Consider the following 202,338-nt stretch of genomic DNA (forward strand, 5'->3'; position numbering starts at 1 on the left):
GGTCATTCTGGCTGATGATTTTTTTTTTTTTTAATATATATATTAATCTTCTACAAAGTGATATACATGATATGTTACCAGCCCTCAGAAACAAACACCTTCCTAGCAATGGGATGAGCTCTGGATCCAAAGGCAACCATTTCTCTCTAGGTTAAAATTTCCCAGTAAGGTAACTGGAAGCCCCACCTCCTCCAGCAGTGGGTAAAGCCCAGATGAAGACAACAGGGTGTTGTACCAAGGTCCACTACTCTGTAACAGCAATCTCTTCTGGATCTGACCACATCTGGTGGCCACATTCACAGCACCAGCTAGAAAACCTGGTCTCATTCAGCTTAGCAGCTGTGCTGGGGAACGGGCAGTCACTGCAATGCTCCAAAATACCCCTCACATTCTGCAGGAAAAACTTAAAAACAAGGCAATCTGGAACATTTCTGTTTTATTAGTTAGTTTATTTATTTATTTATTATTGAGTCTTATAAACAACCCAGATGCAAGCCAGGGCTCTCCTCAAGCCTGTCTCAGCAATATTTAATCTGATTCCTCCCTGAAAGCAAGTGGGCTTAGTCCTCTTGGGGAGTATGGAATTGCCATCCCCATTCTGCAAATGTGCAAGTGAGCCACAGGCTCTGCTGTATTATCTGGTTTCACACAGAATGAGAGCAGATTACAGAATTAAGCCAAATGTTAGACTCATTGTTCAATACAGTAAACAACAGAGCATCTTGTCACCTGCAGTACTCAGAGGATAACTCATTTTTCTTGCTTAAAATGTAAACCTCGGACAAAAAGCAGAACACCAAGAAGCTCTAAAAGGAACAGATATTCTGTTTCAGGTAATCACCTCCTCAGTTACACCGCAATCATGTGGAAAGGTGCAATAAAGATAAAATATGTGTTTGTGCAGAAAATCCACCCACTGTTTCATAAAGCAAATTGTTTTCTCTGCATTTGGTAATGCATCAAACTGGCCTTTCTTGCTTTGAGACAGCTTTTCTCCCAGACCTCTCCAGAACAGGAATAAACAAATTAGGTGGGAGTGAATAACGAAAGGTGGCCATAGCTGGAAGGTGGCTCTCAAGGATGACCACTGCAGTCTCCTGGCCACTACTCTGCTGCATATCCTGCTGGAACAGTCAATGAACATGCTTCTTTGGTGGAGCTGGATATTGAGAATGTGAGGTTTGAAAAGGGTTTGCCCAGTTACACCCTCTGAAAGGAGGCACTACCACCTCCAAATCCGTCAGTGTGCTATGTTGTGATTTTACATCCCCTGTGGTTGAAAAAAATAGCCCATCTTGATTAACACTATTCAGTTTGAAAAATTGGCAATTCATGCATATTTAGGAAAGATCAGAGTATATCAACATTGTGAATTCATCTCAGCGGTTCTGATTTCTCTCTTCGTTATGTTCATTAGGAATTAGCATTTCTACACAGTCTGTTTTAACAACCTGTCTTGAAAAACACAGCACAGGGAGAGTCATCTTAAGTGTCCAGTAAGAAACAAATCCATAGAGAGAAATAAATTGCCTGCCAATGTCGAAATTGGTGCACTCTTTTGTTTACACAGCTCAAAACCAAAGCTTTTGTTAAGTGATGACGTGTGCAAACGTCTATAATCCTGTACTGTTAAGCCCTGAAGCAAATCAGATAATAGGAGGGTTGTTGTAGTAAAGCATGTAGAAAATTGCCAGCCTGCGATATGATCCTTCTTTGAGCTGTTCTGCATTGTGTGCGCAATGAAGGGCTGCAATCTTATAAGAGACGTAATCATTGACATATGATCAACCACAGCTTGAAACAACAGCCAAAATATGCTTTCCTTGGAAAGAAATAAGCCACAAAGACAAGGCAGTAAATAGAGCAAAACACATGTAAATTGATTATTAATTTAATTTAATTTAATTCCAAAAGGAGCATCTCTTTCTATTTAACCAAGCAGCAGGCAGCTGACCTGGTCAGATGCTGAGGACTAGGTACTTGGTAAGGACATTAGTGGAGACATGCTGCCAGCCCAGATGATGTAATATCTGTTACCACTCTCAGCTGACACAGCACTATGTGGGAATGCAGTTAGGGCATCTCCATGTATTGCTGATCTTCTTTCAAAGGCCACATACCATTCAGTTTCATCGTCTAAGCCCCACTCCATGGCTGACTGACTGCAGGAAAGAGCCTGGTCTGAGAAGCAAAGCAGCAATGCCCTGGCTTTACTCTTCCGTGGTGCCATCTATGATGTTCTTGAAGGAGAATGGGGAGAATTTGTATCCGGCTCCCACGTAGAACTTGTTCTGGAACTCCACCCTGGGGAGGGAGCAGAGAGGGATGTCAGTGCTACCTGGGGTGGGCAGGACCTACACCAATATGAGAGGCCTAAAACATTGCACCCACGGGAAAAGGGAGGCTGCGAGAGCCAGTGGCCTCCAGCCCGGGAATGTAGTCGGCTCTCAGAGCCAGCCAAGAGACACTGGCAGCCCCAGAGAGCAACTTGTCACTCATTAGCTCCAACTTGCTCCAAGTCATCCTGAAAATGCTCCTCACTTAAAACTGGTCTACCACAAAGCTCAGACAGCCTGGAGCTCAATCTGGGCTAACAGCATGAAAACTGACCCAGGTTTTCAGCAGGTTTTGCACCTCTGTCTGAGATCATGCTGCAGTTGGTGGTCCCCAGCTGCTTGTGTGATGGTAACCCTGGGTGGGACACACGACCGGTGGTGTGGCTGTGTCTTCAGGCTTTATCATGAACGTCACGATGGTCCTCGGAGCCTACAGCCCTATCCCTCTGAAGGAGTGCCCTGGGGAAAGCTCCCGCAGGCCACACCACCTACCAGTGCAGGCGCAAGGCATGTAGGAAGGCCGACAAACCCTCCATGACCAGCAGGATGGCCACTGTCAGCACTGCAAACGCCGCGAAGATGATGAAGATGGTGATGAGGCCTGTCCAGCTGCTGTTGCTGAGTCCACTTTCCATCACCATGGTCCAGAGAACCTCTGACAGTTCTGCAAGAAGAAATAACAGGAAACAAATTCTGAGCAACAGCTGTGCACAGAAACAGTCTGGCAGCTCACCCATTTTTCCCAGTTAGGTGAGCTGGTTTAAAATAAAATGTCAACACTGTTGACAGTAATCACATATGGCCACCCTGCCTCCCCATGATGAGAAGGGAAGGAAAGTGCATGCAGGCTATTTTCTGTTGCTCCTCTTCACTGTGTTGGAAGCAAAATGTGCTGGTTTGTCTTGGCTTTGTGTCACAAGTCCACACAAGAAAACTACCAGGCCTGTTGCTACCCTGACATGATACAGTCATCAGTTTAATTTGCACCTCTTTAACATGGCAGCTGGGCATTACACAGAGCCTTCTAGGACTGCCTGCTGCTAAATCCCAGAGAACATGATCAACTGACATAGTCACTACATGTGCAGATGAGGTTTCAAGCTGTACTGACTGATGCTGGCTAATACCCACAGGTATTGCTCTCCAACACCCATTTGTTCTCAAAAACAACTTCTCTTAAGGTGCCTTGGAGAAGCTGTGGTGGAAAAAAAAAAAAAAAAAAAAGACAACTGGTTGGTCTCACCCAAGACAGGCTGTATTAATATTTAGGCTGCTTCTTGCCTGTTTCTTTAAGATTTTTTTTTTTTTTTTTGTGTGTGTGTGTGTGTGTGTGTCTTGCACAGATTTATATCAACATATCTGATCAACAGATATCAACAGGTTTATATCAACATATCTGATGTGTCTGTCAAGAAGAAGACATACTCCTAATCTAGCTATCCCAGTTACATAGGATAGATTGAGAATCAAGCAATTTTCCTCTTGTGGTACAGGCAAGGCAAGGACTTAGCCCAGCTCTTTCCCATCCAGATATGCCAGCCACAAGTCCAGCCTTGTTTTCTGTTTCATCAGTCATTGCAGGGAGGTCCTCAGGCCATATCCAGACTATAAATTAAATGACCTGCTACTTTAGGTGACAACAGATGTGAGGGATCCCCTTGCAACTGATGCCCTCAGGAAAAATACTCCTGTCAGTGCCACTTTGAAAGGCTGCAGAAGAATACAATGGTTTTCCAGGCAGAGTTCTGACATAACACGTAGGCCTGCCCTTAGCCAAGTTCTTTAGTTACTTTATTTTATTTAGATACTTGTCCTCCATGTAAAGCTAATGCATGTTAGCCTCCAATCAACCTCTACTAGGCTCATTTCTGTGCCAAGCAGCACAGCGCAACCCATCAGTGCATGGCACCCCTCTCCCTTCTGTTTTCTTTTTGTAGGTTGTGCCCAGTTCTTCAGGGCAGGCACAACTCATAGCCAGAGGCAGTACAGCAATATTAATAAAAAACATTTCATAAAAATTAGGGTAGTTGAAAATCTGATGTTCCAGCCTGAGGGAATTTCTAGAGTTTGAGAATTTGTTTTTGTCTTAAATCAAGACAAAAGACATTGAAATGCCGTACGTTTTTCATGAAATGTGAGTTTCTGCTAAATATTGCTTGGGAAAAATCCTACCAAAAATGAGAAGTTTCAGGAGTCCTTGAACTGAAAGATTTCTTTTTGTTTTGCTGAACTGAATAAAAGTATCTGTTTCAAGTGTTCTCAACGTTTATCTGTGTACCCTAAGGCTATAGCAAGTGCCTCGTGAGCCATGCAGCTATGGTTCCCATACTGCATTTGCCTCTGTGGACTGGAGCAGCCACTTGGGCTGCACCTCCTACACTGCCACACACCATGAGGACTCTTCCAGAGGGACAGCAATGGAGTAGCATGGAAAATGGGCCCTGGCTAGGAAATGGAGTCTGGATATCCCTGACATATAGCACCCGGGAATCACCACTAAAAATTGAGAAGGCCAACACAAAACACTTGGATTTATCTGAGGCAAAACGTTCTGGGATGCAATTGCCCAGAAGGAGAACTTTGATTTAATGAGGAAATCTGCAGGGCTAATTATCATCAGAAGCAGGGATCAGCAGGGAGTTGCTGGTGAGGTAGCTAACAGGCACAGCCAGTCACTCACGTGCATGGGCTAGGCTCAGCGCCCAGAGCCGCAGGTAGGATGCTGTGTTGGAGATGCAGCCCAGGCAGTATTCGATGGTATGGATAGCTTGATGGACAAATATGTCTCCAAAATTGAACTGAAACAATGTAAAACCAAACACATTTCTCTTATTTCTTAGTTCAGGGTTTCCTAGATAACATTCCGACAAAAACTCTTCATACTCTTCCCTTTTCTTCACTATGTCCTAAGCAACAAAAAAGATACTATCTAGATAAAAAGACTGCTTAAAAGTATCAATTCTCTATGACCTTTCCTTACATTCTCCTCTGAATTTCAGTGAAAAGCAAATATTCAGAAACCAGCTCCTATTCCAGTCTTATAATTTCAAATCTGGAATAAGATGGCAATCCAATTGCTACCAATCTTTGTGATTTCCTATAGACACAGAAATTCTTATATAAAGTATAGAAATTCTTATATAAATTCTTATATAAAGTAAAGAAATTCTTATATAAAGTTCAGACTATCTGCCAATGGGCAGATAGCATCACCAAATAAGCATTTCTTCTAAGACTGTGAAGATTCCCTTCTCAGTCAGCCATATACACGCTTGATATTGTTGATACTTCAGACAGTCGCAAATATTTTTGTCACTTTTTTCACTGTGTAGCTGCATATTGCAGAAGTCCTCGACAGACTCTGCCAAAGGAAGATTTTCCTCCTTAGCCAACACTGCAGGCTGCCAACTTTTAAATACTCCTTTGCAATTTAAAGGAAGGAAAAATTGCTGACTCTGGGGGAAGTCTTGACCTTCTCTGGGTGCTAAGTAGAAGTGAAACAACCCCCTGGGGAAATGAAAGCTTGAGGTTTGTAAAAGCCTGAGATCTGTAAGAATGCCTACCCTCACCAGGCAAAACTTAAGGCAAAATTTAAAGGAATTTATTCTATTAAAATTCAGAGTTTACTCTGTTTGGAAACACAAACTGTTGCAACAGAATGTCTTGGTATCTTCTTAAAAAGAAGGGCTGGCAACTCCAAAAAACCTTCTGCTTGGCTTTGTGTCTTGTACTACTGTGTCTGTCTGAATAATTCTTTCTGCCCACATTTTCTTACCTCTTCTTCATCATCTTCATGGCCACCACTGTGGTCTCCCTGGGAAGCTTTTCTGGAGTGATTGGTCTCCACTTCATTTTCACCCCCAGTGTTTCCTGAGTTGGCCTGAGACCGAATCTTTCAGAAACAAAATGCAATGTTTTGTTTGTGTCATGCTAGAGGTTGCAACCAAAATGAAGCAGACCACAGCACAGAGCTCCATCACTAACCTCTTGACAGGTAACATGTGAAAAACAGCATCGTGAACGTGAGGACAAGTTGAACAATAGTCAGTCATCATTGACTGCAAAAATTGAGTACTCCTACTGAATGGCTCGTAATAATTAAAAAAATAAAATCCATCCTAGAGCACTTTCCAGTGATTCCAACTAATTTAGAGCTAGTTTCTGGTCTCACAATGCACCCTTTATACCCACCAAGCAAAAAACCATTACTTTTGGCATATGAGAATACTGGGGCACATTAAGGCTGATCGTGTCAATTATATGGCTGCAAATCAAAGACATTTTCATCAGGTGAAAGGGAAAAGGAGCCTGAAAAGATCAGGTGACTTGATGAAGTTCACAAAGTTACTGGGATACAGACAGAAACACAATTCAGATCTCTTGATTGAGAGATTCATCTCTCTTGAATCGACAAAAACACTATGATAACCCATCTTCTCTCATAATCATTCTTTACAGAGCTCTTGTAGAAGCCTGAGCAACCTGATCCAAGCCTCATCACAGAAATGACAGCACAGCATAAGAATAGCCCTCCATTCTATGTCTATAATAGCCCTATTATATAGCATAACAAAATCCTGACTTCACAGCTTCTGTCAGGTTCTGCCTTGTCATTCTTTATAGCTTCCAACAGGTTTCATGGGCAAAGTCTCATGATAACATATTGTTTCCTGTTGCAGCAGCAATCTTTGTCACACCTGCTTTATCTTTGCTTTACCTGAATGTCAGCACAGGGAACAGACTTTGTTGCAAACATATAAATCTGGGTAAATGTAAGATGTGATCAGACAGCTAACATATGAAAATCAGGAACAGAAATACAAGGGCAGAATAGGAGGTGGGGAAAAGCTGTCAGATGTTGCTAGCGTAAAAGCAGGAGCTGGAGTCAGCCATGTCAAGCTTTCATTGAAATCCCAGAAGAATGACAAAACAAGAAATTACAGCGCAGAGGCAGGGCTGCAAAAGTCTCCAGGGACCTGGCTTTCAGTTATAGGTCAGAAGTGACTGGGTTGGAAAAGGTCACACAGCACAACCAGCATCTCTTTCTTCTAATGGAAACATCTGTGCCCTATAAAAGGTACTCCAGGCACTACCTCCCACTGTAAAGAGAAGTAAATCCTGACAGACAAGTAAAGTCCTGTTAGCGTAATAAAGGAGAGAATTAATGAGCAACTGGGAAACTGCAGCTGCCGCAGTTGCATGCTGAAGAGCTGGGTGAACCACAGAGCCCATGGGAAGGAGTGTTTTGTTAATGTGAAAGCAGTCACTTAGGAAAGAAAGCATTGCTGGAAAGCTGTAAAATCAAGGCTCTTCTCCAAGCTGTGCTGGTCTCTCAGAGGCCAGGGGTATCACAGATGCCCTGTTCCTACAGAGCAGCCGACCAGTTGTTAGTGATGGCTGAAGACCAGGAGTGGAGGCCTGTGCCCTGTGTTGGCTTTACTGGCCCTTCAGTATCTCTAAATCTCCTCTGGTTTAGGATATTATGTTTGAAAGAGCTTGGTGTCACCCTTCTCCCAACAAACGTATGGCCTTGGGAGCAAAAGCTCCTGCTTCCCATTTAGATGGGTCAGCCAAATGTCTATATGCCTGCGTGTCTGGGTGCGTGTGCCTTAAAACACACTTTGAAATCACTGGAGATAGTCTGAGATTAGAGGAAAGCAGCCTCTTTAAAAAAAAAAAAAAAAAAAAAGATCACTTCTGGGGGTCTGTCGCCTCAGCTTTGCCTTTGCTGTACTGAACCCAAGCTTGACGCTTGTCCCTTACCATGCGCTGTGCTTTCTGGTGGTTGGCTCGGAGGATGAAAGGTTTAATTAGGAGCATCCAGGGAACAGCAATCAGAGCAAAGATGACCAAAAAGCTCTGCACTTCTTTCTAAAAGAGACAACAAACAGAAGAACAAAATGTCACTCTTCCTTTAGCCAACTAAATTTATGGTAAGAAAACTAATTCTATGAAATGTTTATTATTATTTTGTTTGTTTGTTTTTGTTTTATTTGACAGATACACACCCCATATTGATTGAGTCTGTCCTGTTTGTAAAGATACAAAAATAAATGTGTACTTCTGAAGGCTCCAAAATGCACTGTTAGCTTTTTGGAGACAGTTGGATACTTGGAGATGAAAGTCTTTCATGTAGGGAAGAGTAGTTTGCCAAAACCAAATGTTATGGACTTTAACCTGTCTCTCCAATTGTCCAAGCAAATATCTTAACCACTGGGTGAGGTAATCGGTTTGCCTTGCTCTGACCAACGTAGAAACAATGCTGTGAGAGCTGAGTCATTCAAGTCTTCCCCTGGAAAGCAGAGGATACAGGATTTGCTCTCCATTTCTATTTCCAGAATGTAATTGAATTCCCGTAATTTAGCTTTGATCACACATTGCTCCACCAGCAACAACAATACAAGGTGTTCTTGTTGCAGTGTGCCACTCCTATTTCTGTCCTAACATAAATGTTTGTACTTTAAAAACAAAATAAAACAACCATACATCTTTTGTATTTTTTTTAAGACAGCTCAGCTCCCTTATCACCTTCTGGTTAATTTCACACAATCTTTGCATGCAGACTACCCAGGGGAATTGCACAAACTGAGTTACTAATGGAGATGGAGGGTAAGTATAGAAGAAAAAATGACTGTCTTGGAAAGGCTTTGAGTTGTTACAAAACAAAATATGATTTGATGACTTTTTGAAGGCTGATAAAACTGTTTTCCCAATCTCTCCTGCAGACGTAACGCAGTTACTTGGAACAGACCAGGTCTTCCTGCTAACCCTGACTCACCAGCAGCACTATAACTGAGCTCAAGCTGGAGTACCAAAGTGTGCAACTGAATAAATGTAAATGTGTGACTGGAGGCAGCATTTGCTTGCAGATTCTTCTTGATGCTGCTGATATCAAGCAAGAAAAAAAAAAAAAAATCCCTGTTCTGAACAATAATAGGTGACTTTAAAAGATGTTTTCTCTCTTTAGCTTTTTTTTTTTTTGTGAGCTCCCCAAAGAAGATGCTTTTGACAAAAAGCTGCCACATATCCTCAAGCTACTGCTTTTTTTTTTTTTTTTTTTTTTTTTTTTTTTTTTAAAGCTGAAAATAGAGTTTTCAGGTTTTCCAAAGTAGAAATAAGGAAGGGATCAGCAAGGAAAGGAGACGATTGCTATATCTCTAGGGTCTAGCCAAACTTCAGGACCACACTTCTGCAATACACAGTTTTGAACATCTAATCTTCCTTCTTTCCTTTTTTTTTTTTTTCTCCCCAAGTATCTTAAACTGCATCATTGTTCTTGCAGGGATGACATCAAGAATGAGATTTCCTCTGCATCTCTCCTACCTATCTACAAGGCCAACAAGAATACCAGAAGAACAAACTTCTCTTATGTGACTGGCATTTGTGGTTGAGGTTCTGAGCCCGTTCCCCATCTTTATGCCCACCCTCCTCACACCCACTGTGAATTCACAAACAGCTACAGTGGATTCAAGCTGACTGATGCATACCTGGTGCGTATATAATGGAGCATTTGAATCATCACTGTAATTGAACAGAAACATATTGATGAAGTGGATGAGAATGCTTGGAGCGCTCTGGGATGAGTGGACATCAAAATGACACCATTTGAAAATAATCATGAAGACAAGGTATCCAAAAAGAGAGATAATAAAGATCATCTCTGGAATGAACTGCAGGATAATGTTTATGTATTTCTTGAAGTAGCTGGAAAGAATAAGAAAAGATATGCGTAGTTAATACAGTAGGTATTGATACAAATTTGCACCCAAGTATGAGAATACTGTATGCTGTTTAGTCTTTGGAAAACCACATAAGAAACATACAGCTATCACTAGCCACAAAGAACTCTGTATTGGCAGTCCTTACGAATAAAAGCCATTGTTTAAATGGCTTTACCATACGGTAAGATTAATATGTTGAAATAAAAACTTATATAATAAAAAAAAATAGCAAATTCACAAAGTTAAGCATTATAAGCTGGGGAAGGTCAGAAGCAGGTATAAAATCAATTCTGTAGGTGCAGTCTTTCATTGTCATTTGCAAAAGCTTTTTGTCCTTGTGGGTCACTACACACCTTCCTGTTGTGGTAGCCTCTTGAGGGTGGTGTCTACCCCATCATTCTACCTACAGTTCTTATTTTTTGTTGAAAAATATAGAGGAAGATGAATAGCCACGTGCATAGATCCTGAACAAAGGCCCAGTAAGTCAGGAGGAAGAGATGCTTGCACAGTGTGCAAGGTTTCAGTGTGCTTTGAATTAGACCAAAGGAATTTGTCTTTCAATTCAGAAGTTATCAATAGTAGGAGATAATGTATGTTTTTAATTTAGTGTGTTTTAATATTTCCACAAAATGTAAAAGTTGAAGAGAGAAAGTTTAAAAGACAATTCACCCAAGAGATGGCCATCCTTGTGGCTTTTGGACTCAGCACTCTGACAGTGTACACAGTGCAATGGGGAAAGGGTGAAATTCAAGTCATCAGACTTCGATATGAGGCTATGAATGAAGGACACTAGAGACGAGGACTTTTGTGCTGCAGCAATGGGGTTGGTGAAACAGACTTACATGTGGTTGAAGAGGCTGAGTATCACCCCAAAAACCATGTGCACAATCCCTATCACAACCGACATCTTCATTTTGTAGGAGTTCAGGAAAGTCAGCTTGTTTGATGCAATATTCCAAATCTTTGGGAAAAGGAACACAGACAGGAGAACAAAATTTCAAGGTGTTTTCTCAGTAAGACTTGTGGAAGTCGTTACTCAACAATTTACTATTACTCATTCTAGTAAGAATATAACAAGCAACAGAAATCTAGATATTCTTTATAATATGTTCTTTATAATTTCACTCTGCCAAGTGTGATATAACATCTGTCTTCACATCTGAAAGGTATAATGTACCATCCTCACTTAGCAGAGGAAATAACAGGGATTTAAAATAATGTAGTGACTTTGCTTCAGTCCACCAGAAACTTAAGCCAAGGCTGGTAGCAGAACCCAGGTATTTGTGGTGTCATTCCTTGCCCTTAGGCTGAGTCACCTCCTTCAGCAGAGGTGGAAAGACATAAGAAAATCCTTCCTGTTGCTAGAGAAGTTTGTTTGACATTCACCAGATTAATGAGGACAGAGCATTTTCTAACTTTTCATTTGAACAACATAGAAAAGCTCTTTTCAACTCACTGGCCAGGGAGACCAGATTATTGCCTGCCTCTCCTCTATTCCTCTCTCCCATCCACCCAGGGGTCCCAGCCCCTCAAGCAAGCAGCAGCCAGTATGGAAGATGTGTTAACCATGGCTAGAGTAAATTAGGGGTGTGCTGGGGGTGTGTACAGAAAATTCAGCTGTTTGACATGGCTGAATTGCACTGCTTGCTTCCTGGGTTGAGCTTTAGAGCTGGGTTTGTGAAAAACTCCCTACAAGGTCAATCACTCTACAAAACAGGAGAAGCTCATGTTTCTTTGTGTGACCAACAGAAATGAGAGAGCATCCAGCACAGCAGGGACTAGCTGGCTGATATTAAGGTTGAAACACGAAAGCCTGATGTTAACAACTGCATTTTAAAATGTGAAAGAGAGAACGGAAAGAAAGAAATAGAACAGAGAAGAAACTGTGGATTGTTAAATAACACTGGCATTTACTTCACACTTTGTCTGATGAATACACTGCATAGAAATCAGGACTTAACCCTCAAACTTGTGAAGTAGCTATGTAATGGGTGAAGTACTCCAATAAGGAAACTGAGTCCAGCAGCCCGGTGACAGAGAAGACACTACAGCAGAAGATCACCCTCTAGTAAAAGCAGAGTTCCTTCCTGCTTACCATTTAGCTGCTGCTTGTGCAAAATTATCAAAAAAAAAAAAAACAAAAAAAAAACAATAATAATAGTTTTAAAAGATGAGTATTTATATCCTTGAATGCTACAGAAAGGCATCACAACTACTGTGTAAAGAACAGGTAAAGAGAAAGAAGTGAAGAGCGTGGCTTTAGGAGAGAGAGTAGGGAGCTACTGATGTACCTGATATGTAGAAACAGGACTGAAACACAAATTAGCTTAGAGCAATTTAATTTAATTACCGGATCTATTCCAAATGGATATGGATTTCCAGAGTAGACCCCTGGGACTGCTGGATCCAGCTGCAGCTCTGTGTTTTCCAGAAGCACATCCTTACTACAAGAGAAAAGTGAAATAACCTTTGCAGCTAAATCTCATGGTATAAGCCTACAGCACACTTACATGAGATGTGCTCAGGGCTACCACATGATGGCTCTCACTGACTCCAGCCTGTGAATTATTATCCTGGGTTTGTGTGCACATGTGTGTGTGTGGAAGTGGGCCCTGCCCTCACACTAATAATTCTGCCATCACACTAATATTTCTCTATGCATCAGTCCTGGACACCTGCAGATTTTTATGCACATCAGTGCCTGAACAAACAGGCATGTTCCCAGGGACTCCACATTTCCATTTCAATAGTGAGTTTGTCTGTGTGTGTCAGACAAAACCTCTGATTCATTCATGACTGCATCCACAGCAGGGTGTTCTTTCCCTCCCCACACAGTCACTCTGTCTTTCTTTCAAAGCCTACGTGCTCCATTTGGTGTGTTTTCACTTGTTTCCCACATTTAGCCACTTACTTCCAAGTATTATTTTTAAACATGGGGATGACATGCCAAGACGAGCCAAGGATGTTGAACGATTTGGAGAAGCAGTCATTGTAGATGAAGCCAGTATATATGGAGAAAATGCCCATGAGCAGGATCAAGTAACGCCCGCTGAAGAAGGTGTTCCAGATCTGCAGGGGAAGAGGCACAGCGCTGGTAACCAAACATCTGCCTCACAGGCATCTTCAGAGGATCCCTGCTCAGTCTCAGGGAAGCTGAATGCTCCTTTAATCAAATGGGGACAACGAGCCTTTTCCTAGGCTGATGGGGTGCACCAGCTCCCTGGTACTCACCTCATTAGTGCTCTTCTGGGCCAGAAGGCTCTTCTCATTAATGACCATCCAGAGCGCAAAGGCCAGCATGATGGCACCATGGCCACAATCCCCAAACATCACCGCAAACAGGAAGGGGAAGGTAATAATGGTGTAAGGAGCTGCAGGAAAGAAAACACAGGACACTCAACTCCTAAACAAAAGGAGGAGCAGTCCACCCCTCCAAGTCATTCTTCACAGCTACTGTCCTTAAAGGCCTCCCTGCTCTCTCCCCTACACACCAGGCAACAAGATCTAGGAATTGCATTCTTTTCTGCAAGAGAAAAATGTGCTTAAAGGTTACTATTGTGTTTCTCAGTCTTCTAAGTCCAAGCACCTAGAGTCTACCTCATCTGTTCCCACAGGCTCTCATTTCCAAGTTTCTGTTCATTCTCAGTGGTCTCCTTGGTATTCTCTACAACTGTTTTACACTTTTCTCCAGTGCTTTTTTGTTGTTGTTGTCCTCAGCATGATAATAAGCTCACCTTATATTCACCTTGTGAGTTTAAATCTTTTCCTTAGATCTGCTACCCCATCATTTGTTTCCCATTCTATTTTTGTGTTGTTCATTATTCCTGCCAAAACCAGCCACTGAGGACTGAGGGCCAGATTCTGTACTTGAGAAAATCCATGCTTATACACTAGGCAGTGCCAATTCTTGTCAGCAGAAAATACGGTTCTGATTTCTCAGTCAGTTTCAGGCTGATGAGAGCCCAAAGGCCTTCACTTCGGCTTTGGCAAGCCTGGCACAGGTAGCCAAGTGTTTCTCACCTGGGTTCATCTCCCTGTAGTTGCCCACACCGTATGCATCCACGATGTTCTGAAATCCAGCTGTGAACTTGTTGGTCCTGTTGAAGGTGGGTGGTGCCATCCTGGTGTGTATGGCAGTGAGGATAGGGGCGATGGTAGAGCCACTTCGCTCCTGCAGACCCAGAGACAAGGACAGACCCAGTCAGGGTGGCTACCAGGAAGGCATTGGTCCCACAGCACAAAGGCCTTTGTCCAGGCTGCACAGGCAGCAATATGAGTGTTGGACTTAAAAGTGTTATATCTCAACCCTTTTTCTAATGTCCAGATTTTCCCATTTTCTGTGCTATTGATTTGTTTGGGCAACGCTGCCAGCATTGCTGACTCTTGTGGTTCAGTCACAAACCTGCTAAGATTTAATGCTGACCTTAAACTCCCCAAGGCCAAGCCATCATGCAACAACCTCAACTTTAATTAACGCTGAAAAGGGAGGCCAGCATTATAGTAACAGACAAAAGCTTGAATGTATGCTCAACATATGAGCAATGTGGTTTGTGTGAGGGCTTTGGGGACCCAAAGCACTGGCCTCTTACCATTCCCTGATGGAGAGCTCTTTTTATCCGGCCAGCGTCAGCCACTGGGAACCAGATCTCTGCAATGACACACTGCTGGGTGACATCGATGTTACAGCAGTTCAGGATGTGGTAGATGGCCTTGATTTTCTTCACCTTGATCTCCCAGGACCACAAGTTGGCTGCTGCCTCATGCAGCAGTCGCTGGCGGTGGGACTCAGTTTGGGTTATCACCTGTAAGCAAGCACAGTACAGGCAGCGCTCGAGATAGGAAGGCACAGGTAGTATGCTCTACTCAGCAGTTATTTGGGAAGGCAGGCTGGGGAGGGCTGTGGAAAGGGGGTGGTTCATATGAAAGAGCCAGGTGTACTGGTGGGCAGAGTATGCAGGTCTGGGCATGGGCGCATTTGGCACCAGGTGCATGATGCTGTTTGCTGATGGCTCTTCCTGCGTTGCCCCAAGCCCCTGAAAGTGTTCAGGAGACCAACAGGAGTTCCTGAGCTGTGCGATTGTTACTTATAGAGCTACAACCGGTGGCCCTGGTGGGATCCCCACACATTGTGTGGTCACTACGGTGCTGCTGCAAAAATGGGCGCAGGGGACACTTGTGTTTGGAGGATAACCTGCATGGTCTACGAGCACTGAAGAAGACTCCTGCCTATGATGGCTACAAGTGAAAGTCAGTTCAGGAGCAGGCTTGGATATTAAGGGTATCCACAAAAGGGGTTACAGCAGGGTGCCAACTGCAAACAGAGTGCCCATTCCCGCCTGCCTCAGGACACACGTATCGTCATGTGTAGCAATACAAAGGTCACAGGTAGGACTCCTTTAGAGGCATGAAGTCCTGGTACAGTATGTGGATATACAAGCCATTCAGTACTCACAATGACTGAACTTGGTAATTTTCAGCCCTACATTAAATGATGGGGTAAAAAAAGGTTGGAGACTTGAACTTCTAGAGAAACAGCCTTGGCTTTCCATTGCTTGTGTACCAACAGCCTCAAGAGAGATTATCATGGTAAAGAATACCTAATTGCAATATATTTTTAAAAATTCACTTGAGCCCTTTCTGCACCTAGTATAGTTGTACTACAGCCTGCAAACAGAGCTCAGTTCCGTGAGACTGCTGTGAGACTGCAGCGACACTGCTGCTCATCCCTGTGCCCCAGCCGCAGGATGTGACTGAGCAACAGAGAGACCTAGCCATGGCCACAGGGGTTTAGGCAGGACAAATAAGTGGGCAGGTCCACTTGCAGGGTTCAGATCCCAGTAAATCCATTGCCACCTACTGTGTTCAGGTCCTCGATCCTTGTGTTCACTCCATCAAGCATTTCTCGGCGCTCGGTGGCAGACTCTGGACAGGGATAGACTGTGGCACGAAACCTAGCCTCAGGAAGAGAAAAGTGAGAAGCATCATTTATTTAATTGACTTTTTCTTCCTTTGTGCTCTTCTCAGCTCAAAGCTGGGGAAATTGGACTTTATCCCTCACCTGGTGCCATGTCCTGCAGAACAAAGCCGTGTTGGGTCTCCCAGAAATGTCCAAAAAGGTACATTAATCTCTTCATAAGAAAAAGCATCCTTTTGCTTGTTCTAGCTGAAAACCCACTCCCTGTCTCAGCTGCTACAAGGCACAAGATATTACGCAGCGTTCAGCTCTAATACACATACGCCCACAATAAGGATGCCCTGCTAAAGTCCTGGGAAGTTGCTCGGGCTGCAAGGAGCCACAGTAAAATAACCTTGGCAAATGCAGCCCGGTTAACGGGGTGGCCAACAGATGTCCCTCTTGCACCGAGGCTGGAAAAATCCCGTGTCACTGCCAGTGCACTACCCGCACTCGGTCACTGGGGGTAGGCAAAGCCCAGCTACTGCTGCACAGCAAGCAAACGCCCTTCGTGCACGCAGCCTGTGCGAGTAAATTACTCCGTAAAAAAAAATAATAAATAAATAAAAAAGACCCTCTGTATTTCCAGGGTAAAACAAAAGCAGGCTGATCATACGGCTGGCTCTTGACTTCTGGTCCATCTGTACAACTAAACAGCTTGGGAGCAAGGGAAGGAGGGGTGAGGTTGTATGCTGATCTGACATACACCACTCTCAGGTGTTTTTAAATATGAGCATCAGTGTGTAAGTGTCCAGACCCAGGTAAATGTTTTCTGTTAGCTTACCCCCAAGACTGCATTTGGGAGATTCAGCTGGTTAGTTTAGTGTGGTATAATAAGGACAAACGTAGGCTCCCTGTGTATACATGAAGGTCTTATCTCCATGCAGGTATCGTACACTACTTTACCTGTAGTATGCAACTTGACCACCTTTACTACTGCAAGTCATTCTAGTGGTGTTGCAATAATTAAAATAGCAGAGATCCCTCTCTTTCTTTTCCTACTTGGTTTGTTCAGTGATATCTAGTGCTTGTGCCAGCCCTGCCACTTCAAGGGCATTATAAATGTCATCCTTCAGTATTGCTCCAGCAGGTCTGCAGGAAGAGATCACGCCTCTTTACAGGTCTGCAGGAAGAGATCGTGCCTCTTTACAGAGGGGGAGATGGTGCAGAAGAGTGCACCAGATCTTCCCCCCCACACCCCTCCAAGTGCAACACGCTGCTGCCGTCCTGCAGTGGAGCTATCCTGAGGCAGGGTAGCTGAAAGGCTGCCTTTGTGCAAGTGTGACGAATTAAAAGAAGATGTAGCAGGGTCATGGGGGTCCGTCCCCGCTTAAGAGACAAAAATGTGCATGCTCTGTACAGATAAACATCACGTTCTGGCTTCATCTGAGCACAGAATATACCACCACCTGGTCCTCAGAATCAGTTCCAGCACACACACAAGTGAGGATAGTTGCAAATTGAACAAAACGAGCAGCAGTTTCCTAGAGATCAGCTCAGAGCTGTGTATAATGACAGCACACGCTCTTCAGCTAAACTTCCCTTTCCAGAATCGAATCTTTGCTCACTCAACACCTGGTATTCCTTTCCAAAGGTTATTCACCCTACCTAATTATTTCCATCTTCTTATTCTTCACAGCTCTTAGTTCATCTTTAATAAGGATTTTTAATCAAACTTGAAAGCTTACTCCTCCATGCTGTACAGTTCCCCCGTTTCCAATAACGTTATTGCAGCAGTGTTGCTTTGATCTTTTAACAGCCATTTTGCATACCGAATATCAGCTTTGCCCTAATGGCACAGACATCTCTGAAAGCTCCAGGAGAATTCAGCAGGGAATCCTTACATTGATAAACCCAGTTTAGTATTCACATTAGCACCGAGGCAGCCGCAAGAAAAGGAGGAAAAGAAAATTTCTTACATTTTCCTCCTCCCTGCTCCCCTACACCTCTCACTAATAAATTTGTGCATGGTCTTAATGCTCATGAAATTGGCAGACTAATGTTACCAATTAGAGTCAAGCAGGGACTACAGGCGTAACCTGAGGCACACTGCTCTGCAAACAAATCTTAGCCTGCCTTGCAGGAGACTGGCTTATATCAATCCCGTGATTTTTGCAGGATATTTACTTGTCATGAATGATGACTTAGTGCTAAGCAGAAATGTCCTGCGGGGGCTGGAATGACACAGCCATCTGCTTCAGGTATAGTTAACCCTGTCTTAAAGATGGGCCAGACCAAAATGTCTTGACCTGTGTATCAGGGATGGCTGATGGCCCACAGAGCACAAAAGGAGATGCATAGGATAAATATATTTTAAAAAACAGACACTCAGAAAAACAGACACATACTGCATAATAGCAAGCAAAATAAATAAATAAATAAATAAATTGAAAGGGAGGAAGAAAGGAGATAAAGGAGGATTTCAAGTGTAGCCTGATTAACTGGCAATAAAGGAAAACCTATGTGCTAGCACTGCAAAGGACATCCTGTGGATTTGTCTTAGGTGGGTATGTTTCCTTTCAGTTTCAAAAGGCTGAGAGAAGCTAGCATACTTTCTGTGAACCTACCACCACATCCACATCATAACAGCATACTTGTCATGTCATTGCCCGCCCTGTAAAGATCTTCTCACACTGCCAGTGCTGCAGGCTCCCTGCTGCACCTTGTTGCAGAGGGTCACGCCTCTTGTTGGTAAGATTCTGGGTTCAATCAGCAATGAAAATGCTGACAGGCATCATATTGCCTGTTCTTCTACCCCAGAAAAAAATACTGTGACTGCAGGGAGTCTAAAATGTTGCAGAGGAAAAAAAGTCCTCCAAAATCAAATGCCCTCAGCTCTTTGTGTGCTACCCCAACTCTAACTGTATGCCCTGGCAACTTGCTAGGCCATCGGCACAGGGGCAAGTCCAATGGGAAGCATTCACAGCCAGCAATTGCCCAGGAGTACAGAAGGGGAGAAATGTACTGAACAGTGCCTAAAAAGCAAGCAAAGAAGTGGGACACAAGCAGGAAACTGTAATCCGGGAAGAGGATGAGGCTTGCCCAAAGACAACTGGCAGCAGACTGGTCCTGCCCAGTGTTGATGGCAAAACATCCCCCTTTTCTGAGGTTTGGGGTCAGATAGGAGTGACTGAGACCTGAGAGCCTTCTTCCAGCTCTCCGTGCCCCTGTGGCTGCTTTATGCAGAGACATGCCCACCTTATGTGGCCTGAGGATGAGCACAGGGCTGATCTGGGGTGAAGTCAGTGCTCCCAGCTGGATGGACTGCCCTCCTGATTAAACCCAGGAGGCAAGGAAAGGCCTGCCCCAAGCGCACAGGCTGGGCAAGAGAAATTGCTGGCTCCATCCCCCTGAACTTCTGTAGCCTGTAGGTGCTTGGCTGGCCTCACTTGGCTGCGGGGTTATGCCTCAAATGGATCCGGTAACAGCAGACAGATCCTCTCATCAAATATGATTTACGCCGCAACAAAGCCCATCGGTCACCAGTGTTATGAAAGAGTAACAAAATATTCAACCTGAATTATCTTTTCAAGATGCTTAACAGGGTGGAAACAAGTCAGGCTGTATGAAGCTTTCATTTCTTTGGGCTCTGTCTCTGATTACACAGACATTGTCCAAAGGCCTTGGGAAAGGGGGGAGCAAACTACAGCATCATCTTTTTGTGCTGAAAGGCTTGGGAGCAGTCTGGGGATTAGCATGCTCCAAGTGCACAAGCTGCAATATCTGCTAGGGCCCCTGATTTTCAGGGGAAGGATGCCAAATATTTCTTTAAGAAAAAATAAATAAATAAAAAAGTCCCCTTTAAGATGTCCCAAGTTAAAAACCTCTCAACCTCCTACCTTCTCTAAGTCACTTTGGAAAATTTAGAACTTCAATTTCCCAGCACTGAGGTGACGTATATCCCTTATGATTAGGAGCAACAGAAGTGAGAAGCAGAAGGGAGCTCTGTGGTGCTGCTGATGGACGGAGCGCAGAAATCTAATCTCCAGCTCCAAGCTCGGCCAGCCCATGCTGACAGGGAAACACCTCCGCAAGAGTCATTGTGACCTGCTCACAGGCTGCCTTACCCATCACAAATCTTCTTGATTTTTTGTTTGAGCTGCTCTCCTTGATAGAAGATAATGAACACATTCTTTTTCACCTCTTCTCTCTGCAACGCAATTCAAGCAGAATTTAAAGCACCCAGGGCAAAGAATCAGGTGCAGAAAATGATTTTTTCCTTCTTTGTTTGTTTTTAAGACAGCCTCTTCAGTGGTGTGCTGTTTTCCCCCAGCCCTACTTTTTCAGGATCAATATTTTTCCTAGGTGCTGTTTCAGAGACCAGGCAAGGATGGTGGCTCTGGGAGAAGGAGCAATGTGGAGCAGAGGGGTAGGGGACAGGAGGTCCCCAGGACTCACCCTGGAGACACCGGGGGAGTTGACCGTCTTTGGTCACAGCCCACCTCCCTGGTGGTCACCAGGCAGGACAGAGAAACCACCTTGATAACGGCAAAAGGGGAAAGTGGTATCAAAAGAAACCTTCTCCCCCTGCTCAGACTCTCCTGCCCTTCATCTGAAGGCTGCCTTCAGGCCCCCAGATCTGCCCCAGCCAGGGCACTGGTTCAGTTTCTGCAAAGAAGAAGCAACAGCAGGTCAGTACCCACCGTCACGGGGTCCTCCAGGGGAGTGTCCATTTCGGTGTACCTCAGGTAGATGTTTCCCCTGCAGGCTCGCCACAGCAAACGCTCGAAGGGTATCATCCTCTCCCTCTTTATAACCCCTGCTGTGAATCTGAGCACAGTTAAAAGATAAATTACAAGACCATTCTAAGCCTTCTGGGACCTGTAGCACACTCAGGTTTACAATTTCTTGCTTTTTAGTCTGTGACAGCCAGGGCTCAGCTGTTCAAGGCAAGGTCTCTGCAGGCACATGCTTTGCCCGTACCAGAGCTGATCAGGGCTACAAAAAGACCAGCATTAACAGCTAAAAACATCCACCTGGGACAAAACCATCAGCGTGTGTAACCACACCAAGCTGAGGTAAACATAAGGCTGTTTGAGTCTATGTTGGCTGCCAAATTACCATCAGTACCTCTGGTGCCTGCTCTCCTGACTCTCAGCCTCAGTATTGCTTTTTGACAAAGCCCAGTGCAAGACATCCTATGGATTTTTGTTGTGCTTCCACTTCCACCGCTGTAAACTGGACTGGTACCCACCAGAGTCCAGAAGCCAAACATGAGAAGTCATAAGAAAATGATTTTCAGTCAATACCTACTAAGGGCTCACTGAAATCGGTGGCCTGGAAGTAAGAGGCCATTTGTTCCACTGACCCATATCCTGACCATGGTTTTGATGATAACTTCAGAGGACAGTCACTCCTTCACCCTGATCAATCAGCTCCACTGAAGAGGCTGGCAGGCAGCCTGTGCTAAGAGGCTGAAGGAAGTGTATGGGTGTCATAACAGTGTGGTGCAGGTGGGAAGCCTGGTCAAGCTAGGGGCTGTCAACAGTACGCACCCCAGCTTGGCAGCTGCAGCGGGAGTGCTTCTCAGCTCCAGCAGGCCAGATGTGTCTTCGCTGAAGAAATCATCTGGCAGGTTGGTTTCTGCCTGAAAAAAAAAAATAATTTGTTTTTATAAACACCTCAATATTCTCCATTTGAAAACTATTTTCATATCATTCCTCTGACATTTTTCACCCCAAAGGCAGCTTTCCACAGAGATTTAGAGCAAGGGAAAGAGAAAGGGAAAAAAAAAAAAAAAAAGAAAAAAAAAGAAAAAGAGAAAAAAAAAAGTTAAAATACCTCTTAGCAACTGAAAAGCATAAACCCTATTTTTCAAAGAGAACTGGGAGCCAAGCTCGTGAGCCCCACTGAATCAGAGAGATTCAGACACCAAAATGACCGAGATACTTTTGCAAATGCATCTTACTGAATTGTGTTAAAGAGCACTGTGATTTGCTTAAAATCAATAGCAGCAACACACAACAAATGGAAACATCAATATTTTTAGGAACCTTCCACATCTTTACTGGCAGATCAAAGAGGCCTCTCACCTCAAAGAAGTCCTGGGTTTTCTTCAGCAGATGTTTGAGCTCCATCAGCTCAAGGAAGTTCTGCTTCAGTGTTTGTTGGTTCTGGTTAGCTTCCAGCAGCTCAGCCTCAAGTTTCTCCAGCACTGTCTGTTTAGGATCCAACCACATCCAGAAAAAAACTCAGTAGCAGCTCAACGGCCCTTTACCATGCTGATATCAAATATTAAACATCCGATCGTTGGCTTATTTGCTTATTTTTTGTTTGTTTGTTTAAGGAGGAGTATATTAAATGTGGCCTTTAAGTAAGCACCGAGTTTGAGGAAGATACTGATTAATGTCATTTTCCTGTTGCCACCTCCACTGTTGTGTATTTTGTCCTACTTAGGCATTAAGGCTAAAATCCACCTGACCAAAATGCAGGCAGATGAACGAGTGCCTGTTGTAGATACCCCCATCTGTCTCAGTGTCTCTGTGGTTCCCCACAGAACATCTTGGACCCTAGGTGGACTGACTATGCATACTGACTACAAAAGAAGCCTACAACAAGGCCTTTATCTTACGTACATTAACTATAAACCAAAACTTAGGTGAGGATGTGGGCCTAAGAACAGATCAGGCAACCGCCTTGCTCCTGTGAAGCTGAACCCCTTGGGAAGCACGATTTTCCTTCCTTGTTACCTGCGTCTGCAGAATTTAAAAGTGACACAGTCTATAAATCTCTATAATCTTCCAGCTGGGCTAGAATAAAGCAACGTCATGGCACAACATCAGGCAGTGATACCACAGCCATACTCCCACTAGGACAGACAGCCCTTTGGGTTTTATTCAGTGAAGCTGGTTCTAACATCACGCCTCCTGATTAATCACCCAAACCCTTCTTTCTCCTACAGATAATGGAGGGTTTTTGGTGAGAGTGATATCTTTCCTCCTAATATATTGGACCAGAGCTTTCACAGGGGATAGTGAAAAGACTGGGCACCATTAGGAACATGCAACAAGACCAGCCTTGACCTAACTGCTGAGACAGCGAGTTGGGGAGCACTTCTGCAAGCAGGGAGCTCTCTGCTGGTCTCAGTTATCAGGATCTTTCTTGCAGGGGGGTCTGCATCTAGCATGTTACCCAGACACCCTGATGCATATCCCCTTCCCTCTTTCTTGGCCTGGCCCATATTCTGTACCTCCATATCAATCATTTCCCGAGGCAGGGGCGTCTCTGGGTACTTTTCTGGTTTAATGATCTCCACAATGCCTTCCATCTCATTTTCCAGAAAACCTGCAAGGAAAGAACACTGGACATGCAGGGCCATTTCTGAGTTATCCCTCTGCATGTAAACAACAGGACCAGCCTGGCTTGGCTTTACCAAGCATTTGTCTTTCAGATATGACCTTGCAGTAAGAAACACACCCAGAAGACACAAAGCAGTTCCAGCACAGCTGAACCATGAAAAGCATCAGGGACAAGCTGTAAAAAGGCCAAGGACACTGACTTCATGGCTTTGAATCCTTCCACAGTATGATCTTGTGGTTTACTTCCCACCCCTTGACCCAGACAGCCCTGAGCCCTGGCACAAATGGGTGGTGGGGCACTGCCTTGCTTGGGGCTGTGAACAAGGCATGCAGCTAGCTCAGGTTTGCTTCTCTGCTCTAGCAATGGCAAGTGCTGTCCTTGTCATGGTGGGTGCTGGTGTCGTGGAGGACAGCAGAGCTCAAAGGACACATCTCCATAGGAAACCAAACTCCATGAAATTGGCTGCCTGTGTTTTTAGGATTTGTCCCCAGGCTGAAGCACTTGGCCACAGCACAGGGGTAAGAGTCAGGCTATCTGGGTTGAGACTCCTGCCCAGAGCCAGATTTATCTTGTGATTTTTTATATGCTAATTATCTTCCTTTCAGTTCAGTTAACCATTTTCAAAACAGGGGCAATGATTTATTGCCCATATGGGGTGAAGCGTTAATTAGCTGATGCATGCAAAACATTTCCAGGAGCTCGGATGGAAACACTGCCATTTTGCCACTAATTCTGTCCCACAGCGTGTGAGCACTTAACAAAGACATTAATCCCACACCGCCAGTTGGTGCAGAGCCGACTGCACTTGACAAGCCTTTACTTACGCAGGATCCTCTCCAAGGATTCACACCTTCTCACTTCATTCACAAACTTCCTTTGGAAGCTGTTCACATTCCCATTCAGCTAAAAATAGGAGGGAAAACAGGCAGAAGGTTGAGCACCTGTTTTAACATCAGCTGAGAATGAACACCTTTGGTACAGATGGACATCTTACAGACTCCTAATGGCAGGGCAATACCGTCCATTTCCTTGTGGATGAGGACATCATGGCCTTACCAGCCCATTTCCACCCAGACTTATGTGACATAGGCAGCAGTCATAGGTGGACTCTCATTGGGAGCCCCCCATTTTCTGGTAGTGGAGGGAGTTGTCCCAAGGGCATACAGAGCACTGGGTGGGGACTCAGGGACCAGTCAGGTCTCAGCATGGCACTTGGCCGTACGATCAGCTTTGTGGAGGTCCTGTTCTCTCCATGGGTTCTTCTACCACCCTGTAGGGGTGATGTTCATCATCTCTTTCACAAGAGCTTTGGGGAACGACAAACACACACCTGGGGAACATCTCCAGTGACCCAGAATGCCTACAAGGCACTACTCACATCTCTGAACTGGACCAGACCCAGCTCCCCGAGCTCAGCCACGCAGCAGTAAGCAGCCTCCACCTGCAGGAAGAGCTGCATCAGGCTCATCTCCTCACTGCGGAAGATTGAGGCCATTTTGGGTGGCCTCCTCCTGCCCAGATGTCTCCAGGGGCCTCAGTAGCAGCGTGGTCTTCCTCTCCCAGGGAGGTACTGGAAGGTGCTGAGCACTGGAGGAACATGAGGATCGCTGTGAGGCACTCTGTGAGGCACTCATAGAGTTTCTCTTTGTCTTCCAGAATACAGAGAAGACGACTCATTAATTGCACCTTGCAATTAAGGCACATGACAGAGGCCAGATTTTTTTTTTTTACTTGCACTGGTAGTGTGAACATAGCATTGCAGAAGCATACAAAGTGTGTTATGTGGGAATAGGGAGAAGAGGATTACTTTTTTTTTTTTTTAATTAATGTTTAAAAAATATTTTTCCCTACAAAGGACTCTTTTCAAAATAGGATAAATGAAATATCATGCATTCCATAAAAGTTCCTTTTGTCCATATGCTTCTCTTTGTTTACCTTGGGTAATTTGAACGTACAAATTGCCTGTAGTCATTCTTGCACAAAATTAACTAATTTGCATGCACAAACACAGTGATTATTATTGCCCAGAGAAAAACATGCAAATAGATACACTTCTTGTTTGTGTTTCATTTTGAGAATTCAGTAGCAAAACGACATCTTTTAAATAGCGAACAAAAATCCCTATATAACTTCACTTCTATGTGTTGACCAGGATGGGAAGATGAGTATTCTTAACTTGTCTTGCAACCCTTTTTTCTTACAGCTTAATGTGCATTCTAATTATGTATTTTATAATGCATAAAGGACTCCTCTTAAATATGATAGAAACATTTTTCAGGGTATTAAAGGCTGTTTAACAGCAGTACCTTAGTTACTAGTTTGTATTTGCTCAATTGCCCTATTTGTTTTCCTTGTCTTACTCTAGTCATTCACTAAATGATTTAAAATGCTGAAAATAAACTAATAGCTTGTTAAAATAAAACTTACCATGTACCAGCTGCATTGGCTTGAGTAAGGATATAAACATTGATATTGGTTGGACATTTTTCAGCAAAATATATTTTTCACATGAGAAAGACCCAAAAGCTGCACTCACATCCACAGTACTCATGCAAAAATGTCAAAAATTCCCTCTCTCTGCTTTTCAAAAAGTTTAAAAGAACGTCAAAATGTCCCATCTTAACTTCTTTAGACTGAAAAGTGTGAAGAGAATGTAATTTAAAGCAGCTTTTACTTTTATATTCACAGTTAACTTCCTTAAAAATGTTAAAGGATTAGAATTAAAAGATCAAAACTTAAATGAAATATCTGGAAATATTTTACTTAAAATGTTTCAATCCATCCCAATCCTGGCTTCTACTTTTCCTTAGCAATCAATCAGTGAAAACCCCCTAAGGCTCACTTTCCTCTTGATTTGGAATGTGGGTGAAAAAAGACAAGTAAGAAGAAAAACTTCTTTTCAGTGAGAAAATCTGTTTTCCTTCCCATGCAGAGGAAGGCAGGGCATGCTCGCTCCATCCACCTCCTGTGGATATAGGGGGCTTTCCCAAATGGACCTGCTGTCAGCCATGTCCCTGTCATCACTCCCACACAGCAATTTTGTTTGATTTGGCCAAAGAACAGTTAACAGAACAATCACTCACGCTTCCTCTGCTCTCTATTTTCCAGCGGCGTTACGGCATGAAAACGCTCCCCGTTTCGGGCACGGAGCTGCAGGGCTTGCAGGTGCCACACTCCTCTCCTGGAGGCTCAGCCTCCTGCTGGATGGAGACAGCCAGGCTGGGCTCTGGCACCACTGGGAGCAGAAGACCTTCTCTGCTGAGGTCTGCACCGGTCTAGACCAGAGGAAGGAAACCTTCCCGCCCCAGAGCAACCCCCGGGTGGTCTAGACCCGGTGCTTTCTGGCTGGGTCCCCACCTCCCTGCTGGGTCTGCTGCCAGAGCCAGTGGCACATGGTGTGTTGGGACTAATAACAGACGGGGCACGCTGGCTCACACCGCCCCGCTGACCCGAAAACAAGCCAGAGCCTTTAAAACCTGCTGCACGCAGGGATTCAATAAACCAATAAAAGGTCATTTGCAGCACTGAGTGCAGTGTCAGTCGTCAGGAAGGCGGAAAACTCCTGTGCTTTCTTTTCCTCACCAGCAGCAGTGCAGCAAAGGAGAAGGAAACAAGGGGAGGTTAATGATTTTACTCCAGCCAAGTGACTGCCGGAGCTGTGTGGCAAAGAGGAGGCTCGGGGGCAAGGGGCTCTGCCAGGAGAGCTACGTTAGCTTGGGGCAGTTCAGCGAGCAGGAACCTCATTCTCACTGCTTGAAATAACCTGATGGGGAAAGGTGGCTTTGTGGCCCTTTGCCCACTGCAGCTGCTAAAGTGAGGACTCCAGAGAGAAATGCTGCCCCTTCTAAAACCAGTGGCAGAGCTCTCACTGAGGTCAGAGGAGACAGGTTTTGTCCCATTAAATAAGGGCAGTTGGGTCACTACTAAGTGTAGCAGGGTCACTACTAAGTCCTAGCTTGGAAGAAGAGCTAATTAAAATGCATGGTTACAAGTAAATTGCAAAGTGTCCCCTAAAGAAATGCTTTCTTAGGGCCAGGCTTTTGTAGGTGCCCAGCAGCCCTGACCTGACAAGGGTACAACTTGTCCAAGGGAACAATACCAAAGGCCTGTAACAATAGCGAGCTTTAAAGCACAGAGGTTTTCCATTCAAAACCAACTAGGAGTGGCCCAGGTCAGCTACTGTGAGAGGGTTCCTGTCACTTTCTGAAATCCATCTGCCTCAAGCTGTGTGACCCAAAATGAACCGTATATATGGTATAGAAAAAACATAAAGCAACTCTGGTGGGAGGGCCTAAAACTTCCATGTTGCTCAGCTGCTGCTGGTGCTGGGAGCAGGGCCATGGCGCTGAGCTGGGCCTGGTGCTCCCTGGCCTTACTGCCTCGGTTGCACCCTGCTCCTCTTGTCAGTGCGCTCAGCTTTCCTTATGGATGCTACCAGTGGAAGAGATTAAAGGCAGGTGAAACTTAGCACCTTCTGCTGGAAAAGTGGGACTTCCCCGAAAAGGCAGAAGCAAAGCCATTGCTGTCGGCCACCCATCACACGCAAAAGTACCACATCCACCATGCAGGGCTGAGGAGAAGGTGGGGTGAGAAAAGACACTGCCCAGCAGCCCACACTTTAATGCTAACTAACAGGATTCACCATTCAGCTCCTGACTGAGTTGTATTGACACAATAAAATAAAACAGCCTCTCAGACTGTTCCCTGTCTCTGAAACCGCAGCGTGTTCTTCCCCCAGCACCACTGTCATGCTCATTTAATGCATCAGACTCGCTTCTGCTCTGCGTGGCAGTCAGCCCGTGCTGCTCTTAGCCAGTGCCACAGTTAGGCCTGGTGGTCCCCTGCTGAGAGCTGTTGGGGTGAGGGGACAGGAGCGAAACCCAGGCACACTTCATCACCTGAGCAATCTTTGCTGTGCCAGCCACTCAGAACAGCTAGCTGAGGAGCGAGCAAACATGGAGCACAGGATTAAAGCCCTGTCCCGTGCTCGTGTCCCTCTTTGCACACAGACAACAGTAGCAGAAAGTATTTCTCCTATTTCATGCCTTTGGCATGGATAAGTATGAACAGTATTTCATAATAATCATATTATTAAAGATCAGATTATCACCACTGACAGCAGGCACTACAGCTGGTGCCATTCAGAAGAGCAGGAGCCAGGGAGGGCTCCAGCCCCCTCAGCAGGCTCATTGCCCAGGGACGGGGTCCAGAGGGACAGCACTGGGGCATGGTGCAGCCACAAACCCAACTTTTCTCTAATTGAACCTCAGCTGCGGTTGGTAAGGACAAAGGGCACAGTTGTCACATTTTTTGGAGCGCTCAGGCTGTTTTCCTCTGTGCAAACAGAAATCAGATCCCCTCTCCCCTTCTTTTTAAATAATAAAACCTGGGTGGTTTGGATTTTTTTGTTCCATTCACCCAGTTCTATAATTCAAATCCCCTGTTTACAGGTATTTTTAGCTTAGAAGGCCATTTTTCCCATCAATGAAGATGCTAATCTAAATAGCCCCCTCCCTGATGGACAAATAATTGGCTTGGGTCGGTCTGCCTGAAGTTGCCAGCTTTTTAAAGCCATGTTTTGAAGGTAGATCTCACCAGTAGGTCAGACCACCTAGGCTACTCATTGGCTTATAATACCATGATACCTTCTGTAAGTTGAGCAGAGCCCTTGTGAATTGTCAGCTGGGAATTATCAACCAGCCATAGACTCTGCTCTGTCAATATGCAAAGCTAAGGGAGATCCCAAAGAGGCAACTGCAGGGGTGTCACGATTTTCAGCAGCCTAGAGAAGTTTCATGCAGCTGTATGTGTCACTGGCATCAACATGTCAGTAACCACTCCATGCTCAGCTCCACCACACAGGAGGTTTTGGCTGACCACACTACATGTTAATGTGTGTTTTCACCCAAGCTACACGCTGTTGCAGCAGCTGAGCATGGAAGCACCTCAAGTACACAGAAATCATGGTAGGTTGTAGTTAAACTCACCTCAAATAAAAAAAGTGAGGTTGTGTGCTTTGCCCTGAGCTAAATACAGTGCTACCACTCAGTTACCATCATGCTGGTCACTGCAGGGATGCAACAGGGTTGGAGCAGCAATCAGATTTCACTTGGGAACACAAAACATAAACACGTTGCACATGTAAACAGAAAACATATATATGTATATATAGACAGAATGAGAATGCGTGTGTATGATAAAAGGTAATAATTCCCTAAGAGACACACCTGGTAGTGGTGTGTCAAGGGTAATACCTTCTTCAGCAGAGAAACTTAATGCTGAAGCTCTCCCTGTGGCACAAAACACACAATTGGTTTGTATGTGAAGTATTGCCTTCTTAGTAATTATCAGAAAAAGCTGACCAGCAGCCCTACACACTGTGGAAGAATCTCTAAGGAAAGAGGTAGGGAAGGACACGGTTTTAGGGTAAACTGAGTCATGCCTTGAGAACTGCATGGACAGGACAGCACAAGCTGAAGGAGACCCCTTTCTCTGCTGGTGCTGTGGCCATGTCACACAGCAAGGCATCCTCACACAGACTGGAGTTGGTACAATGCGTAGGAACCAAGTTAGGGACAGCTTGGAGAGTCTTATCGCTCCACAGACAGTCACAGCACTGAAATATGAATGCATTACACAGAAGAAATGAAACAAATCCAAATCTGTGTCAGGAGATGATTTTCTAGGGCTCCCATTGTGCCCAAACTTATGGAGCAAAGCCTTCATTTCCAGTTCTATCCAAAAATCACTGAAGCAAAACACAGCCTTTCACTGCTTCAGAAGACTTTGGAACAGCACTTTCTGTATTACAGAGGGAAAAATTGTTATAAAGGAAAATAAATACTTTATGTTAATTATGTAAAGTATTTTCAGTATCCCTTAAAATGGGCAGGCTTACCTGCAAGCTGTCAGAGTATTTAGGTAGTAGTTAAAATTCAGAAGATATTTCATTCATTCACATAACAGCAGGGCAGTTTCATCTTCTTTCATTGTTCCTCAAACATGTTGCACTGCACAGAACACTTGTACTCATTATTTCTACAAAATTAAATGCCAGATTAGCTTTCAGCAGGAGGCATGGTTGAGAAATTCAGGAAGGACTGGTGAAGCTGGAAGCGAGCAGAGCACCGTTCCTAGCCAGAGTAAAAGAGTTGAGTCTTAGTTTAGTTTTGATGCAACAGAGTGCTCAGATAAAAGCATGAATTAAAGAAAATTAGCACAAAAGGACATAGACACTGATATCAGGCTGATATGAAGGTTGTCCTACGGGCTACCTCCAAGCAACCCTGAGCAGTAGGAGTGTGTTCTCAGCACCTCTCCTGCCGTGCCCCGTGTCTATCCAGGCTGAGAGCCACCTTGGCTGGGGTCACGCACCCAGGCAGCTGCCAGCTGAGCAGGACATGCCATCAGGCACTCCTGAGGTGTCAGATGAAGGACAGGGGCCATGCACACCAGCAGAGGTGGGAGGCAGCTGCCATGGACTGGCTGTCGGCAGCCCGTGACTCCTCCCGCCCCAAAGGCATGTTGACACCAAAACAGGGAGGCAAGGACAGCAAGTATGTCCTTTTGGGCTGGCCTGCACTGCTCTGCGGCTCAGGGAGGTCTTTCTCCAGGGGAGCCCCTTGGTGCCTGCATCCTTCTGTGTCTACATGCAAATACCTGCAAGGGAGCAGAGCGCCTTTGGGGCACAGGGGGGACAGCAAGGGGAACACTGGTCAGGGCTGAAACCTCATATGTTTTGCTCCTGAGCTTTTTCTTAAACAAAGGGAAAACAAATATTTCTCAGGGTTTTTTAATTATTTTTATTTTAATACCAGCACCCCATCACATCCCATTCACTGCAGTTCCCACTGGAAGTCTGTCATGCCACTGCTTGCTGACTTTAGCAGTGTGGATGGAAGAAAAAAATTTTAGATACTGCCCATCCTACTCAGATGGCTGCCACAGATGCCTTCTCCCTCACCTCCCACAGGAGAGCTGACCATCCCAGGCGGGCCCCAGATGCCTTTATTTCCACATCAACACCCAGAATCATTTCTGGCTGTGGTGGAAAGCACCAACAACCTGTTTTCCCCACAGAGTCCACCTCTGGCAGAGGCTTTCTTCCTGATTTAATGCCTGAAGCTTTCTTTAGGAAGAACATTGTGATGGGTAACAGCCAGGGGCACGCAGAGCCAACAGCCTGTGGAACTGCAGCGGTGTGTGGTGCTCATCAGACCAAGCCACCACCAGAAGCACTTCAACAGCTCTTTTAGCCCATCTCTGCAGGATCAAGCAGAGACTCAGGTGACAGAAGCTGCCTGGGGACCCCTCTGGGAAGGGCTGGCTCCAGAGGGCTTTCTCCCTCAGGCTGCAGAAGGCCCTGGGGAGAAACCTCCAGGTTTGACCTTCAGGGGCCCTCCCCCTGCTGCCTCAGCGCCCGTACCCACCTCCTGCTGGGGCTGTTTTGCTCCGAGCCCTTCTCCTTCCTTGCCCTGTTGTGGTGGGGAAGTTCAAGGTGTCCTGGCAGCAGGAAGCTCCTTTGCTCCACCCTCTGCCCTGCACACCGGCCGTCTGAGTTTGTCGAGGATTTTGCAGAAGCAGAGCTGCCAGTAACAGCAAGCTGACCTGTGCTCGGGTGGGAGCTGCACCCCCGGCATGAAGCTCTTCTCCTGCGAGCCCTGGGCAGCCCTCACCGTGCTCTTCTTCACCGCCATGCTCCAGCGTTCCTGCTCAGCAGGTAGGGCTCTCCTCTTACGCTCCAGCTTCTGTACCCTGCCTTCCCTCTCACTTCTCTCTAAACGTATTGCCCGCTGACGGTGATTTGTTCTTTAAAAACAAGGAGGGCTCCCTTGTATCGTCCAAAAAGCGTAAAGAGCTGGAATTGATTAATGCTAATGAGAATTACACAATATGATTGATCACAGCATCTTTCTGAAGAGAAGTGCTTTTGCCAGCTATTTACAAAGCCACCCTAAATGTGAGTGAGCTGCAGGCTGCTCTCCTGAATGGCAGAGATAGGGGGCCACGGTTTCTTGGCCTTCAATTACTTGCTGATGCAAGAGACCATTTGAAGAGGCTCACTGTATCCTGGTTTATCTAATACGAGGTGCTTTTTGCAGGAAATCTGGCTTTGTTGTCCCTGTAATTGGAGTGACTGCCTAAACCCAGGGGTAAATGAGACCTGTGAGCAGCTCTTGTCCCGTCAGAATATCGCTTGCATTTGTGTATCAGCACTAGCTGAGACCTGCCAGATGTTTAAAGATGGGTTAGCTTTGACAGCCTGTCTCCAGGCTGCGAAGTCTATAAATGTGAACCAGTGCTCTGTGCTCTGCAGCACTTTCTTCCACAGGTCATGCACAAGTTTTAATTATTCTTTTCAGTGCTTCCATGAGGGTACACATTAACCCAGAAAAGAAATTATGGGCTTGGCCAAGGTCATTCAGCAAGTCCTAGCAGAGGTAGGGAAAAGAATGAGGAGCACTCAGACCCTGCCCTGGAGAAGGCTGCCTGGGGACCTGGTCCCACACTGGCAGCAGGCAAAAGGAAAGCTCTCACCTTGCCGGTGGCCACTCAGCTCAAAACACAAAGCAGAACATCAGTAGGTAATCCCAAGGGGGCACCTCCTGCAGGACAGCCTCAGTTTATTTATAGTTACTTGGAAAATGACAAACTCAAAACAAAAGGTTTGGGCAAAGGTCTTGTTAAGTTTTGTTTTCCTGAACTGAAGTTAATCCTGAACCATTGTTTTGGAGTCTTCAGTGATATCAAGCTCGATCTGAATTCCTCTATCATATTCCGAGTTATTAGCTCAGAGATGGTTTGACTGGATATGGTTCTCTCAACCTCTGCTTGGTCTCTAGACCAACAGCTCGTTGGGGTCCCTCTGCCTGCATGCAGCAGCAACCCTTACTATAGTTGTAAGGCTGTGTTTTTCCTATATCTCAGAGGGCCATTGCAGACACTTCACCTGGTTGAACTCAAACTGGACTGCCCACGGTGGTGCAGGAGGAGATATTTCCATGTCTCCCTTCCTTCTGCAGCAGGGGACAGGCTGGTGCTAGCACAGGGACCACAGCAGCCCGTGCTTCTCCCAAGCAGGCATCCCTCAGCCACGCCATCCTGCAACACTCCAAGGTGCATGCTGTGGCTGGGGGAAAATGGGATATTAGAAGGTCTAAGGAGGCTTCAGGGAAAATGGATATTACAGATCTGGAGGGTTGGAGACCAGCTGCAGTGCTGTGCTAGAGTGCAAGTGTGCTCTGATTCTGGGTAGGAAGCAGGATAAAGAGGCAAAACCTTCTTCACTGAAGCCCATGTCCCTCTCCTTCTCTTACCTATATCTGTATGTTGTATTTTCCAACCTGAGCTGGTTAATGTGCTCATCTTTTCTCCTGTGCTTTCCTTCTGGCAGCAGCTGAAGGAGCCTCCAGTGTTTCAACAAGTGCCATGCCCACAACCGAGTATGAATCACCATGTCTTAGTAAGTCTTTGTAAACTGTGACTACCATGATAAAGCCAGGTAACGAGACTAAGCAGGTCTCTGGAGAGGCTATCCTGGAAAAGGATTTATTTTTTATCACTTGCTGTTATCAAGGCTTCAGTTGCAGGTGAAATTCTAGGAGGCATTTCTAAGCCTCCTCTGTTGGCATTCCCCATATATCCTGCGTGCTTTCAGGTAGACTTACACCTTTTAACAGACTACTTCATGTCTGGTTCAGTTTGTGTGCCCTAGAACTCTTGCCAGACCAGCTGCCTCTGGGCACAATGTGATCTTCCAGGAGTGCACCCATCCTATTGAGTCTTCCCCAAACAGCCACCCTCAGGCAACCCGAGATCCCACCAGTCCTCCCAGAGTCATCCCTCCATCCCAAACATCAAGCAGCTCCAAAGTCCTGCAGTTCCTGCACTGCAGTACACGTACCAGCAGAGGTGTGCTACCTTAAATGATGACAAAGGTATAGGACAAGGTGTTTCTGGCTGCCCCAGCCTTCATGGGCACCGAGGTTTCATGCTGAGCTTCCCTTCCAGCCCAAGGAATTGGGATGTTTTGGTTCTCCATGCTCCCTTTGATACGTCCACCTCACCACCCAGCGTGCAGACACAGAGGTGGGTATCTTCACTGTATCCACCTGATGGAAAAAGCGTGGCAGACACCTTTAAACAACAGCATGAATACAACAACTAATGATAGGTTCCTCAAGTGGCTTTAGGAAATTGAACTGCTTTAAACAAACAAACAGAAAAAAAGATACAAAAGATGCAAGAGAAAATAGAGAAAATGCATGGAATTGTTAAAAAAAAAAAAGTCATTTTTAGATATGTGAAATAGGGATGTCCCAGTGGTGGTAAATGTAAAAACAGCAGAACACAGGCAAGTTGCATTTAACAGCCCAGCACAGAGCAATCAGTGGTTCTATTACCAACAGAGGTATTGGGTACCTGAAATAATGGAAATCTTGCTGACAGTGTCTTTGCTAAAGAGATCCTCTTACTCCATTGCATGAAGTTTTCTCTACACTATGTTTATTTTAAATAGTAACTAGTTACTTCTATCATACTCCATTCCTAAAACTGACCAAGCAGATGCTATTTAGGTGTTTTGAAAGTTTTCAGTAACGGTGGGCACAGTGGTAAGAGTACCAGCTCACATGGCTGGCCAACGGGGATGACCAAATCTTGAAGATACGTAGATAAAACTGAATACTGCCATCCTCCAGGTTAAGAGCCAGGCATAGGGGACAGCTGTCCAAAGTCAGAGTGACAGAGTGAAGTCACCATCTCACCTGCCTTCTAGCAAGGAAAACATGCTACGTATTTAGGCTCCCATCAGCTCACTTCATTTCTTCTCCTCCAGATGTGGACTTCTGCACGCAAGCGGCTACGTGCTGCCAGTCAGGCATGGATGATTACGGGTGGATTGCAGCAGCCGTCGGCTGGAGCCTCTGGTTTCTGACGCTCATTCTGCTCTGTGTGGAAAAGATCATGAAACTCCGGCCAGATGAACCCAAATATTTGGTAGCCTGAAGCGGGACAAGCCAGTGAGCAGCAGTCAGGTGCAGACAGACTGACAAAGCATCCCAATCATTTCCTAAGGAACAGAAAAGAAAGGGACTGTACCTTCAGCTATAAAAGGCCAGATCTAAGCAGACACCCGCTGAAGCTTCATTATCCTGAGCAGGTCCAAGCCCAGGTGTACTGCAGGCTCCATCCAGTCCCTGCAAGCTACCAGGGACATGCTACTACACATGGAAAACCTTTTCCCCAAGCCCTTTCCAGCCTGCAGTCAGACACAGAAGGACCACTTACCAGGCTATAGCTCCCTGCCTTCAGACAACCCAGTACAGAGCCTTTGAGTTTGAAATAGAAGTGAACAAACAAAGCTAGTCCTTGGATGAGCAACATTGCCAGATCTAGTCCTAAGCTATGGGCCAGGCTACATCAGAAAACAGATGCAACTCATTGATCATACTGAGTAACATTCATTCGCTAAACTACAGTGTTTACTGGCAACAAGGAAAACTCTGTTATGGAAATTTAAGGCTTGTTTGGGCTGATTTGAAATTAGAACTCGTTATTCCAGTGCAACCTATATGTGAACTGTTTTGTGAGAGGTTAACACTGGTTGCATTTATTCAGCTTGCACCTGCCTGTTCAATTAAGCCACACTGCACCATGGCAAGTGGGTTTAAACCAGGATATCCAAGTCAAGCACAAAACTGCACCTATTTATGTAAGATGATAATAAATGCTCTTCTTGATGGAAAGATTCTCACTGACTGGTTTAATCCTAGTTTATGTTGAAAAGCTTGTATCAGCAAGGAATTACCACACACAAATTGTTAGAAACATGATTCTAAGGAGAAATGTTCATGCAGCAGGGTTTGACTCACTGCAGTCAAATCTTGTTTGGGGCAGTTGCACCAAATCCATTATTAAAACAATAAATCAACATTAAATTCATCTAGACATATACAGGATTAGCAAACCTAGAGACCAGCTGAAACCAAACACAGAAAGTTATCCTTTAACCAAAGAAAGCTCTATCAGAGATTTCTATCTATTAAGTATCATTAAAGCTTCACTTCATGTGTTAGAAAAGATACAAATCAGCTTAAGACTCCTCAAATGAATTTTCGCACAACTAGGCACTTAGATCAGGACAGTCCTGTGCCAGTTCAAACTGACACATGGTTACCCCTCATCAGCTACCACAGGAATGGGCACCAGTTAGGCTCTTAGAAAAAGGCATCCTTCGCTACCATCAGTGTCACTTCACAGAAAAAGTCTTCTGGTGGGAAATGTTGAGCTGGCGTGCTAGCTTCAGGAAAAAGTCCCGAAAGGAAAGGGCTTAATTCCTTTGTGGCATTTGTAATTTTGTTTGTTTGTTTGTTTGTTTTCCCTCCCATATTCACTATAATACTATTAGTAAATAATCACAAAACACTGTTTAGTTAAGAAAATGCTTCAGCATTTCAACTGACAACAACTAAAACAAATGTAATAGCCACAAGACAAATGTTGGTGTGGGACCAGCCAACTGCTTCTTCCCACCAAAAATGGTTGTGTATGCACAAACTTACAGAAACAAAGGATTCTGCGCTTTATTGTTGGCAGTGATTGAAAGTACAGTGAGCTGACGGTTTACCACTCCAATCATTGATGGATGACAAATCTCGTAACTACATACATCATCTTTTGCCTGATTGAATAGTTTTAATAGTGGAAAATGTGCATTGGTTTGAATGCAATATGATAGATACTGTGAAAAAATCTCCACCTATTGCCTTAGTGCCTGCTTCTGCAGAACTCTTCCTAGCATTCTCCCATTTTATGGAAATTGTTCTCTTGCTCAGGAACACAGAAGTGCCTGCTGGAAATGGCTTTAGTTTTGATTTTTGAAGGGTTATGTTTTATGGCTTTTGCATTTCCTTGGCTAGGGCTATGAGCACATGAATGCAGTCTGTCATGGGGGTGAATCCACTTCTGTCTAAAGAGTTGTGAGCACATGATGCAAGCTCTAGATGCCCTATAGCTCAGCACAGCACCTGCAAACCTATTCCATAGTAACTGAGCAATTTGGAGGGCTTCCTAAAGCTTGTCTTTAGGAGCACAGCTTGTTTTTCACATTCTCCGAAACAGTCTGGTTGCATGCAGCCACAGTCAAAGAATGTAGTTGATTTAAATCTCAAGTGTTTTTTTTTTCTCACAGCTTTGGATGCACAGTGCAAAAGGAGGAGATATTCTCTAATGGTGTTGTCAGTGTTTCAGGGGCTTGTCAATAATTGCAGGAAGCACAGAATAAAAAAATTGTATCCAAAAGACATGAGAAACTGATAAAAAGGCAAACAAAAAAAAAAAAAAAACTGCGTATAACTGGATTATTCATACCCAATATACGATAATCTAAAAATTATCCATGGTCCACTATTACATTTCCTGTAATATTTTTAGCTGAGGAACTCACACAGCAGCACGGCTTGTGGGTTATAACTCTATTTTAAGATCAATTGGGTCACAGTAGAAGGTTGTGGTCTGTTTTTGATGCACAAGTTAAAAGCGACTCTACAGTACAATGCCTTAGAAATGTGGTATATGAGCCATGCCATAGACTGTTTTTGGTATATTTATTGCATGTTTTCTCATTCCTAATAGTATCATCGCCACTTATTATTATACTTCTAATAGTATGATTGGTATAATAATATTATTACCCCCAACTAGCGCAATGCTGCCAAGCCCTGTTGACTTCAAGGGAGCTACACTAACACACACACATCCAGCACATGCCTTGTTCTATTCAGGAAGCCTACCATTTTTATTCCCATGGGAAAACTTGGGAACAAAACATAACTCCCAATTTACAGGCATCACTTCACCTGCATGAAACCTCAGTGCTCCTTCAGCACGCCACACGCTATGCCATGCTGTGGCACTGAGCTGGTTTAGGTTCTCAAGCATCTCAAAGCATGTAAAAAATAAGGCAATGTCTCATATTACCCATTAAGGTGTCCATTACCCTCTAGAATGATGACAGAAATATTAATGCTCCAGTCATTTACAGTACATTGATCAGTCAAATGCTGTGTTCTTGCACCAAAAAGTTCCTTGCTGGAAGAAGAAGGAAAACAAATGATTCTAGCTTATATGATTTAGTATAACAAGGCAAAAATGGTTGAAATCTGGATGGCTGAATGAAAATAACTGAATCACAGAATTGTCTAGGTTGGAAGAGACCTCCAAGATCACCGAGTCCAACCTCTGACCTAACACTAATGAGACCTCCACTAAACCATATCACTAAGCTCTACATCTAAACGTCTTTTAAAGACCTCCAGGGATGGTGACTCAACCACTTCCCTGGGCAGCCCAATCCAATGCCTAACAACCCTTTTGGTAAAGAAGTTTTTCCTAATATCCAACTTAAAAATAAAAATAAATGTCACTGAAACACACGCTTGAATCCTAACTTTGCTGATCCAGACAGAACCATTCTTCATATTATCTGGACAAAGTTTCTGAATTTCAGGCAAAGAAAGTATTCAGTGCCTATTACAGGAGACACCCAGATGGCACTCAGGAAAGCTGCTGGTCTACACGTATCTCGATAGACAAACAGACCAGTATGGAACATCTAACCAATCGATACTTCTAATACTGAATACTGACTCCTGGGTAGCTACTTTAATTTGCCTGGAAATAATATCAAATCACATCTGACCAGGAATTTTTAAAAATCCTTTATTCAAGACTAAACTGATTGGTACTTGCATGAATCTTCGTCTTTTTAGATACCACTACTCACATTACTCACTGCCTTTATCCTCAGGGTTTTAGTGAATGAGCTACGTATTAAGCAATTGCACTTTACAATGATTACACTTTGCAAAATCATCAGAGGGATGAAAACTGGCAAGCATCAGAGCTTCCTGCTCACATGAAACACATAGAGAAAAGACAGAATTTAGATGCCTAAGAAAATGTGCTCTGTAGTAGGAATTGGTAGTTCTGATAAAGCCACTACAAAAACTAGGATTTCAGAAAACTATTGTAATTGATTACAGACAAGGAATTAAATCTAGGCAATCCTGGGAAGCAGCCACCCTCTCATCCTTACACTCCAGATCCCACTTGCTTTGTGGTATCAGTGGTATCAGCCTCTCCTGAGGAATTCAAACCCAGCTGCAGATTTTTGTTCTGGAATCAAATATGCATTTTTCAAAGAGTTTATTTCTAAATCCTATTTTGTAATAAAATTTCCAGAAATAAGCTCAGGGTAAACAATGCAGTTTTGTCTCCGGAGTCTGCAAACAGCTAGAGAAAAAAACACAGCTCTGAGACACACACAGACTTTTCCTGTCCACTTTGAAGGTAGGAAATCTAGAGACACATTCAGTTAACCACGTTGCTCACCCACCAGAAATAATCACCTGTGGGCTCCTTTGTCTTGCTGACATAAAACTTCCCCAAATCTGATTATTCTCTCCAAGAAAAACCTAAAAACAAAAACAAAGCCTCTCTGCATTCATAAACTAAAAGTCTCCCATCTCAGAGGTCAGTAAAGGAAGCTCTGTTCCAAACCTCACCTTTTTATGGTGTCCTTGCCTACAAAGGACAGTTTCATGCAATAATACCTTTCAATGACTTTATCAGCTTTTCCCCTGTGACTACTATCACTCCTGTTCCATCCCTTTTCTCTCCCATTGAGCCCATTTTCCATCAGTTTCACATATTCACTACTTTTGTGAACCTTTGTGCACTGAGTTTCACTGAGTTGCAGTGTTTCACCCTGCAACTATTCATTTCAGTGACTTTATTTTTAAGACAATCACATAGAAGACACTCTTCTAATCCTTAAGTCCTAGTTAAACTTAACTGCTGCCTCTCCGCTGTTCGGTGGCTCATCTTTCAAACTTTTTACCCATTTCAGCTTTATTATTTGCCATTTACTCAATACGCTAAGTTTCTTCTCTTCATTCCCTGCCCATAGCTGCACCCGCTGCTGGTTGCAAGAACCAAGAAGGTCCTGCTTTGTCCCCTTGTCCTTTCCTTCTCTTCCCTTTCCAGGGGAAACAGCATTTTAAATCAAAACACTTCCCAGTTGGTGATGGTTCTGCAAGATCTCTTTGCTAATGACTTCTCTTCACTGTTTTTTTTTTTTTTTTTTTTTTTTTTTTGGTTTTGTTTTGTTTTGTTTTTGGTGGTGTGTTGTTGTTTTTTTTTTTTTAATTATTATTAATACACTTTTGTGTCAGTGGCTTTTCCAGTTTCTTTGTCCTAGACATCAGCTGAGCTGTGTGCTCTCATACCACTGCTGTATGATAACGTTTGGTGACATTTATCCTTAAATAAAGATGTCTAAATAGTGCTCATTGTCACTTGTGTTAAATGCTTCTTCAGCCCTCAGCTGCAGGACAGTACTCCTTGCTCCCAGGCAGAAATGTGAATATTGTAAGCAATGTCATGTCAGTGATGTTATTTTCTGGAAGTCACAACCAACTTCTCTCAACTCCTTTGCAGTCCTACCATGCGCTCTGCAAAAGCAAGAATGGTCTCCAGCATCCTAGCATTTTTTCTTTCACATTGGAGTGGAGAATAGCAGGATATAGCAATACTGTAAATGCTTGGCTGCACATCTGGAAATCCTCTAAATGGGAAATTCCTTACCTTTAATCTTGAATTTCTGAAGTGTGCTTGTTTAAAGCAGCCATCAACAAGCTCAGAAAAGCTGTCATGAGGATCAAAATCATCAATGGAAATGCTAGGTAACAAGGGTTCCATGCAAAATGCAGGGCGACTTACCTGAAACCATTTTATTCAGGGTTGCAAGGACTATCAAATCCTGTAATCGGTTCCTGAGTTTGTGTATGCCCAAGTCACCTGTACTGCATAGCTTTCAACAATTTCATGTTTGGCAACTATGCTGATGTACTACCAACAGCTGCTAAGTCCCAAACCTGTCTCCTCTCCCCTTAACTCCAAGGGTAAAAGCTTCCTGATTTTTATTATTATGGTAATGTTTTTTAATTCCCATTATTTTAGTCAAGTTTTTCATATCTGCCTTTCAGGACCAGAAGAGCCTGGTGCATTGCCAAATATAACACCGCATCAATTTTTCCTTGAATGTGGAGAGGTTTTTCCTAAAACAGAAAACAATATCCAGCTACTGCTTTTAAATCATGCACAGCACTAAAACACTCAAACTGAATGAGAAAACCAACTTTCAAAAAGGCCTGCGCTGAAAATCTTGGAGAAGTGTACATGGGAACATGACAGAGTTCTTAAGAAGTGCATAGATTTGAATATAAATGAAAATGCAAAACTGTAATTTTCATGGTTCAGTCTCTTTCCTGTTTTCTCAATTCTCATTTCTCTTTGCCCACTCTACATACAGCAACAACAGGGTTACTGTAAGTGAAATTGGAAAACACCATGTCGGGGATCCACAGACGTTTAGCATTCATTTGAAAAGATTTTTCAGAGCATTTGTTTAAATGTGCCAACATTTTATTCTGATTAAGGCAAGATGTAACAGCCTCAACATAAACTTTTTCAGCTATGGAGTAAGAACTACCCAAAACTTAGCAGGAATGGCCATTACAAAAGAGAAAACATACTTTAAATATAAAGAGTATCAAGGTAAAGTAACACAAAAATCAATGTAAAACATTCCAGCTCTGCAAACTATGAAGGGCAAAGAAACGTGTAGTTTTTCTAGCACTAATGTAACTTTTGAAAATCTATCAGTCTTCAATGGCATTCACAGGACTGCAGCTCTACTCTGGAAACGTCTCTTTAATGAGACAGTGCACCTCCATCTCATCCCTGCTTCTCAAGTTTCTTAACTTTCTGGGTGAGTAGACTCACCCTTGGACCTCTAAGTCAAGCCAGATATATCTTGCCAAGTGCATCCCAAGCTGTAATAAAGAACCTGCAGGATAAATTCTCCTTTCAAAATATACACGACTCAATGGTTTTCAGTGGAAGTTATGCAGATGTCAGCAGGGACAATATGCAGACCTGCATATGGACCATAACTGGCAGTCCTAACGGTATGAGCTGTAGTAAGTTGAGATTGGTCTGCCCTTGTTGAACTAGTGTCAGATACAGGGAAAAAGAATTTTTACAGTCATAAAGCAGCTGATTATCTGATCATTGAATATTATCTTACTAGCTGATTATCAGCTGCTTTTCAAAGGACACTGATTATAAAAGAGAAATCAGACTTTTCAAGCACCCAAGTGTATTCACATCCAAAATACTGTACACCTAGTAAATTTTCATCAACATTGATAGAAAGTTTATTTCCTAAATTCCACTTTATATTTAGGATCTACAAATACTGGAATACATGAGAGCAGACTGGTGGCATCCTCAGGACTCCCTGCCCCACATGTTCTCACCTCCAAGTGACTTCAAAGCTCTTGGCCAAGATATAGTTTTTCCAAAGAGTGGCAGCTGTTAACAAAGAACGGCTAGGTAAAGCATGGGGTTGAAAACTCTCCTTTCTTTCTTTAGCTGAAAAATTGTTAAGCTGGGAAAGGAAAGGATGTAGTGAGAGTAGAAGCTTAAAAATGACTTCAGCTACCCACTGCCATCCACATCTCACAGCTGGTGACTTCACTTGGGCTCAAATACACATCAGCTTCCTTGCGTAATCCATCTGATGTACTCTCAAGCTATGAGTTAATGCACAGCAGTGTCAGCTGTTTTGGGTCTTCAGAAATTGGAAACTAAACACAAACCAAACAGAAATGTCAAAATTGTGAAGAAAGAGAAAAGCCTGAGGATTCCATGAACCAGATGGTTTAGACATGAAAATGGATGTAACTGTTGGTAACAGCTTTCAGTGCCTGTACCAACTTCTCATCTGATCAGTGTTTTCAGTAACTGGTAGATTCATTAAGAAATACTTCAAATTTAGGATACTTTAAATTTCTTTTTTTTTTTTTCTTTTCTTTTTTTTTTTTTTTTTCTTTCAATAGGGCAATAAAATAAACTGGTGAAAGAGCTCAAGCACTTTGGGATCCAGAAGCTTGCAGATTTTTTTCCCCCAAATTCTTAAGAAGAATCACACATTTTGGCAGATGCATTCCAAAGAGTCCTTGTTGTAGTACACAAAAATAAAACAGCTTTCCTGTAGCTGCAAGAGGTGACTTGAAGGTCTCCTTTCTTAAGACCATCTTGGAAATGGAACATTTAATGTCTTATATGTTACTTGTAAATATATGAATATACAGAGTATGCCATGCCATCAATTTGTGAACAGCAGATCAGGTCTTCAGCCAGTCTGAGAACGTAACTTCCAAATCATAGAATATCCTGAGCTGAAGGGAACCCACAAGGATCAGAGTCCAACTCCTGGTTCCATATAGGACCACCCAAAACTCAGACCCTGTATCTGAGAGCGTTGTCCAAATGCTTCTTGAACTCCAGCAGGCTCGATGCTGTAACCACTGCCCTGGTTACAGGGAGCCTGTCCCAGTGCCCGACCACCCTCTGGGTGCAGACCCTTTCCCTAACCCCCAGCCTGACCCTCCCCTGTCCCAGCTCCATGCCGTTCCCTCGGGTCCTGTCGCTGTCCCCAGAGAGCAGAGCTCAGCGCCTGCCCCTCTGCTCCCCTCGTGAGGGAGCTGCAGGCCACCATGAGGCCTCCCCTCAGCCTGCTCGGGGCTAAGCAAAACAAGGGACCTCAGCCACTCCTCCTGTGTCTTGCCCTCTGGATCCTTCACCATCTTTGTTCCCCTCCTTTGCGTGCTCTGTAATAGCTTTATGTCCTTCTGTTGTGATGCCCAAAACTGTACACGGTACTTGAGGAGAGGCTGCACCAGAGCAGAGTAGGGAACATATGGCACTAATGAAAAAACATTAATCATATTGTTAGAATTTGAGACACTCATGGATTATTTTCATGCAGAAACAAATGTTGTATTCCAACTTCCATATTACTGTCTTCTCTGTGAAACTGTAAGGTTTTAAAGTAGAATTTTTGCATCAGCAAAAGCCACGTTTATTTACCTATATCTAAATGTCTTGTACATGTTCTTTGTAAGATTTGGGACTGAAAAGAAAAACTATGCTCTTCCCAACAAAAAAAAAGATGGAAATACTATAATAGCATCACCATCACTAGCAGAAGTGAATTAGAAATAGCCTAAGTACCTTTATCTTTCAAAAGATTACATATTCCTTTGAGTTAGCCAATGAACTTGCTTTCTAGAAACTCATGTTTTCTTGGGATGAAGTCACAGTGTGCTAATGTTATAAGCACTGGCCTCTGACTTCACTGCAGAATCAAGCTGGAGAAGGATCTGGGCTATGAAGGAGATGGTTTTAACGGGAACACTTAGGAACAGTCTTCAGCGTTTCCAGAGATTAACATTGCCTGATACAGTCTTCATTTTGCAAAACCCAACATTTTTCAGAAGTATCAGCAACATTCACATGTACAAATTTGGCAGAAAACAACTGTTTCTTTATTTTTACACTAGAACTGATTATTACACAAAAGGCTTAAAAAAATTCAGAACAGAATGACCTGTAAATAGTGCTGTTCACAACCATGCAGGTGTTCTGACTCCATCCAAACCTCAACCAGTGCCCATGAGGACTAAGTATTGACCAGTGAACTGGAAATGGATTTAGACTGCTTTGCTACATTAAGTTCCTCAAACAATTTCATACTGCCTTCTGACAATCATAGGTAAACAGAAAAATATCTTAGTTTCCTAATAAAGAAAGGAAGCAACATGCCATTGTTTTTATCACATCAGTGAGCAGCCAGTTGCTTCCTAGTCTTGGCTTTGGCAACGAATGACGTTATGTATGTGTTCATGAACAAAGTACATAGGGTTCTTCCATGGCATCCTCCTACCTGTTTTCATTTCAGTCTGAGCTAGTCTTGTTGCAGCTACTGAACTGTGCACTGGAACCAGGAACTGATTTGGTAGCCAAAGAACACCGTAATAAAAGAGCATTACATACCTGTATCTTACCAATGCTATTTCTATGCCATTAAGGCCTACCCTGGTCAACTGCCCAGTGATCTCCTTGGCTACTACCATCTCCTACAGTGTTTGAAATGCCCATGTTGTAGCACCAAGTAGTTCTGCTTTTCATTTTTCTAGGGCAAGGCTCCCAAGCCTCACAAACACTGAGCTCCCACTCCATCTCAGTGCCAGTTTGTTATTAATACAGTCTGATCTGAAAATAAAAACACTCCAACAAATCACGATGTAAGTAAAATCTTCATATGTATTATGTCAGTTACAGTTATGCAATGGCCAAATATTAGTAAATTCATAGCTAATATTAAATTAAAACTCTGGAAAAAACAGCGACAAACAGTTCCATGGCACGTACCATTTTTTACCATGGGGATAATGCTTACCCTTTGTCCAAAGGGACAGTGGGAACAAGTATAAATATAGAAACTGTCTCCAAACTGCAACTCTAAGCCTATGTTAATGCTCTAAACTGTCACTGACTTTCACTAAAATTATTCAGATCCAAACATAAGCAATGATTTAGGACATCAATTTAAAACAATGCTGGTGACCCTGTACCAGTCAGGCTGGATTGATTTCCATCCACAAAGCAAACTACAGAGTGGCAATAATTTATCGCCGGTCTTACAAGAGCATATAGTATGTAAATATATAAATTTTAAACACACATTTCCCCAAATTTAACCGTGGCTGAATATTTTAAAATGATTTTTAGAACAAATTAAATGCCAAGCCCTTTCTGTTTGGATGCTTTGCTTTGTTTTTCCAGCCTGAATAAGTCTATGGATATTGTTGTAGTTATACAAGGCCAATGTTTCACTTCGCAAACATTGAAGATGAAGGAACACTTGAAGCTTCAGCACCAGAAGGAAAACAAGGAAGAGTGCAGAGGGTAGCTCCATTCGGAAGGTTAGAGCTATAACAATTATTGTTCCAGTTTGTTACAAGTAGCTCATAAAGCCTTTTATTCTAAACAGTCCTATTGTTACTGACAATCAAAGGGATTCTTATGTGGGATTACACCTTCAACACCCTAGAGCTGATACAGTTTGTAATCTTGAAGAACAGCAACACAAACCAGTTCCCCGTAAGCACTGGAGAGATCAGAATACTTGTACTCTGTTGCAAAATGTCATTTCAGTTCATGCAAACCTTTGCCTTCTTCCTTAGAAGAAGGAGTTACTACACTTGGAGTTTGTTCCTGGGATTTTTCTGTTGCTGGAGTATTGACTTCTTGACCTAAGTTTTTATTTATTTGTTAGACTGAATGAGGGTAGGAAGAGAAGAGGAGCACCATAGTAACAGCAGACTAATTAACATTGCTTGCGATGACACTGATGATTTTCCCCGTTTGTCCCCTGTCTCTCCTACACTCTTCTCATTTTGCTGCCTTTTCTTTTTTCCGGAGTGTTGTTTAAAGAGCTGTGAAAGTCCATTCTTTTGAGAGAACAACATTGGTGATTTCCTTTAAGTCTTTGCTTCCATAGGAAGCAGATACCTGGCAGATTTGCAAAGGAATGCTAAATCAACTATGGAAGTTCTGCACTGTTGTCTGTTTCTGAGAAAGTCGTAGAAGTTCTTCTCTAATTGCTTTTATAAGAGAGGCTGAAGAGTGACCTGGCTGGAGGTCCTCAGTGGAACTGGTGGTGTAGCAAAGGCCCTGGCCCTGAAGGCTGTTGTGCGGAAGCTGAGCAGGGGGTGCCGAAGGCTGCCTGGCTGAAGTCCTCGGCATCTGGAATACTGGTGAGGAGGAATATTCTTGGTGTCCATGCATATGCGTCTGGAAAAAGGTAGAAACCGTTATTGTACTTTCTGAGTAAATATGATAATCCCAGAAAAGACAAGAAAGCAAAAAGGCAAAGAACAGAGGGAAAGCAGCATGGAGATGCTTCTGTCTGCTGCCACTGTTCTTTTGTTGTATGAATGAGTGATTCTTCTTATGGAGCACAAACAACAAGCATACACAAATTTGCTGGACTGCCTCAAGTTCAGGGATTTTTAAAATCTCTTTGAACATCCATTAAAAAGTCTGACTCCCTTCTATGTCTGTTATGTTTAGAAACTGAAATGGAAGGAGTTGGGGAAAAACACAGAACTGGAAGTCAACGAGTTGGCTTCTCTTTCCTTGCCTTTCCATCAGCTTCCTAGAAGACAATAGGCAAATCACCATCTTCTGGTTGCAATTCCTTTGTACCATCTATAAAATAGGGATGCTTCTACTTTCACCTTCCCATTCTCTGTCTGGCTTGCCTGTCCAGAGTGTACACTTTTAAGGACCATGTAAGTGACCTGTGCCCAGGAAAACACGGTCAACAGGAGAAGCAACAAAAGGCAAAAATGGTTCTAGTTAGAAAGACTGGATTTTTCTACACTCAGCACAGTTCTACAGATCTGAGAAATACCTTCCCAGTTTAGGGACAACTATTGTTTAATGGAAGAAAGGGCTTAATTCTGTTTTTGTTCAGTAACATATATTCTTTAATGAAACATGAGAGAAACATAACAGAATCCTAAGTTTATCAGCTTGTCTACCTGGAAAAAAATCTGCTTACACTAAAATCAATCATAAATTTACAGTACGCTAGGTTACTGCACTGACTCCCAGTATGGACACAAACCAGGTACATTTTGAAAAATCTAAATTCCAGCTGATATCCCTAAAGCAATTGCTTCCTCTTGCTGAGTATCTGTGAAGGTTGAGAGGCAGCCAGATGAAAACACTGAACACCAAGGACTTGAGGCTGCTTGAACATGCCTTAATGAACCTACAACTCAGAGGAAAGCAGCACAATCCCCTTCCAACAAGGAGCGTCCAGCTGCAGCATATTCAGATCACAGCTATCACAATCTAGTGAGCAGTAACCTCTGCAGATAAGCCTGAAGTAGCAGCAGAGAGAGCTAAATGGGGAGGGAAGAAAAGACAGCAAGGTCAGCTAGAAGAGGATTTGGGGATGAGGGGGAGGGGAATGAAGGGATTATAAAGCTGAGACTGGAAGGATATGGGGGACCAAGAAATACTGTAGCAGCAGTGTGCAGGGAACACAAAAATGCATGGGAGTATGTTGCCTAACATCTCTCATAATATAAATGAATAAAATCCAAGCCATTTGGCTTAGGACTGAACTAAGAATAGATTCTGACTCTGTTGCATAGCTCATGCAGTCCTGATCAATTGCACAGTTAATTTGGGAAGAGAGATTAAGAGGAAAAGAAGCTTTAACAGGAGAATGATAGGTAAAGAAGATTTTCCGAGTAACATCCTGTCTTCCTTCTTATAAAAGGAAGGCGATTTTAGTATTAGAAAGGAATGAATAGGTCTCTTGATTGTTCAAAATTACTGCATGTGGCAGTGAAACCTGAAACTAACTCATAAGTGGAGTCTAGTTAGCAAACCTGACAAGCACTCTGTGGGTTTATAGAAAAGAGATGATATCAAAAATATTAAAAACAAATGTTCCTTGACACATGGCTCTTAACATCAAAGTAAACTACATTCAGGTTACTTTCACATTAAAATATACTACATGATTCAGCTTCTATCTCATACTGTATTGAATAAGCACCATAAGAATAGCTTCTTAGCAGATATTAGGAAGAATACCTGCTGAGGACAGTGGCTGTTTTATAACATTAAGGCTATAAAAATTTTTCTTAAATATCTCCCAAAACTAGAAGCACATATTGTTTTCATATATAACATCATAATTAAACAGGTTGAGAACTTCCAAAAACAGAGGTTACTTTGGAAACCTAACCTATGTACAGCAAATTAGGGATAGGAAAGCTAGAAGAACTTTTGTCCAATTTTAAAACATTTCTTTATGAATATAAATACAGGTTTATGTATTATGTAATGCTATATATGTAATAATATTTTGTTTGATATAGCATCTATAAATTATATTTTTGTATTAAAACTTCCATCTAATTAACAGTAGTACAAAATAATAGACAAAAATATCTTTGAGTCTTTTAGTTAACTTCTTAAGGAATGAAGATTTATGAGATCACTTTGTGCATTTGTTCATGTCCACATAATAACAGTTGAACTGTGCCAATTTCAAATGAATTTCATGTATAAATATATATATATGCACATACACATATATATGTATAAATAAGTATATATGACAAATTTTACAAAAATAAGTCGCCAATTAGATGTGACTAGATTTTTGCTATCTGCTGCTCAAGTGACCAATTGCTCCATATTGCGTTTCCTGTTAGCTAAGGTAATACAAAAATCATCTTGGTTGCTTAGACCTTCTAGATGGGAGAATGAAGGTGAATTGATGGTAACCTGCACAGTGATTTTGGGTCAGGTGGCGTAAGAGAGAGGTCATATTCCAATGGCAAATCAGGTGTTGACAGTACAATAACAGGTGAGAATACTGTGAGGAAAAAGGCCATGGCAGGAACACAAATGCAGATCCCTTTCAAGTTCATGGCAGAAAGATCACTCCAGATCTATCCTTCCTAAATGCAGAGGCTAATGTTTTTGCTCAGAATGAAGGAACAGGAAAGCTGTTTGCTAAGAATGTTTTGCCAAGTTGAATACTGTACCTTAAGGAATGTGTCTATCATTAAGTAAATTCTCCTTTCCAAAAAGAAGAAAGAAATTTAGAGCTCTGTCCAAGTGAAGGAAACCAAACTCTGAAGGTAATTATTTAAGTATGGAAAGCTACAAGTTAAGGGCTTATCTAACAAACTTAAACTGCCTTAAGTATGTAAAAAGGCTGAGAAAGGCTTCCTCTCTCAAGGAAGAAAACAGAAAAATTGTAATTATAAGAAGGGAGAAAAAGGGGCACAAAGGCGTTGCTCTCAAGATTACTACAGTAAAGCTGTCGCAGGTCAGTCCACTTCAAGATGCGAGTACATCTAACACTGACTGGTAGCAGGCAGCTGGACCTTTCTTGGAAATGCCACACAGTATCTTCAACCTCACCACACATTTGGTTGAATCAGAAATGTTGGCTTCTAGAAGCAGCACTGCCAAGAACATGGAATCACGATGGCTGCCTAGGACACAATGATAAACTAATACATATTAATTTACCACATCCTGCTGACTGAGGTAGGAAAATAATTCGTTTAGGAACACCTCTACTGTTACGTGCAAGTATGTGCCTTATTCCACAGCCCTGACTCCTGCTGTTGTGCACTGATATAGAAGACAAAAGAACTATAATAATACAAAGTAGAAGGGTAGTCTGGGACAATTTAATTCAATGTTTTCTGTTTAAAATGATTGCAAAATACAAAGGCATATTTCAAAGAAGGAAATGGAAAGCAGTATCCACCTCTGCCGGTGCTCAGAAGCAGAACTGGGTGAACTGCAATTAATGAATGAAGGCCTCGAGTGAAGAAAAAAAAGGGTTAGAGTAAAGTGAGAGAAAGCAGTTAGAGAGAAGCAAATGTGAAAGAATAGCAAGCAAAAGTTAGAAGAGCTAACGAGGGTTCGAAGAGCAAAGCAAAGAATGTCAGAGAAGCAACTGAAAGTATTCCAGGGGGAAAAAAGTTCCAAACAGTAATGCAGGAAAAAAAAAAATACCCGAACATATCACTACTTTGGAAACTATGCAAATGTGTAACACAGTACTCACTGCATCTCGCCTAGCATATTCATCCTCTCCACGGTACTGGGGCCACCCTGGCCCCCCCGGCTGGCCATGCCCTGCTCTGCCTGAGGGGATCTCCACTTGTTGACCTCCGATCCTGCTAGCAATTCCCACCTGAGTGAGGTGCTGTATCTGAGAACCTTAAAAGCAAATATTGGTTTTTTCATCTTTATACACAGTCAAGTTTGCAGGGCAGACAAAATGACAACATAAAACCTTGTTGGAAGCAGGAGACAAGAAGAAAGTGGAGCTCCATTTGTGTAATTAAAAAAAAAATCAGCAGAAAGAAGGCTATCAGTATAGAATAAAGAAGGAAAAGTTGTGTGCATTTTGTGCAGTTCATTTGAGTGTGATGCTTTTCATTGTCACTGCACTGAAGGAAGAGGTTAAGATACGTGCATCTCAGGCATGGACTGCACTGCATTCCAAAAACATGCCAGCCCTTTTCAAACAACACTTACTGAAAGCCCTGGCAATGTTTTAATGTAAATTACTTAGCAGCAAAGAGAAGATATTTGCTACCGTAATAAACCACATTTGCATCACACTGGCAAGACCCTAACTCTCTAGGCTACATTCTATTCCATCTCTCACAAGAATAAAATACATGACTATGTAAAAGTGTAGTTCTTGCAGCTTTGCTTTATGGTTAAATATTAAACGATGCTGTCGTTGACTAACGAGAAGGTCAGAACACACTGTATCTCCTTTCAGCCTGAAAGCTAACCTCCTCCTTTCTAACTCCCCTCCACCCCCCACTGCTTTCAAACACATACAAGGAGAGCCACCACCATTAATTGTAAGAGACATGGAACAGCATGCCAGCTTTCTTTTTTCCTGAATTGCCTCCCACAGGGAAACAAAATTTATTTTATAAATACAACAGAAACGAAACATTTAATAAACCCACAGATACATAACAGATAACTGTGCGTGTGTGCATGTACAAAAAGGGAGGAAAAGACAAAACCACTGATTTACGTGATGTATTGTTAGTTAGCTTTCATATTTTCCCCTCAAAAAACAATCATTAATTGAGAAGCTTGATATTTACACATGCTGAAGGACAGTAACTAATCATCTGAATTCCTCCTAAACTTTAAAGCCAAAGATGCATGAACATCAGAGAATAGTATGAATCAGAGAATTAAATCATCATCATTAAACTGTAACAGTCACTACAGTTCTGTCATTCTCGTACATTTAACAGTTAAAGGGAGAGGAGAGCAACTATCAAAATTAGGACTCATGATTACATTATCGTATTTTTAGCCTATTTCAAATCCCCAAGAAAAAAATATTTGTCTGTGAAAAAATTAACTGTGGCATTTGCATGATAATAGAACATTTTATTCTTAGAATCAGTGTTTGCTGCTTAATTGCAATATGATGTTAGAATTTTACTCATGACAGCATTGATAAGCACTATGGAAATTATCTCAATATTGAATTATGTTCCATATTTCATATGGGACAGCAACAGCACATAACTTCAGAAACTAAAAGACACCGCTTTCATGCATACATTTCTATGAAGAATAGTGAGAAACAAAGAAGCAGCAAAGTATTGAATTACTATTTATTGGTAGGCTTATTTGGGATGTATTAATTATATAATTTGGCACCAAGGAAATTACCAATGCTTGTAAGACACTAAAAAAAGAAGTGGCAAAGCACTGCCTTTTTCTGCAAGGTCTTACATACATGTATGTAAAGTTAATCTCTGTTTGTGACTACTTTTTTTTTTTTTTTGGCAGTGAAGACAAGGGCCACATTTCAAGTATAATATCTGAAGAAGACTTGTATCTTAATAGTGATCTCAGGGTAAGAATAGATATGGAGAAGGATTTGCTATTATAGTGCATGTTCAACTGAAGTGTACCTGCAGTGCTTCCAACTGGTCGTGGTCGTGCCACTGATGGCATTTCCTCTGAGTATATTCCTCTGGAGGAATAATGAGCCTCGGGTGGCTGCTGGTCTGGGTGCATTAACTCCGCAGGTTGAAGAAAACCTGGCCCAAAGTTCTGCCTGGGGAAAATAAAGGACCCAAGATCACAAAAAGTAAACTGCTTAATTAAAAACAGTTGTGGCAAGTATACCTCATACAACACCTATTTGTGATGACTTTGAAGTAACTATTTTTGTCCTCCTTGATGTCCTGCCTCACAGATGAAAATGAGTTAGAAACCCTACCAAAAATTTCATGCAAGTGTTTTTCACATGTTGCAGCCTCCTCAATGCAGAGGAAAAAGCTGACCTTGTTTTCCCCTTGGTTAAAAATGTATCTTCAGGGAAAAAAAACACAAGCAACCCAACACAGAAAAACCAGGCCAGTAGTGATGAAGCTGCATACTGTAGCAACATATCTGAATCTTACTCAAGAGTTGCTGGGCATAAAATTGATGTCTAAATCTAACCATACAAACCGTATTACATGTGTATTTCATGAACAATTATTATTTCATCAAGTTTTCTGAACATTTTCGAGAAACCCTACAATTCCTTCACAGAACAAGAACAGACAAGGAGATGTAAATGCTGCTTTCCCTGTGCTTCCTATTAGCATACCCTTAACCTTGACATGGAGAAGGTATGTTTTAAAAGAATGACGGCTGCTGAGTTTTCAAGGAGTATTCATTCATTACGGGGGAGGTGTGAGCACCTAAGCTTCAGGTGCTTAGTTACAAGGCTAATCTCTTAAACTGCAGGTATGATTTAAGGAAAGGGACGTGCTCCTCAACAGGGATTATAAATATTCAAAGCAAAATGTTAGGTTCACTAAATCATTTTCTGCAGAAGCCCATCTCTCATGGTTGATTATAGAAGAAACAAGTGAGACAAACACACTAAGTCAAGTACATGAGGTTACACTAAGCGAGGACAGGGGCCTAATTTTATATTCCTTTTAGCACAGTAGCACCGAAGCTGTTCTAGGCTATGGACTGCTACCTAGTCCATTCTTCAACACCTCCATTTTGCCTTTTTTTTTTTTTTTTTTTTTTAAACAGGAAAATTCCATGACTGCATCTAGTTCAACCAATTCTTGATTTGTGCTTTATTTGGAAACTGACCACTTCTGTATGAAGACCAGATAACAAAGACGGCTGAGATAAAAATAAATGGTCTAATAAAGCCAAGTAAGAGCATAATAAACTAAAACAAGTAATTGTAAAGTAAAGCTCTAACTACTTGGCATGCAGTATTAAATGAAGGACGTGTAAGGGGTTCAAGGTGCAGAAATCCCATTGTAGAACTGCCAGAATCTCCCCACCTCCCGTGCATACATTCCCAACTGTCCACTCAGTGGATCCAGAAGAAATAATTTTCAGCCAGACTTGTGAGCTCGTTAAAATAAATGCCTGAATGGGTAGGTAATGTTTAACAGTGTCACTTCTGTTACTTTAATCACTGCAACCAGCAAAGGATGTGATCATCTGGCACTTAATGTCTATAATGCAGAGTTGGAATCTTGATAAATTATTACAATTTTTGATGATGTCTTTAAAGAAAATACCTTCTCAGCATTACTGCAAATGTTTTATTTTTGTGCCAATTTTTCTGAATACAAGATCCTATCCTTTCTTGCTGATGGGTTTGTAGCTGAAAGGTGTAAGTTTAATAACCCACTACCTTCTCTTAATTTTTTAAATAGATAGATACAGCTACTCTTTAAAGTCAAGCAGAGATCAACAGAAGAGTCCAAAATGGGATACATCTCTGAATCTGTATCATACAGGCTTTTTAGTGCTACTTCCTATTACCAGACTGAGACCGAGCCTCCAATTTATCTTTCCATATTAAAAAAAAAAAAAAAGAAAAAAAAAAAAAAGGTTTAATCTCCAGTTATTAAATTAACTGCGGAGAAGCTGCCCACCAAATCAATTTTACACCACCAAGCCACTATAGCTAAGCATCTCTGTTGCATTATGTGGTATTTTCTGGTAAAAAAAAAACAAAAAACTGTTCATTGTATCTTTATGTATACACAGCTGATATGTGACCTAGGTCTTTCACATTTAATTTTTTTTTACCTAAGTTGGTTCCAGCCCATTAAAGATGCTGACTGCATTTGTGCAGAGAAGGGAACAGGAGGTTACCCAACTATTATTCCTTGCATTGGGTATTTAAGCCAATGGACTATGACATTGATACATGCCTCCTAATCATACTGACTGCAGGTCATTTTTAGCTCCTCAAGTTAGTACACTGTTATATCAATTTACATAATCATTTTCTGAATTTGAGCATAAACCCCATTCTACAACCCTGAGAAGATCCCTTTCCATGTTTTTCATGTTTCCATGTTTTCTGTGCTGCGGCAATCCCAGGTATTTGGGGCAATCCCAGGTATTTGCATAGACTGGGAGAAGAACTTGAGAGCAGCCCTGTGGAGAAGGACTTGGGAGTCCTGATGGACAAGAAGCTGGACATGAGCTGGCAGTGTGTGCTTGCAGCCCAGATGGCCAACTATGTCCTGGGCTGCGTTAAAAAAGGGGTGGCCAGCAGGGAAAGGGCGGTGATTGTGCCCCTCTACTTTGCTCTTGTGAGACCCCACTTGGAGTGCTGCGTGCAGGCCTGGGGCCCCCAGCACAAGAAGGATGTGGAGCCCTTGGAACACGTCCAGAGGAGGGCCACTAAGACGATCAGATGGCTGGAGCACCTCTCCTATGCAGAAAGGTTGAGGGAGCTGGGCTTGTTGAGTTTGGAGAAGAGAAGGCTCTGAGGAGACCTCATTGCAGCCTTCCAGTACTTGAGGGGAGCCTATAAACAGAAGGAGCAACACTTGCTTAAATGTGTTGATAGTGATAGGACAAGAAGAATGGTTTTAAACTAGGACAGGGGAGATTTAGGTTAGAAATTAGGAGAAAATTTTTCACTCATAGGGTGGTGAGGCACTGGAACAGATTGCCCAAAGAGGTTGTGGATGCCCCATCCCTGGAGGCATTCAAGGCCAGGCTTGATGCGACTCTTGGCAGACTGCTCTAGCAGTTGGCAGCCCTGCCCAGAGCAGGGGGGTTGAAACTAGATGATCTTTAATGTCCTTTTCAACCCAGGCCTTCCTATCATTCTATCATTCTACTGACCAAGCTTTAGCAAATCTTTTATTTTAATTAAAATTTTAAGGAATTCTTCCTGTTAAGATCAATGAGCATGCAGATTGTTAACTTAATCTGCTGACACTGGCAAAGCCTGTGTTTGAACTATCTAAATAATGATGTCATTAGTTTGTAACTTATAGAAGTCCTACACCAAGGGCTGACAAACATTTGAACAAAAATTATGTTGCAAAGACACCAACTTGTGCAGGTGTTTTAACATGGGCTTCAGCACTTCCACAACTAAATTATCATGTTTTCCCTGAATCTGTATCAGGCAAACAAAGAGAAAATCCCCAGCAATAAACAGTTGGTTATGCTTTGTGTTGGCAGTCACAAAATTCATAATCCTCAAGGTTACCTAAATTAAAAAAAAAAATGCACAGCATGTTATACTTTATGCCCTTTCACATATGCTCCACTAAGATTGAAACTGTCAGCTCTGGCTAAGACCTAGGTGAGAAAATGTGCTTAGAGATTCCACCTTTTCTAGTTGGTCCTTTCAAAACAGGGTTGCAGAACAAAGGATAAAGGAAAGTTCTTTGTATTCATTTTGAAGCTAAAGTATGCCAAGTTTTCAAGGCAGTAAAGACTTTAGATGAAATCTTATGAGTGACACAAATACCAGTGGTGTTTCATCTCACATGATGAGCTGTAAGAAGGTAATGAGAGAGCAGTACGAGGCCACCTTTTTAGCACCTTGGCTGCAGCAGCTTGAAGAGTCTGAGACAAGTGTGACCCCAGTAGGTAACCATGACTCAAGAGTCTAACTTCATGTGTAGTTAGCACATAGGCACCAAACGTGGAATGAACAGTGACTTTGACAACTGTTTCTTCTCTTTATGCAATTCTCTCACACTAAGGCCAGGAGAAGATGGAAAATCTGTTCTTCCCCCCTTATTTTATAGCAATAGGCCTACAAGGCATGCTTTTGCTGTGAGGGTCACCATGCTCTGAAATTTGTTAACTCGGTTAAAAATAGAACAAATCTGTTAGTCATCTGCAAGCTTTTGCAAGTGAGTGCTGCCCTGAGGCTACAGAAATAAGATGAAAGCGAGAGTACTGGGAGATGTACACGCATTGGAGTAACTGTTTCAGGCCCTCTAAAAGCTGAAACTCAGTGGTTTACTCAGTATTTGGAAGGACACCTTTACAGCCAAGGGGCTAGAAAACATTTCTTTTTAATGAAGGGTTGGATTCCACACAGCATGCATGTGTTGTTCATGCCACATAAATAAATAACACAGGCTGAATCTGGATTCCTGTTACTTCTCATTTATATGGTACTTTGCATAATAATATAACAGTGTTAGTAAGAACTCTGTAGGAATTGAAAAGAAAATAATAAATGGTAATTCCATGAGTGAAAAGCTACCTTGGTAGGAGACCTGGTGCTGCTGGCGGAGTCATTCCAAATTCCACATATCTCTGTCAGAAGAATGAAAACAAATGAATTAAAATCAAAATGTGTACCCTGGGAAGTCCACTGTCAGCCTTTTAAGTGATGAATTGCAGAGATCACTAAGCGTTTATGTGTGATTGGACTGCAACCTTAACAGCTTTGTTTTACAAACCCTGTGGCCTAAGAAGGCCTGGGAAGCACTGTTACAGTGGGACAGCAGTCTCTTCTGTCTTTACGTACCTTAAAAACCTCTCAGAAATGCTTTTTCTCATCTGCAGATCAAGCAGTGCTCCAACGTCTGTTTAGCTTAAAACTTTCAGCAAGCTAAGCTTTGCATTTGCAAACTGTTTTAAACCTCCAACAAGCATCAGACAGCAACAGCGATACCACATGGCTCAAACTCAAGAGTCCACTGGGGTTTTGAAACTCAATTGTTGTGGAACTCAAGATGACCTGAAATATTACCTATGTGTGTCTCAGTGCTCCACAAAACACAAAGAACTACACATAGAAATACTGCTTCCCTACCCCTCACAGTCTGAAAGCATTTGGATGTCTTGCTGGAAAACATGATCTAAGAACAGTACAGTCTTTTTTCATTTTCAAAATACATACTAGCATATGTATTAAAAAAAAAAAAAAAAAAAGTACTCTTGGACATAGCAAAGTTGATCTGTTTAAGATCATAACTGAGATGATCAGAAAAACTATCCTAGAGAAGGAGAACTCCTATATTCTCTTGTGGTTGGGTTGGGAAAAGGGAAAAAGAATACAGAAGATCACCATATTATGATGGCCATTTCAAAACTCTCCTGGATCCAGAAACTATTCCGCATTTGTGGTAAGCCCTGACAGAAAGGGCAAAACAACAGTGATCACGGCTCAACTGGTGCTAACTGCCTGCCCAGAAAAGCCTTCCACATTGCATCACTCACATTAAATGGGATGTTTACTGCCCGAGTTGGACCATAAGGTGATCCCCACTGGGTGCAAGTAGTTCCCCTCCCTGCTCGAGCAGGAGTGTTGTTTACCGGCTGTCCTGCAGAGACCCCAGGTGGTGTGACGGTTGTGGAATTGGCCGCTTGGCTGCTGGGAGCCACCAGGGCAAAGGCGTCATCCAGCAATGAGTGCATGGTCTGCCGAGCCTCTTCTATGGATGGCTGCGGTGGGACGTACTGGGAGACTGGGTGGGAAGGCAAGCCGGGGAACTTCCCCAGATCTGCTGAAGATGATGTCTGAGGATCAGGAGGCAAATCTGGATCAGACTGGAGAAAACAGAAAGAAGGTGAAGGGCAGGCAGACAGGAGATCTCATCAGCCAGCTTCCAAGCCCCCGCAGGCCTTAGGTCTGACCAATATTCCCTTTGTCAGACTCAGAACGAGATAAAGCACACAACTGCCAGGACTGAACAAAATCCGTCCCTTACCCTCCCTGCTTCTGCACGTACAGACATGACACCAGCTGTTCAAATGCTTCATTCATGCGATCTGAAATACCCTGATCGCAGGTAAGGCAGAAATGCTCTGCACAGTAGCTACTTGGGTATAACAGAAATCATGCAGCTTGCAAGCACGTTTGTAAAGCCACACATTGAGCATTTACTCCACCTGGAAAAAAGACAATCAACTCTGTCAATATCTCTGAAAACTGCAGTTTTTTGCAGTTCCAAGAAATTAACTCAGTGTTTAGCTTACAACTGACCACATCTGCAGTAATATTAAAAAATTATTGCCCTCTAGAAAAACACACAAAGGGAGCTGTTAAGCAGGGGTTAGCTGCATACAACTTGAACTTGGGTGCATCACCTGAACAGGATTCACCTAAGTGCTTCATAGGAGCAATACCGGAGGCATGCATTGCAATTACTACCTGGGATCTTACCACATGGGCTTGTTGTTTATCAGTAACAGGAAATTAAACGAGCTTTGCAACAGTAGACCTATTATCAAAGCTCACTCTTGCCACTGCATGCCGACTGCAAAATCAGTCATAAAGATGCAAAAGCCTCTGCTTCATCAGGAGCTTAGTATTCTGAGTACTGTTTCGCTACAGATGCCAAAGGGGCTGAGCTTACTGTGTGACAAGTCTTAATTAAATAGCTTCAGATGATAATTCATTCTGCTGCAGCCTGGCATTAAAATCATCGCACTCTTGTTTGAATACAGAGGGAAACCACAGAAATCAACATTGTAGCCACTTGACTGTATATGCAGCTAATGGTGAAATTCTTAAAATTAAACTATCTTTCAAGATGAACACTGTCCAGGGGTTCTTAATATTGGCATTAGCCTTAATGAAATCTGCTTAGAAGTGGTTAAAGATGCCTAAATACAGTTTATGACATGGATATGACTGAAAAGAAATATTCTCCAGTGTCTGCCATTTTAAAACAGAAAACAAAATTAATTTTCATGACATTGTACTGGAATTGTTTTAAGTTACTGCAGTACAAAGACATGTTACTCTTTCATTAATAATTAATTCACATATTTTAAATGCGATAAAATTTCTCATTAAAAGAACCAAGTCTTTCAGTTTCTGAGAGCTAAGGATAAAATTTTCAGTAACACACGAATACATAACATCTAGCAAATTGTACTAGGGTGAAGCTATGTTCAACCTAGTGTGGAACATGCCAAACACGCTTTCATGTTCATAATAGCGGCATTAATGAAAACAAGGTTTTAGTTCTTGGCTTCTTCAACATCAAGGAATATTTGGCAGAATTTCACTACCTCGTACTGACAGATTGCCAGTGAAGTCCTTGTTTCACTTTGATTTACATGTTAATTACACACATCTGAAATTAGCCACACAGACCACAGACAGAAGGCTAAACCTTCCCATGTCACAAATGTCATTACAATGATCAGAACCCTCCTGTTATTCAAGAGACATACATACAATATATGCAGAGTTATTGACTCCTGGAGGTCGTTTGTATGTCCCATCACTATCAGTTGTGATTAACCTGTCCTTTTCTGCATCAATGGGACTACCGTTTATCTGATGTCGCCGGCGCTGCTTGGGAGAACGTTTTGCACGAGAGCTTAATATGAAGAAAACAAAAAGGCAAAGAGAGAGAAAAAAAAAAAAAAAAAGACAAAGGTAATCACATTTATTTTTGTACTTTATTCTCATCCTACTCAAGGTTGAATTTCTCTGCCCATTCATGTTTCATGTCTCTCTTCCTTTTCCCAGCTTTTTATCCCAGTCCCACTAGCTAGTCTCAAATCTCTTTTCTCAAGCTTCTCCTAATACCACTATCACTGCCATAGCATCTGTCTTCCAAACCATCCCCACTCCTCACTCAAACTCTCTCCAGTGTCACCTCCTTTCCACATCTATCTTTTAAGCCTCCCCTAGTGCCTCCCCACACCTCCCAGACCAATGTCTGATGTGCCTGCAGTAGCAGAACAGACTATTACCACCGAGGTCCTATGATTGGCACATTATGGTTAACTCTACTATAGCAAACCAGCTGAAGAACACACAGAGCTGGGAAAAAAACTACTTTCCTTCAGAGTAGAAGCTGTCACAGGGTATCAGCACTCTGGAAACAAAGTTCCACTATCCATAAGCCTTAAACAGAGCCCAGAGAAGACCTCCTCTGGAAATAGAGTCCAGGAAGGTAGGTCTGTGAGGCTAACAAACACACCTAATTTTCTAGAAGGAATGTGTATAAGGTAATTTCTTGTAAAAGAAATCTGAAAACAAAACATACTGACATACTGAAACAAAAATGTTTAGAACCACTCCAATCTTTTCAGCTAGCCAACTCAAATTCAGCTGAAGATCAAAATGATTTTAAGCTCTGAAAGTTCAGAAGTACAGGTAGTTTGAACTCTGAACCTAAAAGGAAATTGTACTTTCCTGTCTTTGAAATCCCTACCTCTTCCTGGGTTCTATGAAGACAGTAGGCACACTGCCTCCAGGGTCCAAGATCTTGTCAATCTGCATCTGTGCCTTGCGATATATTCTGTGCTGTTCTTTGGAGTCAACCACAACCACATCATCCACCACTGGAAATTCATAGTGCCCTTTGCGCTTGGCACGAAGACGAATCTTATTGCGGTGATGCTCGATCTCAGATTTATGCCTTAGGGCTGTCTGTATCTAAAAGGAGGAGGAAAATCAATGAACTGCATTTTTATGTGTAGTTTTTGCAAGCAGAGCTTTTTGCTGCTTTTCTGTAAACCTCTCCTTCTCACCTCACTGTCTGACCCTGTCACCGTCAAAATCTCTGACAGATTAGAATATACCACACAAACTATAAACACATTTTTTCTTAGATGTCTCCCCAGATATATATACATAATGTGATCGCTGGCCCAGCATGTTCAATTAGAAACAGGTGGCAGTTTCTTAATAAATGGCAAAAGAAACACAAAGTTGTGCCATTTGCTAGAAGTGACACCACTCTAAGAAAATAAGATTAATCAATACAAGCTACATTTGCTTATCAGAGATATTTGATCAATACTGTTCAAGTCTGCCAACCATTTCCTTTAATGACATTCATCATGTAAGGAGCAAGAATTTAAAGAGCTATCTGACCTCTCTGTTGAGCACGAGAAGTTACTGCTAGCTATAAAGAAAAGTAGCAGCAACACTAGAGCCCAGGTGCTTAGTTGGATGTGGTGTTCTCAGCTCTATGGTGACTTTCAAGATAAGCTTTTATGCCTCTCCCACCTTTTTTCAAGTTTCCTGGAGTGCATCTCATCATCTGAGGAAAGCCATCATAAACCACACTTGTACGTCCTGGCCCAACACTCACTGAAATCATTGTCATTAACGGAAGAGACCTGGGCAGCAGTTCAGGCCACAACAAGTGCTCTGTGCTGGACTTACTTGGGAACACATCAGCAGCAGTAAATTAAAAACCAAATAAACTAATTTTTGTGGCTTCTCCAATGAAAATCCCCAGAAGACATAACAGGGACACAAGCCAGACTTACTCTTCACATTTAGTTAGAATTAGTCTTCTGACAATATAATCAAACTTCTGTTTTGGGGACCCTCTTTGACTATGCATACTACATATATACATTTACCTCTCTTCTGTAAGGTCCTGAGAAACACAGTACTTTAACACATTTAAGTTAAAGTTTTCATCAGTTTTCTACTCTGAATTATGGGAAGAGGCCATCTTACACCCCATACAAAAACCAGGACCCACACATAGAGACTAATGTCAGGCAGTAGATGACGTGGTTTTACAGCACATTACTAATGTCCCAGGCATGTTCTTATTCTGTTTACAGTAACCTGAGCCTCAGAAAAGGCAGGAAGTTTCTGAACGTTCACCACCTAATAAACACATCTTAAGTTGGAAACAATTAATGTGCTGCAAATTCACACCCTAGAATGTCCTGAAATAACTTGCTTGTATAACCCACAACCTGAGTTGCTGAAAAGCCAAAAGAATGGTGCAGAATGAAACCCAAGGTGGGCTAGGCGTTCCAACTCTTACACTACGCTCACAAATCATGTCCTGCTGGCTAGGAAAAGAATGATAACACAAGGTATGCTGCCAATTTGGCTCCATTCTTACTGTTTAAATTTTGGTTTAGGCAATGCTTAAAACAGATCCGGTTATCTCTAGGTATGGAAACAAGATAATTCCTGTAACTTGCTAAAATTCCACTCCTTGGGAAATAATGAGGAAGTCCTGACAACAAGAAAGAAACTGGACCGTTTTTACTTCCCACTTTGCTGAGCATGTATTCTCCCACAGACATTCAAAGCACTTAACAGATACCTCTTTATTAATTTTGTTGGTCTCTGCTACTCGATCAGAAAGCACAGAATTCTGAATTGGAGGTGCTGCCATCGGCTGCATAGCGATCAGCTGGATCTTGCTTGGGACCCGTCTGCTTGCATCTGAGGAACGCGACATCCTATCCACATGTTCAAAGATCGAGGCTGAGGAGTGCTGCTCATTTCCACTGCTGGTCTGAGGAGGTCCTGAATTACCAGAACAAATACAGAGTAAAGCAGTGCTGCTAGGGTTATCTCAGTCAAACATCAAGCTCTACAGATCCTTTGCTATGAGACTTTGAGATATTTCACATCTGTGTTTAATTAGTCCTTTAGGTCTTCCAGCTGATTCACATTTAGCATACAAGAAGTTGGCCCAGTAGTTTGTAATGTATAAACGTTTTCCCACTACATCTCCAGAAGGTGAGCTGTCATTCTTTATTTCTGTAAATCAAGCTTTTGGCATTTGCAAATCCTCAAAGTCTCAATCCACTTTGGTCCATAAAAGGCTGTTCAAGTACATACTGCTAATGGTTCCTCTTATCAGTACTTATGGAGATGCAAATTCCTCTAGGGAGTTTAAAAGAGCAGCAAGAGATGTCACACGGCAAATGCAGTTATTAAGTGGTAGAAGGACCAATATATCAACTTAAAAAAAAAAAAAAAAAGACTTATAACATGACACAAAGCATCAAGAATTTTACACATATTTTACTGATTACAGCTCTTAAGCACTGTGTTCTTCTTTGTGACAGGATAAACATTGTACATACTAATGTGCAAGCTGTACAAAAATTGCCATGTTGTAATTTTTGAAGGGGTCATATGGACTCAACTATGAACGCCAGATGACATTATGGAGACCAATACATGTTGAAAGTTACAGCCCTGGTCCAGCAAATGTCTAATCACTTCAGTAGGAATGGGTTGCCTCCCTGAAAGACTTGAAATCTGTAGGATTACCCCAGTGGTTTGCAGTTAAGCACATAAAACACATTTACGTTTTTTTTTTTCTGGAGCTATGCCTACAATGTGAACCATTACATGGACTGGGCTTGCAAAAACTACTGAAGACTTCAGAAGTAAGAATTTACTTTGTCTGTATGGTAACACTGCAAATTCTCAAATTACTAAACTGTTTTCCTCCACAAAATATAATTGGAGGTTACAGTCTGTGACTCTTCCTCTGGATGAACACAGTGGAGTAGAGGCACATGGTCCCACATCCTTGCATGGACTTCTAGTAACAGGCTGTGGTTCTCAGATTCAAATCAGAACAAAGAGTACAAATGTACTTTCAATTGATGATCAACCCAGCTCAATTCCAACAGAATAGAAGGAAAAGAAAACAGCCACTGCTATAATGCATTGGCAACACTTGCTGCTAATGAAGCATAGGGTTTAGAAGAGGACTGAATGATATCATCTTCTGCAGAAGACCACAGCAGGTTATTTGCTCACAGAATCACCTAGGTTGGAAGAGACCTCCAAGACCACCGAGTCCAACCTCTGACCTAACACTAACGAGACCTCCACCAAACCATATCACTAAACTTTACATCTCTACCCTACATCTTTTCAACACCTCCAGGGATGGTGACTCAGCCACTTCCCTGGGCAGCCCAACAACCCTTTTGGTAAAGGATTTTTTCCTAATATCCAACCTAAACCTCCCCTGGTGCAACTTTAGCCCATCCCCCCAAAAAAAGAAGCACTCACACAACCCCTGAGAATTGGCAAGTGATGTTTATTGCCAGGACATCTTGCAGGTAAGCCTGCAGGATGTCCGTGGTGTTTGGTGTCTCCAAGCTAATGCTTGCAACGGAGCCTGAGCAATGAGCAGGGGGCTCGCTGGGCACTCCTGCAATGCTGTTGGTGCTCTCAGATGGCAGAGCACAAAGACATGCTGCAGTAGTCCCAGCTCTATTCTGGCAGAGGTGGATCCAATTCCATCCGTTCCTCCATATCTGGTGGATCCACCTCCATGGGCTCCACAGTGCTGGGCAGAAGCCTAAGCCAGTCCTTGCCCGGAACTGCCCAAACGGGATGCCTTCTATCAGGAATGTTCTCAGGCCAGGGCACTGAACCAGGGTGTCATCCAGTCCCACTCCTCAGTCCCATGCCACTGTTGGCTTGATTTTCATGCATGGGTCCAACAGTGCTGCCTGGTTTATGGCCATTACTGGGTCCCGCACTGTGCTCCAGACTATGGGCATGCCTCTGCTTCCCGTGGCTCTCTGATGCTCCCACCTTCACCCCACATCACTGTTGCTCCTATGGCAAGGCCCAGGCCCCCTGTCGCTGGGTGTTTGAGGGGCCAGCTTGTTCCCTGCATTGTTGCGGTGCCAGTGATACCGCCTGTATCTGTCTGTGGGCTGGGCACCAGAGGTCCCTTGGGCACTGGTGTCTCTTGTGCCGCTGGCGCTATCCCTCTGCCCACAACACCCCTCCTTCTGCTCAGGTGCATTCCTTCTTGGTGCTTCACCGGACTGCATGGCTGTCCTCGCACACCAAGAGGCCTGCTGCTTGCCTCGCTCTTCTGGACTTCTTCCTGCCGCACAAGCTGGCAGTCAGAGGGCCAAGATGCTCAGCAAGTGGTGGACCAGCTTCAGGGGCCTATTTTATAGGGCCCAGGGCAGTGGTTGCCACTGTGATGGAGTGGCCCACATGTGGCCAAAGGTGACTGTGATGGGAGCAGCCTGGAAGATGCCCTCACGTGGACAAGGAGGAGGGTTGGGGGGTCTGAGGTCCCTTTTCTGGGGCTGGCTCCCCATGTCATTTGGCTTGCCAGAGAGAAAGGCTGCCCCTCGGCCACAGGGACTGCCCTGCACCTCACATCCTGTGCCCTGGGTTTATTTTTAACAGTTTTTTAGGTAATTTCATTCTGTTCTTTATGGAAAAGAACAGAAGCAAGGTACATCTTCAGCCCTAATACCCATGTGTGCTTTGTGCTCCTTTACTTCCCTCTCCTAGCATAAAGAGGGATCAGGAGACAGAAGGAATGGTACATTATATTCACGCTACATTACTTTCAGCTGGAAAACAATCTGCCCGCACACTAATCAAAATTCTTGTTTTTCAAATTTCTCAGACTTGATCAATGCATTGTCAAATATACATGTTTATAAACTGAATGCATCACTTAAAAGTGTGACTTTCCTATACACGTGTCCTTAAAGAGAAGTTAGAGTTCCACTCAAGATTTGTCCCCTAAACTTTCTGCAAGGCACAGAACCTAAATGAAATATATCTACCCCTCTTTTGTGGCTACCTATATGATCTTTACCATTTGTCATCTCCACAATCATTAATGGGCCCCATCTTCATGCATTTCTTAGAAGCATGCAAACATCGCCTCCCACAGAGGTGCAACGTATATTGAGCAGTTAGTGCAAGTCCCTCATCAGAGTAATCATGGAGTGCAATGGAAATCTGAAGTTCTGCATCCTCCTTTCCCATTTTCCCCACATATTTATCATTTTTCTAATGTTTACAGTCTAACAGCAGTTCTCAAAACTTACTGACCTCCAACATAAAATGTTATGTTTATTTTCATCCCATTTGGGTAGCAGGGTCCAGTATATTAAATTACCCTAAGCACCCACTCTGAACCTTTATCATTTCATTCATAATCTACCATATTGCACAAATAAACAAGTGCTTGGCAGATGCCTCTTTGCTGAAACTGCTTTTATTTTGTAAAACTGTCCAAAAGTTCCACTATCAAATTTTGGTAAGGCTCTACAGTAACATTAAAAACTACTCTTTTTTGCAGAAGAGATGCACACAAAAATGTCTCTGCTGCACCTGGCCTTTATACAAGTTGTGTATACTCCATGTGCCTATAAAGACAAAACTAGATGGAAATACAGTAAAGTATGTTGGAAAACTGGGAACCGCACAGTGCTGCATACATACAATGAAAGGGGAGGCTGCTTCAAACTCAATATACGAATTAGATCCTTTAAAAGTTTTGAAAGAAGGAATGATTTCTCATTTCAAATTATTATATTAAGCTATTGTTCATAGTTAGAAAATCCTCCTTATACAGCTAGTAGATTGCACCATCTGAAACTTCCATCTTGGACTAGACAGCTGAAGCTGACAAATAATGAAGAGGAACTGAATCCCAAATAATGGGCAAAACAGGTTTAAACAACTAGTTCATATAGGTCACATGTCAGGATCAATGTTTCCTGGATTGAAACTGCTAACTAAACTGAAATGTCAGGGAAATTAATTGCTCTGTAGGAAGCTATGTTTTCAAATGAAAAACAATGCAGTGGGAGACTGAGGAAGGCAGGAGACAGAACCAAGGTGCATAAAGTTTAATCCAAAATCACAAGAAGTCAGTCTTATCAGACTCTCACTGACCAACTAGTATTTGAATAATTACGCACTTTCAGATCTTCACACAGTTTATTTGCATCCCAGAAAATGATGTCTCTCATTAGTCTGTAGTACAAACCCAACAATGCAAAGTATCATAGCCAGCTTTACACCCATCCCCACCTAATACTGTAAGATGGAAATTGCTGTTAGAGACCACAGTCCTAGATTTATCACTGGATATGGTATGCACTATCAAGACAGTGCCAGCTTTCTCCTGTCCCGCCTTTACTACGTCTCAGTCCTGACCAATGAAACACTATTTCACAGGAAAATGCTTGAGCTTCTTTGCAAGTAGCCCATGTTTGTCTCAGTAAAGAGGCTAACTAACAGTATCTGTAGCTTGTTTATACCAAGCTAAGTTTCAGGACCAACAGCTGCCTCCCTTCACAGTGAGGGTATTTTCCTCAATAATTGGAAAGAATTTGAAGGAAATTAGAAAAATGTGCTTGTATAGCCTATATTGTATGGCTATAATTTGTGTTTTTGAGAACTCTTTATATATCAATAGCTCAAAAGCAATTTTGTTTTTTTAGACTCAGGCAAGAAATCCTTCCATGCTTAAGATGTAATTACAGCTACCCCAACACCTCTATTCATACTCACACTCAACTACCAGCTCTGGTTACTTACCCACTCTATTTGCTCCTGACAACATAAAGGAAAAAAGAAGAGATAACACAGTAATTACTACAAATAATTCAGCTGGAATGGCAACTGGAAAAAAACACAGCAGTAAGATAGTTGTGTTTACTTTTGAATAAAATGCATGAACTTGGACCCAACTGCCAAGCCTCAGCTGCACAAAAAGAGACCTGGATCTGTCATTTAAATGACACGTAGGCCTCTACAGAGGGGGCAATTCTGAACACTAAAAATAGCATGATTTCCAAATCATCGGTACTGTGATCACCATTTCTGAATACTAAAAATGCTGTGATTACCAAACAAGAGACACCAGATGATGAATAGTATATTTGATCAAGTAAAGGCATCACAGGTACAAAGGACAGTTTCCACACAATATTCTTGCTGTCTTTGTTAGATAATTTGGACACGGTTATATATGATATTTCAACAGCAAAAGGACTTGCTAAACCTTATGTAAGTTTTTAGCACAGATGAAAAACAGGGAAACAAAAATGGAGTCCCCAGGTAAGACGAAAGAGTACAGCACTAAATCAGGACAAAAGAATTGAAGTCAGATAGGCTGAAGCACATCATAAAACAATCAGTTGGCCTGAGATAACCTCTGTCATAATATAATTGTTTTTCTATGTATTTACTTACGCATGATTTCTAGTCTGTAGTGCAAACCTAAGGCACTGAAAATATACATACCAACAGTATGGTATCTCTTCATAAATTGCATAACGTACATTGCTTGCTGAATGTTCACACCTATTAGGAAGTTTAACTTTCTAGCCACACTAGCACATCTTTCACTTTGTCTTGCACACCACAATCATAGAGCAAAGCCTGGTCCATCACCATGGCTCTTCCAGGAGTAGTGCACATTATGAAAATCTAAGAATCAGATACTATTTAACTTGCCATTTAAGCAGCTAAGGCCTAGCATTTTATATAAAGTGATTGTCTTACATATTCCTCTAAATCTCATTTCTTCAACATGAGCATAAGTTGAAGAATGTCTACTATGATCTGAATTTCTCTGGCATTGCATTCCTCAGTAATCATCTTTATATTTCAGTTGGTATTTCATAGAATATGTGGAAACACATTCAGTATACGAAAAGAGAGTGCTCCTAATATGTATTTTCTTCTTAGTTTCTGCTGCTAACAAGGCCACATGTATTAAGAACAGATGGGAATATCATAGAATGGTTTGGGTTGGAAAGAACATTAAAGATCTTGTTCACCAGTTTCTTTTGTCAGTATTGGAGTTTTCTCTAGGAAAGCCATTGTAATTTAAGCCAAAGATCTGGTAACTAAAAGCTCAAGCAAGGATCAAGTCATTAATATCCAAAAAGCTCTTAAAAACAACACTCTGTGTAGGCACAGTTAACCACAGACTTTTAAACAGGAAAATAATTTAAAAAGATATTTTAATTAATAAAATGAAATTAATCTTGCAGTGTTTCATCAACTTTTAAATGGAGAACTGAATATATTCTGAGGATTCTGAGATATATCTCATGGATCCTCCAAGGAAAACAGTGACATTTTACACGGTAAGAAGATGATTCTTTACCAAAAAAAAAATAAAAAAATGCTGTTGTTGATGTATTAGCTCTGTATTTTCCTCTTTCTAAAGCATAATCATGAAGGCATCTTGACAAAGGGATCTTATGGTGTAGTTTCTTCTGTTGAAACTGAAGATCTACACATACCTTTCATTCCAGCAAGCTTTTGTACTTAAGGGCTTAACAGCAGTGAACCTTCTTTCCTCTACTCTCCCGCATAACCCTGGCAAACCTCTTTCCATTTAGGCATAACTGTAGTGGCTATGTTGGTAACAATCTTGCAGGCAGTTACATTGTCAGTAAAGGTCACAAAACAGAAAAATTAGTTGTGAAATATGAGTCTAGAGAAGTTACATCACTAGAGTAACTCTTCACCTACCTGAGTAATGCACTGCTAGTGTACACAAGTTAAAAAAAGTAACTCACCCTTCTTCGCTCCTCTGCGTGGTTTACCCTCATTTGCAGTCGACGGTCTTGCAGTTTCCTCTCCTGTCTCTCTCCCGCTGGATTGTTCACTTGCTGTGGAGTCAGCATCTGATGGTGAAACTCTGCCACAAACATTAAAAAACAAACAAAACAACATGTAACATAAGTTTGTAATGGGATACAGTTCTCACATGCAAAGAATCCTGTGTTAATATATCTTGTGAAGACTGCTAATATTTTCCTCTGTTTATAAGTACATTTATAATAAATTATCATATTTAGACATTCATTGTTGTTGCGTGTGAAAACCAACTGCAACAGGACTCACACATGACAAGATTATTAACTAAACTTTCCTTTAAAATTAACTTCAAGAAAACACTGCATGAGTAAGTAGCAAGTTTACTTTTCAGACAGAAAGGAATTATATTAGCAAGGAGAAAACTACATAGGTAATTATTTTAATATTCAGACTTGCTAACTTGGTGTTATCTTGCTAATGATACAAGTCCATGTGCATATTTTCCTGCCTACTTAAACAAAGTTAAACAAACACCACTTTTACATATATGTATCCCATTCAGTCATTAGAGCCTTAAAAACATTTGTTACTTACAAATTATACAATCTCAGAAACATACCAAAAAATGTGACTTTCCCCTAAAGAAATTATTCAGATAGTGTAAAAATAGCAAAAACATAGGGCATATGCTACTGCTCAGCTAGCACCAAAGCCTGACTTTCACATGGGATTAGCATTTGTGATAGTTTCTCTAGTGACTTTATCTTGTGAACATTCATAGTCTGCTCCTTCACTGATTTACTTACACTGTGCACTAGTCTGTGTATTAACCTTGTTAAGTGCAAGATTTGCTTGAGCTAGATGTATATCAGCACTAGTGACTGAAGCTTTCAGCTAAACGTCAACCCCTGTAGAGCACACAAACTAAGATAACTACAACCAGCCAGACAAGTTAATAGAAAGTTAAATCTACTGCTTCCAGCAGGCAACGTTCTGAATTCATCTCCCCATTTTTCTACTCATAATGAAACGCTGTATTTCATTTCTTTTTGTGGTACTGCAATATTAGTAAGTCACATCCCAATAAAAATATTAGCAAGGATAAAAGGAGAAATGGTTCTCAATAGGCTTACAGATCTGCACCACTGCATCTTTTACTCTTTTCTAAGGTGGAATAGATGGGTAGAGCTTTCTCCTCCATCATCTTTGTCATGGTTCAGCAAACAGTGTAAGAGTTCTGTTTCCAGATACGCTACTGATTTTGTTTCACCTCATTGTGCCTTGTTTTCCTTCATGCTTTCTTCAGTCTATCTAAATTATCAATAAATGTATCATAGGAAACATACAATAGTGTCAAACCCATGACAGCCATTTTTAAGTTCTGCAGTGTACACGGTTTTATCTTTTCAAGCCAAAAAACAGGTCCAACTCTCAGCTGGGGACTAGAGATGCTGTGCTTTCTGATCCCGACTGTTTGTCTTGTTCTCTGTCTTTTACTGATGTGGAGCGTGTACTCACATCACCACTGTATTTACTGGCATGCAGTGTACAATCCTGAATTGCACTGTGATGAAGTGAGTCCTGTATTATCTTACAAAACAGAAAACAGCTAAAACCAATACATCACACTGTCTTTCACATTTCAAATTCTCCCTCAGGAAATAAGTGTTTTAAAACTAAAGCTGACATGGGTATGTCAGCACGTAATGGAGATGATGATAACACCTCCATAGTTAAGCCTAAGGAGAGGTTTGCTCTTAAGGGTGAACAAGAGAGGGGTAGAAAACTCTTCTTTTGAAATCAAAGTGTTTGAATTTAGAGACTTAAAAAAAAAAATACCTTTGTTCCAAATTTGATCATCAATTTATTATTGTCTTCAGGGGAAGCATTACAATGTTGGCTTCCAAAAATTTTCCCTACTTCATTTTCTGAATTATTCTAGATGAAATACAGTACCAACCTGAAGTTTAAATTTATTTCTTATATGCATATGAACATAGACACTTTCCCATCCCCCTGATTATCATCTCTGTCTTAAGCCACTTTTGAGATTTTACAAAGAAATACAGGAACAGTTGTCCTTCTGATTTATATTAATTTATTTAAGCTACACCAAAACAAGTTAGCTAAACTTTTTTTTTTTTTTTTTTTTTTTTAATTATTTTCCAATGTTGCCCTCCTTCCACTGTGCCACTCGTAGTCCATTGCTTGCAAAGCTTCTATGGAGTTAGGAAGACCCATTCAGCACCTTGGAAGGTGGAAATTGAGCTGTATGAAACTTATGTGGGGAAGATGAAGCCAGGACCTTAGGGCAACTGGAGCTTTAGAGGAAGCACAGGTTGAGGTGAGGAGCAAACTGTGCCACAGACCTGCAGCTCAGGAAGAACCACCATTAGTTTCTCTCTAAACTCATTCAGCACTGCCTTTGTTTTTCTCCCACAGTGAAGATTTTCTCCTCAGGGCTACGCTTCTTTTCTACCTATTGCCTTCCCACTTAGCCTTTTTTTTTTAATTATTATTATTATTATAATAAATGCACATATCCTTCTTTATTGCTAAGCTGTTACAGCTCCTATCCTAAAAATGCAATCCTTTCTAGCTAGGGATGACTACAAAGAGAACATACCAGAAAGCACACACTTTTTGTTTCCAGTACACTACTAACAAATTGACTCTAACCAACCCAGTTGTGACCTAAGCACCCCTCTCAACTGGGCATGATGCCATTAAGAGAAATATAGACACCAAATTCTCACAACTTCATGATAAACATAAGCTGGGATAAAGATAGATGAGTAGAAAATACAGGTCCTGGAGCTCTGGAACAGAGTTCTGTCAACTAAATTTGCCCTAAAAGTATAGTAAACAGCAGTCATCTTCTACAGTTTGTTTTTTCTCTGGGAACTGACCTCCCTCTGTGTCGGACAGTCTTTGAAGGCTTTGAGGAAATCTTGGACTTGGGGCTGGGCACATCTCCATTTTCAGATGGGGTAGTGTCCTTAATAGGTCCTGGTAAAGGAGCTGGCTCGTGGATAATCAGGACATCATCTTTATTGTGCTGGCCCAGATGCTGCTTAGCAAAATCAAAGCCTTTCACACTTGGGGCTTGTAGCTGTGAGAGAATAAAGACACACACACAAAAAAAAAAAAAAAAACCAAAAAAAAAAAACACAAAACAACGAGTGACAATGAATACAAAAGCTTTGGTTAAGATCCGTAAACAACTGCTATTAGTAGGAAGGTTAGGATACAGTAGGCTCAGAAGTGAACATAAGAGATCTGTACAGAAAAGAAAAATAAAAAAACCCTCATAATTCTGTCATCTTACTTCAGTAGATGATAGCTTAAAACCCTAAATCAGGACATTTCATGAAAAAAACGTTGCTTCTGCATCTCCTTTTTCCAGCTATTTCTTCAGATGCAATCATTGCATGGGAAGTTTCTTGTGTAATTGAGGGTGGAAGGCTGTAGACACCCGCATACCAGCTGAAATGGTTACCCCATTGACACGTCACCTTTCTATCTGTTTCAGTCACAATGATCAAGGATAGTTTAAAAAATTTGAATAATATATTGTTGCTGATATTCCTCATTTTGAACACCCCAAATCTGGAAGTGTTTACGCAAACAGCTAGTTCATCTGAAGGGAGAGAAACATATTATAGATCAGAGTTATAGTGAAGCCTGGCAATGACTTTTCAGCCAGCATGGATGCCTCTGGAAAAGTATCCCAAATCTAGCTCTTAGGAACATCATACTGAGTAGAGAGAAAAATATATAAAAGGCTTTCCAGTTTAGAGAATTTAAACATTCATCCTAGAGATCTTATTAGGGGGCCATGGTTTCCATGAGTGTCTTGCTTGAGAAGACACAGAATCAGGCCTTCCACTTTCATAACTATTTTTAAAGTCATTGACATTGTTGATAACTTGATTCAGACTTAATTGAATCAAGCCTCCAAGTTTGGAGCTCTCCTACAAATCTGGGGGGCTTTGAAGTAATCAGAAATTCTGAGAAACTAAGACAAAGCTTTTCTTTGAGTCCTACTCAATTCTTAAGTAGTTTGGAAGTTAAAAGTGGAAAGAAATCTTGACAACTCCAGTTTTCAAAGTGCAAGCACACACACGCACTACACAGCATACGCACAAAACCCTCTGTGTTCCTAGAGCTGATTTCTTCCAAAGTGAAGCATGTGTTGGAGTGTGTTTATGGGTGCGTCAGGTTCCAGATGTTTAAATGAACCCCCTTTCATAAAGCTTGGCGTGCCAACACAGCTAACTACCGACTTGTCTGATACCATGCCAAAGATAAGCTTGCCTAAGGAATATACTGAAACAATCTCTCCAAAATATTTTTTCAGTAAGCAAACGTTTTCCAAATGGCTCTTAGAACAGTTGTAGTAAAAGAGCAAACTGCCTGTTTAGACCAGTAGATGGCAACAAAAGCCCTCCTGTTAAATCGAATATCTGAATGGTTGAGGTTTTCAAGTTCATACCAGAAGTCATCAAAAAATTCAAATTTTCCTTTTTTTTTTTTTAAGAGATCTCATAACTCCATGTCTCATTTTTAAAATAATTCTGAGGTAGACGTTTTCATTTCCACTGTCAGAATTATGGTGCTGCCTTGAAGCACCTTGATAACTTGGACCTTCCCCTCAGTTACCCCGTCTCCACCTCTGATGTCTTTATGGTGTTTGAAGACATTCCTGTGTATGACATACTCCCTTTGAACCACTTCAACAGTTTTTCTTCTTCTAATCCTTTCATAGTGCATTCTTGTGCCTATACAATCCTGCTACTGATCACCAACTACCACTTCATGTGTTTCGCTACATTCCTGTCCCCCGCCCCAAGCCCCCTTAGATCCACAGACAATGAGACTTCACCACGTGCTGGGAACAATTCTTGCACAAAAAAACCCTTTCTTAAGCACCCTCAAACTGACCTGCAAAGTTACCCTTCCTTTTGTAACAGTGTGATGGGTGAGGTGGGCAGGGATGACTAAAAGGACAAACATTCCAGTTATATTGGAAGTATTAATATGGCTTTATTGAGATTGCTGCCTCTCAAGCATGCATTTCAACATACCTTAGACTTAACTCTAATGTAGGGTTTTTAAACCCTTGGGGAGTAAAGCAATGTGTAAAAATATACATTTTTAACCTTTTAACTTTGACTGAATAATCCTATTCCTTGTTGCAGTCTAACAAACTTTTGTCTAAGCAGAGTTACGGAAACAGATATATTTATGGGTATGTGTATGTACATCACAGCATATGTATGTACACATGCTTATCTGCAGACAGACCACATAGAAGTTGTATTAAAATGCTGTTAGTATTGCAAAGGCAAGCACTCATGCTTCAAGACAGGTAAGATCGTCTGAACAATCAGCACCTGTATCCTCTCATGCATAGACACTGCAGTAGAGACTTGTGTTAAATATAAATTCATTTCTTCCATCTCTCTTCCACCCTGCTGGATTGTTGTCATAGGCTGGGCTTTCAAGTTGGCCAGAAGGTAAGAACATTATTCATAGAACCAGGACACCCACTTCATTTTATGCAGAAGTTGGTAAACACGTAGTGAATGAAGGATGGATGCAGAAAGGATGAATTTTTCTATTACATCTGCAGATAGTGTGGCTGAGATTTTGCCAGTGGATTGCATGGATACTTGCTGGCAGAGGACTGGCAGGAGTCAGGTGTCACCTCTTCTATCCAAAGCCTCAAGGAAAGCTCTCCCCAGACACCGCAGAACCTGTGGCTCTATCTTCGTAAGGTTGCAGCTAGTTAACTCCGCATCCTCATCTGGTTTTATCCTTCCTTGCCAGGCAGAATCAGTCCCTCCATCCCACCTTCTTGCCCCTCCCTCCCTTCCTTTAACTTGCCTCCTAACAACCTCCACATACAGCAACACAGAAGAAACCCTCTAGTTTTTAAGGTACAGCTCCAGAGCTTATATACACTGAGCAGGTGGAATTGTATGAGAATTTACCTGGTAAACTACTAACAAGTCTCTGTCAATCACATGCAAACATTTTCGCAGAGGTTTATAGCTTAGTCAGAAATGGGCAATTCTGCACAAATTGAATCAGCAAAAACGTCTCCTTCACATGAAACAATCCCTCGTCTTAATTCCTTTCCTACCTTGCACCCTCAAAGGCTGAGAACATATGCTAAAGCTTCTTCACAACTGTTTTTAATAGTGTTTTCTCCATTTTTGTTTTCTATTAACTTTGTTCTTTGAAAGAACAAGTTCTCATCTTCTTAAAAGAATCATGAAACCGAGACTGGAATGCAAAGCTTCTGCCTGAATGATTCAAAGTCTTGTAAAGCCCTGTACAGCTAAATAATATTAGTAGATACTTCCTGCTAAAAAAAACCTGAAGTTGGCACTACCAGCTCCAACCAATATATGAACAGCATGAAAGACTGTATGCACACAGGTATGTGCATATGTATGAAAAACTTGAGTGAACACAGTGTGAAAAAAAAATGTATATAAAACATGATACATGATACCTGACGATATAAATGACGGTCTTTGCTTCATAAGTAGATATGGAGTGGTTTTTTTTGGTTTTGTTTTTTTAAAATACCACCTATCACTCGGAGAAGCAGAAATATCAACATGATTACTAATGCAGAAACAATGCCAATAGAAACCCACTTCATCTTAAAAAAAATCTACACTTCATGGTCTACATTAAGCCATGGCAACATTATGATTAACTGAGAACTGATACTAACCAAAAACTGTATTTTCAGTGACAAGTGTGACAACTCTGCTTTCTACAAGACTGGACAGTCGGATCACTGGGTCTCAGTGGAACGAATGAACAGTGGTATTCCAGGCTGAAAATGTTTCCAACATTTTCCTAACCATGGCATGCCACCTGCCGTGTTTTTCTTCCTTTTCTTTATATCCAGTTGTGGAGTGTAACAGGCTGGACAACCTCTGCTCATCTTAGCACAGGTAGTGAGAATACCATTTATGGATCAGTCATCTACTACACATAAATTAATCGTCACCACGGAAGGAATACAATCTCTTTTCAAGACCGTGCACACTCGTGCCAGCACCGCTATGTGCACAGGTGCTGAAACTGAACCTCTTTTTATCAGTGTCAAGTGCCTTTACTTACTCAAGTGCTTAAGACTGCACGTTACCAGTACTAGCAGAGATATCTTGCTTTAAATGTACGTTGCTACAGAAGGCTTTCGTTTGCTGTATTTTTATACATTTGTGAAAGGGAAAAATAAACAACTCTGAAGGTTACCACTAAAACGAAATTGTCTGCGCTAATGTATTATTAAGGCACTGTATAACAATAAAAATGCAGTGCCTGCTGAAATCCAAGGGGAAGATGATTTCAACCTTGCAAGTCAAGACGGTGTTTTAATTGTATTGCTAGATACCAAACGAAAGAAAAAAATGGAGCTCAGTTCACAGAACAATCAAATAATTTTTACAGAAGCCTACGAAGTCTGTGCACCTTGGTCAAGGCTTACTGCTTGAAAACTGCTAATAGTTTCAGTACTGTTCAAAATACAGAAAGATATTGCTGCCAAGATATTGCTTTCCTGGATGCAGATACACACCACGAATGTCAACAATCTGTTTTATCAAGAAAGCAAAGACTACACATACAGGTCAGTGAATAATTTCAGCAGAAAGCAGTAGAGAAGAAATACTCTTTACTCACTTTTCTTCTTGTAGTTCCTCTAATTAAAGCCATGTGCTTTATTTATTTATTTATTTATTTAAAAAACGTTTGTTTGGAGTAGCAGCAGCATTTGAATTTGGACATAAAATGAAGAATAATACACCAAGACAATTTTCTATTGATTTTCTCCTACAAGATTACCTTGTTCCTTGTAGAGATAGAAGTACTGAGCAGAGGCTTTTAAAATACATTTCTAAGGAAACAAAGATGCTAAGCATGATTTCAAAAATAGAATTTTAGTGTTGACACATAATATCTGAACAGGACTGGAATCCCTGTAAAGAAGTCCTGATGATTTATAGCCTTAGTAAAATACAAGCACATGAAACATTACAAAAATGACAGGATAAAGAAACTACAGAAAAAAATGTTTTCAAATCTACTATTTAAATGCAGCAAGGAAGAGGGAATCGGTGTTCTGAACACTAAAATGGGTTGAAGATGTAAATAAGCAGTCTGATCTAGTGTTGTTTAAAGCTATTAAACATCGCAAACTTCCTTCTACAATCAAAGATGAACAGCACCAAATGCTTCTCCGTATTCCCAGGGCACTATACCATAGGGTAGCGTGAATTCACTCCAGTAATTGCATTACTCTCATGATACACCAGTAATTATAATTATTTACATTGCTTGCTAGAGTCTTCTTAACTTTTTTTTTTTTTTTTTTTTTACTCTGCATCTACTACTCTATCCAAGATATGGACTACTATTTCCTCCAACAGCGATCATTCATCCATACTGTCTGCAGTAACTATTCCTTCAGATACTTAAAATATCTATCAATTTACCAATAAATAAGAACTTAGAAATACTGAAGTCTGTTCACCTTTCTCATTCAGTCTCATCTTCCTATTCAGCTCATTCTTTTCATATCATTCCCATTCGCTATGCACATACATATATATGCTCCATCTTTTGCTTATATTGCTCCCCTTCAACATAAAATCAATTTGCATCACATCCATGTATTGTCTGGAAAGTATGAATACAAATTATATATGCAATTCAACAACAATAATGGACATCTGAATCAAGGCACAGTAACTCATTGATCAAAAAAACACATTAGAAGATCATACAGAAGAGTTCTTTCTCTATTGCCTCCCTGAAAATACTGAGAGAAAACCCATTTGTATTTCAAGGTCTTTTTGTGCTGTTCACACAATTTGCCTATAAAATATAAAATACATGATGAAACTAACTTGTGCCATAAGCACAAATTCTTTCTTGGCCTTTAAAAAATATTAAGCCTCACTGGGAAATGTTTAGAGATCACTCATTGCTCCTGGTTGGGTTATGACTTTTGTTTTAAAACTAGTTAAAAAGGTTTCTAAATAGATTTAAATACCTTCGCGTGATAACCATTGATCTCTGTATAAGAAGGGTTTGTATACTGGCAGTTCAATATATAATCTCTTATACGGGATACTCTTATGACTGTGTTAGAGCCTGCATTCCTACAGCAAGCCTAGTGTCAAAAAAGCAGGGTTTTGAGATCTGAGAGACAAAGAAGGGCTTGTACGTGCAAAACGCACAAAATTTTATCATGCTGGAGCAGTACGTCATCATATAAATTGTATTTCACATTTGTCATCACAGCAGCACTTCTGTCAGCTGTCACCATTACTGGGAATAGCTCAAGCAGTTGAGCAAATGTGTCCTTGTGGAGAAGAAACATGCTTATAGTTGCAGGGGTTTCTACCATCAAGCCTGAGAAAAAGGGTGCACAGTATAGATGATGCTGGCACAGAAAACCAGAAAAAGATAGTGTATATCATCTGGTCCCCCTTTCCTTCTCTGAGAAGTCAAAACCATGATTTCCTGCCCATCACCGTAAACATCATAGATATAAGAAGGAATGCCATGAAAAGCACTACCTCAGGAATTCTGCCCCTGGCACGGGATTAAAAACAAATGAATAAAGAAAACTCCAGATTTCCAAAAATTCTTAAAAGCCTTGAATTCTTAAGACACCTGTTCTGAAATATTTTATTAAGACAGATGCTTTTCATGGGTTTTCATCATCCCCATTCTTCTCCTTTGTGCATTTCCTGCTGCCACATTAATACTCCCATGACAGCTCGGTGAATTTCACAAAACACAAGAGAAAGCATGTTGCTGAAAGCCCCTAACTCCGAGTGCATCTATGCCCATAGGCTGCTAAGGTAACTGCTGTAATACGCAGAGTTTTGTGTCTGAATCGTACATAGTTTTAGCTTTCCTAACACAGAAATGCCGCAGGCTGGATACTATGAAGCAGGCTTTGGTGAGGTTCCTTTGCACACTAGTTAGATGAAAGTGTCAGGAATAAGTCAGAAAATGATCATCAACTTTATAAAACAGAGGTGACTGCCGTGTCTCAGTTCCAACAGTTTCATTTCCATATGATATGTCAAAAAATTACTTCTCAAAGGCCACATAAGGAAGTCTGGTATCAACTGCACTCTCTAACAGGTAGCACAGCATGTCAAAAAAAATATTACAAATTAAAAAAAAAAAAAATCCCAACTTGTGAGGCAAGAAAATACGTTCATAATGTGTCTCTCACTGTCTGGACAGGGTACATACACAATACAGTCCAGAAACACTTTCTCAAACAGTGAGAAAATTGCTGACAAACTTTAAGACAGAACATAGATTAGCAATTTTAGTGTTTGTGCTGGCATTTTGTTAGGCACAGTGAGCAAAGATAATCCTGTGGTCTTATAACTCAAGACACATTTATAAATCTAAAGAGCGCTTAATGCAGACAGAATGAAAGCACATTAATATACACTGTAGAAATAATCTGCTTGCTAAAATGAAGCTACAGTTTCTTTTCCCTTCTTCCTTATTGTGCCCCATTATCCATGACTATCGTAAAACTAAGGTAAATCTGTTTCTCGCCCAGAGATCCTTTCAAATGATGTTGCCATTTCATGCAGGCACCTGTAATTTGAGGAGATAAAGTATACAAACAAATCACCTAGCCTGTCAGCTCTGGCTATAAAAGCCTTCCATTCACACTGTCATTTTGCTACAATCACAATGTGAATTGCAAGCCATTTAGCACAATTTCTTGCTGTTCGGCAACAAGTGAGTAGTGACATTAAAACCACTAATAACAATAATTTGATATTGGTGCATATCCTTGTTCTCAAAATAGCTAAATTCTGTGGTAAACTATCATCTTACAGTACAAAAGACAAATTTACTTCCCCAGTAGTAATCTAATCTTAGTGGTCTATTATGACTAGAATACTATAAAGTTAATCTGTGTTTTGAAAATGGATTTTTTTAAAGTCCTTTTCAAAAATAGCCACTATATAAATATTACTCTATAAATCCATGTGTCACCTATGTTTTGAAAATCATATGCGGTTCTAGTTTCCCCCACTCAAAAAAAAATATTGAAAAGAATTAGAAAATGTAGCCTTTGAAAAGGCAAGTTCAGAGAAATGGTTCAAAAAAAAAAATAAAAATGTGAAGACAACAGGCACTCCTCGGTCTAGGAAAAAGACAATGGAGATGGGAAATGACAGAGATCTGAAAAGTCAAGATTGGCACTGATCTGGTGTCCAGAAACCAGTTGTTCACCATCCCTTCTAATATAAGGACCAGGAGCATCACAGAAAACATGGAGGTAGCAGGAGAAAAGCAACACAAAAGATGACAACATGATTCTTTCACATAACATGCTGGATAAGCACCTGTCAGCAGCTCAGATTTGTTTAGAAGGACTGGAAAAGCTCACAGAGGACAAATCCACTGAGGACTGCTAAGTATCGTCAATTCTAGGGTGAAAAGTCCCTGAGTCTCATAATTGGAAGCTGAAAAGTTCCTCAAAGAAAATTATCATATGTCCCTTCCCTGTCCTTATCCCCTTCTATAGACTCTTGGCTTTTGGCAGAAGGGCCTTTCAATCAAACCTTTGTATGGCTGCTCAAATGTTTATAAAAAAAAAAAAATGCAGATAGAGACATTTTAGGTTTTGTTGTTGTTGTTTTAAATCTGCTGGTATAAGCAGTATATCCAAGCATGGTATTTTATATCTACAACTCTGCAATAGCTAATCCTCAGTACAGAAGATGAGTTTCCACAAAAGAGCTCTTGCAAAAGGACTGACATCAGAGAACTGCATTGTTGAGAAGTAATTAAGATGTTGAATACTGTGTTCCTTGTTAGAATCCAGCTATCGAGTTGAACACAGCAAAACCTGTATGCCAGTTTCAGAAAGACAACATTTTTGATAGTTAAGGTTGCTATTAGAAATGAAAGGTATTTGTTATGCAAACAGTTGGCACAGACATAAATCTCTTGCAGAAACTCATGTCAGTTTTCGAGTAGTTTTTATAAGATTGGTGTCAGCTGCCTTTCTTTACATGAATCTCTTTTGACTGGAATTATTCTGAAATGCAGAGCTATTGCCTCTACATTATACAGATGAACAAAAGCATTACAGGATGTCAAAACATCACAAGAATTCTTTGTATCAGGAGCAGAAGCCTAGTATTTAGCCTCCAGCAGGGCTGGCCTCTTTGATCCCAGAAACATCCAAGAGGTAGTTTACTGAATAGACAATAATAAACAAAACCCTCTGTTCAGAGGTGTAAAGATACACCTGACACATGAGCTTTGGGTATCAGATGTTCCTGCTTGGGGGAAAAATAAAAATCCATACCAGCCTGTCTGTTGTGCTGCAGGATGCACGACTCATTACCTGGAACTGTGAGCGACATGGGGTGCTCTGAGTGACTGCCACAAGCCCTGCGGGTTACAGCAGACACGCAGGAGCTGGGAACAGTCTCCAGGTGATCACACATCAGCTGAGGTTTGCTGGCACACGATGTAAACTGGCAGCCCTTCAGCTCTCACACTGTCTGTGCTACTGCTCACGGAGAAGGTGGGGTACCATATACTTCGTCCTAGGCTTCGCTGAGGCCAATGCACCCCACTTCTCCCACATGTCAACATACAGGGACACTGAGCTGGAGAGGTGTGTGCAGCCTTTAAGAACCAGAGCCCCAGAGCACACAGAGCCCCAGAGAGGAGCAACTCCCGGCTGGAGGAGCAGCCTTTTTTCCTTCCAGGGTTTTAGAAAAACTAGGAACTGAGCAAGCCACTTGGTGAAAGTCAGCACTGCACAGGCAATGAGTTCAACATGTCCATCAGTTCACAGAGTCACAGACCAGTTTGTGCTGGATGGGATCTTAAAGACCATCCAGTTCCATCCCCTCTGCCATGGGCACAGATACCTTTCACTAGAAGGAGAACATCCAGGACCTTCTAAAGATCAGTAAGCTTGTCCATAGGGTTAAGATCCCTGTCAATAGGGCCAGGAGACTTTCCCTGAATAACTGTCAAGAACTGAAACTACTTCTGGAAAGTCCTAGCAAGGGATTTGACTTTTTTCTATGAAAGCTCATACACAGCAGGGAAAGTTAGATCCCTAGAGAGCTAGATCCCATTTTAATTGTAGATGTCCACAGGGAAATAAATATTATTGCCAGCTCTGATTGCATTACAAATATATAGAATGTGTGTTGTGTTTTTTTTTTTCTTCAGAGAAGAGGAAAAGCGTTGACAGTATTTTTGCACAAAAATGGCTGTAGTCCAGTATTGAGCAGAATGATAGTTTGGACATTAAAGACATTTCTCCATTTTCTCACAAAGAATCAAAACAAACCACTGCAAAAATTCAATCTCCCACAAAGACACAGCACAGCTTCTTTGCAATAAAAAGGTTCATGCTGTAATGATATTATGGTGGATATAGGGAAAGGCAAGAGAAAATCCTGTAACTTAAGAATGCTACTTATGCAGCTTTTTATTCCAAAAAGCAAAGACATCTTTATCCAGTGCAACAACCCAGATCTCATCAAGGTGAATTTCTTGTAGGATGCTACAGCTTACCGAACAAGTCATGAATACTTGATGTGCCCTTTAAATATCTCAGCTCCATCTCTTGAAAAGAATTACCCTTGCACAGACCAATGAATCTTGCATAGAAATTCACTGCTCTGACCTGCTTCCGTAACTTCTAGTTTAAAAAGGGTCCCAGAAAACTCTGATTTAAGCACCTTTTCCCATTTAGTCTCTAGACAAAAAATGCCACCTAGTATTTATCAGGTATTGTTGATCCTGCTTTGAGGCAGACAGATGGACTAGAGCCTCTAGACTCTACTAGAGTCTCTTCAAGGTCCATCGTTTATTACAATATTTTTGAACCTTATTTTGCTAGTATCAGTTTCCACAAAAGTTTTCCTTTCTATCTATGTTTCGACTCACATAAATTGCAAGCTTCTGAGACCATCTGGAAGTAAAACATCTCTTATAGTTATTGCACCTTGCATTCTCAGTGTCAGCAAAACACTACAACCTTGTTTGAGCTCAGGCTGTCTCCCTGTCCTTTGCAGAGATAACCTTGTAAGGACCCTTATGACATCCTATCTGCAGGACTGGGATTCAGTGATGAAACTAGAAGACCAGATAGAAATAACAGAAACTGGTGGCGTGGCGTGGTACATCTACTCTGCAGAACAGGCCTTTGCTGAATACAGCCTGCCATGCCCAAGTCGTTGCCTTGTGGTATCTTTGAGTGACCCGGCCTTGAGGGTGGGGGCAAGCTGCAAAACCAACTCAAGCTCAGCTTCAAGGCTGCTATGACACAACTACAGATGCAGCCTTGGGTAATTCTATGGGTTTGTCACCATAGGACTTAAATGTTTTTCAACACAGCTATGGCTGGTGACATAGAAAACACGCTATTATCTACAGTCACAAGTGGGGGGCTGTGGCCCAAATACTCCCAAGAAGTATGTATGCTGCAGAAACACCAAGCTCTGGATAGAGACCAAAGCAGGTTGGCAGTGCTGGCATGATGGAGTGCCTGCACAGCCAAGATATCTTGTGATCTTTCCCCCACGGTGCTGTACCCAGGTAGCCATACTCTCAGGGGCAAGCCCAAAAGGCATTTAGGGTCTTAACAACAGATAATTGTACTTGTCTGCTTCATTGGAAGACAGATTATGAGGGTATGCAATTTATCACTTGCTCGTAATGGTGGTCGTAGGAACACAAATATCCTACCTAACCAAGGGGAAAAAAAAAAAAAAAGATAATTCCGTGAAAGTAAGCCTTAACAAATAGAAGATTAAAATTCAAATGATTACATGGCCTGTGTGCAAATCAAAATATTTCAGGATGAAAGCAGGTGTTTAAAACCAGAATTAAGTGATTAAATAAAAGGAAGAAAGAAAGAAAAGATCAATGACACACTGGGCTACAGAATCTATAATACAGTGTCTTTAAACCATCTTAAGAGAAAAATTCAAATTTCTAAAAGACATCCCAAACTGAGAGTAAAAAGCTCCTGTAAACTTTAAGACTTACTGACGTCATTTGCAGAAAAATGAACATTACTATACTTTTACCTAACTTCTCACTGTTGATGTTTCAAGGACCAAGCCTGCAACCTCTGTTTCATTTGAACAGGAAAAGAGTGCCCCTGTTTCTTATTTTCTAAACCAGTAGTATTAATGTTAAAAAAAAATACACAACACATTTTCAAGTGCAAAACACATTGTAGACTTATTACATGTTGACAAAATTGTCTTCTATGTATGCATGTCATGCCTGTTAGTGAAATACTTTAAGATTTACACATTCCATTTCTGTATTTCCTTTTTTTTTTCCTTAAGCTTAATGGAAATGAGGAAAAATATCACTATAAATGCATATTCTTTGTGGCTTTTTCAATAAAATATTTGATTTCAAGAAAAAAAAAAAAACAAACAACAACCAAACAGATCTCTAACCAAAATATCCTCCTATTTACAGAGGTAGTGAAGACCTTCACTTTCCTCTGGTGCCAAAGGCAAGTTCAAATAATTGTGAGGGTAATGAGGGGGTGCAGGTGGGGTGCAATTTATTTTTAAATTGTGTTTATCTAAAATCTTAAATCCCAGACGACATGATTTGACTCTCTTCATCATTACTTTGCATTTACTGTAAGAAAAAGAATGAAAACCACAAACAATTTAAAAGACCCGAACCAGACCAAATGCACGTCATCATTTGTATGCTGTCATGACTGTCCAGGGGTCCTTCAGTGCTTGCTTAATGAGCCCTATTCTGCCCTGGAATTCCAACCCACTGTTTGAAGACATGAAGAGAGCCCAACGACAGCCTGCTATCATGGAACACAAATTAATTCTTTCATTCTGGGTCCCGAGCAAAGGAGGAATTTTTATTTATTTTTTATTTTTTGAAGTAGATTCTGCCAGATTTTTAATGCACTAGCTGATAAAAATTTAAGATGCTTTTTATTGCTTTACCTCATTTAGTATTTAAACATGAGCCATCCACTGGCACACGAAGGACTGGACTAGATGTCCTTACTGGATCTTTCTAGTTTACTTGAAGTGACTTCCCTAGAGAAGGGAAAGTGGCTCCCTAGGTGAACTAGGACTTGCATATAAACAAATTCAAGGCTTCTGACTCATGAATGATTAAAATGAAGAACACTGTGGAAGCAGCAGAGGCAAACAATTGAGCAACTTTCCAAAACAATGGGTTGAAAAGATGTTTCTGGCCTCACAGCCAACACAACCGCTTTTTTACAAAATGCTTGAGACAGCAGAGAGGGACTGAAAATTTATGTCATGAAATAGTGTAAGAAGGATAATGATCCCCTCCTGCCTTTTTTGTATGACCCTTCTCAAATTAGCTTAAACTACTACAGGGAGCTTCTTCAATCAAGGGTTTTGTTATGTATTACCACAGCACAGGTGAAACCGTAGCAGAAGATGAAGTTCATCAAAGGGTACAACTTGTTGCTGACCTTGATTCTTACACTCACTCTGCACTGCCAAGACAAGTGGAAGTTGCTATTGATTTGTTCTGACTGCTTTGGAAGTGCAACCGGTTTCTGCTTCTCTCATCTTTCACATCATTAATTATCTCAAAAGGGAGCATGGTGTACAGACAAGAGTTGCTACAGAGAAAACTGTATGACTGAACATGAGGTGACAGTTACAGAAACATGACTATAGTACCACAGGATTAGCACAGGCAGATTACTTTGCCTTTATTAGTGCCTCTGATAGTATCCTCACTAATAAGCATTTCTAACAGACATGTTCTCTTCAGTTGTTAAAAAATAGGATTTGTAACCCTTTAAGTCATTTTTCCACTCCTTTTCATTTTGTGAAAATCATGGATCATTTACGGTCTTGAGCACTAAAAAGACAGACTACGGAATTTATCACCATCCTAACCCAGCCCTCCATCACATCAGCCAGCATGCCCACCCGTGAAGTCTCATTCAGATCCAGTAACTGCAGTTCTAGTCCTGCAACAGGCTCTCAGAACAGAGTGCAGCTCCAGAAGAATGGGGAGCAGCAAAGATGGGCAAAAAGCCCATCTCAAAGATGGAAACTACCAAATGCTAGTTCCAGTGTGAGGTATAATGGATGGTGTGGTTCGGTTGTCAAATTACTTTAGCGGAAGCTCACCAAATAAAAATTCAGCCCTCTGCAGAAAACAAGCTCACTGCTTCAACACTCCATACATTTCTTCTTACTCAGTTCTAGTTGAAGCCTTGGAATGAAGTGATAAAGGATTCCTTTCAGCCACACTGCCCCTATTTCAGAAGAATGTATCTATCTAACACAGTATCATATAACTAGGAGAACAGATAAAAACACCATGGGATTCTTGACTTTAACTATTGTTTAACTTTTTTCTTTGCTTTTTAACGAGAAGGCTCTGAAGCTATGTTTCCACATGCTATTTAAGGATACTAGGCGTTCCCTAGACTGCCACATTCATTTATGGTCGGAATACTCAACCTCCTCCCAGCACAGCTTCCCCTTTTACCTTCTGTCGCTGCTGAATGTTGCTTATCGTGTCTGGCTGAAACTCCAGCTTGTCTGTTCGACAAAGTTTCCAGTATAAAATAATAACGATCAGGAGCACCACAGCAACTGGGACTGCCACTCCAACAATAATCCATAGGTTGCTATTCTGTGACTCTGAGGAGGACTCCTTCAGCTTTTCTACAGCTATGAAGTTAAAAGGAAGAGAGCAGGTTTATGTGGTTATATATTTTTAACTGAGGACACTTCAAGGTTATGTATTTTTATATTCTTGTAAATACGAGTTCAGGAATTTATCAGAAACCAGCCGCACATCACAGGAAATGTCATACACTTAGAAGTTATCGTATGTCATGCTCAGGAAGCATGGGGAAGGAGATCAGTTGTTCCGGTCTACCTTCTGAGGACCCATGCTTAAATTACTAATGAAAATACTCTTCTATCACATTACTTTGTAATCCCAAACTGACCTGACATAGTGAAATGGGTCCAGAAAAATGACTCACCACTAAGGTGAGAACATTTTTGATTTTATTGTCTGTATTCTGCTTCAGGTAGTATCATCAACTACCTCTTCTCTTTTGTTATGGATATTGTTACCCTCTCCACCAATAATCACAGTGAATTTGAAATCAGTAACAACCCCCCACCTGTTGTGTACAGCCCCACATTTTTGTTACCTTTTTTCCCCCTTTCTCTATTTCATTGTCAGTGTGAGATCTTTTACAAAGAGGAAAAAAAGAAGTCATACTGAAAAGTGTAAACAAACAAGTCATGCATGGAAAAAGTGATTTGGAAAAACTGACAGAACTTCCAATTCCTCTATTTTGCATAGCGGCTATATGTGGGACTAAAACCCATGGGAGTAATATATTTCTAGTCAAATTGACACATTTTCTTAAAACAATGCTTTCAAGTCAAAAACCAGTATTTCTATTCAATCTATTTTTGTGTGTCATTTTTATTAATAGCCATTCTGATGATGAATCTCAACAGTAAAGGAACATATTTTAATTCTTACACTTTATACTTCTAACAGCTCATTTATGTCATTACGATTTCTTGTATAAAATTACCATTGTCTTACATAAAAAAAAATTGTTTAGTTTCTTCCCAATAAGAAAGAAAAAAAATCTGCATCTATTGAAACAACCATTTAATGATGTGCCAGAAATATTAAGTTTCTGTATGCAGAATAAGCTATAAACAGTCCATGAAGTGTGTTCAACACTTACGTTTCTATAAAAGGAATTTACTGTTGCAACTTTTTGCATCTTTGTCCAACCAATATTGCAAACCATTGACAGAAATTAAGAAATATATGAGCTACTGATCGATCTTTAAAGAGCTGTTTTACTGAGGGACAAAATTTAGAAACATATCCCAAGAGCAAACCACCACAATTGTGGGCACTGTGCAGTGCCATAATCTCCAAAGCTAATATCACTCTTCCCTTTTCTCTCTGCTGGCATCAGTACAGATTTGACAGGGCTTACGCTGTGCAACGGCGCCTTCAATGCGGTATCCGAGAATGATTGCAGCCCGCTGGATATCAACCCTGTTCATCAGGTCAGAGCACTTCAGAGCACTGAATCTTGCTCCATCTTGATCCTCCACAAAGTAGATCAGCTCCACAGGGTTATCAACACCATCTAACCGTGACACATTCACAATCTGAAAAGAAATTGGAATGCTTTTACATTTTAAGTTGTATTTATTCGGGGTTCCTGTACATTTGGCCTTTTAGTCTTTCCCCGTCTTCCCCTTCCCTTCACAGGGTATAGGCCTTAAGGACACCTCTCTAAAAAGAAACATTTGGAACAACTTTGCCAAGATGGAATCTCTATCTGTCCTCATCTGGGATATATCTGGAATATACATGTATATGTCCCAACCTGGGATATTCTATGAATGGAAATTTCCAGGGAAGTGATCCCTCACATAATACATTTTTATAGCAATCCTGAAGGTTGTTTATTTATTTATTTGTATTTGTTTCATGACAACACAGAGATCCAGTACTGAACAGAACTGCTTTCATTCTAAATATGCCAATACTATCCCGCCCTATAAGCCTTATTACCTTTGTAGCTTGTTGAGTTGTAGGAGCTGCTGGAGAGATTCATTTAATTGCACTTTTCCTTCTCTGAATACTTTGACTTCACATTTCTTTTTATTCACAACACACACTTTTTTTGGTTCATTTTTTCTGAATGTTAAGCACTTACACAGGCAAATATTCTGTTAGCTTCAAAAAGAACTGTTTGCTCTTCCTAAATGAAAGCACCTGCACAGTTACCTTCAAACTCCAAACAGCTCCCCCTGGTATCCACCTTTCTTCAGGAAGGAATTTATTTGATGCTGTGGGAAGCAGTCTTCTAAAGACGTTAATAATCAAAAGAATGTGTGCTATGAAGAAGCCCTGTAGATACTATCTAACTGTTGAACATCTACATTGCAGATGAGACTCACATAACAATTTTAAATTCCTATAAAATTAAACTCATATATAATAATTCTCCTCTGATTTACCATTTAAGTTTAATGGTGTTTTCAACCTAGAAATACTCCAAACAAAGAGCAGGAGGTATTCCACCATGCAAAACAGAGTTTGAAGAGATCTGGGAGGAAATGCCACAATGGAGCAATATATTTAGTTTCCTCCAGAACTCTCCTTTCACTGTGAAGTACATAGTTAATAAATTAGAATGTCAAACAACTGCTTATAGGCTTAAAATAAAGCCAATTAATAAATGTTTGCATGTCTAAGACTTACAAAAGCAAAGCTTTTTTTTGTTTGTTTTTCTTTCCTTGTTTCTAACAAAATAATCACGTTGAAGCGAAGCAGTGCAATGTTTTAGTTCAATAGGAATGATATTGTTGTCTTTGGGGGACATCAGCTCAACATGTCTTAAAAAAGCATCTCCCAGGAATGGCAATATTAAGTATAATAAAAACAAAACAAAAACCAAAGCAAAAAAGCATAACTGTCATACAAGTTTTTTTAAGCCAAATCAACGGAAATCAAAGAACAATGTTCAGCGTTACTCACATTTGGCGTAAGTTACAGAATACACAAAAATAGAGCAGAGAAATGAGCAATTTTATGAGACACAGCAAGACCTGCTAACCCATTAACCAATACCGTTTTCTCATCCTGAATGCTATTCACACTTCCACCAACCCCTGATTGAAGGTAACACAAGGGTATCAATAAATATGGTTTCTTAGTGCACATATTCAGCAGCTGTAAAGTCAAATCTGTTTTCACAGAACCCAGATACATCATGAGTTAACAAATGCCCACAGCTTCATATCTCTACTTCATCTGGGCTGCCTTCACCACAGCCTGGCCTTAATGCACAGAACAGTAGGGAGTATTAAGCAGTATCTGCTTTCAGCTTGGATTAGCACTTCCTAACTAGCACATACCTCACACAGAGAGCAAGGGAATTGAAAAGCTGCTTGTGATTAAAGTCAATGGGTTCTCATTTTAATTTTAGGAAGCTTCTTTGTGACACTTGCAAACCTACAGAATCAGAGAAATCTAGAAGATTCTTAAATTGAATTATCATAGATTTTATGGTGTTGTGGGGTATTCAAGAAGTACTACACTTAGTGTACGTGTGTTAAACACATAGAGTAACAGTCAGAAACTCTGGCTGAATGAGTTCAGAAAGGAACTCCTCCACAATTGCCTTTAGAAAGAACAGAGGGGGAGGAAGACAGATCCCGTTGTGCAAGTTGCCACAACCAAAATAAAACACTTTTAATACTCTTCTCCATATTGAGGAGTAGGGAAGGGTGAGAGAAATCCAACAGGATGGTAAGGAGAAGCATCTGGAGGTATTTTGGCATAGTATAGAGAACATGGCAATGAACAAGAAATTCAACAGAGAGAAGTGCAGGCTGGTGCAAATGAACAAAACTCACTTTTTTCAGATATGCTTTCTCTGAAAGAATTCGTTCTGATTATGCAGTTCTTTATGAGTGCTCACTTCATAGTACAGAAGGGTGCAGACTGAATTTCAAATCCACGTGGAGATGGCTACAGAGTTCTGTTCTCAGAGAGCTGATGGCTGAACAGGCTATTGTTGAGGTGGCTACGAGACAGCTCAACTTGCATGCAAACTCAGGAATTGCGACAGTATCAGCTCTTTAGATTTCAGATCTGTCCTGTTGATTCACCAACCCTCTGCGTGTGTTTTTGTTTTTTTTTTAACAGACCTAAATTTGCTGCAACACAGTCACACTAAGTCTGAAATATTTTTAAATCAATTTTAAAAATCAAGATACACAGTCACTGCACCCATTTTTTACAGTTTCTGTATAATAAGTTTTGTGCCATTTTCCTCCAACTTGTATTCTCTGTGCAGCTTCAGATTGCTTTTGTCCCATATTTAATAGTGGTCTCTCTCTCCTTTAGAGTGCTAAGAATGAAAGCAGAGACAGAAGTGGTATTTTCCAGGCATGTAGAAATGCAGCCCATGTGCAAGGAAGGAAGCATTTTACATTTATACTTTGGCAGTGAGGAAAGACATAAGGAGAGATGAGATGCAAGAATTTCAATACTGAGAAGGCAGAAAATTAAAAAAGAAAAAAAGAAAAGACTAATTCATTCAATTTCTGTGTACAGAAATGATTTCATCTTTCTTGATACTAAATACGTGTTTAACCTCCAGAGAGGAAAGACTTAATTGTGTTCAGGTGTCAGTAAATTTAATTTAAAAAGTGTCTTCAAGAGACTATCATAGGTCAGTGAAGAGAGTTGCCTTGGCAACCAGGTCTTGTTCATAAATGAAAGCAGGGGAAATCCAGGTGTTGGACAAACTCACGAGGCATGTGCATAGCATCAGTCAGCCTGAGATCTCCCAGCCATAAACCCATTCACAGGGAAGGAGTCCCTGGGTGAGCTTATTCAGGAGTTTGAAGGGAGAAGTGTTATTGAGGAATAAGCAAAACACCCTCAGTAACTCCAAAACATATGCACTAGGATGATTTTCCAATTTTCATATACCCTTATCCCTTAGGAAAAAATATAATCAAACAAGATTCTGCTTTCTACTTTATTAAAAAAAAAACACAGTATTTTAGCATAGAGGCACTTAAGTCAAGCTGTACTCTGGCCTGAAGGGTTTGGGAGATGAGGCAACATAAAATATGTGAAGCAAGCATCGCATGCAGGTGGCCCTGGGTCAGAGAAAGCCCTTGCACAAACCGGCAATGGCAGGAAACATTGATTGTTGCCACCACATCAGGCCCTCACCCAGTTTGCCACATGGGCCTGAGTCTGCCAGCAGACCCTCAGACCCTGGTCACACCGTGCCAAGGAGACCGGTGAGAGAGCTGAGGGGACCAGGACATGGACTGCAGGCCTAAGGACTGCTCCTCTGACACCTTCTGTGGAGGCTTTGCTGGCCCCATGGATTGGTTTCAAACGAGGTCGGGCAGCAGTTCCCATAAGCTCTGTACTTAAAGTCTCACAGGGAGACTTGGCCTTCATCCAGATTATGCACTTGGGAGAGATATATACTGTTAGCAGAAAAGCAAGGGAATGAACCCCTGCTTTAATGAAAAACTCGATTCAGTCATTGCCTCCCCTCACAGATACTATTCTCTCATGCACGTTATGACTGCGGTGTCATCTAACCTGCTCTTTTCTTTAAATTAGAACATCATTCTTTTTGTCGCTTAGTAGGATCACCTTTTTGCTTTCTTTTAGGTTCAATAGAACGAGCACACCGAAATGAAGGAGAATTATTTTTGTATTAGCTTCTAGCATATTTTTAAACTACTATTAAACCCACTATTTCCACAGGAATTTAATGAGAAATTATGATGAACTATTCACAAAACGTATCATGTGGCTTAGACTGTGTCGGTACAAAGCAAACAGCATTAAGCATGTGTAGAAACAGCAGATACATGTCAAAAATATATATGACATGCTCTGTAAAACAATAATATGAACGTTATAAAAAGTCAATGGAACTATTTCATGTAAAACAGTCAACCATAAGGTTTCAAAGGTTTCTGTTTGAGATGGTTATAGACATTTTTTAGTCTGGAGTGCCACCTGTTAATAGCACAGAGGAGGGGAAACATGCTATCTGAGCACCCTGTGTAGACCAAAGCTATTATTCAAAGTGTCTAGATTTAAAGTGTAATTTTTAACATTCTTAGATCCTAACACCTTTAGAAATGAAATCTAAATCTCACAAAGTATCAATTCTATTTTCTTAGTATATGAAAGGAAACTTATATGCCTGCAGCAACATTTGCAAATAATTGCTTTACCTTTTGACCCACGATCTTGATTTTCCATAGAGCTTAGAAATGTCACATTTCTATACACTACAAATATCCTTCACCTCAGGAAAAGCTCAGATCTACAGGGGCTCAACACAAGTGAAATGCGTGTCTAGTCTTTTGTGGATATATGCACGTCTTGCTAATAGAAGTAACCAACACTTCGGTGTTACTGGCAGCTTGTGTTCTTATTTTCAATTCCTTGTGGCCTACTAATACAGTAGTCACTGTTTGGTGAGCAAGAAACTGAAATGGGAAAATCTGAATACAAAAATACAAGGAATATAAATAGCTGCCCTGAAGACTCAAACAGATGCGTATACACAACACACTTCAAACACAGCTTAAAAACTTGGCTATGAGTAATAGAATGAGCAGCAGTAAAACTAAAAGGTTTATTGCGAGTGACTATGGACCAGACCCTCAACTGACAGGGAAGCACCCTTGAAAGCAATTCCCCTTCACTCAGGAGACCACCAGCAGGTGCCTCACTCCAGCTGCACTTATCTTTTCACCAGGTGTGATGCTGACATGTCTATTACACTGGGCCTGGAAAGGTCAACATGAGAGCAGCTCTGCATAACTATCATCGCATCACAGGAATATTGATGTGGTCAGGACAGTGACTGTGAAACCTGCTGTAAGCATGGAAGTCTTCCCTGGGTTCAGACTCCAGGTTCCTACCTCTAGTGCTGCAGCAATTACAGGCCAAGTTTACAACACTGCAGCACACATAAAACTTGGTCGCTCCAGCCAGCCTTAGCATACAGAAATAGTTAGCAACTTGTTTGGTTGGGCCTTTGAATACATAAGGTAACAATCCTGGTGAAAAGATCATTTCTTCATAAAGAATTTAATATTAAGGCAGAACTATTCCTTAATGATCTATCCACATTATACAAGCCAAACCTTAGCCAATCTGTTCTGTTTTCTACAGAAATGCCATTTTGGCATGCATGTTCTCTGCTGCAGTCATCACTGAAGTATTTGAGCTTCTCTCTGCAGAGTACCCAGGTTGGAACACGGTTAGAAACCACAGAAGGTTTACTGAATACTCAGACATAACTGATGAACTTGTGAGAAGTCAGCTTCACTAATGCAAGGAAATATTGCAGAGAACAAAAATGCTAAAAACATTTTTTTTTCACTTATTGCACACAGGTAAAAGTAGGTGCTCTGGAATATCCAGCCACCAGGCACAAAGACTCACCTAAAAGCATGTGGCCAATCTCTTATGAACAAATTTCTAAGGCTGGTTGTGTCTGAATGGGATTCTTCCCTGTATGTCTCCTTAGGGCACCAGCAAATGACTAAGTCAAAACCAGATGACACAGAAAAAGTTTGGTCATTTTTGGGGAGTTAGGAAGTTGGCCTCAGAGACAAAATATAAGTAATCAACTCTAAGGAAGTGTTAAGCATTAGATAATTAATGTAATTTACATTTAATAAAGGCAATTTGAGATACCATAAACCAACAGCCTCTAAGGGTATCTTACTTACACACCTGAATATTCTGTGAACACATGCAAACAAGCAGCTGTGGTACCTGACAGTACCTACCAAGATCCACACAGGAAAGCACCTCACTGATCACAGATACTTAGCAGCGAGGATCACACGCTGCAAGTGTATCATACACTCTCCTTCAGCCTTCTTCTCTTCCACACCTTCTGTATTACAGTGCTAACTGTATCGAACAGTATTGGCAGTGAGCACCTGGAACAACCTTGTGTTGTGTGGGACGGTAGGGTGTGCTGAACGTAACTAAGAGAATCCTCCACTGCCAAAGACAGCAATTTGCAGACTCTTCACACTAATTAAGTAACATAAATGAACAGCAGTGCTGGTTGGGACATGAGCTGCAGAGTTATCTTATATCCCAGTAAGCAATACAATGTTATTAGAAAAACATTGTTATTTTCCAAAACAGTATTCTTTAGCTAGAAACGACCTGCTTGGAATCTCGCACAGGAAAAAACACAAATGACTTTGAGCTTTATTGTCTAAAATAGTAAAACCGTAATCTACATGTACACATTTTATAGGCTATGGTATCTTTGCTAACAACATAAGGATTATGTGTTTATTTTATACGCAAAGGGAGGACTGAGGCATAAAGAACAAAGTGCAATAAGAGGTGTTGAGAATAAAAGACATCTATTTACAGCAATTCAAAGCTGCATGAAACAAAAATAAAAGTAAAATCAATTACTGAAGCAGATGTTTCCAAGACAGAAAAACAGAAGTAAGAAAATCCCAGTATCTGGAAATTTAAGTGCTAGCAAAAACTGGAAGGTTAAGTTAAGAAAATATAATAGGTCTGAACTATGAGAAGGGCCATTTGTGAGATAAACAAACTGCTATTGACTTAGCTAGAAAAAGGAATTTTTAAGAACATTATTCTTTAAAAATGGTTTTCAGCTTGCTGAAACGACTAGAAGAACATGTGAGGATTTATAAACTAAAATTAAATATCCAAGCCTTCATGGACATTATGTCAATAATTCCACCTGAGACAAAACTATAATGAAGCACAGGTCTTCAGAAGCTGTCATATGTACAAAATTTGGTGTTATTTATCTATCTTACTTAAAAGCCACTCCTGATCACAGGAGTGACCTATGATAAATAGGGAGTTAAGAGTCAGAATACACTACTCAACTGCTGCATCAAGCAGCATACGATTCTATTTCATATTTCTACACTGTCACCAAAACACCATAGAGAGCTGTGAAGCAGCTGTTCCAGCAAAGCACCTCTTCAGTTCAGATGACCATTCTATCTCCTTTTGCTAGACATCTCATACAAGTCAGACAAGATAGCCATTTTTTTGAATAGGATGTTGATAATATCATTTGCAGTGTGGTTTTTTAAAAGTCATCTTTTTTTTTTTTTTAATAGCCACTTAAAATACTCAGCTGTTTCCATTTGTTATTTTTAGTTTAAAACACAACCAGTTAGCCAGAAGAACCACATTTCAAGTACAAAACACAAGCATCATCAACTAGCTAACTAGTCAAATGTGATACATGCTTTTGAGTTATCTATTCTCAACTCAAAATCTAGGTATCATTAACTTATTGAATAATTTATTCCGCTTTATTTCTTCTCTGACTTTGAACTCTTAATACCTGAACAATGTTGCTGCCTGCAAAACTGGCTCGTCTCCATATCCGCCCTCTGGCCAAAGCCTCGTTTAACAGGTGAGCTAGCTTCCGCTCCATCTCAGCCTGAAACACTTCCTCCTGAATTCGCTGGTCGACGACACCCAAGAGAACTACATTGCAGAAAAAGTAACCCAAGAACACAAATGAATTAGTAAAAGTTTTCAGCGTCTTTTCTGCAACTTCAGTTACACGCGTTGAGTCACTCTGTGACATCTCATGGACAATTCAAGAGCAGCAGTATTCTTGGGGGAATACTGGGAAGTTAAGCCAGTGGTTACACATTAGAAAGGCAGGCTTTGTATCAGGAAAGATTAAAAGAAATAAATTTTTAAAAAAAGGACAGAGGGCACTTTTGGAATTTCAGACAGTCTAGTCAGACATATAATGTAGATTTTAGATTTTGAAAAAGCAAACATATGAACATCCAATGAATTATTCAAAAACAAACAAAAGAGAAAATTCAGCTAAATTACTTGCAGCAACTACTTTCAATCAAAATTTTGTGTTTGAAAGTGAGACACAGTTGGAGGTGGACAGGGCAAGGGTTCAGAATCAAGGTTAAAAAATAAGAGCACGTGAATGAACCTGTGTATTCCAGGCACATCTTCCCTAGATAAAATCAAGATTACCAAGTAAGCCAATTAAAGCACACACACAAAAAAAATGGTTAGTAGCCCCACCAACTTCACTCCCTAACCCCAGGTACTCCAGGTCACTAAGGCAGCTGATGCTGAGATGAATACCTGAGGAACAACACGTAGGAAACAACAAAAAACTGTGGACCTTTGCCAACAAGATGGCATCCAGAAAAAGTAAAATGGAGTTAATGGAGTGACAGTCATCTGAACAATCCAGTTAAAAAACCTTAAAGGATAGTAAACTGACTTGCCACTGACATTAGCAAAATAATCCACTTTTCATTCCTGAGGCCCTCCACTATAATGGTTTATTTTTAAAAGGTCAATTTTTAGTAAAGTTTTTTATGTTTGCTTACTTAAGTGTGGTGCTTAAAAAAAGCAATTTGATTAGATAAAATCAATTAAATACAATTTTGTTTAAATTATTAAACAAAATATAAAAAACACATTTTCCATTTAAAATTTTTCACTGCATATGTCAGAAAAAAAGGAAATATTTTCATGATTTTTCTCAGAGATCAACAGCATGTCTGCTAAATTCAATCACTAATGAAGCATCTCAAAATCAAAAGTAAAATAAACAGTGGCTTAGGGATGTTATATATGGCAAGAAGACCGTTCTTGCCTGTGTATCAAATTTGAGTATCAGTTAGTTCTTCTTAATAGCATGAACTGTATTCTACAACCAAGAGGACAGCTACAGAGAACACTGCATCTCCCAATGTTTTATGACTACTGGGATACTTTAGAATACCCATGCACATATATCTTGGTAATTGAGTATTAAAAAACCCTCATCTTTAGCGTGCAGAAATTCTATCATTCTCCTTTGTCTTGAGTCATACCATCTGTCTAGAAATAGCTATCAAATAATGAAAAAAGCCATTAATATAGAATGATTTTGCCCTGAAAACACAATATACATACTTAAAGGACTGAAACAGCCGAAGTGTTTCCTTTTCCCAGGATGCCTGCAAGAACTGGGATTACAAAAAAATCCCTTTGTATCAAAGAAAGGTGCTGCAGTTGGTGTTAAACCTCATAGCCAAGAATTTTAGGGACAGAAAAAAAAAAAAAAAAAGTGTGTGGAGGATGTGCATATGTTATTTCGGAGCTTTAAGAACCTTTTTTTTTTTTTTTTTTTTTTTACTCCAGGGTCTAAGGAAACTTCCAACAAAAACAGATAAAAACAGATAAAGCAGGAGAGAGTGAGGGTATCTTGACCAGCTGACTAAAAAAAGCCAACAAACAGCTAAGGGAGGATGACGTTGGCTGTGCAATACACACAGGTAGATTCTCTCCTGTTACTGAACACAATTTGAAATTGTTCAGTAAGACAAACTATGTGGGCTTCAGAGGTTAAGCTGCAATTTGGTTTCCTGCTTAGAAGTACGCTGGTAACTAATGAGAGGAGACAGGGATACCTGAAAAAAACAGAAAGTATGTCTATACTACTGGTGAACTATGGATGGAAAGGCTGTGGGACGACAAAAGTGTATCCAGTGAGGCATCAGCACTGTAACAGCAAGGTTTTCAGGCATAGCCTGGTTACCATTCAGCCTTTATGTGTTGAAGAAACAGATAGGATCTACTGTGCTTGCAAGCAAACTCAATAGCATTTGAGCATCTAAAAGTGACAACTCAACCGTATCTGCTCACTGCAGAATAAAACATCCAACAGACTTGGGTGGGAGGGATCTTCTGTGAATTAATTGGAAGAGATCAATGAAATTTGATGAAGCCATTTCCCATACTCAGAACATATCTATTTTTATTTTGTTTTATTCCTGTCATGTTTTGGTACAAAGTGTTACACAGAAAGTTCTTATATTCACCTAAAACAAACAAACAAACAAAAAACTTAAAATCAGTGTAGGTATTGAAAGCATGTAGGGTAGATACTTTATGCCTGACAGCATAAGTTGTCTTGCTAAGAATGAACTGCCTTATAGACAAAAATTTTAATGTACATTATAAAAAAATTGCAATAGTTCATTCTAGACCCAGGAATTACATTTCCCAGATGTCCCAGGTCACCAGGCCTTCGGTTTTAGAATTTATTCAGCTTAGGCACATTACCACCCTACAAACATGCAGCACCCCCAGGGTATTGATATTTATCTAGGCTAGTTACCCTGCTAACAAAAATAATTGCGTGCTTACTTACTGACATACACTGTACGTACCTGTTCTCACCCAGGAAGATTTCATTAACTGGGACACATTAAGCTTAGGATAATGAAAGGCTGAGGGAAAAACAGAATGGAGGAAAAACATCCGTTAGAACAGTACTCTCAATAACATACACACACAAAAAGAGAAACCACTTCATACTTTACACTGTCAGTAAGCATCTTATTTACACAGATGTATTACAACTCCTGAGGCCGTGCAGACGCAGTGGTAAAGGCAAGTGCTGTGAACATACACTCCCCCAGTTCATCTCTGAACGAAAAGAAGCTAACTGAAGCAGTCAGATTTATTACCTGAAAGATTTCAAGCTGCTGTACTGAGGTCATTGCTCCTAGAAACTTAAAAGTAAAGCTCACTGTGAATTGTGTTTCTTACCGAGCTAAATGCAGGATAAGACTTCTGCTCAAAGGGCAATGAAGCAATCCATGAGTGTCTGAGAACGAAAACATGACTTCCTATGAGGCAGAAACTACATGGAAATATTAAATGCAAAGAATAAAACTGAATAGATCTGACTTGTGTTCCAGACTCGTGCAGACGGAAATATTTAAAATATATCACCCTGGTAAATTATTTTACAAAAATCACAAAGAAACACACGTAGAAGCATTGCTGTGGACAAATCTAATGGATTATGTGTTTGGCCTGATGGCCCCAAGCTTCCTGTATAAAGCCATGCTCCAGAGTGAAATCCTTGCCCTAGTAAAGTGAATTAAGTCAATTTCCACTGATTTCAATAGAAATAAGATTGTTCCCAAGGTTTCCACTGGAGAGCAGTAAAGACATGTTGGGAAACAAGTGAAGATGGGGGCTGGGCCAACAGTTTCCTCAAGGGAAGTCTGAAGCTTTACTATGGCAATACAAAAGAGGAAGGGTCATAACTTTCTCAAAATATTTAATCCAGATGCAGTTTGCTAAGCATACACAAAGGTTAATTTTTAAACTGTTTCATGGATAGAAAGAATGACCTGGTACATGCTAAACCAATTTAGAACAAAGCTGTCCAGTCTTCAGTTCCAGAGACTGTTTGCCACTACTGCATGTTTTAGACATGTAGAAAATTATCTGTTTTCTAATTTAATTATGACATAAACCTTAGAGTAGCTGACTTCTGTCAGCAAACCTAAAACCCAATTCTTTGCCCTTTAAAAAGCTTACCAATTTTTTGCTAACATAAAAGCAAAGGAATTACTACTTACACTATCTTTTATTTCCAGAGATTTATGGATAGTCTTGTGGAAAAAAAGTGAAAATGTGGTTATTTGCACCTTTATTTCGCTAATAACAATACCACTAGGTTCAAGAGAACCACCTGGGAGGTACACTGTGACTTACTGTTCAGAATGGTATAAGACGATGGTTCTTTATTCTGAACATGAACATCAGTACTCCGTACACTGACCAGGGTGCATCAAATTTCCAAAACTCTCAGACACACAAATAGCACCCCACAGTCCATTTAATTTAACACATTTGTTTTTTGTATACTGCTACATGATTCTTCTGAGCGTAGGTTATAGACTGGAGTTCTATTTGCTCTGGTCATGCAATTGTTCACTTCAATTTAGAAATACAACCTGAACAGAAAAGCATAAACAAAACTGGATCTGTGTTTTCCAAAGCATGGAAAGAGCAAGATAAGAAACTGAGAAATCTTCCAATTGCCACAAAACTTTGAACTGCTAACAGTTGCAGTTTTTTTTTTCTTCTTTTAAACCAAAATCATGCTTTGCCTCAATACTTAATGTGCTCTTCACGCTTTTTCTAATTAGTACTTGAAAATGATTTAATTCATGCAAATTACTGGATGACTATTCACTTAAACTTTTCACGGAATTAATGAAATTTAAAAATAAACTGACGAGCAGAAAATCTTGAAATTGAAAAGGAGGATGTGCCACAATCACTGGCAGCTAAGGCTGCATTCTGAAACCTGACAAAGAACGCATGAAATGAAGGACGCTTCTGTAACTCAGACAATGCTCCAAAGCTATAAAATACAGGCTCCAGCCCTTATGGCTTATGCCACAGGCCACTCCAGTGTCTTGCTAAGACTTGTGGCCTGGTCCTGAGCTCAGCTGGAGTCCCAGCACTGCAGCATGATCCTAGTCGCAAGATTCTTAATCCTCCTGGAACTACTGTTTAAAACCAGCCCAGACAAAATGCAATTGCTATTTAGGTTGCGGCTGGTCTACTAATGACTATTGATGCATTAATGAAGTATACACTATCCTCATGAGAGGATTCTGTCACGCAGTCCTGAAGTACCTAGCACACCATGTAACGGCGTTGATTTGATGCTGAATGAAAAAGCAAAGGGTCACCTAGCCATCTAGAAGTCTCTTGACAGCAATCTGAAGCACATAACTCCACTAACATGGCCTTCACCAGGTATTCTAGTAAGGATATGTCTGATCTTACATGAAGACATGGGACTATGCATGCTAGACTTGGTCCCACACTGATTGTTCTTATTTATGATAAATGGAAGAACAGAAAGACAAAGCATGGAAGGAATGAAGTATTTACTATGAGAAGACATCCCCCAAAAACTAAGATTCCATGGAAGCACTGGGGTGTACTGTATTAAAACAGTATTTGTTAAAAATCTGATCCAAAATCCACTCTGACAAAAACTACCAAAAAATCTGAAGTCCTTGAACTGTATCATATTATTTCATCTATTGGCCTTGCAACACCTCCAAAGTATCTGAAATAGATGCCACCCATCAAAGTGCTAGTTATGGCACTGAAAAACAGTCCCAAGGCAACTCTCTCTATTTAAGGCCCTAATAAAAAAAGCAATATATTTGGGGTAGGCTCACAAAGGCCAATATTCCTCATGTAGTCCAGTGTTAGCCTTTGCATGTCCTCAGAGAAATCTTACAGCCATAAAGACATACTAAGCGTATTCCTTCCTATGTGTTTTTTTGTTTGTTTGTTTGTTTGTTTTTGTGTTTTTTGTTGTTGTTGTTGTTTTTTTGGTTTTAAAAAAAACAAACAACCTGTCACCTAGGAACTGTGACTAAACATGCCTTTCTTTCTGCTGATATATAGTTCATGACCACGTAACCAAATGAGTTTGCAGTCTGAAATGAGAGATATAAGGTGGACAATGCAAAGTTAGCAGGCAGAAAGATGTAACCTGGGCATTTGAAAATAGCATGTTGCTGAAGTCACTTAGAAGTCTGTAGGGCAAAAAAACAAGTCTGGAAGTTTCCAGGCCCCTCCAACAGCCCTATTCCTGCACAGAACAGTCCATTCTGTCAAACAGATGACTTGTACTGTAGAAACTTACTTTGATGAGTTCAACAAGGAAAAAAAAAAGACTAAGAATTCCTGCTGTTAATCATGTATTGCACAGGGACAACCCACACAATGTAAAGTATAAGCAGTATATATCAATTATGTGAAAAACCCAATGAAAAAACTGCGTGCAAAAGGCTACATGAAGTGAACAGGAAGCAGGGAGCAAATACATTCCTTCAAACAAAGCTCATATTTGGGATAACAAAAGCAAGATCTCACTTCACTTAACAGTGCTGAGTCACAGTGATATTACACAAGCTGCTTGTCCTTAGTATGAATCAATATGAACCCCCTGACAGATCAGCTCACCTACAGATCAGTTCCTTTTCTTCAGGTGCAGGCTGTAACTTATCAGATCACCTACAGAGCCCTAAGGAGGGGTCACCACCAAACATATAACTGCTACCAGGCCTGGCAGTCAAGGCACAAATGCCACAGAACTGTGTGGTAAGGAATATTTCACATTTACATATAAATATACCTTCCAAAACTCCCCCCAAATCATGTTGAAAAGTAGAGGGTTGCAAATAATTCGCATAGAGCAAAGCAGCTGTCTGTCAAAGGAAGATCTTCTCAACACCCTCCCTGCTGTAAATGCTCTGTAGACTAAGGGAAAACATGAGAACAGAGCCTAGAAAATCAAAGCATTTAGGCACCTCACTGCCAAAGTAGCTCTGAGAATCTGGCTGTTGGTCATCCTCAAGCAGACTGATGAATAAGATGTCTCAGAAGAGATCTGCCCAACACTGCTGAGCCTTTGGATGTGATTTCTGGCTCTGAAGATCTAAAATGATTTGGCTCAAAACACAGCCACAGTAACAGTGCAAAAAAAGAAACACGTGGAAACAGCTAAAAGTAACTGAGTGAGGATGCCTCGCTTACAGAAGTGTATGGACTACGTCCATTATTGCTTGCTGACAGACAGACCCATATCTCTGAACAAGCTGAGAAGCTGCATTCTCACTTTGCTGACTTATCAAATGGCACCACGTCTGCTGTTCCACAACACTGAAACCAAATACACTGAGGCACTACTGAGACCAAACCAGAGAAGTGCAAAATCTAAATGAGCTATCCTGCAGTGGGCTAAATCTGTAATTAAATAAGAGTTGCTCTAGTGACGTGCTGTCACAGAGCTCCACTGGCATCAAACAGGAATCAGCCCCACTAAAAGCATGCAAATAACATTGGGAGAGTCCCTGGTCTGAGCACTAAATAAATTAGCTTTACATTTCTTAAATACCAGTAAGGGTGAAGGGGGGAAAAGAGCAGCACACATGCATGTTTAATAGCAGTGTTTTTCTCCTATGACCAGTCTTGTCTTTCAGGATATACTGACCTTGGCAGAAATTCTGTTATCATCTAATTGCACCGTACCACCATCATACAATCTGGAAGATGGGATTCTCAGCAAGGGGCAACCTGCAAATTCACTACACTACAAATATCTCTCCATAATATATGTGGATGTAAGTAAAAATAGTAGGATTAGATGTGTGTACTTCACAGGGAAAAAAACAAACAAACAAAAAACAACATCAAAACACTAAAAATAATACCCAAGAGACTAAAAGTAATAAACTCAAGGGCAAAGGTGAAAAAAAATCCATGCATAGTGAAGAGAAACATCTTTCAAGCAATCATGGCAAGAGGAACATTTATTTTGAATTCAGTGAGAAACAAAGATCACAGCCCACAGTCTGAGAACTTCTGTGGCCTCACAAGGGACAAGGAAATGCTAGTCATCTATGGAGAAGGCTTTTGGTCCTGGCTCATTTAAATACTGCTACCACTGCAAAGGTACAGTCTATGTGAGACCAAGTGAGAACAGAATTTTTAAAAGGAAATGAGAAGGTTAATACAACATCTGCTACATTTTTAATTGGTTATGAGAGCAGAGGGATCAAAATCCCTCAAAATTAAAACAAAAAGATTTAAAAAAAATGAATACTACTTCTAGTCATTGGGAAATTATCATGTATATAGATTGAAAGGTGCTGCACAGCACAACGTTCAGTGACAATGATTCTCCTTGTCCTGTCTTCATTGACATACTACTGTACAGCTGCATAATGAACAACACCTACCACTAAGCCTGATTTTCCATCAGACATTTGACTATACAGACAGAATCACTGCGTCAGGTGCTATGCACCTACATAGCCCACAAAAAGTAACTTAGGTGATTAAAAATCTGCATTGTAAAGTACTGTGAGATAGGAGAAACTGGGAATTAATGGACTAGGTTAACATGAATGGGTTCCACCAGGAAAGGCAGTACTGTTCTCTCATGATCTTACGTTCATGAGCCATTGTTGCAATTAACAATTCACTAGTGTACAAGGATTATTGTTGAACTTAGATACTTGGCATACTTATGAGACTGAGGTCCCCTGCAAAATCTAACCAAACATAAGCTGTCAAGAATGAACATCAAGGAAACTGCTTTGCAGGCAGTTCCCATTAATCTAAGTTTAGAATGACCACCGACTGGAAAAAGTGACTTGCAATGCAAGTAGCACACAGAAAGTGAGTAAGATACTTAAAATACCTTAAAAGATAAAAGACTACTTTAAAAAGCATTGCTACCGACTAACAGATAACCCAGACTTGGGCAAATATAAACTTACGCTGACACTATCCCATGCTTTCTACAAGTCAGTCACAGTTGAGCACAGCACAGAGCCCAAGGTAGTAAACCCTGATGAGAAGCAGCAAAGGCATTGTAGACATAATAAAGACACACTGCACACAAGCATTGATCAACGTGGCTATCTTTTTGTTGTTTGTTTGTTCTAAAGTACCTGGACTAAGACCAGGGAAAATGGTGCCAGGTGCAGCACAACTGGCCCAGTGCAGAAGGAAAGAATGATGACAAAAGCAACAAGTTGCTGTAACACTGATACACACTACACGAGCAGAGAGGTACAGACTTGCTCAGCAGAATTCATAATGCAAGTCAGATACTTAAAGACACATTATCACTTATGCACAAAATTAATTTTACAGAGTAGGGGAAAAATTACTTTAAAAAAAGATATTTTGCAGTCTTGGCAACAAGTACTCACGTTCAGCAATTTGCTGCACAGGAAAACCCAGATAGAAGCTGAATTCCACCACGGACAAGTTTCTTAACTGCTCACTGACTTCGGACCCATTTAGAAAACCGTATCTATCTCGGATGGCAAAAATGATGCTCACAGGGCCCTGACGAAATGCAGCCCCAGGCCTACTCAGAGTTATATTCAGTATCTGAAAAGACAAGATTGGAATGCTGTCAGCAAAATCAAATCACTGGCATATCTATTTGTTCCTTGATAGATTTTTTTTTTTTCCTAATGGAGGGGAGAGTATTTTATATCAAAGCAGAGGAACATCGATTCCAGATTGATTTGGCATACTGAGTCTCAAAGAGGCCAAGTTACTCATGCTTCCTCTTTCTAAGGATTATCCTTTCAGGTCATTCATAATCCACAATGATCTGAAAGCTATCATTCAGAAAATGATGGAAAAAATGCCAATATCAAACTCTATGGACAGACAGGAAAATACCATGACAAAGACACAGTATGAAAATAGCTCTTGGTCAAAACCTATTGCAACATGCATACCCAGACCCTACAACTATGCTACCTAAGTACAGAGCAACTGTGTATATACAGACAAACCTCTTCCAAGCAGTAATAAACTATTTAAAAAGAAAGTTTGCTAAGTCAATACGCCAATAAATTGTTTTGCATGTTCTGTCTTCATTCTATCTGTATTCTATCTATATTGCTTCACTCAGTTGTACAGTTTTGAGTACGTATCTATGCACTTTACTATATGTACTACATAGTACTTCATGTACTCTAAATTTTGTATCATATTTGCCACTGTGACCATTTTATGGTAGCACCAACAGGCATTTATGGTGCCCATTAAATAGCACTTTTTTTTTTTTTTTAATACTAATTTTAGTATTACAACAAAGCTAGAAAAAAATAAGAATTCAGAGAGAAGAGTGCATTAGTCTCGTAAGTTGAATTATTGACTTGCCAGGGAGTTTTAAGCTCTGCCATGATTCAGTACCCAGCACATACTCAATACATTTCACATATGAAGTTCCAGTAGCAGCTGTCACAGACAGTGGCATCATGTACACTGTAAGTATTTATAGAACTCAGAAGCAACTAGCATGTTTGCTCATATAATGACAGTGTGTGTTTCGGTATTTCGTAATAGGATCCTCTGAGTGGCAACAAGACCTGGAAGGTGTCTTCCAACAAAAACATACTGCCTGCACCCTATCCTGTAATAATAAAATCCAATGAGAATGTGTTTGAACAGGGTTGGGGCAGCCTTTATGTGGAAGTATAAGCCTGTTTATATTCCTATTATATTCACTAATTCTTCTTGATATGAATCACCACCTTCTTGGATCTTCTTTTCAGTAAGCTTGAAACGAGACTAGTAAGTGGACCCAAATTACTTTGCAGGAAAAAAAAAAAAAAAAAAAAAAAGACTATTACAAAGCTTCACTGTTCTACATGATCTAGATAGCAAGGCATCTTGGGACGCCTAACGCATTTTACCAGCTGTGTTAAACAAGACAACTGGAAGTGAGGAGAAAAAGGCAAAGATAAGAAACATTTTTCTTCTTACCTGCACAGTGAAGTTGTAGAACTCCTGGTGTTGCTTGCTCACCTCCATGAATGCCATCGTCAGCCCCTTTTCAATGCGCTGGCTGAAGTCGCAGAACCCAATATCCACATTTCGAGGCACAAACTGAAGCACTGAAGGCAAAGGGTACACGTTATTACTACAGACAAGCACTTCCATGAAAGAGAACTACATGAGCGTGAGAATCCTCGTGCCATAGGGCTAGCACTTTTTCATGGGATTCAGGACATATTCAATGAAAACCTGGGCAGAAACACAGTAGAAATACATTTTGCACTGGTGCAGTAAATTCTCTACTTTCTAGTATCTGTTGCAGCAGCAATTAGATTACCGAACAATACTACTGACAAAATACCCACTGCTTCCTCCTGTATACTGAAAGACCTTTGCTGCATACAAGCTTGCTAAAGGACTGGAGCACTGAACCAACCACACTGAAATCCTTAATTACCCCAGCAGTTCAATGAAAATCTCAAGGAAAATAGTAAAAAATTTCTTTGTAGACTCAAATTTAATATTTAGCTTATCTAAAAGACCACACACTGGATTCATTCGTACACATCAGTATCAGTCTAACACTTTCAAAATACCCAATTAGCAGCCAATCTTTTAGATCTATATAGATATACCTTAACATCTTTCACAGGAAAGAAAGAATGAGCACAGTAGAGAAAGAGTGAGCAGGCATACAGACCTCTATCTATACACACAGCTATCTGCACATTTCCTGATATATTCTTACACAAAGAAATGCTATCAACAGGTCACAGATCCTAATAGTAATATTATACAAAGATCAAGACGAGAAAATACAGCTATCATCTGTTTAACCATGCTAAGCAGTGGAAAAAGATGTCACACACACAGAACTGATGTCTCACAATTCAGATATTAACACAGAAGAAACAGCACATGAAACATACCTGAATAAAAGCAGCTATGTTTGACATCCATGTACTCTATTGCCCATGTACTTAATTCTTGTTACTGTCTCATTTCTCAATCAAACTCCATTATGTGGTTAATATGTTACTTTAGATTATTAGCAGTCATGGACTGCTGCCATACAGCAGCCATGGAAAGCTGAATGCTATGTGAGCTTTTGCTCACTGATTCTCCTACACTGAAAATTCTAAAAAGCATAATTTAAGGTAAACATAATTCAAAATGTGAGTCAAGCATTACAAAGTAGCAGCACTGTGATTTTGCAAGTGTTTCCCACGAGCTTTGCTCGTTTCATCTTTGCAAAATGCTACAAGAGAAGTGGAGAGAAGTGGACAGGCAAGGGGCCACTGAAAATAGACTCACTTTGCAGCATGAGAATACTCTTAACACTTAAAGCAATACAAAGAATGCAAACTTTTTTCACTTGTTTCAGCAGCGAACCATCAACTGAAATATGAAGCAAGGAAAAGAGCATACATATTTTGCAATTCACTAAGAAAACTTTCCTGAAAAAACAAACAAACATGAAATGACAGGGTTAATCGTCTACAAATTATTTACAGCAAGTACTTTGTTAACAGCCATGAGTGAATGCTCACAGCAGTGGAACACAGGGTTTTTATTTGATCTCATGTACTTATCACAAAACTCTCCACAAGTGCAGAAGTGTGAATCAGTATGAAGCTACATCTCCTCCTCTTTGTGTCAGGAAGAACTCACCTGTCTGAACCTGGAATCTGTTATCGGGCATGGCGAAAGAAGGATGCAACGAGAGGATCAGGGGGGTCTCACCACGAAGAAGACTGCTGTTCACAAGCACATTTATGACAGCTATTGCCGTGTAAACAAAAGGACCTGATGTCACCAAGAAAGCATATTTTGGGGAAATTTTATAAACCTACAAAAAAAAAATAAAAAATAAAAAAGAAAAAAATCTTCAACGTGAAATTTGGCAACAACACTTGAGACTTACAGAGTCCTGTGCATTTCAAAGCTTAGACTTCAAAATGTAAGAAAATGCAATCTTTATTTTACAGAGATAGAAACACTCACACTGACAGCACTGTGCCTTGCAGCCTCTGGTCCAGTGCATCAGAAAGGCACTTCCCCTGTGCTAACCGCACCCACTGGAAACTCTCCAATGCAACACACCTACCTCCGCACTTCTCCATTTATCACGTCACAGCACAGTGGCACTCCACCTGGTCTGCATTCCCCAGCAGCATGTAAGAGTTCCCATACAAATTGTTACCTACTTACTGAACCATTTGCAGAGCTTCTGCACTTCAGGCCTGTGCTACAAAGCAAACGCATCCTGTAACATTCACATGTGATGTGTGAGAAACAAAATACACATAAACTGTGTTTTATGGATATAATTCTCACACACAAGTATTCTGGAGAATGCTTCTCCCCATTTGCTTTCTTCAACGTAGTTACCTCAATTACAATTTTCCTCCTCCACTTCATCTCCTGACACTGAGACTTCTCAAAAACCCCGAGGAGCTTTAGTCATCATGTAAAAGAAATGAAATTGAAAGTTAAATATGAACCTAGGCAAATGTTTCCAGGCAGAGGCTTTTATGCGTTATTATTCTGTCACCTAAGTAAAAACAAGCTGAAGGCTTTTATTTATTTAAACACACTGCGATGCCTTCTCTCCCTAAGAGAAACTATCTCAATATCAAGGACTCTGATTTCCCCAGCATTATTTTTTTCCTATTTCTTTTACTTCATGGTTTGTTTAATTTGCCCGAGGCAGTCACGCTACAGTATTTTGAGATATCCAACACGATGGCCTCACAAATAAATAATCTAAACCAGCGATGCAAATGTTCTGATAAATGTGCACCTCTTAAATGAATAGATGCTGGCATCTTGCAGGCTTTGCGCTAGTGAAGGGATTTTTCAGACACGCTCAACTTCAAGATGAGCCTCATGGAAAAGCACAGTGCTACTTAAAGTGTCACCCACATGTTCCTTACTGGTATTTCTGCAATAGTGCACCATAATGATAATTGGTGTTTAGATGAGACAGTAAGCAGCCCTTTCCTGTCCACGTATTTCAAACACCATGTATTTCAAAGAGATCTTCACCAAAAGAAACTACCTAAATAGCAGAAGAAAAAAACAACAACAACAACAAACTGTCTTGCTCATTATTTCTTCCTTCTTCTTAGGCCACAAATATATGCAGCATCCTGCTTTTATGAATGGATTTAGACCCAGAGAATTCAAATTTGTTTGATATGAGTAATATGCACAGCTCTTTTGAGCTCTTCTTATCTGAAATTTTATCCTTTTATCTCAGGATGAAATGATCTCTGCAGCTTCAGTTTGTCAAATGGAAAACAGCAGTTATAATGGGTAAGACATTGAAAAGAAAAGTTACATTACTTTCACAAAAGACTGCTTAAAAGCAAGAAAAAGAAGAGATAGAATTAAAAATTTTACAGACAATTTGCTGGTGATTTCTGAAGCCATATACACCGAAGAAGAGAGGCCTAGTACAGCATCTCTACAATACTGTTGTCATGGACTATAGTTAGGTATTTCAGACAAGGATGCAAGCCTCTGATAACCAGCTCAGCTGCCTGCACCTCTGACCTGTTCCAGTGCACCACAGATGCACTGTAAGGTAAGCAGCCTACCCCAGAGACTCCTCTGAAATTTTGCATCAACTTCTTCATCTTAACAGCTAACACTCACGCCTCCCTTTTGTGCTCCTTTTTGGGTGAAAGTAATGCTACAAAAATGGAAACTTAAAATATTTTTTTTTTAAGTGTAATCTTAAGGAAGGTAGATTAGAAGCACTGTAGGTGAAAGCAATAGCTATTTCTGTTTGGGATATTGCAGCTTTGTCTTAAGTTACATCTCAACAACTGAATTCAGACACCAGAAGTAATACAGCCATGTTAGCATGATGCTGTTTACAAGGTAATTCACATAAAAGTTTGGAAAGTTATCTAGGATGCATAAGCACAGCTCAACTCTTGCTTCACAAGTGAGAACAGCTCCTCTTGGTGCAGCTAAATGGTTCCCAAACCCAGCCAACCATCCAACCCTCTCTTGGAGGTTTCGTTTCTACTGCCAGGACAGTGAGATGCTACCAAACTAGCTAGCTGAAGCACCAGTTTTAGAGCACTACCTATTCAAGTACAATTTCTTACATTAAACAGGCACAGATTTCTTACCTTAATGCCTTGAGCCATGAATCTGGAGAAGCACTCAAAACTCAACATGCACAACTGAGCCACCAGCAAAAGCAGAAAGCTTCAGTACAAGTCATTGCACCTTCTCAAGTTTAGCCATTCCCTCTCCTAAAACAGCTAATCCAACCCTGCTGTTTCCAGGATACAGCCTCTCTCATTCAAAGCTCATCTGACAAGAGAGAATGCATCTCGTATGGCACGTTTTTAAGTCCCAGTTTATTAGAGGCTAGAAAAGTATTTGGGGAAAACATCACTGCTTGCTTACTCCATCCCTTATGACTTTCCCTAGGCATTTGCTATAGATTATTGTCAGCTAAACTATTCGATTAGATGCACCTTTGGTACTATCTAATCCATGCCTACATACCACTGTATTATGCTGTGCAAACATCTGGCAGAAGGCATAAAAAAAGGATTTCCTCACCACCACCTTATTAAGCATTCTGTAATGAGTCTACAGGGAGCATTTAACTTCACGAAGATGGGCTACAAAGGCTCACAGGTCTTAAAAATGAAACAGATTCTGCCCCTACACGCAATGGGATCCTAAGGCAACAATTCTTCCCCCATTTTCACACACCTAAATGATAACAGCCACAGTTTCAGCAGCAGTGAGTAGCAATGAATGTTACAGAAGCCAGTGCAAATCCACAAGGTGGCATCTTTGAAAAAAGTATTTAACTGCCAGACAGAGAACTCGTTTCCTTACTTTTGAGGCAGAGGTTTGCAGATTTTGGATCACAGAAACCTACAGGTTAAGGCCAGGTCCAAAATCCCGGATTAAATGCAGCAACAAAGTGACTGTGGCATACATTACACTGCATGATAAAAATCCCTAACAAAGTGAGGCTGACAATAAGCTTTTTTCTGTTTGTATGAACTTAATGGCAGCAGGGCCTTTATAGCAAGTCACTGCCAACACTTTTTTTTTTTTTCCTCTTGCCCCAGTGCAACAAAACTAAAGTTAACTGAAGATTGTCTAGCAAATCTTACCCAAGTATCCTAAGATTTACATTAGAGAAAGTTGACAAAAAATTGCTCTGGTTCAAAGAATAGGCAAACAATAGGGTCTTATTCTTCTGCAGATGCAATGCATTGAAACCAACTAGAAAGAGAGAATTTAAAAATTTTCAGTTATTCTCACTTTGCTAAGAAGAAAATTGTAAAAAAAAAAGTTTTTTCATTAGACAGGATTCAAGCCTGCCCCACTTTTTTCCTACTTCATCAGTTCAGAATGTTAGAAATAATAAAGAACCAGAGCCCAAAGTTTTTTTCCCCATCTTTTTCAGTTGAAAAGTAATTCTCCTTCCAGTATTAAACTTGGATTATATTTAAAGTGAGCAGCAGTTATATCCATCGTTGCCATGGATTTTATTTTTAAAGCACACGTTACTACCAAGTTAAATTTAACAAGACTGTCTCCTGATTTACTGTGCATTACATCACAACGAGGGAACAACATCTGGGAGCTGTCATAAAAGCCATAGTAAAAAAAAAAAAGCAGCTTAAAGAAGTGCACTGCTTCACCGTAACTTCCAAACGCACACTCAGTTCCTGGGTACTCTTGACTAACAAGAGTCATGTCTGCTTGATTAATTTAGTTCAGTAATATGAGACAGTTCTGTGTAAAATTTTGCATTACATCACCATTAAACATGCTGACATAGAAAGCTCCTTATTTATAGTAACCATTTGGTTAGCATTTTACTGTTAGAGTTGAAAACATTATTTTCAGTGCAAAAATACCGATATCCAAGGCATCACAAAGAGAACTCATACGACAGCAGCATTCTAGCATAAAATAAGCATAAGTGACTCCATGGAGATGTTCTCTCCTTTCGATAAAATAGAATTTGCAAAGAATGAAGCTGGACTAACTGCATTATGTATAAAAGCAGTTGCCAGAAAGCAGCCTTAGAGCCAAAACACACTATTGAAAGCTCTGCAAGGCCATAGTGGGCATGAAATGAAAGACTAAAGGGTAAAAATATAAAGAAGAAATATATCAAATGTTTGCTCTACTCAGCCTTCGGGTACTTAGAAATACATTTTATATTACTGGCATTACTATTGCAAGGCATATAAGGTCACTGAAAATCACTGTAGCTTCATCAGCATGAGTTTTTGACTTCTACTTGCCTATGCCAGTTTGCACAAACTGAAGGTGTAAATTCACCATCCAGAATAAAAATATTTAATTTGCAAAAATCCTTAAAGCTTATGGGCAGGTATTGCTAAAAGGAACAAAACTAAACGTAATCTATAGGGGCAGCTCACTGCGGCTGAAGCTTGGCAGAAATTTGTCACACTTTATCTTGACTGAGAAGTAGACAGGCATGTTCTCAAACAACAGACAAGAGCTGTTTAATTACTGAGTGCAGTGGTTGTGGCAGGAGCTGTCAAACGACCATTTTCCCACAAAGATCAGCAAGTAGGTAAAAGCACTACCATCATGGGCTTCTGTGCACGGAGATATTCAACTTACGTTCAACATTCAAGCTGGCACATGAGTTATCTTTATCATAAAAGTGAAATCAGAGACTCAACAAAAAGTAAGAAAATTAAGCAGGAACCACACAAGAAATAAGGTACCACCTTGGTGCTGGGCTATCACAACCAAATGAACATAGAAATGACACATTGCAAGCACAGATGAACCTGCAACCTACCCCCACAATTCCACTGAAATATTCCATTTTTTCCCCAATATTGAATTACCTGATTACACAACAAATGTAACCCCAAAACACCTCTTTGATCATTTTCCTCTCAGACAGAGGGTTTGAGGAAGAAGTGGATGAATAGAGTATTAAACTTCAACTCAGTGGATACTCACTCCAAGGTTAGGGAACAACACTGAAATGTTGTTCAAAGACAATTCCTTGTCTTTGAACATCAGTGGAGAGGATTTTTATTTTTTTTTTTTTAAAGCACAAATTCTTTTACCCTATGAGTGGGGGAAGGAGAGGAGGGGAAGAAATCCAGTCACACCTACTTGAAGGCTTAAAAAATAACATCTTATCATTGCACACCTGATTTTTTTTCATCCTGCCTTTCCTGCCAAATCCAGCATTTGGGATTCCACCACTTTCCATGTAAGTGCTGATGACCTCACAAGATAAAATAGGACAAGGTGGTGAAGAATGGTTTGCTTTGTTTAAGGCACTATGCATGTAATCAGCTAGCAGGAGAAACAAAACTCTAATAGGTATTTTAGAAGAGTAAAAGTTTTTCAGCTCATTTTCACTTCACTGGTCAGAGCAGGTGTGGAATAGTGGCAGGGCACTGCTTGATCAGCTATGACAAAAACAAGAAAGGTCTGCCCTAGAAAATAAATTACATTCTAAAAGTATAAAAATTAAATAAAAGTCATACATTAAAAAAAAAATCTAACATTTAAGTTGGAATAAACCTTTCAGTGCTTGAGCATCATATACATTGTTCTTAAATCACTGTTTTAGCCTGTGAACTAAAACCACTATTGCATTAGAGTGATCAAATAGCACTTGTACACGCTTCATACCACTTACCTCTAGCTCTACTGATCGCCTGAACTGAACTCTGAGCACTTCTCTGATGGATTCACTGACATTTTGTAGAACAGCTCTTCGGGCCAGCACTGGAAATTAATGTCAGTCAGTAAATATACTTTAGCTTCATCTCTTAGGTTTTATTCAAAGCTGCATTTTTCAATTGTGTAATGCACGAAAAAGCAGAGAGTGAGATCAGCTGAGTCAAATGGATAAGACAATAGCAAGGAAACAGTGAAAGTTGTGACTGTATCCTAAAAAGTGACTTAAGGAACTCCAGGTTTGTTTTCTCTCATTTTTGTCCATATATATTGTCTTTAGTATTCTAGCCAAGCAATCTTCTTAAGAGCCACTCAGGCATTCAAATGGGATCTGAAACTCACAGCACATTCGGTCTGATCCATGCACCACAATGAGCTTGCTGTCATAACACAGCTCAAGTTTTGTAGGCAACGCGTGGAATGCAGATGTGGTCAGAAAAAAGCCACAGAAAATATGCATCTACTTTTCACTTAAATAAAAGTAAACAAACGTGACATTGATTGCTGAAAGGGATATCCACCGAGTAAGAAACTGCTTCAAAAACCCCAAGCCCCTATGGATGTTACGTCTGCTTGAGACTGACTATGGTCAAGGAGACAACTGACAAGTGTCACATTGTCAGTCTGCACTGACTTTTCATCAGTAACTTGCCTACAAAACTAATCAAATTACAAGTGAAAATAAATCTTTGTCCTCACCAGCAGTCAGCTCACCTTCGTATCTGGAGAATAAGAGTATTCTCATTTTGCTTTCCGTATTACAGCAAAGCTTAAGGACAAAACGTGTTGACTACCACAGAGCACGCAGCATTTCTACAGCTGCCCTGGGTTAGTTCTCTGGTAGTGCCTTGTTAAAAAAGCCAAGGAAGTGGGAAAACACCAAAAAAAACAAAACCAGATGCTGAGACAATTGGTTCTGAAAAACACTAACGTCACTTTTTCTGGTTAAAACCACACCAAACCTAGTAAGTATGGGAGGAGGGAAAATATAAACATAAGCTAGGACAGTAAAATGATAAAAACGGTAACAAAGCCCAAATATTTTTAAAGCCAAATTTCTTCTTTCGTATTAAAACATTACCTCTCATGTGGACTTTATGCAAACAACAGCATCAACTTTAAGGAGAAACTTAGTCAGAACATCTGGCAGAACATTAACAGAATAATGTTCATCTTCCACCAATCAAGGGATAAAGCATCCTGAAATATATGTACTTGTATATATGTATAAAATACACTTGAAAAGGCAGTTTCATTCACTGTGTAATGTCTATGTAATTCACTAGTGTAGTGAACTCTGTATTCACTAGTGTAGTGAATTCTGCTCTTTTCAAGAATAAATGAGAGAGCCATGGCTTTACAGCTGTCTAAATTTTACACTATTTTTCTCTGAAATAGTCAAGTAGCTAATTCAACCCCCGCAGCCTAACTAAGGGCTCACAGTACAATGGTTTCTGAAAACAGAACCGAACCGCGGGCGATCTCTCACCGGCAGTGACGAGATAAGCATCGGGGATCGCGATGTCGCAGACGTAGGGCTGCCTGGTAGTGCTGGCGGCAGAGGTCAGGACCGTGGCTCTGGGCCGAGCAGTGGTGGTGGGCAGAGGAAGGGAGGAGGAAATGGTGAGCAAAGGAGGAGAGGAGAAGGTACCAGGGCTGCTGCCCGCAGCAGGTGTGCCATGGCTGCTCGGGGTACTATTGGCAGCGGTTGTGGGGACGGTGCCAGGAGCAGCCGATGTGTTGGTGCTGCCAGCTCCTGCTGGAACGTCGTACCCCGTGGCAGGGCGAGAAGTTGGAGGAAATGGTGTAGGAACGAGCGATGTGATCACAGATGGAGATTGTGTCGGAGAGGGAGTGACGCTGCTGGCATCGACACGCGGTGTCAGGCTGTCAGGGCCTGCAGTCACAAGTGCCGTGGGGTGGGCGCTGCCCTCGCTGTGGGGTGTTAAAAGCAGCGTGGCGTTAACTGTAGCACCAGTATCCTCATCAGAAGCTGGAGCAGTTGAGAGCAGAGATGAAGACACGTTTAAGACAGGAGTTGTCGGAAAGGGAGTAAACAGAGAGATCAGACTTGTCTCGTCGAGCGGGATGCTGCTGGTCACAGGCTCGGTGTCGGAAGCGGGCAGCACCAGGGTGGGATCCACAGGCTGGAAGGAGGAGGGCGAAGGCTCTAACTGAGAGGTAGCTCCTGTAACAGCTGAGGTAATCACAACTTCGGATCCCGCTACCGATACTGATGGTGCTTCCAGAAACACAGATGAGTCAGAATGCAAACCTGATGATGGCATTATTTCAGGAACGTGTGCACCTGGAGTAGAGGACGCGTTTGAGTAGAAGTATGGTGCTTGTCCGAGAGAGAACAGAGAAACCTCGATGTCACTGGTAGAGCTGACAGCAGTAGCTAAGTCCCAGCTGGAAACATCCTCATAAAGTACTGATGTCCCAGTCAACAAGGTCTGAGGTAAGAGTGTTGATAAATCACTCTGCATGACAGAGTAAGAGTGTAGCATGGCTGATGGCAAAAACGAGTAGCTAGGTTCAATCAGAAATGGTGTTGATAAAAGATTGGATGAAAAATCTGAAACCGTTAAAGATGGTTCTTCCCTTGTAGGTGTCTTGTCAAGCAAAAATCCTGGTTCTGATGGCCTAAGTCCTGGCGAGTCCAGAAAAGTTGTGTGACTGACTGCAGCAGACGCTACCGGCTCACTCGGGGTGACCGCAGTTTCAGACAGCACAGTGATGGCAGCAGGATGGTCTGCACCAGTGCTTGGTGGTGGCAAAACAGTTTCCATAGCAGAGAAGGAAAACTGGGCAGCAGAGATGTCCAGTGACATCTCTCCAGGGAGATGATGGTAGGAAGGAGAACTCGTAGGTATTCTGTCATCAATGGCAGCGCCCACAGTGCTTGATAAAAACACACTCGAATCAGGGATCTCTGCAAATCTTGAAGAAAATGAAACAACTGGTCTTGATGGAAAAGAAGTATCAAAAATCTCAGGTGTAGGCTCATCGAACTCATACCCATCAGCAATTACAGTTGTAAATGGAGCTATTCCTTGAACTTCAGAGGCTTGGACTGACATGGTTTCGATGTAATCACCTGAGCCCACATCGTGTTCTGGAGCAAAGCCTGCCTCTGGCAGAAGTGAAACCGAGTCACAGTTCAAACAAGGACTGTATGATCTTGTGAAAGGCACTGGGCTTATGAGCTCACTAATAAGCTCAGGTTGACTTGGTATTTCTGAACCAGCAGGCAAATTTGGTGCTGTACTGGAGAAGTGGTGTGTAAACAAGCTGGCATTAAGAACTGTGCCAGCATCAGCAGAAATGACAGCTGAGTGACCAGGGAAAGGTGCAAGTGGAAGACTGATTGCAAACAAACCAGGCTCAGCACTGGCTGCTGCAGCAGCAGGTGTGGCCCAGGTACTGCTTGGAGAAGGGTAGGTCCTTACACCGAGCACTTCTGTTGCCCGGCTACTCACATCAGTGTAATTGTCACCATTTGGGTCTATACTTTGTGCAGTAGCATCTGCTGCAACATGGCTCTCTCTATCCAGCAGCTGGAGATGGACAGGTGGCTCTTGTGAAGTTGCCTCAGAAAGCAGAGATGTTAAACTTCTGTTTACATTTTCCCACACCTCACCCACCTCCTCTAAAGGAATGGGAGTGAAATGAACACCTGTATTTGGAAGGTGCAAGTCCCTGCTTGAACTTAGAATTTCACTATCTGGTACAAAAGGGTTCAATTCTGTGAGCGTGTTACTGTGACTAGGGACAGCACTTAGCGGAGTCTTTTGCTGTGCTGTTTTCAAGATTTCATATGGTATAAAAAAGACAGATAATGAAGGTGTTAGCAACAGAGTTTCTAATGCTTCTCTTGGTGGCTCTACTGTATTAGAGTGATGATCTGGTAAAACTGCAGAAGACTTCAGTGGGGGAGTCCACTGTGCCTTTGGAAATGAGCTAATAAATTCATCGTCACTTAAGAATGCCTCATTGCTTGTTACGGAAACGTCTACCAATGGCATACTTCTCCATTCTGAAATCCTGATCGTTTCTTCTCGGTTAAATGAAGTCACATCAAGGGGAGTGGTAACTGATGATAAAACTGTTTGAAGGAAATTATTTTCTTGGGACTCCAAAGTACTTTTTGCTAAGGCCATTTGTGTCCTGCTGCCTGATATGCTTTGGTGCACCTTTGAGTCCATTGAGAAAAAGGAAAAATTTTGCTGCTCCACGAATATCTCATCTAAATAAGGAAGGAGAGAGACAAAAACAAACAAAACAAACACAAGATTAGCACAAGTATTGAAACTGGAATGAGCAAATCTCTGCTATGCAGAACTCAAGGATCAAGTCAGCACAAGAAATAAGTTCCCCTGTGAAACCCTATTCCCTGGAAATGACCAGGACCACACGGGCTCCTCTCACTCTGCACCTACTTGTCCCTTGACAGCAGCTCCCCAGCAAGCCCACAGAAGGATGGAAAGCAGCTCCCTCTTACCTACACAAGGCTATAGTGTGTGTCAGCTCACAGGCTCCCAAAGTAAACAAACCAGAAAGGGTAACAGGGTACAACACAGAGAAAGACTCTCTGTATCTTTAGGGACCTGGGCTAGGTCTTCTGCTTTCCATTAGCATCACTTCATTTCCTCCAGTGTTATTATTTCTTATTATTAGGCTCACTGGCAGATCTGTTCTATTTCTATAACCAGCTCCTGTCAATATCAGAAATGAGCGACAGGTGCTATTTATGGGATGAAGAGGTGGGTTCCTTTTATATAAGGCAAGTGTCGACCTGATATCTACTGCAAGTATCTGCTGAGATGAAAAATGTCCAGTAGTTAGGTTTACACTGCCTGCCATTCATTTCACTTCTCCCCTCTAAGCAGCCAGCAGCAAATTGCTTTGTTATGCAGCTGCCATCTTCATCTGCATCCTGCTGTAGGAGAACTTTATTTACAGGCCACCTGTAACAGATCTTTCACTGCTCATACTTGTAAGACTGAAGTAGTAATAGCTGAGTTCAAGCACCAAGGAGAAAAAGCTATGAATTCACCAGATACTTTAGGAAGATTCTTGCAAAAATCATGTATCGATACTATTTGCACAACGTGACTGTAATTCCTCCCCACCCAAAAGCATCCTTATATTACTGAGATCTGCATACAGGCCTTTCCAATCATGGCTGTGTTTTGCAAAGGAAAGGCTTATTACTGCCTGAGTACTTTTGTGAAATGTCTAGATATGACTGATACACTTCAGAGCTGAACGTTAAAGGAAATCACAGAAAACTTCCTGAGGACATTTTTCTAGGGTACACACAAAGGCTTCATTCTTAGATTAGCTATCCCCAGATCATCCCATTTCCCCAGCATTAGTATTCTCATACTGGAGCATCTATGCAGTGCTACTGGAACCTACTGACAATGTGCACTGAAAAGGCTGGTGGGGGTAGGAATCCCACCCAATTAATCCACCAGTGAACAGTTTAAAATAAAACCCAGCAGACGCCGTTGTAAGTGCCTGATGGTGATACGGCACACTGCTCAAGTGTAGCTACATTAGCAAGCTCGTAGAGGATGCCTTGAACTCCGTAACTCCTGGCAGATCTTTGCAGGAGTAGTTCACCTGTCTGTTACACGCTGCTGCCAATGTAACAGCGCTTTGCAAAAGTGATGAACTGCTGTCACCGTACCTTCCATCCTGGTCTATTTGCTAAATTCCCTGACAATTTTTCAAGCACTGACATACTGACCTGGTAAATTTTGAAGCTACTGATCTGGAAAGCACGATTATAAAAATCAATGCACAGAACTAATACCAGTAATCACTGCTAATCGAAGATGAGCCATGCGATAACATACTTTATTTTACAGATCCCATGCACAGCATTTTGCAGCATAAAAGACTCTCTCAGGTAGTCCTGATCAATTTTTAACTCCTGAAACTCACTGGAGGCACTGGTAGATTTATGATCTTTGTGGTGTGATGATAAGATATGCTGCCTTACAATGCTCAAGGAGGAGGAAGAGGAGGAGGAAAAGGAGGAGAAAGGGGAAGAGGTCAACCACTGGAACACAAACAGTGCAGCCACCCTGCAACAATGGCTTTTGCAAGCAGTTACTGTGAGTGACAGAAATTGTAGCTCCCATCAAGAACAGGACTGAAACACAGACCCTGAGCAGGTGTTCGTGATGCCAGTCCCGCTTGCTGACAAAGTTATTCTGTGTTTTCTCCTCGTTAAAGCCTTCCCTAACCTCACTCCTTCCTTTGACTCGGGCTTCCAGCCTTTAGTTTTTCCTTTGTGACATTTTGAGTAAGCAGGGAGTTACTAAAGGAAAAGAATTACAAGACCATGAAACACACTGTCAGAATGAATCACCTCTCCCAGTATGCATGCAGTGCGTAAAGGCACACCACAAATCCTTTTAGCTGGCTCTGTAAAACACTGCCCATTTTTGCCACACTTCGGACACCCAGTGCTTGCTTAAATGAATTCCAAATTATAGACAAGTGCACTGATAAATGTTCTCATTGCTCATCGTGGCTTCATGCTGCAATTCCCAGCATCAATTCCACAAGAGTTGTGTCAGTTTCAATACAGTAAGAACAGTAAATGTGGAATCACCGTACAGGACAGTTAATGTGGCTGGCAAAGATGTCCACTTTCTGATTAGTAAGTACACTTCTGATCGCGTATCTGCACAAATCCTTGACCCAAAGCTAGAGGTGATGATACAGAAGTTGATTCTAAAGACAAAACAATTGCACTGCTTATACATGCCCACGGCTATGCATCTTTATCTTCCTTCACACACAGAGAACTCCTGTTATCTTTGTTCAGTTTGACAGAGGGATCATCATAAGGTAAAATCCTGCTGGAAGAGACCACACGTCACAAAGACGTTCTGTAGGGTTAGTTTCACTGCTATTACAATTCAACAGACATGCATAAGGCAAAGGCCATTTTGGTTTTAAGTTCATTCTGCCTTTGCACTTAGATTTTTGTTGAAAATCTGTTAATATATGTTTCCTTCAAAGAATAATAGGTAGGAAAAAAAATCAGAATTATTTATTTAGTTAAGGAAAACAGTAAAACACTACTCCCAAAACACTCTAGGACTCAGAAAAGTCACAAGCAACAAGACCAGGTAAGAGCACTGATTGCTTGAGATGAGCAGAGCGCAAGAAGCTCACTCATGCACACAGGATTTCGAAACAAAAACTTGCTGGCAAGTTTGCAAGCCAACGTACCACATTATTCGCTTTGCCTGGCTTGTTAGAAGCGGGGAGTATTAATGACATGCCATTAATAATACAAATTATTGTTTTCTGCTGTCTCCAGAATAAGAGCGTACTACTTGAATGCTGCTCGTCAGCGCCGCGCGTGCCACTCCTGGCGAGCAGATGGGGCGTGCAGCAGATGTGCCAGGGAGCAGCCAGACAGCGCACAAAGAGCAGCAGCAAAACACGCTGAAGGAGGTGAAGATGTGCTGCATGGCAATCACATCCTCTTCGCTGCAAAGCAGCTGATCCGGCTACGCCATGGGACAAAGAAGCAGACAGGCTGCACATGTTGTGGTGCGTTTTAATGCCACGGCTGCACAAAGCTATTGATTAGCAGCAACGCCGACTTGTTTGCTTGCGCAGCTGTTGGTGTGGGGTGACAGATTCACCAGCCAGCAACTGCACTGCCACTGAGCGAGGCAACGGTGACAGGGTGACAGCCAGGCAAGCCACGCTCCACAAAGCTCTACAAACACTATGGCAAAGAGAAAGAAAGGAGGGCACTTGTGGAAGTGGCCACATGAGCCACAGATGGCACCAGGACAATGTCTCAGCTCAGACAAAGAAATTCAGGCACCAGGAGGAGCGGCAGCAAAAGCAGCATGCTAAATGTGCCTGGGGTGGTGAACTCCGCAGCTTCTGCTGCCCACAAAAACAGGTGAAAGTTTAAACACAACACAAGCACTGAAACCTGTCACTGAACTCAATGAGCCCCAAAGATGCATTACAGAAGCACGGCTGCTCACAGTAACATCAGCTGAGACTTGTGAATTTGCAAATGCCATAATACCAGCAGAGAAATTCCCCATGACTGTAGCAAAGGACTGCTGCAGTCCGTAGACTGCTTTGGTGACAAGCTACATCGTGACCTGAGATTGCCAGAAAACCATGTGCAGGTATCACCCAGGAACTAGGCCAGTCATTTTTCAAGGAAGCAATTAGAGAAACACAGTTTTTATTCACTCTGCAGTTGCAGTTCTGGAGAGTAATATTGCTCTATACCCAACAATAAAGTAAAAAAATGATGTTCTGCATTTGCATATAAATATATATAAATACACGTAAATAAATATTTATGCATACACCCTTAATAAATACAGGATCCAAGATGTAATCTCAGCTCTGCCACTGATTTCTCTTGCAACTTCAAGAAAGTCACATCACTTTTCTGCACTCTGCTAGCAGAATGTGGTAGTTGTAACTATCACAACTACTGCCACCGATTAAAAGCAGCTAGTGTCCAGTCTTACAAAACTATTAAATTATAAATGATAGATGCAGACATCAAAAAAAATGAATACAGATAAGTCTTTACTTGTCATAAAATTAAGATTTGTGAATAGAAAAAATAGCTCCATTATGCTGAGAAATTATGTAATGGCTATATAAAGTCTGAAAATACTAGAAAGTGCCAGAAAATTAGTTAAAAATATAAATCACTTTCAGAAAATGATCTTCTGCATATAAACACAGTGATCTACATCATTACATTTTAGTGTCTTTATTTTTAAGGAGAAAAGCTGTTCTTTTACTACTACCCATTGTTTAGACAGAGGCATTGTAGGTAGAGCAGCAACCCAAGCTACAGATGTTCCAAGTACGATGAAGAAATTCCTATTAACTGACTAGATAACAGCGGTTTCCAAACTATTAAAATTTAAGCTATTAACTCACTAGTAATTTTCATCACATGAAATGGCTCCCTGACTATGGGGTAGAATAGCACATCATATTTCAAAGACAGTTTCAACAATTTTTTTTTGCCATCCACCACTATTCATCTTTTTGTTTGAGAACCGGAAAATAAGAAATTGAAGTAACAGAATGTAGCGTGGGACGAGACCACCCAAGGGTAAAGAGAATGATAGGCACAAATAGATCTGTAAAAATCATAAACTATTCCTCATATGGCTTAACACTTAATAACTTTCTGACTTATTTAACAGCATTTATTTCGGCTTCAGTCAAAAAAAAAAAAAAAAGCATTGTATGCATTAGGTCATTGCAAAAAATACCCACAGCTCTCTTGTGTAAGCCTGTGACTAATTTCTTAGGTGTCTGGCTTGTAGGAAAATACCAGTCAGAGTATTTGCAGCTGAAAAGCCATCTCATTTCTTCTCTGGGAGGCATTCAACAGGGATTGAACAATCACAATAATTACCCCAGCACACAACAGCCGGGGAGAGGACAGGGCTGGGAGTCCAGTACCACAGTGGGGCTCTCAGCAGCTTTTGGAAGATGCTGCTCCTGGACCAGGTGCTGCACGTGTGCAATGCTCCCTCCGGATAACACAACTCGGATGCACAAGGGACAAACAGCACGTGGAGGCCTAACAGCTATTAGTCAGAGATCTCAGAGATGTTCGGTTTCATACTGTGGAAGATCCAGAGCATCTCTCATTGTTTAACACGTGTGTTTGTGAGTTTTAAGTTGCTTTTACTACCTGAAAGACTTAAAAAGACAGAAAGTAAAGAAAAAAATATTTAAGTCACAGCAGTCTTGCACATTGCAATAAGGTGGAAGGAAAATTCCACAACAAATGGAAAAGGCTGCATTAAGAGAAAAATGATACGGCTACTAGAAAGCCCACAAAGCGGGCACCTACTTACGTGCTCACTCACTTTTGCACACCAGGTTTCAATACACAGCCAAAAAAGAAGAGGAACATCTTGAAGTCGTTCTTTATCCACATGCAAACAGATGTGGCTCAGCTGCTACCCAGGTGCAGGTTTACAAGAAGTTCCCCCTCCTGCACAGCAAACGAACACAAGTTTCCACCTCTACACAAAGAGAAAAGATGTGCCATAGCACAAAGGGAAGTGGCAAAGACAAACGCTTGCTTGCCAGCAGAGTTTAGTGAAGACTTTGTAAAAGAAGAGGGTTAGTAGAACATGGTCTAACTGCATTTCATACCCCTCTGGGTCAAAAATCACATCAAGGCACTCCGCGTCAGGTATTACGTTAAAAAACAGACCGCAGTACAAAATGAATGCATCAATGAACCTCTATCAGTCACTTTATCTTCCCTATCCAACATTAAAAGAAAATTCCTTTACCATGCTTTTGCTGATAGCCATCACCCTAAAGTGGAATAGGCAGGCTGGGATCCCAATTTTCACTGAACAACTTATTAGAAAATTTACAGTCTGTTCTGACCCAGGAATCTTCCAAACATATCCACTGTTGAGGCAGAAGAGGACCCTTTAGTAGCTTACAGTAACTGGTAGATCAAAATAATAATAGTAATAATAATAAAGTCTTAATCTAATACCACTGTGACACATTGTTTTGCACAGAAAAACCTTGCGACTCAAGAGTTTTTCATAAACTAAAAGATAGCAACACACCAGCAGACAGCACTAGAGACAGGAGAGCGCACAGAGGGGGGCCATAGCAAACACCCCCACCCCACCCCATACACACAACCACACAGCAAGAACCAGTCTGCTTGCCTTTGAAAAAACTCTGTCTGATAACAAGTGGGCTGGGAACAAAACCTGTCTACAGAACAGCTTTTTGCCACTACAAGATACGTGCAATCCCAAACATACAAGAAACCCTCACTCATGGAACCGCGTAAAGCTTCCAGAGCATCAAGATGCCTCCAGTTCAGGGTCACTCCTTCACACTGAGGGTGAGAAAACAAATCTAGCCACGCCAATTCAAACATTTTGGGGGAAGAAAAAGAGGAGAGATGATGTCAAACACAGGAGCCTCCTGCGGCTACGATGCATTCCTACAGGCCAGCACCCACAAGAGGGGAACGCAACAGCTTTGTGCAGAGCTCCGTGCTCTAATGCGGCCGGCCGGCCGTGCACGCACACAAAGCTGCAAATCAAATCACAGCTGAAAGTCGAGCTAGTGCTGGGAGCATTCACGCTTTTCTGGCATTCAGTTGTTCGTGACATCATCATGTGGGAAGCCATATGTCAGGGATAAAGTACACACAAACTTGAATTGGCTTTGCAAATGTTAATTCTAAGAAAAACACTCGCCAGATTTGCTCACCATGGTCATTTTTTTATTTTTTAATGTAAAAAAAAAAAGAAAAAAAAAGTAAAAGCTTTCTTCCTCTACTCTTCCCCCATCCCACTTTTATATATATATATATATATATATATATATATACACACATATATATAATTTTAATTCGCTGACTTTCTGCAAAGTAAGTTGATTTCTCATCTCTGAAGAGCCTGTGTCAGATTTTACACAACCAAACGACTACTGAAAAGCTTTCTGTTTAGGCTAAAGACTACAGCACCCTTCAAAATGCAAATAGGAAGCTTTTGAAAAGACCAATTAAATTTATATTAGCCTCTCTTTTTACAGATGACACTTCTCACTGAGCATTTCTTTGCACCTAATGCATATAAATGCTTTTAGGAAAAGCTGTCCTTAAAACAAAGTAATTTTTATTTCTTCAGTTGTGTGACCACTATAAAAATCCCTGAAAGAAATAAAACAACGGAAAGCCTGAAGTCAAGCACAACTTTTTAATTAAAACAGAGCCTATGCTGTATCCTAGTAACCCAGTTATCCACAGGGACTCTCTTCATTGACATATATTCTTAACTGGGCCGTGCTGACAAAGGAAATGTATACCCTTGACTGCGCTTGAAGTTGTTCAGGTCAGTGGGGTCGTTGCTTGTGTACCGTGTTGCTGCTCCAGATTTATATTAGTTGACAACCCAGCCTGCAATACCTAAAACCACTTCCTTTCACAGGCTAATTCAGAAGAAGGATGGGATATGAAGCATGATGAAAAAGCTGAAAAGATAGGATTTTCAACCAACTTCACTCTGTATTGAATTCAAAACTACAAACATCATTGCTCCTGGCCCAGATCATGGCAATACATCTGTAGATGCTCCATTTTGCAATCAGTTGTATGTGCATAAGTAAATAATACTGGTAAGCTCTTCCACAGTCAGATATGAAGGCATTTAGTAGCTGTACTCAGCATTTGACAGCATGCAAATCAGGTTACACAAGAAAGAATCCTGTCAAGGCACTTCACACAAAAAAGGAGATGATAAAAAGCTGGGAAAGAGCAAAACAGTCCCAGTTACCAAGAAGCCTTTGGGGCTGAAAATAAGTGCTCACTGTGAGCTGTAAACGTGGAAAGAAAAGGGATGTGCAAATAGATGGAGCAGGAGTCTGAGAAGTAGTCACTTTAAGTACAAGTCTGAAGTAAGTTTATTTAAGATTGTCTCCATAGCCTGCAAGGGTCAATGGGCCTGAGACCACTTGGAAAATGAGAAGCCTCCCCCTCCCGCCCCCCAAAAATGTCAAAAACTTCAACCCTATAAATACATAGCAAGTTTATGTGTTCACTGCACAGTGTCAAAGGTCAAACATTTGCTGTAGTTCATACCCAAAGAACTTTTAAACGTTACTTTCCTTGAAAAATCATTAGGGAAGAGGGAAAAGGTAACAAGTACTATTTCAAATAATAAATAAAAAAAAACAAACCACACACTTTTCTGCTCCTTCCTAGCAGGCTGTTAGGTTTATGTATTGAGTGCTCAACACTTTAAAGCCACAGCAGCTATCTTTGTTGGAGATCCTGAAACCACCCTAGATTTAGGAATAATTATATCTAATAAGATATTTACTTGTACAAATATCTCAAGATTTAGCAATTGATTCTGGTCTTTTTCCCCTTAGTAATATCCTCACAACATGATGAACTTCTTTACCAAAAGGGTTGTTAGGCATTGGATTGGGCTGCCCAGGGAAGTGGTTGAGTCACCATCCCTGGAGGTCTTTAAAAGACGTTTAGATGTAGAGCTTAGTGATATGGTTTAGTGGAGGACTGGTTAGTGTTAGGTCAGAGGTTGGACTCGGTGACCTTGGAGGTCTCTTCCAACCTTGGTGATTCTGTGATGGCAAGAAACCACAGGCGTTAACATCTTAGAGGAAAAACTTTCCCAAAGGTTTTTTTTCCATACCCTTAATGCAATGCAAGAGGCCTAATCACTGCTCCCAGATCATTCCCCTGGAAAGTGTTTATCCAAAGCTACTGCACTCCACACTGTCAGACCTGGGGCCAAGCTCACGACTGACACAAATCAGTTCTGTTGGCTCCAGCAAGGTTGCATCATCTTTTCCCAGCACTGAAGCTGATGGTCTGAGACCACAGGTTACCAGCCCTACAGTACCAATCAAGATATTAAAGCGTGGGTCTTCTTAGCACTCTTGGTTGCTCAAGGTGCACACGGTTCTTGGAACTTAACAGAATGCAGGTATGAATGTTGAAATCCCCAGGCCCTGACTTTCATATCCTACCTGGTGACAAGACCATCCTGTGATAAGAACTGGAATTTGTGCATGGCCTTAGGGACTTCATAGCCTCAGTTAACAAAAGAATAAATAAACAACGTATTAACAGAAGTAGCAAAACACATCAGAAAAGGAGAGGAATGGCTGTTAGAAATGATGAATACAGAGATAATCCAGAAACAGAATCTAAGGAGAGTAATCTTAATTGAATCATGTATAGCAGAACCAGGAAGATAATGAAATAATTGTAAAGTGCAGGGAAACGTATGGGAGTGGAAGACATTGCACAGCCCTGCTTTACGGAGTTGTCTGATCACAAAATTCTTGACAGGAACGATATTACTTCAGGAACATAATGTGAAACTTCCTAATTAGTTTATTGGGAAATACACCACAAAGACAAAAAATAGAAAAGGAAAATTAGAGACTTTCCTTTTAAAAACTTAATATACACAAGGCAAATAAGAAATAGAAACAACTTGTCATAAAACAGATCTATTTATGCACCTTTCTCAAGCAAGACCACCAGCAAAGAGTAAATGAAACAAAGAAAAACATTAAACATGTAAGAACAACCAAGCATTAAAGAAACTGAAAAGCCACAATCTGGCCCTGCTAGTCTAGGCGAAGACATTTTTGTTATAAGTGATATTTATTAGCAGCGTGAAACAATATCTTCTCTTCCTGGAAGCAAGTAGGAGGAAAGGCCGTTGGCAAGGCATCATGCAAATGCAGCTAACAATAGCCACGTTTGTCACACTCATCAGAAATCATTCTTTTCACTTTGGCTGCCATAAAGCATCCCCTTCTGACTAGGCTTTTACAAGACCCTGTTGCACACCACTATCAACACCACGGTAGCTTGGCTGCAAATTGTTGCATACGTGAATGATGACACTGGATAGACAGTCCTTCTAGGTCCTTACTAGGAGCCTTCCTGGTCCTTAAGCTTCCTGTGTCATCGCTTTCTCCTGCCCTCCATAGCGTCTATTGTGAGAAGCTGCACAAGGCCTCCATCATGGCTCAGTAAAACTATGGACACAGGAGTCAGTGAGGAAGAATAAATTGCAACACATACTGATTAACCAGGGACCTATATGGACTACTCCATCTAATACAGGCAGCATTGTAAAAGGTATTCCCACTTAAAAAGAAACAAAAAAAACATGGCTAGGACATGAAGTCGCTCTACTGAACTGCAGGTTTGGTTAAGTTGCTCTACTGAACTGCAGGTTGGATGATGCCAGTGCATGTTGAAAAAAAACAATGGAGAAACACAGGATTGGGATGCATCCTGGCTGTAGAGTCTCTGAGAAAAAGGTAGTAAAAAAAATAAGTCTAAGAACATTGACATCTATGCATCATTAGAAGCATGAATGCTGCTCTTAATTCAGACTTCTGTGTTTGTTTCTGTATCATCTGATGTACATTTTGGGAGAACCTTGAAGTTTAACCAAGTGGAGTGCTGAGGAGCTCCTTCCTTATGTAGTACTCCAAAGGACAGTACACAGTATTTCTGAAAGCTGGAAGAGCTTCCCATTACATTCTGAACTGAATTTAGGAACTGGGGTTCTGGTTTATGATGCCATGAACTGCTTTGACTTTTCTACTTGAAAAATATCATTGCATGGAAACTGGTCTCTGTAGCATGTATGGGGCTGATCACAGCATTCTCCACAAGGTACCACGTGTTTGGAAGCATCTGACTTCCCTTTCTGAAATAGTCCAAGGGGAAGGAGGTATTGAACTTACATCTATAAGAAAGAAAAAGGCAGAACTATGGGTTAACAAGAGTTCACTTCTGTTGAGAATCATGACATGAGTTCCAAGAATAAAAGCACAGGCAAAGTTGATGCATATTTTTTATTTGTATATAAATAACAAATAAATAGATACAATTTTCCAAATATAGAATAGACTGATTTCTGATCTAATTCACTACTCTATTCTCCTCTACTGCATGCTTAATACAATTTAAAATAATTATAGGGTTCCTCAGTTGATTTTTAAAAAAAAAAGGCTTATGCATTTTATGTTTCCAGATAATAGGAATTAAATGAAAATGATTGCATATGTTAATAACTAACTTATTCTAAATGATACATTAAAATACCCACTTTTGTTTCAGATAGAACCAGCCCCGTAGACCCCAAGGTCAGTGCAGCAAGAGGGTAGGAGGTGCTCCAGGCAGGCAGCAGCAGTTCCCCTGCAGCCTGTGGAGAGGCCCCTGGTGGAGCAAGCTGTCCCCCTGCAGCCCATGGGTCCCACATGGAGCAGATCTCCACGCTGCAGCCCCCCCATGGGTGGAGGAGCCCCCGGTGGAGTAGGTGGATGTGGCCTAGAGGAAGCTGCAGCCCATGGAGAGCCCCCGCAGGAGCAGGCCCCGGGCCGGAGCTGCAGCCCGTGGAGAGGAGCCCACACAGGAGCAGGGGGTCTGGGGGGGAGTTGCTGCCCTTCTGTGACCCATGCTGGGGCAGCTTGCTCCTGGGGGATGGACCCTGTGGTAGAGAGCCGTGTGGGAGCAGTTCTTGAAGAGCTGCTGTCTGTGGGCAGCTCCCACAGGATCAGTTCAGGAAGGATGGCATCCCATGGGAAGGACCCCACAGGGAGCAGGGGCAGAGATTGACTGTGAAGAAGCAGCAGAGACGAAGCAGCTGACCACAGCCCCCATTCTCCTGCACTGCTCAGGGGTAGGAGGTGGAAGAGGGTGTATGGGAGGGAGAGGTGTTTTTAGTTTGCTTTCAGTTTCTCACTGCTCAAGTCTGCCACTGATAGGCAATAAATTACATTAATCTCCCTGTCTCAACCCATGAGTCGCTCTTCCCTCACATTTTCCCTGTGCTTCTGAAGATGGGGAATAAGAGCAGCATGGTGAAGCTGAGCTGCCTACTGGTGTGGTGGTTTGGTTTCCCAACTGTTCAGAAGAATTCCATCTGAAGTAAAACAGGTTCAAAAGAAGGGGGAAAGAAATACAGTAACCTACAAGACACTTGGAGCATTTACAAAGTAGTTTGATACGTCTCTTACAGATCTGAAAAATTTACTCCTAGCTTCAAGAGAAGCAGCCAAAAGACAGCACGTTAGGTATAACTGGACATGCTTAGAGCACATTGGGATTCTTCCCCTTTCTCAAGTGGAAGGTCTGAGTTAAAGATACTGGCTAACTGTTGATGTATTCTTTTCCTAATATCCTAAATCCCAGGAAATAATGTTATTCATCATATCTTCATGCCCACACCTTTGAAACTGAGAAAGTAGTACTAAGATGAGATAGCCCAAAACAAAATGTTATAAGCAACTGCCTCAAAAATTGTAATAATAATAATAATAAAAAAAAAAAAAAAAAAGTTCTCAAGGAGAAACACTTTCCTATAGAAAAAAACTGCCCCAGTAAAAGACAGTAAAGCTCAGCCTTTCACAAGTCATGCTACTCCAGTACCTCTGATCGAAAATGGACAATGTTTCTGGATCAGGTCGCAGCACAGATAATTTGCACAACATTGCTGTGTCTAACTAAATTAAAATAAAAATTTTATTTATGCTACAGGAAAAGCAGGTCAGTTTCACATAAGTTATGAGTTACAGCTTACCGGTTTTATTTGACTCCCTGTGGCTTCAAACCCACCTCCAACCAACAGTTTCTTGGGAAGGGACTTGTAGCCTAATTAACTGCAATACTCCTACTACCCCACTAACACTCTCTCACCATCAACTGACCTAATATAGATAAAGGCAGTAGGAACATATTTATTAAAGACCTAAGGCACAACTTCTCCATTCCTGGATAAAAAGCACTTCAGAAAGGGTTTTTTTTTCCCCCAAGTGAGTATAAGAAATTTTGAAAACCAATGGAAATTTCTATTTTCTTTTTTAATTGGATCAGATGTAACTTAAAAAGATCTTTAAGAAGAGATGCTTTTGGCAAAACTGAGCTTGATTATCCTTTGCTTTCAACCTTACTCAAGTTTTAACACATCTGTGAAGTGTTATCCTGACCTGGTAAAGCCTGCACACGGTGCACAGGAAATAACTGCCTACAGAGAGAATTAGGTCCATTAATGAATATTGGCCTCATCCAGGAAAGAGCATGGCACAGACAGAACCTGTTAATTAAAAAGAAAAGAGCAAACACATTGAAGTATGACAGTTTGAGAAGCTATCTTTGCTCTCAAATACACTATATTTAAAACCCGTCATTTGCAATGATCCGAGCCTTATCCAACCTTTTAAGCAAAATCTTTTTCCATGCAGCCTTTTTTGGGCAGGACCAGTGTTGTGTGGCACCAAGCACAGCACTACAACTGAGCTTCAACCCTCCAGAGCAGCACTGTGCAAAGCACTTTGAGTGCTGCAAGACAGGGAGTGCTCCTGACCCAGCTGTCCGCACAAGGGTACTCCAGAAAGGACAGAGTTTCTCTCACAGAGAATGTATGTAATGAAATGTGATAATTGTTTTTAAGTACATATGAAGGTATTGCAGGGAAGAATCATCTCCTTTCCATGTCCACACTGGACAGCTCAGCAGTCCCAATGTTAACAAGCTTAAAAATAGCAAATGAACTGAATTCAGACATTAGAATGAGTTTTCCAAAGGTTAAGGCTGCTCTATATTGGAAAGATTGCTCCAGATGGTTCAAGAGTCTCCATCACTGGAGGTCTGTAAGAACAGTTTAAACAACCACATTAGAAATGGTAATTATAACTGATCCTTGCTCTGAGGCTTTGAGACTTCTTTCAGAACTATTTTCTCTGATCCAGGCTGTCCAGACACACTGCAGAGGGAAATCAATGTCACATGTATTCAGAAAAAAAAAGGTTTCTGGGCTGAACCTCCTGGGTGCAGATTCTCATACACAACAAAGCTGCTCTAAATAAACGGATAAGCTGCGTTTATGAATATCCAAATTTCCCAGCTAGTCAAGAAAGGAAATTCTCCTGGATCTTCTAAATTATAATTGTTAGGTTATAGACAGTGAATTACCACCATAAACCTAAGTTTGCCAAGGAAGATGCCAACCACAAATGTGCAAAAGGTATCCTGAGCAGTGAATGTAATTGGTGAATATAGGGAATTCCATAATCCTAACTAGTAATTAGTTGAAAATGGGTAGCAAGTGAAGTGCATACTACTCTGAGAGGAACAGAGCAACGTATTCTGCATTCAGCTCGACAGAAGCGTACACAAACAACTTACCACCACCAAGGACCCAGCAGTAAAAGGGACCAATGTTCAGAAACAGCATGTGTATGACTGTCACCAGCTGCACACCCTCTGTGGTGAAAAGTGTTATTTTCAGCATCTCTAAACAACTACAGAACTCATTACAGAGGGACAGCTTGTTTGGCTATGCTGCCAGGAGCCTTTCTCAAGTAAGGCAAGCCCTCAAATCCTTTATCTTCTAGCATTGCCCACTCCGTCCTCCGAAGGCCAGACAGTTCATTCAGTTCTTGATTACAACTGAAGTACAATGAAGTCATGTTCTGAATGACTCCAATGAACAGAGCCGTATTTCAATGCGTACGCAAAACACAACCAACATTCAGCTCCCCCCAAAACTGTTTTCACATCTTCCTACTAGCATGAGAAAGGAGGAAGAAATTATAACCAGTGTTTTAGTTACAACCACAAACAGTTTAAAAGCACCCAAACGCCTGTACAACTGCACAGTCAAAGCAGCAGTCCCCATCACAGACGCGTACCACTTCTACTTCATGGGGCTATTTCACCCCTTCTTTCCCTACACAGCTGCTTCCCATAATAGCTACATCAAGGATAAAACCCAAGTTTATTTTGAGCTGCTTTGGACTCCCACAGCTAGCAAAGAAGTTTTTTCAGCAACCTTGGCTGAAGCTGTCCTTAGCTGCACTTCAGGACCTATTTGGGCCTCAAAAACTATACCCATTTGTACCAACTAGTGCTGCCTGCTAACTGAGATTAAGAGCAAAGTAGGACAGCTCCTGCTGATGTGGAACGCTTTAAATTCCTATCACTGCTGACAAGAGTAGCGTGAGAGAGAGCTGTGAGCATGTACTGCACGCTGGACTGAAATTTTGCCCCTAACTCACCCTCTGTGACGCTTCCACCTGAAGAGGCTCTGATGAGAAATGGCTAAGGACAGGTACGCTTCTGTGATCTAGGGTCAAGCTCTGGTGTCTGCTGCAGCACAGGACACTTCAGCCTCGTTTTGGAAGTCTGGAGGTTGCTTTACTGTATAAAAGTAAAGCTAGAAGGAAAACTACATGTACCTTGCGCTTAGGAGTTATTTTAACATTACTATCCTGGGATCAAAAAGGTGTTTGCTTCATCTACGATATGTTGACAGTAGTCAGGCAAAATGGTCGAAACAGGAACCCTTGGTGATGCTTCTAGTTATAGAAGGTGAGAAATGTTTTACCTGTTTTGTGGCAGCACGTACAAGCCCTTAGGAAGACTGGGACTCCAGGCCTTGCAGTACCTGCTCCATGACATCCCACTTCACAGTAATTACACTAAGTGCTGATGGGAGGAGTAGCCTCAATCAATTTTCTAAACTAATTCTACTATTTTTTAACTACTGGAACTGGACACAAGATTTTTTTTTCCCTGTAGTTTCTTATCCACCTTGCCTCCATCTCCTTTCCCTTCCCTGCAAAGTTAACTACCCAGCCGCACTTCTACTTCAAAAGATCTTAGATTTTACTTATTCACACACAGATGTACATTCATTCATTCTTTATTATTTTGGAAAAAGCTAAAAGCATACTGCCACGCAAGCTTTCTGAATAGTTGAGAGTAACACTGAGATCATTTCCAGAAGGATTCTGTTCTGATTCATCAGATCACTGAATCCTTTAATCTACAAGTAGTTTTTATCATCTTTCCAAATTAATCACAAAAAGGTTTGAAACACTAAGCATCAAGTTCAGCTAAGACATGCAAGCAGTTGTATTCCCATCCAAAAAAAAATAAATTTAAAATACATAACCACGTCTAATACACATTTCAGTTAGACCACAACCTGCTTAAAAAAAAAATAAAAAGCTTACAGAAAAGAGGCATATTAGCACAAGCATTCACAAACCCACAGTACAGTCATCTTCACAGACAGCTAGGTCACCAAAGCATCCATTATAAGCTTCCTGGAAGCCCTCAAGGTCCAGGCATCCCTGTAATTACCACTGTAATCTTCTTACAGCTCAAAAGTCTCCGCTAACACTGAGTCACCAAAAATAAATTTTGAAAAATCAGCTTCGCATATCTTGTGGCATTAACTCTCAAAGCAATAACCACACTTCACAGTAAAGGACCAGTCATCCTTTTAAGGAATAGGAGAAAAGTATCAAAAAACAAGGCACTACCTGCAGTAGGCAGTTCTAGTTTTAGCCCTTTCCACACCCAGAGGCATGCAGTGTGCCCTCCTGAATGCCAGGCCTCTGAAATCTCACAACAGAAAATATCTTAAGATGAAAGCAAATGGAGGGTGTGTCACGTCATCAAAAACAGTTGAAGGTCTTAAAAAACAAACAAACAAACAAACAAAAAAAACACAACAGGAGAGAACATGAGACGTATAAAATGATATAGATACGATTCATATACAGCTCTAAGATGTACATAGTGTGCATACATTGTGTCTGTTCTGGATGAGCTAGGCTTCTCCTTCCCACACATCTCAACCATAAATCTAAGATATTTTCCCAGTTTCATAGCCTGAGATCCAATTCTGACATCAGTAATATCTTCTTCAGACTGCCTGCATGCTACAGATTAAAATACAGGAAATCACAGAACGTTTATGCCCCAACTCTGCTCTGATTTCGTGGAGACCAAAACCCTCACCTCCATCTCTTGTCTCCCTCCAGTTCCCCAATTCTCTGGCAGCAACTGAATTCAGGATAACGTATTTGTGCTCCTGTGAGGATTATAACATCCTGACCAATCCATTATAAACTTTGAGGGCCTTTGAACAAAGCAGGTGAAACGATCACCTTATGGAAAGCTGCAAGAAAGCCTCCCAGAAATTACGATTACACCAGCATGCAAACAAAATGTGCTGTTCCTCCTGTCTATCAAAGGTAGCAATGGAAAAAGGGCACTTAGAGGAAGATGAGCCTTAGCACAATATCTGGGAGACATCACAGCAGCCTCCTTTGCAGCTCTGTTCCTACCAGCTGCCAACACCGCACAGTTCTGCACAGACTGTAACCTAAAAATCACCATTTTAAGCTTGATTTCCTAAGTGAGAAAGGAATATGTTATTTTACTGTCTTGTCCTCTCCAGCAATTTCTGAATGCATTGGCTAATTCCAGAAGCATTCAACAGAAACTCAGAAATAATCAGTTTCTCTCACATTTCATGAAAATATGCATCTGAGCTGAGGAAAGAAGTATCAATTAGTCATTGATCTGCCCTTCTCTCCACCCCCTTACTGAAGCCTCGGGCAGAGCTCTGCTTGTAACATGCCTTTGGGGAGCAGCTGGCTAGCAAACGTGCATATCAGCAGCTTCAGACATAGCACCACACATACTGCTTCTTGTCCTGTACAGATATCTTTGACATCGACCTGCTGTTACTGCCCTGGTTGGACAAGGATGGAGGGAGGAGAAGGAAGCAGGGCAACTGTCAAGGCACTGGGATTCATAAATCCTGCCCATCGTGGAACAGATTTATTTTAGACCAAGTTGCCCTGCCATCCATTCATCTACCTCTGCTCTGTGTAGAAATACAAAAATCCACCTAGTCACGGCAACAGTTTCCGAACAGCTGCACAAAATCATGATGAACCTAATCACTTCAGAAAATGGATCCTTCTTTAAAGCTATTTCTGCCAGTGAACCAAGCAGCCAAGTACTTTTAAATGCAAAGCTCAACCTGGCACACAACTCAAGAATTGAACACAAACAGAAGACAGTGACTTTTCCCCCAACAAGACAGGAGGCAATCTGAACCATCGTGTTTCCTCCAAATAATTATTCATTTGTTAGGTAAGTAAAAAAAAAAAATAAAAAAAAATCATTTGTTAAGTAAGTAAAACAAGTGCATGACAAAAATGATGTTAATACTATCAAGCTGCTGCATTACTCCATTTCCGACTCCTGTACCCCTTACTGAAAAATCCCATGCAGACAATGATGGCAGCCCTACAGTGGATTCCACATCAGTCACGAGAAAAATTTTCATCCTGCAACAGTTATCTTTGATACTCCCCTCCTCCATTAAAACTCATTTCTGTATTTTAAGGAAATGTACCCTCTTCTACCCTCTGTTCTCAGCTCTAAATATTGCAAAAACCTCTTGCCAGCAAGCATGGTTTCCTTCTGGTTTTAATAACAGAATGGTAATGTGCAACTATAGCATTCTTTACACTTCAGTCTGCAGCTTAAAGTCCTCTGAAGATCTGTTTCCTTTTACCCTTTTATTGAACATTTTGTTCAGTTCATAAAAGAACTAATTTGATTAATACAAAGTGTAAGATGAGCCTTTCATCTGACATGGTGTAAAAAAAAACTTGGAGGGAAGTAGAGTTTGTTTAGGTTTTAATGTACAGGGTTATAAACTGAAGAGGTAAAGCAGACAACTACACTTACAACTTGGACCAAAGGCTGGAGTTACTTAGCACAAAGTACGGATTATTCTTGGTTCTCTGCAGATCTCCTACAGACACCATTAATCAGATGAAGCAATAGCTGGGAATGAAATGCATCGCTACTCACTACTCGGAGCATTGTTCAGCATCGCTCAGGATAAAAGGATGTAAGATATGCATCTTCATTATTCTCCAAAGTCTTTTTGCCCCCATTACCTCATTTATGAGCACAATTAAATTATGCATATATTCATGCATTTAAGTTATTTAATGATTCGACTCTTGAATCTCTAATTATGCTTAGCAGTCCTCATCAGAGAATTGTTAATTCAGGATACTTAAAAGAGTACTGCATTATTTCACATTTGGAAGTTAGTCCTCTCAGCCTCTAAGGATCAGAGATTTTACTTCTGTTTCAAAGCTGTAAGCTAAAATTCTGCACAATCTGTCATGCAATCTAGATAAATACATCAAGCAGACTAGATCTGGCCTCTAGGCAGGGTGTTCAGCTTCCCTGCCTTTGCTACATTCTGGCTCAGCAGCTTAAAATGCAGTAGGCATAGGTTAGACTGCAGAACCGAGAGAGATGGGTTTGGGTGAGGAAGCTTGAAAATCTACAGGTTATTTTCCCCAATCAAGTTGCTGTGGATGCAGATGATTTGGTTGGGAGCTACATAAAAGCAGAATAACCACCAGCATTTTATCTATGCCATGTCAGAAGCCAGGCTATCAACACGCTAAGCAGCGAATCTGAAACTAACCCATGAAGGGAATGTGCTAAGACAAGGAAGAAAGCAACAGACTAAGCCTACGGTAACCACCTGTTTAAAGCAATGCTTTAATAGAAAGCAAGGCAGTACCAGGAGAAGTTACATAAAACAGCCTAAAACAGTCTGTTAGATTATCTAATTACTCAGAAAACTATGATGGTGCAGTACTATGACTAAGCAGGGTAATGATCTTTTCTGTTTCCTGAAAAAAAATGCAGGGTTCAGCTGTAGGCAGTTGCATGCCAGCTTTAAGTAAATTTTGTCTAGTACCGCATCAAAGAATCCCACTGTGGTGAACCTTCCATCCTCGCCATCCCACCAGTAACTCAATTCCCATAAGGAATTAGTAAGGCTAATGAACTAAACAGCTGCAGAGAGTTCATTTCTGCATTCTTAGCACATGCACGCTCCTTATGTTTCTTCTTGTCTGTGCAAGGACGGTTCTGGTGGAGGAAGAAAAGGAGAAGTAAGAAGTCAAATTCTGACTTCACCCTTTTTCTTTATCTGTTGCAGCTTGGTAAAAGTAAATGAAGTCACATTAAAAAAAACAATAACATACATTTACTATTATAGCAAGAAGAATCGGACAAAAAAATCCTATGGTCTCTAGATTTCTACTGTTCGAGCTTTTGAAGTAAAGGTGAAGGATTTTGCAGTAGTATCAATTTAGGATTTCATTTTTTCTTTTCAACATACTGTCCAGCAAGTGTCCAGTCTTAAGTAGTGATAGAAGCTACTGTAAAACAGGTTATTATCTTCAACTAATACTAACACTATGCTTACACTTAGAGTAGAAAAATACCACAGTGCTTAACACACACTATACATCCCATCCAGAGCAGCTTAAAAACACACACGGCCAAAAATTAAGCCTCTAATTCTTTCCCGGAACAGAACAAGCAATAAAAAGAAGAGTAAGCCCCAGCACAAGAGAGAAGTCATGGAAAAAAAAGTAATTTTTACAGTGCCATGGAGCAGCAAGAGAAGATGATATCCCAGGAGAGATGAAGGCTGAAGAGATGTTATATTGTCGTTTAATTACATAGCTGATTAGCTGGCTAAACATAAGTACATTTGGCTTGATATTTGTCCAGTAATTCACAACAGCAAGCAAAGAAACAGGATCAAACTTGCTTATTTCCTTACACATAAAGAAGTCTAGAAAACACGCAAGATGAGGTGGAGAGGAAACATCAAAAAGCATTTATTCAGGTGCCAAGAATGGAAGTACTGGAGCACAGCAAATCCAATAAATATAAAGTTTGAAATTGCACAGCATTCCAGATGACAGGAACCAGGAGGACACCAGGCTCGGTCTGGCTAAGCTCAGTTATGAACGTGAACCGAGCACAAATGGTGCTTCACTGATTAAAAGCACCTCCATCTCAACAAATCTGCTGCTTTTGCATTTCTTTTGCATTTGACTGCAGAAACTAAGAAAACAGATAAGCTTTGATCCGTTTGAGGATACATTTAGCAGTTGACTCCTGATCTACAACTTTCTTCCACTTTCCAGTGCTCAATCTTTTTAATCTGAGAATGGCGCACTAATTAGTAGGCTTCAGCAACGAACGCTGTTTGTGCTGGGTGATCAGCAGCACCCCCACAACGCCAGTTTAAGCAGTGCAAATTTTCAATCTGCAGAATGGGCTCTCATGCCCTGTCTTCAAGCTATGGCATACAGGAAAGATAGGACACAATCAATTCAGCAAAACTGTTTGAAAAGAAGGAAGGACATCCAAGGATGGAGCTGTGCTCCACAGCTGCGCAGCCTACAACAGCATGGAACTGGTAAAAGAAAATGGTTTTTGCTCAATTAAATAGGAAAACAGCCCAAAGTGCAGCAGCAGCACTGAAAAAGAGAAGAGCAATAGAGTCAGAGGTACTGGAAGGAGGAAGTCAGGTGAGACATCTCCTCGTTAGCAGCAGCGAGCTGTTCAGTCAGACTAGCCATCCCAGGTAACTTCGTCCTGACCACCAACAGAATACGAACAGTAATAAAGAACCAAACCTGATGTGGTTAAATTAAATGAGGCAAGCTTCAGGTGAAGTAGTTGATGAGACAAAATCTGTCTGGCTTATGCTCTACTTCTAGACAGATGTAAACAAGAATATATGAGCTTACCAGCAGCAAAACTGAGTTGATAGTACTGAAAAAAATGCTTTAAAGCCAACTTCAATACTAAACTTGATCTGCCTTTTGCTTTCTTCCATATGCTAACAAGTAAATCTAAACATCGTAGTCATCGGGTGTGGTTTATTTTAGAGTAGTTTTTCTGAGATTTTATTTAAAAACAAATCACTGACATCAGCCTGACATCTATTAGGACCCTTTCCACAACAAAATTTTACCCAACCTTCAGAATGAGGAAGACAACCAGAAAAAAAATCTGATTTAGTCCCAGAACATTAGAATTGTGTTAGCAAAAGAGAACGTGCAGTTTTATGGGTGTTAGCTGTGGGAGTGAGGGTTGGGCGTGTCACAACTTGGTGATACACATTTATAAGAGGTATTTTTTTTGTTCACTGTGCAGTCTTTTGATTTTGCTTTTCTTTCCAGCGAAGCTCCATGTTTGACATACTCTACCTGTACCATAGCTGTTGCAGATTAGTGCATTCTGAAATGCTACCTGCTTCCATATTGGCACTGTTATCAACACAGCTATACCAGTGTCTTCCTGCAGCTCTCACCCATCAGACACGGTGACTCCACATCAGCTACAATTTGCTGGTTACGAAGCCAAGGTTTGGGCCCCCATTCTCAAGGTATTATTTGTGGCTAATTTAGCAACTCCAACACAGAGTACACTGATTATAAGTCTGCTTTCAGGAGCAGAAGTTTGAAGTTCATTAGCATAACTCAATCCACTTAAAATCAGACAATTTTCAGCACCTCAGAATCAAAGCTTCAGAACAACAGCGTGCCAGGGTCTCTAAAGCAAAGCCTACAAATACTCATCCTTGCCACCATTTCCTTTCCTAGCCCTGCTAGAGTCTCCTTAAACACAGCCACGTGGCACTGCACCGTGAAAACAGGACAGAGCTACGTAACAGCCATAAAATACATGAACTTTTTTCCCCCCAGATTGTCCCAGGAGGGCTGAGAAATTTTTCTCATGATGGAAGAGCTGTACAAGGTACTGTAACTCTGGATTAAGTTCAGTACATTCTACATTTAATGCTCTGTAAATTATGAATGGTTTATTCTGGGTCCCCACGCTCCCAAATCATTAAAAACATAAAGTAAATATTAAAACATGTTTTTATTATTATTTTTTAAAAGCTGTAGCTCATGTTAGAGCATTGTTAAACCCTTGAGAGCTTAAAGAATCGCTTCATCTAATTCTTTTTTTTCCTTTCTATAGCGCAGAATCACGACACAGTACTGCAATGTAACAGCTGTGTTGGTGATACATCAAGATGTAATCCCTAACACTGCTCAAAAATTACTATGTGCTTTTTCTTTATAGTCTTCCACCTCACTATAATTCAAAGAAAAAAAGAGAGAAAATTGTTTTCTGAAGTCTTAAATCTTGAGATTCACCTGCCATTCCTCCCCCTCTTTTGTCATTACTCTTCTCCATGGGCAAGAATAGATCATTTTAAACCCAAAGGTATCCACAGCTGAGATTTACTCACCTGTATTCATCTAAATATTCAATGATGCAGCACTTCCTTTGCAACAGCTTGTTAGCTTTACAACACAGGTGGGTATGATCTTTATGTATTAAGAGGACTTTTATTATCTTAACCTTAAGATGATAAAAAGCTTCCATAAAAGTCTTGGAACAGACCAAAAGAAGAAAAAAAAATCCACCCGTGCTTATCACACAACATATCCAGAGCATTACACAGCCATTAAGCATTTGCATTCTTCTAATGAATATATCAGATGCAGTTTTCCCCATGTGTCATAGGCAACCTATTTCAAATTAAAGGTTCTTTATAGTCATCCAGTTGGAAAGAGAGAAACATGTGAATATACACACACGGTTTGTTACTACTGTGTAAAATCTGCAATAGTCCTTAACTCAAAACAATCCAGCTAGTTGTGGTGCAGAGACAGAGCAAGTGGCACAGCTTCCAAAAGACAGTAATCACTGCCTAGAGGGCAAATGAGTTTCCCTTGGAGCTAATCAAGGCACAACTTGTCTGCTTTTCTCTACCTACGTGATTATTTCGTGATTGCACAGCAATACTTTAATATTTTGTGTAGTCCAGAGACCTCTGCTTTCACAAACTGGTTTAATTTACAGTTCCCAACATTTGAATGTTCAGAAGCTCACCAGCTTGGCATTCTCCACACCCTTTCTATCTCGCAAAAGAAGTGAAGACTGAAGAATGGGGATAAGGGGATGAGCATTTTGTTTCTTTTTTTTTTTTTTTTTTTTTTTTGGTAGACACGTATGTTGAAGAATGAGAGAAAGAACTGTACAATGAGAAGCACATGTTATTTCAGAAAGTGTCTCAAGTTTAAACAACTAAACAAAACTCATGCTATATTTGAATTCCACATGCAAGGCTTTTGTTTAAGAAGGCAGTCTTTTAGTACATTAAATTTAGTTCCATTCCTTCCCCTTCATCAACAAGGGTTTGCATAACCAGATGTTCTTATACACTGCAGTTTACAGCTGCCCCATATGGAACTGCAACAATAAATATGCATAACTATGGAAACCAAAGCAAAGGTCAGAAAAAAAGTCAGTAGTTTAGTAACCTGATACCACAGTGTTTTAATAGTTACTGAACCTACATCTTTCCCAAATGAACCTGATTACGAAATATGTCAAACATATTTTGCATCCAAATGCTTCTCTCCAAACTCTTCAAACCTAAAGAATACTTACTTTTTACTTAGAGAAAAATCATTTGCGTTGATAGAGCTTCTTCCTACAAGCTGCCAAGTGCTTTCTGCCAGAAAAAGTACATTAAACACGCACTGAATACAATGGGTTATCAGCTGTATACCTCAGAACCTAGATCTCAGAAATTGTTCCCAGATCCTTCTGAGCTGCCTTTTTCTTTAAATAGCCCTACTGTTATGTCATCCATATACTGAGAACTTCATTTTGCCTGCATTTTCTCTTTCAGATCATCTCCCTCTCTTGGTTACAGACCAAATAGTAGACAGCAGTATTAGCAGTTCACTAACACTACACATGTAAGTTCCCTTACCATTACAGTCATGAGAAATATTAAAATAGTATCTAGTGATGTGCAAATACTCTATTTAGTGATAAAGAAAAAAAAGTCTTCAAAGACATGTTTGGCTAGCTAGCTGATTTACTAAGCCCATTACCTTAAACAATGGACATGGCATCCAGAAAAACACACAAACTCTCTTCTCTTGCTATTAGCAGAAGATTAAACTGAGAAAAATCATTTAGTATGAAGATACTTTGTTTTAACCAATTCTTCCTTCCTTGAGCACAAAAGGAAATTAAATTCACATCTTTCTCCCACCTCTAAATCCAGTCTCCTATCCCCCAAAATACCCTCTTTCAGACTTGGTTGCACAAAGTACACGAACCAGCATGGCTCACAATTTCAGAAGTAGGGCTGTCAAATACTCTCCAGTTGACATTGTGAAGTGTTATTTATTTTTAGCAAAACTGTAGTTGGACTCAACTCCAGCTTGAGCACTTTACAGCTATTCAGTAATTCTACTTGAGTAAGGCTTTTAATTCAGAAACCTATAAGGGAATTAAACTACTTAAGAGAAAAATTGAGTGATTCCTGAAAGGACCTGCCCAATATAAATGACAAACTTCAAACAGCATGGAGTTCTTCTGGGAACATGGCTGGGCACAATGGAGAAGTTTAAATATTTAATTTAGACTGGGCTGCAAGTCATTAATTTTTTACTGAGGCAAATCTACAATTCAGCTAGAGCTAGACTGAGCTGCAACCCATTCTGGCTGAAGGTAGGATGAGTATCTCCAACACAGAATGGGACACAATCCCTCTCCTCCAACTCCACTGCTTGCTTTTACATAGGGATCTCAGCCACAGAGTTTGAAATGCAACTGGGCCTGGATGAACGTGTATCATCTGCTCACTGTTCTGCTCACTATTCAGAAAGTGCAGCTTGCCCACAGGTCTGGAAGATCCAGTTACAGCATCAGTTTACACAACTATTATCAAGATCACACTGTGTTTTGAGAATGCCATGGGCAGTCAGAAGCTACTTTGCACTTAGTCCTCGTCCACAGTGACACAGGGCACTGCTCAAAGCCAACACAAGAGGAAGCTGAGATATTAATTTTGGAAAGAAAAATGTATCACCATCTCCACTTGCAAGAGCAAGACAGAGGTTTTATCTGCTAGCTCATCTAGCGGATAAAGGAGAACCAAATTAAAGTTTATGAAAATTTTACTATATATACACATTTATTAACTATATAGACATCTATATACATGTAAATATATATAAATCTAAACAAATAAAATTTCATCCATCTATATAAATACAACTTATAATACAAGATCTTCTTCCTCCTTGATAATCAAGTTTCGATTAACATTTTACATAAGAATGACCTTTGTACTTTGGAGCTCCCATCTTACAAATGTCTTGACGGGGGACTAAGTCATTAGCTGATACTTCTTTATAGTACTTTAGTTTTATTTACAAATGAAGAACTACAACACAATATTACACTGTGTAACATGGTGTTGAAATATAGGTGACCTGATTTGTTTTCTACTGTACAGTGGCCTCCTACCCACTGAAAGAAGAAAAAATAGGACAGATTTTTAGAGTTCAGCTGGGTAAGACTTAACTTTCTGCCTTGCAAGTGGAACTCTGAAAGCTAGAATGAGCTCAGTCATACATTTATTTTTTCTAATTCTCTGTAACAGCATTTAAAAAAAAACAGGTAAGTCAAGTGAAGAGTGCCGTGAAGCATCTACCATGATTTCAAAAAATGTATTGCGTCAATGAAGAAATACAGTAAAAAGAATCCCTACTTAACCAAAGATACCAGCTTTCTAAGAATTTAAGCTTTGATAATGCTAAGAGCAATATGAAGTTACCTGTTCCAATCAGAACAATGAATGAAAAATCATGCAGCAGTATTTTCCCCCAAATGCCATCCTCTTCCAGACTCTACCTATTTATTTTCATGATTAAGTGAAGTTAGAGATTATCATTATTCCTGAGGTGTGACCTGGCAAAAAAAAAAAAAGAAAATTCAGGCAATATGCCACAAGGTGAAGCTTTGGAAGTGCATAAACAAGCCTTTTCTCCTCGGTGCAGTACTGCGCCTTGTTTGCAGCAGGGAAAGCTCATTCTGTACATTGTGTCTCTGTTTGAAAACTGGGGGCAAAGCTGACTGCTGTACCTTAAGACTTCTCATTTTTCTGAATGATCACTGAAGGAGTTATTAAACGTTTTTCTTCTTAAAACACGCATTACGTCCTAGACACAGATTTGATCATGTTAAATGGTGAAAAGAAAAAAAAAAATAGGCCGCAAGTACTGGGAAGCTCTATCTGAAGTAATCCTCTTTGCCTCCAAGTCTTTCAGATAGCTATTTTACATTTATATTTTGCTTGCGTATGTAAAATGCATTCCCTAGCACTTGGCTCCCGATGCAAATGAAGCGGCAGCCAGCAGGCATGCACTAGGCTGCCCGGTTGCCACAAGAGCCATCCTGCCTCCTGCAGCCCAGCTCTCACCACAAAGATGTTGCACAGCCTCCGTCAGCTGAGTGCTTATTATCTCTGCCTTGATTCCCTCCTCTGACGGGCTGAATTTAAGAGCTCAGTGGAAATGGTACTTGATTGAATCGCCTCTTCACCGAAACCGTAACGACATTAGAAAACGAAGCGAACAACACTCCAGAGGGATCTAAAAATATTCACCTCTGGCCTGGTAGAGTGATTCTGCTCTTTGTATTTGTGCTTATAAGAAATAGCACTATAAAAAAATACCTCTAGGAATCAGCGTGCTCTCTTAATGGTAAATACTATGGCAGCCAGATTGCGCATCACGCGTGAATCAATAGAGGCCTTCCTTTAGCAGGTCAGCCCTTCTTTATCCATGTGCAGATTACCTCAGGTGCTACGGCAGGAGAATGGCTTGGGAGGAAAGAGGGAACCCAGCCAGCCTTCACCAAGTCCCTTTGGGGTATCCCAGGCCCGGCAGGACACATCAGCTCGGAGGCAGGGCGATAAAGCCAGACTTGAAGATCCTGAAACCAGCAGTACAGCTGTTTGCATGAGCTAGTGAACCTACCCGTTGTCCAAACCTGCTTTGCACAAAGCCATCCTGGACTTAACCAAAACCTCCAACGATTTTTAAACATGGTTTCATTGCCGAATTCCTCTCACAGAACAGAAAACAGAAGGGTAAATAGCCATAACAGACAAATCGTAGTCAAAGCAACTAGCAAGAAACATTCTCTGCAGGTTTTGCATACTGCAGCATCTACCGGAACAGTCAGGAGAGACATCCCATACCATTTTCATTGGTGTTCCTCTCTCTGTCACTTAATTTCCCACCAAAACGTCAATCATGGCAAAAGTGGACCTTCAGAAAGAACTTGAATGAATTGAGTCACAGAAGAGCTCTACAAAGAATTGTTATGAAGGAATCACACAGTCAGACACACACACAAATACTCAATAATTATCACCTGCAGCTGGAAACTGGAAAATTATGGGGAATAACTAATGAAATGAGATCTTGCAGTGCTAATTCAAAGCTCTAGAAAATGGTTTGTAAGATAATTAATACAGCTGGCCTTGCAGCAACAGGTAAATAATACAGAGGTTCTTCCCAGTGCATTTAAAAAACAAGGGAACACTATGTACGTACATCATCCCTCTAGGTTTAATTTGTTTGTACACAAAAACACAAGTATTAAAACCTCTCCCTTCACCACAGACTCAATAGGTCTTTTTTTTTTTTTTTTTTTTTTTTCCAATTGAATTACTAATGGAATAACAAACATGATAATAAAAAAACCTTCTTGAATAACCAGCCTGCAAAATCCATTTTCTGCCTTACTAAAAGGGTGAAGTGTTTTTCAGGGAGTTTTTACACCCTTGCTAGTATTTCAAGTGTCTTCTTCCAATACTGTTATTATTTATTCAATATTCTCAGCCAAGTAGATATTTTGGGAAGACAAGACTATTGATTAAAGCAATGGATATATATCAGGGGCACAACGAAAGATCTGTTAAAAGAGTCTTTGTGCAATTGCTTTCAGGAACATTAGCTGACAAAGACTGCTATTAAGACAACTACAATTTCTTCTCCCAAGTTTCTTCTTTAATTTAAATCTGCCACAGGCACAAGCTTCCTGGATGCAAAATCAGCTAACAGATACTAAGATGACAGGTGCTTTTTGAACAGTACTTAATGTTTTCCTAACCTAAGCCGTGAAGCTTGCCAGTATCAAGTATTACACCCTCTCTGAGGACATGCTGTTTTAGGCCATGTTTAGTGCCAGCAGCATCAGACCTACTTTGCATAACTTAGTTTTGCTAAAGGAGAGTGCTGTTGGTCTACATCTATTCCAATTCCCTCTCAGGTCTTCCAGAATTTCATTGCTGGCCAACCAAAGCTCAAAAGTATTGCCTGTCTTGAACATGCCACTGTCCAAAAGAACTTCACCTGCAAGACATGGCAAACTATTCACAATGAATAAAGTTAACTTCTTATTTAGAACAGCACTGCCCCAATGGCAGACTGATGCAGCCTTCACTGCTTCAAAACATAAAATCAATCTGTCTTTATGGGGCAAAGGAACAGCCTTTGCTCCAGATTCTCACAGGATTCACAGATTAAGTCAAGAACACTTACCGAGATTAAATTTTGGAAAAAAACAATCTCCAGTAACTTGAAAGAAGGTACCAAAAATGCACACCCACACTATGCAACTTCCCCAGGCTTAACCACTGTTATTCTGGAACAAGCTGACCCCTGCTGACTCCAGTACGTCACCCACAAGCATCCTGGCAACGCAAGACCCAGGATTCTGGAATTAGCACAGTGTGGCTGTGGTCTGCCCCTGGTATACAGAAAATTAACCAACACCATCTCTGTAACAAACTCGAAGTAGTATAAACCATCATACAGACATGAGAGAAAAGGAATTTTAAGATAACACCATCTCAAAATTTCCAAGAGAGGGGAAATAGCCAAGATTCTCCTTACTACTACCCCCAGGAGTTACATTTTCCTCACAATATTTCTCAGAATTGGATGCACGCCATTAGGTCTCTACAAAGGGTAGTTCCAAAACAATGAAATGACAAGGAAAGGATTCCTGAAGTTACAAGGAGGTTACTAAGAAGTTATTAAGATGTTACGAGGGGTTACTAGGAAGTTACAAGATGATTACTAAGAAGCTACTAAGAAGTTACTCGCACTCATTAGATGTCTTTCTCAAATGTTAAAATATTTATACCAACAGAACTCATTATGAAATAGGTATCAATCCAAAATGCATCTCTTAACAACAAGACTTCCTAGTCATGTGGGAAGGATCAAGGAGTTTCCATTCCAAACCCTACTTAAATCTGAAAAATTCCAAAGGAATATTTTTCTGTAAGAAAATACAAAATAAAAAAAAAAAGAAAAATCATTTAAAAAAAATGAAAAACTTATCAATTTCAGCATTTTCAAGGCTTGGGATTTCTCCCACCCCTTCACCCCCCTCTCTCCCCACTGAACTGTACCTGGTTTTCCTGTGCATCATCTTTGCTCTTCTGTAGCCCCGCACCGGGACTTCTGCGGAGCGCAGCTCCTGAAAAGCCCTCCAAGTGTTAGCACTGAAGTCACACAGACTCAGAAAATCTAGCAAAGGTTACTGCTAAGATGTCTAAGCCCCCAGCATTTCTGAGAATGTTTCCCTATTTCCCATTCACTGTAATGTAGTAAAAAGCATACAGCATCTCAAAATAGAGTGCTTTGGAAGAAAGCCTCCCACTTTATAAAACACCATTTTCACAAAATTACTAATTTCGTACCTGAAAAGACCATCTTTTGCCACTAGCTCCAGCTCCACTATCAACATGGATGTGCCAGCATTGTTGAGAATACAATGGGCTGATGTAAAAGGGAGCTGAACCAACCGCACCCTCCCCTCCAGATTCCCCCGAGATAGTGTTGTGCCAAAATCCTATCAGATGTACTTTGATCGTTCTTAATTCCTCAGTGTTTCAGACAGTATTAACTGGGGCACATCTGCATTTCTTTATTGTCAGAATAATGACAGGATAATGGCCCTGGCATTAGGCCAGCCATTTTTTGAAAACATTGTTGGCACGGACCATGTTTGCAGTACTCTAAGTAAATGGTCTGTTGCCTGAAGGTTATGGAACAGTCAAGGAAATATGGTACAAGGAAGTCATCCTTATGTTCCCCGCATTTGTAAATAACTCCTTATTAGTTAAAATCTTTGTTACTAAGTAGTCCACATAACTGCTTTGTGACTTTTCAGAAAAGTGACACTTCCGATATACAGAGTAAGAGGTGCTACGAAAAAAAGAAAAAGGAACCCAACTTCAAACATTTTCCTAACAACTGCAGTACTTGCAGAAACACTCGGATGAACTCCCTGCGCACTTATGAACTGACTTAATACCAGTGTTTTTGTACTGTGGGACCAGAGAGCTGAAAAAATTTTTAAATCACATACCAAACATGTCCTCGCAATGCACTGACAGGCCTTAAATACATTAAACTATAAAGTTATCCTCTCTCCTCCCTCAGCATTTCAAGGAGTATGTGTACTTTTGGGTTTTCTTACTGTTCTCTCAAAAATAAGTGTATAATGGAGAGAAGATGGCAAAGCTGAAAGTTCAAATCAATACTTAACTACAAGACCAAAGGACTCTGGAATAAGAAAAGTGACTGCGCCAAGGCTATTTGTGAAATTAGCCAAGTGACAGCCAGGCAAAGCAGATGCTTTTAGCACCAGGCAGCCTTGGACTCCTTGCATATGGAAGTATTTCTTATTCATATTACAGCTTTTAGCAAGTTATGGAGATACATAACCTAAATAAGCTTTTGAGAGATATCCATAATGGGATTTTGCTACACTGAGTATCTTCTGCTCAAATAACATCGTCATGAAAAAGTCTACAGTCTTACCTATCTCTGCTGTTTAGTCAAAATATAAAAAAATTTTTTTTTTAAAGAGATTTTAAAAAAAAAAAAACAGCATCTTTTTTGTTTATGAAACATGAGTGAGAATCACTGTGTTTAAGATAAGAAGTTGGTTAAGACATATGATATAACAAAGTGTCATGAAAGAAAGGGTATTTATCTGGCTTATGTTTATCTTCATGGCCATACCAAAGCTACCCATGTTTGTTATAAATTACCATACTATACTTCAGCTGAAGCAGTTTGAAAAGCCATGTGAGCTCTCCCCAGCTCTTGAAATAAACAAGGCTAAAGATGTTCTGAAATGAGTTTACCTTGTTGTAATGATAATCCTCCAAGAACTCTGCACAGCCACCATGCTGGGAGCTGCAGAGATAAGACTTGGCTGGAATAAAAAAGGATTCAAGGAGAGAAGAAAAACAACAAACAAGGAGAATTAGCGTGGAAGATCAGGTGCTTCCCTCATTGGGACTCGCAAGAGAAGCACTGACAGCACTAAACACGCTTCAGTCTGTTAGCATCTATTTCAGAAGGAGCAAAAACAATTTTCTGGAAGTTTTCTTCATTTGGGCAAAACAGGAGAAGTACCTAGGGAACCACTTGGATCAAACAGACATCAGGTCTACCCACTACTCCCTATCTAGCTGGTATTGCAAACTGAGGGGGGGGAAAAACAGCCCAATTCCATCAATGTGCCACCAACTGCTCATAAGTTTGAAGTGAAGGAAATTTCTCGTCTCTGAATAAATAATGAGCCCTTATAACATTAACGGCATAGGGCTGGACGAGACAGCTTCCACAACAGGGAACTTAGAGCTAGCTGTAACTTTTAACCACCTTTGCATCTGGGATCTGCAGGTGGCCTTGTTCTGCCAAAACACATCTCAGGGATGCTGCACCAGCACTTCCATGGGGAAAAAGCTACAAGCATCTGGCACAGGTGGCTGCTGGCCTGGTAGCACCACTGTCGTGGCTCAGAGAGACAAAAAAGCTTCCTTCAATGTTGGATAAAGACTTTCCTCAAAACTTGCCCTTCACTTTGATAATAAATGGCTTATGTGCTGCACAGGTTGAGGCACTAGGTTCTTCCAAGTAAGCTTAATATTTGGTACTTGATTTGCTACTAAAGCGTATTGCTTAATTTTGAATGCAACTTTGAAGTCTTCATTTTGGTGTTAAAAAGACCAGGCTACTTATTGATCACTGAGAGCATGGCTGTGATCCAAGGTCTCTGAAGAACTGTAACCATCCTCTGCAGACACAGTAACGTTTACATTCAAAAGCTCTTAAGAGTAGAAAACCATGTTGAAGAACCTGCTGTACTTTAGGACCAATTGGGATCACATTTATAGCAGCACTGCAACATTTTTAGTTTGTCACCCTCCTGTGACATCTACGCATAGTGGCTCAGAAGCCACCTACTGCAAGGACTTTGGAGGCTCAGACCTCCAGGTGGTTGCTCAGGTAAAGGGAAGGGAAGAGTGACAAAGAAGTTAAAATACTATAGGGACAACAGGCAAAAAGCTTTGTGCATCTCCAATTGGGACATTTGAAGGAGACCTCTAGAGAAGAAATTAGATGTTATCCAAGTTATACAACTAAGAATGCATAAAAATCCCAACAGTAAGAATGCCTCAAATTATAAAAGCCATAACAGATGCTAGAAATTTATTTCAATAAATTCACTATTTCAGATTATTTTGAGGAAGAGCAGAACTTATTTTTAATGAGGAATAAGCTGGCTGAAAAAGACCAAGTTTATGAACATCTTTAAAACACTCTTGAAGTGTTTACAAAATTAACTGCTATGCCATATGCATCATTCAAGGCTTAGTCATACAACAGCAGCATTTTTCCTCACTATTCGTGTTACCATAAATCATGAACATGTGGTACAATTACAAAAAAAATGCATCAAACCCTTTTTATTTTTGAGAGATTTTAGTGTTAAAAAACAACTTGGATCCATTTACAGAAGCAATGGTGTAGTTATTATAAACAAGTATGTCAAAAGAAACAAAACTGATTTTTGTTTAGTTGAAGTTTCTGGCAGAGTTTGAGCTGACAGATTTAGATAGCCACAAGAATGCAAAAAGGCACTATTGGGAATTGCAGCTCAACTAGAAGCACTACGAATCCCCTGCTTACCTCTGAAATATTTATGTTATATCAAACAATATCTCATTTAACTTCTCAAGCATTAACTAGAGCAGTAGCAAGTTACAGTTCCACAGTACTGGCTGCTACATGAACCCAAAAGGCAATTTACCTCATCTTTCCCTACATGTTAAGGTAACCGTATTATTCCTCCTGTAACTGATAGGGTAACAGGCAAATCATGGTATCTAGAAGTCAAGTTTCATAAGGCTTCACACATATTCTGGGCCATTTTAGTAGTCACCTTAGTTTACAGAACGGATCTTCTGGAGAAAACAATTCTCAGGCTGAAGTGTTTAGAAGGTGTTGGGTTCGTGACCATTTTATTTTCCCACCTTGTTCATAGGAAGAGATTTTTGCAAATACTTTTTAGAGGCAGGTGACAGAGTGATGCAGACAGATACTCAGCAAGTATATCCACTGTGCCCAAACCGTTCAAAAACTCTCAGCAGGAACAGTGAGATATGTTGCTTCAGGCACGGAGGCATGATCTACCAGTTATCTCAAGTCCTTCCTATAGCATGCTGTTCACTGTGCTCTGTTAATATACCTTGCACTTATTCAAATTACACATAGTAAATGACTAGAACTTATTCCTTCAGGTTGCAAAACGTTTCTCGACTGCTGGAGAAAACTATTAAGAAAAGTAGGGAAGCACATAGATGTCAAAAAAAAAAAAAAAAAAACTTTCACGCATTAGACAATGCCAAGATCTATGTAACCCTTTTTCCTTTCTTTAACTTCTATGTCACTGAGAGAGACAAACACAGGAAATTTCTCTCTCCTTTATATCATCTTAAGTTTGGTATGGTACAGATAGTTCTCTTTCCATTATTTTCCAGAGAGCTAAAGGCAAAGTAACAGATCAGATTAAAAAGAAACACATACAAACTAGGACATTCCCTTCCCCAGTTCTAACCAAAGCAGCAGCTTTAATACACACCTTACTGGAAAAATAAAAACCAGGGAGCGCCATCGATTCTAACATGTCATTAAGTTCTTAACTCTGCCTTCTTATATCCCTCCCATCAGGACTGTCAGTACAATCCCACCACCGCCCAGTGCTCTGAAGGAACAGCAGGGCACACTTAGCACGTTACCTATACAGAACTCCCATTCCTGGGGTTATTTTGCCAGCTTTGGTACCATCAGATCAAGAGTTAGGAATCTTTTCCTTAATGAAACAACAGACTAAGGCTCCCATTATAAAAAGGAACAACACGTATCATAATCTTAAATTAGGCCAAATAAGGTTATTTCAGACTTCTTAAAATGGGAGTGGATGGGAAGAGGGATGACTCCTTTCCCTTCTCTCTTGTACTGGAGGGCCCAAGCACTGGTGCCTCAGCACAGCCTCACCAACGCTGAGCAGAGGGAAGGATCACCTCCCTCCACTGCTGGCCATGCTTTGCCTCAAGCAGCCCAGGACACCGTTAGCTCTCTTTGCCTTTGATCTAAAAGGCTGGCACCATCCCATTTTGAGTTTGCATCATAAAAAAAGATACATAATTCAGAGTGAATAAACATCTGTGGTTTTAATTTTCTTTAAATACTAGTTTTCCTTTCTATAGTATGCATCTTTCATGCACCTATACAATTACCATGCAAGCGTTCAAACTTGCACAAGGAAGGGGAAGATGAAGCTGGCCACTTTTTCAATTAAAGCAATTCATGCCATATGCACTGAAGTAATTCTCAAACAAAAGTGATTTGTAACAGATGACCGCAACATTACCTCTGAGCAGTCACACTGCTGTGGATCTCTATGAAAAAAGAGGAAAAAAAAAACGAATAACGAATAAATAGCACAGTGTTTACCCCTGAAGTAATCTTTTCCTAGTAGGAAAAGAGAAAAACAGAAAACACCTTTTGACGAATCCTCTCTGAAACTCCAGTTTTCCATTAACCTCGAAATATTCACATTTAGCAAATCTTTGGACACACAAGACCAAATGAGAGCTTTAACCTTCTAGCTAAGATTTAAACAAAAAGGGGTGGCAAAAAGATGTGTCACATCCTGCGTGTTCCACCAGCAAACATTGTGTTTCACTGTAGGTTACTGTGATGCTTTTATCCTTGTGACACCTTTTACTCCAAGTTTGTTCATTTTAGTTTTATAAATGGACTGTTGTGCTGCAGCTAGCTCCCTCAAGGCCAGCCGCAGGCTAAGGGCTTTCTCCCTGTTCCACCACAGGTCTCCATGTCAGTGGACCACTACTGCTTGTGTGTGAAGCAAACCCTCCACGAATTTGGTGTTTAAAATTCAACTCTCGCAAGTTCCTAGCTGCTGTTTAACCAAGCCAGGTTAAACAGGTGAAGAGGTGGAATTGAATCATTTTATATAAAAAAATCTCCCAAATCCTTGTATTGGAAATTAGTTAATGCAATACCCTTTCACAGAAGGAGTAACAGAAGTAACAAAAGCCCAGTTCAAAAAGCAACCCAGTGCTGTGACAGCTGAAGCTGCAAACAGGCCCACCATTAAAAGGGGCTGTCCTTGCAGCCAAGTCACAAAGAATAGAGATACTGATATCAAAGTACGCCCTAAAAGGGCATGCTTTCCTGCATCACAGTACCTTGCTTCTCCGTTCCCATCAGAGAAGAAATCTGACAGGAACAGGACAATGCACTGTCAACAGTCTTGTCTGATCTGCCTAATAATCAAACGTGTTAAAGGCCCAAGAAAACTGCTGTTGTGTTTGTAATTGTCCCAAAGTGACATGTAATACCCTACAGAATTACCTGTTATGTAACATGCCGCTCAGTCAAATCTTCCAAAGCGACGCAACGTCTTGTTCCCAACCACTAAATAATTTGCTTTTTGCGTACGTCTCCTGTCACATTCGGTAAAGCTACTTAAGGTTTCTCTCCATGCAACAGGAAATTGCCTTAACTGACGCGTTCCATTAAAGGAGGCAGCCAGAGCTCGGCTCTGAATTGCTCCTTTGTAAAAAGTCTACGAGACGCTAGAACGAAAACTCTCCTGTATCAACATGCACTCCACAGACGAAAATAAGTCAGATTCAGGCAGATGATTCACGTTTAAGTGACATAATATCAAGTCTGTATTGCAAATAAAAATACAGTTTAAAGACTGCTATTCCCAATTGTATATGTATATATACACGCACGCATTTTATATACATACATATTTATATATAAGTGTAAAAGAGAAGATGTTTAAGTCTTTAGGATCTCTACAATAGTCCTATTATGCCTGCATCTACTACTGCTTATTTTTACTGCTCAGGAATCTCAAGGACCCCCAGGAAGCCATTTCTAAATAGTAAATGGAAGCAAAGTTTTCAAAAATCTGCACACAAATATAATTGTTTATGCACAATATATCCTTGTATTTAATCAAACTATACCTCAATTTTGCCCCGTGAAATTAAAAAAGTGTTATTTTCCTGGACTACACAGAATGATTTGGTGGTTTTATCTTCTCCTGCTGCCTGCTGGATCTCAAACTTCCAAGCCTGCACAGGCAGAAGGGACGTTTTTTAATAACTCATTCTTGTTATAGCTCTCTATACATTTAAAGAGTCCCGTTTTTCTGTTCCAATTCTTGCATCATATTTATAACTGTTTTACAAATTACTAGCAGAAGGGCTACTTTCTATTTCAGACTAGTAACATTTCCCTTTCTATCCAGCTAGATAATTGTAGCATTTCAGGATAATGTGCAAACCAGTTCTTGCTTAGAGCACAGCCTGCATGGTACATCTGATGTCAGATAACTGAAGTAACATCGCTGATCAAGATCTGCACATGTCTGTAAGCAGGCCGTACCAAGTACTTCAACACAACCTGCTAGCTCTTCACAGCACATATGCGTCCCTTTTGAGGCTACCCTAATAATAGCATAATGTATTGGACACAGCAATATGAACTATCATTCTCAGGGTTTTCATGACTTTTCTCCAACAGTCAGAATACTTTATTTCCTTAGAAAGTGTGTTAAGACTCAGGAACTCCAAGATTAAATACAGTGACTAACTTAGGGACTTAGTGAGACCACGAGGAACCACCCGTAATGCAGAGGCCAACAGCAGTTCTTGGGTTCTGCCTTAAATGCGAAGAGTTATCAAAGCTGGATTTCAGTGGCATGGCTTACTAAGTAATTTGCAGGTAAATGGCAATGAAAAGGAAGTGATGTACTTCATGTACACTTACGTATGCTCCTTGTTCTCAAAATCTTTAGGATTCTTAACTCACATTGGCCTGCACTCACTTGCGAGATACATCATTGCTTCAGGCCTACTGACACAGGAAACTCATGAAGCCACAAGACTGATAGACACAATCTCAAGACACACAGTCAGTCTGTTGACTTTGAGCCCCATTAGCAAACAGTGGTGTTACAAAAATGTATGTAATCCCAGCAACAGCATTTTACATGAAGCACAGACCGCCATAGCTGAGCTTTGCTACCAGGCAGGCAGCAGTCAGGGCCACCACTGGGCAGCAGCCTGTAATCCTCACATCACCTCCAACCCCAGCATTTGCTGGACAGAGTACAGGCTTTTGGTACTTCAGAATTCACACATTACAAATCTGCAATGCATTCGGTGTATTTGCTCTACTAATTTGCAAGTAAACATGCAGCAAAGCTTTCTCCAATTAGTATTTTTTTCTTCAAAGAAGAACATAGAAATTAGTGCTCTCAATTATACAAGGACAATATAACAGTCTCTAACAGCAGTGAACACCAGAAACTTTGCCAAAAGATGCATGAAACTCTGCATGCAGTATGCAACAGTTGGGCAACCAGCCCATAAGACAGATATTTAAGCCTACACTAGTAAAGAGACAGCCTAACACCCAGACAATTCAATTCTAAAACATGTTAGTTTCTAATCCTTCTGGAAGGAGTCTGTAGTCTTTTTATTTATGCAAATAATCCTGCAAGCTCCAATAAAAGTTACCTGGGATGAGAAAGAAACAAGTTTTATGCTACTTTAACACAGCTCTCAGTTACACATCTCCTATATTAAGGACATCCACTAATAGGGGTATAGAACCTATATAACTATTAACATTGGGAAATCTTTCCTTTGTCTTTGCTCAGGGATTGCAAAGAAAATAAATAGCAGAAATTATAGAAAACACTAAAAAAGTAAGAACTAAACCCTTTTCACCACAAACTCTCTCCTTAGTCCCTTTTTTCTTCTTTTTTTTCCTTTAAGAAAAGAACTGTAATTTTGCATAGTGTGCTGGGGCACTCCAGAGAAATTTAGCTGCAGTTGTAATCCTGAAGAATCAAAACTCAGTCTTCCCCAGGACATCAAGGCCTGCCATAAACCTTGGGAAGTGGTCCTGAAGAGTTTAAGCAAAGATACACTGAACTGAGAGCAAGTCCAGAGACCATGCGGAGTACGGCTCTCAGGCAAACATATTTACCAGCATGCTAATTCTCACTAAGGTCACTCCGATCACCAGTGAAATTCTGAAAGCAAGTGCAGTATCTTTGCAGAAGATCAATGGGAAAAACTGTTGTAAGTCGGTGCTTTAGGTAACATGGAAATTCTATTCTGCTGCCCAATAAAATGCATTGACATAGCTATAAGTCTTGCAAAGTATTTATACAGAGCCTGTGAAATCATCCACAGCTGAGATGACAAGAGGTCCATCAACAGCAACGGAAAATTAACCTTAGTATTTCAATTCTGTTGCAGTAGGATGCACCCAAGGATGCTCAAAGAGATCCCAGCATGATACCTTTCTGCTGCTAAGCATTTTCATCATAAAACATGGGAACATTTTTATGGTGCAAGACACCTGCTTGGCAGTTATAAGAATTCATCAGACTTGAACGAAATGGAAGTTTCTCAGCACCCTAGACTCAAATAGACAAAAATATTTTTTTTAAGGGACCTTTCATCTAAGGAAGGCCATGCTTGACAAGTTTCTTCTTCATAAGTAAGTAATTACAGAGTTAATTGGGGGATAGGAAGAAGGGAAGAGAACATGAGTTTAAGATTTTCAAAAAAAATACAGAAGTGCATATAGCTTACAAGAATACAAACATTTTTATCGGTTCTGATTTTTATCGTTCACACATTTTTTTTCTTTTTAAAAAAATCAACTGCTACCTGCTACCTTTGAAAACTACAGCATTTGGTTTCACCCAAATGAAGAGAGGAGGGCCAACACAGCCATGTTACTTAAAAAAAAAAAAAAAAAAAATCAAAAAAAAAAATCTCATTCAAATAGAAAGTGTAGAGGAGTAGTTGTTGTTCTACCCACTATATATGTTGACTTTTCCACTAATAACAAATGGATCCATGAACGAGAGTGGTGACCAGCACTGCACTATTCTTTTTTATTTCCAAAGTGATGGACTGCCATTCTGCCAGTATCTATCATTCCCACCAACAACCTATGGAAATTTTCACTGCATTACTGACAGCTCCACACAATTAAGAACTTCAGATATGTGGCTTAAATAGGTACTGTGACCTAATGTCCCTCTTACTTCAGGCAGCCAGGACACACAGGAAAAATATCTTCAGGCACTGTCTTCACACACCAGAATTTGAAAGCTCCATTTGGTTGCTATGTGGAAACTGGAAAAATAATGACAAGCTGTACTACTCAATTAATCTTCCTTCTGGCAAATGGATTATATTCTTTGACACAGTTCACAACTCTGTATGAGCAAGGTCTTGAAGAGAGAACAACAGAATAGCTCTGAAAGTTTGAGGACATTTTGTCTGGATCACTGTTTTCTCAGTGCATTACATCAGTTGCCAAAAACTAAAATTTGAGTTTTATAGAGACAGATCTCCTGAAACACTGTACACAAATGCTGAGATACTGAAAAAATACCCAAATTTGCAATTAAAATCGTGTTCAATAGGCAGATGATTTTCAGGAAAAAATTGTCAGTGTACTACAAGGGAACTTCTGCAATGAACTCAATGTGTCAAGTGCTTTCCACACCAAACCGCCTTACTCCATTATCAATGTCCCAGCTGAAATAAGACAAGCTTCTAGAAGCAGCACACGTTTTCATGTATGTAGTATCCCTACACAGAACTTAACACTAAGCACGCAGCTTTAAATGAAGTGTTGAAAAGATCCTCTTCTCGCTGTTGAAGGACTGAAGGGTCTGAAATCCACTTGTCACTTTTCGGAAGTGTTAGCAGATTTAGGAATACTATAGAAAAGGTGCTTATCTGTAGTTGGGATCCTTACAGGTAAGCTGTAAATGCTCTGGAAACATATATTACCCACTTACTGATACCATTAAGGATTAGAATTGCACAGATGCTGATAATACACCAATACACCAGCCATTCCTGTATGGGATAACACACCTCACTAGTTATAAGAGAAACAATAGTGGTCACAGCGATGCAAAAGCTTCTACACATTTTACCAGGTAAAATTTAAGAGATTTAAGATACACGCCAAAGACGCAACATTAAGCGGTAAAGCCAAGTCATTACTTTTTTTTTTTTTTAAATCATGCAAATATAAAGAAGCTTTTCCATGATAATTTCTCTCCAGTTCAAACAGATGCTTCAGAATTCAGGGCTGTAAGTACAGGCACCTTACACAACCACTTCTCAACACCATGAGTGAGCCAGCAGGAAGTAAACAGACCTCATGGGAAAAGCCATTTGCCTGGCATCCCCCCAAATAAGTCTTCTCAATTAGCAAACGTGGCAAGTAGAACAGAAACCTCAAGGGAGAGTGTTTATTTCATCAAGTCCCTCCAAAGAAAACAGCAGACTACCAATTTTAGTTCACTCTGCTGTATCAACCCACAAACTACGTGGTCAAACATAATTTAAAGGCCCTGGCTAAAATAAAAGCCTTTCTTACACAGCAGCATGGCTTATCAGCCTGCTGTCATCTCTCTAAGCATTATAAACATCACTTGGGATGCTGTGTATGGTTTGTAAGGAAATTATATGTCCTAAAACATAAACTCCCTCTGTGGATTTTAAGAGAAGGGACAGCTATCATTTATACTGCCCTCCCACTCCTTCTGTTAATAGGCAAGAATAAATGAAGGTGACCACCAAGTTTACAATACGTGGCTTTGTAAATGACAATATAACTATTTTTGAGCAACCTCTCTGGTTCCTTCAGGATTAAGTTGTTTATAACAGCATTCAAAGTTTAAAAATACTTTGCATGCTGTCTTTATCTCTAGCACATCTTCTCTAGCTGCTTGGACACAGTATATTTGGAAGTTATTTGCCGTCCCTCCTGCACCTAACCTTCTCAGGTACCACAACTTTTATTTGCTAACTTCAACTATGCATAAGCAGTATCACAATAGCATGGGGAAGCCATGTATAATCAAGAATAATGCATGTAATACTGCTGTGGATATCATTCTGGAATACACTATATAAATCATGGTATCATTCCTTCCAGATTCCTCTCCCTGAAAATTCCTACACAGCATCACTCAGCAAGGTGTGGGCGTTACACATGCATATATGCTACAAATCTAAGAAAAAGCATGTTTCCTAGACTAAGTGTCTACTCCAAAGTTGCATAAGATTATCAAAAATATTTTTTAGAGAATGACCTTAAGTAAATACCCACCAGTTCAGGCAACCTGAGGAACCACATCAGCTCAGCAGCTGAAGAATGGACTCAAGAACTACTAAACAGTTACATACTGGTTGATTTTAAGCTGCAAGGCCAAGACACATTAGTTTTCACTAGACACAGCTTCTTACCTTGTGGGATCTTAAATTCACAGGTCTCAAAACAGGTTTCTAACTGACAAATTTCTTTCTTTTCTGAAGTAGGTTTTTACTACTTCACGTCAAGCATTTATACTACCAAAATGCATGCGTAACTGTATTTTTAATAGGTATCATGTATTTAATGGATATTGTATACATACATGTATATATAAACAAGTGCATATGGGTGTTTGGCTTAAGATCAGCCTGAGAGAAGTGTGACATGCTTCATGCAATAGTTACACATTCCCATGCGATTCTTAAATTCAGTGATAAATATTTAGATCAGAGAAACATGAGAAAAACAGCTACAGACCACCCTGAGCTCACAAAGACATGGTAGTTAAAGACACAGCTACTTCTCAATCATTCCTGCTAGATTCCACTCAGCCTCCTGACAACTCATATACTAAACAACGCTTCTTCAGTTCTCCTTGGTTTCACAGACGCACACACATGCTCACAGAGCAACTAAAACAATTTCCTTCATACAGGTCTTACCCACCAGTACGAGTAACTCCGATTCTTCACAACCTGAATGTGAATATGTACAGTACGGACCAAATCAAGAAATACAACATTTGTAAATGGTTGCTAATCGCCAAAAAAGCTAAAAGGACAAGAGAACCTTCCCTTCCATTGAAAGCAGCCAGGCACTTTAAAGATAGATCTCATGAGATGTGTCACTATAAACACTTTTACCCTATTCCCTAAATACAACAGCACTAACACATAACCTTTTCGTGGAGTTGGGTGTTACTGGCAGCAGACAACAGCATAAGCCTCCCAAAACATTGAATTCCCCGTAATCAACCAGCATTTCTATCTTGGACCTGCTACCTCATTCCCTTGTACAGATAGACTAAACACACTGATCTGTGAAAAAGTTAATGGAGTTCTAATCTCAGAGGTCCCCGAATAATTTCTGCAGAAGTAAGTCACAGCTTGCATGTCAGTGATGGTCCTGGGAGGAGCAGTGTGTACACACTGCTAACCCACCTGAAACAATTTAAGTGGATTTTCAAAGCCTTCAACTAGGCTCCTAAACACAACTTCCATTCATCTACTTATAATCAACTTTTTTTCTTAATCTGTCAGTAGGAATGAATTAAAAAGTTTAGAATGAAAAAGGATTTACAGCAGCGGTGGGTGCAGGTCTATTGCTTAACATCCTCTAAACGTGGTCAGAAAAAAGAGGTCAATGAGTTGACAGCATTTGCCAACAGTGATTCAGAGCAGTTGTAACTAAAAACCAATGTTGAGGTGCAGTCGAAGGCTTTCCTGACACCAAGCATGGGGCTTCCACCATGATGTATTAGGTGACATTCAAGATTGATAGATATGAAGTATAGAAAGGAGGAAAAACAACTACAACTACAAAAACGATAAGCTTTAAATTAGCTACCAGTATGCCGGAGAAGAGATTGTGAAGTATCATCCACTATGATTTCCAAATGTCAACTCAGTGCTCAGCAGAAATTAATGAGACAAAACAAAATACTAAAAGGTCACTGGGAAAGAAAGCTATAGGGACCAAGCACAGAAATAGTTTGCCTATAGCGTGGCATAACATGTGATCTCATCTTAAATGCTGCATGCAGTTATAAGCACCACTCCCCTAAAAACAAAAGCAAAATTGAGGCATCACAGGGAAGATTAAGGATGAAGCACAAGCACAGACAGGCTCCCTTATAAAATTCTTCAGAACGGAGGAAAGGCAACCAAGGCAAGACTGAGAATGAGCTTTCTGAAGTCATGAGTGGGAGAGACACAATAAGTTTAAAAAACAATTATGAAATTTCAAAATAAAGGGTTCTAAAAAATCTAAAGTTGACCAGCATAAATTTAAGAAGAGCGAACTTCCCCCCCAACTAAACACGATTCAATTGTGGATCTTACTGCCATAGGCTGACGGATTTCATAGAGCATAAATAGATTAAACAAACAGACAAATACCCAGAAAATGCTACATTCACACTGCATGCCATTGTGGGAAGCTAGAAGAAGTAAATCATGACTGAAATGTCTACTAGGAGCTTGCACAGTTTCCTTAGCTCCAAGTAACCACAGGGCTAAAGGAACCTTTGCTGCAGAACAGCAAACAGAGGAACAGAGCAGAAATATATTTCGTTATCTGCAATGTGGATAAGGCCCACAAAACAGTGCCAAACGAAGGTTTTTAGTTTCATTATCAAAACATGTAATTTTTTCTTTTGATTCTCAATGCGTGGAATCAAAGTTCCGCAGGCATAGCATCTTCTCCTCCAAGACCTATTTGCCGAAATTATTTTGATCCTTTAAAATCACAGGAATATAAAATCCCAGAACAAACTGAAATCACTACCTTACTTTAAGAAGTTTGCAGTTGATTGATGGATGTTACTTTTCCTCTCATGTGATCAAGCAAGGTCTGAGAACACTTGGTGACGTGTTTTACCTAAGCACTCACTGGAAAACTTGTCCCACAACTTCCATGACAGTGCCATCAGTCATTTCAACACGGTGAACCTTTATACGGTCTGATACTTACTCCATGAATTCGCATGACTTCAGAACATGCTGTTCTTTGTGACATATTGCAACAGGAGTTACAGCCCTCACTAAACAAAAAAGGCACAAAAAAGTTTAAGTCAGATGCAAAGCATACCTTTAAAGATGCATCATCAGTCCTAACTGACAATCAAGTTATCTGTCTTTCATTTCAGGAGAAATCTAAGGGATCATGACTTATCTTGGTTTCTTCTACACTGGCAGTCCTTCACATCAGTCTTTTTGTCAGGCAGATCAATGCACATTAAAGTATTTTGATGTTGGGAATTGAGCTTTTGAATAATTTTACTGAAATACATAACTATGTACGGTACTGGAGACTTTCATTGACTTCAGTTTAAAGGAGGATGGTTCCCTAAACATGCTCTTTTTGAAGACCATATTTTTGTTTTGTTCTCTCTTTTGCTGCTCTTTTTGTTCTAGTTGCACCTTTATTTGCCATGCCCTTTTCAAGTCTGTCTTTTCCTCCTCTAAGCTCTCAGAGCACAGCCCTGTTCCATCACACCATCAGACATCTTTCTCCACCCACTTCACAGATTCTTACAGTTTCCACATTTTCTGCCAACTGTGAGCAAAATAAAGGGCATCATCAATAAAATAAATAAAAAAGAAAAGAAATAAACACAATTTAAGTCAGAAAAAGCCATGAAATAGTTATCTTATTTCCCTTCAGACAGTCTTTTTCCCCACCCATTGCTTTTCTTGGTCAAACGCTGCACTGAGCTTGAAGCCAGGTATAAACATCCTGAGGAGCCCTCAGGTGTCATTATGGCAAGATTTTCAATCTTTACTTCACAGTTTCCTGGGGAGGCCATATATTGGTTCTAAAACATCCACAGAAGGAAATCCAGAAGGGAAAAACCTATCAGCAAGTTTTACTGGCTATTAAGCACCTACAAGTAAAAAAAGATTAATAGCTCTGCCGCATAGAGCTTGTAGAGCAAGATATCCAACAAGCATTTCTGAACATGGTAGAAATTCAAGGGAAAAAGCAAGTGAACAAACAAACCAGTTCAGCTAGCCAACAGTAAGGGAGCTCAGCCCAATGGGTCCAGTTCAGACAATGCCATCTTCACCACAGCAGGTACAAGATCGATAGCATCTCCTTGGAATAACATGGGCAAAAATCTGTGCCTGCATTTCACTCAGCAAAGAGCAGCCCTTAAAGGTCACAGCCAGAAACTGCACAAACACAACTGCTGAGGTACTGCTGTCCATCTCTCTCTCTCCCATCACAATTTGAAATAAAAAAGTGTTCCAGTTAAATTGCTAACGTAGCAAGGAAGTAAGCAAGAACCTCTAACATGGCTGTGGATATCAGCTTCTATAGCACTGCACTGAATTATTAAGAAGTTTCCATTGCTACCCAAGTGTCAGTTTAACTCCAGCTGCTTCACTAACTCCTTGCACGCTACCAACAGCTGCCAGTGTGCAAAACGTGCGTGAGAGGAGCCCCATCACAAGTAATAGTGGCCAGTGCCATCTGAGCTTTGGCATGATGTGCACACCAAAAAAATAATTATATCATACAGCCCAATATTCCAAGCAGGTTAAACCTTTAGCATAATGGAGTCAGTAGGGGAAGAAAGATGTCTTTATAACTCTTTCTCTGGTCCTCTCCTGATTTTATTTCCAGAGCTCCATTACTTGTAACAGCACACGTTTCTGGGGAACTGTACATGCAGTAGAGTAGTTAACCCTGTGATTTTTTCCCCTTCCCTTGCCTCTCCATGGGAATTCAGACTGTTTTTAAGTTGTTCTACAGTTAGTTACTCTTCATTGTTAAAAATCGTATATGAAACTCATAGACTAGTGCCTACTGTGTCTATTTCCACTTAGCAGAATTTACTCTTACCTGGCCCAAAAGCCCTTCCACTGCGGAATTTGTATTTTCCACAACACAGACAAGAATCAAGTCACACCTCCGCTGTTTCTAGAATGTGGTAATTACAATGCTTTTTGACATTTTTACCTGGAAGCATATTTTTCAAAGTTTCAGAGTAGGATGCTTTCTGAACCATCCCCAACTGGACAATATCCTTCCTGAATGGTAGGTACCTGACAACAAACACTACATGGTTAAAAAAACATCTCTGCTTTCATTCATACATTTAATGATTCCCAGCCGCAACTACACAGTGAGCACAGCAAACTCTTCCTCTTCCTGATGTATCTTCCTGCTGCCCAAAGTCAGTTTTCCACAGTAGTTTTTACTATGATATCAACACAGCTGTCACTCTTACATCTAGATGAATCACCTTACCCTCTAAGCTTAATTTGTAATAAATAAGTAAATGTTAAATAGAATTTTGGTCGGAAGCTTCATATTAATGAACAAAATCCAGTACACTATATTAGTGCCTGTTCTAGGGCATCTTTAAACAAATGAATTTAATTAGTTTTTTAATCTAAAGCAGATACCTAATCACAACAGATACCTTCGCGGTGTACACTTTTAATAACTCAGCTCCCACAGGCACGTTACTCCCAATTCCCAACAACATGTCTGCAATTCAGAAAGTCACTTCACATCTCTTTCACCCTGTCAGACAACGCAACATCACTGGCACATTTAGCACACCCTAAATACCTCAAGTTCACCAAGTAGTACGATATATTTATTATGCATTGGTCTGTTTTTGTTTTGGTTTGTTTGTCTGTTTTGTGATACTTCATAACAAAACTGTAATAATGCCGTTCAAATCACTGCACAGAATACTGCCTGTAAGATTATTAATGCTACCTAAGGATTAATCTACAAGTAAAATGTATATGCAGTATCTGGTGAAACTGCAGTAATAGGCCTTTCCATAACCATAAAATAAGAGGTTACAACCTGAATATTAAATAGGTGGTTCATAAAGCTGGTTAAAAAAAAAAAGTGCAAAAGTTAAAATCTAAAAACTGAATGATCCTCACCCCACAGGAGAAGAGTATATGCTCAGCAACACTTCCCATATTATACAGGCCCCAGTCTCAGTAAGTGAAAAGTATGTGTGTTAGCTTTCGTTAAACATATTAACACTTGTTTCTCATGACAGATATGAAATATGATAGTGCCAAACACCTGCACGGAATTTCTTCCCTTTCTCCCACACCATTTTGGTCTGTTCAGGAATGAAATCAATTAACTACGGATTTAAAGGGAAAAAGTCCTCCTTCCTTTGTTATTAGAGACCTACAATCCCCCAAACTACCACTAAATATGCTTACTATTCTTGACCCCACTGTAATGCCAAGATTCAAGCATGGTCCACTTCTCCTCTAGTATGTTAAGCCAATCAACCAAGTCTCATTTCCATTTCCTCTCCTCCCCTTTCCCTCTTACCCCGTTCTGCTCTAGGTTTACAAAAGCAGAGCATTTTAACAACATTCTCCCATCTCCCATCCCCCACCACTCCTTCAAAAAGCAAACTTTGATTTCATTTCTAAGAAACAACATACAAGAAACAGATGTAATCATCAAGAGAAAGATCAAGTTCACTATAATAGACTAGACCTTTGCACAGAAGACAGTTTCCAAAAGCTTTCAGTTGGCTAAGAATGAAGATTGTGTCATTTCAAGCATTTCACAGGTAAATTACGGCGCCTGGAATGTTAATCTTATCATAAACTTCAGCATATATAAAGTGAAGTAAACACTTCTGCATTTAACTGAGCAAAACTTATGCCCCTAGGATGCTAAGCCTCTAAAAAGGAGTCACTGGTTATCAAATGCTATTAATATGCTAACATTTGATCTTGCGGGTGCCATAAGCGGGTGATATGGAGAAGAATTATGTTTCTCTGCCTGAAAGATCAGCACCTATATGCATGACTCAAGTTTGGTGGAAACATATTTACAAAAGGATAAGATAATGATACTATTTTTCTATTAAACATACCTACTTCTTGTCTGAGAAATCTCAGAACATCTTTAGTTTCATGCCTGCTCTACAGAAAACAGAGTAATTGATGAAATGCAGTTCACTGTATCAACCTCATGCCACAGTTTCCTTACAGAGAGGCACAAACTTTCACACAAGTACTTACATCTTTCTGAGATGCAAGTCACATACCAATATTCCCATAGCACAGCTAGGAGAACATGCAGGAGCAAAGAAAAACTGAGTAGATGAAAGTGTGAATACTCAGTAGAGCATCACTTCACAGCAAAGAGCGTAGGAGGCGTTTTCTGTAGTGGAGGTACTAGTAAAGTCCATCTAAAACATCCATATATATATATATATGAATATATATATATTTGTGTTTTGTTTTGTTTTGTTTTTTTTTTTTTCCTTTAATATGAAAAAAATAATGAAACCTGGCATTCCAATACCTGTAGTTTTCTTTAAAAAGTCAGCAAATTCAGACTTGTACACTGACAGTGCACCATTTAAAGGCCGTGAGCCTGCTGGGCTCTTTTTTTTTTCCCTCCTTTCCCTGCAAGAGATTAGGAAACTGAGAACTCATCAGTCCCAAATCTGGTTTGTATAAATCAAGCCTAATTAGAGCCTGAGACTGTTGCAGTCAGCATCATGGAAGATCTTCGCATGTCCATTTCTCTCAGTATCTCAAAGACCACTGTGCTGCCAGACAGGACTAGATGGAGAAATACACCTATTGTTGATCTTCAAATAATTATGGTAGAGAACCAAGGTAAACTAACAGTGTGAATGAACTTAAGTCTGAATAAGATCGCATTGAAATACATACTTGTGCAAGTTTTTCCTCCATCAGTCCCTTGTGGCAATGCCAAAATCCACCACTGCAGCTAACAATGTAAAGACACAAAAGGTCTAACACTTTTACATTACTATGGAGGGATCTATTGGGAAACATGTTTTTCAATGAGAATTCATTCCTGCAAAAAGTCATCCCACATTTTAAGTACCACCGAGTACTGTCACATTGATTAGTTGTGTTCAGATATTTTTTCTATATTCCACCCCAGAGATGTTTTAGAATTTTTAATGCTTCACATCCACATAATACTTAAATCATAATTAAAGAAACCACATGGGTGATACTTCCAGCTCTATACAAGACTAGAAAAACAGTCTCTCAAAGTGACCTGCAACATGCACAGCCTCAAATGACCGATTTTTATTAGCTTCTCTATGATGAGGCTTCCTCTCCCCAAGATACTGTTCCATCATTAAGACAACAAACAGAGGAATAACACTGAGTTCAGTATAATTTGGCTTTTAAAAATTTACCAAAATAAAAATGTACCCGTTTACTTTGTAATAAGAAACATGCTGGCTTGTATGTTTTTTTCCAAAAGTATTTCAGTATTCTTTTCTGTTCCTGATCCTTCACATCAGCACAGCGTTCGGGAAGACTCCTGCATCTTCTAGTGTAAAACGAATTTGTTTGCCTCTGCTCAGCATCCCCCAAACAGGGCTGAGTGACACTGATGGGCTACCATGCTGTCTGTTGATTCCTCCGCTGGTTCTTATGCTCTGGAAGGCAATAAAACAGGCCCTACATTGTTCGTTTAACTCTTCTGCTAACAGGAAAACTGCCAGCAGCACCAGCAGCCAGCAAGTTCACACTCAAAAAAAAACTTTGGAAAACTCCGCTGGAATTGATGAATGTGCTCACTACAAAATATTCTGTCTTCAGTACTGACAAACAGCATTTTCAAACCGTGTCTCACACATGGTAATGTTCAACCGGGCAAGAAAACAAACGTTTTCACTACCTAGTTAATGCTGAAGCCCACGGACTGGAATCTCGCTCACCGTAAGCAGCAGCAACTCCCCAGCAGGTAGGCAGCACGGCAGATCACAGAAACTTCATAAACTGGTTGCAGGCAGGTGCTGACATGTACCACACAAACCTGAACTCCCAACATTTTCCTGGACACCACTGTTTGCTGAACTAAGGACCTGAGACATTGGCCTTGCAGGCCAGCATGGCTTGCTAGACTGGAATACGCTTATAGTAAGGGCCTGACCTGCACAAGCACATGGACATACCTACATCCAAGGTCCATACAATATATTTTTCTACTGCATATAGCACACAGAGTTGTGAGAGCACCAAAACTGCAATTTTTTGGCTGAGCTGGTGCCACAGCCCCACAGAGCCCCTGAGGAAGCCAAGGGCCACCAGGCAGGGTGAAAATTCATTCTCTAGATGAATTATGGAGCTTGAACTTTCAATACATAATGTAATATGACAAAGGACCAAGAAGACATTTTAACTCAATCATTCATATCATATTTCTTTAAAAAAAATACCTCTGTACTCTCAGAGTTGAAACAACTACTTAAAAACACAGAGATCCGCTTTCCTTCCAAGAAGATGAAACAACCACAAAAAGCAACACAGTCCTATAAAAATTACTAGTAAGTGATTGTGTTGAAATGCAGAAGGAGTTGGGGACAAAATGAAAGTTTCCCAAAAGCAGGGGCTATTTAAAAGCAAACAAGTTCTAATGCAGTTGCTTCTTAACAAATTACTTTTGGAGTCAGGTAGAGCTGAGGTGCCGTTCTGCTAGCGGCAGTGGCAGCTGTGCTTTAGACCCTCTCTTACGTGCCCAGATGCTCATTTCTGTCTCCAGAGGTGCCTTTCCAGTTGCTTGCATGACTCTGCTCCACACAGGGTTTCGAGAACTATCCCATTTACAGGGGAGAAAGAAAAACAAAACACTAAAAATATTGCAATGAAGTTCTGTTTTAAAAACACAGCACATATTATAGCCATCCAAAAAGCTGAAATGACAAGCTAAGAGAATTAACGGCAACATCTTAAATTGGATTTTCCTCTGCGTGGTATAACAACACAGAACCACAGCTTCTTGAGAGGGAAAATCAGTCGTGTCTGGCAAGAGACAGCACTCCTTTCTTCCTCCTCTCTCTTTTTCCAAGTCTTCCCTTCCCCACCCATGTCTAATGAGTTCTACTCTCCTCCTTAAGAGCTTGGAAGAAGTACACAGAGCACAAAACCAACAAAAGCTGGAATTATTACTTTTTTCCCCCCTGTTTTTACAGTAGAAGGCAAGATGGAACACCCTGTGATGTTCGCTCCAAGACAGCGACTGAGACAAAGACAACAGAATTTATGGGAAGAAAATAAGATGTACTTTGGGGAAAGTAGGGAAGGAATATTGATACATTTGTAAAAAAAAAAATAATGAAAAATCCCATAAAAGATTTTCTTCAAGATGGAAAAAAAATTGAAGAAAACGATTTAAAGGCTAATATACTGGACAAAAGAAAATAAAGTTAATGTATTTGTGAAGTGAAACCTCTTGGTCTCGTGCCTCTATTTGAATGGTTAGGTATTACGACAATTCAACACTCCAGGCAAACAACATAGAACACTGCCATGAAGTGAGGCTGAGCAGCTTTTTACTCTATCATTGTTGTATTTTCTGACTTGATATACTTAAAACCTACTATAATGTGTAAAAACAGAGGAAAATCTGGGGGGTTTACTAATTTGAAATAGAAATGGATCGCTTCACAAACAGCCCAATTACTAAAGCAGGATTTTTGTTTAGAAATTTGTCATTTTCCATAAGCACCAACAGAGAATGCTATGAGGAGGTCTGGAACATCTTTTGCATGGAAAAGAGGCTACAGATAGGACTGTCGGGCTACGTAATCACAAGCCAAACTACTAACGCAAATACACAGCCACCGAATAATTGCTGTGAGCACAAGTGTTTAATGAAAAAAATCTTATCCTCACCATGTTCTATTTCATCTTCTTAAACACACTGATGCACGACCAAAATCCTGCACATTGAGAAAAAATGTTCCCCCAAAAGATAACAAACAGGAGTTTAATCATAATACATACAAGATTTCACTAGTGTAACATAACCCATCCATTTTGATTTGTGTCAGATATTCTTTCATAAAAGCAAGAAGCCAAAAAAAAAAAAAGAAGTGTTCTTTCTGAATACATAGGTTTCAAACAGAACATATTTCAATACTTTAGCAATAACTGAGCTGCAATTTAAATGCTCTTTTGACCTGCAAACACAGGATAAAGTTATTCCTTCGACTTAACAGCTTCATCCAACCTATTTGAAGCAGCAAGGAATCCAATCCCAGAATTTAGAAAGGATGCAGTCGTGTTAGTTTTCACATATCAACAGCAACAACTTGGGAAGGAAGCATCAATGAGTACATAACCTTAAAAAATGTCCAGATATGAACTATTCCAAAATTAGCCTGACAAAAATACTACAGGTTATCAACATCTTACAACCTGTAGTAAAAATACTACAGGTAGTAAACATGCCATTGCCCACTATTCAAATTCTCTCTGTCAGACTATGCTTGCGCTGCTTCACATTACAAGGAAAGAAACACATGATGTAGGCATTACAGTTATTAGACTGGTATCAGATCACTGGATGATGTAGCTTAAAAGATGAGCACAACAGGAAAACAACCTGAAGCAGAGGTCCCAAGTAATTTTTTACAGAGTTCACACAGCAAAATCACAAACCATTTATTTTCATGATTAAAGAACACATAAAAGGTTGAAGACCATCTCAATTGAAGTCTTCCCTCATCTCCCAAGAATTAAAGAAGAACAAGAAAATACAAAGAAAACCCCATGTACAAGTCCTTTACCAGTCCTGGATGCCTGAGCCTCTGCGTGCAGTCTACATGAACACCTGCTGCTTTGGATAGTTGCTTCAACTGCTTAGGACAAACTATGTTTAATAGGACTTGTGCTTTTCACCTACGCCCTTCAAATAACCCAATCCAGAAGGACTGATCTTAAACACCCAGAAGAATTCCAACAGCTATCATTTTAATTAGTTCATTACTTGCATTCTACACACACAACCCTCATTGGTTCTCACCGCTCCCCCAGAACTAAAAGCAGCATATCTCAAAATTAAAAAACGGAAATAGGAGCTGAAGCATTCACTCAAATCAAAACATTTGTCTTCCTAAAGCACGTTAACTCTTGCACCTGCATTCGGAAGTACACTTTTCTGCTTTTAAAAATATCTAGAAAGTTACTTAGCACCAAATGCACAAGCTTTTGATATGACCTCTAAGGTTCGTACTATTTAGGAGTAAGGCAAACTAACGCACAACATTTCTGAAGTATCTTATCTAAGTGACACAGATGTTCGCACTGAACATGATACAACTGAAGGTTGCATTCTGTTCCTCAAGGATGCATTTTACTTCCAAATATAACATAATGCAGCCACTCTAAACTGCCAATGAAATCTCTCACAAGTAGCATGCTTTGGCTCATTCGGGAAATGCAAAAAAAAAAAAAAAAAAAAAAAAAGTTATTTTCATGAAATCTGAAAGAATCTCTTTAGCAGTAAGATTCTAGAAGTATCTCCACCTGACCTCAATAATGACATTTACAGAAAGTAAACAGGAGTAGTAAATACTAAGGATTCGTAAGAATTAATACCGCAGCACAGAAACTATGTTCAGTTTCGTTTCTACGTTAGTTTCTAAGGCTCCCAGGATTTTAAGAAGATTATACTTTCAAGTGACACTGTCTACTTGGAATCCAGTCAATTTAAAAAGAAGCAAAATGGATTTACATTCATTTTGCATTCCTCAGCTATCCTAATCCTTCCGACAATTTTTACAGCTTGAAGAACCTGGCTGTGGTAGAAGCTGCAAAGTAACTGCTCACAGAAGCAAACAAAGTAAACAGACAAATGCAATTTATTTTCTTTGAACTTCTGTGCTTGTACTAAGACTGGATAAAATATTTCATGACGAAAAGTTGATTATGATGATTTATATGTATTTTCTTTCCTACTAAGTTACTATAAAAAGCACATGCTCTCAGGAAAGACAAAGGAAACTTTTTTTTTTTTTTTTTTAAGGGGGGGTTGTCCAGAGTGGAACAAATTACGTCTTTTAAAAAAATTGAACGTCAATGGCTGGAAGCCCAAATCTGTTTCATCTTTCAACATAAGGACAGGAAGTAAGGTCACTGACAGCTCCTAATTGAAACCATCTTCAAACCAGACTTCTGATCTAGATCAGGATTTTGTTCTGTGACATGCAATTTCTATCCCAATTTATCACACAAGTTAGTCCCAGATCAGCACTAGCTCCAGCTCTAAACACAGGCATCCACTAGGAAAGTTACCTAACCAGGACATGTCCAGCTGACACAACCATCTTCCTTCTATTTGGAAAGTAACCTGGTGTTAACCCAGAGGATCTGCTACATAAATACTTGGAGCTTTGTTTTGAAATAACACTGAGCTAAATCACGCCTCATGGCTTTGTGGTTGAGGGCAGTGCTCCCTAAAATCCGCACACATGTGGCGGAGTTTGTTTACAACAGAATTACAAACCACAGAAAAAGGTGGGACAGACTCAGTGTCTAATCTGGTTTACACCCAGCTGGAGGGGGAGCAAACAGTCTCAACAGCCGTATCAAACAATTGCCAGTAGGTGAGGAAAACTTTTACGGAGAGGGCATCTACAAACTAGTTCCATACATTTTTGGCAGGGAAGCAAACAAAAGCAGACCCTTCTTCTCATGTACTAAGTGATACCAGTTCGATTTTCTTATTTGGTATGAAAGTGTTCAATAGGAAATGCAGTCCCAAAAGGTTTGAATTAAAAATAACCTTTAAAAAAAAGCGGTTTGCGAACCAAAATTGCAAAGTGTATCAATACTGCTTAAGGAAAAGCCAATTTATTTTCAGGTGCATTTACAGTTCTCAAGTGTGTTGAACAGGCGCCTGACAGTTTCCCACTCACCTGTCCAGAATCTCTCCCTTCCCTACAGACATGGAGAAATCCTATATTTTGTACTAAGTGAACAAGTTCCCAGCTTGCTCAACTGGGAAATTTCATGGGAACACCAAGAAAGTGCTTTGAGCACTAATACCACCTCTCATCTCTTCCCATCCTACTTATTAGATACATAGCTACTAACAATACAGTTGATGAATAAAGCTCAAAGAAGCAGAATCACAACTGCACCATTTACTTGTACCTGCCCTCTCAGTCAAAATTTATGCAGCATTAGAAAATGCATAAATCTGAACTTGCATCCTCCAGTAAAGCAGAGACTAATTCAAAAAAAATAAAAAATGAGAAATAGAGATGTTAATGGCCCTTCAGAAACTGTAACTGGGATTCACTCACACCTATTATTTTCTGTTAATATTGCCCCTTGTTAAATACGTGTGTTTGTTTTTTTTTTACTACTGTTTTCATAAAATGTACACTGCATACGATAAATGCAGCACACAAAAGATATACTCACCTCTATTTTTTCCTTGCCACAGCGACTACCCTTAGTAATAAGGATTGCAAAATTATTCGTTGCTGTAGGTACAAAAAGGAAACTTCACTGAACTGTTAGACCTAAAACCAGTAATTCAAAAGCTCAAAGGTGTCATAACTAAGGCTGCCTATGAAAACTTGATTCAGCTTTTCTCTGCATAAACATTACGACACAGTACTTGAGTATATGACCATGGGTCATTTCTTCACGTGAACAGCAGACCAGCCTTCAGCAATGAACAGATACCATCACATATCTGAAGATATTATTTGTAGGATCTCGCAAAAACAGAGCTGCAGAATACTTCAGGAGGACATCTAATCCATCCTTCTACACCACAGTGGAATCACTGGTGCAATCCACTTCTGTTATGTCATTATTTAATCCATTGCTGGAACTGCAAGAACAGATTATGTTACTGCTCCAAACTGTGTATTTCAGGGTTTTGTTATTCCCACTGTTAGAAGGCCAAGCATTAGAAAACCCACATCTCCTTCACTGCCACGTCTGTCTTTTGCTCCTTTTCTTATATAGCACAGTCATAAAGCACTGTTCGTTACACTTGCCTTTGTGTCCATCTTTTATATATTTAACACAGCCCTGCCCATCTATTTTTTGTTCCAGCCCAGGCAGCCCCATGTTGCCCCAACCTGATCCTCCGACAGCCAACATCTCCCTGGCATGTCAGTAAGAGACAGAAGAGCGACTACCACAAGCTAACGAGAGCATGCTACAGACCATAGCCTGTGTGTTCCCACAGTCTAGCACCTCTGTCATCCTGCTGAATCACAATCTGCTGGGGATCCACCAGCAGCACCACATCCCCTCCTGCAGACCTGCTGTACAGCCTGCTCCTCATCCTACATTCTCATCCTACAGCCATCCCAGATTTCAGCCCCTTCAGTGTGATACTGTTGTGTAGTTTTCAGTAAGGAAAGCATCTGGATTTTCAGGCTCTTCTTTCACTGTTTTCAGCATTCACTCCACCCTCTACCTGGTGGTAATGATTAATGTCAATTTTGGCCTCTTACCTCTATTTCATACCGCAAGACCAGACACACTGCTCTGACCAGATGGCTAAAACCAAATCAAAATTATACGCAGGAAATTCATAGAAGGGAAGCCTCTAAATCAGACAGGGGAATGGAAGAGGACAAAAAGGATTAGAAAACAGTTCGTGCATGGAACAGAAGCAGGTAGGTGATGTAAGCTGGAACTGCTAAAACCTTAAACTGAGCAACAAGTATCAGCAATCATGATTTTTTTCTTAAAGACTTGATATAAAATCATCAAAATTCTACTACACTTTAATACATCATAGTTCTTCCAGCCTATACAGCTCGTCAACTCACACTAAAAAAATGCTTTAATGCAGTAAATGTCAATAAATACCAGCACCTGTTGCTTTATTTTGATTGCAAGAAGCATTCCTTAAAATAGCACTCTGAGAAACCCCGTTGGGCAGACTGGTTTATCATCCATGGGATCTTTATTGTTCTGAAGACAGAAGCCTTTGCCTTCCTGATGAACGTTGCTGTTGTGCTCACTGTTATTGCATCTGAACATCTCATAGTCATTTCTTGTCTGAATTTCAAAGTATTTCTAGGAAATTTTAGAAAAGGTCAAATTCTGAGTGCCAGACTGAGAGCATTAATGAATATTTAAAGTTACACACACGGCATCTATTCAACACCAGCTCCCCTTGACTTCTTTTGCAGCTGCGAGCACTCAGCATTTCTGCAACACAGATCCCACAGGTCTCACGTCCAGTAAATGAGGAACACACAGCTAGTGACCACCTGCGGGAAGCTTGCTTTAAGCAACTTGCTCACGTCACGCTGGAGCTCTGCAACAGCAACGCAGGTCAACAGTCTAGGACAGCATTTCCCTACATTAACAGTGGGACCTTTATTCAAAAAGGAGAAAAAAAAAGCACAAGTCTCAAACAACTTCCCTGTTGCCTCCACCTCATTCATTCCACACCTTCAGACATCTGCTGCAAGAGCAGCAAGAGTCTTAGAGAAAATTTCATTTGCTATCCAACACCCACTTCTCCCCAAAGCAGGATCAGTTTTGTACATTGAACGTGATGAGGGTATTGTCTGCACATACAGATATTTGTATGCAGGTGTGGAGATAGCTATATTATCTATATGGTTGTGCACTTCATAACCATGGGATTACTGTGCCCATAAGTTATGGGTACAGAAGGAGATGTTTAAAACTGCATAGGCTATTGTAGCTGCAGCATTTCCAACACGGATTTTTGCCTCTGCAGTCTTTATATGCTGCTACAACTCTGTGTAGGAAGTTTTCCAGTTTTTAAAACAATTCTGTCACAGGGTGACAGATGCACTATCATTAAAGATTCAAGGAGTAGCTGACTATCACGCTCCTGGCTGAGAAGAGGAAAGCTAAAACTCTCTCTGAAGTCTTAGGTTCTTTGCCAAATTCTTGCAAAAGTGTCCCAGAGCAGCCAGCACACACTCCCCTGTACCTCAGTTTCAAGATTGGTGCCTTCAGCTACATCTCTTCCACTTTTGTCCCAATCCTGTATCTTCACTACTTGTGACTCCTTTCAATACCACTTGCCACTTTTGGAGCAGTTTGTTTTTCTCCTTTTTTTTTTAAGCCAAGTTGATCTGTTTCCCAGCTTAATCACCCCATCACCAGGTTGCACTGATTGTTCCTTCCAGGAAGAACTTCTGTGTTGCAATTTCCTTCATACACAGACCTATTTCCCACTCCAGCCCCCCCAACCTTCTTGATCTGCCAACTCCAGTCTCTCCTCCCCTCCTACTCCCACACCTCCCAGGCTCCTACACACATCCCAACCACCAGAAAGACAGACCAAAGAAGATCCAGAGATCCTTCTCTTACTACTACTGCTTATCTAAATACCACAAAGGCTCCTTCCAAAAGCCATCTCTCCTTTTTCCCCCCTTGGGTCTGGCGCAACAAGGACACACACACACGCCCTCACAGCACTGCGCCAGATGTCCAAGTTCCCCAAAGAATAGGATATACCTGAATTTTAGCAGACAAAGAAAAAAAAGGCATCATTTCTTCTGCAGCGATGCATGCCTAAATTTAGTTGTTATAAGCTTTTGAAAAAAAATCACTTTCAAAGCAGCAACAGAGAAAACATCCCCTTCAGAGCCATCACAGTATGCCAAAGTTTAACTGCATGCTCCAAAGCATAAGGGTATTAAAGTTGTGCAGAAAAGAAGCTGGCAGAACTCAAAGCAGAAACTATTGTTTTCTTCTTGCCTCAACATCAGAAGTAGCCGAACTCTTTCAACTGACATTTTGGGAAAAAAAAAAAAAAAAAAAAAAAAAAAACAAGAACAACTTCAGCCCATAGCAAAATGCATAATTTATAGCAAGTTTGATTGGAATTGCTAAGTCTGTTCTCAAATGTGCAGCAAAACAGTAATACTTCTTACAAACATCTTACAACAACTTATGGCTTTAGCAAGAGCTAGCACAGTCAGCCCAGCCCACCATTTCACAGTATTTATTCTGTGCATTGCACATACAATTACGCTCATGTAATCAGTGATGTGAGTGCTGGTGGCCAGTTGTATCTCTTCCTCTCTCATGTACTGGGAAGAAGACACCACTAATCCACTGCTCTTATGGAAGGCTTTCCCTCAGCCTTCCAAAACAGACGTCTCCAATAACATCCATCAACAGCTGAAAACACAGCACAAATGGGGAGTGGGAAATTGTTAATCACATTTGTTGCTGAGCTCATGTGCATGCGAAGGGATACAATGACATCGTATCATGCAACTGCAGAGCGCAGAAGCCACCGCACTGGTAAGGATGCCATGAGAGCATGATTCTTCTGCACTCGCCAGAAATAAAAGAAATTAAGCCTGCATTGTTCATAATGCTACCACGTGACTTGACTTTGGGGCTCCAAGACAAAATTAAAAAGATTTGTGCTACTTCCACAAGATTTTTATTTATTTATTTATTTTACTAACAGAGAGGTTCCCACGCCACGCTGGGTTAATAACTCTCACGCAATTAGTGGTGTTCATCCCGTATGCCACACCAGTCAAGGCTGGAGACACACCGAGCAGCTAAGGACATCACCCGTAACAACTCTTACGCAATTAGCGTTATTCATACTGCACACCACAACGGGCAAGGCTGGAGGCACACTGGTGTTTCAGGACATCACCTATAAACAGATCTACTTTCATGTGAAGGAAAGCCATGGTTCCCACAGCCAAAGTGGGACTGTGTTATTAAGAAGCCTGTTCTGCTTCACTTCTCCCCCAAGTAGCTCCCCCTGCAAACACACTCATCATGAATTGAGAAGCAAGATTTGGGCTGTTAGTCTGCCCCTACCGCAGCCACCACCTTCCCAATGTGTCTTGGAAGAGATCTGTGCTGCAGCAAGAAGCGCTGCTCTTTGATGTGTCCAGCGCCCAAAATCTATTACAGCAGGTAGGTCACAGCTGTTAAAGCCTACTTTGTTAGAAGCGTGCTCTTTTTCAAGTAACCAAGCCTGCCTGAGAAACCTAAGACCTCGCTCCGCAGCAATGAACTGCCACTCACAAAGCAGACGCCACCGCACAAAAAGCTGCACTGTCCACTGGCTTGTTTAGCATTCTGACTCCTTGAAAGAACATGCAAACAAAACACACACATTTCCCCTGGCAAGGCTACAAGCCTAGCTTGTAGACACAAGGCTGACATAAATAAAGCAAGCACGGCACAGACAGCAGGCTTAAAGGGAATCCTCCAGCCATATGGGTCTGCCGCGAAAATGAACTGGAAGTAAGCTTGACAAGCTCAACCGGCCACTAGAGACACGGTGCCAGCTCAAGCATCTGTGACACCCTCATGCAATTAAGTTGAGCAAACAGTATCCTGCAACTGTCCCACGAGGCAGTTATATCCGATTCCTTGCCTGACCTCCACAACCTGTCTTCAGTCCTTGAGTCTCTGAGGAAACCTCGGCAGAGACTTTTTAGCGTCTGGCACGCCGCTCCCCTCTCTCCCACAGAAAACAGCACAGCAAAGCGAGACAGATCCTCCTGATCATCAACACTGGAGTTAGAGATTGTGCAATGACACAAAAAGGGAGAAACACAGCCCAGGCTGAGCGGTAAGACATTTACAGAGCCTGCCCAAAGCCCTAGTTCAACAAGGCGCTCGAGTACGTATGTACCTGCCTTCAGCACACTAGCAGCCTATCTGCATACTCAGAGTTCACCATCTGCTTAATTGTGGGAGCTGAAGCCCTGATTCAGCAACATGTGACTTCAGTGGGAGCTGGATCAGGCATTCCAAAATCCGAGTTGATTTATTACTTAATTTCCTTAAGTAGCGATGCTCACTTTGCTATTTCAATGGCAAGCAAGCGTCCTTAATAGCCATTTCACTCTTCTGTTGTGTGCCTCTTCTACGTAACTCTAAGCTGCAGGAACTTGCTCTGTTAACAAACTGGTTAAAAGACCAAATGGCACAGAGTAGCAAGTGAGCTGCACTGAAGGGAAATGCTCAGGGAGTTGTAAGCCTGTTGACCAGCACACATCACTTATACCTCATACCGCCGCTATGCCATCAAAACTTTCCAAGGCTAAAGAAAAGGCTAGGATGCAGGTTGTGCCCTAATTTTGTGAAGATGATGGGCCCTACACAGACAAATCAGACTCCTGCCATGCTTTTAATAAGCATTTCACCCTAAATGAAAAAGGAACAAAACATGTTTGTTCTCTGCGACCTGAGGTCTTTAAATCTGTGTGATCAACGGACCATCTCTAACACATCTATGAAAAAGCATCCTGTGAAAGGCAAGTTTGGTGTTAACGTGCTAAAATTCATTACGTGTGATCGCATGTCCCGTGGAAAAAGAGAAAGTGGAGGGCTCACAAATGAGAACAGCTCGACGGCTCCTGCCCTAGCCCAAGGAGGAGAGCACCGCTCTGGGGGAGATCCATTGTCTCCGCGCGCTCCCTTCCAGCAACCCCAGCGCTGGCTGCGTTACATCACATCCCCACCGCTGCTTTTGAGTTACACAAGAACACAGGGCGTCCACACGAGTTTACAGAGACCCACTGCCACTTCAGTCGCAGAACTTCCAAGACCCGTTCAGCATCAGGCAAACAATTAAACAAAAAGCCTCCAGCGACCTACTACGAGAAGCAGCAGCCCAGCCGTGCCATTAACCTCCAGCAGGCACAAAAAACAAGCAAGCGCCAACCTTATGAGCAACCTCTGTGTCTTTGAGTGTAGCTTTCAGGTACAAAGAGACTCCTGGAGATAACTACGGGTCACCAACTTGCACGCTGCATCCAGCCCATGACCTGCAGCCCCAAGTGTTGCCTCCCCCGCATAACCAGCTGCTTTCTGCGGTGGGTCACCGTCCATGGCACGGTTAGCACAGGCTCCCACAGATATTTAGGTGTGGGTAAGGGGCTATGGTTGCTGCCTGGTACCCACCTAAGGGAAACCCACCCTGGCAGCAGAAGCGTGCCCGCGTTCAGAGCCACCCGGGGATGCAGGCAGAGGGAAGCGGGCACAGAGGGGAGGGGGGGACAAAACAACAACAAAAGGGGCCGCCGACCCCCGGCGGTGCGGGGCGGCCCCCCACGGCCCCGGGGGTCCCCCCACGGCCCCGGGGTACCCCCGCAACCCCCCCCCGCGACATCGGCGGCGCGCGTGTGCGCGCGTCCCCGCGCGGCGGCGGCGAACAATGCGCGTCCCCCCGCGCCGGGCGGGCATTGTTAGCGGCGGGGCGGCCCCCCCCGCACCTGCCACGTTCCCGTGTCCCCCCCCTCTTGCTTTGTTCCCCCCCTCACCTGCGGCGGGCGAGCCCCGCAGCGCCGGCACGGCGAGCAGCAGCGGCAGCAGGGCGGGCAGCGCCGCGGCCAAGCGCGGCGTCCGCTCCATGGCGCGGCGTCAGGTCATCGCGGCGCCCCGCGCTGCTCTTCCTCCACCTCCTCCTCCTCCTCCTCCTCCTCCCGGGCGCATCCGGGTGGGAGGCGGCCCCCGCCCGCCCGCAGCTCGCCCGGAGCGCGCCCCCGCCGCAGGCCGCCCCGCCACCTGCGCGCGCCCCGCGCCGCCCGCCTCCGCGCGGGGGCGCGCCCGCCCCGCCCCGCCCCGCCCCGCCGGCCGCGCGCGGGGGGGGGGGAGGAGCCGGGTGGATGGGGGAGGGGGCGGGGCCAGGCAGCGTCGTAGGCTCCGCCCCCCGTGAGGGGTCTCCCCTCACAGGGCTTTCTGTTGAAGTCCTGGAGATGTGGCGTTATTTTTTTTTTGTGGCGTTAATGTGCCCTTTAATTTGATAAAAATATTGAGGTTTACGTGTCCTTAGGTATCAGACAGCTGGGTTTTGAGGTAGTTGCCGGCCCCCTGGAAACACAGCTCAGCTCAAAGAAGCGCTCCTGCCTTCCACGCCCTCATACCCACTGCTTCTCCAGGGCACATCAAGCCCTTCCCTGCCGCCTCCTCCTTCCCTTTCCAACCTCTCTTGTAGATCTACAGCCCAGGCTAAGCAACAGACACGAAAAGCCTTAAAAGAAACAACAATAGCCTTAAAAAAACACTTCATTCCGGCATGCCTGCGTTGCAAGCAGTGGTATGCACCGGCGCTTGGCATGCAGCATGCTGTTTCGTGCTCCTTCTGTTTCCATTTTTTAAATTTATTTGTTTATTTTAGAAAGCTATCCCTCACAAGTAGTCAGCAAGAGAATAGGAATCCATCCCTACTTCAGATTCAGTACGAGCTTTGAAATACTTAATTTCCAAACATATTTCAGATGCCACCCGCCACCCCTTTGCTGAAGGATACCACACTATATGGCAGTGCCCCTAGCACCAGGCCACGTAAGGCTGCCTGTAAAACGTTTCTGCTTGCTGTAGATAATTTGTTTCACCAAGACCCAGCCACAAAAGGTAACTTCCCAGACTAAAGCGTGAGACAACTTTTCTCACATTTCTGAGCTGTTACCCGCAATGAAATCCTTGGCAAGTGCTAACTCATTCACCGTCTCAGCTAACAAGATTTCCTGCTCCAGTTCCTGGAGTTCAGTTCACAAAAATAATCTTCCCATCTCATGTTTTGGTTCATGTTCCCCAGTTTCTGCGTCTACTAAGACCAAATCGATGTTTACCTTATCTCCCAGCTTCCTGGCCTAATTTAGGAGCTGTCACATCTGATCGTGTGCTCACTGTTGCCTTGCAATTTCACACCTTCCACCAGACACCTCCAAACTCAACTCCCATAGTTAAAAAACAACCCAATTGAAACAACAACTGCGAGGCAGCTACCTGCTATGGTACAGTTCATCCTTTGTTTTGGCCTGCTGTTTCCCAGTAGGTAGGAAGGAATTTCGCTAGTCATATGTGATCCCCCATCCTGCTTCGCCTCCCATTTGTGACAGACTTCCACTGGAGCCATGTGCTGGAGCATCTCTCCTACTCCCCTAAGCAACAGCATGAACTTGAGTATCTTCATGTTGTCACCCTGACCTCTTTTGGCAGTTCCCTTAGTCCCCCCATTTCCTGGAAAGCCTCATAATACATGGCAATCTGACTGAGATTTAGGTCACCTATTTCTCTTGATGAACTTGGCCAGGGGTTACCGATGTGTAGTTGGCATCTTGGTGGCAGCTGACACCCAATAATTTTATCACTGGCTGCAGGTTTATTCTCCTGCTCTTTATGTAGCCTTCAGCTATTTCTTCAATATACTTCACATCGTTAACCAGAAAGTCCTGTTTTCCTGAGTGCAATAAGAATCATGACAAAGGACTTCGTTTGTTTACAGCTTCAAGCATGTCTCTGTCTCTACTTCTCTTTGTGCTTTCCTCAGGGCTTCAGACTCCGTCACTGCGTCTTCAGCACCTTCTCTCTCTGGTCCTTCTCACCCAGTACAGATGCACAGAACGAAAGTACAACAGAATAAATGGCAAGAAATTTGTCCAGGTACCCCTTGAAGGGATGACATGCTGTGACCTGTTTTTCCTTTCTCTATGGTAATGAAAAAAAAAATAAAAACACAACCTAACATGTTTCTGACAAGTATTTTAAGTCAAGAATGATGGTCAGCTATAACATCACTATAAATAGTATATATACATATATGTAAAGCAAAGATATGTAGGAGTCTTCAGATTTCACTAAAACAGTACTCTGGAAAAACACGGCACATATTTTTGCTAGGACATTAATACAAACCAGAGATCCTGGAATCTGTGGTTCTCACAGGCACCCCTGTGTTATCACTTGCAAACTCACAAAGTGAAATTAGCTATAATTTTAACTATGTTCTACTCTGCAGCTTACAAATGCAGTCATCACACAAAGTAAGCAAGTTGGGAGGAGAGGAATTCTCTTTCCTGTGGCACCTTACTGTGGTCTTTGGTAGTGTGGATCAAAATATTAGCCACCCTGCTTGAGGGGAGAGGAGAAGTAATCTTCTGTAACAGTGTGGTTAGCAAGGATTATTTACGTACTGCTGAATGACTTCCCATTGCATATACACCAGGAAGTTTTTGACATTATTGGGCTTTCCATTACCATGACGGCTACTGCGATTTGTCGCAGGGGCACATTGCAATGACAGAAACAAGAGCATCCTCAGAAGGCTCCGTGTGGAAATGCTCATATGTTTTGCTGGAAGGGCAGATGTGAAATTAGACCCTGTTACAAAATTGAAAGTACTTTCCAATTGTCTTCCTTCTTGTACTATATGCAATATCCAAATGCAGAAGCCTGGTTCTCAAACATGTACCAGTTCAGAGATGCCGGAGTGAATTGGAGGCCATCAACATTATTTCCAATGGAATCAGACAACTGCTCAGTAATTTAACTTCCAGTTATTATTGATTTGGGACTTAGTGGCCAGAACTGCTGATGATATTTTTGCCTTTAGGGGATGGTATTTATCAGGGAGAGAGAGATTGTATTATCCTGCTCTTTTGCTGTTGCTGAAATGTGTGAGGAAACAGATCTATTTATTTATTTATTTATTTATTGTGCATATCTCCAATTTGCTGAATCACACATTGAAAAAAGAATTCAAAGGTGGTGTTCTAGAGGTCTTTCAGACATCTAGTTTTCTTATCAACACTTGTGTCTAATGGAGCAGACTGTTTTTATTTACGATGGCTTTTCTTTTACTCTCTGCAAAGCTGCACGCTGTGGAAAGCCACATGGTAAGTGACATAAAAAAGACCCAAAGCATTCCCAGATCAATATGGTCTAGTCTTATTGTGCACTTCTTCCTCAGAGTGGTTACGCTGGTTGCCTCCTCTGACTCCTTCACTTCCACCACATGCCAAAACCCTCTGCCTCAAATTCCTGTCTCTTCAGTTCATCTGCAGAAATGTGTTAGCTTACATGGACTTAGTGGTGTTCTTCCAGTGGAGAGGTATGTCGCTCTCTGAGGCTAAAGTCTTCTTTTCTTCATATCTGCAAACAATCATGACCTTAATTATCCCATTTTGTTCTAAAAATACAATTTTATAACACACAGACATACCATATACAGAAATGGCACTGCAGACATATTTTGTACCATCAAACTACCCTCCATCCTTATACACTGAGCTACAGAAAATAATTCCATATATACTTTGCTAACTTTCCCTGTTAAAATTAATGCACTTCAAGCTACTATAGTACTGATCATGACAACAATTACATTATTTCTCTGTGTTATGGGACAACACACAAAACTGAGCAAGCCAAAGTCTTGTCTATAGTAAATTTGGAACTTAAGTAAGCTTCAAGTACAGTGACTTTACTATAAATTATCCTTGGTAATCCCATCTTAAACAGAGTGCTCAGTAAAAAGGTCCATTATGTTCGCATCCATTAAAGTCCTCCCACCAAACAGAATCAACAAACCTTACTGCCTTTTCATGCAATGTCAATAAACACTTCCAAAAAAATATCCAGACTTTGCAAAATCCTCCCCCACATCTGTTTCTGATCATCACTTCATAATTGAGGGTGCATCTCCCATTCCGAAAACCATTTGGGCTTCATTTAAAAAGATAAGGCTTCCTCTTGTCTGGCCCAGATATAGATTATACCGAAGATTAATCAAATGCTATCCTAATTTACATAACGAAGAAAACAGATCAATAGATTTTGCAGACTCAGGGATCAGTGGTTTTGGAAAGTAAAAATAACTAAGTCAAATAGTCAGTGAGTAGATGCTTTGCTAGATTTCAGCAGGAGCAGCTGGAATGAACACTTTTAATGTCTAGCCCATGCCATTCACCTCTAGAGAGCTTTTCCTCCTGCTGATAGATGATAGTTGCTTGACCTTCCTGAGATAAAAGCTGCAAGAGCCCTTCTTCCTTACAAAAGCTGTAAGAACCCTTCTTCCTTCCCTAAGTCTGCTTTGGTTTCCTACTGCTAATGGTTTCTGGTCCCTCCAGAAGTTACAACCCCAGGCTCCCTCCCATTTACTACCTGCCATAAAACACCCCCACTTCTGTTGTCTATCTTTTTCTTCATTCACATTCATCTTCCTGCAGCCTTCCTGTCTGTATGTCACCGTTAAGACCTTTTCTTCCCACTTTGCTTCCCCTTCTCTCAGCAAAATGTCACCACCCAGATACCTGTGTAGCAAGAAGCTTACCTTATATGACTACATTTGAGGCCCAAATTGCATGATTCTTAAACCGTATTTCACATTATTGTCCTCAAACAGCATTATCCCTCCCCAATTATCCTTTTCAGCACTGAACACTGCAGTCAGAGCTACATGCAGCTTCCTCCTTCTTTCATCACCCCTCTCCTTTCCTGAATGTAAAGCTTACAAACCCTGCTGGCAAACCAGGACCTCATTGTATTGAGCTGAACAGACACCAAATGGAGCGAGCCGGAAAAGATGGCCCTTGTCTCACTGCACTAAAAACTCAAAGCCCAAATCCCAGTTTTGGAGCCGGCTCATTCAGCTTTGCCTCAAGGCAATGTGCACCACAGTGCGTCGCAGTGCAGCCGTGCCCCAAGGAAGCTCTCAGAGACCATTGTGCAGGCTTGTGGCAGGCAGATGTAATAAAGAGACATAAAATGCTTGAAAAGCCTTAATTGTCAAGAAAAGAAGAGTTTGTTAAGGGCAATGTTTGGAACAGAAAGAATTTAATCCAAAAAAGGAAAACTTGAGTCTGGATCTCCAGTGGGATACGCCAGCACGGTGATGAACTGTTGAGGACAGCAGCAGCAATCCCCTCTTTTGGAGTTTGAAGGCTCACATAGACAGGGCACAAAGTGGGATCCAGGGAGCCAAATCAGATGGCATGAAAGGCTTACCCCACTGCTAACTTTAGTGACAGAGAAATGAATTGGAACTAAGGGACTTTTTTCAGGGCTCGACCACCTTTTACGCTTCCATTTGTTACAGGATGCTGACAGGGTGCAGTCTTCTGTACTCCAATGCAGAGTTAAAGCTGAAAAACACAAGTACAAAATTGAACTACTGACCACAGGTACCCGAATTGATTCTTTGGTATCATATTCTCCGATCATCACAAACGTTACTAAAACTATTTCCCTGTCTTCAAAAAAGGGAACGAAGAGGCAGACAACTCGGAAATTGCTTCCAAACCCCACAGAGATGTTAGTGACACGGGCATTCCCCTTGGCAGCCCAGCCAGTCATGTGGCTGGCACATGCTCCTGAGCATCCAAGTATTCAATAAAGATAAAAGCATAATTAATTGCAGTCCTCCTGCTCAGGTACCACGGCAGTAGGCATTAGCCAGACTGAGCTCAAAGCATTAGGATAATTAGCCTGGGTCAGTGGTGGGCCAGCATTTCTCTGCTTGGATAACTCAAATGTGCTGAAGCCGTGCTTACAAAAGCCACCTCTGGAACCATCCTCTCTGCAGATGCTCTTTCCAGATGCTGAGCTCGAGTCACAGAGGTGAGTGCAGGGTAAAAAATAAAGGCTGAGAAATTAAGACAAGGAAGGATTTGGGACATCTCTGCTGATAACCTTTTTTTCTTAGCTAGGGGAAAGCCACAAGACCGAATAATCCCATGCCACAGAGGAAGCTGAAAAGGCACGAGCTGCAGCTACTGCTGACATTCGGTCAGGAGAGCTGCTGGAGAGAGGAACTGGAGCCAGAAGTCCTTCCTTCTCCAGTTCTACTCAGCAATATTTTATGCAACATTATTCTAAGGTCAGCTAAAGGACATGTTAGTAATGTCCTTGCCAGTGAAAACCACCACTATTACATTATGTTTATTTACTTGGGATTTTATGAAAAGAGTTTCCCTTTTGAAAGTCCATTTGAGTAACCTGTGAGACTGCGAGCAATATTTGGACGGAGCTCTGAATAGTTAATGGGAGTCCTCTGTGCTCTGTCTGAAACCAGTTGTCGCTCCCTTTTTAGCGCTTTAGTTGAATGTGTACAGTGGGAATATTTTACTTTGTTTTATGTTACTGCAATTTGCAAAAATTACACTAATAGCCCAATTTCATGCAATTATCTGAATGCAGAACATTGTTCAGTTGAATTCCCATAGCCTAAACCTACTGCTTCCCTTGGCTGTCTCACTTTCAATTATGATCCAAGGTCTGCACATCAGATGAAGTGCTTCCATTGTAAAAATGGATCCTTTCTTTAAAAGTTATTTTCGGTGGTCTTCTGCCGTACAAGTTGTTTTTATTGTCTGCGACCAAAGGCACTTTAAGGAAGTCTGGTTTTAACATCACAGGCCTGCAATACACATACTTTAGCTAGAGTGGTTTGTTGTGTTCTTGTGGTAATAACCCTGTTACGTTTGCACCATAATTGCATCTCTGAATGTCTCTTGAGCTGCAGTACAGGGCAAAGTGTGGCTTTATGAATACACAGGGGATAGGGAAGAAAAGAGGAAGGCCATTCAGAGAATTACATTCTTTTTTCCTTCCATCTATACCAGAGCTGACGCCGTGTTGGAAGGCAGGCAATGCAAGATGTTAACACTATGTTAATGCCAGCTTGGTGGTCAAGAATGAGTGTTCAGAAATCGTAAGGCTGGCTAACGGATCGCTAACATCTGTTTTTGTGTCTGCTTTTCCTTTTTTTGGGACCTTTACAGTTCACATCTCCGAGTCTTAGTCCACCATCCAGAAAAACACAGAACTTTTTTTAAGCCTGAGTTGTTATTAAATGATGTGACTCCAGGATCTAGCACTTAAAGATAAACAACAAAGACATTGCGACTTATATAAGTTGGTGATAGCATGCTAGTTTCCCGAAATCAAGTTAATGAATTAGCCCAGCCAACTGACCTGCCTCTCTGCAAGGAAGCACATTTGGTACATCTTAAAAAGGTTGGATAATGTCACACTGGGAATATTCTTCCTTGAACCTCCAGAAGGCTTGACTCCTACTCTGGGACATCCCTCTCTGTTTCTGTTCCTCTGAAATACTTATCCAGCATTTCCTCATTTTGGCTTAATGTTCCACATCCTTGACGGCTTGTAGACCTCTCATTTTCGGTGGGATGAAACCATTCCTCCATCTACTTTGGAAAGAACTTGCATTCCTTAACTCAGCCAGGACAAACGTAGTAGATCTTTTTAAACTGAAGTTACATGCATACGTTTCTTTGAAACTCACTCTCTATGCTATATTTCTTTGTTGTGAATGGAAAGAAATGATATGCATAATACGCGTTTCATGATAAAATAGGCAAGGCCAGAGGCCAATGTCTGACCTATCTCTCTCCTTTGTCTGTAGAGGAAGGCTTTGATAACTATTTTTTTTTTTTCTTGCAGATGGATAACATTAGATGAAATGAATCCCAAGCTTGATGTCTCATTTTGGATATCCATGAATCAAAATAACAGAATTAAATTCCGTTTTCATTTTTTTTCCCTTAAGTTTCTTCCATCTTTTTTTTTGCCCTAAAGGAATAGCTACCTCTCAGGGAAGTGAAATTATGAAAACTACACATTTATCTGACATCATTATTCAGGTCTCCAAATGACATTCATCAAAGAAAAGCATATTTTGGATATTAATAGGGTGAAAAAATAAGCTGTAAGAGGAAAAAAAAAAAAAAAAGACTTTAAAAGGGAGAGCAGTAATGAATTAACACACTGTTTTTAGCTTTGCATCCTATATTTTACATGCTATGGTCACACACCCAGATACACACACATATGTACCCCCTTCCTAATTACCTTTCAGAAATACATCAGACAGGAAGGCAGACTTCTTCTGTCTTATTTTGGCTGGCATGCTCTGTAGTAGCCCCCTCTCACTGCACTCGAGAACATGGCCATACTGACACATTACTGACACAGTATTTTAGTCGTGAGTACTCAGTGCCAGCCCAGAAGAAAGTCTCAGGGAACATAAATTTCATTTTGTGCTCTATACCAGCCTTCTCCATCACAGAGAGCAAAGAGGAAAAAAAAATATATACCGGCTCTCTAAGGATCCTTTCATTTTTTGCTTTCTCAGAACTGCCACAGCCGCCAGCTCCTTGCGGAGGATCAGACAGACACACGTAACAGCTCTACTCATTCGTACAGGGAATCACTCACGGAGCTGGTTTCCTATCATTAAGCTACTCTGAGAAGTAAGTGATAGTGATGCAGGCATCGGCAATTACTTAATGTCATGATCAGACAGAAATAAGTGCACTGGCTGCCTTGATGCTGCAGTGCTTCTTTCCAACATGACCGTCTGGAAATTCTGCTGCTCCGAATCTATAGTTTCTACTCCAGGTATAGAAATGTGCCAGCATCTTGCCTGGGGATGTCTTTCACGGGCATGGAGCAGTAGATTACGCTCTCCAGGAATTATGTATCAAATACACAGGTGTCACAAAAGTTTCCATTGGAACTGGCAAGGCTACTTATTTATTAAAACGCTGATTTAACCTTCATATGTCTTTTATGACTTTGCAACACCCATGTTTATAAATAAATATATATAGCCACGTATAAGCTTATAGATATACAAGCATTTGATGATGCTCTATTTTTGGAGCAGAAATCAATACTAGCTGCCCACTGCCAAGTGGCTCACCAGAATGCATGGCCATAAAATTCTGCATTAACAACTACTGGTATATGGGACATAGAGGAGAAGGGAAAAAAAAAAAAAGTGTTCAAATGAAAGCATATTTCCATTTCACGCTTGCACAGCATTATATAAACAGAAAATTGGAAAGGATCAAAATCCACATTCTTAATGCCTTTAAAGTTATGTATCACATTATATTTCATTATACATTTTTTAAAAGGCTCCACCTACTCTCTGGGACCAGAAATCTTTTAATAGCAAGAAGTTAGTCAATCTTGCTTTCATTAATATTCATATCTATGCCCCAGTTCTTGCATGAAAATCCCCTCATGGAGGCTCACTGCTGCTGCAGCAGAGCACTGCGCAGGACGGGGACCCCTTCGTGCTGGTAGTGCCCGTAGAGCACAGGGCAGGCAGCACTCATTGCACAGCGCCTGCTTCGCCTGCTTCCCACTCCCTTTGCCATTCTGCTCCCTCCTTGTGCACCACCTTCAGCACACCCTCAGCTGAGGGGGATGTGGTCCCACTCCAGTGATGAGGGGGACGGGCAGAGACTGGTAACGTGCTTGCACTCTGCATTGCCAAAGACATTTTAATAATCTTTGCCAGGTTATTCCATCTTCTCATCTTTTGCTTTATATACATAAAAAAAAAAAAAAATCCTCATTTTATAAAAGGGAGACAATGGGGCTTCTCTTCCCAAGGGTCTCTTACAGCCATACAGCTTCTGGTTTCCATTTAGCACTGACTCAATCTCTCTCTGCAGCACCACGCTGTGATGTGTAAACTTAGCCTGCAACAGTCTGAAGGCAGAAGAGACCATTGTGATCATCTCGCCCAGCTTTCTCTAGGATTTCTGTCAGGGATTCCTGCATGAGGCTCCACGGTTTCAGTTGCCAAGGAAACAATTATTAATCTTTTCCATCCCTCGCCACCCCTATCCTTCCTTTCCATTTTGTCATTCCTTCTCACAGTGAAAAATCTTGTCGAATGTCCTCGCCCCTTGCTCTAGCATCCTCACCTCCACCCCAAAGACAGAAGGGAAAGGGGGGAGAGGATTCTTGGCTGCAAGGTCGGCCCAAAGCTTACCTCTTATCCGTGGATTCTGTACTGCAGGTGGATGACCCTTTGAAAATGATCCTCTCAGCAGTGCACAGCTTATCAAATGCTCTATTGTTTGGCTAACACAAGACATATTAGTTTTTAAATTACCCAGCAGCGTACTTCTTGATATATTTTTAGTATCTTTCCTTTCACTGCAGCCTGAGCTCCAGCACAGCCTCATGTGGAAACACGTTAGAAAAGCACACTTTATTGTAACATGCAGCTAAAAAGAAAAAGCAATAATGAGGGAAAGAAAGGAAGATGCAAAGAGATGGAAAACTGTGCAGAGGGAAGATAGAAAGCAAGAAACCTGCGACAACTAGAAAATAAATTAGATGCAGTCGGAGCAGCTGGAGATAAACTTTTGGAGTCTCAGGAGATTCAACTCAGGTATCTTCAGGCAAGTTACAGGAGAGCTGCTTGATTCCCTGAGGTCTAATGAGTCCCACCTCCATAATTCATAGCTTCTGGCAGTTACACTGATTTTACACCCTGAAATACAGCCGTGATCAGGGCAACTGATGGAAGGACAGAAGGGTGACTCACCAGTATAATTCGGAAAATAATCCCCTCAAATTCAGTGGAATTATATCAGTGTAATCAGTTAGTGCACACAGGAGGGAGGATAAGCACAGCAACTACAAGGAGAAAAAAAAGAACCAAGTGCTGACAAAAAGCTAATGGGGAGGAGGGCTGCCATTTGGCATGTTTTGATAATTCACCACTTCGGGTAATTATCCCCCTTCATAAGTAAGCTGACAATAGCTCATGTACAGGAAAGCAGAGTTACCTTGCCAGCCTAAGGAATATCAGTGATCAAAGAAAAACCAGGGGTATGTAGAATCCAAACCGTTCCCCCAAGTGAGCCACTGTGGGGAGAGAAACGAGGTAGGGCACATCAACAAGGCAACCCCTGCTTATGATGAGGGAGCAATGCTTCAGCCCTTCCTGAATCCCAGAAACTTTCCTGCAGAAGCCACTTGCTGATGGTTTAAGGTGGTTGTAACAGAAGCAATAAGGTAAATGTATGTGTGAAAAATGATGGAGAAAACAAGTTATTTTTATGAACGTCGACGATATCTCAGTTGTGCTGTTGGCTATTTTCCTGCCTGGCTGTACAGAAGGATGTGGAGAAAGCAAATAGGAATCAGTGACCACGTACCAGCACCATTTCAGATAGCACAGAGCTATTAAAAAGCTACAGCAGGAAACATCTACCCACATACCTTCGTGCAGGCAAGCGTTAATTTCTCATAAGTCCAGGGAGAATCCAGAAAGCCCTGAACTGCTAAAAACCACAGCTGCAACAAAAGAAACGGATGAAAAGCAGTGTTGGAACAAGCTAGAGAAAACCAGCCTTTGAGAGAGAGCTGGGTTTTCCACTTGACCTTGAACAGGTGTGTCTATGTTCAATGGAAGTCATTGAAAACAACTGTGCGTTCTGGTAAGACTTAATGCACAAGAGCTTTGTTTATTTATTTCAAATTTTGTTTCATCTTACATGAATGTGTGGGCTGCCTCAGAAGCCCATGCTTCCCCCCCCCCCGCCCTCGGCAGCAGTACAGAAACGTGAGAACTCATTATTCCCAGATAAGAGAAGCAACAACAACCGACAGCCATCACAACAAAACCCAGGCGAACCTGAGAAGGGCGCTGTCACTTGACCCTGCTGCTTCTCCCCTGGGGTGCACGGAGCAGTCCCCAGGCAACGCTCCTCTGCTGCTGCCTGCCCGTGCCAGGCTGGTGGCAGGGCAGGGGGGATCGGCTTGCAGAAGGAGCATGAGCCTGCTCCGAGCAGAAACAGCACAGTCCTCCCTCACAGCAGACCCAAGTACATCAGTTGAGCAAATGCTACCAGGAGGCTGAATCCACTGGCTACGTCTTCTGCTCCTCACGTGGGCTTTAAGCTACTCAAGTGCCCGTTCACATTACAGGGCTGCTGGTTGTGGGATGTCCTCTCCACAGCCTGGGCTGGAAGTGCTCCTGGTCAGCCAAGCTGGGGAGGAAAAGGCTCTCTGCTACCCAGGACAGGGAGCCAGGAGGGTGCTGGTCTTGGAGGTCTTGCAGCCTAGAGACCTCCTCTGGGTACAGGACAGGTCCTCTGTGCCCACAGAACCCCCAGTATTTAATTTCTCCAAATCTCTAAGATCTTGGATGACTTGCCAACACTATCTACAAAGCTACACCTTTCCAGCCTGTTCCCACTTGCAAACTCTACCTTTCCAAAACCAAGCAGCCCCTTGCCATCGGGCATGACACTCTGCACAGCTGACTTCTTATGCTCCTCTGTCCTCCTACTCATTGCCAGCCCCAGGTGTTATCCATAGAGATTTCATATTCACTTCGATCATAGATTCAACTGATACATTAATAAATTAAACAGCTTCCAGCCTAGTCCTGATCTCACGAGCCTCTTTTGGACTCTTTAAAAGACGTTTAGATGTAGAGTTTAGGGATATGGTTTAGTGGGGACTGTTAGTGTTAGGTCAGAGGTTGGACTCGATGATCTTGAGGTCTCTTCCAACCTAGAAATTCTGTGATTCTGTGACTCCTCATTGACTCTGAGGCCTGTCATTCGGCCTCCTGCTGGAGCAGCTCACACAAGTTGTGTCGATGCTGCAGAGTGCTGATTTTTAGGATCAAAATGCACTGCACTACTGGCTAACATGCCCAGCACAGTTTCATGTACATTATCACTGTGCAATTACCTTTGTCAACCAAATTCATCGTCTCATAAAAGCACAAATCAGGTTTGACAAGTTTGCTTGTAGTTACCATATAACTATGGCAGTGGCATTAATCATTCTTTTCTGCAGTTCTTTCTCAGCTGAATCCCACGCAGGTCTTCCACGAAACTGAGCCAAGGCTACTCAGTCTGCAGTTAGTGGGCTTGTTCTTCTGGGAAAAATTAATATTAGTCTTTTACTCTGCTTTGTACCACCTTTATTGGATCCTGACTCCACTTGACTCTGACCATCTCTGCCCTGATCTCCTGCACAGAACAGGGCATCCCTCTTTTCTCCAGTAGAGGCTTAGGGGCAGGGCTTAACCCACGCCATGTCCCTTCCCTCTCCCTTGATGTGCTTTTTCCTCTCCCTTGCAGAGCACTGCAGAGCTACCACATGTATGAAACTGCGTTCTGGGAGGGCAGTGGGCAAGAGAGGGCTGTGAGGGTCTGCACGGCTGGATCACCACCTTGGTACATCCACCATGTGTTGTTCTGCCCTTCAGAGACAATCCCTGGCCACCAGAGAGACCAGACTGCCCAAGAAGTGAGGGATGAGTGAGGGGGACTGAGCTGGAAAGCTCTCCTGACCTTTGTCCAAAAGGTTTGGCTACTGCCATGATTGATGACAACATAATATTGTCCTTCTGGTTGTTATCAGCAGTGATAATGGTATCATTTCTCCTTACCTGCGGGTCTACTCAAAAGTCTGCTGGAGCCTTTTCATTAGCATCAATTAGCACCAGATCAGAGATTATGATTGCATTTCCCTGGAGGTACAAAAGATGCATCACACTCGTTCTCTTCCTCATTGGGATGCTCAGCATGATCAGAGGGTCTCCTCTGCAGGAGAGCAGTAGCAGTGCATTCGTTTCTCCAGAGGAGTTTCAGGGTTTCCTTGCACTCAGCCAGCCCCTTTCACACAGCCTGCAGCTTCAGAGCAACTAGTGGGGCTCCTTCACTTTAGGATCCTCCACAGACTCTCCAATTGCAGGATTTCCCAGAAAATTAAAACAGTTTTTCCCACGTGTCAGTGCTTACTCACCAGGAAACCAACAGATTCAAGATCATATGGCTGTCCTGCCAGGGTAGCCTGTTGTGTAAAGAGCACAAGCCAGGCCACAGAGAGCAAGGGAGAAACGCGTGTTTCACTGTTCAGGAGGAAAGGATCACCCGCAGACGATCGTTGTTGTATTCAGAAATGTAGTTTGAGTTCCCCTTGCTGGGGATTCTCCGTAAATAAATGGAGACACAGGCCATAATAAAGAACAAGTGCTTCACAGTTCAGGGAGTAAATGCAGTGCCCTGGGCAAGCAAATGGGGTGGCTCAGTCACAGAGAGCTCAGCACAGACTGGTCAGCACCATTGTTAACTCCGCTCATATGTAAAATCAAGAGGATGGGAGAAAATAAAGACAAGAAGGAAGAAGAAAAGGGAGAGAGAAGGAAGCCAGAGAAAGCCGAGCTTCTTAGTAAGCGTGCGCCCTGATCTGTGACCCCATCTGCCCCTACTCTGAGGGCAAGGAGGCACGCACCCTATTGAAATCTCTTGAAAAAAACACACCCTTTCTCTGTAACCTCTGCTGGTAGTGAAGAAAGGTCATAAATGACAAAGCTGGTCCAGGAGCATTATGAAACATTGTGAAAGGAGCCAAGCTGCTTACGTCGTAAACTGCACGCACTTCACTTGTCAGAAATTACTTACCAGCTACTTTTTCCCCACACAGCAGATCATTGGCTTCTGCAGTGCCCATGCATAGCTGAGAACCTTGCAGTATTTCCTGGTGAAAGCCCCATCTCCTATGAGAGCTGGTAATGAGGAAAAACAAAACGCCCCCCTCCTTCTACGCCTGAAAAAAAAAAAACCCTGAACAGTCCCTCAGCTTCCTGAGAAGTGATGAGCTTCATCTTCCTTCCCATAGCCAGGAGCCTCTGGGCAGCATGGCTTCAAGGAGCCAGAGGACTCCCAGTTCCAACCAAAGGAAGGGAACTGGGTTGGATGAGTGGGCCTCATGCCTTTACCCCAGCCAGATTTTGCGTTCAGGTATCTCCATCGATTTTGAGGGAATCTCACAGCCGGCGGTTCCAGCACTGGATGTGTCGGCGCTGTTAACACTCGGCACCCAGCTGTGGCATTATAAACCCCTCTGCGCAGGCACAGCGCTGCTCCCTGCCATCAAAGGCAGGCCCTGAGATCAAAGGCAGGGATTTGAGGATCTTTGACTCCTTCTAGAGGAAAGCCCCAGTGATATCCTCACCTGACTGCTGAAGGAATATTCCGCTAACTTTTGCTTTCCCTCCAGTACCAACTATTTTTTTTTTTTAACTGAAATCTTTGAATATATCTCTATATATTTAATTATTATTAATATTCTTCTTTTTGTAGTTGTCTCCGCATCCTCTGGATTCCCCTGCGACCACCGCTTATTGCAGCGCCTCCGAGCCTCCCAGCCGCACCAGGGCCGGCTGGGATGAAGTCGATTTTCTCCACAGCAGAGCTGCCTTTTGGATTTGGGACCGAAATGAGGAATGGGGAGGATTTTTGGCCAAGCTGCCATTGTACACACACACACACACACACATCGTGGAGCCAGGCCAGGCCGGGACGGGCCGGGCCGAGGCGAGGCGCGGGCAGCGGGCGCCCTCTGCCGGCCCCGGGGCGCCCATGGGTGCGGTGCTGGGCCCATGCAGCAGCCCCCAGCAGCGGCCTCCGAGCTCTTCTGGAAAGGTCAATTTTGAGGATGCAGACCCGATAGATGTCTTTGTATTTATTTGTGGGTTATATGCACGTAACTCCGTATATGACGCACTTTAGAAAATGTGAACAAGCCCAGAAATTATATATAAAATAAAGCATAAAGATGAAATCTACTCTATTTTAAAAATATTTTTGTTTTGCTTATTAATGGTGCAAGGAATGTTTTCTTCCTGTCTTGTTTACACCCTACGTTGGAGTTCGCTGCAGTAGAGGCTGGCTCGAAAAATCTGCTTGAGGGAGAACCCGATTTTTTAAGGAGTTGGCACCCTCTCTGCGCCCTCTGTACTTTGGTTAGAGCAGTGGAAAGTCATTGTTTCTGAAAACCTCCTCTTATGTGGAAGATCTGTATCTTATATCTACATCACCATTTTCTTTTGCTCTTCAACTCGGTGCCCAGTTTCTGCCCAGTTCTCTCTTGTTCCCTCCTGTGTCTGGTCGCAGCACGCTTCCCCTTTCCCAGTGGCACCAGACCCTCTCCCACCCTTTGCTGCCCACCACCTCTTTGCACAGGCTTTTTTACTTCCCTTGTGCTACTGGTCCATGCTGTGCACCTCCATCTCCGTCCTTCATCAGGCAGCACCAAGGGCTGCTGGCGGAGAGGATGGTTACAGAGCCGTGGGATTGCACGGCTGCAGGGAAAGGGCCCCAGCCTCTTTGTTTCTTCTTTTCACAATGTTATTTTAAAGCTTAAAACAAACAAAAAAACCCCACACTACTAATAGGATTTGCTTTTCTCATCACCCTCCACTACAGGCTGTTGCCTGTCACAAGCCGTGCCTGCTCTCCCTGCACCCCCAGCTTTCATGCACCCTGCTAAATTATGCACACACATGCTGGGGTCAAACCAATACGGAGAGGAAAGAAAGGAGGCAAGGGGAGAGGTGAGGAAATGGGGTCATGCAGGACAGGGGTCATTAACAACTAGAAGGGGATGTTTTTGAGAAGGGGGAAGGCAGGATGAAGAGATCCGAGCAGCCAGGGAGCCCTGACGTGCTGCCACAGCGGCGAGCAGAGCTCTGGAGTCTGGGGACTGTGTGGAATGGGAGGGTTTTACCCACAGGGGGGACAAATGGCTGTTGTGTGCTGTCACAGCGTTTTGAATTAAGGTAAGTCTTTCTTTTTAACCACGCATTATTACAACCTTTATATATATATCTTTTAAACAAGCTCGGAAGAGCAGAAGGGGAATAAAGTGACTTTGTAAGATCTTTCTCTGCAAGTCCCGAAGGGGATGGAGCTGGCCTGGGGTCCCCACTCATGTCCCTGTCAGCGTGGGCCTGGGGCTCCCTCCACGCTGCCACCCCGTGAGCGGGAGCCCTGAGAGGCAGAGGCCTCCCTATGCAGCGCCGGCGCCTACAATGTCAGCTTTCACTGCTCGTTGTCTGCACAACCACCTCGCGGTAGAAAACAAAGGAAAACAGCACGAGAACAAATGCTGATGCAGGCAGGTTTGCCCTGGCCTGGCTGGCACGGCAAAGGCGAGCAGCTGCAAGGATAAAGAAGTGAAGGAAGGATTTTGAAATGCTGAGGTGCAGGCCCACAGCTGCATCCTGGGTGCCCTGTGCTGAGCTGAGCACACACCTGCACAGGGCTGGAGGGCGGTGGTCTGAGGGGCCTGGAGCAGCACCGATGCCCTCCTCTCCCTGCCCACATTTCCAGTTTTGTTGGGAGTGAATAGCGACCAGAAGGGCTGAGCAGCGCCGCAGATCAAAGAAGTTCTCCTCATAAATACAAACTTAAGAGGCAGACTTCAGACACCAAACATACATGTATGCCACATCCACGTACCCACCACCATCTCAATTTTAAGCAAGAGCCATCCCCACCTGGATTGAACTGGTTTTGCTGAGGCAACCACTCCCAGAGCAGCAAGAGGGATTCCTTCTGGCCCAGGAAGAGCAGGCATGACCCAGAGCTGGTGGTGCTCATTGGTACCAGCTGCTCAGGGTCATGCTCTCCAGGTCCAGGTGCCAGTGTTTCTGAGGCCCAGCAACTCACCAAGTTTAGATTTAAACAAACTCAGTATTTGCAAGTAGATGTGTGGATAAATTGTCCATGGAGAAACCCGGGAAATGGCTGCATCTTCAGACGTCCCACACTCTGGAGGCCAGATTTGGGTCACTGGCGGCATATCTGATTCTCTGAGACCGTTCTCACCTTTTAATCTGCTGGCTGAAAATCCTCATTTCCTCCTGTGAGACATCACAGGTTCCATCGGAAGCAGCCCTGCTCAAACTGAGAAAGTATTTTCCTCTCCTGTGGATAAATGGTCAGAAATAACATAGTCCGACTGCAATGCATTTTTAATCTGTTCTGGTCTTGGACAACAGAATGACAAACTTTTTTTTTCTTTTTTCTTTCAGTTTTATGGATGTGTTACCAAACAAACAACAAAACAAGACAGTGTAACACAATGCAAACATGGAGCAACTCTGCCATTTATTCTAGCTCTTTATGATTTATAGCTGTTTCTGAGATCAGACCATTCACCAATGTCTTCTCCTTATATCATAATGCAGTAAACTCATTTCCAGTAAAGCACCTACCCATGCAATTACCTGCTAGTATGTGATTAAAAGCTTGACGTTTATTAGGATACACAATTTTAAATTAAACACAAACTTAAGTGGCTTGTTAAATAGGCACCAGCAGTACAGCTTTAATTGCTTTTGCTGAATTGGGGTCTAAGCCAGTTTAAGGCTGCTAGCTCTTGTGTCCTCTTGTTACCACAGGTTTCAGCATCTGCCGAGAAATCCAAAGCAACGCTTATCTGATGTTTCATATACTAGACAGCTCAGTATAAACCACGGTGAATCTCACTGGCCACCTATGGGAAGGCAGAGGGCAAATTAGGAAGATGAATCCTGCATGCCAGGAGGCACGGTGTTTCACACACGAGTCCCTGTGCTGGAAAATGTCAGCAACAAAAAGGAGGAGGTCTTGCTCTCCCTCCGGCACAGGGAGTGGGTGAGGGAGGGCATCTCCTGCAGGGTGGCACAGAGTAACAGGGGATCCTTCACAGGCATCCTGCCCAAGTGAGTCTATCGGTGTAAATGGAAACTGCCCAAAGGGCAGGTGCTGCCGGTGGCAGCGTGTGGTTGTTGAAGCACGTTGGTGTCTGTGTAAACTTCTCAAAGGTCAGCTGGGGCTTGGCAAAGAGATGAAAGGGAACAAATGAAACAGGGGCTCAGGCATAATGCAAAGAAAAACCAGGCTGATATTTGCAGCTGGTGCCCGCACCTCTGTCA

General features: G+C 41.3%; 3 protein-coding genes across 10 annotated transcripts; 1 reads left to right on the forward strand and 2 right to left on the reverse strand.

Moving 5' to 3' along the window:
- Nucleotides 1–533: 533 nt before the first annotated feature.
- Nucleotides 534–30,442, reverse strand: ATP6V0A4 (ATPase H+ transporting V0 subunit a4). 2 transcript variants are annotated; one of them, XM_082774530.1, is made up of 21 exons: nt 30,208–30,442; nt 24,688–24,896; nt 24,134–24,212; nt 23,200–23,294; nt 22,043–22,168; nt 21,506–21,597; nt 20,654–20,780; nt 20,078–20,160; nt 15,915–16,008; nt 14,647–14,859; nt 14,078–14,228; nt 13,289–13,428; nt 12,969–13,126; nt 12,408–12,501; nt 10,900–11,018; nt 9,824–10,040; nt 8,100–8,207; nt 6,112–6,228; nt 5,017–5,134; nt 2,829–3,000; nt 534–2,304 (listed from the first exon to the last, which is right to left on the reverse strand). In XM_082774530.1, the coding sequence occupies exons 2-21, from the start codon at nt 24,802–24,804 to the stop codon at nt 2,211–2,213; spliced, it is 2,514 nt and encodes an 837-aa protein (XP_082630656.1). In that variant the 5' UTR covers nt 24,805–24,896; nt 30,208–30,442; the 3' UTR covers nt 534–2,210. The 2 variants fall into 2 exon arrangements, with proteins under 2 accessions (XP_082630656.1, XP_082630655.1); XM_082774529.1 differs by lacking the exon at nt 30,208–30,442 and adding an exon at nt 26,393–26,657.
- A 1,228-nt stretch (nt 30,443–31,670) lies between these two features.
- TMEM213 (transmembrane protein 213) lies at nt 31,671–36,204 on the forward strand. Of its 2 annotated transcripts, none has more exons than XM_082774742.1 (3): nt 31,671–32,028; nt 33,706–33,771; nt 35,146–36,204. In XM_082774742.1, the coding sequence occupies exons 1-3, from the start codon at nt 31,947–31,949 to the stop codon at nt 35,313–35,315; spliced, it is 318 nt and encodes a 105-aa protein (XP_082630868.1). In that variant the 5' UTR covers nt 31,671–31,946; the 3' UTR covers nt 35,316–36,204. The 2 variants fall into 2 exon arrangements, with proteins under 2 accessions (XP_082630868.1, XP_082630867.1); XM_082774741.1 differs by having other exon boundaries at nt 31,719–32,028; nt 33,703–33,771; nt 35,146–36,197.
- A 7,790-nt stretch (nt 36,205–43,994) lies between these two features.
- Nucleotides 43,995–183,555, reverse strand: KIAA1549. 6 transcript variants are annotated; one of them, XM_082771918.1, is made up of 21 exons: nt 183,323–183,553; nt 146,754–146,887; nt 117,296–120,055; nt 115,766–115,854; nt 109,744–109,921; nt 108,061–108,191; nt 106,485–106,668; nt 100,101–100,160; nt 97,241–97,386; nt 89,297–89,474; nt 87,802–87,986; nt 73,122–73,324; nt 70,191–70,312; nt 63,173–63,378; nt 61,304–61,527; nt 60,316–60,460; nt 58,443–58,676; nt 57,385–57,437; nt 52,796–52,941; nt 50,899–51,053; nt 43,995–47,075 (listed from the first exon to the last, which is right to left on the reverse strand). In XM_082771918.1, exons 3-21 carry the CDS (start codon nt 120,012–120,014, stop codon nt 46,821–46,823), a joined length of 5,613 nt encoding a protein of 1,870 aa, XP_082628044.1. In that variant the 5' UTR covers nt 120,015–120,055; nt 146,754–146,887; nt 183,323–183,553; the 3' UTR covers nt 43,995–46,820. The 6 variants fall into 6 exon arrangements, with proteins under 6 accessions (XP_082628044.1, XP_082628042.1, XP_082628046.1 ...); XM_082771916.1 differs by lacking the exon at nt 146,754–146,887 and having other exon boundaries at nt 183,323–183,554; XM_082771920.1 differs by lacking the exons at nt 146,754–146,887; nt 183,323–183,553 and adding an exon at nt 178,999–179,023.
- Nucleotides 183,556–202,338: the final 18,783 nt, after the last annotated feature.

Source organism: Aythya marila, assembly GCF_965140915.1.
Source record: "Aythya marila genome assembly, chromosome: 1".
NCBI lineage: Eukaryota > Metazoa > Chordata > Aves > Anseriformes > Anatidae > Aythya > Aythya marila.

Bases quoted from the DNA above. Each gene is read 5' to 3' on its own strand.
- ATP6V0A4 (XM_082774530.1), bottom strand. From the start codon at position 24,804: ATGGCCTCAATCTTCCGCAGTGAGGAGATGAGCCTGATGCAGCTCTTC. The intron at 20,781-21,505 runs GTGCGTACTGTT...AACTGTGCTCAG, and splicing joins GCTGCAGCTGCCAAGCTGGG to ATTCACAGCAGGGGTTATAA. The intron at 20,161-20,653 runs GTGGGTACTGAC...ATTGCGTTGCAG, and splicing joins CCCTGGAGGACCCCGTGACG to AGAGAAGAGGTGAAAAAGAA.
- TMEM213 (XM_082774741.1), top strand. From the start codon at position 31,947: ATGAAGCTCTTCTCCTGCGAGCCCTGGGCAGCCCTCACCGTGCTCTTC. The intron at 32,029-33,702 runs GTAGGGCTCTCC...TCCTTCTGGCAG, and splicing joins CCAGCGTTCCTGCTCAGCAG to CAGCTGAAGGAGCCTCCAGT. The intron at 33,772-35,145 runs GTAAGTCTTTGT...CTTCTCCTCCAG, and splicing joins GTATGAATCACCATGTCTTA to ATGTGGACTTCTGCACGCAA.
- KIAA1549 (XM_082771916.1), bottom strand. From the start codon at position 183,413: ATGGAGCGGACGCCGCGCTTGGCCGCGGCGCTGCCCGCCCTGCTGCCG. The intron at 87,987-89,296 runs GTAAGCCCTGTC...TTAACTTCATAG, and splicing joins TGAAGGCGCCGTTGCACAGC to CTGTAGAAAAGCTGAAGGAG. The intron at 60,461-61,303 runs GTAGGGATTTCA...CTTCATATTAAG, and splicing joins TTCATAGAACCCAGGAAGAG to CTCTCGTGCAAAACGTTCTC.